Here is a 279,648-nt window from a genome sequence, read left to right as displayed (position 1 = left end):
CAGCTCACAGGCATTCTCAAAGGCCGTCAGGAAGGTGTCTATGTCCTCCCCCTCCTTACGCCGGGCCAGGAAGCTCTTATCAAAGCTCTTTGTAGGCTTGGGCCCCCCCTCACTCACCGCAGCCGGGGCCTCCCTGTTGTTCAGCTGGGCCATGGCCAGCTCATGGTTGCGCTGCTTCTCCCTGTCCTCGAATTCGCGTTGCTTCTCCTTTTCCCTTGCCTCGAATTCGCGTTGCTTCTGCTTCTCCTCCAGCTCATGCTGGCTTTGTCTCTCCTCACGTTCCCTCTGTCTTTCCTCATATGCCCTCTGTTCCTTACGCTCCTCCATCTCTTTCAGTTGTATCTCTCTCTCCAAGTCCAGCTGCCTGCGCTCCACGGAGGCCGAGCGTCGCCGGGACGATCCTCTGCTGGCCGGGGGGGTCACGGTGCCCTCGGTAGCTGGGCTCCTCCTCCCCCTCCCCCTAGGCCTAGGGTTGGGAGGTCTCGGGGAGCCCTCAGCAGCCGGCTGACCACTCCCAGCGGGTCCAGACACTGGTGCCTGTGCTGCATCTGCCCGGCTGCTTCCCTCAGAGACAGGGACCGGTTCATCCCTGCGATCTCTCTCCTCCAGCCGGGCAATCAGCTGGGCCTTGGTGAGCTTCCCATGGCGCAGCCCCCCCTGCTTGCACAGCTCCACCAGCTCACACTTGCGCTTCTGGGAATACATCTTCCTGCTGGCCACTCGCAGGCCGGGGTGTTCGCCGCTCCCCACGGGTTCCAGGGGGACCCCTAGTGTGCCAGTCCTTGAGGTCACCGCCTCTCTGCCAGGGTCGAGCTGCAGACTCCTCCGCCCCTGGGATCGCTCACTGTGATCCCCCGGGGGACCCTGTTACTGCAAAGTCCTGCTCTCTGGCCACACTCGCCCAGGGGTGAATCGCCCCTTCGTTTTACTGCTCCCCAGTCACTTACTACAGGAAGCGCCGTCCACGGGGTGCCGCCGATCCCACCGCTACCACCAGTTGTCACGGAGTGTGGGGGAGTCCGGCCCTGCACCCCTCTTCCTGAACTCACAGTGACTCTCCGCCAGCCAGTAAAACAGGTGGTTTATTGAACAACAGGAACACAGGATACAGCCCAGCTTGTGTGCAGAGCCAGGACCCCTCAATCTGGCCTTTCCGGGGGTTCAGGGTGCTTGGATCCCAGCCTAGGATCCCCTGAAACCCCACCACCCAGCTTCCCAAAACGAACTGACTCCACTCCCCACTTCCCTTTTGTCTAGCTACCGGCCAGAGGTGAGACCTCCCCTCCCCCAGGCCAGGCTCATGTTACAGCTGCATACCTGTCTCTGCCTACCAAGCACACAGACAGTCCCTATTCCATCACAGGTGGTTTTTCATTGTTTCAGCTATAGTTAAACAAAGGGGCATTAAATGGTTCCCTCAGCTAGCCTGAATGGAAGGTGGCTAGCCCACTCCATAGCTTCAGCCAGGGGGTGTAACTGCCCAACCCCCACCCCAACAGTAGGAACGAAGTGCTCTCTGCTTCGGAGAGCAGCTCTGAAATCCCGAGGGACGTGAAGCGGATCAAAGGCCAAATGAGGTGAGGTTAAATCTGGCTGAAAAGAAGGGATGTGAAAACAAGGGAGCTGGGGTGACAGCTGGCCTTGTGGGCAGTTTCTATCGACCCTTTGATCTTGCCAGCCAAGGACAGCACCTCCGTCCGGGGATCACCTCTGAGCGCGCTTGCCCAGGATGCTTTTGCCAGCAGCTCAGTTCTCCCTTCCTTAGTGTCATCAGCACAGCACATGGCTCTGGGAGCCCCACGGCCTAGCAGGCGGAGCCACTGCCAGGCAGCACACCAGGCCTGCGACCACCCGTCCAGAGCAATTAGGTGACATGTAGGAAGGTCTCAACCAGTAGAAAGTACATTAACCTAACATCCTGTTCTGACACACTCAGCGTAGCCTGGCAACGGCTGCGATGCCATGGCAACGGCTGGGGTGCCATGGCAACAGCTGCGATCCCATGGCAACAGCTACTGCTAATGGAGAGAGAAAATGCCAGACATTCTCTTCAAACTCTAAGATGCGCCTGCAGGCATCTGTTGCTCCAAGTCTAGATGGTTGCAGTTCCCATAGATTCCCCATACGCCCCAGCTTGGGTCCCTCCCATCTCACCTCTGGTTTTTCCATTACTCTTTATGGTGGATCCCTATTGACTGCCTTGCCCCGGGCCCGTTCTACAGCTGCTGTGGGGCAGACGTCCACCAGCAGGTCATGGCTATCCATGAGCTGTCGCAAGCGGGTGGATGGCCCGGCTCATGGAACTGGGAATGGGACGCAGACAGCTCCACCTCAGCCTCATCGGTGGGAATCAGCCCTGCGTTGGAAGGGACAACAAGCTGCTTCCCTCCACCAGGCTGTTTGAAGCATCCACGGATGAGCTGGTGGGTCTCTGTCCTGGCATTGAATTCACTAGTGAAAACTCCTCCAAAGTCATGGAAAAAATATTAAAGGAGAGAGTAGTTACGGACCTTGAGGTCAATGGCAATTGGGACAAATTACAACATGGTTTTACGAAAGGTAGAGCGTGCCAAACCAACCTGATCTCCTTCTTTGAGAAAGTAACAGTTTTTTTAGACAAGGGAAATGCGGTGGATCTAATATATCTTGATTTCAGTAAGGCGTTTGATACGGTACCGCATGACGAATTACTGGTTAAATTGGAAAAGATGGGGATCAAAATGAAAATCCAGAGGTGGATAAGGAACTGGTTAAAGGGGAGACTGCAGCGGGTCGTATTGAAGGGTGATCTGTCGGGTTGGAGGGAGGTTACCAGTGGAGTTCCTCAAGGTTCGGTTTTGGGTCCGATCTTATTCAATCTATTTATCACTGACCTTGGAACCAAAAGTAGGAGTGGGCTGATAAAGTTTGCGGATGACACAAAGTTGGGAGGTATTGCCAATTCGGAGAAGGATCGGGATATCCTCCAGGGAGATTTGGATGACCTTGTCAAAACTGGAGTATTAGTAATAGGATGAAATTCAATAGTGAGAAGTGCAAGGTTATGCATTTAGGGATGACTAACAGGAATTTTAGTTATAAGCTGGGGACGCACCTGTTGGAAGTAACGGAAGAGGAGAAGGACCTCGGAGTCCTGGTTGATCGCAGGATGACTATGAGTCGGCATTGTGATGTGGCCGTTAAAAAAGCTAATGCGGTCTTGGGATGCATTAGGCGAGGTATTTCTAGTAGAGATAAGGAGGTGCTAGTCCCGTTATACAAGGCGTTGGTGAGACCTCATTTGGAGTACTGTGTGCAGTTTTGGTCTCCCATGTTTAAGAAGGACGAATTCAAACTGGAACGGGTACAAAGAAGGGCCACTAGAATGATCCGAGGAATGGAAAGCCTGTTGTATGAAAGGAGACTTGAGGAGCTCGGTTTGTTTTCCTTAACCAAAAGAAGGTTGAGAGGAGATATGATTGCTCTCTTTAAATATATCAGAGGGATAAATACCAGGGAGGGAGAGGAATTATTTCAGCTCAGTACTAATGTGGACACGAGAACAAATGGATATAAATTGGCACTCGGGAAGTTTAGGCTTGAAATTAGACGAAGGTTTCTAATCATCAGGGGAGTGAAATTCTGGAACAGCCTACCGAGGGAAACAGTGGGGGCGAAGGACCTCTCTGGCTTTAAGATTAAGCTTGATAAGTTTATGGAGGGAATGGTTTGATAGGATAACGTGATCAACACTGGTAATTAGTACCGAGGGTCAATGTTGGGATATTGAAAGTCTTTTTCCTGAGTGTCTGGCTGGAGAGTCTTGCCCGCATGCTCGGGCTTCAGCTGATCGCCATATTTGGGGTCGGGAAGGAATTTTCCTCCAGGGGAGATTGGCAGTGGCCCTGGGGGTTTTTCGCCTTCCTCCGCAGCATGGGGCAGGGGTCGCTTGTTGGAGGATTATCTGCTACTTGAAGTATTTAAATCAGGATTTGGGGACTTCAACAGCTGAGTCAAGGGAGAGAATTACCGGTATTTCAGGAGTGGGTGGGTCAGCTTTTGTGACCTGCATCTTGCGGGAGGTCAGATTAGATGATCATAATGGTCCCTTCTGATCTTAAGTTCTATGATTCTATGATTCTATGATTTAGATGGAAAGAAAACCATGCGGCAGGTCACGGTGTAGCCAAGCTATCTGGGGGGCCCCACCTACCCGGGGGCACCCAGTGTAACCAGCTCTTACGGGGTCACCTCTTACTGGGTAGGAGTCCACGTCTCCATGAGAATGCATGTGACAGGCACTGTTCTCCAGCACCTCATCCACACACCGAGCTTGGAGCCCAGCACAAGGGCTGTGCAAACTACCCATGTGGATCTGCAAACCCTCAGCCCAGGCTCACAGAAGTCTGGTGACCAGATGCTGAGGTTGTCTGCACAGCTGGGGATACAGCCTCCCCAACTCCCTCCTGGCACCTGCCCCCTCAGAATAGCCCTAGGGCCTGGCTCCTCTTCTTACCCTATATATCCTCAGGGAAGTCCAGGCAGCTTGCAGTCAGGCTTTCCCTGTGCACCACCCACCCCGTGCCTACACTCCATCGGCGTGCCTGTCACCCCTCCCGCTTGCCCCTCTGGACGGGGATATAGAGGAGAGATGGCCATGCAGCCCGTGCCAGCAGAGGTGGGTACAGGTAGCTGGTGGTGACGGGGTTGGTTTGGCCAGGGACATGGGTAGTGCAAGTGTCGTGCCTTACAATGGTGGAAGAAATGCACGTGGTGGGTGGGGTGGCATGCTGGGAATGTTGAGATGTGCAGTTGCTGAGCAGGACACGACTAATGCAGCAGGTGTTGTGTTGTTGTGGGCCACACTGGCCGGAGTGAGTGCTGGGCCCAGCATGGGGAGGGGCGTCTGTGAATTTCAGGCCCAGCAGGTGGCATTGTGCTGGGCCCCATAGCTTTAAAACTGTCTCCTAAAGCTCACACATCTACAACCCTGCCAACTCTGAGATTCAAACCTACCCGTTCAGAAAACAAGCAGGTCATAGAATCATAGAACATCAGGGTTGGAAGGGACCTCAGGAGGTATCTAGTCCAACCCCCTGCTCAAAGCAGGACCAAACCCAACTAAATCATCCCAGCCAGGGCTTTGTCAAGCCTGACCTTAAAAACCTCTAAGGAAGGAGATTCCACCCCCTCCCTAGGGAACCCATTCCAGTGCTTCACCATCCTCCTTGTGAAGTAGTGTTTCCTAATATCCAGCCTAAACCTCCCCCGCTGCAACTTGAGACCATTGCTCCTACAGATGCCAAATGTCACGTAACAGGGTAGAAAATCTCCTCTGACCAAGACTCCTGGCCAGCCTGGGACCCTTCTCCCCAGCTCCCCTGGGGTGTCTTCAGAGTCAGTTCAGCTGAGTTCAGTAATCAAGGCACACCCTGCTCCTGGACAGTCGGACACGAGAACAAGCGTCTCCTCTGCCTTGTCCATCCCCTCCACAATTGCCACTTCTGATTGCAGACCAGAGCTTTGTGAGTGGGGGTGAGCGCATGAGGCAGGAATAACACGGCCTAGTTGCCTGGGTATGCTGGCTTCATCAAGCCACTAGAGCTGGCCAGAAAATGGAAATCCCTTCCTGTGAAAACCTTTGTGGCTTGGGGGAGGGGATGTGCTTCTTGAATTAGGACAAAAAGTAAAAAATGTGACTTTTTCCCAGGAAGGGGTTGCCAGCAAAACGCTGTCTCAGGAGACACGAAACAGGACATTTCGACCTGCCCGCTTGCGGACGCAGCATGAGCTTGACAAGAGCCTTCCAGGGACACCAGCATTTGGTTTCCCCAACAGACAAATATTTTCAGCAGAATTGACTTTGTCTCCCAGAAGAATGTGATTGTGTGAAATGGGCATTTTCTGTTGTGAAATCATCCTCGAGGGAAATTCCCAACCAGCTCTTTGCTGAGGCGAAGAATCCGTTAGAAAGCCCCAAACTGTCAATCACGGGGGCACTTTTCCACCTGCAAACTGCACTTTATTCTGTGGCCGCTGCCTGTTCAGCCACTTCTCCAGGTCTCGTGGGGCCTGGTTGAAGTGCCCGAGCCTGGCTACGCAGCCGGCAGTCACGCTCTCACGGCGGTGCCTATAATAATTCACTGAGCTGTGGATTGTACAGCCTGTGAGAGGCAGGGATGCTGGGACGTACTGTACCCTTCAGCACTGACAGCGCCTGGCAGGGTGCGTTTCTGATGGGGAAGAAGCAAGCCACGACTATTCCTGGGGAGGGGGAGCGTTTTCAGTCTGCCCTGTTCCCCACCTTGCAGATGGAATGTCCTTCATCCATCCGGCAGGGTTTGCTGCTGTCCAGCTTTTCTCCCCGGGGGAGGAGATCCGGGCGGGGGAGCCGGAAATTACAGAACACAGCTTTGTACAATGCACCAACTAGACGAGGAAGCGAGCATTGTGGAGGCGAGGCAGACTCTGCAGTGAATTCCCTGACGTGGCAGATAGCTCCCGAAGCCCCCTCCCCACCCACATGCACACGCAAACACGCACCCACTCACATACGCACACGAGCACCCACGCGCTCAGAAAAACACCTTCCTCCAATGGAGAAACTGGGATACAACTATTGCTGAATTTCCTCATTCATTAATCTTCTCCGGAAGCCCCTCGACACAGGCACACCCACATGCAAACACACACACACAAACACACACCCTCAGATGCATGTACACACATGTGCTGACACACACACACTCACCCATTCCTCTGATAGAAAAACACCATTTTGTTGTGGTGAATTCTCTGACTTTGTGACCTTTTCCTGATGCCCAAAATGCAAAGTCCCCTCTCCCCGCATACACTCACACAAACCCACACCCTCACACAAGTGTCACGGATCCACTGGTCCAGTGCTCTCCAGTGGCTTCGTAACAGTCCCTGGGAGGAGCCCTTCAGCATCCATCGGGTCACACTCTCACTAGTAGAAGCCACATGGCTTCACGGCCTCCTGGAACCAAACCTCGGTGCCTCCAGCCCCCCTGCTTCACACCGTGAGCTCCGGGCTGCGAGTCCACCTGAGCTGGACACCAGAGGGAGACTTGCACCCCCAAAAGGGAGCAGTGCCCCCCCACACCCCTCCGGGACCTCCTGACTCTGCAGCGACTCCCAGCCAGCAGGGCAGCAGCAGGAGGGGTATTAGCTGTTTGGAACATAGAGCAGAAAGTCCTTAGTTAAGCTAGAAAACAGAAAGTTACAGCATGGTCCATTTGGGTCAGTCCCAGAGCCCAATGACCCCTCTTTAGCCCCAGTACCACCCCCCCCCAGGGCCAACGCGACCCATTAGGCGACCTAGGCGGTCACCTAGGGCGCTAACATTTGGGGGGTGGTGACCGCGGTGGCCGGATGTTTGGCCGCTGCAGTCGGCGGCGGTATTTCGGGGGCGAGACCTTCCGCCGCCTAGGGCGGCAAAAAGGCTGCCAGCGCTCCTGCCCCCCTCCAGCATCTCTTTCCAACAGCCCCACACTTAACAACCCCACCTGGCCTCCTCCTCAGCCCTTTGTTCTCCAGCTGGTCAGACCCCCTCTGGCTTCCTAGGGAGGGATGGTGGTCCATGGTCGTTAGTTGCTAGGAGCCAAATGTCCGGGCAACTGGAGCGGCCACTGTCTTCTGGGAATCTCCATGGGTGTGGGGCCCAGGCCTCAATCACACCTGGATCTCTGCAAAGAGTAAACAACCTTCCCCCCACCCACCTAGTTAACCATGCAGGCCATAGGGGAAACTGAGGCACGGACACTATTAATACAAAATATTATGAAAAATTCCCACTTCATCACAACATGTCCATGCACTCACGCCTGCACACTCATTCTTCTAGTGAGAAAAACTCTGTTACGGCGTGTCACGGAGTGTCGGGGAGTCCGGCTCTGCACCCCTCTGCCTGGGACTCACAGTGACTCTCAGCCAGCCAGTAAAACAGAAGGTTTATTGGACAACAGGAATGCAGGATACAGCAGAGCTTGGAGATACAGCCAGGACCCCTCAAACTGGTCCTTCTGGGGGTGCAGGGAGCTTAGTTCCCAGCTGGGGATTCCCTGCACTGCATCCCCCAGCCCAAAACCAAAACTGACCCAACCCTCTCCAGCCGGCTCTCTCTCCCCCACACAGCCAGTCCCTACTCCATCACATCTCCCCCCTTCGAGACTGAACTGAGCGGGGTCACTCTGCCCAGTGACCCGGGGAAGTTTAGGGCCCCCTCTCCGGGACAGCGCGTCCGCTATCAGGTTGGCGCTTCCCTTCACATGGACCACGTCCGTGTCATAGTCCTGCAGGAGCAGGCTCCACCTCAGGAGCTTGGCATTGGCTCCTTTCATCTGGTGCAGCCAGGTCAGGGGAGAGTGGTCGGTGTACACGGTGAAGTGGTGCCCAAAGAGATATGGCTCTAGTTTCTTCAGGGCCCACACCATGGCCAGGCATTCCTTCTCGATGGCTGCGTAGTTCTGCTCCCGGGGTAGCAACTTCTTGCTCAGGTACACGATGGGGTGTCTCTCCCCCTTTTCATCCTCCTGCATTAACACCACCCCTAGTCCCATGTCTGAGGCTTCGGTGAACACCATAAAGGGCTTGTCAAAGTCTGGGTTTGCCAGAACTGGGCCACTGACCAGAGCCTCCTTCAGCGCCTGGAGAGCCTGCTGGCACTGCTCGGTTCAGACCACCTTGTCTGGCTTCCCCTTCTTGCGCAGCTCAGTGATGGGGGCGGCTATGGCGCAAAAGTGGGGCACGAATCTTCGATAGTACCCCGCCATCCCGATAAAGGCCTGGACCTGCTTTTTGGTCTGGGGCGCGGGCCAGTCTCTGATCACCTCCACCTTGGCTGGTTCCGGCTTTAGGCAGCCACTCCCCACCCAATGGCCCAGGTAAGATACTTCAGCCATCCCCACCTTGCACTTCTCAGCCTTTACGGTTAACCCAGCCTCTCAGAGTCGGTCCAGCATTTGTTTAACCTGGGACACATGGTCCTCCCAGGTCTGGCTGAAGACGCAGATGTCGACAATATACGCCACAGCAAAACTCTCCATCCCCCTCAGTAGCTGATCCACCAGGTGCTGGAAGGTGGCCGGCGCTCCCTTGAGGCCGAAGGGTAGGGTCAGAAACTCGTAGAGCCCCAGAGGGGTGATAAAGGCCGATTTAAGCCTGGCATCTGCGTCCAGCGGCACTTGCCAGTAGCCCTTTGTAAGATCCATGGTGGTGAGGTACCGAGCGCCTCCCAGCTTGTCCAGGAGCTCGTCAGGCCTTGGCATGGGGTAGGCATCAGATGCGGTGATGGCATTGAGCTTTCGATAGTCCACACAGAACCGGATCGACCTGTCCTTCCTGGGGACCAGCACCACCAGCGAGACCCAAGGGCTGGAAGACGGCTGGATCACCCCCAAAGCCAGCATGTCCCTGACCTCTCTTTCTAGGTCCTGGGCAGTTCTCCCAGTGACCCGAAAAGGGGAGCAACTTATAGGGGGATGTGACCCGGTCTCCACCCGGTGGACAGTCAAATTAGTGCGTCCAGGCTGGTTGGAAAACAGCTGTCGGTACAGTTGCAGCACCCCTCTGATCTCAGCGTGCTGGGCCGGGGTCAGCTGATCAGAGAGGGGAATTGCCTCCAGGGGGGAACCAGCTTTTGTCCCCGGGAATAGATCCACTAAAGGGTCATCTCCCGGCTCCTCCCAATGTCCACACACGGCCAACTCCACATTCCCCTGTCATAATATGGCTTCATCATATTCACATGGTACTCCCGGCGGTGGTGCGCCCGGTTCGACAGCTCCAGCACATAGTTTACCTCATTTAGTTGCTTGACAACCTTGAAGGGCCCTTCCCAGGCGGCCTGGAGTTTGTTTTTCCTCACGGGGATGAGAACCATCACTTGATCCCCGGTGGCGAAGGCGCGGGCCCGCGCCGTGCGATCATACCAGACCTTCTGCTTCCTCTGGGCTCAGGCCAGATTCTCCCTGGCCAGGCCCATGAGCTCAGCAAGTCTTTCCCGGAAGGTCAGGACATACTCCACCACTGACTCTCCATCGGGAGCGGCCTTCCCCTCCCATTCATCTCTCAGCAGGTCTAGGGGCCCCCTTACCCGCCTTCCATCAACAGTTCGAAAGGCGAGAACCCAGTAGATTCCTGGGGTACCTCCCTGTACGCGAACAGCAGGTGAGGTAAGTACTTGTCCCAGTCCTGCGGGTGCTGGTTCATAAATGTTTTTAGCATCATTTTTAGCGTCCCGTTGAACCTTTCCACCAGCCCGTTGGACTGGGGGTGATACGCTGATGCCCAGCTGTGCCGGACCCCACATTTCTGCCACAAGGACCGGAGCAGGGTCGACATGAAGTTGGACCCCTGGTCCGTTAAGACTTCCTTGGGGAACCCCACCCGGCTGAAAATGGTCAGCAGCGCATCTGCCACGGTGTCTGCTTCGATAGAGGACAAGGCCACCGCCTCGGGGTAGCAAGTGGCGAAATCTACCACCACCAGGATGTGTTTCTTCCCCGACCAGGTCATCTTTCTGAGAGGTCCCACTATGTCCATGGCCACCTTCTGGAAAGGTTCTTCTATGATGGGTAAAGGCCTCAAAGCCGCTTTCCCCTTGTCCCGGGCCTTCCCCACCCTCTGGCAGGGGTCATAGGATTGGCAGTACTGTCGGACATGGGTAAAGACCCCAGGCCAGTAAAAGTTCTGTAGCAGCCTCTGCCTGGTGCGCCGGATTCCCTGGTGCCCTGCGAGGGGGATGTCATGGGCCAGGTACAGGAGCTTGTGGCGAAACTTCTGGGGAACCACCAGCTGCCTCCTGATCCCCCAGGACTCCACTTCCCCGGGGGGAGCCCATTCTCGGTACAGGAACCCCTTCTCCCACAGGAACCTCTCCTTGCAACCTCTCCTCATGGTCTGTACCGCACTGAGGTCAGCCAGGTCTCTTGGCCTCCGCAGGGAGGGATCTTTCTGCCACTCGGCCTGGAACTCAGCAGCTGGGACAGGGAAGGGGACCTGCTCTCTCTCGCTGGCTGGGTCTGAGGCCGCAGCCTCTCTGAGCCGTGTCTCTGGGCATTCCCTCCCCACCAGGTTAGGATCCTGTGCCTCGGGCAGAGTACCTTCCCCGTTGTCAGGGCGCAGTGCCCTGCGCCGACTCTGACTATGGGTCACGACCAGGGCACCCCGGGCATTGCTTGGCCAGTCCTCGAGGTCCTCCCCCATTAACACCTCTGTGGGCAAATGTGGGTGTACCCCCACGTCCTTGGGGCCCTCCTTGGCCCCCCACTTCAAGTGTACCCTCGCCACAGGCATCTTGAATGGGGTCCCACCCACACCCATCAGGGTCAGGTAGGTGTCGGGCACCATCCAATCTGAGGCCACCACCTCGGGCCGGGCCAGCGTCACCTCTGTGCCTGTGTCCCAGTACCCAGTGACCTTCCTCCCATCCACCTCCAGGGGAACAAGGCACTCTCTCCGGAGGGGCAGCCCCGCGCCCACCCTGTAAACCCAAAACCCTGTGTCTGCAGCATCCAGCCCCCCAGAGGAGCTGACCTGGGGCCCTCCTCCCTCCTTCCCATGTGGTACGCTGCCAGCCCCCCTTTCCTGGGAATGTTGCCCCTTATCCAACTGGGTCTTAACCAAGTCAACCCTCTGCGGATTGGGTCTGCTCGGTCTGTCCCTGAGCTTGGGGCACTGGGCCCGTATGTGGCCTTGTTGGCCACAGTGATAGCAGCCCATGTCCCATGGGTCCCCTCGAGTGGGTCAGATGGACCTGACGCTGGATGTTTCCCTTTGGTGGGGAAAACGCTGCCATAGATAACATCCCTGTAACAAATCACTGGACACAGCAAAATTCCTTTGGCCACCCCTCTGCACACGTTCACGCAGAAACACCTCTCCATGGATGTGCACATGCAAACATGCACATACACACACACATACACACGCACCCATCCATGAAACCCACTCCTGTTGTTAGCTGCAGGACCTCCACCTCCAGCCCTCTGGGTTCTCTCAACAGCCACGGTGCTTTTCACGGATTCTCCCACCATCTGTTCAGCCACCTCATCCTGCCCACAAAAGCAGACTGAGCTGGGAATCCAGTGCAGATGCAGAGCGGAGACCCGGTTCCAACGCGGGGGTGCCTTGTATAACTTCCAAACCACAGCCCACGGTGCGGGAGCGGGCTCCACGGGAGTTTACAGCACAAAAACAGGCAAGAAAACACATCATGTCCTGAAAACATGTCAAGAAAGGGATTGTTTTCCCTTCACCCGGGGTCCCTGGAAGAGAAGGGCCATGGCTGTCCAGGGACCTGTCTTTCTGCTCCTTTGCTTGCTGAGGGGGCTGTTTGGGGCTGGGGCAAACAGACCCATAAGCGAGTTGCCCTGAAGTACAAGGTGGAAGCCGGCCTGAAAAGCACTAGCCCTGGACTGATATTTCCGTGTCGCTGCTCAGCAGCTTGTGTCTCCCCAGCTCACCAACCAGTTTCCTGCCCCACGCTCCTGTATCACACTGTGCTTCCTCACCTAAAGAATGGAGGGGTGCCGCGTGGATCCTACCAGTGCCTCTGGGTGCAGCCGCCTCCCCAGCGCTCCCAAGCCCCATCAGCCCTAGTAGGAGGAACGGAACTGAGCACCAGAACTGGCACCAGCTCTCATGGGGAGCACAGTCCGGGGGGCTGGCCCAGCCAGGGCATCACTCTGTCTGTGCGGATGTCGGCTGTACAAGTGGGGTGTGGCTGTGACATCCCCACACTAGCAGGTACTAGCACAGGGCAGCGTGCCTGGGCAGGAGGGGCTGCCAGCCCTGAGGCCGGGTCCAGCATCTCCAGCAGGCGTCACGGGCCCACCGCAGCCTCTGCACCATCAACATGCCCTCAGCACAGACGGCAAGTGATCATTCCCACAGCTCCGGCCCTCGGGGACTCCCACCACGTCTCCCTCCCCTCAGCGATTTCTGCCAGGTGTCCCTCCACCTCCCCTCAGTGAATCCCCCTCCCTGCCACCTCCCCTCAGTGAATCCCCCTCCCTGCCACCTCCCCTCAGTGAATCCCCCTCCCCGCTACCTCCCCTCAGTGAATCCCCCTCCCCGCCAGGTGTCCCTCCACCTCCCCTCAGTGAATCCCCCTCCCCGCCAGGTGTCCCTCCACCTCCCCTCAGTGAATCCCCCCCCACAGGTATCCCTCCACCCCCCCTCAGTGAATCCCCCTCCCCGCCAGGTGTCCCTCCAGCCCCCCTCAGTGAATCCCCCTCCCCGCCAGGTGTCCCTCCACCTCCCCTCAGTGAATCCCCCTCCCCGCCAGGTGTCCCTCCACCTCCCCTCAGTGAATCCCCCCCCCACAGGTATCCCTCCACCCCCCCTCCGTGATTCCCCCCCCGCCAGGTATCCCTCCACCCCCCCTCAGTGAAGCCCCCCCACAGGTATCCCTCCACCCCCCCTCAGTGAATCCCCCCCCCACAGGTGTCCCTCCACCTCCCCTCAGTGAATCCCCCTCCCTGCCACCTCCCCTCAGTGAATCCCCCTCCCCGCTACCTCCCCTCAGTGAATCCCCCTCCCCGCCAGGTGTCCCTCCACCCCCCCTCAGTGAATCCCCCTCCCCGCCAGGTGTCCCTCCACCTCCCCTCAGTGAATCCCCCTCCCCCGCCAGGTGTCCCTCCACCTCCCCTCAGTGAATCCCCCCCCCCGCCAGGTGTCCCTCCACTTCCCCTCAGTGAATCCCCCCCCCGCCAGGTGTTCCTCCACCTCCCCTCAGTGAATCCCCCCCGTCAGGTGTCCCTCCACCTCCCCTCAGTGAATCCCCCTCCCCGCCAGGTGTCCCTCCACCTCCCCTCAGTGAATCCCCCTCCCCCGCCAGGTGTCCCTCCACCTCCCCTCAGTGAATCCCCCTCCCCGCCAGGTGTCCCTCCACCTCCCCTCAGTGAATCCCCCTCCCCCGCCAGGTGTCCCTCCACCTCCCCTCAGTGAATCCCCCCGCCGCCAGGTGTCCCTCCACCTCCCCTCAGTGAATCCCCCCCGTCAGGTGTTCCTCCACCTCCCCTCAGTTAATCCCCCTCCCCGCCCGGTGTCCCTCCACCTCCCCTCAGTGAATCCCCCTCCCCCGCCTGGTGTCCCTCCACCTCCCCTCAGTGAATCCCCCCGCCGCCAGGTGTCCCTCCACCTCCCCTCAGTTTATCCCCCCCCCCGCCAGGTGTTCCTCTACCTCCCCTCAGTGAATCCCCCCCGTCAGGTGTCCCTCCACCTCCCCTCAGTGAATACCCCTCCCCGCCAGGTGTCCCTCCACCTCCCCTCAGTGAATCCCCCTCCCCCGCCAGGTGTCCCTCCACCTCCCCTCAGTGAATCCCCCCCCCCGCCTGCGTTCCCTCACCCCACCCGCTGTGTATCCCCCCCCCTCCCTCCACCTCCCGTCAGTGAATCCCCCTCCCTGCCAGGTGTCCCTGCCACCTCCCCTCAGTGAATCCCCCCCCCCCGCCAGGTGTCCCTCCAGCCCCCCTCAGTGAATCCCCCTCCCCGCCAGGTGTCCCTCCACCTCCCCTCAGTGAATCCCCCTCCCCGCCAGGTGTCCCTCCACCTCCCCTCAGTGAATCCCCCCCCCGCCAGGTGTTCCTCCACCTCCCCTCAGTGAATCCCCCCCCGCCAGGTGTCCCTCCACCTCCCCTCAGTGAATCCCCCCCCCGCCAGGTGTTCCTCCACCTCCCCTCAGTGAATCCCCCTCGCCAGGTGTCCCTCCACCTCCCCTCAGTGAATCCCCCCCCACTGGTATCCCTCCACCCCCCCTCAGTGAATCCCCCCCCACAGGTTTCCCTCCACCCCCCCTCAGTGAATCCCCCCCCACAGGTATCCCTCCACCCCCCCTCAGTGAATCCCCCCCCCACAAGGATCCCTCCACCCCCCCTCAGTGAATCCCCCCCCACAGATTTCCCTCCACCTCCCCTCATTGAATTCCCCCCCCACAGGTATCCCTCCACCCCCCCTCAGTGAATCCCCCCCCCACAGGTATCCCTCCACCCCCCCTCAGTGAATCCCCCCCCACAGGTATCCCTCCACCCCCCCTCCGTGACTCCCCCTCCCTTCCACCTCCCCTCAGTGAATCCCCCCCCCACAGGTGTCCCTCCACCCCCCCTCAGTGAATCCCCCCCCCGCCAGGTATCCCTCCACCCCCCCTCAGTGAATTCCCCCTCCCCCCGGCATACCTCCACCTCCCCTCAGTGGCGTCTGAGGTGGTGATCAGGATCCTGGAGCTGGGGTCAGAACTGGCTGCAGGAATCTAGCCGGGGTAGGTTGCTGGCTGGATGCCCACTTAGAACAGCCTTCAGTGACGAGCGGAGGGTGTTTGCAGCCCCTACAGGGTGATGTGGTGGTGTCTGTCCTGGCCAAAAACAAGGGCAGCCTGGGGCCAGATAGCAGGACACAGATTCACAGGCACTGGCTCTGGCTCCCTCGTACACCCATAGCCCTCATGAAGATGCTGCAGAGGATTGGACTCTTGTACCCGTCTCTGACAGCCTCCTGGGATCGGCTTTATTAGTGTAACACTGACAGACCCTGGTCATTGGTGGGCGGGATTGAACCTGGGGCCTCGGGAGCTTAGTGCATGAGCCAAAAGCCAAGTGGCCCTTACCTAAGGCTGTAGAGTATGTGTGTGTGTGTGTGTGTCTCTCTCTCTCCCCCACACCCTGGGAGGCACCACTAGATAAGACAGAGCACCATACCCAGGAGGTGTGTGGGTTACATTAGTTTAGGACCTCAAGCCAGAGAAGGATGAAATGGGCTACAGGCTGCCTTCCTCGCTGGTCCAGCTACCGGAAGGAAGATCTGGGCTGGGGATAGACTGGCCCCTTCCCTGGTCTTGCAGTCAAAAGAGGAGGATGCCCTTGGAATTGTAAGTATGTGGCCCACTGCCCTTTGCTAGCCAGAATGAATCAGTCACAATCTCACATGCATCAGTTCCTTTCCCTCTCTGGCATGTGTGCACACATGTATGTATGTCTCTGTACAGTATAGGTGTGCGGGGGAAGTTCATGCAGGTGTGTATGTCGAGGGGGTGAATACGTGTGTGCACTGCTGCCCGCTACTGGATAGAATTAGATCGGCTCATGTAGATATTGGTTCCACCCAGTGCAGCTGCTCAGAAGATTGTGGCCTGAAAACAGACACCTGCATTTTATATGAGTAAGATCTGGCCTGCTGCTACCTTCTTCTCCCTTCCCACCCACAGGCGAGACAGAGAACAAAAACACACCCACAAGTGATATACTTGAGAACTGAATGCACACACGGCCTTGAGACACACATGCATACAGTGCACACACATCTACTCTAGGCCGACACACATATACACAACACACAATCATAGTCCACACTTAACACTGAAGCAAAGAACAAACAAACAAAAGAACAAGTGAATGAAGGAATGAACGAACAAACATATGAATGGACAAAAGAAAGCCGGAAAGAAAAGCCCTACACACAATCCCCTTCCCCAGAGTGGCTTTCACGCTCTTTGAAGCATCGAGGCCACGTTAGAGTGCCCTTAAATAACTCTGTTTGGGTTCAGGAGAGGCTGGGGGAACAAGCAGATTCAGCTAATTTCTTTTCCTAGAACAGTTTCTTTTTTTAAGCCGCCATGATGTGCCTGTGAAAACATCCCATCTCCTCCCACCACCCCCTCAGCTGGCAGCCTCCCCGCCGCATGGAGTCACGTTACAGGCATGACAGCTGGAATGCCATGTGCATAGCACTCTCAAGCACACGCATCCGAGTGATACTGGCTGCTCCTTTCCCCTTCCCCTTGCTGAGCAGACAGGCAGCGGAAGGTGCCCCTCCGTTAGCAGTACCCTGAGCCAGGATAGCTCCACCGGAGGCCAAGGGCACCCTCCCTTGTCCAGAAAGACAGGTACAAATGTGGGGTCACTGCGGGGTCACCTGACAAAGCTACTCTGCAGACAAACCTCCCTGGCGACAAAGTGCACTTTCATCTCACTGCTGCAGCTGCTGCTGTCCGGCCCCAGTGGGAGCCTTTGCAGTTGGCCCTCAACCCTCCTGCCTGGGCGAGAGCCAAGCAAAGCAGAGGAACAGAGCTCATCCTGCAGCCACTACTTTATCCAGCTGCTGTCCGGACAGCCCCAGCCCCTCCACGAGCAGTGAGGCTCTCCGAGATGCAAACACCGGCATTGCCAACACGAGCTCTTCCGCACCAAAGCACAGGCCTCTACCACTTGAGCTACAAGAGTAACTTCTTCCATTCTCAGTAGCAGGCTTTTATCCCCTCTGCAGCAAGCCACTGGAGGGAGGCGGGATCACACATACTAAACCGGCAGAGTCTACTGCCTGACTGCTCCCTGGATGGGTGGGTGATGGGGGAAGATGGCTGTGGATTCCTACCCTGCCATGCTGAAGAAACTGCTCTTTACTATCCTAGATAGTATCACGGAGCTTGGGGTCTGGCTGTGCCAGGGCACGTCCACTGAGAGAGTGTCCTGTTCGGGGGAAGCGGCTTGAGCTTCTCTCGCTGAAAGCCCTCAGAATTGTCTCCACCCTCAGTTGTCACTAGCCACTCTCACGGCCCTCGCCTATCTGTGTCCTCACTACTCAATGGCCCTCTTTAGCACTGTGCTTGCATCTTCCAACTGCGCAGCAGACACGAAGGCAGACTCAGCACTGAGCAAAGTCCTGCTCAGACACCGTGGCCAGCCTGCTGCTGTCCATCCATGCTGGGAAGCCACTGGACCATCCGCCAGCTGATGCCACCTTGCTGGTGTCTTATCTGGACAGAGACCAGCAATAAGCTGGGACTTTGATCTCATCCAAGGTCAAACCTGAGCCCTTATTTCACTTCTTAGGAAAACTGTCTTCTGAGTGACAGTGGCTCAACCCTCCCTTTCTGTTGGCCTGGGAAGAGTTCAGCTCTGAACATTCCCAGTTAGATTCCCCATGTGATGGAGTCTGATTACGGTGATTAGTTTCTGGAGCTGCTGCAGATGTGACCCCGCAGCTGGCAAACAGAACAGGGCTTATAGCTGCATTTTCGCCCCCAAAGCAAGTGAATGCTTCTGTAATGAGCATGATTGAGTTGGGGAATGGTGTTGGCCTTTTGTTCAAGAATAATTCAGGCAGAATTCTCTATTCAGCTCATAGCAGCAGCAGCTACTGTTCCAAACTCAGCCATTAGCCTTTTGTTCATGCTAATAGGCTTCTCTGTCCTCAGCAACCTTTCTGTGCCAGTCTCGGTCATTCACCTCTCCTCCTGTGGATCCAGAGCCTTCTCACTTGCTAACTGCCTCCCCAAAATCCTCTACAGTTATACAGGAGGCAGTTTGGCCTAGTGGACTAGTGTGGGACAGGGTCTAGGAACTCCTGAGCCATTTCTGGCTCTGCCAGTGACTTGCTTTGCGGCCCTGACCTAGCCACTTGCTCTCTCCGTGCCTCAGTTTCCCAGTAAGTGCTTTGAAGGTGTCACTGACTCACAGATTGTGCCCACTCGTGGCCCCGTGCGGTCTGTGGGGGGTGCCCCTTTCAGTGCAACAGCCCTTCTCGGGGGTCCACTCTCTCTCGGGGTCAGGCCCCTCCACCTCCTGGAGCCGCACCTCTCTGAGCCTTAGCACACCTGTTTCTCGCCATAGGCCCCTCAGGGAGTCCACTCGCTCTGGACCCCAGGGCCTGCACCCCCTGAAGGGGTTGATGCCCCCTGTTCTCTAGCCTGGAGCAACTCTCAGCCAGCATAAAACAGGAGGGGTTATTGAGTGTTGAACACAGCGCAGGAAATTCTCAGGCCTGGCCTCCCTCAGCCCAGCACATCCCAGTCTCTCCTGCATCCAGGTGGGCTCTGCCTGCTCCCCCTCTCAAGCCCCCCTGCTTCCCAGCTGAGCATCTGAAATCACCAGCCCCAAGCCCCGCCTCAGTCCATTGTCTTCTCTCCAGGTAAACAGGGTCGTAACCCAGTTGCGGGACCTCCTCTCCTGGCTTCTGTCCTCTGGCCCCCTCTGGCTGGAAGCAGCTGGTTAGGTCACTGGGGTCCCCTCTTTACAGCCCATTGTCTTCCCACTGGCCAGAACTGGCTACGACTCCTGAGCTGGGTGTCCGGGTCACCAGGTCACCAGGACACCAGTCGCTGGGGTGTCCATCCTCTAGGCCATTGGCTGGGGTCCCAAGTTCCCTCTCCGGTCCTGTGGACCAACAAACTCCCTGCCCCCTCCCCTCGTTAAACCAGTAACACCCAGGGAAACTGAGTCCCACCCCCTCTGCATGCAACCCACTGGAAAAATAAGGAAAAAACAAGAAAATCCCCCACTTGGTCACAGAAGGTGAGACCTGCTAATTCCTTTTGAACCAGAGCAGATCTTAAAAAAAAAAAAAATTGAATCCTGATATCAAAATTCCCTGTGATGGAGAATCCACCACACCCCTTGGTCAGTTGTTCCACTGGTTAATTACCCTCACTGTTAAACATGTGCCTTATTTCCAGCCTGGATTCGTCTGGCTTCATCTTCTAGTCACTGGATCGTGTTAGACCTTCCTCTGCTGGACTGAAGAGCCCTTTATCAAATTTCTGTTCCCCACGTAGGTACCTATAGACTGTCATCAAGTCACCCCATAACCTTCTCTTTGTTAAGCTAAATAGATTGAGCTCCTTGAGTCTATCACTGTAAGGCAGGTTTTCCAATCCTGTAATCATTCTCGTGGCTCTTCTCTGAACCCTCTGCAATTTATCAGCCTCCTGAATGGTGGGCACCAGAGCTGGACACAGGATTCCAGCAGTGCCACATACCAGCCTCTCTACTCCTACTGGAGATTCCCCTCTTCATGCATCAAAGAACTGCACCAGCCCTGCTGGCCAGTGTCACACTGGGAGCTCATGTTCAGCTGATTATCTGCCAAGAGTCCCAACTATTTTTCAGAATCACAGCTTCCCAGGAGAGAGTCCCCCGGCTTCCTAGATGTATACATTTACATGTAGCTATATTAAAACGTATATTGTTTGCTAGCACCCAGCCTACCAAATCATAGAATCATGGAAGATTAGGATCGGAAGAGACCTCAGGAGGTATCTAGTCCAATCCCCTGCTCAAAGCAGGACCAACCCCAACTAAATCATCCCAGCCAGGGCTTTGTCAAGCCTGACCTTAAAAACCTCTAAGGATGGAGATTCCACCACCTCCCTAGGGAACCCATTCCAGTGCTTCACCACCCGCCTAGTGAAATAGTGTTTCCTAATATCCAACCTAAACCTCCCCCACTGCAACTTGAGACCATTGCTCCTTGTTCTGTCATTTGGTACCACTGAGAACAGCCGAGCTCCATCCTCTTTGGAACCCCCTTTCAGATAGCTGAAGGCTGCTATCAAATCTCCCCTCACTCTTCTCTTCTGCAGACTAAACAATCCCAGTTCCCTCAGCCTCTCCTCAGAAATCATGTGCTCCAGGCCCCTGATCATTTTTGTTGCCCTCCGCTGGACTCTCTCCAATTTGTCCACATCCCTTCTGTAGTGGGGGGCCCCAAACTGGTCACAATACTCCAAGTGTCGAGTATCAGAGGGGTAGCCGTGTTCGTCTGGTTCTGTAGAAGCAGCAAAGAATCCTGTGGCACCTTATAGACTAACAGACGTTTTGCAGCATGAGCTTTCGTGGGTGAATACCCACTTCTTCAGATGCAAGCAGTGGAAATTTCCAGGGGCAGGTGTATATATAAGCAAGCAAGAAGCAAGCTAGAGATAACGAGGTTAGATCAATCAGGGAGGATGAGGCCCTGTTCCAGCAGCTGAGGTGTGAAAACCAAGAGAGGAGAAACTGGTTCTGTAATTGGCAAGCCATTCACAGTCTTTGTTTAGTCCTAAACTGATGGTGTTAAATTTGCAGATGAACTGGAGCTCAGCAGTTTCTCTTTGAAGTCTGGTCCTAAAGTTTTTTTGCTGTAGGATGGCCACCTTAAAATCTGCTATTGTGTGGCCAGGGAGGTTGAAGTGTTCTCCTACAGGTTTTTGTATATTGCCATTCCTAATGTCTGATTTGTGTCCATTTATCCTTTTCCTTAGAGACTGTCCAGTTTGGCCGATGTACATAGCAGAGGGGCATTGCTGGCATATAAACCAGCAACACCATCACAGGACCTAACCAGATCAGCCACACCATCACCGGTTCATTCACCTGCACGTCCACCAATGTAATATATGCCATTATATGCCATTATATAGCATTGCCAGCAATAATCACTTCCCTTGATCTGCTGGCAATGCTCCTACTAATGCAGTCCAATATGTCATTAGCCTTCTTGGCAACAAGGGCACCCTGCTGACTCATATCCAGCTTCTCATCCACTGTAACCCCTAGGTCCTTTTCTGCAGAACTGCTGCCCAGCCATTCGGTCCCTAGTCTGTAGCAGTGCATGGGATTCTTCCATCCTAAGTGCAGGACTCTGCACTGGTCCTTGTTGAACCTCCTCAAATTTCTTTTGGCCCAGTCCTCCAATTTGTCTAGGTCACTCTAGACCCTATCCCTACCCTCCAGCGTATCTACCTCTCCCCCCGGCTTAGTGTCATCCACAAACTTGCTGAGGGTGCAATTCATCCCATCATCCAGATCATTAATGAAGATGATGAACTAAACTGGCCCCAGGACCAACCCCTGGGGCACTCCGCTTGATACCGGCTGCCAACTAGACATGGAGCCGTTGATCACTCCCCGTTGGGCCCGACGATCTAACCAGCTTTCTATCCACCTGTAGTGGGGTGGTTACCCGCTCCTGCCCTGCGGGGCTGGAAATAGCCCTGCAGAGGGCTGGGGCTGGGGAAGGGAGCAAGGCTCCGGCTGATTGGGGGAAGTGGCTGCAGCTGGGGCCAAGCCTCACACAGACTAACCGGGCCTTACAAGAAGGCAGGGCAGGCAGAAGCTCAGGACTCTCTCTCTGCTGGTAGAGAGAGAAGGGCCTGGCTGCTAGGGAGCTGAGCAGGGTACGGGGAGTGGAGCAGGGCTGGGGGAAGGCTAGAGGAGCTGGGGAGCTCTGGCCTAGGAAAGCCCCAGGCTGTGGGCCTAGCTGAGGCCCTAAGACCAGTACCGGGGCTGCAGAGGGGCAGCCCAGCTATAGAGAGAGGCAGCAGGTCCAACCCCCCCTTGCCTGTGATGAGTGGCTGACACTGCAGCCTGCCCCAGGGAGGGGGGCTAGGTGGTGACTGGCAGTAGCTTTACACTGAGGCGAGGTGGGGTTAGTGGGTGGGGGTTCCCCAGGATGGGGAGACCCAGAGTGTGGGGGTACTGCCAGTGGGGCAGCAACCCGGAGAAAGGGGCACTGGGATCCTGGGAGGGACAGCCGTAAGGTGGATCACCAGCCTGCAGGGGGCACTCCAGGACGCTGGAAGAGCTAATTCCCATGGACGACCAGCAGGAGGCGCCGCAGGGGTGAGTCCACTCCCTTACACCTGTGTTATAGTCCATTCATATAATCCAGACTTCTTTAACTTGCTGGCAAGAATACTGTGGGAGACCGTATCAAAAGTTTTGCTGAAGTCAAGATCTATCACATCCACTGCTTTCCCCTCATCCACAGAGCCAGTTATCTCCTCAGAGAAGGCCATCAGGTTGGTCAGGCATGACTTGCCCTTGGTGAATCCAGGCTGACTGTTCCTGATCACCTTCCTCTGCTCCAACTGCTTCAAAATGGATTCCTGGAGGACCTGCTCCATGATTTTTCCAGGGACTGAGGTGAGGCTGACCAGTCTGTAGCTCCTCAGGTTCTCCTTCTTCCCTTTTTTAAAGATGGGCACTATATTTGCCTTTATCCAGTGGTCCAGGACCTCCCCCAATTGCCACGAGTTTTCAAAGATAATGGCCAATGGCTCTGCAATCACATCAGCTAATTCCCTCAGCACCCTCGCATGCATTAGATCTCAACCCATGGCCTTGTGCATGTCCAGCTTTTCTGAATAGTCCTTAACCTGTTCTTTCACCACAGAGGGCTGCTCACCTCCTCCCCATGCCGTGCTGCCCAGTGCAGCAGTCTGGGAGCTGACTGTATCTGTGAAGACTGAGGCAAAAAAAGCATTGAGTACTTCAGCTTTTTCCAGATCATCTGTCACTAGGTTGCCTCCCTTCAGTAAGGGGCCCACACTTTCCCTGACCTTTTTCTTGTTGCTAACATACCTGTAGAAACCCTTCTTGTTACCCTTCACGTCCCTTGCTAGCTGCAACTCCAAGTGTGCTTTGGCCTTCCTGATTACACCCCTGCATGCTCGAGCAATATTTTTATACTCCTCCCTAGTCATTTATCCAAGTTTCCACTTCTTGTAAGCTTCCTTTTCGTGTTTAAGCTCACCAGGGATTTCTCTGTTCAGCCAAGCTGGTCGCCTGCCATATTTGCTATTCTTTCTGCACATCGGGATGGTTTGTTCCTGCGCCCTCAATAAGGCTCCTTTAAAATACAGCCAGCTCTCCTTTCCCCCTCCTATTAGCCTCCCAGAGGATCCTGCCCATCAGTTCCCTGAGGGAGTCAAAGTCTGTTTTCTGAAGTAATCCGCTCCGCATCTGTCCTCTTAATGATTTCCCCTCCCGCAATTTCTGGGTTGTCTGCAAACTTGATCAGTGACGATTTTATGTTCTCTTCCAGGTCATTGATAAAAATGTTAAATAGTGCGGGCCAAGAACTGTTCCCTGTGAGACCGTATTAGAACCACCCCTGCTCAGTAATGATTCCCCAGTGAGAGTTACATTTTGAGACCTATCAGTTAGCCAGTTTTTAATCCATGTAATGAGTGGCATGTTAACTTTGTATCATTCTCGTTTTTTAATCAAAATGCCCTGTGGTACCAAGTCAAAGCACTTACAGAAATTGAAGTACATTATGTCAGCACTATTATCTTTGTTAACCAAAACTTGTAATTGCATCAAAAAATGTATCGCATTAGTTTGACAGGATCTATTTTCCATAAACTCATGTTGATTGACATTAATTATTGTCACGGACTCACAGGACTCGTGCTCTCTCTTGGCTCTGTACGGTCCCTGGGGGGAACCCCCTTCAGTGCAACAGCCCTTCTCGGGGATCCACTCTCTCTCGGGGGTTAAGCCCCTCCGCCTCCTGGAACCACACCTCTCTGAGCCTTAGCACGTCTGTCTCTCGACGTGGGCCCCCTCAGGGAGTCCCCTCGCTCTGGACCCCTGGGGCCTCCACCCCCAGAGGGAATAATGCAACCCTGATCTCTAGACCAGAGCAACTCTCTCAGCCAGTGTAAAACAGGAGGGTTTATTGAGCGTCTGAACCCAGCACAGGAAACTCTCTGGGCCTCAGGCCTGGCCTCCCCCAGCATAGTACAGCCAGTAGCGTAGCTAGTGGGGTGCAGGGGAAGCAGCCGCTTCCCCTCAGCACATTTTCCAAAAGTGGCACCTTAGTTAGGGCCCTTAGGGGTTACCATGGCGCCAGCAGGCGGGGCCCACGCTCCGCTCTGAAGCTTGGCCTGCCGGCCAGCGCTGAACTCCTCCAGGCAAGGGGGGGGCAGGGGCTGGTCCCTATGGTTGGGCAGGGCAGCGCCGGGCACAGGAAGCAGAAAGCAGCGAGGCTGGTCCCGGAAGCAGCATGGAGTGGCCGTGAGAGGTGGGTGCAGGCAGCCCGGCTCCCCCTGCCTGGGGCTCCCCTCGCCCGCCGCGGGGCGCGGGCTCCTCCTCTGCAGCACTGCCCGCCGCGGGGCTGGGGCTCTCCCAGGGCTCTGCCCTGCATGCGCCCAGCACCCCGGGGGCTGCTCCTGCCTCCCCGGGCTGGCCCCAGATCCACTCCCCCGGGGGGCTGGGGTCCTGCTGCAGCTTGCGCCCCTGTGCCGCCTCCGCGGGGCAGGCAGCCCCAGGAGGTTGAGGCCTGCCACCCCTTCCCCAGCTTCCCCCTCCAGCAGTCCCCGCACTGCCCTGCCGGCAGGGCCGGCTCCAGACCCCAGCGCGGCAAGCACGCGCGTGGGGCGGCATTTGCCGGCAGGGGCGGCAGGCTGGGCCGGTGGACCTGCCGCAGTCATGCCTGCGGGAGGTCCACCGGAGCCCCGGGACGACGGGACCTGCCGCAGGCATGACTGCGGAGGGGGTGCTCCTCCCGTGGTTCCAGTGGACCTCCCGCAGGCATCACTGCAGACGGTTCACTGGTCCCGCGGCTCGGCTGGACCTCCCGCAGGCATCACTGCGGCAGCTCCACTGGAGCCGCCGAATCAGCCAACCGTCCGCAGCTGTGGGCGGTCCAGCCGAGCCGTGCGACCAGCGGACCCTCCTCAGTCAAGCCAGCGGGAGGTCCGCTGCTCCCGGGGCTCCGGGGCGTCTCCCGCGCATGACTGCTTGGGGCGGCCGAATATGCAGAGCCGCCCCTGCCTGCCGGGCCTGTTCAGCCCTCGGCCCCACCGGGTCCTGCCCTGCCTCATGCAACCCGCCCCTACCGTGCAGGTGCAGGGGACGGCCCGGCCCGGGGGCACTGGGGGAGCCACAGCAAAACCCCGCCCGGAGCTGGTGCAGGAGACGAGCCTGGCTCCAGCATCAGCCTGCAGCGGGGCCCCTCAGCCTGCAGGTGTGGAGCCACCCCCCCACCGGCTCGGCTCAGCCCAGCCCCGCTCTTAAAGGGACACAGACCCCGCCGCGGCTCGGCTCGGCCCGGGGCACGTGGGGGTGTCACCTCACCCCCTGCCTGGGGGGCCCATCGAGGGGGGTGCTTGGCACCATAGCAGCCCAGACGGGAGGCCAGCGCAGAGTGGACCCCATGAGGGCGGGGGGGGGCGTGGAGCGGCCGGAGGAGGAGCCAAGGGCAGGCGTGACCAGAGGAGGAGCCAAGGGGGGTGTGGCCAGAGGAGGAGCCAGGGGGCGTGGCCAGAGGAGGAGCCAAGGGGCGTGGCCAGAGGAGGAGCCAATGGGGGCGTGGCCAGAGGAGGAGACAAGGGGGCGCCTTTTTTATGTTTGCCCCCCCTGCTCTTAGAACCTGGCTACGCCACTGAGTACAGCTAGGTCTGTCCAGCCTCCAGGTGGGCTCTAGCTGCCCTCCCCTGCCAGCCCAGAACCTCCCCCTTCCAGCTGGGCATCTAATATCACCTCCCCCAAGTCCCACCTCTGTCCTTTGTCTTCTGTCCCAGGTAAACAGGTCACCTGGGCCTCCTCTCCTCCCAGCCTCTCCTCTCATCTGTCCTTTGTTTGGCTGGAACCGGCTGGTCAGGTCACTGGGGCCCTCTCTCCGCAGCCCATTGTCCTCCCACTGGCCAGGACCGGCTGTGACTGCCGAGCGGGGCCTCCCAGTCACTGGGGTGTCCATTCTCCAGGCCGTTCACTGGCCCTCTGTAACAACAACCGCCCTCTCCCACCCCTTGTTAAACCAGTAACACCCAGGGAAACTGAGTCCCACCCCCTGCGCATGCAAACCACTGAAAACAACAAGAAACCCCCCTGCTTCGTTACAATTATATTACCCTTTTTTAATTCTTGATTAATCAAGTCCCGTATCCCAGAGGCTCCCAAGATTTAGCGCCGAGTCAGTATCCGTTTTCTTGTTGCATCTCCTCCTTCTGCCTCCTCCACAGGTTGACTCTGGTTTGATCCTGACGCTGGAGGACAGCCCTCAAAGCGCATGCTGAGGAGCTGGCCACTGCCGCTGGACAAAGGGGTCTCTGAAGAGAGCAGCACAGAGAGACACCCAGCTGCTCTCTCTGGCAGTGCCCGTGCTGACAGGCAGGGGCCCAAAGGAGGTTCAGGGGAGTTTGTGCTAGAACTAAATAAGATCCTCCTTAATTATACCCCTTCCGAGCCGCTGAGGCTGTGTGACGCGGGAGGCAACGAAACCCCAGCGCCACGGGGCCCCTCAGGCAACAGGCGAAGAAAGGATCCTGCGTGGGTGGGTGACTCACTTCCACGGGTGGGGAGCAGAACTCATCCGTTCTCCCCCGCAGCGGGGGCGGGGGGGGAGCTGGAAACCTCGCTGTGTGGTCCCTTGGGATAATTGTTCAACGCGCCAGCAGGCGATTTCAGTTCTCTCGCTGCCGGCTGGTGCCTTCCCTGAGCTGTGACGTCGCCTTCAGGCTGTGCCAGCCAGGGGGAGATGGGTGTTGGCATCGGCTCCTGAGAAAGCAGCCTGGGATGGACCCAGAGCAGCCACCGAGTCACAGGGAACGAGCCACTGATCCCAGACTGGCACGGGGCCCCAGACCCAAACCCAAGAGCTCGAGCCCCAGGATTCAAAGTGAAATGAACCAGGCAATTGATGTGCAGCCCAAGATGCTCATGCCCCTCCGTCTCCTGTGAGGCCCTTCCTTCCCATGCACCTGGCACCTGCACTGCAGTCAGCTAGCGCAGGGCAAACTATCCACCTCGCTCTCACTTCTGCCGCCCTGCAAGCAGCTCTGGGCTCCGAGAAGCACCAGCGAGGCCCAGGAAGCTCGGCCCAGCTGGGGTGGTTAATGCCACGCTCCCTATTTGTGGCTCAAACCTGGCTGGGCATCTGGATTTTGCAGAGCATCGGAACACTACGAGGAGGAGCCCCTTCGAACGGCCTATGAATAATGCATCAGCGACTCATCTCAGAGTGCTCTTTCCCAGCCCTGGCTGCAATCCCAGGCAGCCCGCCCAGCCCACTTTAAGCCTCAAACCGAACTCCTGATGCTCTTCTGAGCCCTGGGAGAACTCTGTGTTATTCACGGACTAGAGAAGCCTGTGACGAGAGAGAATCCTGTGCTGGCCCCCGCGCCCCAAGGTGAACTTCACCCTCGCGTGTGGGGTAGTCCATGGCTGTGCTCGGCATCGCACTGTGCTGCCTCCATGGTAACCACCTCTGACCCTAGGGTGACCAGATGTCCCAAATTTATAGGGACAGTCCCAATATTTGGGGCTTTGTCTTATATAGGCGCCTACTACCCCCTCCCTCCCCCCATCCCCGTCCTGATTTTTCACACTTGCTGTCTGGTCACCCTACTGCCAAACCCCAAAACTGACCAGACTCCATCTCCTCTCGCCATGGGTGGAAATGGGGCCAAGGGGGCATAGGCGTGTGGTTCAGGCTCTGGACTAGAATCTCGGCGCTTTGGGTTTAATTCTGCATCTACTGCCAATTCCCCATGTCGCTTAATCTCCACGTGTTGACATCTGTGAATAGGGTTACTAAGGCTTCCTCGGCTCCCCCCTTTGGATGTCTTGTCTGCTGAGATTGCAGATTTGCAGGCCCACCTCTCACTCTGGGTGCCTATGAGACCCTGACCCAAGCTGGGGTGTCTAAGTGCTGCTGGAATGCAAAGAAGTAATAAGAAATCCAGATCTGGATCAGAGCTTTCCCAAAATCAGGGGGCCGGGCTCAGAACTAGGATTTTCTTTTGAAGCCATCTAGGTCTTGCATTTTAGCTAAACAATAATACAGTCTTCTCATTCCTCATCCACCCGTCTCCCAGGGCGCGTGGCCACGCCCAGAAGTGAGAGCCAGTGAAGCCCTGTCAGGACCCATTTAACCTCCCGCCCCAGGGCAGGACTCTCTCCCATAGCTTAATCCCTAGTGATTTGTCCAGTCCAGATTAAGCGGTGTCAAGGCATGACTGGCTGAAGGGTCTATTGAAAGCTGCAGCGCTGGTACTGAAGCAGAACACACCACACTTTACTTGCTGCCACCCAGAGCAGGTTGCACCCTTTACGCCCACCTGATGAGAGGAGGATAAAAAAGCAAAGGCCACGACCGGCTCATCAAAGTGAGCTGAAAAGGCCAGTTGGAGAGGAGTGCAGAAAGGCTTGTGCGGCTGCCAGTGTCTGGGAGCTGTTGTATAATAGAGGCAGAAAGAAAAAAACAGAGCAGCTGGCAGCACAGACACTGCCAGGGAAGGAAGCGTTCGGGTTGAAATGAGGATCTGGCTCATTAATTCCGCCCCCGCAGGTGCACCGTACCAAGCCGGAGCAGAGCGGCAGTGTGCTGTCCTCGCCTCAGCCACAAAGCTGATCGTCCGGCTTTCTCGGTACAAACTAATCACCATCATTAGTGCAAATAGCAGCTTCCAGCCCACCGCGCCGGTCACCCGAAAGGACCCAGTGAGCTCTACAGAGCGTCTGCACGGCACTACCGAACCACAGCCACCTCCGCACGGGGAGAAGCTGCACACTTGTGGGGGACAGACGCTCTCCCCAGAGAGGGCAACCACCCCTGAGAACAAGTGCCTTGAGCTCTAGGCCAGACAGCACCTGGCTCCAGCCCCCCACACGCCCCCTACATGGACTCCCCATCTGCAGTCCCAGTACCCAGCCAGAGGGGCCTGGTCTGGATGGGCCGTGAAGAATGAACACAGCCCTTGTCCATGGAAGGGGGCTGCAGCTGGGACACATTTGTGGGGCTAATGTACAGGAGCTGGGTAGGGGATTGTAATGGGGCGGCTGCCCCACTCCTGCAGAACAGGGGTCAAAGCGGCCCTGAAAGGTTGGGCTGATTGGGGGAAGCAGCCACAGCTGTGGCCAGCTCAATCAGGGCCCAGCTGGCCCTTTATAAGAGGGCTGTGGGCCAGAAGAAGAGACTCTCTCTCTAGCTTCAGAGAGAGAAGGACCCGGCTGCCTGGAGCTGAGGAGGGTACCTGAGGTGGAGCAGTGCTGGGGAAGGGCAGAGGGAGCTGGGGAGCTCCAGCCTAGCTAAGCCCCAGGCTGCAGGCCGAGTTAAGGGCCCACAAAGGTGCTGGGGCTGCAGGGGGCAGCCCAGAGATAGGCAGAGGCAGCTGGTCCAACCCCCCTTGCCCATGAGGAGTGGTTCACAGACTGCAGTCGAGCCCCAGGGAGCGGGGGCTGGATGGTGACTGGCAGTAGCCACTGAGACAAGGTGGGTTTAGAGGGTTGGGGGTTCCCCTGGGAGGGGAGATTGTGGGGTACTGTGGTGGGCAGAACCCTGATGTAAAGGGCACCGGGGTTCGGGAGGGACACGGGGGCCAGCAGCAGGCGAGACACCGCCCTGCAGGGGGCGCTCCGGGCTGGAAGAGCTAATTCCCAGGACGACCAGCAGGAGGCGCTGCGCCGGTGAGTCATTGCCCCGCCACAGGGATAAATAGAGGGTGCCGACGTCTAGCGCTGTCGATCTGGCACCAAACTAACAATCACGCCCTGTTCGTCAGACTTGCAATGCATGTAGCTCTCACAGCGGGTGCGGTGTGATGAGTTCATCAGAGGGAAACTCTCCAGCTCTCCTCCTCTGCAGCCCCTCCACCGTTCTCTGTGTCTTGGAGCTAGAGACATCTACCCCTGCGGCTCCGCGAGCCGGGGGCGGGGGGGCAGACGCCCGGAGCTCCCTACGGCTCCGCGAGCCGGGGGCGGGGGGGCAGACGCCCGGAGCTCCCTACGGCTCCGCGAGCCGGGGGCGGGGGGGCAGACGCCCGGCACTCCCTACGGCTCCGCGAGCCGGGGGCGGGGGGGCAGACGCCCGGAGCTCCAGCGTCCCGGGCGCTAACGGTCCGGGTGGACCCTGCTGACGCGCAGGTCCCTAGGGTGCGAGCATGTGCTGCCGTTGGAATCAGCAGGGTCCAGCCAGACTGTCAGAGCACAAGGCACCGCAGCCCAGCAGATCTACACCCCGGCTTGCCGCACAGCGAGTGCTCATGTGGACACGCCCTTAAACTCTCTGGGCCTGGACTCCCCGGCTGCAGACTGTGGAGTGCCTTTGTCCATGTCCGTTGTGAACTCTCGGGGCAGGAATTCTCTCACGCTGTGTGTGTGCAGCACCGTGACCTAGTGAGTACTAATGACAACAAATGAACTCTCCTCCTCTGGCGTGCAGAGCCCCAGGCCAGGTTACTAACCCTGCAGCCTGCCCCCGTTTCATCGGCAGAAAGCTGGGTGGCAGACCTAGTTTGGACTCCTGGCTCCCCAGGCTGGCTGAGAACTAGGCACAGCACAGCGGTGAGATCCTCAAGTGAGTGACTCCACGCAGCCCCTCCTGGCATGATGGGTGCGATGGTGTTGGCATCGCTTCCAAAGGGAATTGTCTCTCGGGCCAGGAGATGGTGTGTGACAATTCAGCAGCCAAGAAGTCAATGAGAAGAGTTGTGCTGGATTAGACGACCTCTCAAGGTCCCTTCCAGCCCTATGATCTATGCTTCTGTGCTGGTATGAATGCTCTGATGGAAACATATGGAGGCTACTTGCCCAAGTGCTAAAAGTTAATGGGCCAAATCCATCCCTGGTGCATCCTCATCGAGTTCTGGGGAATTAAAGCAAAGATGAATTTGGATCAGTGCTTTTGCTCATTAATCCCTTGGCTTCTATACATAAGACAAGGGAAAGGGGAAAGCCCTCGCTTGGTAACAAAGAATGACTTGAGAAGACACCTTGTTGATGCTTCCTGGGTAGGAGGTAGCCTTGAGCTATGCACCAGCTAACTCTTTGCAAGGAGAAGCAATTCACCAGGGAAAATTGAAAGCTATGAAGGGTGCGGGGGGAGCCAAATTCCTACCACGTTTCAGGCTAAGAGCCAGAATTTCATCTCTTAGGCGGACATCTACACTGCAGAGAAAACTCTGCAGAGTCCAGGTCACCTGTCTCGGGTTCCCGGGGCTAAAAGGAGCAGTGTAGACGTTGCCATTGAGGTGGGAGTTGGGTTCTGAAATGCAGCGAGGGGGGAGGGGTCTCAGCACCGAGGCTCCAGCCTGAGCCTGATCACCTATGCTGCTATTTTTAGCCCCCAAGGAGAGCCCTGCGAGCCTGACTCAGTTTACCTAGGCTCTGCCACTCGCTGCCACCTGGGTAGGGGGGGATTTGCAGTGTAGACGTACTTTTAAAGTCTCAGCAAAAGCAAAGGAAATGGAAGGCTTAATCTGTGGCCTCTTGTCTTTATGGGATCAGAACTGCTGACGGCGGAAATTTCATTGTGCCTTTACCACAGAGAGGGCGTGTTTCCATAGTCTGATCTGGAAAAGACTAGGAGATTCTGAAGCTAAGAGTAAGGGGTGGCGGAGCGTAGCCAGAAGGGCAGTAGCTTGCACCTGCATGTTTGGAAGCATGCGCTTCAATAACCAGACCTCTCAGCTGCCCTAGTGCCCAGGCCTGTCCTCTTCCAATGCATCCCTCCCACGCGTTTGTCTGTTCTCAGGAGTCCCCTGGACCCCCACTAGAATTCCCTCCCACCGCTCTGACTGGAGAACGCTGGGCCGCTCCCAGGGTGGAGATCCTTGTTTGCATTGATGCAAGAATTGCAAGAATTGCATTGTTTCAGAATCAAAAGCCAGCAAGAACTATAGGCATTGTGTGTGGCTGCAGCTCCATTGTCATTCCGCGCTGTGTTCTCCCTCCGAGCGTGCAGGCTGCCTCCCTTTCACTGACTGAAAGGCAACAGACTATAAAGGAAGGAAAGTCCAGGAAGAAATGTACACACTGTCCATGACCCTGGAACATTGCACTGAATGAACACTGCATGGCACACAAGCAACTCCCCTAGAGATCAGTGACTGGTTAAAAGGTCGGAAACAAAGGGTAGGAAAAAATGGTCAGTTTTCAAAACGGAGAGCGGTAAATAGTGGATCTGTACGCGGACCCCTGCTGTGCAACATATTCATCAATGAGCTGGGAAATGGGATAAACAGGTGGCAAAATTTGCAGATGATAAAAAATCACTCAAGATAGTTAAGTCCAAAGCAGACGGCGAAGAGCTACAAAAGGATCTCACAAAACTGGGTGACTGGGCAACAAAATGGCCGATGAAATTCCATGTTGATAAATGCAAAGTGATGCACATTGGAAACATAATCCCAACTATACATATAAAATGATGGGGTCTCAATGAGCCATTACCACTCAAGAAAGATCTTGGAGTCACTGTGGATAGTTCTCTGAAAACATCCACTCAGTGTGCAGCAGCAGCCAAAAAAGGGAACAGAATGTAGGGAATCATTAGAAAAGGGATAGAAAACACGACAGAAAATATCATGTTGCCACTATATAAATCCAGAGTACGCCCACATCTTGAACACAGTGTGCAGTTCTGATCCCCCCAGCTCAATAAAGATACATTGGAATTGGAAAAGGTACAGAGAAGGGCAACAAAAATGATCAGGGGCATGGAACAGCTTTTGTATGAGGAGAGATTAATAAGACTGGGACTTTTCCGCTTGGAAAAGGGACAACTAAGAGCGGATCTGACAGAGGTCTATAGCAACCTGACTGATGTGAAGCAAGTGAATAAGGAAGTGTTAATTACCCCTTCGCATAACAGAAGAACTGGGAACACCCAATGAAATGAATAGGCAGCAGGTTTGACACAAACAGAAGGAAATACTTCTTAACACAACACACAGCCAACCTGTGGAACTTCTTTCCAGAGGATGCTGTGAAGGCCAGGACCATAACAGGGTTCCAAAAAAAGAACTAGATAAGTTCCTGGAGGACAGGTCCATCAATGGCTATTAGCCAGGATGGGGAGGGATGCAACCCCATGCTCTGGGTGTCCCTAGCCTCTGCCTGCCAGAAGCTGGGAGTGGACGACATTATCACTCGATAATTGCCCTGTTCTGTTCATTCCCTCTGAAGCATCTGGCATTGCCCTACTGGGCTAGATGGACTGACCCAATATGGCCCTTCGTATGTTCTAGAGATAGGGAGAGGAATTCCTCTTCTGTTGCCTAGATACCATAATGATTTGTGTACTAGACAAATAGACAGACGGATAATTTACAATAATAAGAGGTGGTTTAATCCACAATGACTCAGAAGCCATGCTGATAATACACGGAAAATATTGATTCTTCCGGCTCTGTGAGATGCTCTATAACCAGTGCACAGAAGAAGGGCATTAGGGAATTATGGAAGTTACTCACATTCTGCAGGTGGAAAATCAGAGTTTTGGAGTAGCAACTGCACCTGTATTTCCCCTCAGCAAGGGCACCCAATCTAGGCTGCCAGATCCCCAGCCAATGCCTCTCTTGAGTGGACACCTGATTCTCTCTCCCATCTGACCGGGGTATTTCAGGCTGCACTGTTCCCTGGCTGTACTGTGATTTTCCCAGCTGAAGACAGTCTGTCTAAACAGTTCTGCTTCACTTCTCGCCTCAGAGACAGTACATAGTGTGATCGCCACAGTTCTAACTGAACACGCAGCTGTTTCTAAGCAATCAGATTTATTCTTAAGGTAGAAAGCATTACAGAGAAAACCTATTACAAACAATAAAGGAACCTACATACACAGAATCATAGAATCATAGAATATGAGGGTTGGAAGGGACCTCAGGAGGTCATCTAGTCCAACCCCCTTCAACCCATTCCAGTGCTTCACCACCCTCCTAGTGAAAAAGTTTTCCCAATATCCAACCTAAACCTCCCCCTCTGCAACTTGAGACCATTGCTCCTTGTTCTGTCATCTGCTACCACTGAGAACAGCCGAGCTCCATCCTCTTTGGAACCCTCCTTCAGGTAGTTGAAAGCAGCTATCAAATCCCCCCTCACTCTTCTCTTCTGCAGACTAAATAATCCCAGTTCCCTCAGCCTCTCCTCATAAATCATGTGCTCCAGCCCCCTAATAATTTTTGTTGCCCTTCACAGGACTCTTTCCAATTTGTCCACATCTTTCTTGTAGTGGGGGGCCCAAAACTGGACACAGTACTCCAGATGAGGCCTCACCAGTGCCGAATAGAGGGGAATGATCACGTCCCTCGATCTGCAGGCAATGCCCCTACGTATCCAGCCCAAAATGCCTTTAGCCTTCTTGGCAACAAGGGCACCCTGCTGACTCATATCCAGCTTCTAGTCCACTGTAACCCCTAGGTCCTTTTCTGCAGAACTGCTGCCGAGCCACTCGGTCCCCAGCCTGTAGAGGTGCATGGGATTCTTCCGTCCTAAGTGCAGGACTCTGCACTTGTCCTTGTTGAACCTCATCAGGTTTATTTTGGCCCAATCCTCTAATTTGTCTAGGTCCCTCTGTATCCTATCCCTGCCCTCCAGCATATCTACCCCTCCCCCCAGTTTAGTGTCATCTGCAAACTTGCTGAGAGTGCAGTCCACGCCATCCTCCAGATCATTAATGAAGAGATTGAACAAAACCGGCCCCAGGACTGACCCTTGGGGCACTCTGCTTGATACCGGCTGCCAACTAGACATGGAGCCGTTGATCACTACCCGTTGAGTCCGACGATCTAGCCAGTTTTCTGTCCATCTTATAGTCCATTCATCCAGCCCAGACTTCTTTAACTTGCTGGCAAGAATACTGTGGGAGACCGTATCAAAAGCTTTGCTAAAGTCAAGGAATAACACATCCACTGCTTTCCCCTCATTCACAGACCCAGTTATCTCCTCATAGAAGGCAATTAGGTTAGTCAGGCATGACTTGCCCTTGGTGAATCCATGCTGACTGTTCCTGATCACTTTCCCCTCCTTTAAGTGGTTCAGAATTGATTCCTTGAGGACCTGTTCCATGATTTTTCCAGGGACTGAGGTGAGGCTGACTGGCCTGTAGTTCCCAGGATCCTCCTTCTTCCCTTTTTTAAAGATGGGCGCTACATTAGCCATTTTCCAGTCATCCGGGACCACCCCAATCGCCATGAGTTTTCAAAGATAATGGCCAATGGCTCTGCAATCACATCCGCCAACTCCTTTAGCACCCTCGGATGCAGCGCATCCGGCCCCATGGACTTGTGCTCGTCCAGTTTTTCTAAATAGTCCTGAACCACTTCTTTCTCCACAGAGAGCTGGTCACCTTCTCCCCATACTGTGCTGCCCAGTGCAGCTGTCTGGGACCTGACCTTGTTTGTGAAGACAGAGGCAAAAAAAAGCATTGAGGACATTGGCTTTTTCCACATCCTCTGTCACTAGGTTGCCTCCCCCATTCAGTAAGTGGCCCACACTTTCCTTGACTTTCTTCTTGTTGCTAACATACCTGTAGAAACCCTTCTTGTTACTCTTAACATCCCTTGCTAGCTGCAACTCTAAGTACGATTTGGCCTTCCTGATTTCACTCCTGCATGCCTGAGCAATATTTTTATACTCCTTCCTGGTCGTTTGTCCAATCTTCCACTTCTTGTAAGCTTCTTTTTTGCGCTTAAGATCAGCAAGGATTTCCCTGTTAAGCCAAGCTGGTCGCCTGCTGTATTTACTATTATTTTTACACATCAGGATGTTTTTTTCCTGCAACCTCAATAAGGATTCTTTAAAATACAGCCAGCTCTCCTGGACTCCTTTCCCCCTCATGTTATTCTCCCCGGGGATCTGCCCATCAGTTCCCTGAGGGAGTCAAAGTCTGCTTTTCTGAAGTCCAGGGTCTGTATTCTGCTGCTCTCCTTTCTTCCTTGTGTCAGGATCCTGAACTCGACCATCTCATGATCACTGCCTCCCAGGTTCCCATCCACTTTTGCTTCGCCTACTAATTCTTCCTGGTTTGCTAATAAGCTTACCAGAGATCATCCCCTCTCTTCAACAAAGGCTCTGGCTGATGATTAGCCCTTCAGCCCCTCACCAAGGTGTGTTCCCTGCAGCCACACGTTCATCACAGCTTCAGCTCAGAACAGGCACTGTGTCTTACGGGGCCTCGGTAGGTCAAAGTCCTTCCTTGGCCCACAAGGCCTGTCCTTTTGCTGGATCAGAAAGGAGGCCCTGAGCCAGGTTAACCCCAGGCTATTTATCCAAAACTCCTTTCTTGATCTGTTGGTCCCTGGCAAATCTGGTATGAAGTGGTACATATGGACCTCTCCGGGGCGGTATTTCTCTGGAGATGCTACAGCCTGAGTGTGACAGGTTGGACTCCTTGGGAAACCACCTGATGTGCTGAGATGCCACTGAGTCTACCTATTGTGCCAGCCTGGGCCCCCTTTAACCTGTCTTGCCGAGCCAGGCACTTCAAACCTCCTCTAACACACCCACAGGCAGGGCCACCCCCAGCTGCAGGTCAGCTCTGGGAAGACTCAGCATCAGGGACTTGCTCCAGCACTCAGACATCCCTCTCCCTTGGAACGCAGACCCAAAGATATACTCTGAAATCCGCCCCCTCCCTCAATGGGGAGAGAGGTGTGCACACTTCTTCCCTCCGCCCCCAGTTAGAAATGACAGAAACTCGGTTTAATAATAAACAAAACACATTTTATTAATTATAAAAGGCAGATTTTAAGGGGTAAAAGGGGTAACAAGCAGAACAAATCACATTACTAAGCAAATGAAATCAAACACGCAAACTAAGCTGGTTTCACTATAGAAACTGGTTACCAATATTATTTCCCACCCTAGATAGTGTTGCAGGCAGTTTGCAAAGCTTCTGTGGTTCAGAGTTCCAGTTCTATTCCTTTTCAGACTGGACCTGTCTCAGTCTGAACTCCCCCCTTGCCTTCCCTTTTGCAGTCTTTCTGCTTGGGCAGACAGGCCCTGGAGAGGAGGAGGAGGCCTGTTTGCCTTCCTCCCCGCCCTTAAATAAGATTTACATAAGGCAGGATTCCTGTGTTTCCCAAACTTGACCCCCACCCCCTCTTTCCCTCACAGTGGAAAGTTTCAGAGGGGCAGCCGGGTTAGTCTGTATCCACAAAAACGAGAGTCCTGTGGCACCTTAAAGACTAACAGATTTATTTGGACATAAGCTTTCGTGGGTAAAAACCCCACTTCTTCAGATGCATGGAGTGAAAATTACAGATACAGACATGAAGAGAAGGGAGTTACCTTACAAGTGGAGAACCAGTGTTGACAAGGCCAATTCAGTCAGGGTGGATGTGGTCCACTCCCAATAATTGCTGAGGAGGTGTCAATACCAAGAGAGGGAAAATTGCTTTTGTAGTGAGCCAGCCACTCCCAGTCCCTGTTCAAGCCCAAATTAATGGTGTTAAGTTTGCAAATGAATTGTAGCTCTGCAGTTTCTCTTTGAAGTCTGTTTCTGAAGGTTTTTTGTTGAAGGATGGCTACTTTTAAATCTGTTATAGAATGTCCAGGGAGATTGAAGTGTTCACCTACTGGCTTTTGTATGTTACCATTCCTGATGTCCAATTTCTGTCCATTTATTCTTTTACGTAGAGACTGTCCGGTTTGGCCAATGTACATGGCAGAGGGGCATTGCTGGCACACATCACATGAGTAGATGTGCAGATGAATGAGCCCCTGATGGTGTGGCTGATGTGGTTAGGTCCTATGATGGTATCGCTAGAGTAGATATGGGGACAGAGTATGCATCAGGGTTTGTTACAGGAATTGGTTCCTGGATTAGTGTTTCTGTGGTGTGGTGTGTAGTTGCTGATGAGTATTTGCTTCAGGTTGGGGGGCTGTCTGTAAGCGAGGACTGGCCTGTCTCCCAAGATCTGTGAGAGTGAGGGATCAGTTTCCAGGATAGGTTGTAGATAGCTGATGATGTGCTGGAGAGGTTTTAGCTGGGGGCTGTATGTGATGGCCAGTGGTGTTCTGTTATTTTCCTTGTTGGGCCTGTGCTGTAGTAGGTGACTTCTGGGTACCCGTCTCGCTCTGTCAATCTGTTTCCTCACTTCCCCAGGTGGGTATTGTAGTTTTAAGAACGCTTGATAGAGATCTTGTAGGTGTTTGTCTCTGTTTGAGGGATTGGAGCAAATGCGGTTGTATCTTAGGGCTTGGCTGTAGACAATGGATCGTGTGATGTGTCCTGGATGGAAGCTGGAGACATGTAGGTAAGTATAGCGGTCAGTAGGTTTCCAGTATAGGATGGTGTTTATGTGACCATCACTTATTTGCACTGTAGTGTCCAGGAAGTGGATCTCTTGTGTGGACTGGTCCAGGCTGAGGTTGATGGTGGGGTGGAAATTGTTGAAATCCAGGTGGAATTCTTCGAGGGCCTCCTTCCCGTGGGTACAGATGATGAAGATGTCATCAATGTAGCAAAAGTAGAGGACAAGAGCTGAGGAAGTGTTGTTCTAAGTCACCCATAAAAATGTTGGCATACTGTGGGGCCATGCGGGTACCCATAGCCGTGCCGCTGATTTGAAGGTACACATTGTCCCCAAATGTTAAATAGTTATGGGTGAGGACAAAGTTACAAAATTCAGCCACCAGGTGTGCCGTGGCCTCATCAGGGATACTGCTCCTGACAGCTTGTATTCCATCCTCATGTGGAATATTGGTGTAAAGAGCTTCTACATCCAGGGTGGCCAGGATGGTGTTTTCAGGAAGCTCACCAATGCACTGTAGTTTCCTCAGGAAGTCAGTGGTGTGTTGAAGATAGCTGGGAGTGCTGATAGCGTAGGGCCTGAGGAGAGAGTCCACATAGCCAGATAATCCTGCTGTAAGAGTGCCAATGCCTGAGATGATGGGGCGTCCAGGATTTCCAGGTTTATGGATCTTGGGTAGCAGATAGAATACCCCTGGTCAGGGCTCTAGGGGTGTGTCTGTGTAGATTTGTTCCTGTGCTGTAGCAGGGAGTTTCTTGAGCAGATGGTGCAGTTTCTTTTGGTACTCCTCAGTGGGATCGGAGGATAGTGGCCTGTAGAATGTGGTGTTGGAGAGTTGCCTGGTAGCCTCCTGTTCATAATCTGACCTATTCATGATGACGACAGTACCTCCTTTGTCAGCCCCTTTGATAATAATGTCAGAGTTGTTTCTGAGGCTGTGGATGGCATTGAGTTCTGTACAGCGTTGTGTTCTTGTAAGGTTACTCCTTTCTCTTCATGTGCCAATATATCTAAACCTGTATCTGTAATTTTCACTCCAAGCATCTGAAGAAGTGGGTTTTTTTACCTACGAAAGCTTATGCCCAAATAAATTTGTTAGTCTTTAAGGTACCACTGGACTCCAGACTAACACGGCTACTCCTCTGATACTGGACTCCTCGTTGTTCTAGTGGAAAGTTACAAGAAGTCATAGAATCATAGAATATCAGGGTTGGAAGGGACCTCAGGAGGTCATCTAGTCCAACCCCCTGCTCAAAGCAGGACCAATCCCCAACTAAATCAGCCCAGCCAGGGCTTTGTCAAGCCGGGCCTTAAAAACCTCTAAGGAAGGAGATTCCACCACCTCCCTAGGCAACCCATTCCAATGCTTCACCACCCTCCTAGTGAAAAAGTTTTTCCTAATATCCAACCTAAACCTCCCACACTGCAACTTGAGACCATTGCTCCTTGTTCTGTCATCTGCTACCACTGAGAACAGTCTAGATCCATCCTCTTTGGAACCCCGTTTTAGGTAGTTGAAAGCAGCTATCAAATCCCCCCTCACGCTCCTCTTCTGCAGACTAAACAAGCCCAGTTCCCTCAGCCTCTCCTCATTAGTCATGTGCTCCAGCTCCCTAATCATTTTTGTTGCCCTTCGCTGGACTCTTTCCAATTTTTCCACATCCTTCTTGTAGTGTGGGGCCCAAAACTGGACACAGTACTCCAAGTGTGGCATCACCAGTGCTGAATAGAGGGGAATAATCACTTCCCTTGATCTGCTGGCAATGCCCCTACTTATACAGCCCAAAATGCCATTAGCCTTCTTGGCAACAAAGGCACACTGCTCACTCATATCCAGCTTCTCATCCACTGTAACCCCTAGGTCCTTTTCTGCAGAACTGCTGCCTAGCCATTCAGTCCCTAGTCTGTAACAGTGAATGGGATTCTTCCGTCCTAAGTCCAGGACTCTGCACTTGTCCTGGTTGAATCTCCTCAAATTTCTTTTGGCCCAATCCTCTAATTTATCTAGGTCACTTGGTATCCTATCCCTACCCTCCAGTGTATCTACCACTCCTCCCAGTTTAGTGTCATCTGCAAAGTTGCTGAGAGTGCAGTCCATGCCATCCTCCAGATCATTAATGAAGATATTGAACAAAACCAGCCCCAGGACCCTTGGGGCACTCCACTTCATATCGGCTGCCAACTAGACATGGAAACATTGATTACTACCCATTGAGCCCAATGATCTAGCCAGATTTCTGTCCGCCTTATAGTCCATTCATCCAGCCCATACTTCTTTAACTTGCTGGCAAGAATACTGTGGGATAAGTCCCAGATAATGTTTTAGTATCAGGTGACAAGACCACCTGACGCTGTAGGATCACAGCGTCCATGAGCCAGTGGCAATATGGAGTGTCCACAGGAAGGCCAAGCTTTTCACAATTCATTGTCCTCCCTGATGGGCCATTCTCCCTGTCTGGCTTTTCCACTGTTGTACCTGAAGTGTTAGCAGTGGGAGTCACCCGAAGTAGCATAGTTGAAATACAGATACATAGTCAATATCCCTAACTTCAGATACAGAAATGACACATGCGTACAACTAGGATAATCACATTCAGTAAATCACACCCTGTCCAATGACCCAGCTGGCATAAAGTCTATCTCAGTTATGTCATATTCATATCAAAAGTATATTTTCATAAGGAATATAGACTGCAGTGTCACACTGCGTACATTTCACTGATCACCCCCCTGCTGCTCCCCTGTTTACTCTCTCCATGGACATACATACAAGCCCTCAATAACACATAACCTCTGGATTTTAATACAGCGGATTCCAAAAATAGTAAACCCAATTCAATACGGTTTAATTTAATTCAGTAAGGTTTGCCCAGGGTATTAGAGGATACGGGACAGATCACTCGACGATTGCCTGTTCTGTTCATTCCCTCTGAAACACCTGGCACTGGCCACTGTCGGAAGACCGGATACTGGGCTGGATCGACTATTGGTCTGACTCAGTGTGGCCATTCTTCTGTTCTTGTGTCATGTCTGTCACACCTGCCCCAGCCCTTCTGACAAAGGCGGAGAAGGACGGTGTTATGGCTAAAGTATGGGGCTGGAAATCAGGAGATCTGGGTTTTATTCTTGACTTTGTTATCGGCTCCTTGTGTGACCTTAGGCAAATCACTTCACTGCCTCCGTTTCCCAATCTATAAATTGGGGATCGTACCCACCTCACGAGACTGTTATAAGGACATTTTAAACTCCCTTTGAGATTGTCACAGGGAAAAAATAACCAGCTAGGAATTAAGACGTGGCACCCTAAATGCAACATCCAAAGGTAAACCTCTTTCTTATAAGCTGGTTCTACAGGAATAAACAAACACGGGGACCTGTTTATAATCATGACACTACTGCTATAAAGGGCACTGTATTAACTTGAATACATTCAGTGTTGCCAACCCCAAACACCCAAAAATCATGAGATGGGCTTAAAACCCATGAAGGTTTGGTTGTTTTTTAAATAAACACTGGGTTGTTTTTATCTTCTGGTTTTTGAGCCTTGACAGTTCACTCTGGCCATTTTTTGAAGTGTTTCTCAGCAATGATGAGGGCTAGATAGCTATTTTTTTAACTGAGTTCTCCCTGTAATCACTTGATGCTCAGGTTGAAGACAAACACCAAATATCACAAGAGTTGCAATAAAATGATGAGCACTGGCAGCAGCCTAGGATTTGTACCTGGGCATTGACAGAGGGAAGGGTTTGTTCTCAGGGCTTCCTCTACCGATTGTTCCTTGTTCTCAGTTTGAAGGCCTGGTCGAAATCCTGCTGAAGCCAATGGAAAGTGTCTCATTGATTGAGCTGGATTGACTATGTTTGTGCCAGGTTTTCAATGCTTTATGGTGTTGCAGAATCATCTCTTTGACCTATCTCAGCATCTTGCCAAACTCAAGGCATGTGAGAAGCTGCCTCCTTTCCCATTTTAACACCACCTGCCCAGAACAAGACTCTGTTGTTAAGCAGTGCCAGTGAAGAACGGGACCGGCAGGTTTGTCTTGTTTCTTGAGTTCATTAAGATATATTTCCTGGCATCGGATCCATCCTTGCAACAACTAACCCTAGGCTCAATTTTGCAGGGAGAAGACCTGACTTAGATCCATTTGGGGAATGCAGTGAGGTTCTACCAAGATTTTAACAAGGGTCTTCCCCAGAAACTATCCACCTTGGTCAGTGACATATGCTATGTTCCCTTTCCTCCAAAACATCCCATCATGTCCCTCTCCCAAATCCATTGGTCCTTCCATGTCCACTAGCCAAGTGTGACTTATAATCAGTTCATGTGACAGGACTCCAGCAGGGACTGAATCCTGGAGCTTCAGTGCCGGAATACAGACTTGAGCTAAGGAAGTAACTCCATCAGCTAGCCACAGTAGTAGGCTGTCATCCTCTACAGATTAGCCCCCTCAAAGGAGAGATAACATACACTGTATAAGCATGTTCTACTTCCCTCCTCAGTGTATCAGTGAGGTTCTGCTAGGAAGCTCTGCCTGGGAGCTGCTCCTCATAGAAGCAGTAGCAGTCGCAGGTAAGTCATCCTGCAGTCTCCGGATAGGGGGTTGTTGGTAGGCGGGAAGCAGATGCCTTCTGGTCCAGAACTAGGTAGCCTTTGGTTCTTGAGATGGGCAGTTCTCCCAGGAGTGCTGGTGGTCTCCTCTAATGCAGGGAGAACAGGGCTCTAGGCTGCCTGCCAGTACAGCTCTCCAGACTCCAGGCTGGGAAGGTAGGCACCTGCAGGAAGAGACAGCTGCACTGACTAGAAGATTCCCACCTAGTGCAACAGCATCTGGGCCCGTTTCCTCTCCCCTTGCAATTCTGGAGAGGCTGGCAGGGAAGGTTGCAGCGATTACATTGTGCACCCAGAAGCCTGCTGGACAACTCAGGGAGGGAGTTTCCCTTGCTGCAGCTTTACAAGAGGATGAACAGGTTAACACTCAGGCCAGGTCTACACTATAAACTTACATTGGTCTAACTATGTCACTCAGGGGGGGTGAAAAATCCACCCCCCTGAGCAATGCAGTTAGACCCACCCATGTAGATGGCGCTATGTCGGTGGGGGGGCTTCTCCCGTCGACACAGCTCCTGCTTCTCACGGAGATGGATTAACTGTGCCAACGGGAGAAGCTCTCCCAGCATAGGAGCGTCTTCACTGAAGCACTACGGCCGTGCCCCTGCAGCGTTTTTAAGTGCAGACCTGCCCGCAGAGCCAACCTTAGCATCTGGAGGAGGGTCTCCAACAAACGTTGCTTCCTGCCCACGATGATCCCTGCTCTGCACAGCATCCTGGGGACTCATTACACACACAAGGAGCTCGAGTGGGGAGGGAGATCATTACATCTAGGGCACTGGGCTGGGAGTCAAGAGTCCTGGGTTCTCTCCCCTGCCCTGCTACCGACCTGCTGGGGGACCTTGGACAAGACACTTCCCCTCCTCTGCTGCATCTTGGCCATTTAGATTTACACTTTCAAGGACAGAGACTGGCTCACACTATGTTTGTGAAGCACTGATCCCCACGGGCCCTGATCTCAGCGGGAGCCTTTAGGCACTGCTGGAACAGAATTAAAGAAAACTAATCACAATTTTATGTAGCTCCCCCCAACCCTTCCAGCCCGACTCCCAATGGCTCCAATCAGTTTGCGTCGCTTTCACATTTTCAAAGCACTTTGCAAGGCAGCTGCCTAGAAACGTACTGTGCTTTTGTAATGAAAGCTGAGATTTGGCTTTCCACAGGACCCAGAGGCGGTACCATTCCCATGGGACTTGTACAAGTCCCCAGGAGGCCCTCCCACCTCCTCAGGGAAAGAATGTAAATGTCTTGGAGGGCTGGGGTAGGGAATGAATGACCAAGCAGGGTGGCAAACAGTGAACTGCTTATTACACCTACAAATCTGTGCACACAGCTAGTCCGTGAAACACACGTTTGTTTGGCTGTTACTCTGACCTGAATCCTGCTGCTCCCCGTTTGTTTGTTTGTTTCTGAAGAAACGTGGGCTCGGGAGAGCTACATTAAGTGGATACATAATTGGTTAAACAACTGCAAACTAAGAACCTAAGAACGGCCAGACTGGGTCAGAGCAAAGGTCCATCTAGCCCAGTATCCTGTCTACCAACAGTGGCCAATGCCAGGTGCCCCAGAGGAAGTGAACAGAACAGGGGATCATCAAGTGATCCAAAGAGTAATGGAATGATGTCGGATTGGCGGGAGGGAGGTCTCAAGTGGGGTTCCCCAGGGATCTGTTCTGGGTCCGGTGTTGTTTAACATCTTTGTAAATGCCCTAGATGTCGCACTGATCCAATTTGCAAATGACACAAAGCTGCGGGGGCTGCCAACACTTTGGAGAACAAAGCAAAAATTCAAAGGGATCTTGATAAAATGGAGAACTGGGCTATAGATACAATGAAATTCAACAAAGACAAATGCGAGGTGCTGCACTTAGGGGAGAGAAAGCAAATGCACAAACACAGAGGGGGTTAACCGGCTTGGCAGCAGCACTGCTGAGAAGGATCTGGGAGTTGTGGTGGATCTTTACAACCTCAGCATGGGTCAACAATGCAATACTGTTGCAAAACAAAGCAAATGCACTTTTAGGGTTGCATTAACAGAGGCAAAGCATGAAAGTCACAGGAGGTGATAGTACCGCTCTACTTGGGCTGGTTAGGCCTCAGCTGGAGTTCTGTGGCCAGTTTTGGTCCCTGCTGTATACAAAGGACGTAGAGAAACTGGAAAGGATCCAGAGGCGAGTGACAAGGATGATCAGAGGGATGGAATTCAAGCCATATGAGCAAAGGCTGAAGGAACTGGGTATGTTTAGTTTGGAAAAGAGGAGATTAAGGGGAGACATGAGATCTGTCTTCAGATACTTGAAAGGCTGCCATAAGAAAGATGGAGAAAAGTTGTTCTCTCTTGCCATAGGGGGCAGGACAAGAGGCAATGGGTTCAAACTACAGCACAGCAGATTTAGGTTAAATCTCAGGATACACTTCCTACCTGTCAGAACAGTAGGACAATGGAACAAACTGCCCAGGGAAGTCATGGAACCTCCTTCCCTGGAGGTTTTTATAAAGAGGCTGCGTGGCCATCTGTCTTGGATGGTTTAGACACAACAAATCCTGTACCTTGGCAGGGGGTTAGACTAGATGACCCTTGAGGTCCCTTCAAACCCTTTGATTCTATGATTCACCCATCTGTTATGTCTTGTCTTGCCTTCCACTAAGGCCCGATCCTGCAATGAGCACTGCATGGGCAGACTACGGACTGACGTTAGTGGGGTACCATGGAGGCGTAGGGGTTCTGCCCATGTGCAGGCACTTCGAGGACAGGGGCCAAAGGCTGTAAGTTCTTTGGGGCAGGAACTTTCCTTCACTAGAGGTGTGTAGAACATTGAACACAGTGGGGCTCCAAACAGGATGAGAACTCTAGGAGCTGCCATAATGCAAAAGACCAGGTCGCTGGAACCACCTCAGGAAAGCACAGATTATCTTTGCTTGAATAAAATGATTATGAAGTTTCGCCAGGGGAGAACTCAGTGATTTTATTTAGCTGCATTTGTAACTCACCAAAGCTCTAGCTATTAATCTTGTTTTACAGTTAGGTCCACCAAGGTTCACAAAAGTCAGGGCCAATATTTTCAGATGTGGTCTCTGATCTTGAGTGTCCAACTCAAGACACCTAGGACTTGAATTTCAGAGTGGGAACTACAGAGGCTCAGAATCTCTGTCTCATGTTGGATGCCCAAATACAAATACAATGTCACTGGCTATTTTTGAAAAGTGTGACTTAAGTGATTTACTTGCTCCCTGACACACGGAGTCAGAGAGTGGATTATGACAATGGCCCAAGAGATCTCTGAGGCTCACACATTTACTCCTACGTTTTGTTCTGTACAGGTTCATATCTCACCTTCAGTACCACAGTATTTGAGTGCCTTCCCCTGGGGCATTAAGCAATGTGACTAACTAACCTGGTTCACTCTCTCATCCTCTCCCCAGGGAGAGATTGTGTGTGTAGTGAGCAATTTGGTTTCATAGGCCGCTGGGTTTTTAATAGGTATGTACTGTTCTGCGATTAAGCCAGTTAAGGCAGGTTGAAGTTCACTTTGCACTGGGAGCAGAAAACAGTTTGTGAGGGTCCTTAGTACCTGTGGGTGTTTGTTCCAGGCTCAGCCCAGCCCCCAAGGATGCTCTGTATCCTGCACACACACGTCTTATCCTTGTGGGAGAAAATTCCACTGTGCCTGAGGCAGGGGTGAAAGTAACTTACGGGACTTACCAGTACTGCCGGAGTCCTGAGGGGTGTGTGGCCTCATCCGGAAAAGGCGGGGCCTAACCTGAAGAGGCGGGGCCTCTCAAGATTTAAAGGCCCTGGGGCACCGGCTGTGGCTGGGAGCCCCAGGGCCTTTAAATCAACCCTGGGCTCCCAGCTGCTGAGGTGGCTGGGAGCCCCCAGGGCTCACGGGCAAATTAAAGGGCCCGGGGCTCTGGACGCTGCGCAGCTTCGGGCCCTTTAAATCCCTGCCGCAGCTCTAGCTGGGATTTAAAGGGCTCGGGGTTGCCGCGGCTGTGGGGAGCCCCGAGCCTTGCCGGGTTGGGGCCAGGATTTAAAGGGGGAGCTCCGAGCCCTTTAAATCCCGGCCCCAGCCCGGCCGCCGAAGCTGCAGGCGGGATTTAAAGGGTTCTGGGCTCCCGTGGCTGTGGAGAGCCCAGAGCCCTTTAAATCCCGGCCGCGGAAGCCGGCACAGTCTGGCACGGTGTACTGGCTCTTGGCGGTACGCCGTACCGGACCAGACCAGCTTACTTTCACCTCTGGCCTGAGGAGCAAAGTTGTCCTCATCCCAGTGCTTTAGCGATCTTCCTCAATCTCGTTTCACCTGCAACTCCGGAACTACTTGACTTTGACTTTGATCCCACACCCCAGAACCCTTTGTGCTTCTTCAGACAAAAAAAAAAAGAGAAGAATTTGCTATTTTTAAAAAGTTTATCATGCCATGCATGGCCAAAGTCAGCCTATACAGGTGAAATTTGCCCTGTGCAGAGGGCAGCAGTGCCAACCCCAAATGTTAGTTTGCACTTGGGTCACATTTTCAAGCTTTACCCAACAACCAGGAGGGCTAGAAACTTACTTTGGTTTTAAATATTATCTGAGGTTCTCATTTAATCACATCTCCAGGACCTGCAGCTTTATGTAAAATATCAAATATTGTGAGGCTCCAAATCAAATGACTGTCTGATGTAAATAAAATGGTGAGAGCCGGCGATGTGGAGAAAGCCAGCACAGTGTCCAGCTGTGGCGGGAGACGGAAGGGAGGTGGCAAAGCAGCAAAGAATGAGAGTGGATAAGCAGAGAAGGGCGGAGGTGTTAAAGGCCATGCGTGTGTTTGAAGCAGCAACGAGGAAGGTGACTGGGACAGTAAATGATCTCAGCAACCCAGTCCCTCACAGGGCCATGGCAGTGTTGCCAACACTCATGATTTTAACGAGTCTCCAAATAACTGGTATTTTCTTTAAAGTCCCTGCTCCTGGACTCCCGTTACCATGCGACAAGCACAGCTTTCATCGTTAAAAGAGTCGTATGCTGGCCCTGCCGGTGGTGGAGCAAAACGTGGAAACGGCTCAGAAACCAGGCGGCCAATCAACACCCACAGATTTATTAGTTTTTTAAAGCTGGTGACTGGGGGGCCCTGAGTGGGGCTTTCTGGGGTGCAGAGGTTGTAGGGGCCCTGCCGCAGGGGGAGGCTCCTGGTGCCCAGCCCCTTTGCAGCTGCCACCTCCTTCTCCCTGCCCCCCAACCCCCACATGGCTGCACCCCACACAGTGATAACACCCAGGGGCCCGCTCCCTCTCTAGTGATGTCACAGGCTCCCCCAGTGACGTCACAGGGTCCCTCTCTAGTGATGTCACAGGACTTCCAGAAGATTCCCCAGGGATTCCACTTGGACGCATGCTAGGGGAGCCAATGAGAAAGCGCAGGGCGGGTTGTGAAGCCGCCAGATTGACCAATAAGAAGATGCTATGGGCGGTGCAAGGTTTCTCTGACCAATGAGAGGGGGGGTGGGCGGGCACTAGCATGTGATTGTCAGGGAAGTGATCCAATCGCAACTGGGAAGAGGCAGGCGATCAGGGCCGTTTCCCAGGCGGCACTCCTGGGAGCCGCCCCCGCCGTGCAGACCAATGAGAATAGAGCGATGTCGGGATTGACAGCCTCAGTAGCCAGTGGAGTTGCGAGGGCCGGCCGCGCGCTTGTGGGTGGGCGGGCGAGTTGCTATGTGGGGGCGGGTTCCCCCTACGTCACGGCCCGGCTGGCTCGGTGGGAGGCGGCTGCCGGAGCCTCAGTGTCCGCGGCGTCCCGGGACGGCGAGAGCGGTGAGTGCGGGGGGGCCGCCCCCCCCCGTGTGTCTCCCCCCACGCGCCCTCCCGGGAGGGGGGGGCTGAGTGTCAGGGCCCCCCACGCGCACTCCCGGGAAGGGGGGGGGGCTGAGTGTCAGGGCCCCCCACGCGCACTCCCGGGAAGGGGGGGGGGGGCTGAGTGTCAGGGCCCCCCCCACGCGCACTCCCGGGAAGGGGGGGGGGCTGAGTGTCGGGGCCCCCCACGCGCACTCCCGGGAAGGGGGGGGTTGAGTGTCAGGGCCCCCCACGCGCACTCCCGGGAGGGGGGGGCTGAGTGTCAGGGCCCCCCCCCACGCGCACTCCCGGGAAGGGGGGGGGGGCTGAGTGTCAGGGCCCCCCCCACGCGCACTCCCGGGAAGGGGGGGGGCTGAGTGTCAGGGCCCCCCCCACGCGCACTCCCGGGAGGGGGGGGCTGAGTGTCAGGGGCCCCCCCACGCGCACTCCCGGGAGGGGGGGGCTGAGTGTCAGGGCCCCCCACGCGCACTCCCGGGAGGGGGGGGCTGAGTGTCAGGGGCCCCCCCACGCGCACTCCCGGGAAGGGGGGGGGGCTGAGTGTCAGGGCCCCCCCACGCGCCCTCCACGCGCCCTCCCGGGAGGGGGGGGGCTGAGTGTCAGGGCCCCCCCCACGCGCCCTCCCGGGAAGGGGGGGGGGCTGAGTGTCAGGGCCCCCCCCACGCGCCCGCCCGGGAAGGGGGGGGGCTGAGTGACGGGCCCCCCCCCACGCGCCCTCCCGGGATGGGGGGGGGGCTGAGTGTCAGGGCCCCCCCCCCACGCGCCCTCCCGGGCAGGGGGGGGGGCTGAGTGTCAGGGCCCCCCCCACGCGCACTCCCGGGAAGGGGGGGGGCTGAGTGTCAGGGCCCCCCCCCACGCGCCATCCCGGGAAGGGGGGGGGCTGAGTGTCAGGGCCCCCCCCCCACGCGCCGTCCCGGGAAGGGGGGGGGCTGAGTGTCAGGGCCCCCCCCCCACGCGCCCTCCCGGGCAGGGGGGGGCTGAGTGTCAGGGCCCCCCCCCCCACGCGCCCCCCCCGGTCGGGGGGGGGCTGAGTGTCAGGGCCCCCCCCCCCACGCGCCCTCCCGGGAAGGGGGGGGGCTGAGTGTCCGGGCCCCCCCCCCACGCGCCCTCCCGGGAAGGGGGGGGCTGAGTGTCAGGGCCCCCCCCCCCACGCGCCCTCCCGGGAACGGGGGGGGCTGAGTGTCAGGGCCCCCCCCCCACGCGCCCTCCCGGGAAGGGGGGGGGCTGAGTGTCAGGGCCCCCCCCCCACGCGCCCTCCCGGGAAGGGGGGGGGCTGAGTGTCGGGGCCCCCCACGCGCCCTCCCGGGAAGGGGGGGGGGCTGAGTGTCAGCGCACACCCGGGAAGGGGGGGCGTGGGGTTGAGTGTCAGGACCCCCCACGCGCACTCCCGGGAAGGGGGAGCCCCACGGGGCTGTGTCAGGACCCCCCATGTGCACACTCAGGAGGGGGGACACACCAGTAAGGGGGTGGCCCGGAGGTGAGTGTCAGGGCCCCACATGTGTACACCAGGGAAGGGCACGCGGCTGAGTCAGGGCCCCCCCCACATGCACACCTGGGAAGGGGGGACCATGGGGCTGAGTGTCAGGGCCCCCCATGACAACACCGGGCGCTGGATGGCACACGTCTGAGTGTCAGGTTCCCTCTTGCTGCAACCTCCTGTTCCTTCCATGTATCCATTACAGTGGTGGCAGAGTGTTGCCCTGTCTCTCTTCCCCCCCCCCCACCTCCCCAACCTTCCCCAGGGGACGTGGCTGCTGCTGGTGACATGCTGCCTCTGGTTGTGTGGGAGGCTCTGGCAGGGGAAGGGTTAACTCGTTACTGCTCTCACATCCCTGGACCCTGTGTTCCAGCCGGTTCCATGCGGGGGAATTAACTAGCGGGGGGAGGGAGGGGGGGGCTTTGGGGGCTGCGCTGTGTGGGAACTAGCGATGATTCACTTGGTGTAGTCATGACATTTCGGGATGGTTACTCCAGGCTGGCAGGCAGCCTGGGCACTGGTGGCTCTCCCTGCCCTGGTGAAGTCTCCTCACTAAGGCTGTCTTGTCAGCCTTACCAAACTTGGGCTTGGCTGCTGGTATCGAGCTGCAGGTGACTCCGTTGCGGACATGCCAGCAATTCTGCTCTTCTGGAGTCGCATGGAGAGGTATCTTCTGTTTTAATACTTCTCTGATTTAGAGGCTCTCATTTATTTCTGAGATGTAAGATGAAGAAACTTTTGTTTAGTTGCAAACCCTTGTGTCAGTTTGGGTCTGCCTTTCTGTTGTCTGTCTTGGATTCCTTAGGTGCATCTGGGTCTTTCCCTGTCCTGCCTCGCTGATCAATGTGTAATCGGTGTCCTTTTTGTTTTTATGAAATAACAATCGTTCAGTGAGCGTGAAATTGTCCCTAGCTCTAAAGAGCTGGCTGGTCTGGGTTTCTCTAGAATTCAGCAGTTTGTGTTACGATTGTTTGAAGGGGACAGAACATCGCACATTGTTTGAGGGGGGTTGGTGGTGGTTGTGTTTTTGTTTTTTTTGTTTTGCTAACTTGCAAATCTCTCTGGGCATTTTGTATCTAAATGTACTCCATCTGTGACCTCCAATACTTGAGTGTGTGTTAGTCCTGTGTTAGTGTGGAGTTAACAACAGAAGAAAGTACGGACTTGCTTATGGCAATGACTTAATTTCAGAAGCAGTATTTTCTCAGGTGAGGCATGAAGGAGCGCTCTGCTAGTGCTGTGTTACTGTGCAGGCAGCCCGAACTGTGTCTTTAAATGAGCGATATGCTGTACAATCAGAACTACCTTTGCTATTTTGTTGAGAGGATACCCATTGGTGGTTATCCTGCAGTTGGTCTTTTATCAGAGCTCCTGAATGACAGTGAAGAAACTCAGTGTTACTGGTGGCCTGCAGTGAGAGCAATAAACATATGCATGAAGGTGACTTTTAAGCAGTTCTGTGATATCCATTCTGAAAGAAGCATCCTTCAGATGCTGCACTGATGGGAGCATTAGGAATGCATCTGCATTTGGGAGAGTCCCTCTGTTTGAAAATGCAGTGTTCACTAGCCCCTTTCTGCTCGATGGAGAAGGGGTAGAGCAGTGAACACAGCGTGTGGGTAGGAAACAGGCATACACTGAGCCTGGGGTCTTAAAGGGGAGGACAGGGAAGTCCAAAATGGTTAATGTTCCTTTTTTCTGATTTAGAAAGTGTCGCTGTCCTAGTTTTCTCTCTCTGGTTTGTCCGTGGGGTAAAGTGCCACTGACACAATTGAGACGTCAAACAATTAATTTCTGGTGAAGCCAGGGGACGGTGTATTCCCTACTCTAACTACATCCATCCTCTTACCCGCTTAACTGCAGTGGGTGGCTGTATTAGAGAAGATAAAGGTAACTAACCGGCTCTGGGGTAGAGAGGCATTGCTACAGTTCCAGAGCCACCTCATCCTTTCTGACACCACGTTTATAAATGACAAGGACGTCCGAGCCGACTAATAGAAGGGTCTTACTCTGGGAATTGTGCATAATGAATTGCAGCCTGAATTATAAGGACCAGTGCTCTTTCAGTCCAAGCAAGCAGCAAGAAACCAATTAGGAAGAATTACTGCTTGTCAAGTGACTTCATTGAATGGTTTCTTCCCCATTCTGTAACCCCCATTCTGTAACGGGGAGGGGATTGCTTAGTGCTGCTAGAACGCACACAAAGGAAAGCTTTTTTTCATCAAGCATGGAGGCTGCTTTCTGAACTGCTCAGCTCACTTGGAAGTCCTGTTTCCAGCAGTCAACCCTTCCATCCTTCCCATTTTAGAACTGTGTTGGCTGGTCTCAGAGCGGAGTTCAGCGTAGGTCCAGAGCCATTCCACTGAATAGGAAATGCCTCATTCTTTATCGAGGAGTCTCTTCCATGCTGTCAGAATAGCAATTGTAGAGTTGAGTGCCTTTGCGGTTGCTTATGCTCTGAGTGAGTCATTCTCTTCTCTCCATCCCGTACCACCACCCATTCCAGACAAGAAGAATTCTTGGTAACTGTCAGCGTTGAAGAATTTGTTTCCCGTTTGATGTTTAAAATAAAGTTAGAGCCTTTAAAAATGAGTGCTTGGACACTGAATATGTTTCTAAAGTTTCGGTAAGTCAGTTTACTTGTCTTATGCTTGTGTATTCTCCATAAATGCTCATTGAAGACAAATGTGTTACAAACCAAAGAGCTCTCCATCAGCACCCATCTTTGTCTTGTGAATGGTCTTCTGGCTTCATTTGTTATCATGTCATGACCACAGAATCCGAAGTTAGAGATGGAAAATCTTTTGACATTATCCATCCATGTAGGATTGCTGCTTTACATGAACATAGTAGGATTAATATCCAGCTGTCTCACTCACCCCAGTAGCAGCACTGTCTGATGCCATGCTAGACGCTAGGACCAAGGTTCCCAAAAGTGGCTAGTGATTTGAGGCACCTCAGTTTTTGGGTCACCAGCTTGAAATTCCTGAGAAGTCCCTGATGTTCAAGGATGGGTGTTCAGTAATTTCTGGAATTCAATCCACTCCACAGTGTCTCAGCTGGGACCTGAAATATCAGGCAGCGAAATCACTAGTCCATTTTTTAAAAATCGTGGCCCAGAATGCCTCCCGGCTGATTCAGAGTTAAATGGGAATCTAGAAAGTCTGATCCAGCAGAATCTGGCAGAAGAGTTCTGGAAATAGACAACTGATTCTGGGAGGGTGGGAGGGGAGCTGTTACGGGGTCAGAGTCGTGTTTTATCAATGCACACATGCAGTATTGAGTCAGAAATGTGGCTAACCCACTGAATGACCTGCAAGATTTTGTGATGTTCCCTGAGACTGGTCATATAACCGCCCCTACTCTGGGCGCCTTTCTGGGGAAATCTCTGCATGCTGCTTTTTCTCAGATGCCCTGCTTGAAAAAGCCTCTGAGCGTGGGCAGTAGTCAGACAAAAGACTTTACAGCTTCAAAAGCTACTGCACGTTTTCTTTTTTCCTCTTCCCCCAATCTGATGAAGGACATTAAGGAAGGCAGCCACAATGTGACTAGAACATGGTGATTACCTATCAAATGAGGTTCTTGCATGACCTGCAAGTCCTTTCCCCTATGCTTCCTACCCCTCCCAGGAGCTTACAGTGGCAGCATTGTAGGAGCAGAATAGAAGCCGGCTTTATTAGACAGCCTGTCTTAACTGTTAGACAGCCCAGTACTGGTGGTGCAGTAACTGTGTGGACAAACACACGTTTGTGGAAACAGGAGTCTTTGAGAGAGAGAATATTGGTCAGGCCTCTGGGACTGGACACTGGAACTGTCCTTTTCTCTTGTAAAAGTGTGTCTAGGATCTTTAACTTCTGCCAGAGACCGGCAGAAAGAATCAGTCTCTTTTGGCAGGATAATTCCCTCCCCAGGGTTGGACTGTCTGCATTGGGCAGGAGCCAAAGTCCTGCACTTTTGTGTTCCACTAATCCAGAGGTGAGAGTACTAAAAGAGATTAGTTAGAAGCTAATAGCATCTGCAGTTACAGCAACCAGGATAACATTCAAAGCTTTCAGTCTTCATGCTTCAGGGCATAGGTTGCTCATGCTTCAGGGGTCAGGAAGAAATTTGCCTCTTTCTATGTGGCTTGCCCTTGCTTGGTTAGGAGCATGATGGGAGGTTTGTCTTCCTCTGAAGCATCTGACATGGCCCTCTCTGACAGAATATTGAGCTAGATGACCATTGGCCTGTCTGTTTGTTTTATTTATTTGTATTGCAGTAGTGCCTGGAAGCCTCGGTCACAGACTGAGACCCCATTGCACTAAGCTTAGTACAGACACAACAAAAGGATGATCCTTGGCTCTAGTCACTTACAACATACGTGTACAATGGGAGACAGCAGGTGGATATGAACAGATGGGTGAAGAAGCACAAGGAAACAATAAGACAAGGGGATGTCTGTCTACACTGCGAGCTGGAGGCGTACGTTCCAGTTTGAGGAAACATCGTCACCCTAGAAACAGAAGGGTAGCTGCCACGGCAGGAGGGCTAGCCACCCCAAGTACAGACCTACTATCTTGGGCGGTATGCACTCGGGGTGGCTAACCCTTCACGGTGCTCATGCCGTCACTGCTACACTGCTATTTTTTAGCCCACTAATTCGATCAGAGCTAGCACAGGTATGTCTCCTCAAGCTGGGATTTACATCTCCACCTGGAAGTGTAGATATACCCAATGTTGGTCAGCAGGACAGGCATGGTCTTAGCACACCAGCTGCCTAATCCTTGTCAGGTTTGTCGTAGGCATCATGGCAAAGCAGAGTGTGAAGGAGGACCATGAGATAGCTGTGGGGATCTGTATGGGGAGTGCCTACCAGTGTGAGGGGCAGCGTGGGAGAAAGCATGGAGGTGCTTGTTTGAAGACTTAGGAAGTGAGTGATGAAGGCCGGCAGCACTGGCCTATAGGAGGCAGGACTCAATATCTCACTAGCGAATAAGAGACGATGGGGATAGGCCATGAAGGGCCTTGAAAGTGTGGGCAAGTACTTTCTGTTGGCAGGATAGAGAAAGGGGAGCCACCAGAGGGATGCAAAGAGAGAAGTGACGTGGTCAAAGCGAGGAGCTATGAACATTATTGTGGCGGCACGTTTTAAATTGATGTGAGCAGGAGAAGATGGAGTCTGTCAAAGCCAGCAAAGAGGATGTTATGGTAGTCTAATCGCAAGATGCTGAGAGTCCGGACAAGCGTTTGTGTGTGTGTGCATGGAGCGGAAAGGCAGTGTATCAGAGACGTTAGCACCTGGCTACCTAGGAAAACCGCTTTCAGCTCCATATCATCACTCACTGGCATTCCAGTCCCATTGTATGTAGTGAGCAAAGTATTGGGAGCCAGCAGACCGGTATTGTGGGCAAAGGAGAGAGAATCTGGTAATGTCTGTGTGGGTTTTTGAAATGCAGGTGCTGCCAGCGCAGAAGCTGGAATGCTTTGAGGGCGTATGGGTTCGGAAACGTGCTGGCATTTAAAGCTAGGCTGGGAGAATGCTGTGGGATGCTCTTTACGCCCCCAGAGGCCTTCTTATGTCTCTAACAATAGAACTCCTACGCTACTTGTGTGCAGGCCTGCCATTCTGGGTGTGCTTCCAGCAATCGCTACTGCCGCATGCGGGGTAATTATTTTCAGTTACCAGTGTAACTGATTAACAGAAATCGATTCTGCGCAAACATCCTTCTCGCTCACCTTCCTCACTCAGGCGCTCAATGCGCCTCTTTAGGAAGCAGGACATTGGGAAGAGACATCTGAGAAATGTAAACTGTGCTGAGCCTTTGCCATAACTCCTGCCCTAGATCTCTGAGCATGTGGACATCTCCAGCTGCTCTCCCGATTCTCCATGCCTCTGACAGCTTTCGGTCTTCAGCATGATGCCTGTGGAATGCCATTGTCTGCCCCGTGCCAGCCAGGTGTCCTATGCCATCTCCCTGCCTTTCGGGCTGTCCCATGCCATGGAGAAAGTGAATCCAGTGTGTGGCTGACTTCATTGCACTGTGTCAGGATATGAGACGTAGCCATGCCTAAGGCTACTGATAGTTCTAGCTTATTGCTACGTAATTCGTTAGTTGCAGACTCTCTAACATAGTCCAAGCTAGGCTAGAAAACACTTTATAAATATCTTCCCATCATCACAAGATATTTCTGTCTAACAGCATCATCCTTTGTCTTCTTTACATACAAATTACAGCTCTTGCATGGTGAGAAGCACTTAGCCCCAGATGAACGCCAATCACTGTGCAGAACAAAATGTTTCAAGTTCCTTTAAGGTGAACTACACAGCACGGAAGCTTCTTGAGTTCTCACCCTTCCCTAGCGCTGAGGCAAAAGGGGCGCCTCAAACTGGTTTGGGTTTTTGGTTAAAGTTCTGCTTGTTTTTTGCATTCGAAATTTGGTTTCTTCCTTCCCTGGAGGACCCAGGCATGCGGAGGACCTTGCTAGTGAAGTCATGTGAGGCTGCTGCTCTTGGGAGAGGGGCTGCTGAGTTTAGACTTTCCTAGGGTGACCAGATGTCCCTTTTTTATAAGGACAGTCCTAGTATTTGGGGCTTTTTCTTCTATAGGCGCCTATTACCCCCACACCGGTCCCGATTTTTCACACTTGCTGTCTGATCACCCCAGACTTTCCTCCCCCATGCACCCACACCCATTTGTAGGTGGGCAGAGCCGCCACAGAGGGCTGGTCTACACTAGGGGGGTATCGATCTAAGATACGCAACTTCAGCTACGTGAATAGCGTAGCTAAAGTCGAAGTATCTTAGATCAATTTACCTCGGGTCCTCATGGCGTGGGATCAATGTCCGTGGCTCCCCGTGTAGACTCCGCTACCGCCGCTCACTCCAGTGGAGTTCCGGAGTCGATGGGAGCGCGTTCGGGGATCAATATATCGCGTCTAGATGAGACGCGATATATCGATCTCCGAAAAATCGATCGCTACCCACCGATACGGCGGGTAGTCTGGACGTACCCTCAGGTTACAGCCTCATGTGACATTTAGTCAGATCAGCCATATAACACTACTGTGCACTAGCTTAGCACTTTGTATCCATAAACGTCAACGCACGTCACAATGGGGGAGCATCACGATTCCCATTTTACAGGGTGGGAAATTGAGGCACGGAAAGGCGAAATAGGCCCCAGGGGCCTGTTTCCTGATGCCCTGCTCTGACCACTAGATATGGTGAAATGTGTTGCAGGGTCTTGAATTGGTCCCTTAACAGAAAATGTGTAAGATGTAAATTGGGCAAAGGTTATAGAGATCTGACTATGGCTGTGATGGGAACATGAGGTTGGTCTGGGGTAAGTCTGGTGAGGGGGAGCAGGAGAATTGCCAGTTCCCCTAAAGTTGTCAGGCAATACATGCATTACAGAGCACTGTCTATCTCCTTTCAGGAATAAAGACTCGACCGGAGGCAACGTCGCAGTCATGGGAAAGGATTATTACAAGACCTTGGGGCTCCAGTCTGGAGCCAACGAAGATGAGATCAAGAAAGCTTATCGGAAAATGGCCCTGAAGTATCACCCTGATAAAAACAAAGACCCCAGTGCGGAGGAGAAGTTCAAGGAGATCGCAGAGGCCTACGATGTCCTGAGTGATCCCAAGAAAAGAGCTGTCTACGATCAGTATGGGGAAGAAGGTAAGGAACTGGGATGGTGAATGGCCTGGAGGCGTGTGAGTACCCAGTTAGCCGGGTGGGCTAAATGTGCTGCTGGAAGCAAAAAAGCGTTTCTGTGTAAAACAAGTAGCGAATGTTCACAAGCGTGGGTAGCGTGTCCGGAATTATCCCCATGACTCATTCCTGCCTCTGAAACAAGGTTACTACTACCAAAACTGGGGAGAACAAACACCCAGACGATGCCGTCTCTCCTAAGAGCCAAAGATAATCACTTGACCCAGTTCTCGACTAATTATTCTGTGACCAGTCAAAGCCAGTTTTCAGCATGTGATCCCAACTCCTTGCCCTCGTCACACAAAGATGCCAGTTAGATAAGGAAGAAGGATGTTCGGGGAGCTAAGTCAAGGCAGTCATTGCCACTCACTCCGATAGCTTCACTTCTTCGCTTGTCAGCCGGTTGTTCTGAAGGCTTCTGGAGAGCACAGAAATGAAAGGGGTTTATATCCTCGATCAGATATGGGCTGCAGAATAACTCTCGCTGCTAACTCTTCCGTTCGCACAGATTCTCTAGCTACAGACACTCTCTCTTTTTCCCCCTTTTTCCTTTCACTGGGGCTTAGCGTGTCTGTGCAGTGGTGTTACTTGTGCACTAGTCCCACCTTTTTTTTTTTTCCCCTCCCCTTTCTTTGTTCTTGCTGGTATGTGCTGACCTACATGTTTCAAAGCCTTTCCCAATTTAAGTAATAGAGTCTTGTTTTGAAACTGTCGCTGCTGTTGTCTCCCTGTTGGCATGGAGTAGGGAGCTGTTCACCACGCACAGCCTTATTAGTAGAATATGAAAGCTTCTGCAGCCCTATTTGCTGAGGATGAAGAGAGCAGAGAATAGCATTTGCATTAATCAGCAAAAGAGTTTAGCACTTAAAAGAGCAGAAGGTCTGGTGTAAACAGACTGCTCAGCTAGCAAGATGTATTCTCCCAGGCAGGCTTAATGAGTAGGTGCATCAGCTTTTCTGAGGCATCACCATGATTTTGCAGGGGTCAAAGATACCTTTGTGCCCTTGGGAGCAGAAAGGAATCTCTCTGCAGTTAGTGACCAAAGTCTCTGTTCTTAGCGTGATGCTGTTTGAATGATTAGTGGCAAGAGTCTATGCATCCTCTCTCTGTGAGCATGGGAGAGCTAGGCACATAGACTCATAGACTTTTAAGGTCAGAAGGGACCATTATGATCATCTAGTCTGACCTGCACAATGCAGGCCACAGAATCTCACCCACCCCCTCCTGTAACAAACCCCTAACCTATGTCTGAGTTATTGAAGTCCTCAAATCGTGGCTTGAGCATCAGCAACGTGTGAAGAGAACTGAAGAGCTTCTTTGGGAAATCAAGTATCAGAGGGGTCCCAGTGTTAGTCTGGATCTGTAAAAAGAGACAGTCCTGTGGCACCTTGTAGAATTTGATACCATCAGCTCAGGATTAAACAAAGACTATGAATGGCTAGCCAACTACAAAAGCAGTTTCTCCTCCCTTGGTATTCACACCTCAACTGATAGAAGAGGGCCTCATCCTCCCTGATTGAACTAACCTCGTTATCTCTAGACTGATTCTTGCCTGCATATTTATACCTGCCTCTGGAAATTTCCACCACATGCGTCTGACGAAGTGAGTATTCACCCACGAAAGCTCCTGCTCCAATACGTCTGTTAGTCTATAAGGTGCCACAGGACTCTCTGTCGCTCTTTGGGAAATGGTGATAAGAAGGCGCTCTCACTGCAGCCTCCACGTGCTGCACAGAAGGTGGGGCTGCTGTAATTCCCAGTGCCTGGCTTGGAAGCTTTATTGGGAGCTGGGATAACTAGTTTTTCTGGTTTATCTAAACAAGTAAGAAAGACCCGCATGAGTTTTAGAAAATCTCCATCCTGGCAGTTCTCGCTCTTAAAATCACTTGCCCGTGACTGAGCCAGTTAAGTATCAGAGGGGTAGCCGTGTTAGTCTGGATCTGTAAAAGCAGCAAAGAGTCCTGTGGCACCTTATAGACTAACAGACGTATTGGAGCATGAGCTTTCGTGGGTGAATACCCACTTCATCGGATGCATCCAGTTAAGTATGACACTGCTGCGATGGACTGTCTGAACTGCAGCAGTCCTCTGCTGTCTAAAATCAAAATCACCTGCCTTTGGTGAAAAAACAAACCACCTGGGAGGATTCATCAGAACAAGACTTTTATTTCAGTTGGGGTGTAAGTAGGAGTGGGGGGGATTAAATTGAAAGGCAAACACAGCTGAATTGAGGGTGAGAGAGGCTCCCACGGGAGAAGGGAGCATCCCATCACTAAGCACTGTATAAAGCTCTAGAAAAAGGACACTGGAGAAGAACCTCCCAGGCCCCGGAGGGAAGGACTGGCTGTGGTTTAATAGTCCTGACTCTCCCTTGCTTCTGTGCTGCCCTGTTTATACTCGCAAGTAAAAACTGCAGCAGCCGTTTTTTCTAATAGACGCTCTAGAGCATGTTGGATGCTAAATGAGGCCAGAAACTGCTGACATGGCTCAGTCTGGCCAGGAAGGTGGGTCACCTGAGGGCTTTTCTGTGACCTCAACTTTCATCTCCCCTGCACCCTGCTGCTTCCCCAGGTCTGTGGATATCCCAATCTTCTCCCCTGCTGCCAGGAGATGGTGGAGCTTTCTTAAACACTGCTTGGTCCTTGAGGAAGCCCAGCTCCATGCAAACCTGGGGCTGATGTAAACCTGAACAGGGGATCTAAACTGCCGCTGAAAAAAATGTGTTAGCTGCATGCGCCCTGTCTGCACTGTCTCCATTCCGAGCCTCTCCAAGCCCATTCCTGCTGGCAGGTGCCCTGCTGTGAAGGGAACGGGGTGCAAAGGCAGCCAGTCAGCATAGTCCTGCTTAGTGCTCCATCCCAGGGCATGTTCCTCGTGCCTAGGGCGCTACCACATTCATGGCCATGAAAAACGCGTTACTATCTTTTGTGGGCTTTTACCCTATGCTATGCAGATTTCACGGGGGAGACCAGCGTTTCTCAAAATGGGGGTCCTGACCCAAAAGGGAGTTGCAGGGGGGTCACAAGGTTATTTTAGGGGGGTTGGGGTATTGCCACCCTTACTTCTGCGCTGAATTCAGAGCTGGGTGGCCGGAGAGCAGCGACTGTTAGCTGGGCACCCAGCTCTGAAGGCAGCGTCTCCCCGCAGCAGCGCAGAAATAAGGGTGGCAATACCATACCTGCCATCCTTACTTTTGTGCTGCTGCTGGCGGAGGCTCTGCCTTCAGAGCTGGGCTCCCAACCAGCAGCCGCCGTTCTCCAGCTGCCCAGCTCTGAAAGCAGCGCCGCCGCCAGCAGCAGCTCAGAAGTAAGGGTAGCAGTACTGCAACCTCCCCTACAATAACCGTGTGGAGCCCGCACCCCACAACTGCTTTTTGGGTCAGGACCCCTACAATGACAACCCCGTGACATTTTAGATTTAAAGAGCTGAAATCATGAAATTTATTATTTTTAAAATCCTCTCACCATGAAATTGACCAAACTGGACCGTGAATTTAGCAGGGCCCTACTCGTGCCAGACTGCTTCAGTGCTGGGTTAGCAGTCAGAATAAATACACAGTGCTAAGGCTGAGACTTCGCCCGTGGCCATGCCAGCAGGTGATGGGCCCTGTGGGGTCAGGAGAGGAACAGTATGGGCAGCTCTGGTCCTTCATCTCACCTTTTGGGTTCCACATTCTTTATTTTGCCATTATTCAGTGGGGTCGGCAGCGGGTTTCATTTTCTCCCATTGGACGCTGAGGGTGCCAGCGTATCCCGTGGAATCACCCTCCAGAGATCACTGCCCCCGCCGCTGCGAGGCTCAAACGCCAACTGTAACTGAGAACTTGAGTTTATTCTTGGTGTCAGCGGCTCGTTACTCTATGAACTTTCATGGCGCTGAGCTGAACAGAAAGGACTCCCCACGGCCCTGCTCGGGGAGCTCAGATCTGTGCTGTAGTTTCCCTCCCCTCCCCTCTATCAATGTTTCATCTCTTTGACTATGGTCTGGATAGAATTCTTCCGCCGGCGCCACGTGGCTCCCGCACATGCACAGCTGAGTTCTGGCGGGTGATGACACAGCAGGTAATAACTGGCCTTTGAGGATTAGGAATGATAAGGCCTCAGCTCTTCTGCACCCGAGCCTTTAGGACAAGGGCTGGAAGTAGGAACGGGGATAGGCATTTTCCCGTGATTTCCATCTGCTTTCTAGTTTATACTACTAGGGCCAATGGAAATGTTCTGGGCTTCACCACTGTCGCATAGCATGGGCTGTGCAAACAAGCCTCTCATTGCTCTCCTCTGTTAGGAGCCTTTACTGGGTGCCAACACAGACTTCCCTGTGTGGCAGACCATGACATCCGAAGCGTGCCACCTCTCAGTGGCTTGGGAAGGGCCAACTTGCCCTGCAGGAGCAACTAAGTAATTGTGGCTATGTCAAAAATCAAAGCAGCCTCAGTCCAAAAGAGCCTGTTGTTAAGGGTTCTTCCATTGCCAGCACCTCAGACCGGCGGGTGGCATCCTGGCAAAGTGTGGCTGCTCCTGGCCAGAAGAGGAGGCAAGAGGAAATTAATGGCTTTGTTTCTTTGAGCGTGGAGGGAAGAATCCAGAAGAAACTGACCAGCTGTTTCTGAACCAAACCAAACCATTCACAAAGCAACACATGGACTCGGAACCCTCTTGCGGGGGGCTGAATCCTGGGGTGGGACTCAAACACTGAAAGGAGGAAGGGGCTTGTCGTATGGCCCCAGTCCCGAGGTGAGGCCACGGCTGGCATACCCCTTACATGCTGTTTGGGGAGCTTACGTGGGATGAGAGGAAGGTTGGTTCAGGAGGGAGGGTTCTAGCCTGGGACTGGGAGACCTGGGTCCCTGTAATGGCACCAAACGCACTAACACATCTCTCAAGGCTTCTGAAAAGGGAGGCATCCCGTGAGACCTTGGGCAAGTCTCTTAGCCTCTCTGTGCAATAGGGCTGGCAGCCCTGCCCCCCTCAGTGTGTTGTGAGGTGCTCCCATACGGAAGTGATGAGGGCTAGATACCTGCCTTCTATAGACAGACAGGTCTTGTGCGGAACTCACCCACGCTGGTAACTGGACGCCTCCCTTTCCAGAAGCCTTGAGAGAAGGGTTAGCGGTAGTTTGGTGCCTTTGCAGTAGCGTGCCCAGGAGGGAGGCAGACCGAGAGAGAGGCCCTGAGTCGCGGTGTGCCCCGCTGGGGGTTGCCCGTACCTTCTCGTGCGCAGAGACAGCCCCTCTCTGCTCACGTGAGCCCAGCTCGTGCCTTCTGCTCCGTTCCACAGCAGAATCAAACTGCTGATGTCTGAGTGTTGCTGTGACACAAATGCAGCATTAGCTGTTGCCAGAGGATCACGTTGATGTTCCGGTGGGGGGGAGAGGGAGAGGAGGGGAGGAGAGGGGTGTCTGTCTAACCACTTGAAAGCACTGGGGGTGGACCTCCAGTTCCATTCTTTGCCAGGTTTGGGACACGAGAGCAGCCCCAGCAGGCTAGCGCGGGTAGAAGGAGACCTGCTGCGACGCTTTTGCAGGACTGGGCAAGGGGGCTCAGACATCACCCCACCCCTTGCCCCCACAAGGCCTTGGGCAAAAGAAAAGACTAAATGAAATTTGATGCAGGTCAGTTTCAGTATATGTACTGGTCTTACCTGTGCTTCCAAGCCTAAGTCCCCTTTGCACAGTGTTGCAGAGGCTTAAGGTGTGTGGCTGGCAGATGAGGAGCCTTTGCTTATGTGTATTGTATTCAAGCCAACAAAAGACCTCTGCATCCCAGGGCAAACTCATCTGTCAAGACCAACAGAAAAGAACAGGAAGTTTGTCCATCCTGCGTTTGCCTGGCTTGCGTCTCCTGCTGCTGGCTCTGACTAGAGGGGTTGGCACAGGACGTCAGCTTTTCAGAAATAGCACTATTTTGTAAGTGGAGAGCTGAAAATAGACACTGAGCTGGGCTTGGTTAGACCCCTTCTTGACCTCTCCAATCAGAAATATTTGACACAACATCCCGAAGCATGTGGCAATGTGAAGGGGACATTGGAAGTAGTCTACCCCCAGCCTTGCGTGACCTGCTGGGCACTTTAGTGATCCTCTTTGTGTTTTTATTGCAGATACACTTTTGAGAGGGCTGTCTGCCTGACACCCTGGCTGTGTAGGGACTTCCCGGGGTTTGCTGTGGACAGATATAAATGTAGGGTGTCTGTGCAGAATCAAGTAGGAGCAGGCTGCTGGAGAGGGTGGGGCCTGAGACAAGCCATGGTTGAAGATCTTTTGCTAGTTACCAAAAGAAATAAATACCCAACTTATTTGCTGTATCTCTGGGTTCTGCTCCTGAGCGCCATTCCAGCCTGGGCTGCTCACAGTGCAGGGGAAAGCGAGTCTTTTTTTTAAAAACAACAATCCATCATCTCTCCTCACACTTGTCTCCCACCAACAAGCTCTGACACTAACATCTCTGGTTGTTGAGCCGTGACTTCTTTTGCAAAGTACTTTGTGGCCCTCATGTTAGCCCTTTCATCTGAGAGCGTAGCGTGTCTCTCACTCGCGCACACGTTTGTGGTGGAGAGGCTCGCCAGCGTATAATGCTGACCTCCCATCAGTCTGTGTGGAAAAGCCCTGACTAAACAATTGCTGGCTGAGTTCAAAGCCTTCCGTAAATTGCTAAGTGTGCTCGTGCTGGGCCACGAGTCCCTGGCGCAGTTCAGCCGCCCTGGGAGATGCAGTAGATCACAGCACGCGCAGGGTGTTCAGGAGGTGATGTACTGCTGACGTACAGAGAGGACTCAGCACTGCCTTTGGCGGAACTTAGACTTCTAATTTGTGTCACTAAATTAGTCTCAAAGAGCCATCAACTGCCTAGTCCATATGGTCTTTGGACTCCAACCGTTACCATGCTGTGAAATTTAACAGATTACAGAGACTGAATTGCTTCCTGCAGTACAGCAGGAAGGAACATGGGAAGATTATGCTTAGGAGCCTGGCATGCAGGGGTGGCGAGTTATATGGGCCCCTGGTGCCTGTGCTCCAGGAACATTCAGGGGCCAGGGACCCGGCTCCAACAATGTTCGGGACCGTCTCTCTCCCCCAGCCCCACCTGCTGCCACCGGCGATTTAAAAGGTTGTCTCCACGTGCTGCCCCTGCCCCTGCTCCAAGCACCGATTCCACAGCTCCTATTGGCTGGGAACTGGTGCCTGCGGGCAGCGGTGCGTGGAGACCCCCCGCCTAGGAGGCGCTGCCAGAGGGGTGTATGGGTCACTTTCAGGAGACGCCTGTGGTAAGCGCTGCACCCCTCACCCTCTCCCACACCCCTGCCCCAGCGCAGAGCCCGCACCCAGACTCCCTCCCAGAGCCCTCGCCCCCGTCCCAGCCCAGAGCCTGCACCCCAAACCCTCTCCTGCACCCAGACGCCCTCCCAGAGCCCTCGCCCCCGTCCCAGCCCAGAGCCTGCACCCCAAACCCTCTCCCGCACCCCTGCCCCAGCGCAGAGCCAGCACCCAGACTCCCTCCCAGAGCCCTCGCCCCGTCCCAGCCCCGAGCCGGCACCCCACACCCTCTCCCGCACCCAGACTCCCTCCCCGAGCCCTCGCCCCCTGCCCCAGCCTAGAGCCTGCACCCCAAAACCCCTCCCGCACCCAGACTCCCTCCCAGAGCCCTCGCCCCCGTCCCAGCCCAGAGCCTGCACCCCAAACCCTCTCCCGCACCCAGACTCCCTCCCAGAGCCCTCGCCCCCTGCCCCAGCCTAGAGCCTGCACCCCAAACCCTCTCCCGCACCCAGACTCCCTCCCAGAGCCCTCGCCCCCTGCCCCAGCCTAGAGCCTGCACCCCAAAACCCCTCCCGCACCCAGACTCCCTCCCAGAGCCCTCGCCCCCGTCCCAGCCCAGAGCCTGCACCCCAAACCCTCTCCCGCACCCAGACGCCCTCGCCCCCCGCCCCAGCCTAGAGCCTGCACCCCAAGGCCCCTCCCGCACCCAGACGCCCTCGCCCCCTGCCCCAGCCTAGAGCCTGCACCCCAAACCCTCTCCCGCACCCAGACGCCCGCCCAGAGCCCTCGCCCCCCGCCCCAGCCCAGAGCCTGCACCCCAAACCCTCTCCCGCACCCAGACGCCCTCGCCCCCTGCCCCAGCCTAGAGCCTGCACCCCAAACCCTCTCCCGCACCCAGACGCCCTCACCCCCTGCCCCAGCCCAGAGCCTGCACCCCAAACCCTCTCCTGCATCTAGACTCCCTCCCAGAGCCCTCGCCCCCTGCCCCAGCCCAGAGCCTGCACCCCAAACCCTCTCCCGCACCCAAACTCCCTCCCAGAGCCCTCGCCCCCGTCCCAGCCCAGAGCCTGCACCCCAAACCCTCTCCCGCACCCAGACGCCCTCGCCCCCTGCCCCAGCCCAGAGCCTGCACCCCAAACCCTCTCCCGCACCCAGACGCCCTCCCAGAGCCCTCGCCCCCTGCCCCAGCCCAGAGTCTCCAGCCCAGAGTCTGCACCCCAAAACCCCTCCCGCACCCAGACTCCCTCCCAGAGCCTTAGGCAGGTGTGGGGCGGGGGCAGGCGGGACTTGGACCTGTTCTGGGCACCAACAAAAATTATACAAACCACCTGCCCCTGCTTGCATCTGTCTCTAGAAATGGAGCCTCCCAGAAGACTCTCTCAGTCATAAATACGTCTTTTTCCCTTGTGTTCTCCCCTGGCAAATACTGGTTCCAGTACTAGAAAAAAAGAAAATACAATCAAGTGTTTGTGGGAGACAGGCTAAGAATTTGGATGCTCATCGGCTTGGAGGTGGTGATAGAAGTCTGGCTGGCTACTTACTCTCCTTAGTAACACAGGATTTCTATAAACTTGCCTGTTTCATGCCCATTTAACATGAGCCCCAGTTACAAAGTGTCTACTGCAAACTTGAGCTCCAGCAAAGGGTTGAGAACAGAATTGCATCTCGACTCTCCGGACCCCGTAGGCTAGCTGTGGTGCTCACCTTCCAGCCAGGGAAGATAAGGTTGCTCAGTTGTATTCCTGCTAGCTAGTTTCTCCAGGGGAAAAGGGATGCAGATTGTGGCCAGGTTGGGACTGAAGGAGGGATGTGAGGGGATGTGTGGGATCCTACTGCCCAGAGAGAGGTAGAAAGCAGCACAAAGACTGAATTCCACCTTTGGTTCTCATGCTGCGTATTAGAAAAAAAACAATAAAAGTCTAGTCAGGGTGACCCGGCCGTCACTCTGTCTGCATTCCCTGTGCTTCAGGCAGGACCAGGAGGGAACCGCCTTCTTCCGGGGATTATGGTAACATTGTCTTTTCCTTGCTGTGTTCTAGGGCTCAAAACTGGAGGCGGTTCCTCTGGCGGCTCCGGCAACACTTTCCACTACACCTTCCACGGAGACCCACACGCTACCTTTGCTTCTTTCTTCGGTGGCTCCAATCCCTTCGACATCTTCTTTGCCAGCAGTCGCTCCCGGGCGTTCAATGGGTTCGATCAGGAAGATATGGATATCGATGACGACGATGACCCTTTCAACGCCTTTGGACGGTTCGGCTTCAACGGCATCAACGGAGTCCATCGACGGCACCCGGAGTCTCTCCACACACGAAGGAAGGTCCAGGACCCACCCATCATCCACGAGCTCAGGGTCTCCCTGGAAGAAATCTACCACGGCTCTACCAAAAGGATGAAAATCACCCGCCGGCGGCTGAACCCTGACGGGCGAACCACAAGGACCGAGGATAAGATATTGAACATTGTCATTAAAAGGGGGTGGAAAGAAGGAACCAAAATCACCTTTCCCAAAGAAGGAGATGCCACGCCAGACAACATCCCTGCCGACATCGTCTTCATTCTCAAGGACAAGCCTCACACGCATTTCAAGCGAGACGGCACAAACGTGGTCTACACGGCTATGATCAGTCTTAAAGAGGTGGGTCAGTGGGAGCTCCCCGCCGCTGTGCTCCTGGGAGATGTTTGCTAGTTTGAACAGAACAGATGAGAAGGGTGATTAACTTGCACGGGATTAGAAGGGCACATAGGGTGTAATACGCCAAAGCAAGAGAGATCTAGAGAGGAGTGTTGTCCCTTTGCTTTATAGACCAACATCCGTTCCTGTTTGCAGGAATTACACAACCTCGGTACTTCAGGCCCAACTGATACTGTTTTAACTGCTCTAATTACCCTTCCCCCCGGCTTGTGTGCCAAGTTTGACCTTTAGTATGGGGTGTTGGTGTCTGGAAAAGAGCTCAGACTCGAACCCCATAGGGCAAAGGAGAAGTTAGTCCGGTGGCTTTTGCCTGGCCAGCCCCATTTGTTGGTGTTGTCCCAAACACCACAGCTTGTCAGCCTTTGCCATCAGTGTTCTGCGCTTAAAGCCCAGGCTGACTGCGGCTGGGGAGGTGGGTTGGTGCCAGTGAGGTTGCAGGTTTGTTGGCGTGGCTGCATGGGGGCGGTTTGCCTGGCACCCTGGTCCTGGCTATGCCTGTGCTAGCCGTACTCTTCTCTCCTCTCCCTCCCGGGCTGTGTGCGCTGCGTTATTTATTCGAGCAGCACATGATGGTAGTTTTGTGCTTTGTAGAACAAGTCAGTCATGGTCTCTGGCCCATGGAGTTTGCAAGGAACTTTAGAGGGGGCTCGGTGAGTCAGAGCAACAAGCAGGGCAGGGCAGGAGTAGACAGGAAGACAAGGATAACCCACATTCATGAGATGCCTGTTTGATGGTACTGCTGTCTAACTTCTTTTTAATAAGTCCCAGCTGGCAGGTACATTTAAAATTTAAATTGCTGGCAGCTGCAATTTACCATTCACTTCAGATTGTAGAAGTTGTCTGTCTTTTCATGTAGATCTTGGTGGGCGGATTTTTTTAAAGACCGATTTAGTCCATGTACGCAAATGCATTTTATAGAAAAAATCTCAGCGGATCAGATCGTGGGTACAGACGTCTCAGTGTGTGCCCTTGAATGAGGATACTAATCAGGATGGCTCCTCTTCCTCTAACAGCTTGAGGGAACTTCCCCATGGGCTCTGTAAGCAGATGGAAGCATAGGACTCCCAGGGTGCGACTTCCCCTCATGCATGTGAATGAAGTGCCACTTCACAGCCCCACTGTGACCATTCAGAGCTGGGTGTTTTAGGGGACACTCTTCTGAAGGCATGTTGGAGACACTGGAGTCAAGGTGACTTACGTTGACACTGGAAACCGAAGTTTAGGCTTGAAGTGCGCGGCTCTGTTTTCTGCAGCCAGCACTACCTGGGAGAGGCAGCTCTGTTTATGGAGGCATACCTGCCATATCTCAGATGCTTCCTCGGTGCCTTCCTCACAGCTATGCCTGTGGCACCAGACCTAAGTGGGTCCTTCTGACATCAGTTTCATGTTCCTCAAGCATCTGTCAGTTTCATGTTTCCTGCTGAGGGCATGTGGGGGGTGGCCCCATCAATACTCAAGGCAGAGAATCTGCCCCTGTTCCGCTCCCTTTACCTGAGCGCTGAAAATCACCCAAGAGTCCTCGCGCGTAGAGAGGGCATAGCTAGTTGCTATGCCTCCCTCCTTGACGCCCTGCTGCAGAGGGAAGGAGGGTGGGGAGGTGGAGTGAGGCTGGAGCATCATGATCTCCAGGTATCCCTAGTTTCTAACCTGCTCTAATCAGAGCTGGGGCGGGGAATCAGGGAGCCGTAACTAATTGTTGCTTCTCAGTATCTCGTGGGTTGCCCTGGGTGGTTGTGTGGGAGGTGGGATCCATCCTGTGTTGGGAGCAACTGTGGCAGACTCCTGTCGTCCCTGGCTCCTGCATCCCATCAGGGAAACCTCCCTATTCTTCCCCTTTGTGACAGGGCTGGTTCAAACCCTTTAGTTAAACTGGCAGAGAGCCACGTTCTCAATTCTTCATCAGATACGCCCCTCCCCAGTACCCTGGCCCTCCCAGGCCTCAGGTCAGACATGAGCAGCTGGCCCATCAGATTTTGACAACTATCTTCTGTAGCTATCGCGTGATAAAACCAGTGGCCAAACCGGGGGGTGGAGAAGGGAGACACTTCCCCTGGTCTCTGAGTCCAGGTACCATTGAACTCTGTGTTCATCATTCCAGTCACTCGCATCTGTCCATGGCGAGCAAGCCAGCACTGGGCGCTCGCTGCCACTTGGCACGGCCCAACAGGAGCGGCCCAGCGGGAGACACATCTGAGAGGGCTTCCCCAGAGACGTGGGCGGCAGAAAACTGTCCGTTCTTAAAATTACATGAGCGGCTCAGTGGGAGGCAGAGAGAGGAAGAAGCTAACTTCACGAGTCTGAGTTAAACCAGCCCCACCAGAAACTTAACCTTTACGCTCGGAAGCAACCTCCCTGTGAATGCTTCAGCTTAGATCCTAGGTTTAGTGACGTCTGCCATTCACAGACGTTAGTGGCTTCCCTGTTTGTTTTGAGGCCTTGTCCTGTCCCCATTGAAGTCAATGGCAAAACTCCTCATTGGCTGTACTGGGAGCAGAATAAGGCCCATAGTTAAAGTAGGTAAATCCCTGCGTTTTCAGCTTGGCACAGCATTCAGCCATAAAACTTCCTCGGATTTAATCCAGGAGGCCAAATGTCACATGGGGCCCCCTCTTTAATGTGGAGGTGTAGACTGGAGGTTGCAGTGCAGGCTGGGGGCTTGGATTAAGGTGGAGCATTGTATGCTGGGACTCGCGTTAGTGGGCTGCACAAACATAATAAAAGTGAACTGTTCTCATATATCAAATTATATGCAAATGTGGTGTCCCCTGGGCTCCTGGCAAGTTGCCAGTGCGGTCCCTATCCTTTCAGAGTGATGGGCACTGGTTATTATGGAGCATGATATCAGTTGTCTGTCTGTCATCTCAGTGAAGGCAGCTTGGGGATTGGTCATTCCACTACAGCTTATCCAGTCGAGGGGATTATTTTCCACAGTTAGTGTCGCTAATTCTTGTCTGGTTTCGCTGGTGTTAAAGGGCTAAGTAGGGGTGGGAACCATCTGTACTAAGGAAATGTTAAAAATCCACTGTAGTGTCTGCTGCCTTCTTTCTTGCATTTTTGAATGCTTTGCAGTGTAACAAGCCTGTCGGTTTACACTTTCAGAGTCTCATGCTCTAGCACAGTGCTGCAGTGCCATGTGTGAGCTACAAACACAGGAGTGGCTGGCTGTCTGCTTTTCAATCACATCCCTTGGAATGAAACAAATATTCCTGGAGCACTTCTCCTGGCCCATTGAGCTCTCTGAAAGCTGATTCTAAAATACATAAATTTGGGCCAAATTCAGACTCTGTCCTTTGAAATCATTGGATGTGAATGGCAGGTGACGCTAAAGTTTTTTAATTTTGATACGTGATTTCTCCAGTCAGTTTCAAACTTGATGAGGAAACAGTTCAAGATATTGAGGAGGGGAGGGATTGTTTTTTCAAACAGTCTCATAGATGCCATAGTGAAATCAGTGCATCAGTTTTCCTCTGTTGGCTTTCCCGTCTGCGTAAAATCTAATCATCTTAAAATGAGTTGATTGTGGTATGGGTTTCTCTGCGTGGCCTCGAATCCTCTGCCAACTTGTGTGCTTTGCCATCCATCTCATTTTCCGTGTAATGGTTTTCTGACTCTGCCCCCTGTTGCTGTATCTTCTAAAAAGCAAAGAGTTTATATTTCATTTCACTTCTATTTATATTTCTTTCCATATATATGACCCTTAAGTATTACTTGAAACAGAAATTTTAGACAAACTAACTTTTTAAAATTTCACTTGACCTCTTTGCAAACAACTGTTAGATCTGTGCAGGCTCCACTTGGTGAAGCTGACGCATGAGTTCAGGTGAGGAAGGAGGAGTTTGTAAAAACTGCTAATAACCAATTTGTTGAAAGCACCCAATGGCCTGATTTTCAGAGGGTGATGAGCACCCAGCTCCTGCTGAAGCTAACGGGAGCTCCAGGTGCTCTGCACCTCTGCAGTTCGGGACAAGGTGGTGAGGACTTCGGGGTGGGATTGTCAGGAAGGGACCAGAGTGCACCGGCTGCGTGCAGAAGGTGGGGAAGAGTGAGCGAAACTAACCTGGTCCCCTGAGCCTGGAGAAGGGAGCCAATCTCCACCTGGAATGCAGCGAGTTCTGAACCCTGGAAGGTCACCGTTCATCATCACAAGTGCTGACAGCTGCTGAACTGCAGCATTGGGAATGGGATTCTAGACACAGCCCGGCTTCCCCATCCTTGCTACAGACTGTCCGCTTTTCATTGCTCTCGGTGACTGAGCCTGCAGCGCTGGGGCTGGGCAGGATTGGGTTCAGAGCATGGGCTGGTTTGGTTCTTTCTCCACCTAAAGGTGGCCCAGATTATCATGTGTAAACCAGAAAAGTAAGGCTGCTAGGGCCGCTTTAGAGGTCTCCAAGTATCACTGCTTGGCAAAGCACCTGGAGGCCCTTTGGCTGCCTTGTCAGCACTGACGCTCCTAGTCTCGGGTGGATGTATCCTTTTTACGGGTGGTTTGATTGACGTGTTTGTGGTGTCGGGCAGAGCCAGGAATAGAGCCCAGCGTCTCTCATTTCCATTCTATCTCCAGCCACTGGAGAGCCCGCCGTCCGCAGCCTGACTGCTCACATTCTCGGCCTGCTTCCAAAGGAGCGAAAATGGTCCAGTGACTGTGAGCTGCTTCTGGCATCAGAGCTCTTGTTTTCTTCTGTCCCCTGAAGGGAGCCAGAGTGGGCCCTTGCCATGCGGCTGGAGCTGCAGTCCCCTGGGTGGAGAAGCAAAGGGCACTTGGCTAATGACCGGGGGTGGGGGGATTGCAGCCTCCTTGGCTAGCAGGAAAGGACATCTGAATGGGGGCTACAGAGTCTTCCTTTTGCCTTGCCCTGTACTGTGATGTCTGAAATTGGCATGAGATTTTCCCAAAGGAAGGGGTCAGGGAGGAGAGGGCATGTTGGCTGCCTTAGACACAGCAAATCTATTTGCTGCTTTTGCTCTGGAGGGTAGGAGTGGGCACTTATCTGCCCTGAAAGCCAGCGGGCAGGGCCAGCAAATCTTGGAGGCCTCACACAACTGCGCCTGTTAGAGCCTGGGTTCAGCATAGGTGTCTGCTCTGAGCCCTGCTCCCAGGGGCTGGAGGGAGGAGGGATAGCTCAGTGGTTTGAGCATTGGCCTGCTAAACCCAGGGCTGTGAGTTCAACCCTTGAGGGGGCCACTTAGGGATCTGGGGCAAAAATCAGCACTTGGTTCCCCTAGTGTAGGCAGGGGGCTGGACTCGATGACCTTTCAAGGTCCCTTCCAGTTCTAGGAGATTAGTATATCTCCAATTTTTTTTTTTAAACCTCCCCTGTGAGCTTTATTAAGTTCTTCATCCCCCAGCAGCGTTGGCGCTTCTCGGAGCGTCGCTTCACGTCCCATTTGCTAACGGTGACGTTTTTCCCTCGATAAAAGTCCCTCCCCATGTGTGCAGTGGAGCTGTCGGGGTTATTTAAGGACACAAGGAGTTTCACGCTGCATTGCCAAGCTCTGTGGCCTGTTACTGCAGGCTGCCATGCAGCGCCACCCCCGCACACACGGGCCTTTCTGCAGGAGGCAGGGCTTGGATGTAGTGCTGACATCCCAGGGGGGCTTTCTCTTTGCCTCCTCAGACGTGCAGCGGGAGGGCTACAGCTCGGTGCTCTGGCATTCACTGGTCGCACTGCTGGGTGGCTTGTTCCTCGGTGGAGCCTCTGCATAGTTGCCTGATCCCAGGGAAACTGCACAAGCCCAGCGCTCGTTCTGCAGATGGAGAAGTGCCTGTCGGAGCAGAGGCCCAGCACTGACCTGCAGCCCTCCCTGTCACCCTGCCATTGTGGGAGCAAGACCCCACTGGCTCAAAGCCAATAGGGTCAGCTTTCCGGCCACACAACCCGAGGCTGGGACTGGGACGCGCAGCCAGCAAATGCCAGCCCTGGCAGCTTGGCTTGCAGAGTACCCACACGTTAGTGACTCCCATGTTTGGCCATACAAAGCCGCCCGTGTGCAGCAGCTCGAAGGGGAGTGCTGCCCGGATTGAACCTGGGAATGTGTGACAGCTTCCTTCCCTCCTCGACTCCCTGGGAGCCTGCTGGGCCGCGGGCAGAGGAGCTGTTGGTTACAGAGTAGCAATAAGCTAGTTCACGGGAGCAGGATCGGTCCATCCCCGCGTGTGGTTTACACATGGCTTGGGCTGGGGGGGACCGAGGGAGGAGCTTAGCCAGCCGGGGTGGGTTAGTCATTGCTGGGCTGGCTCTACAGTTTGGCCTCTGAGCAGCCCTGGCTGCAAGTGCTGCAGAGACGGATGCTCAAGGGCTTGTGGCACAGAGAGAAAATGTCCTGTGTGACTCTCGAGTGCCTATCCCAGCAGCCAGGAGCAGTGTGGATCCCAGCCTCTTCCAGTGAATGCAGGACTTGAGTGGCATCCTGGGGATCCTCTCCCCACACCCCCAAAATAAGCACCATCAGCCAAAGGGTTTCCTACAAACTGTCACACTGCACCCCCCTTCCCCAGGGGCTGGCTGCCGGTTTCCTGCCTGGTGCCTGCAGCCCAGTGCCACAGTCACTGAGAGCAAAGCCCTGAAATCGAACCTGGAAGAAGAGCCCAGTCCCTGCGCCTGTCAGCTTTGCACAGGCCCTCTTGAGTCGTGAGGCCCCAGCTCGGGGGAGATGGAGCCCAGGTCCAGCTACATGCGTCCCCTTTACTAAAGAGGCAAAACTTGTTAAGATTCGCACCCAAATAGAAAGTGGCAAAGCCACTACCACCCTGCTACAAGGAGAAGCCAGGCAGGGGAACTTGTAATGCTCCAGACAGGGCACTTCCTCTAGGTTCTCCGACCACAACGTCTGTCCTTAGCCCCTCTGTGGAGCTAGAGCCGTGCTGGGAGCCAGCCCCGTGTAGCCTACAGGAGAGCGGGCTCTATGGGGAGCAGAGAGGAACCTTTAGAGACTCATCCCGCAAAGCCCAGCAGGGGAGCTGTGTGTAGAGCTCCAGCCGCAGGCTGGTGGAAGCAGTGGGTACAAGTAGCTGGGGCAGAGGTGCGTTGCAGTTCTAAGTAAGCTCCCTGCCCACGTCCGTCAGTGGATCTCCCTGCTGCAGGGAGAACTTTCGAGAGCTTTAACTTCCAGGAAGCGTCTGTGCTGCAAGCACCGCATGGGCAGCTGAGGAATGCCTGGCTCTTGCTTTCCTGGCCTTTTGGAGGCTGTTGGCAGAGGTGCCAGGGCCCATGTGCTATAGATAAATCCAGCGCGCTGGGCAGAGATGCTGAGCTCTGGGAAGGGCGACAGCTGGCGAGCAGCAGAAACGTTCAGTTACTTCATCAGGGATTGAACAACAAGGCCACAGTCTAAATTTAGCTTGCGGCCTACCTCCCCCAGGCTCCTGGGCGGTCAGCGAAGGGTAGAGGGTGTCCCGTTGGGAACTCTCAGAAGGAAGAGGTGCTGCAGTTCAACCCCACTAGAGCGCTTTAGCAGCCGCTCGTCCGACTGCGTGGGGTGGGGGGGTGTCGGACTGGAGCCCTGTCCAGAGAATGATATTCAGGAAAACATGCCTCCTAGTGAGAGACTAAAGAAGCTGGATCTGTTTAGTTCAGCTGGGAGGAGGCTAAGGTTTTGGCTACACTTGCATTTCAAAGTGCTGCCGCGGCAGCGCTTTGAAGCGCTAAGTGTAGTCAAAGCGCCAGCGCTGGGAGAAAACTCTCCCAGCGCTGTCCGTACTTCACCTCCCTGTGGGGAATAACGGACAGCGCTGGGAGCCGCGCTCCCAGCGCTGGGGCTTTGACTACACTGGCGCTTTGTAGCGCCGCAATTTGCAGCGCTGCAGAGGGTGTGTTTTCACACCCTGCTGCAGCGCTGCAAATTTGTAAGTGTAGCCAAGCCCTAAGAGGCGACTTGACCACAGTCTATAGGCACTTAGGTGGGGATGAGATTTCTGGTGGCAGACGGCTCTTTGAATCTCGCAGCCAAAGGCAGAACAGGACCTACAGCTAGACAAGTTCAGAGGAGAAATAAGGCCCCGTTTGTTAACAGTGAGGGGAAATACCCATTGGAGCAACTCCCCTCGTGGATTCTCCGTCAGGCGGAATCGCTAGCTGGAGGCGGGATGAGACAGGCTGTATCTCAGCCAGCAGGGGAGGGCTTGCTTTAGAGATTACTGGCTGGTGCTGTGCAAGAGGTCAGACCAGGTGAATGATAATGGTCCCTCCTGGCCTTAAAAGCTAGGGAAGTACAGGTGGCCACTCCAGTCCAGATCCCCACACGCTCCTCAGCGCTCTTCTTGCCTGTGTGTGCGAGTGATCTGTGCTGGGAGACTGGCGTGCCCCGCAGGGGGGTGCACTCTGCTGCTGGAGGTGTCTGCCTGGGACCCACATGGAATCATGGATTTGAGATGGCCAGTCCCAGCATGTGGGGGTTTATTGGTGCAGTTTAGCATTCCTTGGGCTGACTGACCGACACTACCTGGCTGTAGGCAGCAATATTGTAGGCAGGTTCAGGGCAAGCTCCTTGCATGCACAGCTCTGTCAACGTGCCTTTATCCTGGCCTGCAGCACCCCTGCCATTCCAGCGCCAAGTGTCAGGGCTGCGTCTGCCCAGTGTGACCTGTGCCTGCACACCAAGGCTGTTGCCTTTTATAGTTTGTTGGAAGTCAGGCTGCATGTAATGAGGTTCCTAAAAAAAGACACGGGGTCTTGATTTCATCAAAACCCAGCTCATGAGTGACTGGCTGTTTCTGTGCATTTGCAGTTACTGTGCACATCCCCTGGCCAGTTTCCTGTCTGCGAGAGCTGGGTGCATGCAGACTCCTTGGTTATGTTACGTGAGGCATAGATCTGAATGTACTTTCTGTGAGCTTTTCCATCTGCAATGTTCTTCCATTCTCCAAGCCAGATGGCTCATGTTAGAAACGCTCTAGGTTTTGGCTGATTTAGTCAGGACTAGCTGAAACCAAGCCACATACCGGCTAACAGTACCGGGTCCTGCTTACTAAGAAAGACATGACATTTTGGGGTAGTGACCAGAAATCCCCCTGTGCAGTAATTAAAAGCTCCCGGTTGGTGATTCAGTCGTCGGGTTTGAGAATCACGGTGTGGGCAATGCACAGGCTGGCGGCGAGGGCAAGCCTGCGATTCACTGGATCCCGGTGAGCTGCGAAGTGCTTTGTAAAGCACCCCTTGGGAATGGCCAGTGCCTCAGGCATTGTCTGCCGTGGGCTGGGGCAGCAGGCGTCGAGGAGACCTCCCCACAGCTCACTTGCTCAAAGCTCTTCCTACAGGTCTGCTTGGGCCTGATTTTTATGCCTGAACTGGACCTGAGCCCAAGAGTCGTTTTCTGACCAGACGTTCCCCTCCCCCCGAACCCGAGTCAGCGCTGATGCTTCGTGCCCCTGGGAACCAGGCAGTGCCTCAGTCCTGCCAGCCGCTGCCCCCTGCTGCGCTGCGTGTGTGCTGCGGCTCCTCGGCACGCTCACTCCAAAGCACGCACGGTGCAGCAAGTGGCAGGAGTGTGGCATGCAGCCACTGCCATGTCAGCCCCTGGGCAGGAGGAGAGTCGACCCAAGCCTGAGACAGTCGGGACGTTTTCCAACCGGACTTGAACCCGACACTTGTAGTCTGGTCCTGTCGGGATCGGGTCTGGTTGCAGCATTCTAGCTCGTGTTGCTGTACAAATGGGGAACTGCGAACATGCACTGATACGCCATTACTAGGAAGAGTCGGGGGCGGGGGGATTATATCTATTAATGAGCCGCTTCCAAACTTATGATTTGTACTGCACAAAATGTGGTCAGGGCTGTGTAGCCAGAGTCCTTGCCACGCTCTGCAGCAGCAGGGCACCTCACTAGTCCGTTGTCCTGCTGGGGAGACAGTGACTCTGATTTCCTCCTCCTTCGGGGTCTCCGCTTCTCTTGGTTCAGACAAACATGGGGTAAAAGGAGAAATGCAGCCTGTCCTGAGTGCCCTGCACACTGGGTAGAGTTCTAGAGAAACCTGCCCCACTTCTGAAAGTGAGTGGAGTGAAGAGTGGTGCCACCATGAAACCACCACCGGGGTTGAACCCACATGCCATGTGTTTTTCTGGGGTGTTCTCAGTAGAGCACCCAGGATGTGTACATGGGGGAGACTCCTGTATATCCCCCAGATGATAATGGCGTCGCTGCCGCATTGCTAATAGACGTGACCTGGGTAACAGCGACAGACCAGAGGCTGGTGTCATGTCTGCTGGGTGAGGGAGCAGAACTGCTGAGGCCAGTAGTGGGTTCCCGCCTTGGCTGCTCTACGCACATGGGCCTTTTCTAGAGACCCCAAGTTGCAGCCGGTCTCACTGTTTGCTCTTCTTCCTTGCAGGCCTTGTGCGGCTGTACCGTGAACATTCCCACTCTCGACGGGAGGGTGATCCCTCTGCCCTGCAACGACATCATCAAGCCTGGCACCGTGAAGAGACTGCGAGGGGAAGGGCTGCCCTTCCCAAAGGTCCCCACCCAACGGGGAGACTTGATTGTCGAGTTCAAAGTCCGCTTCCCAGACAAAATAGCTCCGCAGACGAGACAGATCCTCAAACAGCACCTGCCATGCTCCTAGAGCCCCTGGGATGTTCTGCAAGCAGCAATACTCCTAACACACGTGCCACAGCATCTGAGCTGCACAAAGCGAAGGTGCCCGATCACACTCAAATGCAAAAAACCCACGCTCCTTTCCACACGGTCCTGTTAGCCCCAGCCCTATCGCCTGCCCTTTGTCGGCCTCTGCTATACGCTAGCAGTGTGGGATTCAGCAACTCAAACTCCTGGCTAACTTCTGCTGGCTCTCTGGGCTGGGGCCTTTCCCAAGGTCTAGCTTTTCTGCCTGGCACAAGCAGGTGGGCCTGGGCTGTGGCCCAGGGAGTTTTATCAGTTGATGGTTTTCACATCGCACGCTTTGAAGTCAACTTCCTGGCTAGAGGATGAATTTGTCTCCCGGAAAGCGTAGAGATTCCACCCCGTGTACATAGGACTTGGAAGGGTTAGCGTTGGCTTCCCCTTTCTGAAGCTCGCTGCTATTGGGTTCCATTAGTACCAGGAATCCAAACAAATTCCATGAGCGTGCACAGCAAAGGCACGGCTCGTATACACCAGGGCCACCGTAGCGAAACTGTTTCTTAGGTGGAACCACGGTACCTGGGGTCCATTCTGCTGTGCCAGGATTACAATGGATTATCCTCCGTGCTGATTGCAAACACTGAGCTGCAAGGCTCCTGGTCTCAGACCCTTCACCCCTCCTGCACCCTTCTTAAAACTTAAGCGTCCCGGCTTTATCGGTTCAGAGCATGTAAGACAGGTGGGGATGGAGTTGGGCCAGTGTCCTATCGGGGTGTTGCTGTGCATGCTGGCATGCCAAAAATGTATGGTGGTAGAAGGGAAGGGCAGGAGGCCCAGGATGCGAGCTTTCTTGTTCAGGTGTGTTGAGTTTGCATTGCTGCTTTTATATATAACCCCATAAGGGTTTTTTCTGGAGTGGTTCATCCCAGCTCTTTTGGGGATCAATTCAGCCATATGAACATCGTGTCTGTGAGAACATAATCCGTGCGTAGCAGGAGTCTAGGTGTAAAAGCAGAGCCAAGTGTGAGTGGAGCTGAGGTTTGTTTTGCTGGCGTTTGAGTTACGCTGTAGGGATTTAGCAGCAGGAAGAATGCGCATGTAGATATTTTCCCGCAGAGCAGATGGAATTCAGGATGCGTTTCGGGGATGAGGAGGAGGGAATCTGCTTGGGTGGCTTTGTTTTTAAATGCTGTATTTTTTTAAACTTGGATTTCCAGTGGGAGAATTTTTATATTTATTACATCAGCCTATCTTGCCAATATCTCTGGGGCTGGGTTCTTCGTACAATGAGGCATATTTAACCTGCCTTTGGGACGGTTCAGAAGCTGATCCTCCAAAGAAGCACAGGGTTTCTAGTCAAACAGACACAGTGCAAGCAGATGGCCATTGCCCTGGGAGTCCTTTGGACTTGAAATGAGAGGTTTTCTCTGGGCTCCTTCCCTGTGTCTAGGCCTCTGACGAGCCAGGCCTTGTCAGAGCACCTTTGGAATCTTGCATCGGTAAGTTGGAGCTGGCTTGAAGCTAACTTGGTTTTAACTGAGGTATTCTGGAGTGTCCATTGATACTCTGCTGTGGGATGTACACCCCAGTCCGCTATGTACAGCTGTACAGTATGTAACGTGTAGGGGGAAGGGAATCCAGGGCAAAGACGGCGTTCTGGAGAGGGGGAAACTGTCACGCAGCGCTTAATTTATAAACCCGTTTGAATGGTTCCGATGATGCCTTGTCCCTCCGGTGTTACGTGTTCGGTTATAAAAACAGAAACGCTGTTCAGATAGCCCTGCCGGGGGGAGAGGAGCCTGGAGCAGCACTCCAGGCTGGGAGCTGCTTTGTTTTTCTCAGTTTCAATGAGATCCTGAATGTTTTATAGTGGGGGTTGTTTTTTTGTAATTTTTTTTTTGTAATGTCAGTATTGAGAAAAATAAAGTATTTTAAAAATAAGCCTGCTTGTTGTGTGCTGGCCTTGTCAGTGCTGGGGCAGGGCAGGGGTTCCCTCGGCCTGGCACTCTCGACACACACAAGCTCCCTGCGGCCTCACATCCCCGCTGAGCCCTGGGTTCTGCCAGAGACAGCGCCCTGCGGCACTGCCCCTCCCAGGGCAGTAAACCAGCCCCTGGAGCTCTGCTTACCACGGGGGATTTTCTCCTCTGGCTGACACGGGCTCAGTCTGTCTCGTCTGGTCCTTCCGTCGCTTCAGGCCGTTGCTCCTTGTCCTGGTCCCTTCTCTCTGAAGCTCTGCCGGTGCTTTCGGCAGCTTGCTAGACTCCCGTCTACAGCACCTGGCTCCAAGTGCAGTGGGAAGGGGAGTTTTCAGAGACCTCTAAAAGCTGGTTTCCTGCGTGGACAGTGGGGATCTCTCAGCCCTTTTCACAGGAGTAAGTTTGCCCCTTGGCCAAAATTTCCATCCCCCTCACCCGCTAGTGATGCGGGGCTTTGGCTGAGAGCGACGCCCCCCGCGAGGGCTGTGTGCGCGCCAGGCACTGGAGCGGAAGGGGTGCAGCCCTGTAAAACACGCTGCCCTGCAACCCAGTGTTCCAGAACCCGCCACTTTCAGCCTTCGCCCTGAATATCAGCCTTGACTGGAGCCAAAACACAGGCCCAGTTCTTCAGCCTCTGCGGCGCTGCTGTCGCTGGAGCCCCGTTCCTCCGGAGCCCCCTTCAAATGGTCGGACTAGATAGTCGCAATGGTCCCCTCCGGCCTGGGAATCCATGAAATCACTCTGCCTGCACTGTCGTCTCGTCTCTGGAAAAGGCCAGAGTCCAGGAGCATGGAAATCCGCCATTGGCCCTGTGGGGGAGGGGAAAGACTTGGGGCGGACTGTTGTGTGCAGATGTCCAAAGGGTGAAAGCAGGGGCTTCCCCTAGGATTGTCCCCATCCCAAACCCAGCAGGGCAGCCAGATTTCACAGGCACCATCCCCTGTCCCTGCTGAGCCGAGTAGGGTCAGAGGTCTTGTAACAAACCAACCTACCGTAGAGACTTTTGCTAGCCCAGCGGGTTTGCAGGGTGGATCGGGGATGCTGGTATTTGAGCAATCCTCAGGTCTTGCCATGGTCATGTGACAGGCCCAGACACTCATCCACTGCCCCTGGACACAGGAAACTGCCCCAAGCTAAAACAGTCTCCCCCCCGCCCTCCCCCGCAAAGCCCTGCCCCAGTGGAGTTCTGACTTTGGGCAGAGAGACGGGCCGCAGACTGCGTGGAGCCCGGGGGGGGGAGGGTTGTGTACAAGGTGCTCAGATGCTATGGGGGAGGGGCATCCGTATAGAACTCTACAACAAATGTGGGCCCTAGTCTGTTCTAGTCAAACCTCTTCCTCTGAGCCTCCATCTCACAGGCCGTTGCCTGAGCCTGAGCTGAAATGACCTCAACAGGCTTGTGTGCACGAGCTGGGTCGCCGGGGCACACGGGGTCGCCGGGGCTCATGGGGCCGCTGGGTTGTAGTGGGGTCACTGAATGCTAAGGGCTGGGGACAGACCCTGCTAGCGCAGTACGGGGGAGTGGTAGACACAGAGTGCTAACAATATATCACCTCCCAAAGCCTCGGAGCCCAGCTCTGCCCCCCACAGCTCCCACAACAGCTCAGCCTACGTGCCAGGGCAGCTGAGGCCCAGCCAGGCCGGCGCACAAGGATGAGAGATTCCTGCCCCCTTCCCATGGGACAACACGGGGGATGCAGGGAGGGAACATGATCTGCCCAAGGTAACGCAGCCCATCAGCAACAGGGCTGCAAATAGAACCCAGGAGTCCTGGTTCCCTGACATCACCACTAACCCACCTGCTCTCCATGCAAAGATGCTGCTGACCAGCTGCACGTTCAGGTCTCCCGTCAGTCCCGGGTGTCGGGACTGTCCTGTTGTGAGACCCAAACCCCGGTCCCAGTTTGTGAACATTTCCCATCCCCAGGGCAAAGGGACAGTTTGCCCCCTGGCCCCCATTTGAGAGGGGCCCCAACCGGAGTGGCACTGTGACCTGCCCCATGGGGCTGCAGGCTCCCGCAGGCGTGTGCGGAGGGGCATCCGGCCCAAACCTGCATGGTGCTGCCCCGGGAACCCTGCAATTCCAGCAGGCTGCGCTCCAAGCGTTTCTCCTGCTGCTGGCGAACGCACTTTAACGCGGGAATCTGGGGCAAGGGAGGGGCTGTTTGTGCAGTGACACCCCCCCACACACACAAAGGGAAGGGCCGGGGCTGAGGGGCTCCCGGTGGATTCTTTACTGAGCATGGCCAGAGTGCTTGGCGCTGCACGGGACCGGCTCTGTCCCAGTCCCCCAGACCAGCCATGCAGCTCTGCCCCGGGCTTCACCCCCCACCAGCTGCGAGGAGTGCTGGGGGGAGGGGGTTTGCAGGCGGGATCTGACCAGCGAGAGGACAGACACGGAGGTGGGGCAGCCTGGCCCACAGGGCCCAGCCAGAAACAGAAGGCGGAGTGCGGGCTGGGGGCTGACGCTGCCTTTAGGATGGTTCGCTGCTCCTGCTGCTGGAACCCAGACTCCTGCCCGTCAGCCGCCTGGCGAGCCCTGTTCCCTGGGACACAGCCTGGCCCCTGAAGCCCGGCTCCGGCCTTGCTGCGGGCGGTTCCCGTGTGGTCCCCAGTATGAGAGCGAACGCCCTCAGCCAGGGAGCCCACAGGCCACTCACCTCTCCAGTTCCTTGGGCACTGGCTTGCCCTGAGCTGCCTGCGGGGCAGGGTAACTCGGCACGTGGGGCGGACGGAAGGCAGGCTTGGGCTCAAACCTGAGTTAGAACCCGGGCTCAGTCTGCGGTGTAGACACACCCCCGGCTGGCCTGTGCCAGCTGACGGGGGCTGGGTCAGGGCCGTGTAGACTTCTGGGTTCAGGTTGGCACCTGGGCTCTGGGAGCCTCCCACAATCCTAGAGCCCAGCCTCCAGCCCGAGCCCAGATGTCTACCCAGCACTTATACACCCCCTTAGCCTGCGCCCTGGAAGCCCGAGGCAGCTGGCCCGGGCCGGCCGCAGGACACATGCCCTAGGTGATGTCCCCAATGTCACACAGTGATGCTGCTGTGGAACAGGGAAATGAACCCTGGGCTCCTGGGCCATCCTGGCTGAATGGCAGGAGGTGATCTCAGCAGGGCTGGGGATCGGGACCCTCTGCCCCCTGGAAGGAGAGGGAGCCCTGCCTTCGGGGCACTGAAAGCTGACCATGCTTTGGAGACAGGGGAGCTATCCTGCCACAGGCGCCTGGGAGGGGCAGGCAGGACCCAGTGGGCCATTCCGTCCCTGCTGTCCGCGATCATGGACTCACCGAGGCAAGAGCAGCTGCGAAAGAACGTCAGTCCTGGCCCTTAGAATCATAGAACATCAGGGTTGGAAGGGACCTCAGGACCCCTGCTCAAAGCAGGACCAATCCCCAACTAAATCATCCCAGCCAGGGCTTTGTCAAGCTGGGCCTTAAAAACCTCTAAGGAAGGAGATTCCACCACCTCCCTAGGGAACCCATCCCAGTGCTTCAACACCCTCCGAGTGAAATAGTGTTTCCTAATATTCAACCTAAACCTCCCCCACTGCAACTTGAGACCATTGCTCCTTGTTCTGTCATCTGGTACCACTGAAAACAGTCTAGATCCATCCTCTTTGAACCCCCTTTCAGGTAGTTGAAAGCAGCATCAAATCCCCCCTCATTCTTCTCTTCTGCAGACTGAACAATCCCAGTTCCCTCAGCCTCTCCTCATAAGTCATGTGCTCCAGCCCCCTAATCATTTTTGTTGCCCTCCGCTGGACTCTATCAAAAGCTTTGCTAAAGTCAAGGAATAACACGTCCACTGCTTTCCCCTCATCCACAGACCCAGTTATCTCCTCACAGAAGGCAATTAGGTTAGTCAGGCATGACTTGCCCTTGGTGAATCCATGCTGACTGTTCCTGATCACTTTCCTCTCCTCTAAGTGCTTCAGAATTGATTCCTTGAGGACCTGCTCCATGATTTTTCCAGGGACTGAGGTGAGGCTGACTGGCCTGTAGTTCCCCAGATCCTCCTTCTTCCCATTTTTAAAGATGGGCACTACATTAGCCATTTTCCAGTCAGCCGGGACCTCCCTTGATCGCCATGAGTTTTCAAAGATAATGGCCAATGGCTCTGCAATCACATCCGCCAACTCCTTTAGCACCCTCGGATGCAGCACATCCGGCCCCATGGACTTGTGCTCGTCCAGCTTTTCTAAATAGTCTCAAACCACTTCTTTCTCCACAGAGGGCTGGTCACCTTCTCCCCATACCGTGCTGCCCAGTGCAGCAGTCTGGGAGCTGACCTTGTCTGTGAAGACAGAGGCAAAAAAAGCATTGAGCACGTCAGCTTTTTCCACATCCTCTGTCACTAGGTTGCCTCCCTCATTCAGTAGGGGGCCCACACTTTCCTTGACTTTCTTCTTGTTGCTAACGTACCTGAAGAAACCCTTCTTGTTACTCTTAACATCTCTCACTAGCTGCAACTCCAAGTGTGATTTGGCCTTCCTGATTTCACTCCTGCATGCCTGAGCAATATTTTTATACACCTCCCTGGTCATTTGTCCAATCTTCCACTTCTTGTAAGCTTCTTTTTTGTATTTAAGATCAGCAAGGATTTCCCTGTTAAGCCAAGCTGGTCACCTGCTGTATTTACTATTCTTCCTACACATCAGGATGTTTTTTTCCTGCAACCTCAATAAGGATTCTTTAAAATACAGCCAGCTCTCCTGGACTCCTTTCCCCCTCATGTTATTCTCCCAGGGGATCCTGCCCATCAGCTCCCTGAGGGAGTCAAAGTCTGCTTTTCTGAAGTCCAGGGTCCGTATTCTGCTGCTCTCCTTTCTTCCTTGTGTCAGGATCCTGAACTCGACCATCTCATGATCACTGCCTCCCAGGTTCCCACCCACTTCTACTTTCCCTCCCAATTCTTCCCTGTGAGCAGCAGGTCAAGAGGAGCATGGCCCCTAGTTGGTTCCTCCAGCACCTGCATCAGGAAATTGTCCCCAACACTCTCCAAAAACTTCCTGGATTGTCTGTGCACCGCTGAGTTGCTCTCCCAGCAGATATCGGGGTGATTAAAGTCTCCCATGAGAACCAGGGCCTGCGAGCTAGTAACTTCTGTTAGTTGCTGGAAGAAAGCCTTGTCCACCTCACCCCCCAGGTCTGGTGGTCTGTTCAGACTCCCACCACGACATCACCCTTGTTGCTCACACTTCTAAACTTAATGCAGAGACTCTCAGGTTCTTCTGCTTAGTCCTCTAACTCGGCGGCTTTGTGGCGTTGGCTGCACGCCAGCCATGGCCCCCCCCTCCGCCTGCACACAGCTCGTGTCTGCACCCCGTGCTCACTGCAGACTCAGGCAGCATCCCTGTGCTGGGGGGGCACGGCACCGGGCCGTCTGGGTGAGCAGCATCCTCCTGGCGACGACCCTGCTGCACCGGGTCCCTCTGCAGCAGACGCACTCACAGGCACGGACACCCGCCCCCCGTCTGGCTGGTGCAGCTGTTCTACACTATTTGTAGGCCGGTGCATTTCGCGGGATTTGGGGGGTAAAGACCCTCCAGATAAAGGGCTTCACCACCCGCCAGGATGCTCCTGAGAGGCAGGAAACGTCTCCTGTGCCATTCCAGGTCATTTGTGCCCTTCGGGTCTGTGGAGCTGTCGGTGCCACCCGTCCCACCCCTTGCCCCTCTCCTGCCCTGCGAGGTACGGTCCCATGCCCCAAACCGGTGAGATGGGGGGGAGGCCAAGCTAGTCAGCTCCAGCGCCGGGGTTCAGCTGCCCTCTGGTGGCAGATGCAGGGAAAGAGATGGTTTAAAAGCCACCATCACGAATCATGGGAGCAAAGCAGGGAAATGCCCCAGGGCCCGGTTCCTCCGTGTAGCCAGGGGTTATCCCAGGGGGTGACGCTGGCCTGACACGTCAGTCCACTCACGCTCCCTCTGAGCAGCGAGGCCAATGAGCTCTGGGCCGGATTAAGGCCTGGGCACTCTAGGCCTGTACCCAGGGCCCGGCTCCTGAAGTCACAAGGTTAATGCAGAAGCTCAGCCTCCATTTTAATAAGTGCATTTCTAGCCCTTTTGGTTGTGAAGAAAAGCTTGAGAAATGGCCCAAGCATGGTCAACACAGCCCCCATCTGCCTGAGTCTGCAGAGAGCCTGAGCCCATTGCTGTGCGAGAAGGGAAGCAGCGACACTGCCTGAGTCTGCAGAGAGCCTGAGCCCATCGCCCTAAGAGTGGGGAACTTCCCCGAGTGTAGCTGGCACAGGGACGCTGCCTGAGTCTGCAGAGAGCCTGAACCCATTGCTGTGAGGGGGGAAGCTGCCCTGAGCATAACTGACACAGCAATGCTTCCTGAGTCTGCAGGGAGCCTGAGTACATTGCCCTGCGAGGGGGTCACTGACACAGGGATGCTGTATGAGACTGCAGACAGTCTGAACCCCTCACTGTGGGAGAGGGAAACTGCTCCAAGCGTAACCTACACAGCAACACTGCCTGAGTCTGCAGAGAGCCTGAGCCCATTGCAGTGAGACAGGGCAGCTGACCTGAGTGCGACACTGCCTGACTCTGCAGACAGCCTGAGCAGGGAGGAGCGCCCAGTGAATCTCAATGGAGTGACAATACCAAGCCCAACTGCTCTGGGGGCCCCTAGCCGCCCCACCCCAGCAGCGACAGCCCAGCTCCTGGGGGGAAGAACTGGGGGCCCCTGCTGCTCCCAGCAGGGTGGGGGGGCAGCTACCCATCCTGGGGGGAAGAAGGAACCCTGTGCAGCTGTCCCTGCCTCTCCAAGATGTTTAGCTGAAATTAATTAGGAACAGGTTGGAATTGGTCTGTCCCGAGTCCCGCTTAAACCCAAATCAGAGCGTCCACATGGGGTTTGCTCCACTTTCACTCCATCGGTTTCAATTCGCCCCATTGGTCAAACCGGTGCCACTTTCCCATGCAGAGAAGGCCTGAGAGTAAAGGCTTGACACCCCGGGGAGCCCCTGGCTCAGCGAGGGGCCTGGGAACCACCCCCCCACCCCCGAGTCCCGCTCTCCCTCTGCTCTGCCCATGGGGACGCACAGCTCTGAATCCTGCTGAGCATGGGGTGAGCCGGGTGGGCCAGGGACACGCGGGGGAGCACAGGAGCGTTGGGCCCGGGGCGGGGGGCTGGTGTAAAGGGGAGACTCCACGTTAGCCCCTGGGATCCTGACACCCCCTTGCCCAGGCCTGGATGGGGCAATGCTTTGGCCCACTGGTGTGGGCGTGGCTAACTCAGTGGGCGGAGTCCCTGGGGAGCCAGGCTCTTTAAAGAGCCAGGTGGTGGGCAGGGTGGGGCAGGCTGCAGTGTCTGGAGTCAGTGCTGGGACAGAGGTAAGGGAGGCTGGCTGGCTTGGGGGGCTGGCTCTGTGAGGGGCCCTGGGAGCCCGGCCTGGCCTGCAGTGCAGGGCTGGTGCTCCCCGCTCCCCAACTGGTTTAAAAGCTCCCCTGGAGGGGGCAGAGGAAGCAGCCCTTGTGAGGGTGCCTGGTGCTGGCTCCACACAGGGGCTGGACCCATGATGGCTCCAGCCCCACGTGGCCCTGAGTCTGTCGTGGGGGGGCGCTGGACACTGGCTCCATGAGAGGCTGGAGCCGGGCGGCTGGGGGAGATGCCAGCGGGATGGGCTGGGTGCTGGGGAGATCAGCCTGGATTCCCTGCCCCCAGCCGGGTAGCTCAGCTGGTCCTCTGGCCCTAGTCTGTATGGGCTGGGGTGATTCTCCTGAGGGGTCAGCGCGCTTCTGCTCTCCCAGCACCTCCCTGGTGAGGGCAGGGGGTTGGAGCCAGCGAGTTTAGGGACCTGGGGCTCATGAGCTGCGCTTGCGACGGCCTCGCCCTGCCTTGACGGCGTAGCTGGGCTGCAATTCGGTCACTTGCTGTGTCCAGTCCATGCTGACCTGTCAGGGAATGTTCCAGGCATCCCCTGCTGCTTTGGGGGGCACACGGAGCCCCTGCCATCTCTTTAGCCACCAGATCCTCAGCTACCTGGGCAGTTGCCTATAGCTCAGACTGGCTGATTGCACCCATTAGCACCTCCCAGGCTAACAATAGCTGGCCCATCCTCCCAGCACACTGAATGCTTCTCTCGCCTGGGGGGGTGGGGAATGGGGTTGTGCCTGGGGCACACCCTACCTGGCTGGGGGAGGCTGGTATGGGGGCAGGGGGCTGGGAGGAGACTGGGGGACCCAGAAAGGTGAGACTGGGGGTGCACACAGAATCCCTGCTCTGGAAAAGGGGGTGCAGACAGCTGCTGCCAGGAGCCTGCTATGGGAGGGAGGGAAATGGGGGGCATACAGACCCCTGGTCAGGGGGAGTAGTGGGGAGTCCCTGAAATAATAGGGGGCAGGGAGGGGGACTCCTGGGAGGAATGGGGAGATGCACAGCACCCCAGTGTACGCCGTGAGCTCTGAGGGCATGAGAGCCTGCGGGTCTCTGAGCAGCCAGCCCCTGTGTGTGGACTGGCCAGCCCCTGCCGCATGGCTGCACTGCCCCGTGTAATCCAGGGCTTGCCCCTCCTTGGGTCCCAGTGTCTCCGCTGGCGGCTCGCCCTGCGAGCTCCCTGGGTGCAGACAGCCCCTGACGCTCTCCTGCCTCCCCTGCAACAGCAGCTGCTGCACCGTGGCCCCATGAGCCAGACTCTGCTCCAGATCCTGGTGCTCGGCCCAGAGGCCTCTGGGAAATCGACCATGACTAGACACCTGCTCTGCAAAGGGGGTGACAGCTGGAAGCGTCTGGAGAAACCCCAGAGAGAGGTAACCGCGGCCAGAGGGCGTCCGCAGGCAGACGAGTGCCCTTGAGCCCTGTCCCCCACCTCTCGCTCCCAGAGCCTGGGCTGGACGGCGTGGGGGGGAGCTCTGCCATGAGACGGTCCGCGAGGTCCCTCTGCCTAACGCCCGTTCTACGGGGGACCCACAAACAGTGGGGCTGGGGTTTCCGTGAAGTGTTTCTGCAGGCCCCCTCCTGCTGGCAGAGCAGATGGGCTCAGAGTGACCCGGGGTGTCTCTTCTCTGGGCAGCGGGAGGACGCAGTCCGGCCGAGAGAGGATTTCTCAGCCCTCACGCCAAGGGGATGGGGAGTTGGAGCCTGACGCGCTCGTCTCGCAGGGCCTTGTCTTGCAACGTAGCAGCTAGTCTCAGCCCGGGAGCAGGGTCAGTGCCGCTGTACCAACAGCTATTCCCCGAGGGGAGGATAACGGGGCTGTCACCTGGGGGTGCATTCCCCGAACCAGTGCCCACCCCTGGGAATTCAGCCCCAAGACCAGGGCTTCCTTTCTGCCAGGGCTTGGGCAGATGCCCCTGGGCTTGCTGCATCAGTAATGCTTGAGCTCCAGCACCTCTTTCGTTACAAATGGAGCGCTGCCCAAGGCCTGTCCCAAGGGCAGCAGCTGGTGGCAGAAGCAGGATTAGAACCGCTGACTCCCAGGCCCACGTGTGTTCCTCAGCCAGGCTGCCCCAGCATGAGCTCGCTGTCCCGTAGCTGAGACAAGCTCCCAGTTGTGCCGGGTGCGTCGGACAAAGGGCAGCTCCCCGTCCCGAGGAGATGGGTCTCTGGGACGCTCGCCAGGCCCATTCCCATAGACTCCCGGCACCATGGGTGGCGTGTCTGCTGCACGCAGAGGGGGGATGATGGGCAGGGGGGGCGAAGGGAGGCTGAGGTTTGCTGCAGCTGGTTGCTCTGTGGGCACCTCGTCTAAGGATAGGTGGCTCTCGTTGGCTCATACGAGAACTGTAACCAGCATCCCTCCCCGTGCAGACAGGGAGGAGCCCCCCCACACATGCCCGGGTGCTGGACAGGCCGAGAGCAGAGCAGCGGCAGGGCGCAGCCCCCAGTCACCTCCTGCAGCACTTCAAGACCCCAAAGTACGAGGTCATCGTTGTCGATTCCCTGGAGCCTGGGGGGCTGCCCGGTAACCCGTTCCCAGGCAGCGCTCCGGTAAGTGCCAGCCTGGGGGTGCATTACCAGAAGGGCTGGGGCTGGCTGGGGTCCTGGTTGGTGGGGAGCTCACTGACAAACCCAGGATCTGCTGGCTGGAACTCACCCAGGGCTGCGGGGGCGAGGGGCGTGGTTCTCCAGCACTCGCAGGCTGCGTCAAGGCTGGGTCTCTGGCGGGAGGCCGGACGGGAAGATTTAACCGTCTCTTCCCGCCTCAGAACTCTAGATCTTGCTTTAAAGACTTCCCGCCGCTAACCCGCTTTACCCCGTGTCTGTGCGCCGCGCGCCGGTTAGCGGAACGCCGGCCAAGGCTCAGTCAGACGCTGGGCCGTGGCCACCCGGGTACCTCGGACAGCCGAACGGGTGGGCTTGGCCGCGGGGCCCTTTGTCCAACCGGCCGTTTCTTGGCCGGCGGTAATTCTGCTGATGCGCTTTAATTCTCCCCCAGGAGGTCGCAAGACACATGGCCTTAGCAGTAACTACACGTCAGGCCATGGCTGTCGGCCCTTGGCTCTCCCCCCACACACACACCTCACTCCTGTCTCCTTCCTCCCTTTCCTCTCCTGGGGGATGTGGGGGGTTGCCCCCCCCCTAGTCACTACAGCTCCTCACCCAGCCCACCCCAAAGAGGGTATCTGCACCCTGCCCTGCAGCGGAATCCCTACGCCTGCCCCATGGCCGCACCCGGCCCCAGTGGGAGGGGGGGCCCCGCGCCCGGCCCCAGTGGGAGGGGGGGCCCCGCGCCCGGCCCCAGTGGGAGGGGGGGCCCCGCGCCCGGCCCCAGTGGGAGGGGGCTGCTCCGTGCCCTCGACGGGCGGCTGTTACGTCTCTGGTGGCCCCAGCGCTCGTGTCTGGGTTGCTGGCTTCGTGTGCATCGCGTCGGTAACACCCAGGTTCTCTGGGCATTAACCAGCTCTCGTCTCCCCCAGGCCGGCGCTGCCGTGCTGCTGGTCCCTGCGGCCGGGGGACAGCGTGAGGCTGGCTGCGCTGTCACCTGCCAGCAGGTCCTCTTGGCCTGCAACCTGCCGGCCAAGCAGCTCGTCGTCTGTGTGAACAAGATGGATGCCACGCAGCCTCCCTACAGCTGCCAGCGCTACCAGGAGATCACCCAGGCAGTGTGCGCCTTCCTCCGCCAGCTGGGCAAGAACCCAGCAACTGTGGCTTTTCTCCCCATCTCGGGCTTGCATGGGGACAACCTGCTGGAACCCAGCTCCAGAGTAAGCCTGGGGCCTAACCACCCTGGGGAGGGCTGCAGGGCATTGGGCCAGGCGGCCCCCCCTTGTGGGAATGGCTTAGCCAGGCCGCTGGCTTGTCCGTCCTAGCGGCTGTCTCGAACCGGCATCCGTGATGCCACATCTCTGCCTGCAGGCCAGAGCCGGTGCCTTGGGGAAAGCAGGGGCTGGTACCGTGGTTCCCAGGCCAGCTGCATGCAGGCGAGGTGGTGCCACGGGCCCAGACCCACTTAGCACTCACTGCAATCAATGGGCGCCTCTGGGGAGCAGGGCCGTAACGCCCGGGCTGTCGCCTGGCCCTGCTCCTCCAGCCCTCAGCATTAAACTGGCCCTGCTCCGCCGCAGCCCACCGGCCAGGGCCCGTCTCTCCTGCTCCAAGCACAGGAGGCCTGTGGCTCTGAGGGGAAAGCGGGTTCCTGCGCCTGGCTGTCTCCCTGGTCACCCTCCGCAGTGTCTGCAGAGCTCCCTGGGGCAGGGACTGTCTGGGCTGTGTCTGTGCCGAGCCCTGGGCCACCGCTGGGGCTGCTAGACGTGACAGAGTCCGTAGTATTGTCTCCTCTCCCTGGCCACGCAGAGGCCATTAAACCCCAGGGGAGGCCAGGTGCGTAACGCACGGCTGGAAGGAGCTCGATACTACGGTGATGGGCACAGGACGGAAACCTCCGTAGGTTAATAGAGCCCCAGATTCCAAGGCCAGAAGGGACCACTGTGATCTGTGACCTCCGGCACAAGGCAGGCCGGAGACCTGCCCTGAAACAATTCCTACAGCCGATCATAAGAAGGGCCAGACTGGGTCACACCAAAGGTCCATCCAGCCCAGTATCCTGTCTGCCGACAGTGGCCAATGCCAGGTGCCCCAGAGCAGGGCAATTATTAAGTGATCATCCCCTGTTGCTCATTCCCAGCTTCTGGCAGTGAGAATTTTAGGGACACCCAGAGCATGGGGTTGTGCCACTGACCATTGATGGACCTGTCCTCCAGGAACTGATCTAGGTCTTTTTTTGAGCCCTGTTATGGTCTTGGCCTTCACAACATCCTCTGGCAACGAGTTTCATTTGGTTTGTTTTAAACCTGCTGCCTGTTAATTTCCTTGGGTGTCCCTGCTTCCTGTCTTCTGAGAAGAAAAGCATCCAATCTTGATTTGAAACTGGTCAGGGATGGAGAATCCATTATGACCCTTGGTTCCGATGGTTAACGACCCTCGCTGTCAAATGTACACCTTGTTCCAGTCTGACCGTGTCTAGCTTCGACCTGCAGCCGTTGAGCCATTCCAGCAGGCGGAGGAGACAAGATCATTGACTGGGCGAGGTTCCCCTCCAGCAGGGGATCTGCCCTCGTTACCCAGACAGTAACGCTGAAATCCTGCCCCTTGCAGATGCCCTGGTTCCGAGGCTGGGCAGGCACTAGGAAGCGGGGTGGTACCATGGCCACCAGCCTGCAGCAGGTCCTGGATTCTCTTGTCCCTGGGCGGCCCCAGCAGGACTCCAACTACACACGTGGAGGTGGGTGGTAATTTGCCTCGTTAGGTTGGCGGGCGGGGGTGGGGGTCTCCAGCACAGCGCTGGGGAGGGGCCTGAGTCGCACACGCAGAGTTTCCTGTGAGCTTTGGCCACCTGTGGGGCTAGAGATGCCAGATGCAGGGAGCTCCGTGTGCCACAGACCAGCGCCCTGGGCGCCAGAGGCCAGGATACCCCATGGAGTGAGTTTCTGGCATCCTCAGCTGGCTCAGCGAAGGGCCCTCCTGGAGGTTAGCCTGGCACGGTCCCGCTCAGCCAGCATCCACACACGACTCGGTTCTCAGTGCTGACCCTGCCTCAGCAGGGCTTTGCTTCCTCCTGGGACGTAGCCAGAATATAGGGCCTGGGACCTCAAACCCCTGCTTCCCAGGACAGCCTACATCGGGAGATGCCTACAGGGCGTGCCCCTGTACTCATGCGAACCCCATCCACTGTGCCCTGGCACCGGCCACCCCGCAGGGCGAGGTGCTTGTGCAAACGCAGAGCCCCTCCCTAGTCTACAGCAGATACCGGTACTCTAGCAACGCCATCCCGTGGTTCAGTGGGGCGCCTCGCCCTGGGACTAGCGCTCCGTTCTGCTCACCCCGTCTCTAGAGAAGGAAGGGGCTGGGGTCAGCTGGGCCAGGAGAACTGAAGGCTGGAAGAGCCTGAGGCTGTTCTGAGAGGAGCCAATCCTAGAGGTTAAGGCATTGGGTCATCGAGTCTGACCTTCTGTCTACCCCAGGCCAGCTCCCGCACTCTAAACCCAGCCAGAGCTAGACCGAAGTATCACAGAACCCACCTGGAGCAGGGAGCAGGCAGATCGTCAGTAGCTGCACACCTCACCTGGGGAACTCACTGCCACAAGGTCCAGTGAGAGTGTCCATATGACTCCGTCTGTGCTGGAGCAGAGCCAACCGCTAACAGGCGGGGCTGGGGAGGAGTCGTGCCTTCCTAGGCAGCGGCTGGCTCTGGCCATGGGTGGAGCTGGGGGGCTGGGACAGCAGCGCTAACACACCTGGCTGTGGCACCTGCTTGTTACTTACCTCTCCTTCTCTCCACTTCCCAAACCGGCGCTGGCCCAGTGTGGTCGGAGGCGGAGATGAGGAGCCTGCTCTCAGTCTGGAAGGACATAGCAGGCCAGGTGGCACACGGCGTGCCACTGGCCCGGGAGATGTCCCTGGAGCTCACGAGAGCGGGAGTCAGGCGATCGCCACAGCAGTGCCGTGTGAAGGCCAATGCCATGATGAAGCAATACTTCCACTGCCAGATCGGGGTGGGGCGGGGCCGCTGCCCGTTCTACCAGGAGCTGCACGCGATCCTTGGGGGTGAGGTCACCAAGCTGATGTATGACTTGGAACATCCCTGTGAGTGCAGCGCCGGCTCGATGGACCTGGACAGCGCCAGCTCGACGGACCTGGACAGCACCGGCTCTCTCACGGAAGAGGAGTCTGACAGTGGGGAAGCAGAAGACCTGGAGATGTTTCTAGCAGGTGCTATATTGTTTGATCTCCATTAAGAGCTCTCAGGCTTGTCTACACAGGGAGCTATTCTGGATTAGCTGCCTGTGTGAACGCTCTCATTCTGAATTGAGTTCTTTATTCCAAATTTAGTTTTGGAAGTGGATTAAGAACTCCATTCAGAATGAGCGTTCACACGGGAAGCTAGTCCAGAATAGCTAGTATGGGTGCAAATTTAAGGCACCCTTAATCTGAATTATCTTCTCAATGGAGACAAGCCCTTTATGTCCTGGCATTAATATGTGGAGGGATGGGTGGACAGATGGCTGGCACTGTGGGGGCTGGCTGGGGCGGGGGTGGCTGCCTGCTGTTCTCTTCAGATGTCTCTGGCCGTGTACGTACCAAGCCCAGCCAGTCCCACGAGCACTGACTGACCCCAGGCTCCCAGAGACGTGCCAGCCCCAGGCAAAGATCTGAGCAAGTGGGCCCTGCAGCTGGCTGTGCTGGGGCCTCTGTGGAGTAGCAGGGGAAGCCAGGGCCTTCCTCTGAGGCAGTTCTTGGGGCTGTCTGCTCACGTGCCCCATCAAATCTCGCCTGCGAGGCGGGGCAGGACACCCCAGCAAAATCCGCACAGGGAACTGCACCTGGAAACCCCACCCCCAGTCCGGCACTGGCCAAAGCTGCCAGCTGGGAGGGAAGCCCTGACTTAAGTGGGGCTTCGTCCGGTGGCTGTAGGAAGGCAGGGGACCTTGTCCCAGCAAGGGACAGGACACATCAAGTTGAGCTCCTGCTCCTGCCTCTGCCTGTGACTGACGGGCCACTCGGGCCTGTGTCGACCGAAAATGGCCACTGGCTTCGGCTGCCTTGTAAGCCCAGCTCGAGCCGCCAGGGGCCTGACTTCTTGGGTGCATCTGATTTTGGACACCTGAGTGCCAGCGCTGTAGACCTGGGGGGACGGGCTGTGGGGCCTGAGCCTGCCTGGGACCCGCAGGTGTTGTCGTAACACTGCCAGCCTGTCCAGCCTGATCGCTAGCGCCTGCTCTGAATCCTCACCCTGGCCTCCGCTTCTCCTCCGCAGGCCTGGAGGGTGACCCTGTGAGAATGAGCAGCACCCCCGTGCCCTGCTTAGAGGCGCCCCCGACCCTCCCAGCCTCCCCTGACGGTACCACGTCAGCCGGCCTGAAGAGGAAGGACCCGGAGCGCCCCGTCCTGTGGCTGCCGAAGAAGCCGCGAGGGGAAGCCCTTCACGCTGGCACGCAGCCGCTGGCGCCGTCCCAGGGGAGGGAGGGGCCAGGCGGTTACCTTGATACCGCACTAAACTGGCCAAAGCAGATCCTGGAGACCCAGTGCCCGCTTGCTTCCACCCCGCCTGTGCAGCCCTCCCACCCCCAGCTGGCCCCACCCGCCCTGCTCCTGTCCCAGCCAGCACGGCCCCAGCAGGTGCTTTCATTGCATTGCCTGCAGGCCCCACCTCGCTGGTGCCCCACTGAGCCTGTGCCTCAGCCGCAGGCCCCACCCCTCCAGCTCCCATCCCTGCCCCTGCAGCCCTGGCACACCCCTCCGCTGCAGCCCCCGTCTCTCTGGCTTCCATCCTCCCCCACCCACTGGCCGCAGCCCCCTCCGCTGCGCCACCAGTGCGCCCTCCTGCTCCCAGCCTGGCCAAGGCAGCACTGGCAGGCCCCACCTCGGCAGCTGCCCCCCCAGTCAGAGCAGCGCCAGCAGGCCCTTCCCGTGCATCCCAAGTACCCGCGGCTGCTCCCAGTCCCGTCCCAGCCACCCGCTCCGCTGCAGCAGCTGCCGGCCTCCCCTCTCCAGTATCCGTCCCCTCCGCAGCCCTGCCAGCTGGCCCTGTCTCCCCAGCACCCCCAGCCCAGGCCTGCCTCCCCGCCATCCCTTCTCGACAGCCGCCCCTTGCTGCAGGCTCTCTGCTGGTCCCTCGCTACCACGGCCCTGGCCTGAGGGCTCGGGTGCCGGCCGCAGGCTGTAATTCAGCCTCGTGCCAGGGCATTGCCCACCACAGGCGGCCAGGGGCCGTGCCTTGCATCCCTCCAGTCCTGCTCGGCCCCCTGGGCTTTAGGTGCAGCAGCGTCCCTGGCCCTGGAGGCTCTTGTGGGGGAAAGGGGCTCTTGGAGCTGGCGCCGGGCTGGGCCGGGGTACTCTGCGCTGGCGAAACCGGACAGCCGCGGCTTAGGCCTGCAGGTCGGCGGCTTCCCGCTGTGCTTTGTGGTGGTGAGTGACAATAAAGTGTTTCCCGCAGTCCTGGCTCTGGGGGTTTCTGCCCCCTCTACCCCACACCAGCCGCCCCAGGGCAAAGAGGGGCTTGCTCAGCCCTCCAGCGCGGCCACCAAGCGTTCACGCGTGGGGCAGAGAGGTGGGGTGTGGCTGCCCCTCTGGTGGGCTGGTGCTACCAGCTGAGCTGGAGGGTAGGTGCTGTGAGGCAGGGGCTGGGTGGTCACCGAGGGGGGCTGGACTCCTGAAGGGGGCCTCTAGCTCTTACTGCAAAACACAGGGCTGCTGGCAAGGGCGTCCCTTCGGGCTGGACTGGGTGGTGCTGGGCACCCGCCTCTGGGGACCAGCACCTCTCAAATGGGGCCTCTCCATGGCAGCGCAGTCCGGCTGCCTCTGGCTCTCTGCTGCCGTCCTGTGCTGGAACAAAGGGGGTTCAGGCAGCGGAGAGCTGGGGTGCGTCTCGGCTGGGACTCCTGGGTCCTGCTCTTGGCACTGGGGAGGTCTGCAGGGCAGGGCTGTGTCTGTGCACCCAGCCACCAGGGGCTACCAGCCTGGGAGATGTACTAAGGAGAACGACGACAAACCTCCCTGCAAGGGTCTGGCTGAGTCCTCCCCCTGCCAGGCTCTCTGCCTCTGCCACCCTGGCTGCCCCTGGGAGAGCTGAGTGCCTAACGGCGGCCACCCAGCCCCAGAGCGGCATCTCGCTAAACAGCCTGCTGCACAAGGGCTGGGCCTCGGTTTCCCCCTCAGTTACAGCCTGGTTTTGCTGGCCCTGCTGCTAGCTTGGTGCTTAATGAGATGAGCAATGGGCCCTGCCCAGAGTTCACAGCCCAGGGGCACCTTTCACCACCCTGGGGGGCTGTTCCTGCAGCTGGGGGGGCTGAAGGAGTCAGCGGGATGGGGGGTGAGTGCAAATCCCTCCACGCTTTGCCTGGGGGGAGCTGGCTGCTTTAACCCTTTGAACACCAGCTCTTCCTGCGCCTGCCAGGGAGGGGAGGGCTGGCCTGGAGCAGGACCCCAGTCTATCCACCATTCATACGCCCAAGGGCTCTGTACGGGGACCAGTGCTGGTCACATATTCATCAGTGATCTGCAAAAGGGGGTAGGCTGCGGATGATACAAAGATAGTCAAGTGTAAAGCTGCCTTTGAGGAGTTACAAAGGGACCTCCCGTGACTGGGTAACACCAAGGATGAAATTCAGTGTTGATAAATGCACATTGGAAAAATCCCAACTCTACATCTAAAGCTGTTACTGCTCAAGAAAGATCTTGGAGTCACGGTGGAGAGTTCTCTGAAATCATCCACTCAATGTGCAGCAGGTGGCAAAAAAGCGAACCGAATGTCAGGAACAATGAGGGAAGTGCTAGACAACAAGACAGAAAATATCACAATGCCCCTAACTAAACCCATGGTGCACCCTGTATTCAAGGTGTGGGAGCTAGCAGGCTCGGGTCCTCCCTGTCCAGGGGCAGGGGCTGGCTGGCCTCCCGGGGGGCTGTCTTCCCCCATGAGCCCAGCTTGCATGAGCTGTGCCTGCCAGTGTCGGGCTTGGCAGAGTCTCTCAACTCTGGGGCAAGGGAGGAGATGGGGATTTGAGTCTCAAATGCTCCTTGGCTGCCTGTGTTGGATTTAAAGGGATCCTGGCAACTTGGATATCTAAGGGCTTATCTGCCCGTGTGTCGCTCAGGGCAGGGTGTGACCATCTTGCTGGCTGTCCACCTGTCCTAGCTACCACGGCTGTAACTACCAGCATCAATGCTGCACAGACCCCAGCCTTTGCCTACAGCCTGAGCTGGGCGGAAGAGAACCAGGGGGAGGGGGCGTGGCCGCCCACCTGCCTTTCTAGCATCTCCCCCTTGTGACCCGCAGGTGTCTCGCTGCGGGTCGTGTCATCGGACAGCGCGGAGGCTGCTGGCACAGTAGGGAGGGGGTGCCCCCAGGCCACGGGAGGGCTACTATGACCCGGGCTACAAGAGGAGACAAGCCGGGCTCTGCCAGCCCCCCAAGCTGCCTCTCACCTGCAGCAAGCAGTACTGGCTGTAGCCGTGTGCAGGGACCCAGCCTCTGGGATGGCAGCGTGGCCACACCATCCGGTAGTCAGCCGCCTCCCCGAAGCGCTGGCCTGGACACTGGAGGATACTGGTTTTACTGTAGCCCAGCTGACTTGGGCTCTGGCTTGTGAAGAGCAGCACAGCAGAGCCCCAAATGTCTGTCGTCGCCTACGTATGGTGCATGCCAATGTATCGCCCTCCCCTGCCCCCCCCCCGACACCAGTGCCCGTCACCCCACCGGCAGCCCCGGCTCAGACACAGCCCAGCCCATCCCCGCCGATCACTGCCACTAACCCAGCACTGCCGCTGAAGCCCTTCCTGGGGCTCACGCTGCTGGGCTGCCCGAACGCGCGCGCGCCTCACCACTGGGGTCGCTCTAGACTTGGGTCCCTAGTCAGCAGGAAGCAGCCGGAAGGGTGGTGGAAGGACACACGCCTGAGCTCACAGCCATACTCACAACCAGGAGCCCCCTCAGAAAACATCCCAAAGCACTGGGGCAGGGGAGGGGGCTTGTAACTAGTTCTGTGTTGTCGCTATTGAATTAAAGATGCTGGAGCGTTTATTACTGGTCTGTGGGCTCCTCTGTCCGTGGCCGGTGGGGGGAACTCAAGGGCACTAACCAGAAATGTGACTGGAAAGTAGCCCCGGGTCTGCCAGGTTGGCTGGTTATTTTTAACAGCCTGAGACCTAGAAAGTGAAACTCGTGTGTCTGCCCAAGCAGCCCGTACTGGGGCAAAGCAGCAGCCCTGACACAGGAGACCTTATCCTTCTGCTGGTAAAAAGAGCAGGACAAAGGGTGGGAATAAAGGATTTGCCAGCCCGGCCCGGCGCTGGTGTCCATCGAGTTTGGTATCCTGTCGCTAACAGTGGGGCGGAGCAGCTGCTTCAGAGGAAGGGGCACGAAACGCCACAATTAGCAAATGAGGGATAAGCCCCCCCTCCATGGTGGTTTTCTAGTTGATCGCTAGATGTCGGCTTAAACCCTGACAGGTTTAGTTTGATTACCTTGCCACAACTAACGTTAATAATTAAAACTCTGGCTTGCTTTGGGGACTGCGATAATCTTGGTCCGACTGCCTGTGGCAAAGCGTTCCACAGTCTAGTCACATGTGTAGGAAAATGGCCTTTGATCGGTTTTCAAATTCCCACTTTGTTGTGGGCGGCAGGCAGGCCGGCCAGTTCTGAGCTCCCTTCGCTAGACACATCCCTGATGAAAAGTAAGATTTCCCCTCGCTAAGGCCAGGTCTCTCTGTGGCGCACTGACACAGATAAGCCCGGCGGTATAGGCAGTTACCAGGAAAGCACTCCTGATATGGATGCAGCGTAGACGGCCACCGCTGCACTCTTACCAGGAGAGCTAGTGTGCATCCCCCCAATGAAACCAGGTAGAGCAGAGACAGTGCTGGCTTGTTAATCTTACTGCTTCTGCATGATGAAGTTTTTCCAGCACTGCTGTCAGGCAGGGACAGGGGCGGCTCCAGGCACCAGTGCAGCAAGCGCGTGCTAGCCGCAGGGGGGGCAGCCTGCTGTCACTGAGGGCGGCAGTCAGGCTGCCTTCAGCAGCAGGCCTGCGGGAGGTCTGCCGGTCCCACGGCTTCGGCAGCACTCTGGCAGTGGGTATGTCGAAGGCATGGGACTGGCGGACCGCTCGCAGGCATGCCGCCGAAAGCCGCCTGACTGCCGTGCTTGGGGCAGCAAAATCCACAGAGCTGCCCTTGGTCAGAGCTCCCACCCCTGGTCATGGAGCACACCCCGACCTACAGGGCTGCGCTGGCAGTAGGGTGCAGTGTTGACCTGGCCTCAAACGAAAAGTAAATCTTCTCAATTTCTCTCCAGGGGGATATTTCCAGGCCCCTACTCATGCTCCTTGCCTGTCTCTGAACCCCATCGAATTCTGCGCCACCCGGGTGAGATGGGGTGAGCAGCGTTGCACGCAGCAGTGGGAGGCTCTGCCAGAGACATGTAGGACAGGAAGGGATGGTGAGAGGGCTCGAGTCCAGTCCCCTGCACTGAAGCAGGACTCAGTATTAGCTAGCCCAGCCCCAGCCGGTGTTTGTCCAACCCACCCTCTGTAACAAAAAGGTGTCTCCAATGCAGCCGAAGGGCGTGGTGGAGAATCTGCACTATCTTCCCCCAGCAGATGTCTGGGTAGTTGAAGTGCCCCATCCCCACCAAGGCCCGAGCTTTGGACGATTTTGTTAGTTGTTTAAAAAAAGCCCCATCCACCTCGTCCGCCTGGTGAGGTGGTCGCTAGCGGAGCCCAGCGTGACATCACCCTGGATTTCTCGCTTTTAGCCTCACCACAGATTTTCAGAGGTCCCCTCCCCCTCTGTCAACCTCAAGCACAGGTGTAATACAGGTGGGACCTCCGGCCTCTTTTCCCTGCCGGAACAGTGTGCCCCCTTCTGTACCAATATTCCAGTCGTGCATTAGCCCACAGTGTAGCCGTGAGGCCAACTACGGCAAAGTGTGATTAGTCCCTAGTATGCCTCAGCCGGCTTCTGCCCCAAACTTCTTGCCTTAGTGGACTGAGCGCAAAGATGTGTCTGTGATTTCCCCGGTCTCCCCCTCACCCACGTCCCCATGGTCCGGACTCAGCTGGGGCCTTTGGTCTCTTGCCATCATCAAACCTAGTTTAAAGCCCTGCTCACTAGGTTAGCAAGTCTCTAGCCAACAAGCCTCTTCCCCAACCTCGAGCGCTGGCCCCCAGCTCTGCTGAGCCAGCTGCGACGGTGCCGTCTATATGATTTTATAAAAATATGCTAATGAGTGAATATAATGTAACTGGCATATACTTCACGCAAAAGGTCTCCTGTAACGTATCATTACAAAGCTTATAATCTACTGAGTGTGGTCATCCTATTTGTGTAAATGTACCACTCTTGGATCTGGGACTAGAACTATGAAATATAACCCTGAGGGCCTATTGTAGTTGTGCAAAGTGTGAGCCATTAATGGTGGTTTGGAATCTTGATGACTCCCATTAACCAGGGCAATTGACTGGCTGGCTCTGTTTGCAGGCAGCCTTCCGCTGAGTCAGGCTGGGAGGAATGAAGGCTTGAAGTCCTGCAGTGACATGTGATCATGTCACCTGAACTGGAATCCATCTTTAACCTGGTGCTTTTCCACTGAGAAGGGGGTCGGGGTGGGAACCCAGCGTGGGACAAAGGACTATAAATGGGTGGAACAGGACAAATGGAGCAGTCATCATGAGGAATCCCCTAGTTACCACCTGAGCTGGAACAAGGGCTGTACCAGGGGGGGTCCAGTCTGTGTCGCATCTCTAAGGGTGAGGATTTTATCTGTATTCAGTTTGATTAGCTATAGATTTGTGTGTTTTATTTTATTTTGCTTGGTAATTCACTTTGTTCTGTCTGTCACCACGTGGAACCACTTAAATTCTACTTTCTGTATTTAATTAAAAAAATCACTTTTTTCTTATTCATTAACCCAGAGTGTGTGTTAATACTGGGGGGTGGGCAAACAGCGGTGCAGCTCTCTCTAGCAGTGGTATAGAGGGTGAACAATTTATGAGTTTACCCTGTATAAGCTTTCTACAGGGTAAAATGGATTTATTTGGGTTTAGACCCCATTGGGAGTTGGGCATCTGGGTGCTAAAGACAAGCACACTTCTGTGCGCTGCTTTCAGTTAAGTCTGCAGCTTTGGGGCAAGTAATTCAGCCCCTGGGTCGGTGCTGGGTCAGACGGGCGTGTCTGGCTCAGCAAGACAGGGTGCTGGGGCCCCGAGCTGGCAGGGGCAGAAGTCGTCTTGGCACCTTGGTTGGCAGTTCCCAAAGGGGTTTCTGTGATCCAACCTGTCATACCGTCCTCCCCAGAACAGCACCCAGGGTTGAGGCAGCCAAAGTCCTTCTGGTTCCCCATCCGCACAGCCAGGCAGTGACCTGCAGGCTGGGGCCCCGGCTGAGAGAGACGAACACCAGCTTCACCCCTCAACTCCTCTGTGGTACCTCACAGTGTCTGTAGTGCCCACAGGGAGGAGCAGCTCAGGGTAGGAGTGAGCAGGCCTGAGCCTCCCTGTCTGGCCTTTGAGTTATAGAAAGGGATAAACTTGTCTGTACGGTTCATCCTGTATCTGGTGCATACCCCCCAACCCCCCCGTGGGAGGTCATGGAGCAGGCGGCAGGGGGCTGTCTAGGGCCCTTGCTGGAGCTGCAAGGTCATTTAGACTCGTGTAGCAGCAGTGTTACAATTTCACCTTCCCCCATGTGTTACTCCGGTAACTGGAGTCCAAGGCAGGGAGTTACCTGGGCCTGTAGCTTGGGTTGCTCCTCTGGACGTGCCGCACTAACCTACACGCTAGTCACGAACTGGGCCCAGCACAGCCCCCTGAGGACCCCGGCGTCAGCTTCTGCTGTGCTACAAACCAGCTCACTTAGGCCATGGCAACGTTGCTGCTCACGCCCGCCGGGCTCACGGTACCCTCGGGGCTGGGAGCCCGTCACAGGCGTTTGCAAAGTGGCTAAAGTCAGTTCCCTGAACGGGCCGAGATGCCAGTCCCAAGCTGCTGGAGCGTGACAAAGATTAACTACAAAGAACGTTTCCCCCCAGGACCAGATGCTGGCCGAGCAAGAGGCCTGGAGGCCCTAATGCCTGACCGATGGATGGCCCCTCTAATGCGTACGCAGTGTTGCTGTAGCCATGTGAGTCCCAGGAGATTAGCGACAGGGTGATGTGAGGTTATATCTTTCATTGGCCCAAGGTGTGTGGGTGTGAACGAGACAAGCGTTCTAGCTCACACACAGCTTTTCTCCATCAACTCTGCTCCTGCTTTAGCACCCGCCACCATCGCCACCTTTCGTAAGGGGTCGGGCGGTGAGCCCAGCAATGGCAACCCAAGGCACCGGCCTCAGTGATAACCTGGTACAGCTGGACCAGCCCCATAGAAATGTGGGGCCAGCCAGGCCCTCAGGAGGCCATCTAGTCCAGTCCCCCTGCATTGAGGCAGGACCAAGGAAATGTAGCCCACCCCTGACGGGTGTGTCTCGAACATAAGAACGGCCAGACTGGGTCAGACCAAAGGTCCATCCAGCCCAGTATCCTGTCTACCAACAGTGGCCAATGCCAGGTGCCCCAGAGGGAGTGAACCTAACAGGCAATGATCAAGTGATCTCTCTCCTGCCATCCATCTCCATCCTCTGACAAACAGAGGCTAGGGACACCATTCCTTACCCAGCCTGGCTAATAGCCATTGATGGACCTTTCCTCCATGAACTTATCTAGTTCTTTTTTGAACCCTGTTATAATCTTGGCCTTCACAACATCCTCTGGCAAAGAGTTCCACAGGTTGACTGTCCGTTGTGTGAAAAAACCTTCCTTTTGTTTGTTTTAAACCTGCTGCCTATTAATTTAATTTGATGACCCATGGTTTTTATGTTATGACTTGGTTTTAAAAACCTTCAATGATGGAGCATCCACAAGCTCCCTAGGCTGCCTGTTCCAGTGCTTAACCACCCTGTGCATTCAGAAGTTTTTCCTAATATCTAACCCCCATTGGCCGTGCTAGCCACCCTCCTCCCACACTAGTGCCCAGGAAAGTGGGACCGTTACCTCCCAGGCCTGACACCTGCGTAATGCACCCAGACTGTCCTTGCCTTCTTCACCACAGCTCCACCCTCGGCTCATGTTCCCTTTGTGAGCTACCATAACCCCCAGCTCCTTCTCTGCAGTGCTGCCACCTAGCCCGGTTTTGTAGTTATGCATTTGATTTTTCCTTCCATACTATGCACCTGTTTTTCTTGACTGTCAGTGAATTTAGCCCCACTGCTTTAGTTTATCAAGTGCATTTGAAATTCTAATCCTGTCCTCCAAAGCACTTGCAACCCCTCCCTGCTTGGTGTCCTCCACAGATTTTATAAGCATATTCCCCATGCCATCAACAAACATCCCGAATAGTGTTAGGGTTAGCCCAGGACAGACCGCTCCAGGACCAGGGTTAGCCCAGGACAGACCGCTCCAGGACCCAGCTTGCTACTTCCACGAAGTCTGAGAGCAAAGCTGGGGAACAATTCTTTGAGTAGTTTTCAACCAGTTACGCACCCATTTTATTGCAATTTCCTCTGGACCCTATTTCCCTAGTTTGCTTGAGACTGTCACATCAGCCTGTGTCAAAAGCCGTCTCACTTCTGCTTCCCCCCCTGCAGCAGCCTGGTTCCCATCAGATGAGGACAATAGCTTGGTTTGGCTATGACGGGGTTATTACTGATCACCCAAGCAGTGCTAGCTCGGATAGGTGGCACTGGCCTGTCCCCCTTCCTTGGGTTGGGGCAAGGTTGGCAGAGCCATGCCAGCAGACAGGGCAGTGCAGGGTTGTTCCTGGCAGTGTGGTCCACAGGTCTGTGTCCTAATTTAAATGCTCTGAGCCGTGGGGCTTCCACCCTAGCCTTGGGACTAGCCCAAAGCTGATCACTCTCCCTGCCAGCCTGCAAGCTGGTGCATGCTATTCTAGCTACGTGTGCTCTCAATGGCCCTGCACTGATCCCTGGGACAGGCACCCTGCCAAGTCCTTTCTCCTGGGTGTTTCCATCCTTCAGCTACTGAGACTTATCACAGCGCTTTCTCTTTTCCCCCATCTGGCTTTGGTCTAGCTGGATGTAGCACCTGCTCATTGTTGGGGTCCCCCCCTTGCTGCCCAGCACTGAACACCGTGGAGCCGTAGCCCCATGCGAGCCAGAGCTGAGTGGGGATGACAGGAACACAGCTGTGCGACATCCATACTCATTCATCCTGCATTTCCGCCCCACCCCACATGCACCAGGGAACTGTGTGACGAGCCCTTTCCTTGACAGCCAGCCACTCTCCAGCACAACTTGTTCCATAGTCCAGGCTGCTGCTTAGCAACCCCCTCCGGCACCATGTGCGCTAGTGTGGGCATAACCGGGGCACGAGGGGCCTGAATAGGGCAGGTGGCTTGTAGCTCTTCAGCATCATAGGGCGGGTTCACCTTTAGAACTGCAACAACCACGTGTTCAAGCTCACGGCTGTTTGTCCTGTGACAGCCCACAGGCAGCTGTCCCCGGCCCGAAGCAGCAGGCTTCTGGGGAAACAGAGGCTGCGGTCTGTGCCCGCAGGAACAGTAAAGAACTCCAGAACGAGAGCCCAGCTCTCCCCAGCCAGCCTTCTGCACTCTGCTGCAGGCAGGGCAAGCAGTGAGTGCAGCCCAGGGCACGCGCTGGCCGTGGCAGGCTGCTCCAGGGCTTTCCCCAGCTACGGCACTGCAGAGTGAAGCAGCAGGACACACGGGGCTTGTCCATCTCATTGCGCTGCTGAAAGAGGGGAGGACGAGCCTGGCAGAGGGAGGACACCCAAGCTGAAGAAAGGACAGCCCTGGTGGGCTGGTAAGAGGAACAATGAGAGCGTGAGGTTGGCAACTAAGAACTAAACCCTTCCCTTGGCTGGATTTGGTCTCAGGCCAAGGGGAAGATGGGTCCCTCTGCGAGTATGAGTTGCTCTGCAGCCTGACAAGCGTGGGGCAGCAAGGAAGATGCTAAGAGGAAGCTCCTCTATTTCCTGCCCACGTACCTGGGATGCTGCATTCCCAGCCCCCTGGCACACAGCCGCACTGAGCACCCAGCGAGATGCAGCGAACCCAGCCAGCCAGCTAGGGGCGCAGGCAGGCACATCGACAGCAGGCTGACAGCTCAGAGGACAGACAGGGACATGAACCACAACATTGCACCAAACAGGTCCCAGCTGGGAAGAGAGATGCAGCCTCACACCCACTTTGAGAAGGAAAATTCAGCACCTGCCATTCCCTGGGGGCCATTTTTACGCAATGTTCACTGGGGTTAGGTTAGAAACCGCTTGCGAGCAGGCAAGTTTATTTTCCAAATATTCACTACGTCAACACAGAACTAGGTTTTCCCAGCCAAGCAGAGGGGAGGGGGGGTGAAAAGGCCCAGGGAAGTGAGTGAGACGCAGAAGCCGTAGGTGACAGAGCTGGCTATGCCACGGGCGTGTCACACAAAGGAAGGGCCGTGGCCTGGTCGGAATTTTATGGGAATTTTTTTGTTTTTTTTATTATTTTTGTGGTTTTTATACAGGCTAGCGTTGTACCCTTTGCTAAAGCTGCTGATTCTGCCACAAACTAGAACAGAAATTTCTCAGAAATTAAGTCAGTTCCCCTCCTGGTTAATTCACTGTCTGCCTCCCAAACGACACCGGTTTGTAATTTATTGTGTTTGCAACAGACACCCCTGTACAAAGTCTGACGTGCAGCTACACTGTTCTGACTGAGGAATGAAGAAGCCGAGAGTCCATTGGAATTTCCCTGCACAACACGGCCTGGTCTGGAGTTTGGTCCGCAGAGGGCAGCAAGTTAACCATAGAGATCGTCGTCATTGTCTTCACTGTACACGTTCCCTCCACTGCCACTGCCTGGGCCTTGGCTCGGGCCAGCGCCACCCTGGTTACCTGACGGGAATCTGCACAGAGCAGAGAAACACCAGTGAAGCTCCGCCCAACAGCCGCCGCCTTCCCCGCCACACCGGTCCCCAGCTCAGAGACCAACGGAGGAGATTGTGCTCCCCGCTTACATTGCTGATGAGTTTGGGGGGTTTTTTAAACGCAGGCAGAAACAGAGACCTCCAGCGCCTGCATTCCACGCAAGTCCCACAGCGCTTTACAAAGCGCCCGTCCCTGGGGTGGGCCCAGCTGCTGGTTTACAACATGTGGCTTAGACAGGAATTGAGCGACTGACACTGCTGGGCGAACGGAGAGTTGGGGGACAGAACGCCGCTTCCCAAACACTAGGGCACAGCTGAAGCTGCTCATCGTTAGGGACCCGCTAACGCCTGCCCCCCGAGTTACCTGAAGCTGCCGAAGCCGCGACTTTGCTGTAGAGTCTGTGCAAACATCTCGTATTTCCTGATGTCGTTGTCACTGACAGAGCGGCGAGCAAAGCGCATGGCCTCCTCAAAGTGATCCCTGCGGATCTCCGGAACCGGGTCGTCCTCCTCCACCTCCTGCAACGGAGCAGAGACAAAACCACTGCTCACCCGGCAGCCACGCTCCCACTGCAAACAGCACTTTGTCTCCAGGCAAGCACCCAAGAGCTCCGCTTTGGTTAATGCTCTGATACAGCCAGCGGGAGCGACTGGAAACTCTAGCAGAGAAGTGACCTCACCCCAAGGAAGGGTCCCCGGGGCAGTGGCAAAGCCTAGCCAAGAGCCCACCTGCTGCAAAGGGCACCTCATCTGACCACGGTCAGTGCCCTGCTCCGTGGCTGGGAAACGCCCACCGCTCTGGGGTGCCCTGCGCCAGCAGCCTGGAGACAGCCAGGCCCCGTCTCTCTCTAGCGGCACTGAGACGCAGCCTCACTCACCATGGCAGAAGGGTTGGTCTGCCTCTCGCGCTCTCGCCGGATCTCGTTCTCAATGGACTCGCGAATGGCCAGTTTGCAGGCACGCTGGCAGATCTCGGTCAGGTCAGCTCCCGAAAAGCCGTTGGTCATCTTGGCCAGGAACTCCAGGTCCACATCCTGTGGGAGAATCAGGAAGGCCCATTCTTTACATGTTACACTGACAGCTAATACCAAGGGGTCACGGGCCCTCGAGGCAACAGACTGCCCTCCTAGAATTAGCCAGTAGCAGGAAGATCCTACAGCTCAGCTTTTGGCAAAGGCCTGCCCACCCTCCCAAGGGCACTGAGATAAGCAGGGCTTGAGAACCCCATTTTCAAGTCTCTCCAAACTGCTCAGAGCAATACACCATTTCAGTCCCCACCCTCCAGCCAGCCGTACCCACAGGAAAGGTGGGCTCTGTAGCAGGGAACCCAGCACCGGCCCCACGTGGGCCCTTCGCTCCTGAACAGGGCTGCTCTGTTTGGTTTGCCTCCTCGCGGTGTGCTGTTGCCTACAGCCTGAGCTCAGGGAATGGGCTCCAACAATTAACCTTTGCGGCTCTCGCTCCATTTCCCTCTCCCGTTTTGTGTTCACAAGAGAGAACCTTGTTCTCTTGAACCAGCCTGAGCTTGTCCCCTTCCCAGAATGCACTGGGTCAGGCTTTAATGGTGTTGGGGGAGGGTGGCAGCCATTAAAGGTGGCTGTATTTTAAGGAGCTGCCACTTACACCCAAGGAGTCAAACTCCACCCTCCCTGCCCATCCCCCAACGGCATGGACTGAAGCTCATGAGCTAACAGCAGCAGTCGCCTTGCTGCCATTCCCCTTGCTCCTCTGGGGTCCACGTTCACCAGACCCCAAGAACACCACAGCCTTGGTCAGAGAGCTCGGGCCTTGCCTTGGCAACGGGGGACTTCCTCAGGTTGGCCTTGAGGATGGCGATTCGTGACTTCTCATCAGGCAGGGGGATATAGATGAGCTGATCCAGGCGGCCAGGACGCAGGATGGCCGGGTCGATGATGTCTGGCCTGTTGGTAGCACCGATGATGAAGACGTTCTTCTTGGTGGACATGCCATCCATCTCTGTCAGAATCTGGTTAATGACGCGGTCTGCGGCGCCACCACCGTCCCCGATGTTCCCACCTCGAGCCTTTGCAATGGAGTCCAGCTCATCGAAGAAGAGCACGCAGGGCGCTGCTTGGCGGGCCTGCACAAAGCAAACACACACAGTTCCTTTGTGCACTGAACAGCAAGTGCCAGGATCACACCAGAATTCACCTGAAGCATCTCCTGGCCTTTGACAGACAAAGAAAAGCCCTCTCTCCTCAGACACGGAGAGGTGCTGGACCTCAGGGCAGCCTAGACAGCAGCTCTGGAGCTGTCCTAGATTTACATCACAAACGCTTATGCTCAGTGGACCGAGGCATTTCCCCAAGAACTGGGAGCAACATGAATTAGCAGAATGATGGAGACTCCCAGGCCTAGAGAAAAGCTGGGAAGTATTCTGGCTGGACTGGTGCTCTTCCTGCAGGAGATTTCACTCCCCTTCCAACTCCCCATTCCCACAGCCAGGCAACATGCTCCGAAAGCAGACTCCCAAGACAAGCATGCAGCTCGGGCAGAGGCTCACATTTCCACTGAGGAACGAGACATTCATGAAGGTGGGTGGCCTCCCTAAGCTGGCTGTATTGCTGGACAAGGCTGAGGACCTTGAAAACAGAGCCTGACAGACTAAACACCCTTTAGCTACTGTCTGCCTTCTAGAAACCTGCTAATGGGACATCCCATGTAACAGAGCTCTATGGGGGTGGGGGGAGGGTTACCTTTCAACAACCCTGCTTCCCTTCTATTCTGGTCCTTACCCTGCACCCATCGCTAGGATATCTGAGCATCTATCTTCCAAGAGGCTCAGGTAGCAGCAGGAGCAAGCCTATTACATCTATGTGACTCGCACTATTGGTCATTAGTTTTCTAACGTTAGGAACATGGGGTGTGCTCACGACACGAGGCGGCAACACCTGACCACGTGACAAAATCATGATAGCGCTGGGGTCAGCAGGCTTCCAGGCTACCTCAGCACAGGTGATGCTCTGGGGAGAAGGGACAGAACATTAAAACCCTTGTTCAGAAACAAAGCTACTTACCTTGTCAAAGATCTCACGCACGTTGGCTTCAGACTCACCAAACCACATGGTGAGAAGCTCTGGCCCCTTGATGGAGATGAAGTTGGCCTGGCATTCGTTGGCAATGGCTTTAGCCAGCAGTGTCTTACCACAGCCAGGTGGTCCATAAAACAGGACCCCTTTGGATGGAGTCATGCCGAATTTGAGGAATTTGTCTGGGTGCTCCACAGGATACTAGAGAAGGCAGAAATTTAGCATCAGCCCTCAGTGAATAATGAGCCAGACCAAAGGATCACACCTTGACCCTGCCAGCTGGGAGGCCTAAAGCTCCAAAACTCGAAGGGCTCTGCTTGCTAGATTCTGACGCAGCAGTCCTGGGGCCCGAAGAGCCTCTTTATCCCCAGGCCAGGCACTGCCTGGTTAGCAGCAGGGCAAGCTTCCTGCACATTGTGCCTCGTTGCTGCCCTGCAGGAACTGCACTAGAGGGGCCCACTCAGCCAGGGTCTCTCTCCTGAGACAGTGATGTCCACCAGAAACTGGACAGACCCACCAATTCACCAGGGCTAAGGGACAGCTTTGGTTAACACTAACTTGGGATGGATTAAAACCAGAAAACAAGAGGGGATAAGAGTCTCCAATTTATATTTCATAAAAGGGCAGTGATGGGTCTTCAGCATCTGCCGTGCAGACAGCGGCCTGCAGCCAAAGACAGGGGCACATCAAGACCACCCAGATCCTGGCATCTCAGGGCTAACAGAGAAGAGCATTTCCAGCGTCTCTTTGTGGGAAAAACTTCACAATAGTAGAAAGCCCTCGATCAAACACGCCACACTCCCTAACAGTGCAGAACCAGCGCTTGCTTTCAGCATTTAGTTTCTTGGATACGAAGGTCTTGGCTACACTGAGACCTCAGCAATTTTCCCACTCTTGGTCTCTGAGCAGCCTAGATGACACAAGAACTCCAGTGCCCATCCACAATAGTATTTCCACCACTGCTAGCACCAAGACAAGATCTGCCAAGAAGGCTCAGTGTAGACACAACTCAGAACAGACAGAAAAGCGTACTGTTCCCCCCAGCATGTGCACAGCCCTCCCCGTGCACACCACACTGTTAAAACTGACAGGAAGCAGCATGAAATTTACACTCAGTGTGAGGAAATCAGAATTCATGTGAAAATGTTTGGGAAGAGGTGGCCTGTGGGATTAAGATTGATCAGAACCCCTTTTTTGGTAAACCTCTCCATTTGCAGCCACTCTCAGTAGATTTTTTAATTAAGCAATTTAGCCAACAGCCAGGAATCGCTCGCACCAGCCCTCACCTGCACAAGCTCCTGGAGTTCTCTCTTGACATCTTCTAGACCACCAATATCTTCCCAGGTAACCTGCGGCACCTCCACCACGGTCTCCCGCAGAGCTGAGGGGTTGCTCTGGCTCAGAGCCCACTAGCACCAGGAGAGAAAGGGTGACATGAATTACATGCTCCATTCACTTGTTCTAGGACAGTAATGAACAGAGAGAAAGACTTGTGCCAGCAGCAAACTGAGCATTTCTGCATTACCCTGAAGTCATCCATGGTCACAGCCAGTGAATTCATCACTTCAGCATCTATGGTTTCATCCTCCAGGTCTATGAGATCCATCTTCTTCCTGATGGCCTGAAGAGCAGCTTCGGAGCAAAGAGCGGCCAAGTCAGCACCAACATGGCCGTGGGTCTCATTGGCCACCTGAAAGCAAAGCATCAGCCGTGACTTACCGGGACATGTGCAAACGCATCACACTGGCAGAATTTGGGCCCCCCTTTTCTGCCCAAGAGTGCAGCCAGCAAGACATGCAGTCACCCTCTGGGGGACAGGAACCGTGATGCTTTGCTGTAAGTTCAGGAGGAGCATACAGCACCCCAGCTGGCAGGCAGGGAGAAGCTACGTTTCATATGGGATCGGAGCTAGGACTAATTCAGAAAGGGGGCAAAATGACAGCCCTGGAGATAGGAGTCCTCTATCCACAGGACCGATACTGCAAGCGCACTGCACCACTTCCCGTATGCACTGCCAAACACTCAGATAACTCAGTCTGTGGTCCGCTCGACCCTTGGCTTCTCAGGGGACTCTGAAGATACGGTAGCACAACACTCCTCCAACTGGCCTAAGAGCAATTTGTGCATATTGGGGAACAAAACCCCAACGCTACATAGAGAATGATGGGATCTAAATTAGCTGTTCCCACTTGAGAGATCTTGGAGTCCTGGACAGTTCTCTGAAAACATCTGCTCAATGTGCAGCAGCAGGCAGAATGTTAGGAACCATTAGGAAAAGGTTAGCTAATAAGACAAAAATATGATGTCACTATATAAATCAATGGTGTGCGACTAAGGGGGGATATGAGAGAGGTCAGTAAAATCATGAATGGTATAAAGAAAGTGAATAAGAAAGTGTTCTTTACCCCTTCACATAACATAAGAACTAGGGATCACCCAATGAAATTAACAGGCAGCAGGTTTAAAACAAACAAAAGGAAGTATTTCTTCACACAGCGAACCTGTGGAACTCCTTGCCAGGGGATGTTGGGAATGCCACAAGTAGAAGTGGGTTCAAAGAAGAATCAGTTCCTGGAGGACAGGTCCATCAATGACCATTAGAAAAGATGGTCAGGGATCCACCCCATGCTCTGGGTGTCCCTAATCCCAGGTCCTGGGACTGGACAGCAGGGGATGGATCGCTCGGTAATTGCCCTGTTCTGTTCATTCCCTTTGGGGCATCTGACACTGGCCATAGTTGGAAACAGGATGCTGGCCTAGATGGACCATTGGTCTGACCCACTGTGACTATTCATACATTCTAACGCAGCCACACCACTTTCACAAGGCAGTGACTTTTGGTCACAAGCTGGCTGGGTAGAATTAAGGCCAAAGATTTCCTGCTTCTCCAGTTTCCTGCCTTATCAATCCCATGGATAAATTACATCACCATAACTGCAACAATTCATCCATTACGTAACTCCTTAATGAGAACACCGATGTGCGGGTACAACAGAGGCTTTCCCAGAAAGCATGCTACCAACCTGCTCCAGATCAACATCGTCAGCCAGTTTCATATTCTTTGTGTGGATCTGCAGAATCTCCAGGCGACCGGTGGCATCAGGGATACCGATATCTACCTCTCTGTCAAAGCGACCTGGGGAGCACAAAACACACACCTAGCTGCTGAATTCTCTGGAAGTGGGTAAACTCTGATTACAGCATTCCTCTGCCCGTGGTCCCACTGAAAAGCAAAGTGAAGACTATCCACGTGTTCCAGGAGGTGCCAGTACTTTGAACTACAGTGATGGATGCTTTAAAAAACCCAAGAGAGATCAGAGAGTGAGGGAGAGATTCAGCCAGTCAGGGCAAGTGAGAGCAGTGGTTTGATTAGAAGTCAGGATTGCTAAACGTTGAGGAGCATTGCTTGGGTCAATCATTTTTCTAGAGTGATTTATGCTTCGGTGAAGGTAAGTCTCCCCCTCACCAGCACTGCTCTGCTTCTGACAGAAGCAGCACCACAGATATATAGATTCCAAGGCCAGGAGGGCCCATTGCAATCATCTAGTCTGAACCCCTGTAAGAGACAGGCCAGAGACCCGCCCCACAGTAATTCCTAGAACTTTTAGAAAAACTTCCCATCTTGATTTTAATATGGTCAGAGCTGGAGACTCCAGCACCACCCTGGGTAAGTTGTTCCAATGCTTAATTACCATATATACTTGTTCATAAGCCGAATATTTTTGGTTAAAGAAGTGTTGCATCAAAGAGCGGGGGTCGGCTTAAATATGGGTCTACAACAAAATCTGATGATTTTAAACTCTATGGAATCATTGAATTGAATATCTAATACAACCTTTGGCACATGGCCCACCAGGGTAAGCACTCTGGTGGGCTGGTTTGTTTACCTGCTGTGTCTGCAGCTTCGGCCGATCATGGCTCCCACTGGTCGCGGTTCGCCGTCCCAGGCCAATGGGGGTTGTGGGAAGCCGCGGCCAGCACATCCCTCACCCGCGCCGCTTCCCACTGCCCCCATTGGCCTGGGATGGCGACCCGCGGTCAGTGGGATCCGCGATCGGCTGAACCTGCGGACGCGGCAGGTAAACAAACCAGCCCGGCCTGCCACATGCCAAAGGTTGCCGATCCCTGATCTAATACATTGTAATTTTGTTTACCTGGCATGTCTTCAGGCACGGAGCCCCTCAACTCCCTGTGGCCGCGGTTCACCATTCCCAGCCAATGGGAGCTGCAGGAAGCGCCACTTTCTGCAGCTCCCATTGGCTGGGAACGGCGCACCGCAGCCACAGAGAGCTGAGGGGCTCCGTGCCTGCAAATGCTCCAAGTAAACAAAATGTCCCGACCCACCAGCGGCTTGCCCTGACGGGCCGGGAGCCAAAGTTTTCCAACCCCTGAAATAGAGGGTCAGCTTATGAAAGGGTCATACAGTTTTTGCTATTTTTACCTATCCATTTTGGGGAGGTCGGCTTATAAACGAATGGGCTAATGAACAAGTATATACGGTACTCTCACCCTTATTTCCAGTCTGAATTTGTCTGGCTTCAACTTCCACCCACTGGATCACATTAGACCTTCCCCGCTAGATTGCAGAGCCCTTTATTAAATCTTTGTTCCCCATTAGATACTTATAGATTGTAATCAAATCACCCCATAACTTTCTCTTCATTAAACTCAATAGACTGGACTCTGAGACTGTCACTCTAAGGCAAGTTTTCTAAGCCTTTACTCATTCTAGTGGCTCTTCTCTGAACCCTCTGCAATTTACCAACGTCCTTCTTGAACTGTGTGCACCAGAACAGGACCCAGGATTCCAGCAGCGGTTGCACCAGTGCCAGATACAGAGGTAAAATAACCTCTCTGCTCCTACTCCAGATTCCCCTGTGTATGCATCCCAGGATCGCATTTTCTCTTTTGGCCAGTCACAGTGGAAGCTCATGTTCAGCTGATTATCCACCATCACCCCCAAATCACTGCTTCCCAGGATAGAAGTCACCCATCCCATAAATCTGGCCTACATTCTTTGTTTCCAGATGTATATGTTTAGCTGCATTAAAACACATATTGTTTGCTTACACCCAGTTTACCAGCATGGCTCCTTTTTCCATTTCTACCCATGCATGCACAGCACAAGTAGGGACTGTTCAAATATTTAGAAGCAGATTTAAATCTTTCTCATGACTTTCTATAATGCCTATCGCTGTAGCATCTGAGCTATGTATGAAGGGTATTACAGTGCTTAGCATGAAAGAGCCCTGATCCCTGACTGCCACTACTGCAATAAAAATTAATAGCACATGCAAAAATGTAAACATGCCACAGCTGCACAGTGTCACCATAACTGTGCACTCAGATGGCTAGTTGTGCATTTAACTGGCCATTTGCCCATGCAAGTTCCACCAATCTGCAGCTGCAGCCTGGCAGTAGCTGCTCGTGCAAATTGGACATTCATTCTTAGCACAAAGTTGTGAAAATTCACTGGAAATGTCTCAACACTTAAATTGAAGGTAGGACAATTTGGGGCTTACTACAGGTTCATCCATGAACCTATCTGAAGTGACCAGCTAGAAGAGGTGGCCTTTAAAGCACCCTCAAAGTTTCCAGTCGAATTTTGTTTAAAAGTAAATGGCCACTTCAGACAGGGGTTTGCCTTAGCGCGGGAGTCACCATCATTCCAGCATTTTTCAATTTCTGCTGTTTATAGCCCTGCGGCACAGAGTGCGATACCAAATGGTGGAAGCGAGAAATGAGTTTCCTGTGAGCTCTGAAGAGATGAGTCAGCAAGTTGTTAATCAGACCTACGAAGTTATCGGGCACATTGTAATGTCTAATCAATCATCAGCCCTAAGCAAGGAACGCTCAAATGCCACCTGTAACAAAGCACTGGCTGCACCCACAAAAAGGCAGCAAAGCTCAGTTACCGAATCGCCTGAGTGCAGGGTCAATGCTGTTAGGTCTGTTGGTAGCTGCCATAACAATCACATGTGCTCTCTGTTTCAGGCCATCCATAAGAGTCAGCAGCTGAGACACTATGCGACGTTCCACCTCTCCATGCGTCTACAGAGAAAGAAAACAGCAGATCAGCAAGAGACCCGACAGAAGCAGGTCAGCAACACTGCCCAACGTTAGTGAAATCCTCGAGCTCTAAGGAAACCTGCTGTTCTGTGCCAGCCCCAGTCTTTGGATTCTTCCCAATGCAGACTGAAACCCAAGCACTAGGCTAGCGTGATGCATCTACACTGCGTCTGCACCACATTCAAGTCCTGGTGCTAAAACTGCCTGTGGGAATGCAGGAGTGGGACTCCTTGTTTACCTTCTCCCTCTTTGGAGCAATGGCATCCAGTTCATCGATGAAGATGATGGCAGGCGCATTTTTTTCAGCTTCCTCAAAAGCTTTCCTGAGATTGCTCTCAGACTCACCAGCCAGCTTGCTCATGATCTCAGGGCCTGGAAAACAGCAGCAAGATGACAGGGTTTGGGGAAGCAACAAGTAACCAACAGGACCTGGGACTGAGGCGCTCATTACTCAGAGCAAAAGAGTTCCATATCTACCTGCAAAGGAATGTGCATTTTGAAACAGGCCCGGGAACTGTCAGGGCTGGGGTTACTCGCTGAATCCACAGCAGCAGCAAAGCTGCTTTTTAACACCAGCCTAGAGTCTCCAAACCAGCTAACTATATTCACAGTTAGAATAACCGAGCCACCTTTTACCTTCACTTCTACTCAGCCTATTTCTCTCGAGGACTCATCAGATCACGGCAAATTGCTGGCGTCAGTTCTGACTTGAAAGAGACGCGACCAAATTACATGGTAAAGAATTTAGGGAAAGAGTCAATACTACAGTTGCCTTTTGTTTGTGTGGTTTGCAGTGCACAGATAGAATTTCCTTCTGTAGGGTCCTAAAAATACAAGCCAGCTTTCCAGACGAGCTCCTCTGCAGACAGTCTGAAGAGACTTCAGCAGGGACAGACCTTTTGTAAGCATGTGAATTCCAGACGGAAGAAAAGTACTCCCCTGAGGAGGGGCTAAGAGATCACCTACAATCGGCAAACAATGACAAGTGTTACTGACTCACTCTATTAAGGTTCTTTTCTATTGCACCCACCACTGTGGCAATGGAACCCCAGGACTGAATGTTCTTTACAGCAGGGGTCCCCAACCCCCGGTCCGCGGCCTCTTAGAAACTGGGCCGCGAACCGACCCAGTGGACCTCCCGCAGGCGTGCCTGCGGGAGGTCTACCCGAGCCGCGGGACGAGCGCTCCCTCTGCAGTCATGCCTGCGGGAGGTCCACTGCTCCCGGGACTCCGGTGGACCTCCCGCAGGCATGACTGCGGACGGTTCGCTGGTCGCGCGGCTCAGCTGGACCACCCGCACGCGTGCCTGCGGGAGGTCCACCGGCTCCGGTTGAGCTGCCGCAGGCGTGCCTGCGGGCGGTCCAGCTGAGCCGCGGGACGAGCGCTCCCGACCGGTCCCTGGTCCTGAAAAGGTTGGGGACCCCTGCTTTACAGTATCTGAGGGGAACCGACAGCCATGATAGAGCCAGTATTCACGTAGGCTTCCCCATGCAGCTCTGTCAATGCACCCAGACCCTGCCCTGCAGCAGTCTGGGGACTCCCATTCAAAGACTAGGCCATTACCTACTATGCAGGTTTCAGAGTAGCAGCCGTGTTAGTCCGGATCTGCAAAAAGAACAGGGGTACTTGTGGCACCTTAGAGACTAACAAATTTATTTGAGCATGAGCTTTCGTGGGCTAAAACCCACTTCATCGGATGCACGTAGTGGAAAATACAGTAGCTATATTTTATATCTTCCTACTGTATTTTCCACTACATGCATCCGATGAAGTGGGGCTGTAGCCCACGAAAGCTTATGCTCAAATAAATGGGTTAGTCTCCAAGGTGCCACAAGTCCTCCTGTTCTTTTTACCTACTATGCAGTTATTCTGGGATGCAATGGGCGCTCAAGCCTCTAGAGGACGAGCTAGTGCATTTACGCACAATCTCCTCCAGCCCCTGCAGCCTGGGGTCACTCTACAGATACTGAGCTTGCCAACTCCAGACACTGGTCACTCTTACACTGCACCGTCCATTTGGCTGTTTTCACCCTCCCAGGACAGAGTTTGATGCAATCTGACCAAAATCGAAAGAAAAAGCAGTTCCTAAGCACGTATCCTCAGTCCCTGAAACACTAAGTATGATGTGCGGCACAAGGCTGAGCAAACAGAAAAACATTATAGTAACCTGGCCATTGCTGGCTATATCCTATATTCCTCAGGTCACTCTGACCCAGCCCTTTGGTGATCCCATGAAGGGGTTAATAAGGAGTTTTGACCCTTTTGTTAGATTGTAAGACTCACATTACAGCCCTTGGGAAAGTTCCTTCCAGCTGATATGAAGTGAAGCAAGAAGAGCTCTCCTCCTTCACTTGCAGGGAGTTGCCCATACAAAGAATGACCACAGAGGGCTCCACTACAGGCCAGCCAGGTAGCATTACACCTTCACGAATGAAACATGCTGGCAGAGGCTGACGGTCTATGCTGATGTATTTTCTAGCCAGATGTGTCAACCCGCAACCTCCACACTCCCTACCAGCGCCTCAGCAGATCAAAGATTCTATGGCCTAGATCTGAACAGACCTTTACAACTCTTCTTGTCCGTGAGGAGACTGTAGTTTACTCCACGCTGACACTAGAGGGGTTTTCACAAGGATGGGCTCCAAATGGCCCAGAGGCATGCTTGAAACAGGTCAGGAAAGACTTAAAAACAAGGTGGCTCCGCTCAGCTGAGGGTATTTTGCAAACAGCATTGATGCCTTCTGTCCCCCAGAGCTGGATGCACATTTCAAATGAGTGCTTAATGTAGATTTGGGGCACAAGGAATTCACGCAACTTACCATTGATCAGGAAGAAGAAAGCTCCAGTCTCGTTAGCCACTGCACGTGCAATCAGGGTCTTACCGGTACCAGGAGGGCCGTACAGCAGGATTCCACGTGGAGGCTGAGGACAAGGAGCAGGGCCTTTGTTAGTAAGTTCATTTTAAACGTCTATGCAGATTCCTAATGAACCTGAAGAGAATCTGAAGAGTGCACTCACTCCAAAGCTCTGATGCAAGTTCAGGCAGCAACAATCAGTCCTATCAACACTGCTAACGTCTTTCTGCAGTACACAGAGACTAGAACTATCCAACAGGTGGCAGGGCTGTTCCAAAGCGAGGCTCGGCTCTTCACATCACTGTCTCTCCAGGGACAAGCAATGCGCAATAGACCGTGGCTTCCAGCTTTTCACTCTGCACCCACCAGTGGTGGCCTGAAAACCTAAGGTAGCTTCCTAGGCCAGCAATGGGACTCAGGAGGTCAGCAAGAAAGGTCACAGGTTACTTCCCCCCCAGCACCAAGCACACTCCCAATGTCTTGCTGGACCAAGAAGGAAGATCCCAGCAGAGCTTCAAACACTGGGCTACGCTGATCATTCATTTGGCACTTGCAGAGTTGAAGCAGGTCAGCCCTTACCTTCACACCTATGGCCTTGAAAAGCGCAGGGTGTCTGAGCGGAAGCTCCACCATCTCCTTGATCTGGGCCAGCTGCTTCCGGCAGCCTCCAATGTCATCATAGCCCACTTCATTCAGGGATTCTTCCTCATCCTGCCAGCAGGGAAAGTCATTAGTGCACAAGGGAAACAAGAGACTTAGTCCAACACTCTCCTCAGCCAAGCAGGACCTGGGAGACCTCAGGCGCTGGAGAAAGCAGTGGGGATCATCACAGGACTTGTAAGTTTCTTTTCCTCCAACTGGATTACGGAAGGGCATAGGCCACTGGCCGTAGCACAAAACGGGGAACCAGTTCTAATGGATTTGCCTGTGGCCTTGGGCCGGTCACAGTGTCTCAGCGTTAATCTCCTCAGATGTAAAATGGCGAGATGCTGAGGGGGCAATGTTTGTAACTCGCTCTAGAGAACGAAAGGGTTTGCCACTACTAAGTAGTATTCATCTTAAGCTATAATCATGGCGTGACCACAAGCCTGGCTTCTTGAGTAAGCTACCTAACTGCAGTGGAGACCATTGACCAACAGCCTGTGATGTGGCTACACTGAACCAGCTGAGGAGCTCCAGCAAATTTAAAAGTGAAATTTGAATGTTTTTAAAATACCTCCCACCACCCAGCAGCTGTTAGGGGAGCAGTGATGCTGCGAGGGTCTCTCGTCCCTTTCAACGTCCTTCCCAGAATTAGATCCATATGCCAGTACTTTGCCTCCTACCACATACAATCCATTTCAGGCTTGTGAGGGAGTTGGTCTGCACCAAGCAACAGACTGTGATCTAGCCCCAAAGACTATTCTAGCTCTTATACCACGTCCATCACTGTGGTATCCAAATGCCTTGGTATCACCGCACCTGATGTGTCACTACACGAAGAGCTTATCACCAACCAGCAAAACTGGATTATTTCCAGTAAGTTCCTACATGACATCAAGGACCATGGGAGTGTTTCCTCTCGTGGCACAGTTCAGAGCTGAGCGGCTCTGGCACAAGCTAAAGGCCTGGCTGAAGATCCACAGTGACACCCAACACTCAGCTCAATGGCCCTTCTCTGTCTGACACTTGAAGAACGTGTCCAATTTCAGGAACATTCTAGGCACCAGTGGGAAGAACCTTACTGCTTGTGGTGGCAGTCAGAAAAGCAGCATCAAATGAGTACTGTCAAGGGGAAGCTGATATGAAACTGATAAAACAAAGCACAGCGGCTTAGACAAGTGAATCAAATGTAGGTTTAGAGGCAGTTTCTTGTAGAAACGCTCTAAGCTCAGGGATGAAGGCTGTGTTCTTGCCCCTCCCACCATCTGCCAGCTGGGTCTGCATAAGCAACGACGCATGCAACCCTCTGGTATTGCTAAGGTGGAGATGAAATTAGCCAGGGAGTAGCTATAGTTTAAGGAATTAGGCAGATACATTTCAGTCAAGGCACTCAAAGCACCTTGGCTAACAGGCAGTTACACCGCATGGGAGGCTCTTATTTTAGGACTGACTCATGCACAGTATGGAAGGTAAAGACACCGAACTCTGCAGAAAGTTCCAAGCCAGCTCTAGCTAATACTATCAGTAGAACATTCAAACCCCCCAGTGTTAGTGGCAGGATTTCAGGTCTCGTGGCTGTTCAGAGACCTGTGCTCAGCGGTGGCTATTTACAGGAATGTGAATGGTTTCCAGCAGATAGCTAGCTGAGTGGCTGCAGATACTAGCCGCTGAAGGGGCTTGCACGCTAGATTCTCCTACATGAGACTTCAAAGGCACCTGCGCCTAAGGAAAGGTAGGGCCCATATGCCTAGCACCTTCAGCGCTTCCTACCCTAAATGCAGGATGACCAAGACTTTTAAGAGGAACTAGTGCTTTTAAGTGTCTCCAGTTTTGGATGCCCAACCCGAGACACCGTATAGTGAGGCCTGATTTACAGGAAGCGCCCTCCAAAAATCAGCCCTCTTTAGGTATCCCAGACTGGGCACAAAAAAAATCACTAGACACTTCTGGAAGTCTTTTCTAATGTCCACATTCACTCCTTTCCCTGACAGGGAGTTGAGTTGAGTTTGGTCAGCCACATCATACACACGATCTGCTACAGACCATAGGAACTGCAGGAACAGAACACAAGGTGGGTGAGGTAACCTCTTTGATTGGACCAGCTTCTGTTGGTAAACGAGACAAGCTTTCGAGCTACCCAGAGATCTTCATCGGGTCTGGGAAAGGGACTCAAGCCTGGTCTACACTAGGAAGTTAAGTCGGAATAACTGTGAAAAATCCACACCTGTGAGTGACGCAATTAAACCAACCTAACCCCTGGTGTAGACAGTGCTAGGTACAGGACAATTCTCTCGTCAACCAGCTACTGCCTCTCAAGGAGATGGATTACCTCCGCTGACATGAGAACCCCTCCCGTTGGCATAGGTGATGTCTGCACTAAAGCGTGTAGACAAGCCCAAAGAGTGTCACAGCTAAATAAAGGTGGAACAAATTGTTTAGCATAAGTAATAACGTATGTTACAAGAGACCATTCAACGTGAAGTGATCTGTTAACACCTCTGCAGTCACAGGACAAAACAAGAGGGTTACAGATAGTTGTCTTAAGCCATAAATCCAGTGTCTATTAAATCCATGATTTTTAGTGTCTAGCAAAGTTATGGTTGTAAGCTTCCAGAACACAGACCATTGTCCGACAGCTCCAAAGGGAAGTGTGAAATCTGCACCGCAAGTCTAAAAGACAGACACAGACAGAAACACACAGAGACCCCCCCAGAAATAGATTCTCTTCTGCAAAAAGGATACAGTGGGAGAAACCAGGTGCTGGGGCTCAGCTTACCTCTCGTTTGATGGGCTCCCCTTCACAATGGATCACTGTATCTGGAGCCACTATACAGTAAGGGCTTGGGTCTGTCTCCACCACTTTGAACTCCACAGCACGCATCCCTCCACGCACAAGGAAGATGTCACCTGGAAGAACCGTCACATTTCAGTGACCTGCAGTTACCAGAGCACGTACAATGTCAGAGTCCTCATGCTACCAAAGAGGTCTACTGGGGCAGACTGCATGTACTTGGTAATAAAAAGAGGTGCCAGTAGCTGCCATTTACCAATGCTGCCTGTGTTAATTCCAAACGCAGCACGCACTGTGAGTATCAGCGTACCAAACTGCCCCTCTTGTGGTTAATGTTTCCAAAGCTTTGATCAGGAACAAGGGCAACTGCTGTGAGGAGAGAGGAGTTCTCCACTCGGAAGTCAGTGAAATAACCTGCACAGGTAAGATCTGGGCTATGGAGCAGCCAATGCCTTCCTGGGGGAGGCTTCACCACCACCACACAAGTCAGGGTGCAAACGGCATCATGCTTGCTCTCAAAGCGAGTGACTACAGATCCCCAATACAGGCCGCCTGGCCTCCCCACAGTATAGCACTCCCTTCCTCTCAGATCTGCAGTTCCTGTGCCACTGCAGATCTGAGAGGAAGGGGGTGCAATACTGGGACTCGGACCCAGAAAGAAAGTCAGCCAAACTAACTGGCTAGCAGTGGGATGAGAGAAAGCCCAACTCCAAAACTACAATGCAGTGGCCAGAAGAAACCAATTCAATGCGCCCCATCCCCAATGCACATTAACTACATTCCTTCTGGCTGTCACTGACACTTGGAGAGGAAGAAGGGAGGAAAGGAAGGTCACTCCCACCAAGGCTCCCTCTAATTTTTTTTCCCCTGCATACAAAACAAGTGACTGCCAGAGTTCAAGTTTCAAACCTGGGAGTGCAACCTACCCACTCATCTCCTCCCGTCTCTCCTCTCACTTTCCCTTCCTCTCTGCAGCTTCACGCCGGGGGAGTTTGAGAGAAAGTATGGTACCTAGACGGCCTTCCCCTCCCACCACCAAGCTGTCAGCACTGGCCGGGGAGGGGGGACTCTTAGCCAGGAGCACCAGAAGCAGCCAGGGGAAGTGGGAAGCTCTGGATCCCAGAGCAGGACAATTCCCCATACAAAAGGCACTTAGCTCTGTGCAGTGCCTACCATGGGGGTGAAAACCTGACTGGCCAGATACCTTAGTTTGACATATTCCCTTCTCTGATCCCTTGGCTTGATTAGAAGATGAGAAGGGACCACTGGGATCATCTAATCCAGCGGTTCTCAAACTTCATTGCACTACGACCCCCTGCTGACAACAAAAATTGCTACACGACCCCAGGAGCCAGGACTGAAGCCTCAGCCTGCCCAACCCTGGTGCCCTGGGTGGTGGAGGTGAAAAGCCCACCACCCAAGGGCTTCAGACCCAGGTGTAGGGGCCTGTAACTTGAACCCCGCCACCCAGGGCTAAAGACCTCGGCCTTCAGCCTTGGGCAGTGGGGCGGGAGGGAAGAGAGTGTGGCTGGGTTTCGGCTTTGGCCTGGCCACAGTAAGTCTAACACCAGCCCTGGCGACCCCATTTGGGGTCCCAACCCACAGTTTGAGAACCACTGATCTAGTCTGACCTCCTTTATAACATCAGCCCTAGGACTTCCCTGAATGAATTCATGTTTGGGATACAGCAGAGCTTTTAGAAAACCACCCAATCTTGATTTAAAAATGGCTAGTGGTGAATCCACCACACTCCTTGGTCAGTTGTTCCAATGGTTAATTACCCTCACTGTTAAACATGTACCTTATTTCTAGTCTGAATCTGTCTGGCTTCAACCTCCAGCCATTGGCTCTTGTTCTGCCTTTGTCTGCTACACTGAAGAGCCATCGATTATCAAGTCTCTGTTCCCCACGAAGGGACTTCCCCGTTTATCCATCCCGGGATCACATTAACCCTTTTGACCAGTGTTGCACTAGGAGTTGACATTCAGCTGATTATCCACCAGAAACTCCAATTCTTTTGCACAACTAGAGCCCCCATCCTGCAAGTCTGGCCTGTGTTCTCTGTTCTTCGACATACAACTTTAGATTTGGTCATACTGAAGCGCTCACTGTTTGCTAATGCCCAGCTTCCCAAGAGATCCAGATCACTCTGTAGCCCTCTTCATTAGTTACTACTCTCCCAACCAGTGTGCCATCTGCAAACTTGATCAGTGACCTGGGAGAAGTGCTAAATAGTGTGCAGCCAAGAACCAGCTGCTGGGGGACCCACTACCAACACACCAATCAACGATTACGATCCCCTATTTACAATTTCATTGAGACCTGTCGGTTAACCAGTTTTTTAATCCATTTAGTGTGTACCATGTTGATTTTATATAATTCTAGTTTCTTAATCAAAATGTTGTGAAGTACAAAATCAAAGAAGCCTAACAATATTGTGTCAACACCATGACCTTCCTCAAACCACCCTGTAATCCCATAGGAGAAAAAAAAAAAAAAATTTAGTCTAACAAGATTCTCCCCAGCCTCACATGATCCTCTCTTGCATGTGCACCAAAAGCAGTTGTAGAGCCACACAAACCCTGTGGCTAGAGGACCATTATGCTGCTCTGAGCCAGCCAGCAGCTGGCAACTTACTTGCTCCTCAGTGGTGGAAGTGAGACCAGGCGTGGTAGGACTGGAGGTATGTCTACACTGCAAACCACCCACAGCTGGAACATGCCAGCTGACTCAGGCACCCAGGGCTCGGACGGCACAGCTGTTTCGCTGCAGTATAGACTTTTGAGCTCGGGCTGCAGCCCAACTCGCAGGGTCCTTCAGCCCGACCCCAGAAGTTTACACTGCAATTAAACCGCACCTTAGCCTGAGCCAGCTGGCATGGGCCAGCCGCAAGTGTCTAACTGCAGGGTAGACATAGTCTTAGCCACAAAAACACCAGCCAGACTCAAGCTACCCTAATGCCATGTACTGATCCAGGCAAGGTTCTGGAGCTCTTCTCCTTATGGTCAGTCTCCTTACAAAGTGTGTCACCATCTTTCATCTTTCCCCCTGATTTTAGGGGCAGGTGTCATTACCTTTTCTGATTGGTCTATATGCTTCCAGGAAGTATGGTTTGAGGTAGACCTCAAACAGATTCCCGGTGATCCCTTCCACTGTGTCATCAATCGGTAACACATGTATGCGTTTGCCATACTTCACATCTGGGCAGGGCTGGATGCTGAAACACAAGCAGATTCCAGTAAGCTACAACTCATTTCTTTCTTATACACAGGGCCTGGAAAGGCAGGCACAAAATACAGGGACTCCCAATGCCAGGATGAAAACCCCAGGGTACATCCACCCTGCTCTAGGAGTATGTGAAGAGCTCCCCTGACACCCACACTAGGGCTTGTCCTTCACTCTGCTCATTTTCCTCTGTTCTTCTCCACCCTTCCCACCATGACTGCTGGAAAAGAGAGCTGCTTCCCAAGCCTGGTTCTTTCAGAGCCTCCTTCCCAAGCAGCAGAGTGAAGTGGACAAGTATCCGGCCACTGCCCCAGTTATTACCTAGTGCATTCTTGTAAAGCGTAAAGCCTAAGGCCTTCGCCTGCAGCCAGATTAAAAGAGCAGCCGAACAGCAGCCATTAGCTGAGAAGCAGGAAGTCACATCCTCCCATTCCATCTACATTACATTAAAACAATGTCATATCCGCTGTTAAGAAGGAGACCCCAACCTAATGGCTCCCACTATCACCAGCTAAAGGAATACATCTTAAGATGGTTAAAGAAAACTTAGTTTGACAGCATCTGTCTGGCAAGAAATCACTTCTCAATGGTTGTGGTTGTGAAACCCTCGTTTCTTCATTGTTTTGTCATTATGGTCCCCAGCTCCCTATTGTTTACCTGTCTGGTTCTTTAATTACTTCTGTCTGCTGTATAATTAATTTTGCTGGGTGTAAGTTAATTAGGGTAGTGGGATATAATTGGTCAGAGAATGATGTTAGATTGGTTAAGGTCTAGCTAAGCAGGACTCAAGTTTCACTATATAAACTGGGGTCCAAGAAGGAGGAAAGACCTGGAAGAAGAACTCACCCCCAAGACTCAGCCTAAGATCAGAGCTGGTAAGAATCCTCTGCACGACCGTGACGTGCAGCAACTAGGACCCAGATGAGACCAGCCTTGCCTGGCCGGCAGGGAAAGTCTGCCTGCGTGATCAGGATTGGTGAGCATGGCATTGTGTGCGTAATGTGTATTCTGCGTGGTAATTGTTAATAAATAGAGGACTGGGATATTATTGTGTAAGGCTCTTTCACTGGTAAAAGGTCCTGCACGCCTGCAGAAGCAGTATATACCCGGAGCCCTATGGACTGGGAAAGGGTGTGGGTGCTTACACTGACCAGGTCAGTTACACCTTGAGCCCTACGAATTGGGTACGGGTGGCCCTGAGCCCACGACTTGGGAAAGGGCAGGTGCTTTTTGCCTGGAGCCCTACGGACTGGGAAAAGGTGGGGTGCCCTAATGTGTGCAGGTAACATTCTGGGCAGCTGGAAGACTCAACGGCTACTTTTTATTTTAACAACCAGCTGCTGCTGGCAAGGCTATAAAGGGGGCAGAGAAAATCCCTCTCTTCCTGACCTCAACACCAGAAAACTGAGCTCCTGCTACTAATAACTTTGGCGAAAGCTTCTGGATAGCTGTGAAAGGAAGATCTCACTAGAATCTGCAAGTGACAAGAGACTTGTCAATTTCACTTAGAGGAAGCTTGCACCTACAGTGTGTCCTACTGTTCACCTGAGTGTTTTCAGCCTTGCTTTGCACAGCACCTTTTATACACCATGTCAGCAAATGCTGTACAGAGAAGGAATTAAGTTGAAGAGTAAAGGAAGAGACCAAGTGGCCCAGAGGGAGGAGGAATTCAGAGACCAAGAATGAAGGTGTGATAAAGACATGAATCAGGATTTCAGCAGGGGCAAGGCCACAGTAAGAAATGCAACAGGAAATGTACAGGCAAAGGAGACAAGCAAGGAAAAGTCTGAGGCCAAGGAAGATTCAGAAATTTCTGGCCTCTGGGACCAAGTTAAGACAAGTGATTGTGGATTTGGAATGAAATCTCAAGAGGCGGCACTGGACAGAGACCTAGGCAGAGATAAATGGACTAAAGGAGAGATGATTAGCTGCTGACAGACCGATGATTCAGAAAAGATTATTTGAAATTTTAGGAGGTAAGAGATGAATGATCTATGGGAGGAGCTACTGGGTTATCAGGAATAGTCACATCATAAGTAATTGTTACAGCTGTAAACACCAGCTACGTACTCTACTCAATACCCGTATGAGCACAGCTTTACTTTGACTCCAGTATCATAGCTACACAGCCTGACAGCTTAGGTTTCACCTTTTCCCATGTGCTGCTCAAAGTGTGCCACTTTGGGGTACTCCATTAGAAAGTACCTCAGTCCTCTGCAAAGGTACTAAAAAATTTATTTTGCAGAGTCTGCAGAATCTACTAGATCTCACTCCTGAAAATCCTGTGCAAGCAACAGGAGCCTCAGATGTCCACCCAACATTTGGGGAGTATGGATTAGGAGCCAACTCACTTGCTGCAGCATCTTGTGCACACAAAAGGACATTGCTGTGATCTGGAATCACTGACAGGTTTTCCCTGGTAGGTAAATCTAGTTCATCTCCCTCAAGTCAATGCAAGACTGTTCCCTATGATGCATGTTACAGTTCTAGCTCACTCTACTTGTAGAAGTCTCAAGCAGCAGGACTCCCATAACACGTTTGCTTGAGTTGCTAACCCCTCAGATTAAAATGGAGTTTTAATTTTTCATTGCTTATGCTATTTGATTGTTTCATGTTTCACGCAGCTTTGACAATGAAAACAGATTAGTCACTTTTACTTTTGTTTCCAAACAGTATCAACTTCTGCTTCTCATGCAAAAGTTCAATGCCTAAGCTACAGAAACACACTATCCCTTTTCACTGAAATTACCATTACCATTTCTAGTAATAATCAGACTGTGAAAAGACATAGGCTTAAACGATGCAACAGTCAAACGTAACATTACGGGAGAAGAGAGATCGTGGGGTGGGATTTTCAAAGACAGCTAAGAGATTTAGAGATGGAACTTGTGCTCCTAGATCACCTGAGCTCTTTTGAAAACCCCTCTTGTAGTCCACAGAACACAGTTCCCCTGTATCGGTCTTAGGAATAGTCATATCGCTAGCAGCACACTTTAGACTCCAGCTACAGGACATTCTTTTCTAAGAGGCACCGCTTCTTGGAACTACCCTGAAAGGTAACTAAACACTTGCTACAATCCCAATCTCCATTACTGACTGAATTAGTTCAGAACCAGCTAAACAAATCCAAGAAGATGCACCAAGCTAGCAAAGCACACCTCACCTGATCACATCACCAAGGCGCACTCTCAGGTTGTTACGAACAACTCTATTCATGCGAATCTTCTCATCTGAGCAGGTATCATCTGACAGGACAATGCAGACTGCTTCTCGCCTCTTCTTTCCTTTTAGCAGAACTGTGTCTCCTCTGAACAGCTGCAATTCATCCATTTTTGCCTGTGAACAGTGACAGAATTAGGCCATGCATTTGACAAGGCCAGTATGTAAGTGTTCGGAAGACAGCAACCGGACCCCAAAGTGCTACATCCTGGTAATAGTAGTGTTGAGTGAGCCATGAAGAGACATGGGATCCCACAATTGCCTATCCTGGCGCAAGGGCAAGGCCTCCTGCTTGAACACTAGCATCATTAGAGAACCATGGTAATTGCTCAGAAGTCTTAGAGGCAAGAGACCCATCGGAAACCATTTTCACCCATCACAGCCCATCTGCTGTTCCCTCATGGCTTTCTATATAATCTTTACATTCATGTAGCATGTTCAACAATAATACCAAGCTTCAGGGTAAAAGACACTGAAAGTTTGCATATTAACTACACAGTTCTTAACTTTACTTGAGACACACCTGGGAGAGCGATACAACACTGTTGTCCTCGTTGATGGCTTCATCGACAATTAACCGATTGGGCCTGTTCTTCTGCTTTAGAATTGCGGTAGATAAGTCGTCCGCTTTAGAACTGGAAAGAAACAAAACCGCTGAGTCTGGGTAATGCTGCTCCTCCCCTTCTGGGCAAACTCTGCTTTGGTCTCCATTGTCTACACACATTAAAAAAACTTCCTTGGCTACCTTCTCTTTTACACACTAAACCTGTCTGCAAGACAAAATACAATTATCTTCTTGAGTGCAACTGGTTCAGTTCTACATGGCGAGCAAAGTGAGAGGGCAGAATTATGTTCTGTAAGAAAGTGACTTTGGCTAAGTCGGTAGCCTTGAACTAAAATAGCTGTGAAGATATTTATGAAAAACAGGATCATTGAGATGTTCCTTCCTGGAATGTCTCTTGCCTAAAAACAAAGACACAGTAGCAAGACAATCACCAGCACTCATATGCAAACTGTGGGCTTAACAATCCCATAGAAATGGCCAGGAGGGTGGAGTCTATCTGGTCACACAAATCCCAGACCACACACAAGGAGGGCTTTTTTAAAAATTGAAATGGAAACATTTACCATTGAAATAAACTGACACTGGAGGCCAGGGCACAGGCAGTTGTGAGCCAGAGCAAGGAGCTACAGGACAATGTTACAATTCCCCAGTTCAAATGAGTTTAGCCTACTGAGGTCTGTCAGGTAAAACTAACAAACCTAATCACACGTTTATCAATAGTTTTAAGCAGGGGTGAGCAAACTACGGCCCGTGGGCTGGATCTGGCCCGCCAGACATTTTAAGCCGCGCCCCTGAGCTCCCACTGGGGAGCGGGGTCTGGGCTTGCCACGCTCCAGCCAGGGAGCAGGGTCGGGGGCCGCTCCACTCAGCTCCTGGAAGCAGCGGCATGGCCCCGCTCCGGCTCCTACGTGTAGGGGCAGCCAGTGGGCTCCGCTCTGCCTGCTGCCCCCGCAGCTCCCATTGGCCTGGAACTGCAATCAATGGGAGCTACAGGGGCGGTGCCTGCAGACGGGGCAACATGCAGAACTGCCTGGCTGCGCCTCACCAGAGAAGGGACATGCCACTGCTTCTGGGAGCCAATTGAGGTAAGCACCACCTGGAGCCTGCCCCCCTGAGCCACGCCCCAACTGCCTGCCCCAGCCCTGATCCCCCTCCCGCCCTCCAAATCCCTCAATCCCAGCCTAGAGCACCCTCCTACACCCCAAACCCCTCATCCCCAGCCCCATCCCAGAGCCCACACCCCCAGCTAGAGCCTGTACCCCAACCCCCTGCCCTGATCCCCCTCCCACCCACCAAACCCCTCAGTCCTAGCCCAGAGCACCCTCCTACACCCCAAACCCCTCATCCCCAGCCCAGAGCCCGCACCCCACTCCCCAGTCCAGAGCCCCCTCCCACACCCTGAACTCTTCATTTCTGGCCCCACCCACCAAACCAGAGCCCGCACCCCCTCCTGCACTCCAACTTTGTGAGCATTCCTGGCCTGCCATACAATTTCTATTCCGAGATGTGGCCCTCGGGCCAAAAACTTTCCCCCTAGTTTTAAGTGTCCATGAAGAAAAGAGTTTTGTTTGGATGAATGCTGCAGGGAAATGTTTACAAACACCGAGCATTGCAGCTTTATGCTAGTACCCACCAAGAAATGAAACTGACAGTTTATTTTCATTGCCCAAACTGAGTAAATTGAAGAGCAAAAAATGCTGAGGAGGTACATTTTTAAAGTGATTTGTTTCAACATACTAACCAAAAAGTTTTAGGTTGCTTTTTAAGTATGAATTTGAACCAAGTGATCATTTAAGAGCTTGCAGAAGCTGCGAGCAGAGCAAGCGGGTGCAGTGTTCTGCATTAACATTCCTGGGGAACGGGGCCTACAGACGATGTTCTGCATGTTCACTGTAAGTACATGCAATGTGAGTTCAGTGTCGTGATGACAGAGTTCTTGCTGAGCAGACAACTACGCAGCACTGGCCCCTTCCCTGCCACTTCAGAGAAGAGATCGCAGGAATAACAGGAGGGCAGCTGCCTTAGCTGGGAAAGGTTTGGAAATCCAGCTTGAGCACAAGTATGCTGTGACAACCAGTTTACAGCTAAGAGACAAATTCCAAATAACCAGAGAGGCAGTACTGCCCGAAAGGAAAACGCCAACTCTTGAGTCAGTAGCATGCATCTTGCCATAGACTTGTGTGGCCCTGGGTAAGTCACTTTCACCTCTGGACCTGCCTTTCCCCATCTGTAGAACAGGGCTCTCTCTTCCTATCATGAGGAAAGGGACTAATGACTGGCCGCATAAAGGCTATGTGCGGTTACAAAGGCAGGCAGTCTTTAAACCCATAAGCAGCAGAAAGGCTGTGGGAGGAACTGATGCCCAACCAAACAGTCTTGGAAGAGTTCTAAAGGACTCAAGTTTCCCATGAGGAAGTAACAGAGCAATATAAGAAACAAACCCTGTAAGTCATCAGGCGAGACAGGATCCTCTGGGTGAAACAGCAGGTATGTACAAGGAGATGCACGTTCCTTACAAACAGCACTGCTCTTGTAGATTGGAAAGTCATTAACTTAGTGGCTCAGCTTTAAAGCTAGAGCCAAGGGAAACCCCGGATGTCAGAAACTAGAAGATCTTGGCCTTGATACTGAGAGAACTGATGGCAAGTCTAAGCAGTGACTAGGACAATGTTTTGAAAAGTAACATATAACTTCAGGGAGTGAAGGCAGCAGAGATTCTACAAAGCAATAATCGTTCCTCCCAAACTCATTACGCGTTTCAAATGGAAATCACACCTACTGGACAAAATCCATCTTTTGATAAGGTTCCTCATACATGACTGAAGAAGTTGAATGAACAGGAAATGGCATTGTGAATCGCTGCCTCTGAGGGGGGAGAGGTTAGCAGTGTCAGCCGGGGGGCTGGTGGTAGGTCAGGTGTTGCACATTTATTAGTGAAATGGAGGAGGAAATGGACAGTGAGTTGAAACTATAAGCAAGTTGTTCTGTGAATTAAAAAGCTATGCAAAACTGTGAGACACTTCTGTTAGATTTAAACACACTGGGCGAATGAGCAATACAATGGCAGGTGACACCTAGCCTGGATAAATATAAGTTAATTCACAAGAGGCAAAAGATCTGTTAGAGCTTTGAACTTGCAGGATCTTAGAGGAAAGAGTCCAATGCCAGTGTTCCCAAACTGTGGTACACGTACCCCTGGGCATACACACAAGAACTTGTGTAATGGTGGATTTTATTCATTATTTTATTTATTGCATTTTCATAATAAGCTGCTCAGATGAAGCTTTAAAACTTGATGGGAATTTTTTATATAAAATACAGTAATTAATTTATTTCCAGATGTACCAATGAGAACACAGATCCGCTGACATACCGAGCCCTCACTGCCAATCGCTGTACAGAGAGGGTTCCGCTGTCCAGCCTGACTGAGCTCAGAACTCAGTTGGGGGGTTTTTTTAAGTTGTATTTGTTGCACTATATCATACGTAACCATGAAATATGAACAGATGGCTAAAGACAGGTAGAGTTAAGAAAGACACATACAGTCTCAGCGACGAGAAGGGTGGGGGTACGGAAGTAGCTGGCAGATCTGGAAGGGGGTAGCAGTGAGAAAAGTTTGGGAACCTCTGGTCTAATGGACAGAAGAAGCTGTCTGTCCAGCGCACTGCAGCACTTACAGCAACGAGAGGCTTGAGGGCATTAAGAATAGAAGACATTATTCCAAACAGTGGCGTATGCTCATCTAGTCTAGCGGGGCCAGTTTCAGCCACCTCACCTTAGAGGTACTGCTGACAATGAACAGGTCCAGAGAAAGGCACAAGGGTGTTTAGAGGGCTACATGGTAGTTACAGATGAGAGTGAAAAAGATGAAAGTTACTTAGCCTGGAAAGAAGAATTTGACGAGGTCCTTAAGACTACAGAGAGCCCAGTGAAAATGGATCAGTCTCTTTTTTCCCCCCCCCACACAGACCCACGAGACAGATAAATAATGTTAAGTTTTACTGTACTTTTGAGGGGTTTAGATTAAAATGCAGAGTCCACGGCATGCTTCAATCTCTCTTTTCAGTACAGTCCAGAAGTCAGGACATGTTCCCCAGTAGAGGTCCGACTGAGCTGAGAAATCCCAGCATTAACACTCACCCACAGTATTTTCCTGCTTTCCTTCCTTTATAAGGGAAACTTTCCAAGTCTCCTGTCTGCCAAGAAAACAAGCTTTACAGCCTACCCCTGTGCTAAAGCTCCTGCTGCTTTACCTTGTGATGAAACCTGAAGCCCGTGTACTTGGGTACACAGCATGAATGAGCAGGGACAGAGAGGAGCCTACAGTATTGATTAGCATACTTGTGACAAGAACCAACTATGCTTGGGTCTGAGGGCCCATCCACTTTAGGAAATTGACTTGCTGCTGACAATTACTGCTAACACAGATGGGCACAGTTATATGCATATGTGATGGAAAATGTGATTGAGACTCACGTTTCTGCAGTGAGTCTGACAGGCGTTTTGTCCTCACTACGCTAGTAGTTAAACTGGTTTTAGCACTGATTCAGATAGACCTGCTGCTGACAGACACCGAGGGAGATGTCAGTTTCATAACAGATTGAGCCAGAATGTCCGTGCTGCAAGTTAGCACTTTCCCCAGGTATTTATAAAAATAAGGAACACAATTTTTCCTTAAAGCTGCCTGCTGATGGCAACTATCTTGCTGATGTGCCATTTGGAACAGTACGACTGGAACTCATTACCAGATAGTCAGTTCCCATCAGGGTGAATACAAATAAATGATTTTTCTAAAAAAATAAAAAATAAAAAGAAAGATTTTTTGATAAAATGCTTTTTGAGGAAAAAACTTATCTAAAGATAGTTTTAGATAAGATACATTATGGCTCAAAGATATCCCATCATGGAATAGGGATTATAAATTCTAATTCTATAGCATCAGACAATATATTCATGTAATTGTTAAGAAAAGTTTTGTAAATGAGTTCCAATAGTTCATGGATTAGGGACCCAATCTTATGCGGTTCCAGGGGCTTCTGTGCAGATTATTTAGGTTAATCTTTCTATCTACCCAATGGGACTCAGTGCTCGGTCTAGAAGATACCAGCAGAGATGCTTAGTTTTGCAGTTCTCAAACTGTGGATTTGTGTCTCCAGAGATAACATGCTTGTTAACAGCAAAAATGTTTTAAAATATAGAGAGGCGAAAAATAACAGACCTCAACCCTCTTGTCCCTCTGCAAATTTGTGTACACAGAGTCAATCCCTTACCTCTCTCTAAAAGTGTGAAGTTTCAAAAAGTTCAATGAATAGAAGATTGTTGGGGGCAGAATAGATCTGGACAAGGAGAAGAAGTCTGGAGATAACTGTGAGAAGGGAGGGACAGGCAGCAGAAACAAAAGTGAAACTGTTTGAGCAGCATATTCCAGAAGTCTGGAGCTTTATCTCAGGCCTGGTCTACACTAGGATCTTAAATCGAATTTAGCAGCGTTAATTCGAACTAATCGCTCAACCGTCCACACCAGGAAGCCATTTAATTCGAACTAGGGGGCTCCTTAGTTCGAATTTGGTACTCCACCCCGACAGGTGGAGTAACGCTAAATTCGCACTTGCTAGCTCGAATTAGGCTAGGTGTGGATGCAAATCGAACTTAGTAGCTCCGGGAGCTATCCCACAGTGCACCACTCTGTTGACGCTCTGGACAGCAGTCGGAGCTTGGATTCTCTGACCAGCCACACAGGAAATGACCCGGGAAAATTTGAATTCATTTTCCTGTCTGGGCACTTTGAATCTGACGTCCTGGCTGGACATCGGGGCGAGCTCCGCAGCACCTGCAACGATGCAGAGCTCTCCAGCAGAGGAGTCAGCCCAATGCAAGAATAGAAAGAGATCCCCAGCATGGACAGACCGGGAAGTCCAGGATCTGATCGCTGTGTGGGGCGAGGAGTCTGTGCTGTCGGAGCTGCGCTCCAACAAGCGTAATGCAAAGACCTTCGAGAAGGTCTCCCAAGCCATGACACAGAAAGGATACAGCCGGGATGCGATGCAGTGCCGCGTGAAAGTCAAGGACCTGAGGCAAGGCTATCAAAAAGTCAGAGCGGCAAACGGACGCTCCGGAGCACAGCCCCAGACATGCCGCTTCTACGAGGCACTGCATGCCATTCTCGGTGGGTCTGCCACCACTGTCCCACCACTGACCGTGGACTCAGTGGATGGCATAGTGAGCCAGGACAGTTCCTACTCGATGTTCGCCGATGGGCAAGACGACGAAGGGTCCGTGGAGGAAGGCGCAGGCGACAGCGAACACAATGCCGCTTTCCCTGACAGCCAGGATCTGTTCCTCACCCTCACAGAGATCCCCTACCAACCCTCACCGGCCGTGAACCCGGACTCAGAGTCAGGGGAAGGATCAGGCGGTAAGTCGTATAAACAAGAAAATATTTATTTGCTCGAAAACATGTATACCAAAAATATAAATTCTATCTATAAATACTATATCTAAAAGTTTTTAAAGGGAAACTAAACGAACAGTAGGTCTACACAGATTGGGATGGAACAATAGTCCTCCATGGACAATTCCACAAATGCTTCAAACAGTTCCTCAAATACCCTCCGCAGGAGGTTTCGAGGAAGAGGTGCCCTATTTGGTCCTCCGGTGAAGCTCACTCTTCCACGCCACGACATCCTCAGATACAGGGGAACCATCGCCTCTACCAGCATGGCCGCGTAGGGTCCCGGTCGGTGAAGTGCTTCCCTTAACATCCTTTCTTTCTGCACTCGAGAGACACGCCTCAGGGTAATCTCGTTACTGAAGTGCTGCATCTAATTAGGGCAATTAGCGAATAGTTACTGTTCTTAATGGTTTACTTATACTTTGCATAACAAAGCCCCGCGCTTAGCAGCCACGTGCTGTAGGCCACACAGGAAAAGCATACATTGATCTTTCCCCTGCAGTGTCGGGAGTGGCTGCAAAAGGGTCATAGTATCTGATTTCCAGATTGCCGTTAGCACGACGGCACAGCTATCCGTTAACTGATAAGCATAATGTACTGTAAGGCTTACCAGGACTCTCTGCTAGAGGGATTCTGCTCTCTCTCCCGACTTCTCCGCTCTCCTGTGCAATGGCGCAGCCAATCAGAGCGTAGGCCAAAATGTTGTGCTTCTCTGGAGACCACGTGACACTTGTTGTCCGGTACGGTCTTCTTCATGGAAATTGACTAGACGGTGTTCACTGTTCGCGAAAATGTATCTGTACAAGGAAATCACTAACTTTCCCCATCACACAGCTTCGGGTCCTTCCCGGACTGCCCCGGCATCCCCCTCGCAGAGACTGGCAATGATTAGACGGCGAAAGAAGAAGACTAGGGACGACATGTTCGCTGAACTGATGGTCTGCTCCCGAGCAGAGGCTGCAGAGCAGAAACACTGGAGGGAGACCCTATGTGAGCAGCATCGCACACTCATGGAACGTGAGGATAGGTGGCGGCAGGAAGACCAGCAGACCACCCAAACGCTACTTGGTCTCATGAAGGAACAAACGGACACGCTTCGTCGCCTTGTTGATGTCCTGCAGGACCACAGGCTGGAGGACAGGGCCCCCCTGCAGTGTCTCTGCAATCGCCCTCACCAGCCAAGAAGTCCTGGCCCCCCCTCACCCAAAAGTACAAGACGGAGGGTGGTAGAGGACGTGAGAACTGTCACTGAACCAGAGCAGAGCGGCCGTGTACCCCGCACTTCTCACGTTAGAAATTTGTAGAAGTGCTTCCCTTATAGGCTCAGCCAGTCCCAAATCCAAGGTTCATCCCCCCACTGTTTATTAGATTAATAAAAGCTGTTTGCTGTTAATCACTGTTTCCGTCATGTCTTTCCTGTCAGAGGATTTTTCGGTGTATGGGGTGGACAGGGGTTTCATACTTGCACGGTATAGCCTACAGTACCAGGGTACAGACTTGGGGAAAGGATCAACTGCGGGGCACACACACACTGCAGTCAGTAGGCACCAGGGTCATTCTGTGTTGTGTATGCTGCCCCTGTTCATTTCGTAATGTGTATAATTGTCCAGGGTCCTAGCGCCTGTCACGCCATTACTGTGAAGGCAGGCTGCCCTTACGATGCACTTGCAACGGATCCACGAGCCTATCCGCTGCCCTGAGCCCCAACAAGAGCCCTCATCCACGGACAGATAGTCACCCTTCTCCCACACCCATCACCCCTTCCCACGCAGAAACCCGCAGCCCACTGCCGTCATCCAAACCCCTATGCAAAGAAGGCACCACTCGCCCCTTCCTGCAAACCCTCCCCTTCATGCAGAACCACTGTCATCCGTCCCCCACCCCAGAGACCTATGTAGGAGCAGGAGGATGTCAGTCCTCTATGGAGGAAGCGGTCTGTACGTCAGTGCACACCGTGCCCAGCACAGTATGCGTCCATGTCTCAACACCAGAACAGAAATGCAAAGTAAAAGAAAGATTTATTAATAATGAGTGTAACAATTACTTTGCTTAAAAACGTGCTTTGGAAGTGGGGGAAACTTGGAGAACAAGGCATGTAGCCGCAGATCCAAATCGACACAAACTGACACAGGCCCAGGGTCAGTTTCTCTTGAAAGCAAGTGGAGAGTCATAGGTTACCCTGATCTCCGAGGAAACTTGCTTTCAAAGCCTCCCGGATACAGAGCGCTTCCCGCTGGGATATTCTCTCGGCACGGGTGTCTGGCTGAGCGTAAACTGCAGCCAGGCGATTTGCCTCAACCTCCCATCCGGACAAAAAGGCCTCGCCCTTGCTCTCACACAGATTGTGCAGCACACAGCAAGCAGCAATAACTACGGGGATATTCTTTTCGCTGATGTCCGAGCGAGTGAGTAAGCTCCGCCATCTCCCCTTGAGACGTCCGAAAGCACACTCCACCACCATTCTGCACTTGCTTAGCCGGTAGTTGAAGAGTTCCTTCTCACTGTCCAGGGCGCCTGTATAGGGCTTCATGAGCCAGGGCATTAGCGGGTAGGCTGGGTCCCCGAGGATCACTGTAGGCATCTGCACATCCCCAACCGTTATTTTGTGGTCCGGGAAGAAAGTACCTGCCTGGAGGAGTCTAAAGAGACCAGAGCTCCTGAACACACGCGCGTCATGAACCTTGCCCGCCCACCCGACGTTGATGTTGGTAAAACGTCCCCTATGGTCCACTAGTCCTTGCAGCACCATGGAAAAGTAGCCCTTTCGGTTAATGTAATCGCTGGCCTGGTGGGCCGGTGCCAGGATAGGGATGTGAGTCCCATCTATAGCCCCACCGCAGTTTGGGAATCCCATCGCGGCGAAGCCGTCTATGACGACCTGAACGTTTCCCAGGTTCACTACCTTTGAGAGCAGTTGCTCAACGATTGCGTGGGCTACTTGCATCACAGCAACCCCCACGGTAGATTTGCCCACGCCAAAGTGGTTCGCTACTGACCGGTAGCTGTCTGGCGTGGCAAGTTTCCAGAGGGCTATGGCCACTCGCTTCTGCACACTCAGGGCTGCTCGCATCCGGGTGTCCTGGCGCTTCAGGGCAGGGGCCAGCAAGTCACAGAGTTCAAGGAAAGTGCCCTTACGCATCCTGAAGTTTCGCAGCCACTCTGTGTCATCCCAGACCTGCAGCACTATGCGGTCCCACCAGTCCGTGCTTGTTTCCCGGGCCCAGAATCGCCGTTCCACACCATGAACTTGACCCATTGCCACCATGATCTCCACTGCCCGGCGTACCCTGCTTTCTGAGAGGTCTGCGCCACTCTCCTCACCGCGCTGCCGGAGCCTCCTCGCCCGATTTCTCAGTAGCTGACTGTTGCACAGGTGGACGATAAGGTGCGAGGAGTTGACAACGGCCATAAGTGCAGCGATGATCGCAGCGGGCTCCATGCTCGCAGTGCTGTGGCGTCCGCGCTGTAACCGACCAGAAAAGTGCGCGAACAGATTTCCCGCCGGCGCTTTCAGGGAGGGAGGGCGTTTGTGAGTGACGGTTGAATGATGACAGTTACCCAAAACCACCCTCGACACATTTTTCCCCCAGCAGGCATTGCGAGCTCTACCCAGCATTCCAATGGGCAGCGGGGAGTGCGGGAACTGTGGGATAGCTTCCCACAGTGCACCGCTTCCAAAGTCGACGCTGGCCCCGTGAATGTGGACTCAGAAATTCGAATTAGTGTATTTAGTATGGATACACAAATTCGACTTCATAAGGTCGAATCCACAAATTCGAACTAAGTTGATTCGAAATAGTCTTGTAGTGTAGACAAGGCCTCAGTGTAGCCTTCACTGATTTGAGATCTACCATACCATCCTCTCACCAGAAGGGAAAACTTATAATGGCAGTAGGCTGTAAAAGAGACCCAGTTTGGGAATAAGAAGCACTCAAGAAATATATGTTTGCTGATGATGTTTTGAAAGTCAGACCAGTGAACTGGTAGAAGTCACTTAAGCACTTGGATTCAGAGACTGTTGTGGAAGTGATAATCTCACTTTTAACAGCAAAAACAATGAGGAGTCATTGTGGCACCTTAGGGCAGGGGTTATCAAACCTGGGGTCGGGACCCCTCAGGGGGTCACGAGGTTATTACATAGGGGGTCGCAAGCTCTCAACCACCACCCCAAATCCCGCTTTTCCTCCAGCATTTATAATGGTGTTAAAAACATTTTTATATATTTGTAATTTATAAGGGGGGGGGGTCGCACTCAGAGGCTTGCTATGTGAAAGGGGTCACCAGTACAAAAGTTTGAGAACCACTGCATTAGGGCATGTCTACACTTACCTCTAGAGTGATCAGTCCAAGGGGGGTCGATTTATCGCGTCTAGTGAAGATGCGATAAATCGACTGCTGAGCGCTCTCCTGTCGACTCCAGTACTCCACCAGAGCGAGAAGCATAGGCGGAGTCAACGGCGGAGCGTCAACAGTTGACCTACCATAGTGAAGACACCGCAGTAGGTAGATCTAAGTACATCGACTTCAGCTATGTTATTCACGTAGCTGAAGTTGCCTAACTTAGATTGATCCCCCACAGTGTAGACCAGGCCTTAGAGACTAACACATTTATTTGGGCATAAGCTTTCGTGGGCTAAATCCCACTTCATCAGATGCATGGAGTGAAAAATACAGTAAGCAGTACTGTATTTTTCACTCCATGCATCTAATGAAGTGAGTTTTAGCCCACGAAAGCTTATGCCCAAATAAATTTGTTAGTCTCTAAGGTGCCACAAGGACTCCTCGTTGTTTTTGCTGATACAGACTAACACAGCTACCACTCTGAAACCTTTTAATAGCAGTAGCTTCTTCTGCCGGTGTAGAAAGAAGATTTTCTTCCTTTGGACTAATTCATTCCAAACTGAAAAATCGTTTGGGATCTGAAAAGCAGGAAAGCTTGTTTTTCTTTTCCAGATTATGAACAAACAGGAAAATAAAGGTGAAGATGACTGAGTCAGCTGCAGAAGTCAGTATTTTAAGTTTCTCATGTTGACCTGGCTGACACAGTAAATTTATTTTTTTTTTTTTTTTAAATATTTCTTTTAACTATTTTAGTTAAAAAATTTTAACAAAAACAAACCTGATTTTTAAAAATCTGAATGTTTAACAAAATTCAAAAACTCATATGTTTGTTTTGTTAAAATATTATATGTTTGCTGTTGAAGAAATAAAAATCCAGAATACAGAACGTTGTTGTTCTAGTTAAATAAAACAATTTAAATGTCTGTCTGGTGATGTTCTCCTCCTAGTACAACATGGCAAGAAATCCTCCAAATATTAATGATTAACTTGTTGAATTGGAGATAGTTAACCTCCCAATGACTTCATAAATATCTGCTTCAATTACCTTTGGTAAATGAAATAATCAAACAATCATTCGTCTTCTGATATAGTTGTAAAACTAATCAAAAAAGTTTTCAAAATAAATCATTTAAAAAATGTATAGTGTGTACCTTCTAAAAATGAAACCTACATCTATCTCTGAGATGTGAAGAATACGTATTAAGGTTATATCAACCACCAAGAATGCACTTTTACGTAGAAATCCATGATTAAATTGAGTCTTCCTGACTAGTGATTTAAATCAAATCCACCCTGGTTCCCATTTACTAATATTGGTTAAAAAAATTATATATTTAAGAGATAAAAATCTTAAAAGCCACGCTGAACTAGTTTACTCAGTTACTGGACTTCCATGTGGCGTGATCAGAGGAGTCACCTCGGCAAGATAGTTGCCACCAGCAGGAGACCAGAAATTGTAATTAAAATAATATTTAATTCAGTTAAAGAATTATTTGTCTTGTAATCGCAGGGTCGGAAGAGTTTTCTTAAGAAGAACAGGGACAGGTTTATTTTAAAAAGAGACAGTCTACGTGACTCAGTGTCAGAATGTGTATCTTAGATCACCAGTTCCAGCACGAACTCTGCCATGGGCACCAAACCCATGGCAGATCCTTGCTGCAGCTGACCCATCAGGACCAAGCAATCTGGTGTCATGCCAGAGCTGTTGATCCACAGCAGGTCTGGACTTTGGGACCTGAAAAAGAACAAAGTGTTAAGGTATGGATTCCTAAGGCACTGAATGCCCCTCTGAGCCTGGCTAATGGGTTGTTCCAAATACTCTTTAGTTTGGAAGATCACCTTTAAGTTCTGTGGCAGCTCATCTCAGCGGCTGTGTAGCTATCACCCGACTCATGTTTGAAAGGTGGAAGACCTCCATTCTCAGCATGTGATCACAGGTAACAATACGAAGCAACACACCGCACAAGGAAATAAGAGGATTCCTCTCAGTTGCCATATGACAACCACATCTCCAAAGAACACGTCTACGCCTTCTCACACCGTGCCCCTTGGCAGCTCCCATTTCCATCTATCTGGTTACTCTGAATTTGTTTTTAGGACAATCAGTCCTGATTTTTTAGCCTGTGGTATTTTTGTTGGAGGTGCTGATGGCCATCAAGTTCCCAAGAATCTGCCATTTTCTTCTATGCCCTAACAGAGTTTAAAAGAGGGGTTCTCAAACTGGGGGTCAGGACCCCTCAGGGGGTCACGAGGTTATTACATGGGGGGTCATGAGCTGTCAGCCTCCACCCCAAACCCCGCTTTGCAGCCAGCATTTATAATGGTGTCAAATATATTTTAAAGTTTTTTTTTAATTTATATGGGGTGGTCACACTCAGAGGCTTGCTATGTGAAAGGGGTCACCCGTACAAAAGTTTGAGAACCACTGATCTAAAAAACAAAACCTTCCCACAACTGCTGTCCTGTGGGTTTCCAAGGGGTACACCAATGGTTCTCAAGCAGGGGTACATGTACCGTTGGGGGTACGCAGAGGTCTTCCAGGGGGTATATCAACTCATCTAGATATTTGTCTAGTTTTGCAACAAGCTATATTACAAAGCACTAGCCAAATCAGTACAAACTAAAATTCCATACAGAGAATGACTTGTTTATACTGCTCTGTATACTTGACACTGAAATATACCTACAATATTTACATTCCAATGGATTTTATAATGATATGGTAAAAGGAGAAAGTCAGCGATTTTTCGCTAGGAGCAAGCGGTGACACTTCTGCATTTGTACGGCTGGTGTTGAAGCCAGGAGGTGCTGGGTGAGGTGGAACCTGGGGGTACGCAAGCCAGATCAGACCCCTGAAAGGGTCCAGCCGTCTGGGAAGGGTGAGCGCCGCTGGGCTACACTACCGCAGAGCCCACGGGGCCTTCGGCATTGTGTGCCGGGGAGTGGGAATGCCCCCGCCCGCCCCCAGAGGGAGGCTAAAGCAGCGGACAGACGCCACCCCGCAGGCCGAGCCGCCGCAGGGCTCCGTTCACCCTCAGGCGGGTGATGTCTCGTTCCGAGGCGGGGAACCCGCTCCCCCGCGGGGCCGGCAGAGCCGGGGGAGGAGACGCGCCGGGGCCGGGGCTCCCCACCATCTTGTAGCCACATGACTCGGCATTTCTGGAGCCGCAGGAAGTGCACACCGAGGGCCGGGGAGCCAGCCCGCCTCGGGCGTGCGCCGCCGCCAGCACCAGCCCGGCCCGGCCCCGCCAGGGCTCCCCCCGCCCCGCCCCGCACCGCACCGCCCGGCCCGGGCCCGGCCGGGGGGCGAGACACCCGCCCGGGCGCGCTGCGGGGCCGCGGCCGCGGGAGAAGGGCCCAGCCGCTGGCTCGGCGGGGGCCCGGCCGGGCAGGCCAGGCGAGGCCGGGCGGGGAGGCCTAGGCCCCACAGACCGGGCCCAGGCCCGGGCCCACCCCCGGCTCCGCCCCCGCCGGGCCTGCATGACACAGCAGGATCGGGCCCGCCCGGCCGCCGCTCTCCGGGGGGGCTCGGTTCCGGGCAGGCCCAGGCGCTTCGCCCACCCCCGTGTCCGGCCGCTCGGGGCCAGGCCGGGGCCTACCGGCTCCGCCGGGCCGGGCCGGGCCTAGCCGCAGGGGCGCCCCTCGGGCCGGGCCGAACCGGGCCGCGGGCGGGGGGGGGCCCGGCCCCGCACTTACTCGGATCCCGAAGCCATGGCGGGCGGGGGGCGGCGGCGGGTCTCGGGCTCTCGGCTCGGGCTGGCGGCGGCTCCGGCGCTTCGCTCTGACTGAACACTCAGAGCCGACTCATCGGAAGGGGAGCTCCGCCCGCCGCCGGCTACTCTGCCTAGCAACAAGCCACGCCCCCCAATCAGAAATTTAGGCTGGCAGCAGAGCAGCCAGTGGGAAAAAAAAAATCACATTGCTCTGGCCAATCAGAAAGCTCCAGCCGCCACCTCGTCCGCCAATCACAGTGCCCTAGGAAGAGTGATGACTCTACCCGGCAACACGGAGCGAACGGCCAATCACAAAAATAAACCAATGGAAAAATGAGGCAGGCAGGGTCCGCCCTCATTGCTATCCTGCCTAGTAACGTCGCCACCAGTAGCTCAGACCCAGTAAAACCTGGACAGATTCAGCCAATCAGGAAGGGAAGAGAGGTGATTGACAGGCCAATATTAACCCCTTGGGGAGGGCCGGGCTGCTCCTGGTTTCTCTGCTCCTTGGGGCAGCGGCGGGCAGAGACCGAGTCCCTGGGCTCAGAAAGCGCCTCCCAGGCCCAGGTCGCCGGGCTGAGAGCAGCGGGTCTCAGCGGTGACCCCCACCCCAAATCCCCCCCCAGGATGGCAGCATCGCTGAGCTGAGAGCAGCGGGTCTCAGCAGTGACCCCCCCAAATCCCCCCCCGGGATGGCAGCATCGCTGAGCTGAGAGCAGCGGGTCTCAGCAGTGACCCCCCCAAATCCCCCCCCGGGATGGCAGCATCGCTGTGCTGAGAGCAGCGGGTCTCAGCAGTGACCCCCCCCAAATCCCCCCCCCCCGAGATGGCAGCATCGCTGAGCTGAGAGCAGCGGGTCTCAGCAGTGACCCCCCCAAATCCCCCCCCCGGGATGGCAGCATCGCTGAGCTGAGAGCAGCGGGTCTCAGCAGTGACCCCCCCAAATCCCCGCCCCCGGGATGGCAGCATCGCTGTGCTGAGAGCAGCGGGTCTCAGCAGTGACCCCCCCCAAATCCCCCCCCCCGAGATGGCAGCATCGCTGTGCTGAGCGTAGCGGGTCTCAGCAGTGACCCCCCCAAATCCCCGCCCCCGGGATGGCAGCATCGCTGAGCTGAGAGCAGCGGGTCTCAGCAGTGACCCCCCCAAATCCCCCCCCCCGGGATGGCAGCATCGCTGAGCTGAGAGCAGCGGGTCTCAGCAGTGACCCCCCCAAATCCCCGCCCCCGGGATGGCAGCATCGCTGAGCTGAGAGCAGCGGGTCTCAGCAGAGGCCTAGTTTCCCGGCAGCAGCTGGCTAGGGACACTGCACACGACATCTCAGGCCCTGCTTTGCAACCCAGGTCTGCGTTGCGTGACCTGCTGGCGGATCTGTCTGTGTGGAGTGATGAATTCCAGTGAGACTGCGAGAAGGCTGGGCCTGCCGGGTGTCTTCCACTGCATCCTTGCATCATCCTTCTTGTGCTAAGGAGACAGTCAACAATTGACTAATCTGCCCTGGCAGGACAATGAGCTGGTGACGCCTGGGGAAACCTCTTCTAGTGAGCTGGTAACCAGGCAAGGAATCCTCACGGCAGGTGGTCAGTGTGACAAAGGGGACTGCAACTGTTATCAAAGGGAGGTTTTTCTCATCAGCCATTTCTAGCAGAGGGCGGGACTGCTGGGAGATGCCATGGGGAGAAAGTTGAGCAGGAGTAATCCGGGGCCCCCTGTAAAGACACTGACAAAGTCCCAACAGACACTTGCAGTGGTGAGGAAACTGAGGCAGGGATCTGCATGGAGATTTGTTGCTTTCCATAGCTCTGTGCTATCTAAAAGTAAAGTGTGTCATGGGTCTGGAAATTCCTTTGCAGAGCCTGTGAGTTACTTGTTTACACTGTCATGTGGGTCCAGAAGGGGGAAACAGAGTAAGGGGGGTGGGAGGTCAGCAGCCACGGCCGAACTCTGAGAACATGCAGCAGCTGCTGGGGAGTGTTGGGAAAACCAGCACTAGTGTCAGGGCCTTGCTAGGCATGTGGACTATGGGGTCCCCCCTGCCAAAAGGGGTGTCAGATGCTGGATCTGCACCCGACACGTGTGCCTAGTGGCCCAGAGACCGTGCCTGAATTCTGCCTTGCCCCAGCAAGGCGAGAGCACATGGGACCCAAGGTTTGGGGCCGGTACAGCAGCCAGATGAGCGTCTGCCCGTTGGAGCCAGCCGGGGACCCTGGGCTCACAGGCCCAGCTTTGGTGGTGACACACGTCTATGGCGCAGAGTCACTTTCATGCCCACTGCATCCCCCCGTCCTTTACAGAGCTTAAGTAAGGAGAGGAGAAGGAATTCTGAGCCGCGGAGAAGGGAGCAGTGCTACGGTCTGTGCTCAGGTAGGATCTGAAGGGCTGGATTATGAATGGAGCAGACTGCTAGGCGGAGGCTGTTGCACGTGGCAGGAGAGGCTGTGTGAAGGGGCAGAGAAGGGTCTGCACTAGATGATCCGAGAGGGCAGCACAGGGAGACCAGGCCTGGAAAGTTTCCTGCAGCAAATCCATGCTTAGAATGACCTGGAGGAGGGAGTCTTGGCTCTGCCTGGCTGGATGTCAGCTCTTTAACTCCCCCGGCCAGTCAATCACCCCACTCTGGCCTAGGCCAGCCGTGTCCTCGCCCTGCAGGTTAACGGTAAGTGCACCCCAGTCCCCAATCCTTCTGAATCGCTCCCCGGTGATATCCGGCCCCTGCCGCTGGCTACACACTGAAATTCCACATCCTCCGCCCCTGTTTACTAGCTTCACCTTAAACCAGCGGTTCTCAAACTGTGGGTCGCGACCCTGTTTTAATGGGGTCACCAGGGCTGGTTTAGACTTGCTGGGGTGCAGGGCTTGAAGACAAAGCCTGAGCCCCACCGCCTATGGCTGAAGCCAAAACTGAAGGGCTTCGGCCATGGGTGGCGGGGCTCAGGTTACAGGCCCCCCGCCCAGGACGGCGAGGCTGGGGCTTTAGCTCCCCCCACCAGGGGTGCTGGGGCTGGGGCAGGCTCAGGCTTTGGTCCCCCCTATTGGGGTCGTGTAGTAATTTGCAGTGTCAGAAGGGGGTCGTGGTGCAATGGGGTTTGAGAACCCCTGCTCCTGCGTAACACAGCTTTGTGCGCACTTACAATAAAACAAAAGTAGGTTTATTTAAGAAAGGATAAAGATTTAACTAGAAATGAGAGAAAGTGATGGAAACAGTTGGTTACAACACAAAACTAAATCATACAAGGCAAAGCTGGGTCTCCGGTTATTAATAGCTCTCTCTCTCCTATAGTTACCTTGCCGATAAAGTAGGTTTTCCCTCCAATGGTCAGTCTGTTGCAGAGCTGGCTGGTTTCACAAGAACCAGGATCCAAACATTCATGAAAACACCCCCACTCCACAAGGGGTTCCTCAGTGAATAGATCCAGAAGATTTCTCTCTCCTCTGTGAGATCCATAAGATACAGACTGGGTCAGAGCAATGGTCCATCTAACCCAGTAGCCTGTCTCAGACAGTGGCCTGTACCAGAGCTTCCAAGAGAGTCACCCTGTCATCTGGCAGTCAGAGGCTTAGGGGTCGCTCCAAGCATAGTGTTGCATCTCTGACCATCTTGGCTAATAGCCATTGATGGACTTATCCTCCAGGAACTTATCTTGTTCTTTTTTGAACCCTGTTACAGTCTTGGCCTTCACAACATCCTCTGGCAAAGAGTTCCATAGGTTGACTGTGCGTTGTGTGCAGAAACCTTCCTTTGGTTTGTATTAAACCTGCTGTCAATTAATTTTATTGGGTGAGCTCTGGTTGCAGTATTGTGGAAAAGGGTAAATAAAACACTTCCTTATTCACTTTCTCCACACCAGTCATGATGGTACAGACCTCTGTCATATCCCCCTTTAATCACCTCTTTTCTAAGCTGAACCACCCTCATCTTTTAGTCTCTCCTCCTAAGGAAGCTGCTCTATATCTTTGATCATGTTTGTTGCACTTCTCTGAACCTTTTCCAGCCTTTTTGAGATAGGCTGATCTGAACTACACACAATACTCAAGGTGTGGGCACACCCTGGATTTAGAGCAGAGGTGGGCAAACTACGGGCCACATCCGGCCTGCGGGACCATCTTGCCCAGCCCAGCTCCTGGCCCCTCCCCTGCTGTCCCCCCTCCCCTGCAGCCTCATCTCGCAGTGTCGCCAGTGCTCTGGGCGGTGGGGCTGCGAGCTCCTGCCGGACAGCACAGCTGCGAGAGCCGCTGGCCTGCCCCGGTGCTCTAGACTGTGCAGTGGCATGGCTGGCTCCAGCCAGGCGGCTGGCAGTCCTGGTGCTCTGAGCAGCATGGAAGGGGGTGGGGAGCCAGGGGGTTGGATACGGGGCAGGGAGTCCCAAGGGGCAGTCAGAGGACAGGGGTCAGTACAGTCAGGGAGCAGGGTGGGTTGGACAGGAGGTGAGGCCCCAGGGGGGTGGTTAGGAGCAGAGGGGGTTGGATGGGTCAGGGGTTCTGAGGGAGGCAGTCAGGGGGCAGGAAGTGGGAGGGGTTGGAGGCCAGGCTGTTCGGCCCTCCATATAGTTTCAGAACCCCGATGTGGCCCTCAGGCCAAAAAGTTTGCCCACCTCTGATTTAGAGAGTAGCATTGTGATATTTTCTGTCTTTCTCTCCCTTTCCTAATAGTGCCTAAGATTCTGTTAGCCTTTTTTGACTGCTTCTGCTCATTGAGCAGATGTTTGCACAGAATTATCCACAATGACTCCAAGATCTTTCTTGAGTGGTAACAGCTCATTTAGACCCCACAAATTTTAAATGTATAGTTGGGATTATGTTCTCTAATGTGCACGATTTTTGGATTTATCAACATTGAATTTCATCTGCCATTGTGTTGCTCCATCACCCAGTTTAGCAATCTCCCTTTGTAGCTCTTCGCAGTCTGCTTTGGACTTGACTATCTTGACTAATTTTGTATCATATGCAAACTTTACCATTTCACTGTTCACTCCTTTTTCCAGATCATTAATTAATACATTGAAAAGCACAGGTCCCATTATAGATCCTTTTTTGGGGGATCCTGCTGTTTACCTCTCTCCATTGTGAAAACTGATTTAGTCCAATTCTATGTTTCCTCTTTTAACCAGTTACTGATCCATGAGAAAACCTTCCCTCTTATCCCATGGCTACATAGTTTTCTTAAGAGCCTTTGGTGAGGGGCCTTGTCAAAGGCTTTCGAAAAGTCCATGTACACTATATCGACTGAATCGTCCTTATCCACACGCTTGCTGACCCCCCACAACAAATTTGAATAGATTGGCGAGGCATGATTTCCCCCTATAAAAGGCGTGTTGATTCTTCCCCAACAAATCATGTTCATGTATGGGTCTGATCATTCTGTTCTTTACTATCGTTTCTACCAATTTACCAAGTACTGAATGAACGAAATGCAAAAAAATGAAATGAAAGTCAATTGAAAAAAAAGTCTCACTCAATTACATCATGTAATGACAGATAGCTAAAAAGTGACAGGTTTTTAAAGTGCTTGTATACCAGTGCTAGAAGTCTAAATAAGAAGATGGGTGAGGTTCAACAAGGACAAGTGCAGAGTCCTGCACTTAGGACAGAAGAATCCCATGCACTGCTACAGACTAGGGACCGAATGGCTGGGCAGCAGTTCTGCAGAAAAGGACCTAGGGGTTACGGTGGACGAAAAGCTGAATATGAGTCAACAGTGTGCCCTTATTGCCAAGAAGGCTAATGGCATTTTGGGTTGTATAAGTAGGGGCATTTCCAGCAGATCGAGGAATGTGATCATTCCCCTCTACTCAGCACTGGTGAGGCCTCATTTGGAGTACTGTGTTCAGTTTTGGGCCCCACACTACAAGAAGGATGTGGATAAATTGGAGAGAGTAAAGCGGAGGGCAACAAAAATGATTAGGGGGCTGGAGCACATGACTTATGAGGAGAGGCTGAGGGAACTGGGATTGTTTAGTCTGCAGAAGAGAAGAGTGAGGGGGGATTTGATAGCTGCTTTCAACTACCTGAACGGGGGTTCCAAAGAGGATGGATCTAGACTGTTCTCAGTGGTAGAAGATGACAGAACAAGGAGTAATGGTCTCAAGTTGCAGAGGGGGAGGTTTAGGTTGGACATTAGGAAAAACTTTTTCACTAGTAGGGTGGTGAGGAACTGGAATGGGTTACCTAGGGAGGTGGTGGAATCTCCTTCCTTAGAGGTTTTTAAGGTCAGGCTTGACAAAGCCCTGGCTGGGATGATTTAGTTGGGTTTGGTCCTGCTTTGAGCAGGGGGTTGGACTAGATACCTCCTGAGGTCCCTTCCAACCCTGAGATTCTATGAACTAGCGTGCTGTAGACGGGTTGGACTCACCCCTGCGGCGCCTCCTGCTGGTGACTCCTGGAATTAGCTCTGTCCAGTGCTGGAGCGCCCTCTGCAGGCCGGTGATCCGCCTGTCTTCAGGCCCCTGTGTCCCTCCCTGGACCCGGTGCCCTTTTACATGGGGTGCTGCCCCCTGGCAGTAACCCCTTTCTCTTAGGGTCTCCCCTCCCCAGGGAGCCCCCACCTTCTATCCCCACCTTGCCTCAGTATTTGGCTACTGCCAGTCATTGTCTACCCCCACACTCTTCTTCACACAATGCACAGTCAACCTGTGGAACTCCTTGCCAGAGGATGTTGTGAAGGCCAAGACTACAACAGGGTTAAAAAAAGAACTAGATAAATTAATGGAGGATGGGTCCATCAATGACTATTAGCCAGGCTGGGCAGGGATGGTGTCCCTGGCCTCTGTTTGCCAGAAGCTGGGAATGGGCGACAGGGGATGGATCACTTGATGATAACCTGTTCTGTTCATTCCCTCTGGGGCACCTGGCATTGGCCACTGTCAGAGGACAGGATACTGGGCTAGATGGACTCTTGGTCTGACCAGCATGGCCGTTCGTATGCAGTTCAGAATACCTCCAGGGCTAGTCAGAGCTGGGTCAGGTGATTTCAGCCCTGGGAGGGGTTGAAGGTGATTGTAACTATCTCGGAAGGGACTTGCATCTTCTTCTGAGTCACTATTAAAGTCAATAGTCTTTCCCTGAATATTTAACTTCACTCTCCAGGCAGGCTCTGTGTTATCATATGTGATAGATCCCAGAAAAAATGGCTCCTGCGTGTCTGTAATATTAGTCACCTCCCTGACTGCCTTGGTGCAGCAAACAGCTGCAAAATATCCATATTTTGTGTATTTATTACACCATATGCCTCTGGCTAAACATACATCTACTGCGCTATGTGTTTTTCCTTATCTTGTATACTTATTCTGAAAGGCTTTGGAGTTTGCTTGGAATATCTTCACAGCCTCAGGGATTTGATGGTAATGACTTCTGGTCCTCATGCTGGGTATGTTTACAGCTTCTAAGCTAGTTTCAAGTTTTTCCATGTTGCCTCCTGCCTTTTTTTCTGCTGTTTAACTAGTTCAGAGAGCTTTGCTATCTGTATAGCTGTGGGTAGGGTAGATTTAACTGTCTTTAATCACAGATGCTGCAAGAGGTTCTTGTCCGTTAACCCAAAAAACAGCGTCTCTCTCATATTTTCATGTGTTGCAGTCCCAAAAATCATAGTTTTCAGCCAATGGATGCAGAACTCTTATAAAACATTCAACATTTTTTCTTGGTTCTTGAATTCCCTGGTGAAAACATGCTCTTTCATAAGCCACTTTTCTCTGAAGTATTAAGCATGCATCAAACATCGCCAAAACTCTTCTATAGTCATCTTTGTGACTGTCTTCAGTAAAGATAAAGAGATGGTCTGCCTGCATCCCCATGGCATAAGTTAAGAAGATTCCTGAATATAGGGAGTTTTGTAGTCCATTCTGAAAGCCTATCAGAGGTGAAGTTCTCTGCAACACTGGTGTGTGGTAGTTGATGAGATCCTGCAACCTTTGATCTTTCTCTTTCTGTTCTCATCTGGCCCTAATTTACTTCTGACACCATGCCATGTACACCTTGTACATAACAGTTGGCAGAGTTGCTACTGGCAGGTCAGGCTCTTGTACCAGATATGGACCGCCTACAGCACTCCCTCCCCTGACAGATGTACCGGAGATGGGCTCACTTTAATGCACTGCCAGCGATGGGTGCGTGACCCAAGGTTTTCAGAACCCAAAGCAGTGCTAACATAACTGTTTCACTCCAGGCGGCATCAGGAATAAATCAATGGGAACACAGCGCTTTCGGCTGATGAAAGATTAATACAAGTAAGCGTGCTCTTATCTAAAACTATTTATTAGATTTAAGCACACACAGACATAAGCAATAGGTTTACAACATCCCAAATAATTACCTAAAATCTGAGATGGTATCAAGTAATTAGCAGCAGGTGAGCGATGGCCGGTCACTTCCCTGCCACTCTATTATCTAGTCTTTTTGTAGCTAATTTTTACAAAACACACAGCTCATAGTGACCCCTACTGGGCCATCACTTCTCCTAACTTCAATCAACTACTTAACAAATCATTCCTAACAGTCTGAGCTATAAGAAGCTTTTATATTAAGGGCACCCAAACTCAAGGTCTCCATCCACTTATTTTCTGTCAGTCTCCAATTGTTGACTCTTTTCTCCCCTCCTCCCATTGGCAGAGCCTGCAGCTGGTATCTGACCTTGCCTCCAGAAGCCCTGCTTGTCCAAATTAACCCTTAACTATGTGGCCTTCTATTTTATTAATTCATGGTGGGTGAATGCAACAATATGGCTGCAATTAGCTTGATCAAATTCTGGGGTAACACCCCTCAATTCTGCAGCACCCCCTGGCTTGAAGTGGTTTCCATTATATACAGGGTCTACAGTTTATTGCTCTCAGCAGCCCCTCTAGAAATCTTGTCCCAGCACCCCGCCCTAGTGGCTGAACAGTGTAATACAGCTTAGCATTGCATTACAGTGATTGTGGCAGAAGGAGAGGAAATGGATCAATGCCAGTGATGGGGAGATTGATCCAATGAGCTGTCGGTACTGAACGGCATGTTCTGCCATGTTCACTCTCAGACCAGATCTGCACCAGGAGCGCTTTGCCAGGGTGGCTATACCGGGTTACCAGTCCAGCGGAGCACCCGAGTGCAGATGGAACAAACCCGACAAGAGTGCAGTATTGCTCCTACAACAGCACTCGCACTAGGGTCCTTTGCCAGCACAGCTCTGTTGGGCCAATCACCCCCGGGCTGGTGGAGCTGTGCCAGCCAACGTGCAGTGTACACTGTGCTATTCCTGCAGCTAACAAATGCTGATTCTGTCAGCCCCACCCCTGGGAAACACAGCCACTCTGCCTTTGTGACTGCAACTCCCCGAGCCGGGCCACAGGGAGCTGAAGGGGCATCACTGACATCACCAGTAACTGAAGCCTGCCAGTGGCAGGGCAAAAAATGACATTGTCCAGGGATGTTGCTGGCCAGGAGTAGCATGGAAAGGGTGGGGCTGATCTGCCGCCCCCACCCCCCGCCATGGCAAGAGCACCCTTAATGTTCAGATCTGCTGCCCTGCCAACAGGGAATTCCCCAGCTGAGCCATCCGTTCAGTCACAAAGCCAGACGGCACCCCCTGGCTCTCGCCATCCCGCTGGCATCACTCCCCCACCCCGCGGCTTCAGGCCCCTTTAGGGGGTCAGCTCCTAGCCCGTATTTTGGGAGGCACATAGCACAGCTCTGGGCACGGGCAGAAATCAACGATGATCAAGGGCTGCTGTCGTTCCCTTCCCAGGGCAGAGCAGCAGAGCCACATCATCCCGGAGCCCGAGTCCTGTCCCACCCAAAGGCAGAGGCAGGCACAGGACCAGCTGGAACTCGGCTCTCAGCTAACTGGATATAAACAAGCACCCAGGTTGCCGGCCACCTGCTGCAGTCTGTGCCCTGGGCCGTGGCGCCGACATTCCGCCATGTGGTCAGGAGAGGGCAGCAAAGTCCCTGTGTGCACATGCCAGCTCAGCGCAGTGCTTGATGCTACCACATACAGCTGGTGTGGACCCACAGCAGCGCCGGCCCTGCCTCACGCCGCCCGCGTAAAGCGAATTGGAACCTCCCCGGATCCGGCTGTTACCATCCAGCCCCAGCACAGCTCCACGCCTAATCTCATCTAAGAGCGGCACAGCCCACGTTCTCTCCTCCCACTGTCCGCCTCCGTCTCTGTGCAGTGCCCAGCACGAGGAGGTTCTGACTCTGACTGGAGCATCCTAATGGTATCTCCCTTCAGCTCCCAGCCCTGACACACACAGGCATCCCACAATGTCAGACCAGGGGCATGTCCAACACACATGCCACGGGCCCCACCCTGGGCAACGTCGCCATCAGTGACGGGCTTTAAAAGCTTATGTCGTGTTAACCCCCCTATAATAGCACAAAGGAGATTAATGCTCATCTCCTTCTGCACCAGCCAAGCGCCAGGTTAAACCCTTACCCTGTGCAACAAAACCATCAGCCTCTATGCCAAAAATGCAGGCAGGCAACCAGGGGAATGAGCCATCTTAACAGCAGCCTGGGGGCCGTGCCGTGCCATCTACCCACCACTGTTCCAGAACAGTCTGCCAGGCCCTGCTCGGGTCTCTGCTGGCAGCAGTCAAATTCAGCCCCTGCTGCTCTCCAGAGCCCGCAAGGGCCAGCAGGAGAAGAGTTTATTCATGCAGCGGGCTGGGGACAGGGATGGTTACGGAGCCCTCCAGTAACCTATCAGCATGGGAGGGATTGGCACTGGATCAGCCTGTTTCCCTTCCCATGGTGGAACGTTGGCAGCACGTGCAGCACTGGCCCAGCACACTCTGTGCCCTAGAGAGAGACAGCCCCCATTGTGTCAGCACCCCATGGCCATGCTGGCTCGCCGCTGGCTGGAGGAGCTGTTCAGCACTGCCCGAGCCCCGAGGCAGATCCCAGCACCTGAGGGGGAGAGGAAACGTGCCCCTAGGGAGAGCAGAGCAGGCCAGAGACAGGACACCTAAGGTGGAAGTGCCTGCCCTGTGCACATGTGCTGCTTAGACAGATTCAGACTGGGAATAAAGTGTAAAATTTTAACAGTGACAGTAATTAACCCCAGGAGCAGTTTACCGAAGGGTGTGGCAGATTCGCCATCACTGGCCATTTACAAATCAAGCTGGGATGTTTCCCTAAAAGATCTGCTCTAGTTCAAACAGCGATTAATTAATTCATGGCCGTCTGAGGGGCTTGAGTTATACAGAAGGTCAGACCAGGTGGCCTCAGGGGTCCCTTTTGGCCCTGGAACCTATAAGAACCCTACGCAGACAGGGACACCGTGCCCTCCCCCCAGAGCCCCCGCATCTGTGCAGGGAGAACCCCCAGCATCCTCCATTGTTCACCTTCCTACCTTAGCAAGCACCGGAGCCACCCAGCCCCTGGGGAGAGGAATGGGACTGGGGGGCCAGCCAAGCTGCAGGTTTGCAGCCCCCTGCAGAGCCGACCCGGAGCTGCCCCCTCCTAAGGCCAAGCCCCAGCCTTCCCTGCAGCACCAGATGAGGCCCTGGGAACTGAGCGCCTGCCTGCTCTGCACCATCGCTCCTTGAAGCTTACCAAGTTCTGAGCCTCGCTGATTGCCTGTGGCAGAGAGTTCTGCAGACAAATTACACTTTGGGAAAAACGATTCCTTCCCACCGCCTTTCAGCTCCATTTCAGGGGTGGACTGATCGAACTCTACTGCAGTTCTCATTGATTAGACAGTTGCTGTCCTATCAGTTATTCGGGGTGTCAGTTTTAGCCTCCTATAGGTTTGTTCTCTTCAGATTAATGAACTGATTCATTACTTCCCTGTCCCTCTCTGTATTTTTCTTTGGTAGAGAAGCAAAACATTTATAGGAGAACACTTACAACTACTGGAGACTGTGTCTTTGTCCTTAAAAACACGAGAAATGTTACTCACTTATAAATTAGACAAGACAAAGAGTTGAAAAAACGGGGGCACAGGGACGATACTGGGGACTAGCCCCAGAGACCTGCGTGTGTTGGGGGTGGGGGTGGGGGTGAATCTCCCCAGTCAGTCTCACCCTATGTGCTTGGAGGGGGAATATGTCCCACAGGCACCTCAATCTAGGAGGGTCCCCCGCTTGGGGGGAGGGGGTGTCTCACTCCCTCACTCTAGGAAGGGTCCTCCAAAGGGCAGCCCCCGCCCCCTAGCTCTCTCCCTGAGGGTGTCACCCCCTTCCTTAGAGGCTCAATCAGTGGCCCAACTGCCATTGCTTCTCACAACTGTGCCCCAGGTCCATGCTTGTGGCAGACTGGCCAGCTAGACCAGCCCCCACACCACGGTCACACATCTGCCCCCCTCACACCACAGGTGGTCGTGACTTTGATTGGCCAGGAGCCTATGCACTTCCCTCCTGATTGGCCAGGCTGCACACTCCCTCCCAGAGACCCCCTGACTCAAGAGACTCAGACCCTGCAGCTAGAGGCACCCTCCCCCAGCCCTTCCCAACCCATGGAGCAGAGATCCCCTCCGCAGCTCCCCACACAGACCATGTATGGCCAGCCCCAGGGAGAGCTCCTGCCCCACACTGGAAATCAGCCCACCAAGCACAGAGAGCCCTGCAGTTCCCAGCGCACCTGCCTTGTGATTCCACATGGAGCCGATTCTCTCCTCCATGCAAAACCCTTCCCCACCCCCCAGGGCAGCTAGGTCTGATCCCTGTTCTCCCCACAGCCCAGGCCCGGCATGTGCCGATGCAGAGCCATACCTGAGCAGATCCCCTCCTGCCCTGGCCTGACAATCCAGCCAGCACAGCCATGGCCTCCCTGGTCCACAAGCTCCCACCTCTGTTGTGACATTCACTGAAGAGAACACACGTACCCTGCCCTGCCCCTGCCTCTCTCCGCTGTGACATTCCTAAGCTGCCTTCACCCTGAGAACTGCTCCCCACTGCAGCCCCTGGGTGCAGCGTAGTTGGGGGAAGCTGCTGTGGTTCAGACAAAGGCAGTGGGGGAGCTCGGTTTCAGGAGCCAGGAACGCCCATGTTTAGTGCTGGCTCCAGCGCCAGGTCAGCAGGGAACAGGGGTTAGCACTGCAGCTTGCCCTGTCTACACTAGGTGATAACGCGTTAAAACACACACCTGTACTTCTACGGCAGGCATGGCCTAATGGATCCAGCATGCAGGCAGCCCCACTCTCCACGGCGAGGGGACAGAGGCAGGAAGCTCGTGCCATTCCTGACAGCACACAATGCTTCACTCTTAACGTAGACAGTCCAGGCGAGGGTCAGAAGAGTGTGCATAAGCCGAACACACTGGGACGTGGCCTACTCCCACGTCCTTTTTATTACAAAAAAATAGCTTCATTGTGCTTCAGGGCTTTGGCTAGGAAGAGTTCTTCTGCCCAAGGGCAAGTCAGAGTCCTGGGAAAGCCGTCAGAGCATAATGCTGTCCTGCTGCCCTCTGCAGGGAAGGAGATGGGGATGGCTCTAAGGATCCTGGCCACTGGTCCTCAGATAGTCCTGCAGACTCCTAGCAAGAGACTCGTCGTGTGGGAGGTTCACCTGCTTTAGACACGACACCAGGTACAACGGGTAGGGCCTGAAAGAGACCATGGGACCGGTTAGGGAGCAAGGCCTATTTGGGTACCGTACGAAAGGACAGCTGGTGGGGAAGTGACAACAGCTGGGATGGCAGACACCCGTGACAGCGACGCTCGGCTTCTGAAACCTGCCCGAGGCGCTGTAACCGACCCACGGCAGCATTCCAGTCTGAGCTGCCTCTGGAGACGGGCATGGGCAGGAGAGAATTCCTAGCACCAGGTTCATCCCACACCAGTCTGTCCAAGCTCCTTAGTCCCAGGGCAGGAGCCGCTTCAGCTCAGACAGCAGCCCTGGGGCAAGGGGTAATTCTGGCCTCACCACATACTCCATCCTCTCCACCCAGGGCTGGCGAGACAGGCTGCGGCCACACTAGAACAAAGGTGTTTTTAACATGCTAAAATCCTAGGGCAGACAAGGCAGCCGTCATTTTAGCTTGTGCTAGTGGGTGGAGATGAACCACACCGGGGAATGTAAGGTTCACCCCCAGCAACAGGCTAGAATTACAATTTGGGCTGTCGACAGTAGCATCTTAACACCCGGTAAAAACAGCCCTTTTCCCAGTGAAGACACGGCTGTACAGGCCGCGGGGGTTCCCGAGGGTGGAAGAGGGAAATAGGGGGTGTTATTAGCACGATTCATAGATTCCAAGGCCAGAAGAAACCACTATGATCTAGTCTGACCTCCTGTAGAACACAGGCCAGAGAGCTTCCCCCAGATAATTCCTAGAGCAGAGCTTTTAAAGAAACATCCAATCTTGATTTAAAAAGTGTCAGTGATGGGGAATCCCCCCATCCCTTGGTAAACTGCTCCAGAGGGTATGTCCCCTCACTGTTAGAAATAAGGGACAGCTTTTCAGTCTGACTGTGCCTAGCTTCAACGACCAGCCATCGGACCGTTAGACCTCCCTCTGCGAGACTGAAGAGCCCAGTATTACAGATTTGCTCCCCGCGTCGGTACTTATAGACTGATCCAGTCACCCCACAGCCTTCCCCTTTTGAAGCTAAGCAGACTGAGCTCCCTCAGTCTCACTATACGGCAGGATTTCCAACCCTTTCATCATTCACGGGGCTTTTCTCGCATCCCACTACAATTTACCAAGCTCCTTTTTGAATAGCAGGCAGCACCGGATCTGAAATCACTGGGATCCAGCTTGAAACGAAGCTGGGCTCAGGGTCCCCAGCAGAGACAGCACTGCAGTTTTGGCTGTCAGGCCCTATTCCCTGTTCCACAAGGAATCCTGTGCCCTGCTGGATCCTCCCACCTGGGGGCTGACCCTCCTTCCCACCTATGGGCTCCATGCCAGCTCCCTCCCCTGCCCATAGACACGCCCTCCTGAAATCCGCCTGCTGACTTCAAGCCCAACAGGGCAAAAAGACATGGAAGCAGCAGGTCCCATGCTAGCCCAGAGTGAAGGTTTGGGGCTCTCTCCATGCTCTGCTGCAGGAAATCCAGCCTGACCTGGCCCTCAAGCTCCCTTCGAGCCGGCCGGTTCCCAGGTGTCAGTCCCAAGCTACTGCTCCTGTAGGCTCTCAGGGGAGGGGTCAGCTGGGCAGTGGCACACCCTGGGATCGATGGTCCGGAGCCACCTGTGTGGGCAGCAGGTGAATGGGCTGCAGGGATCTCGCTGGGAAATGAACGCCCCAGATGCTGTGCAGTGGGCTCAGCTCTGCACCCTGTATGGGTTGGAGGACCCGGGTGCAGGTGTGGCCCAGAGCCAGGCAAGCCCTTCGTGCCACACAGCGCAGAGCACTTTGGTTACCTCAACCTGGCAGCTCTGGAGCTCGCGCCTAGGCCTAGTAATAGCCGCAGCCACCAAGCTCCTTACACACCTCCCCGGTGCTTCCTGCTGTCCGTCTGCCGGGGCAGCGTCCGCGTGCAACTTCTGCCAGAGAGCAGCAGCTTCCTGCCTTCGGTTCAGCTTCCATAGAGCTCGCAGCAGGTGAGAGGTGGCAGCAGGGTCACCTGCAAGACACACAGGCACCTCAGCCAACACCGGGGACTGTGCAGATTAGGGAGAGTCCTGTGGGGGTTTCTGAACCATGCAGGAGGCTGAGAGCCAGGAGTGGCACAGCTATGGGACAGGGAGCCTTTCCCAGCTGGGTCACTGGCCCCCAACCCCACCCCCGGGCTGACAGGCCAGCACCTTTCACCAGGACAGTTTGCCATGGAAACCAAAAGCACTCTGGTGTATTCAGCCAGGCCTGGTCTGACTGGGCTGGAGGCGGCCTTGCTGAATGGCACTGCAGCTGGGAGGGAACCCAGGGGATTGTCAAACCAGTTCCAGTGGGAGAGCATCACAATAACTTAGCAGGCTCCATGGCTTATTGGCTACTACAGAGCGGCTTAGCTTCCTGGGCCCATAGCGCCAGGAAGTCAGAGCAGGCCACAGGCTACACCCCACCCCCAGCAATACGAGCCTCTGGTACCTGGGCAAACTTGCAAACTGTGCTGGAAATTCATCAAAGCTTCTTTGTCCCGACCCAGCTCCTGGAACTGGGAGCCGCGTCCGAGGAGAGCCAGCAACCTGATCTTCTGGAGCACCTTTGCCTCTGCCAGGGCCTCTGCCATCTCCTCACTGCTATGGATGCTGGCTGGCATGGAAAGAACACCCCACACGTGGCTGTGGTGTCTGCTGGGCAGCGCTCCCTACATCCCCAGGCTGGCAGCGCTGGCCTGTGGCTATTTCCTACTTCCCTACCCCTTTGAAAGCTCTGCCGGGAGGGCAGCACTGGCTCCCAGCTGAACACGGTGCAGCAAAAAGGCTTCCGGTGTGGATCTTAGCAGGCAAGAGGCTGGGGTCACAGGAAGGCCTGTCCAAGAGACTGGGCAGGGGACCTCCCTGAAGGGAAGGGGCCCAGGAGAGGCCGCAGGGCAAAGGCAGGGAAGAGTCCAAAGCAGTTTCCTGTGCAGCATCAGCTGTGACTTAACGGTGGCCAGCAGAGGGAAAACGTGGCTTGGGCTCTTGTGATTCCTCATGGTGTGTAAAGAGACTCTGCCAGGGGAGAAGCTACCTGCTGGTTTGCACCGAGGCTCTATTGGGAATGACAAGTCTGGCGTTTGCCTGGAGAGCTCCTTGAAGATCCCTGAGAAGTGGGCTGGGTGCTCCCCCTGCCCGTCACTGAAGAGGGAGGGGAGCTGAATGAACAGCAAAAGCTGCTCGTTAGCCTTTGGAATGAACGTCATTAAGGGTTTCAATCAGCCTGACTGAAGAGCCCTTCCCCGCACAGATCCTGCAGGGATGGAGGCGCATAAGGACCACCCACAATTATCTCATAACCGGGCTAATTCTCCAGGAAAAGCCACTTAAAGACCTAACCCCAATCGGTTCCCTGGAACCTGGACTCTCCCCATGTCTCCTCAAGCCACAGCTGTTGAACTGTCCTTAGCGGGTGGTGTGAGAACGCAGGCAAAGAGCAGAGCTGAGCTTCTCCCACCCCACCAGCCAGTCTCTGCCAATGCTCCAGAGCAGATCATGGCTCAGGGCAAGGAGCCAGGTACTTTCCTGCTGGGCGTGGAGCCTTGTTTAATCCCCCTATCGCTACTGAGCGTTACCATGGCGCTTTCCACGTTCAGAGCCCCGGCCAGGCACTAGCCAGCCCCCAGGCTGGTCCCTCCCACGCAGGAACCGCAGCGGGCGGGCTGGGCTGTACCATACCTGCGCTCACGAGCTGGACTCTCAGGAGGACATTAAGGCACCTGCAGGGGAAAGGTCAAAGTCATTTCTGTGCCATTTCCCAGTAGGTGTGGTCACATCAAAGCCATGTGTCGGCCCAGCCCAGCGTGAGAGTGCCACAGCCAACACCGCTGAGCTCGATGCTGACCCAGAGCCACTGCACGGGGGGCCCCGCACCTCCCACCCCAGCCCCTGGCTGCAAATGGCCCCACAGCTCCCCTCCACGGCAGACGGAGTCACCTGGTAAACCGTGTTATGGCTTCCTTGCTCTCCCCCAGCCTGGCCCAAGCCCAGCCCTGGTGCAGATACGCAGCCGCCCTCCACACGATGCAGCGCAGGCTCTCTCTCTGCTGGGGCGGGATGCCAGGCGCAGGGGAGCCTGCCCTGCCTGGCGCCTCCCCTCCAGCACCGGAGTCCAATTCGATCCGCAGCGTCTCTGGGATCAGGTCATCCGTTCGACTGATGATCTCCTCACACACAGCTATGGCGTCCTGGTACCTGCCAAGCTGCTCGAGGGCGGACGCAGCTTCCAGGAACACCTCCGGGATCCTGGGCAGAGCTGACCTGCCGTGCAGGGGCACCTGGGCAGCGAAAGCAACAGCGTCACCCTCAGCACCACCTAGAGGACTGGGGGCAGAGTGCGCCACCCGGCACTTGGGGGGGGGGGCACCTCACGGGGCTCAGCAGCAGCCACTCCACAGGCTGAGCAAGGAGCAAGTGCCAGGGGCTTCCGAAGCCAGCGGAGACGTGGGGCCACAGCTCTCTCATGCACACAGCCCTAGGCCAGAGCTGTCGCGCAGTGCGCGCCTCGGCCTGGCCGGAAGAGGTGCCGAGTGCTCACAGCTGCAGGGCAGGCACACAGCCTCTGGGTGTCTCACGGCACCCAAATTTAGAGTCCAGTTTGAAAACATGGGGGCGGGGCCCACGTACTGTGTGGGTGAGCCTCCCCCCCATCCATTCCACACGGCCTCTCGAACCCAGACCAGGCCGTTAGCCTTTACTCTGCCCCCTCATGCTCTGCGGCTCGGGATGCCCTCCAGGGAGAGGCGGGGGCTCGGTCCCTGCAGAGACTCCGGGGCAGGTAGAGGACATGTTAGTTGGAGGGATGCAGGGAGCTTCCCTGCCGAATCCCAGGGAGTCCTAGGACGGGAACCCAGTCACCCCAACACACCATGTGGATTCCTTCCCAAGAGGCTTACCTGGTGCTGCGGCCCCTCCTGCAGCAGAGCCAGAAGATCCAGGTAATGCTCCACTGCCTCAGCCACCCTGCGACAGAGAGCAACGTGAGGAGGTACCTCAGGCAGCCAGGGAGCAGCCTGGCCCTTGGGGGACAGGGACGACCCCAAGGAGAGCAGCAGGCCCAGGCCTGACAAGTGCCAGCAGAGCTGTGCAGGCAGCCTCCTGCTCGACTCTAGCCAGTGGTACTGGTCCCCGCCTGCAGGGGGGTAACTGCTGCTCTGTCACCACCGGACCCAAGGGCGATGCTGAACAGGGGTTTACCTGGGCGCCCAGAGAAGGGAGGGGCCCAGGTGAGCAGGGGGTGGGGAGTACTTTACCTGCCAGCCTGGAGGCATCGCTGCGCCAGCAGGTACTTCACTTCCGACGGGTGGCTGCGGCTGAACAGGGATGCCAGGGCCGGGGTGTGAACAAGGAGCTCCGTTCGGATTAGAAAGCAAGGATCGATGGAGACAGCCTCCTGAGCGGGGGTCTCCAGAGCCTGCGGGGGGGAGGAGAAACAGACCACATGGTAGATCCCTGCTGGCATTCCTAGGGAGCGGCAGTCAGTTCACCTACAGACATCCCGGTCCAGACAGTCTATATCGCGCACTGCTCCGGAACCATCCCTCTCACAACCTCCCACCGCTGAAATGCAGCCACCTCTGGGGTGGAGAACAGAGGCAAGCGCCTCAGTGTGGAGAGGACACAGGCAAACTCCCGTGTTGGGGGATCTCTAATGGCCACTCAGAGCAGAGAGAATTAAAGATCAGTGCTCCCAGAGCAGCCTGGGACAGGTCCCCCTTGGAAGGGCAGTGGGCTTGGTCAGCCCTGTCCCGTGTTGTCAGGAGCTCGGGAAATCTGTCTTCAGTCCCACACTTGCACTTCATTACAAACCAGGAGCTGGAAAATTAACTGTCTACTACGTGCCCAGTGAGATGCCCATGCTACACGTGCCCCCTCACCACCACACGCCTGCCACCTCCTAGTTAATACACTTGGTGAGATGTACCTTGCTCCTGCGGCTGGTCAAACAGCCCAACCCCTGATTACCCACCACTGGCCAGCGTCCACCTGCTGAGCAGGGTGCATCAGGCAGCAGGGCTCTCCCATTGCTAACCTGCGTGCTGGAGGCCCAGCATGCCTGAGGTCGTGCCTGCAGCAGCCACCACTGGGCTCTGAGTGGCCAGGCCGCCCCCGCCCCGCCGCAGGGGTAGAGTTCATGTTGGAGGTGCAGGAGGCTCTGCACAGGCACAGCTGGACCAGAGACATCAGTGCAGCCACCTGGCTTGTGATGCTTCACCTTGGGAACAGACAAACCTTGTACAGCAGAGCCAGGGCCTCCAACTCTGCGTCCGTCTCCCCCAGCTGGCGGTACACCAGCGCCGCCTGGGACAGGGCAGAGAGGCACTGGAAATCCACCTGCAGCGCCCGCTTCAAGTGCTGAAGAGCCGTCTGAGGCTTGCCCTGGGGGCGGGAGAGAATCACACGCAGCATGATCAGTCACTGCTGACATGGCTGGAATATCACCTGGAGAAAAACCTTCCAGGGAACCTGATCGCTGCCTGAGGAGGTCGCCCTGCCCCCAAAGACCGGGGGAGCGGAATCAGAGATGCCCAGAGCAGCCACCAAGCTGGGCATGGAGCCGTGGGGGATGGTCTCAATGCTGGCTAACCTGCACCCCTCTCACTGCCCAGCCGCAGTCACCTCCTGGCGCTGGAAACCCAAGCCCAACCATCTGGCACTCTAGTTTCTAGACCACATCCCTGGTTTGGCAACGCCTCCCCCACCCATGCCACTCCCTTTGATGCACACCCCTCTGCAGACTGGGACATGTCCCAGTGGTGTCAGCCAGGCCAGATGGCACGGTGGGGACCCACCAAGAACAGCGATGGCTCTCCCGGATGGATTTGGGGCAGTAAGCACCAGACTCTCCAAAGTCACATCTCATCTCCTCCACTCTGCCCTCACCTCCAGCCCCACTGCTGCCCCTGGGCTCAGCACCCACAGATGTCACTGATGCTCAGCACTTTTCAGGATCAGGGTCTTCGTAAGCTTCCACACTGCCCTATGGGAGTGGGCCTCCCTCCCTGTCCCACTGTGATCCTCCTCACCTTCTGCTTTCCAACCCCTTGGACTGCACAGCCTCAGCCCTGGGCTCACACTTTCCTGCTCAGGGACAAGCAGCCCACCCTAAGCAGCTCTCCCAGGGCAGGAAGAACCATACAGGTTTGTCCTTCCAAGTGAGAGACCCTCAGGGCAGGGACCCAATTCTGCAGTGATGAGGGCCAGGCAAGCACCCAAGACTCAGTCACTTTGAGCCGTTCTGTTTGTCAGTCACTCTGGGAATCAGAAGGAAACCAGCTCCTCAGCCCAGCAAGCCCCAGGTCATGCTTCCTGCCATGTCAGTACAGGATCCGTCCTCCACAGAAACCACCACTGGATTTCCCTCTGGGACAGTGGGATCAGAGACCAGGGAATGGACTCGGACTTGAGAGCCAGAAAAGCCCTGCTGGATCTGCCAGTCCTTCTCCCAGGCACCAAGGCAGATTGCTCCCCGCTGGTGTCTGGGTCAGTGCCCCCGAGCAGACCCCCCCATACAGACAGCACCGGAGGAGGGGGGGTTCAGCACAATCCCCGAGGGGCGGTTTGCACATGGGCTCCTACCAGTCGTGTTACCAGGGTAACTGCACCTCTGAGCATCCTTCTCGGGTCTCAGGCCTGGCAACTGACACCTCCCCCCTTTTATCTGTTTCGTGTTCCTTTCAGCCCTCTGTGCCCAGCACTGGCAGAACAGCTGTGTCCCTGGAGCCTAGAAGCAGGCCAATGTCCTCTAATCGCCTCCCCTAATGTTTCTTTGGACGTTGCTTATCAAGATCCATTATGTTGCTTCCTTGCTTGTTTTTCCAACAGCCCACTATAAACTTCGATCAATACATACCGGCAGCTCTAGCCCACAGTTCTCCAGTGACTCCAGGTCACTCACAGCTCCCTCTTCCCAACCGGTACTCTGCCCCTCCTCTTCCACTGGGATGGCTCCCTCTGTGCCGGGCCCTTGCCGGGCACCAGTGCTCACCTCCCATCGAGCTGGGCTTGCGCTCACACCCCTGCCACGGGGCAGGGGGTATTCAGGAGGCAGCAGACACTGGCTGGTGCAGCCAGTCTTGTTGTGGGAAACTAAGGCAGCAGCTTCCCAAGGAGGCTGGGGGCCCTGCACCCCTCATCCAGTGCAGCACACGTGTACAGAACAGACGTGCACCCAGTCTCCTCCCACGCCGGCTCTGCTCAGGGCGATGGAGGCACTGGCCCTTGGACCCTCCCTGCCCCCGGCTAGAGGGAGACAGGTCCCATCTTGTTACCATTTGCTGAGTGCAGCAGCCGATGGAGGTGTAGATCTGGGCCAGGACCCTCTTGGAGCAGAACCCGGATGCGGCTGCCTGGAGCAGGGAGAGAGCGGTGGGGAGATTTCCAGCCTCCAGGCCCTGCAAACCTGAAACACACACACAAAATGTTCACTCTGCTCCACCTCCTTCGCCCCCGTAGGCTCTGCTTTTCACGCTATCCCGCGGGCCTGGAACGGCGCCGTGACCAGCACTCCCTGCACCCCCTCCCATCTGGTCCCACGCAGCATTCCTGCTTCAACGACCCTCCCCACTCAGTGCATGTCCCACACCACGTTATAGCCGTCTGCGCCATACCCTGCCATTGCCATGGGACTGCGACCTCTCCTGACCCTGGCAGCTCACTGCGCAGCACCATGCACGTGTTATGGGAACATCACTGCCATTGCAACGAGGATTGCCAAGAGCCAGCCAGGCTGAGCAGGGGCGTGCCAATCCCAGGAGGATTCATACTCCCCTGCAGAGCCTTAGCCGAGATGCTGCCGGGGAGCAGGCAGGCAGGGTCAGCCAGGACTGTGCTGGGGCTCGGGGTGAGAGCTGAAGCCTGCAGCTCAGTGGGATCATTCCGACTCTGGTCTCCAGACCTGCCCCCTTCTCAGTCACTAACTGAAACGCTCCACTTGCGTCTGGGCCACTGGCCGGGAACCCGCCTTGGGACAGTCATTTATTGTGATCTATTTATGCATTCAACTCCTCACACGCTAGGCATCATCCTGCCTGGGCACTACCCCACCTGCCTGAAACTGCCTCCCAATTAACATCTGTCCCACACCCTCCCTCTCTTCCTGAGGGCACAGCAACCTGGGAATTTTCCAGCTATAATGCTAACCCCTGGGCAGTGCTGGGTCTTCTGGGCCTCTGGCCGGGAGCTCCACAGGGAACGGACTCTGCTGGGAGTCTGGCATGTTTTATATAGTGCCGTGTGTGACAGCACTGACTACCTCCCTCGCTAGCCGTCTCAAGCCTCCCTCCTGACTCTTTCAGGCAGCAGGTGGAACTCCGCCTTTGGGCCCAGTACAGTTACCTAGGACTTGGGGAGCCCTGTGACATTGCAGGGCAGGGCAGGGCTGAGCCGGGGAGTTGGTCACAGGTGGAGACGAGGAACCCCATGATGCTGCAGGGCAGAGCTGAGCGAGCTAGTGAGTCACTGGGAAAGACGGGGGGCCCCATGACATCGCAGGCCAGGGCTGAACCGGGGAACAGGTTACTAGGAGAGACTGGGGGCCTTGTGATGCTGCAGGGCAGGACTGAGCCAGGAACTGAAGTAGGGAATTTACATGCACATCTGAGAAGATATTAGCGTTTATAGACTCTCCCCAGGTTACACAAACCTGACTTACGCAAACCCGCACTTGCAGAAAATGTTCCCTAAGTGTTTTGTTTGTTGTTTTTGGCGTAATTGTCAGGTATACATCCCTGACTTACGCAAGGCGTTCTGGAACGCAACGCCTTGTGTAAGTCGGGGAGCGTCTGTATTCTGCAATTCTAACTCAAATAAGAACATGAAGAGCAGGAAACACGTTTCCTTCAGGAGCAAGGCTGGTTGCTCAGCTCCTGCACCCACCACAGGGAAGGGAATGGCTGAGGTAACTCCAGCTGGCGACAGCACAGTGCTGGCAGACTCGGATGGCAGTAGGGCCAGGAGGGTGGCTGGCACTGCAAGGGGAGGAGCAGCAGCACCCTGCCTGGGGCTGGAGAAGGCACCTCTAACATACCTTGCAGGAAGGCAGCCGAGGTCCACAGTATCTCTTTCAAGTCCTTGGTGCTCTGCACCACGAGGGGCGATGTGTCTCCCTCAACAGGCACACTCCATGCCTTGAGAAGTGCAAGGAGCTCATTCTCACCCCCGTGGGCAGAAGGCAGAGGGTCCTGCGAAAGGCGCGGGGAGAGAACATCAGCGGGTTACTTAGCACTGGAGGCACCAATCCCAGGGACCAGAGAAAGAGCAGGTCTGGGGGCTGTATTGTGCCTCTTGAGCCTTTAGACTGTGAGCTCCATGTGCCCGGACCACGCCCCACCGCATCCTTCCTCTGGCCTCTTTCCTGCAGCGATTCGCACACTCGCTCTGGCAGCAGCAAGCTCCTGCTGCACTAGATCAGACCATTAGTCTGGTATCCTGCCTCCCTGCCCCGGATGAGCTCAGTGCGCTTTCCAGGGCTGCCCCTAGCACACCAGCATGCATGGGCAATCCATTTGGAACATGAGAGAATCCCAGAGGAGAGATCCTTTGTTCCACGAGCCCTGTGTGTGCGAAATACCCAGACTCCCCAGCTCACCCCTATTGACACAGCCTCTCTGCTGGAAGAAAAGCCCTCGCCGCCTTTCCAGTCAGCAGGAAACAGTTACCTCTGAATCCCAGTCAGCAACTCACTCGCTACAGAAACTGCAGGTCTGCTTACGAACTTCCTTTCCAGTTTGCTTGGCGACCCTGCCAGGGATCTCACTGCACTGGGCGTTAAGAGCCCACAGCAGAAGAGGACTGTTTGAGAGTCATTCAGTGCACTTCGGGCGTTAGGAGAAAGTTCTAGTACCAGTGAGAGAATTATTCATACTGAATGGGGAGTGCACAGAGGGGCTCGAGTCTTTTGTTGACACAGCACTTTATGCTGGATGGTTTTATGACAAATATTCATACCAACTTGGCCCTCTCTCACAGACCTGTGGGCATTTATTTAGGCCTGCATAGATACTGCTCTAGCGTATGCTACAGCCATTCAGAACTCACTGTAACAGCAGGAAATCAAACTCAGATCCTCTTGGTCTGAAAACAGACCCCTAGCACATGAACTAGTTGTGCACGGGTTCTGCTCTCAACATGCAGGTCCGAGACTGTCCCAGACAGGGTGGAATACACACCTGGCCAGCTCATAGGCATGACATGAGTAACCAGATTCATGATCCTGGGTGCAAAGTGATACCTGCAAGGGGCAGAATGGAATCCTTCCCCTCCAGTATGGGCAGCATCACATTAGTGCTCAGGTGCTATACCGGGGCTGGGATTTAAGCTTTCCTCTAAAGCATCAGGTAGTGGCCACTACGTGAGTCAGGATATGAGATGAGAGAGACCCACGGCACAGTGCAGTACATCAAATCTCCCGTACGCCAGCCAGCGGCTAGGTCCCTGCCCCAGCACTGATCCGCCGCGGGAGAGGCCCCGTGGCGTTACCTTGGTGTCACTCAGGAGCCGGAAGAGACCAGTGACGCTCCCCAGGCAGTTTGCTGCCAGCCATACCGCCCCCTGCAGAGCACCCAGTCGATGCAGAGGCGCACACAGCTCTTCCGTGGTCACATCCTGCAGCACTTTCTGCCAGAGCTCCTCAGTGCTGAGATCCTGCCCAGACACCCCACAAGCCTCCAGCACTAGACAAGGAAAACAGTCACAGGACAATGGGTCAGTCTGCTCAGTGACTGATCCTGTTCCAGCAGCCTGACAGAGCCTTAGCAAAAGAGAGGCCCTGCCTTGGGAAGGGACTAGACATGGCCTGGAGCAGTGCAAGCGCCATTAACTCTAGGAGCAGCACAGAAGAGCTTTCTACCTGCTATGGTCCAGAGGACGAGCACCCCAAAAGGGGAGAGGGGAACAAGGGCTCTCCCACGCAGGCACTGAGGAATGATGAGTGCTCACATTACCAACATTCGGTTGTATCCCAGCCCCCGAGTCAAAGCTGCAACATTAGCTTTGCCGACTCCTGCTAAACACTCACGTCTGCCAGGAGGGAACCCACTTGAACGCTATCAGAGTCTCCCTCCCTGAATTTCAGCCCATTTCTCTTAGGCACCCTCAATCCCAAATCACTGTAAGTTAGCAACACTTCTGTTTGCACTGTGCTACGCTCTCGGGCTCTTCGGGCTTTTTTAAGCTTTTCTGTTCCCCTTGGAAGCCCCAAGTCTCCAGACTCCAGCACACGCAGAACACTGCAGCTGCCACCTTCACTCACCCCTAGCCTCAGACAGCTGCCAATGCCATTCATATGAGAGTGCAGAGAAATCACCCCTCCCCGGCCTTGCTCCAGCCAGCCTAGTGACCTTGCCTCTCAGACACACGGGACGTTTTCCTTACCCCTAATGAGCCCATGGTTGATTCTTTCTGCTTCTCCCTCGACGAGGCCATCGGACTCACTAACAGCAAAGAGCAGGGAGTTGTAGAGAACAGTAAGCTCCAGAGAAAGGCTGGGGAGAGCAGCCGGCAGCCCTGCAGTTAGAGAGCAATGCAACAAGAGGCTAGCTGGATGCATGAAGGGTGTATCAAACAGCAATCCCTATCCAAGATTTCATCAGGCTGCCCTGCACCAGCAATTGATAGTTCCTGCTCTGGTCCTCAATACACTGCCTCAGCCCTAGAATCACACAGAAGGGAACAGCATCAGGCAGGTATAAGAGCGTAGGTTACCTCCAGAATCTGGAAGTGTCAGGCTGTCTGCCTATGCCTCCGTTTTCTTCCAACTGGTTAGGTATTCCGGGGTTTTAGTCCTCAGGGACAAAAATTAGAGTCTTTTCAGCCATTCTAGCAGAGCATCAACAGACACTTGGCCTCCAGGGTGTGGGTCATGGTTTCCATACACTCTCTCTAGTGGTGCTGTCGGGAGACACCGACCCTGGGACAGCAGTGGGACTTATTCCCAAGAGTGACCTGCCCAGGTGTCTGCCAGAACCACTTGCTCCTTCATAGAATATCAAGGCTGGAAGGGACCTCAGGAGGTATCTAGTCCCACCCCCTGCTCAAAGCAGGACCGATTCCCAACTAAATCATCCCAGCCAGGGCTTTGTCAAGCCTGACCTTAAAAACCTCTAAGGAAGGAGATTCCACCCCCTCCCTAGGGAACCCATTCCCGTGCTTCACCACCCGCCTAGTGAAATAGTGTTTCCTAATGTCCAACCTAAACCTCCCCCTCTGCAACTTGAGACCATTGCTCCTTGTTCTGTCATCTGCTACCACTGAGACCAGCCGAGCTCCATCCTCCCTGGAACCCCCTTCAGGGAGCTGAAAGCAGCTATCAAATCCCCCGCACTCCCCGGGTTCCCAACACCCACACTCCCTGCAGGAAACCTGCCTCCGCAGGCAGCTGCTGCGCCCCCCGGGCCTCTCCCTGGAGCCGGGCCACCCGCCCGGCCCCTGCGCGGGCCCGGAGCCCAGGCCAGGGGTCACCCGCGGTGGGTCTCCGGGGTCGGTGCCGGCTGCGGGGTGGGGGGGGGGGTGAGCAGCACCCAGCGGCGCTGCCCCGAGACCGGCCGCCGGGCCCCCGCGCGGAGCCGCCAGGCCGGGCCGGGCCCGCTCCTACCTTGGATCTTCCGGAGCAGCGAGTCGAAGGCGAGTCGGCAGCGCCGCGCCGCCTGCTGCGCCGCGCGGCCCGGGCCCGAGGAGCGGCTGGCCTGCAAGGAGGGAAGCCGCGGTCAGGGTCAGGGTCCGGGTCCGGGTCCCGCTCCCGCCGGCCGGGCCAGGGGGTCCCGCCCCGCCCCGCCGCCCCCCGCCCGGCCCCAGCCCCAGCCCCAGCCCCGGCCCCGGCCCCGGCCCGCGCCTACCCGCCAGCCCCCGGCCAGCCCGTCGTTCTCCTCCGTCCACGCGCGCAGGCAGCCGGCCCCCGCCGGGGCCTCGCGCCGGGCCCGCTTCGAGCCGCGGGGCCGGCTCCGCTCGCCGGAGCGCGCCCGGCCGCGGGGATGGAGCCGCTGCGCCATCTCCCCCTCGGCCACGCCCCCTCGCCGCTGATTGGCCCCCGGCCCTCGGGGCCGGAAGTGCCGGTTGCTAAGGGAGCGGCGAAGCGGAAGGTTGGACGTGGCTCTTGCGTCTCCGGCGTGGGGAGCGCGAGGCGCAAGGTAACGGGCGGGGGCGGAGTCCGCCCTGGCTGGGCGTGGTCAGAGCGCGGGCTCGGGGTACGGTGGCCGAGGAGAGCCCAATCTCTGCCCTGGCTGCTGCTGGAGCAGCGCTAAGGCTGCCCTGGGCTCTGCCCCCGCGGCCGGGGTGCAGCGCCGAGAGCCCCCTCCCCACCACCCCTTGCGAGGGGGGGGGCGCTGCTCTGCACGTGGCTGGGGCCCATGCAGGTGCATCCCCCAGCAAACACGGGGGGGGATGGGGGGAAATGCCAGGGCTAGAGAAACCTCCCTTGTCTGCGAATTACCAGCTCCTGCCACCTGCCCCGCCGCCCCCCACGGGGGGCTCGTCGTGCCCAGCTGAAGTGCCATGAACTGGTGCCAGGAGGGGGGTGCAGGAGCCCCGGGGGTGCTAGGGCTGGCACATGGCGCTCGCCCTGCCCCACTCTGCACCCATGTCCTGCTCACTGGCTCCCTTCTCGGAGCTGCCCCCACCCCCCCACACTTGCCCTTCTCCACCTCTTCTGCACTGGCTACACCCCGTCCGCTGCCAGGTTGCTGCCTCTACTCCCCGCCCCACACAAGTACAAAGCAGCCCAAGCTCACCTCCATTTTGAATCTCACACTTTATTTGCAAGGATCAGTTTTGCTGCAGCACAGAACCAGACCAACTGCAGGGGCCTCCTGCCACCTGCTAACATTCTCAAGTTTAATCTTTCACTTTCCATTTTCCCTAAAAGGAGGTTAACAGACAATAGCCTAGAAATGGGAGTAAGCTGGAACTGGGCTCAGAGACCACTCACAAAGTTACCGTACTTGGATTTAGTTAGGAGAAGCAACATCCAAACTCACAAAGCAAATCTTCCCCACCACCTAGTAATTATATAATTAAACAAAACCGTTAATTAGTTTCTAGCTCCTTCAATGAGGGTCTCAGTGCATTTTACAGACAACTCAGCCTTGCAATACCCCTGTTAAGGTAGGTCAGTATTATCGCAATTTTAGGCAAACTGAGACACAAGAAGTGAAACAATTTGCCCAAGACCACAGCAAGTCAGTTACAGACCTGAAAAGAGAACACAGGCTTCCCGTTTCCCGCTCCTCTGGAGCACTCGCCAACTCTGTCTCAATGACTGGAGTGGTCCAGAGGTGATGCTTTTAGATGAACCACAGCTGCCAAGTTGCCCCCTCCTGTCTCTTTGTTATAAATCTCGACTCACTGGCAGAGACTCCAGAGCCACTTCCACCTGTAGGCTGAGTTGCTCCAGCGGAAAGAAAAGTGACAATCAGATTCACAGAGATACCTGTTAGTGCCCAGCATCTTTACAGCACTTTGCTCCCGCCCACTCAAAGTGCTTTACATAAATGGCTGTTTCCCCTATTTTCCAGACGGGGTCCCTGAGGCACAACAAGGGGAAGCAACTTGCCCAAAGCCACATGGGTCAGTCAATGGCAGTCAGGTCTCCTGAATCCCAGCTGTGGGTGCTGTCTGCTGGACCACACAACCTCCCCTCGGGCAATGGGGTGCAATACCCAGCAACCTCCTGAGAGAGTGTTGGCACCCTTAAGGGAGGCGAATGGTTTAAAACATTTAAAGGAGCATAAACAGAAATAGGATGAATGGGAGCAAAAGGAAACAGGCTTAACTGTAGACTGGTGCTGACAGCTGACATATGTGAAGCTGTGGAATAAACCAAACAGGACAAAGGCCTTGAGAACACAGGCTGTGACCAGCTCCCACCTCTTGGGGAGGTTTGATAGAGATTTCCCACCCAGGCTTTAGAAATTAGACCCAATCTCACAAATGTGTCTATGGCTCTCCCATGCCAAAGCTCTGCACACACTGCTCTTGTCCAACCCTTGGCTGGAGTGTGCACGGCCAGAATGGAGTTTTACACCTGCACAGACAGACGGGCATCACCAGATCCATTTCTAGGTACTGGTCCTGATCTACGGGGCCCATGAGAGGCTAGGCCTGCATCCCACGGATCGTGTCTCTGCACAGTGCCCTAGTAGTGCGGAGCGACAAGTTTGAGGAGCAGATGATGGATGATCCTCCTGGCCCCAGGTCCCAACCTACTAAAATCCCCGTTTAGGGAAATCGGGGGGGGGGGGGTCTCTATGGAATTAGATTATTTCTATTTTATTGACTGGGAAACTGAGGCAGGGTGATTTGCCCAAGGTCACACATTCTGTGGCAGATCTGGGATCAGAAAGCAGGAGTTCCAGCTCCCAGATTCACCAGACCACCCTGTAGCTACAAGAACAAGGGGATTTAAACATTTTAAAGATACAAGATTCAAAATCAACCCTGAGCTGGAAGGGGACACAGCATGAGTTAAATGGGGGCTGGGGGGCGGTAGAGTTTTGTGCTTTTCATGGAGCTAGGACTCCTGGGCTGTGTTCCTGCTTGCCCACAAACTCATTGTGTGACCGTGGGCACACCACAGCCACAAGCGCCTCAGGGTCCTCATCTGTAAAACAGGGATAATCCAGAGCTGACTGGGCGGAGGGGGAAGGCTGGAGGCCGTTAGCTGCTAAGCGCACGGAGCTCTCCAGTGACATGCACGGAAGTGCTGAGCAGTGCAGTGAAAGCTCCTGAAGAAAGGGAGGTCGGCTGACATTTGGGAGAAGGGGAAAGCAAAGCCCAGAACAGGGATGTTGTGGGACAGTAATACAGCTTTAAAGACTGCAGAGAGTTGGACTGCAAGGCCATTCAGACTAGCGGCTACGGACTAGGCGGCACGGCTGGGCACCGCAGCAATGCAGGTGACACAGTGGGGGTTGCTCCCTGGCTTCCGTAATGCGAGTTGCCTGGAGCTCTAATGCCACCTGCCCCCATTCCAGTCACGTGCCCACGGGGCAATCCCTGCGAACTGGCCAGCAGGACTCAATAGGGTCTGCACTAGCAGCTGCAGCAGAGAACCATCCTGTAACAGGTGACCCCATCTAACCAACCCGTGCAGCTACTACCCCAGGGAGGGCAAACACAGGACCCCCAGGATTACAGCGACTAACCAAACCCACCCACAAGACACGCCCCCTTCAGACCAGCTGGGCGCTTCAGGGCGAACAGCAGCAGTTCAGCAGCCAGGATAACTTTGGGGGCCACAAAAGGACCCAGAGGCAGGGCCCAGAACTGCTCTAGCCACAGCACAGTGAACTGAAGTCAGACACGTACAGCTCTGGTTCAAAGCCAGAAAGAGACGGGGCTCAATGCTCCTTTTGCCCTCGAGAGCTGCTTCACCCAGCACAGATCACTTCACCCACCCCGGGGGGAGACAGCAGGGTTTAATAGCACCAAGTAGTATCACAATGGCTTAGGGCAGGAAGTGAAGACGACCCTAACTGCAGGGGGACTTTAGGGAGGCAGAATGGAATTTAGCCAGGCCCCATGGGTAACCCCTGCGGAGAAGGGATACAATCTCCTGATCATAAACAGGAGGAGTGAGGTTGGGACAGCTCCTTTGAGACGTCACCCAAAGCAGCACAACACCCTTGGCTGGAGCACCCAGGTCAGTACCGCAAAAAGCACCGTGCTCTGAATCCCCACCCCCACCTGCAGCACTTGGGGTTTTCTTACAGATCTTCCAGCCACGCGGCCAGGCCCCACCCTGACGAGCTTGAGATGTGGCCCAACCTCGACCCCAGGTGGTGCCCCAGCGTTTCTGCAGGCGCTAAGCTATCAGTCCTGCCGGGGCGTTATCTGCTCCTAAAAGCTTTCAAGCACCGAGCTCTGGTCACCAATGAGCCCATGCCAGTGGCTCGGCCTGCAGTTCTTGGCTCTCCCTTCCTCCTTTAACAAGGAGCCTTGCTACTAGGCCCTGTCACTACCTGGCTGCCATTCAGCTGTGCTCATTAACCAGCCACGCTGCTTGGGTCACTCGTCATCGCAAGATTGGGGTTACGAGCAGCCACAGCTCCACAGCAGATTGAAGGGCTTGCACCCGGACAGGAGACGGGGGCAGTGGCTGCTACAGCCGAGGCCTCTGTTTGGATACCAGAAAAGGCTGAAGCCCTGGCTCAGAGAGGATTTTATTCCTGGGCACAACTCCCTCCCTCCTTGCTGTCTCCTTCCCCAGCAGTTTCACACAGACTTTGTAGAGACTATTGCTAACCCAGCCCCAGGTACCATCTGAAAGCACCATGCTGTGCAGGCTTCTCTGGCCTCTCTCTCACACACACACACACACAAACACACTCTTCAGCAGGGTGCGGCACACCCACGCACAGCCCTGAGGAAGACTAGAATCAGTGAGGCAGGAGGCGTCCCCATCACATGGTAGCAGACAATTCTTCCTTCAGCACAGGTGGAGCAGCCTCGGGCCCAGGGACGTGCGCTGCCCAGACTCCCCTCTTTGGGAGCCAGGGACCGGGAGGAGGCTGCTGCATGGGCAGGGAACAGGGAGCTCACTCCTCTGGTGCCCACACACCCCTGGAGCTCCTCAGTAGACGAGGCCCCGTCTCTGCCCCAGGCGAGGTAGCAAACACCGAGGCAGCGCACAGCCCTGCTGTGGCCTGCGGTGTGTTCTGCCCAGCGAGGAGACATGTCGGGGAAATCCCAGTAAGACCCAGCTACAGGAGGGCACTTGAGGCTTTGTGCTTTCATCTCCTCCCCCAACAGACCCTTCGTTGCAGCCGAATGTGCCTGGCCTGGGCTCCAAACCCACCTGGCGGGAGGCAATGAAGTTGAGCTCAGAGTTCGATGACACAATGAGTGAGGCCAGAGACCAGCCGGCCCCGCCCTGTCGCACCCAGCAGGGAGACGGGGATAATCCCCAGCTACTGTCCATGGTGGCGGCTCCCAGGTCCTGCCTGGCCTTGCGAAGCAGGGACCCAGCCGTCACCTCAGGGGACGATGCTCCACGTCGGGTTCCCTGCATCTCGGCTGCTCAGATGCTACCTGGGCTGGAGCTGCTCAAACCAGGCGCTGACCGCGCAATCCACACGCATCACCAGGAAAATCCCCAGCAGGAGGCAGATGCTGCTCACTATGAAGCCCAGAGCCTCAAAGAGGAACCTGCAGGCAGGACAGACACAGTGCATGTGTTGCAGCCAACGTTCCTGCCAGGGACACAGTCCTCCCCTGCAAGCATCACCTGCCCTGCCCCATGCCCCCAGCATAGACTGCTCTGGCAAATAAGAACATAAGAACATAAGAAAGGCCGTACCGGGTCAGACCAAAGGTCCATCTAGCCCAGTATCTGTCTACCGACAGTGGCCAATGCCAGGTGCCCCAGAGGGAGTGAACCTAACAGGCAATGATCAAGTGATCTCTCGCCTGCCATCCATCTCCATCCTCTGACGAACAGAGGCTAGGGACACCATTCTTACCCATCCTGGCTAATAGCCATTTATGGACTTAGCCTCCATGAATTTATCCAGTCCCCTTTTAAACATTGTTATAGTTCAAGCCTTCACAACCTCCTCTGGTAAGGAGTTCCACAAGTTGACTGTGCGCTGCGTGAAGAAGAACTTCCTTTTATTTGTTTTAAACCTGCTGCCTATTAATTTCATTTGGTGACCCCTAGTTCTTGTATTATGGGAATAAGTAAATAACTTTTCCTTATCCACTTTCTCAACATCACTCATGATTTTATATACCTCTATCATGTCCCCCCTTAGTCTTCTCTTTTCCAAGCTGAAGAGTCCTAGCCTCTTTAATCTTTCCTCGTATGGAACCCTCTCTAAACCCCTAATCATTTTAGTTGCCCTTTTCTGAACCTTTTCTAGTGCTAGAATATCTTTTTTGAGGTGAGGAGACCACATCTGTACACAGTATTCGAGATGTGGGCGTACCATGGATTTATATAAGGGCAATAATATATTCTCAGTCTTATTCTCTATCCCCTTTTTAATGATTCCTAACATCCTGTTTGCTTTTTTGACCGCCTCTGCACACTGCATGGACATCTTCAGAGAACTATCCACGATGACGCCAAGATCTTTTTCCTGACTCGTTGTAGCTAAATTAGCCCCCCATCATGTTGTATGTATAGTTGGGGTTATTTTTTTCCAATGTGCATTACTTTACATTTATCCACATTAAATTTCATTTGCCATTTTGTTGCCCAATCACTTAGTTTTGTGAGATCTTTTTGAAGTTCTGTGTTTCTATTTTGAATCTGACTCTCCTGACAGCGAGAGGCCGAGGGGGTCACAGATCCCAAAGCCAGATCTCAGGCCTCCTGCCCAGCACGGGCCAGGGTATCCCACTGCGTTGTGACTCCAGCCCAACAGCTTGTGTCTTTCAGAACAACATTCAGCCTGGACTTACAGGCTCCAAGCGAGGGACGATCCCCCACTGCCCTGCTGATCTACTCCAGTGATAAATCACCCTTCATCTTGCTGTATGAGCTTCGCCAACTCCACAGCTCTTCCATGCCCCCAAATCTGATCTGCAGCACCCCCTGCTAGGCCACACGATCCCAGCGGACCCTTCTGGGCTTGGAATCTATGACAATTAGTCAAGCTGCCAGGAACAATAGGCCGACCCAAGGACAGAGGAGAGCTCCTGGGACTTACTTTGGGGCAAACACCTTCCAGACCATGAGATGCCTCCTGAGGATCATGGCTGCCCAGACGCAGGCCAGGAGCTGTGGGGAAGAGCAGGGAGAAGGCAGAGTCACACATCACCCTTAGAAGCCTCACCCAGCCCATGGCAAAGGCTATTAAGCCAGGCAGGTCACTGGGCCAGGTGCAGCGAGCATCATGGGAAAGCAAGTTACATAACACCCCAAAAGGGACTCCCTTCCCTCCTCTCCCGCCTTATGGGGCACACACCTCCGAAGGGGCTGCAGCCACTGGGGACATGTAGTGTCTCCCCAACGCATGGGTGTCAAGGAGGGAGACGGGAGAGCCAGACCAGTATCCCCAGGGGGCAGACACCAGGCCCCCGGGCTGTGGGGAGTGGCTAGGATGATAAGCCACACACAAAGAGAAGAACTATAACCAAGCAGGGAAGGAGTCTCACAGAGGGAGCTCTACAGCTTGCCAGGACACCACAGGCTGCACTCAACTGATGTGCCCCTGTCTTCACAGGGCAACGGGACGAGTTACAGGCAGCCCCTTCCCAGCATACAGCCCCTTCGCCTGGGGGGGGGGGGGGGGTGTCAGTCACACCTGCTCCTACCAACTCTGCAGGGCCAGCCAAGCTACAGAACAGGGAGCTGGAATCGCTCCAGCTCACACCGACAGAACTGTTAGCTAGGTCCCAGGCATATGCAGGCCAGACTGTGTCCTCCATTCTCCCTGGGCAACTCCACTGGAATCTGCAAACCCTTTATGGCTGGGGATGATGCAAGAGATGGAGAGAGCCCAGCTGGACCCCTCCAATCCAGGAGCAATTTGCAGGGCTGGCACTTAGAAAACATGTTTTTAAGAAGCTACCATCAGTGGCGTGAGTTTGGGTTTGTGCTCGCTTTGCATTAAGAGCGCTTGTGCAAAAGCACAGAGGAAAGAGGAAAACCCTGCACACAGGGTTCATGGATCTTGGGAAGGCTTGAGAGGAGTCATGTGGGGGTGGAGAACGAAAGACCGAAGAATGTGTCAGACTCGTCCGGGATGTGGGCAAATGCGCTGTTACCACTGCCAGAGGCCAGGCAGAGAAACTGAGCCGTGTCTAGTGAGTCAGAGCACACCACGGCTCGGCACTAAGCCCCTTCTCGTTCACACTGATGCTCGAGGCACTTACACAGAACATGCAGAGGAGCACCCTGGTGCCTGCTTTTAGCAGATGAAGAAGGTCAAGTAGCTAGTTTGACAGTCCAGGAAAATGGTGAACTCAACAATGAAATTATAAGCAGAACAGGAAAGACGTGGACTAAATGGAGCGAAGCGAGCGGAGTGATCTGTGATAGGAGAATGCCGGTCAGCCTGACCGTGACAGCTACCAGACGGTAATTACGTACAATTCACTTCTGTACAGCTCCGCATGCTGGGCACTGAGACAGAGACAGGAGCAGATCTTGACTACAGTGGAAATGAGAACGTTAAGATGGCTGCTTGGAGCGACAAGAATGGCCGGCGTTCGGAACGAACTCATTCGGGGAAGTGGGAAGGTGGGACCAATGTCAGAAAAGCTGAGGGAGCCCAGGCGTAGACGGTTTGGACATGGGAAAAGCAGATCAGAAGAGTATCCAGGAAACAGGTGTTAAACTTGGGAGTGGAGGGTAAGAGGAAGGCTGCAAGACCCAAAACATCCTCTGGGGTACCACAGAAAAGGGTTTCACTAGCTGCGGCGTTAGCGAGACACATCTTCAAGGCGCTGGAATGGAGACAGGCTCGAAGAGCCAACCCCACATAGATAGGTGTACGGCTAGGAGCAGCAGCAGCTACCCCTAACCTGCTCACGAATCCCCCCCGGCTGTCAGAGCTGTTATGGGGGCACCCCTGGACTCACAGCCCGAAGGGGCAGAGGTGCAGAGACCAGCGTCACGTTCCAGTGAAGATGCAGCCAACGCTTAACCCTGGCACAAGGCCAATGCACCATGGGAGCTAGTGCGAGGGGACTAGCGGGAAACCCCATTTGTGCTCATTAGCTCCAAGGAACCCAGCAGCCACAAGGAACTGACATGGGGAACTTGCCCCATCTATGACTCTGAGACTGGCTGGGCCCAAGCTAAGCCAGGGGGTCTGGCTGGAAATCCACCCTGAACTCATCCCACTGGGCCCAGCCATTGCAGCTCTCCCACTCGCCGAGATCGGCAGGAGTCCCAAGAGCTTTTCAGCACCAGGTAGGAGAGGACTGAGGGCAACCCGAACTCAGCGTCCCGATGTCTATTAAGGTACCAGCCCCACAAAGGGCCTGTCAATATGGCCCCCTTTACTCAGCCAATCTGCCCCGTGTGCACCCGAGTCTGAGCCGCCGCCTGTAGGGACAGAAATGTCTCTTCTGCTTTTCCCTCCGGTGAGCCCTGCAGAGCTAGCCCAGCCCTGGGAGCGGGAGCTCGAGTCCCCTCCTTCCTGTGCGTCAGTGTCATCAGCATTGACTCAGTTCCAATCAGTGGCACTTGGGCCGAGACGCTGCAGATGGCAAACCCTGCCCCGCAGAACCTTTCGCTACAGGCCACGCGGGACAGGGAGAGCCCAGGCTGTGACCGTGGCGCTGGCAGGGAGAAAACCCCCGTTTTTCACTTGGAAGCCCAGCACGTCCATAGCCAGATTTCCAGGTGAGGTGCAGCCGTCTCGCAGGGATTCCACGGCACGGGCCAGGCGTGGCAGCAGCCCCACGACTTCAGAACAGACTCAGGCTTCGATCAGCAGGAGCCGAGGGGCGTGGCTGAGAAGGGCAGGTGGGTTTGTCCGGCAGGTCGCACGCCCCCAGGAGCCAGCGGCACCGCAGTGAACTCCGCCTCCACCCACTGTCGCTCTTGGCCCCGGCTGAGGTCTCCTTGTCCCCGAGCTCAGGGAAGAGTCCCATTCCCACCCCACGCTGCGGGGCTCGTTATTAACCCTTCGGTGTCCCCACTGTCCCATGGCAATGCTGGGCCCCCCTGCCCCTACCTGCACGCCAAGCACAAAGAGGTACTTGAGCCCCAGCTGCAGCAGAGCCGCGGAGAACCTCTCCGGAGACTCCCGCAGCCGCATCTCCATCATGGGCTCCTCCTCCTCCTGAAGCTCCTCCCGCAGTTCCTTCTTCAGCTTCCTCCTCTGGGAGTTGGGCGCCTCACAGACGAAGGGCCAGAGCAGGAGCAGAGGGCAGCCAACTACCTCAAGGACAAAGGCACAGGAAGTTACCAGGCGTCCCGGCGCCCGCGGGGGGCACACACAGCCCCGGGGTGGGGTGGGGATCGCTCTCCTGCACGGGGCCCAGCAGTGACTGTTAACCCCTCGGATGCCCGTCACATGAGAGCAGTATGGCTGCGGCTCACCAGCGGCTCCCTCAGCAGCGAGCCGGGCAGCCTGTGAAAGCCGCCGGGCTCAAGCGGAATTTCACTTACCTGCAAAGAGGATGTGGGAGGCGAACGTGTTGGCCCCCACCAGGACAGCGGGCAGCAGGTGGGTGCTGTGGCCCTCCTGGAAGCCCACGAAGGCTGCGTGCCAGTGGATGGCTGGGAAGATGGGCTGGTGGCCCGTGGAATAGAAGAACTGGGTGGCAGCAAAGACCCAGGCGGTGACCGCGTACCAGGGGACCACAAAGGGCTCTGAGAGGGACAGAGACACCAGCGTCACGGGACAGGCCTCTGGAGATGGTCTGACCCACAGCTCAGACAAGGCCGGGTCAGCCCTTTCCTTGCCCTCGCCCCTGAGAAGGGGAGGGATGAACCAGGCTCCGGCACTGGGCACCTTGGCCTTCTTCCCCCGGGTTAAGGGTGGTAGGTGCCCTCCTGGGCAAAGCACCAGGCTGGTGGGACAGTGCAGCCCTCACCCCCCTGGCAGCCCTTCAACTCCCTCCCGCTGGGCAGTGAGCCCAGGTGTGGAGCGTGAGCAGAACCCCCTCCGCCCCCCAACAGCAGGGACCCCAGCACCCCGCAGGGGCCCTGTCCCCCAGCCTCAGGCCTTCTCTCCCTCTCCCCTTGCTCAAACCCTGCCGTCAGCCAGAGCCACTCACAACACAGGCCCCCAGTAAGCAGCCCCCGAGAGCAGGGTCCCTTGGAGCCCAGCCCCCGCGCTGCCTGGGCCTGCGGCGGCTCTTGCAGCCACGAGACAGGGCTCGGTGCATCCCGGGCTCCAGGATGGGCAGCGGGGCCTGGGACCCCCCAACCAAGAGCGACCCTGCCCCGGCCGCCCCCAGCTCACCGGCGTCCCCGGCGAGGCTGACGAGCCAGGCGTGGAGCCGCAGCAGCACGAAGCCCTCCAGGAAGAGCAGCAGGAAGGCGAGGCTCATCCTCTCGCTGTGCAGGCTGAGCAGGAGGAGGCCCAGCAGGGTGAGCACTATGACCAGGGCGGCTGAGTACACGCTCCCCAGGCCGTAGGCTGCCACCGTGGCCCTCCGGTGACCCCTGTCTAGCTGGGTCTTCAGAGACTCCTGCATCCTCCTGTAGATCTGTGGGATGACGTGCTGGAGCTCGGCGTGGGAGCTGGGGGCCCCCTGATAAGGGGTTACAATGGGCCCCACTGACTCCCGGCTGTCCTTCACGAACACCGTCACGGGCCTCCACAGCGCCAGCAGGAGCCCCAGGGATGCCAGGCCGTAGACGGCCCGTGGGAAGCCCACCAGCGCCACCTGCACCAGCTCCTGCAGCTTGCCCAGCGCGTCCTCCGCCCCCGAGGTGACGGCCCAGTAGCAAGCGATCCAGACGGCCAGCAGCGGGAAGGCCCAGCGCACGAACAGCACCAGGGGGCCGGCGCTGTTCAGGTTCCCGTAGTGCCGCAGCCAGCGCCGCACGGCGTAGACCAGCCCGGCCAGCGAGGCCACGCACAGGAGGTAGAAGAGGTTCTTGGCCTGAGTGCTCTGCAGGCTGGAGAGGGGGGCCAGGAAGGGCGAGGGCTGGCAGTGCGGGATCTCCTCGCGGCACTGGTGGAAAAGGCCTGAGAGGCGCAGGCAGGCCAGGAGCACGGCCAGGAGGCCCAGAAGCTGCCAGCTCTCCTTCTGGGAAAAGGCAGAGCCTGGGGGTTGCTTGGGGGCTTCCGGAGCGGCCAGCCGGCCGTGCCAGTGCAGCCTGCCCACCAGCAGGATGGCCAGGGACGCGAGCAGGAACGGAGCCACCCGGGCCTCGGCCACCACGAAGCTGTCGGAGAACATGGCGCAGCACCGGATGAAGAGGATGCCCATGGGGAGGACCAGCCCCTGCCACGCTCGCAATCTCTGCCACAGGCCTGCGCTGGCCACCGGCGGCTGGACACCGGCCAAATGGGCTCGACGGGGTCGGCGGCCCCACGAGTGCCAGAAGAAGGCCAGCTGGGAGGCGGCAGCCGACCACGACCCCACCAGAATGAGGTCCAGCCCCTCCCTGGTGAGCAGGCGGGCCAGCCCCAGCACAGCCGCCACCGCCAGGCCCCAGAGAAGCGGGTACAGGAGGCGGCTTCGGTAGGAGAAGTCCAGGGCCGCCGCCAGCTCCGAGGCGACACAGCAGAGCAGGCAGGAGGCGGCGATGAGCGCACAGCCAGCCACCATGCGCAGGGGGTGGAAGCGGGCCCAGGACTCCATGCACACGGCCCGGGCCTCCCGCAGGTAATGCTGGAAGCGGCCAACCAGTCGCCCCAGCCTGGCCTCCAGCTCGGGCGATGCAGGCAGCCCCTCCCGCACTTGGGCCAGCAGCCGGTCGTGCTCCTCCAGCGCGGCAGAGAAAAGCTCCCGCAGGTGCCGGAGCCGCTCAGCCGGCAGGTCCTGGGCAGCCAGCGAGTAGGAGTGCAGGAAACGGTCCACCTGCAGAGAAGGGCCAGGGTTACAGTGGAGATGCTCACTGCCGCCTCCCCCCTCCCTCAGACAGGGGCTGGTCCAGAGCGTCCCTGAACACCTGCCAATGGAAACCCACCCGCAGCAGCCCTGCCCCCTTCTGCCCAGCACGCACAGGGGCTGCATAAGCCCGTGTCGGAGATTCAGGGAGACTGTGGAGAGAAGGGACCACTGGATCATCTCATCTGACACAGGCCAGAGGATTTCACCATGACCCCAGCACTGAGCCCAGTGACTTGTGTTTGACTAAAGCATCTTCCAGGCAGGCCTCTAATGTGCCTCATTCTGAACCTGAATTGTCTGGCTTCGCCTTCCAGCCACTGGTTCTCACTCTGCCTTGCCCTGCTAGATTTAAGAGCCACTTAGTACCTGGGATTCTCCCCCATGCAGGTCCTGACACACTGTAATGAACTCACTCCTCACTCTTCATTTCAATGGACAGCTTTGCATTCGGCTGTATGAAAATGCATTTTGTTTGAATGGACGAGCACACGCAGTTCCCGTTTGCCCTGTCCTCACTACTTTCCTCTCTGCCAATCTGTGTGTCCCCCCACAAGTTTTATCAGCAGGGATTTTATATTTACTTCCTGATCATTGACAAAGACATTGAAAAACATTGGGCCTAGAACTGATCCCTGCAAAACCCCACTAGAAACACCCGCCATTCAAGGATAATTCCCCACTGACAACTAGTTTTTGAGCTCTGTCAGTTAGCTGGTTCTCACTCCATTTAACGTGGGCTTTATTGATATTGTATCATGCTAACGTTTTTTAAAAAATCAGATCATATGGGTTTAAAGTCAAAACCCTTACAAGTGTCTCAGTCTGTTACACCCACGCAGTTACCTTTATCAACCAAACTTGTAATCTCATCAAACAATGAAATCAGGTTTGTTTCACATGACTGATTTTCCATAAAACCATGCTGACTAATGTTTCCTATATTCTGATCCTTTAAATCAGTGGTTTTCAAACAGGGGTTCGCGGACCCTTGGGGGTCCACAGACTATGTCTATGATTTCCAAAGGGGTCCAACCTCCATTTGTAATTTTTAGAGGTCTGCAAATGAAAAAAGGTTGAAAATCACTGCTGAAAATCTATCAGTTGAATCCTGTATCAGCTATTCCATTACTGGCACAGGATTGGTGTCAGGCTAACTGAGTCACTTCTTTTGCCTTTTTTGGATATTGGCACAACAGGAGCGCTCTTCCAGTCTTCCGGAAGTCCCCCGTTATTCCAAGCTTTATTAACAATTAGGGCTGTGAAACAATTAAAAAAATTAATTGCAATTAATTGCGCTGTTAGACAATAATAGAATACCATTTAAATATTTTGGATGCTTTCTACATTTTCAAATAGATTGATTTCAGTTACAACACAGAATACAAAGTGTATAGTGCTCACTTTATATTTATTTTTTATTACGAATATTTGCACTGTAAAAAAGAAACAAAAGAAATAATATTTTTCAATTCACCTAATACAAGTACTGTAGTGCAAACTCTCTCATGAAACTTGAACTTACAAATGTAGAATTATGTACAAAAAATAACTGCATTCAAAACCAAAACAATGTAAAACTTTAGATCCTACAAGTCCACTCAGTCCTATTTTTTGTTCAGCCAATCGCTAAGACAAACAAGTTTATCGGAGATAATGTTGCCTGCTTTGTGTTTAGAATGTCACCTGAAAGTGAGAACAGGCGTTCACATGGCACTGTTGTAGCTGGCACCGTAAGATATTATGTACCAGATGCAGTAAGGATTCATATGTCCCTTCATGCTTCAGCCACTATTCCAGGGGACATGCGTCCATGCTGATGACGGGTTCTGCTTGATAACTGATGCACATTCATTTTCATCATCTGAGTCAGATGCCACCAGCAGAAGGTTGATTTTCTTTTCTGGTGGTTTGGGTTCTGTAGTTTCCACATCAGAGTGTTGCTCTTTTAAGACTTCTGTAAGCATGCTCCACACCTCACCCTCTCAGATTTTTTAAGGCACTTCAGATTCTTAAACCTTGGGTCGAGTGCTGTAGCTATCTTTAGAAATCTCACGTTGGTACCTTCTTTGCGTTTTGTCAAATCTGCAGGAAAAGTGTTCTTAAATCGAACATTTGCTGAGCCATCATCCAAGACTGCCATGACACAAAATATATGGCAGAATGCAGGTAAAACAGAGCAGGGGACATATAATTCTCCTCCAAGCAGTTCAGTCACAAATTTAATTAACACTTTTTTTTTTAAAACGAGCATCATCAGCAGGGAAGCATGTCCTCTGGAATGGTGGCCAAAGCATGAAGGGGCACACGAATGCTTAGCATATCTGGCACATAAATACCTTGCAATGCTGGCTACAGAACTGCCACATGAACGCCTGTTCTCACTTTCAGGTGACATTGTAAATAAGAGGGCAGCATTATCGCCCGTAAATGTAAACAAACTTGTTTCTCTTAGCGATTGGCTGAATGAGAAGTAGGACTGAGTGGACTTGTAGGCTCTAAAGTTTTACATTGTTTTGTTTTTGAGTGCGAATATGTAACAAAAAAAATCTACATTTGTAAGTTGCACTTTCATGTTAAAGAGACTGCACTATAGTACTAGTAATGAGGTGAATTGAAAAACATCTTTTTACAGTGCAAATATTTGTAATAAAAATAATATAAAGTGGGCAGTGGGCACCTTGTATTCTGTGTTGTCATTGAAATCAGTATATTTGAAAATGTAGAAAAACACCCAAAATATGTAAGAGATGTCAATTGGTGTTGTATTGTTTCACAGTCCGATTAAACCTGCGATTAATCGACAGCCCTATTAACAATTAACACCAGCAATCTCCTCAGGCAGCAGGTTTAGGACCTAGGCTTGCTGAAGTTTTCTGTAATCTGTGTTGCTCCACATGATGCTGCCAGCAAATCACAGAGTCTGGCTGCCGTCATCCCATCACACTGCAGTAGGACAGGCTAAAAGTACAGCAGTGCTTCCCCGAAGGTAACAGGCGGTTGTATGTGACTGTGAGCGGGACTCCTGCATGTAGGGCTGGCAGCGAGACCAGGGGGATGGGCTGGCTGGGTCAGGCCCAGCAAAACTCCTGTATCAGCAAACAATTTCTGACCCCAGAGAAGAAAGATCGGCTCTGGCAGGATTCCCTCCAGCTGGCTGAGGAGGATTATAACAGGCCACCTTCTCGAGGAGAGCGAGAGGTGTGGCTAGAGGGTGACAAGGGGACTGGGAACCAGGCCTGGCACTGCCTCTGTGATCCTGGGCCTCTCCGTGGAATCGCCCCCACCTGTCTGGCATTGATGCGATACGCCGAGAGCTGACTGAGTGCTGCCGAAGCAGCGCCGCCGTCCCCCGAGAACAGCTCAGCCATCACCTCCCCGATGTTGCTGTAGGGAATGGGCACACCCAGCAGCAGGGCCAGCGTGGGCACCAGGTTCACCTGCGGGATGGTTTCCGGCTCCTGGAGGAGGACAAGGAAAGGGAGCCCATCCAGTCAATAGACAAGCGGGGATGAGTACGCACTGATCTCCCGGGCAGGGGTACGCTAACCTGGGGGCCGGAGGGCACAGATGCACTTGGCACCTGCCACCCTGCACGTTTGAGGCCCCATCTGCAGCCACAACCCACCGGGCCTGCCACGCATCCCCCCGGCGCAGGCCTGGGAGGCAGTGAAGATGGTCCTGCTTGGGAGCCAGAGGGAAACCCCTGGGCCCCCTGCTCTGATGGGGATGGAGAAGCTAGAAACCCCAGTGGCCACATCCCAACCATCCCTGCTGCAGGACAGGACCTAGCTGTTTCTGCAGGGCACAGGCCTAGCAGGGCTGGTGGTTCATTTGGCCCTGCACGGCTTCTCTGCACTCAGCTGGGTGGTGCAGAGAGGGGACGAAGAACCTAGGAAGGGAGCCATGTGGGGAAGGCAATCTCGGCAGGCCCCTGAACCCTCGGGCAGATGGGAAGGGAAAGTCTCACCCACCTCACTTTCTCCTGGAGGGGAGAGCCCCTCTTTGGGGGCACAGACAGAGGAGCGGCAGCCCCGGAATCCACTCAAGCCCTGGGCTGGGCAGACAGGGGTTTGGGTCCAGGAAGGATTCGTGTCATATTTCCTTGCGGCTGGCCAGACGTCTCCCTGCTCCTGGGACCCCTGGGCTCACTCCCCCTGCAGGCCCCATCCCAAGTACGTGCCCAGCAGGACTCAGGCCCTGAGCTAGGGCTCTGCTGGCATCCCTCTCCGTTACCTCGGGAAGGTGGGCTCCAAAGAGAGGCGTTTTACTGTACACGAAGAGTGCCGCGTTCACCTCCTTCTCGCTGTCTCCTCCGTGGTCCCCAGTCTCCGTCATTCCATGGTCCCCTGCCACCAGCAGCAGGGTGTCGTTCGCCAGGTGATCCACCAGCGACCTGCCCCCAGAGACACGGCTCATCAGTCACCACACTGACCCATGCCCGGATGCAGCCCCGGGGCGATGAACCACCGGCAGGGCTCTGAGCACAACAAAGCAGGACCAGGCACCACTGCGAAACCACGACGAGCCTGTTCCTGTGCTGGGAACTGGCTGCTTCCCCACAACAGAGGGTGGCAGCCTAGATGCTATGCTGATGGGCTCCTTAGAAATGCAAAGATTATTCAGAGCCCAGAGAGAGCAGACTCCTGCCTAGATCCTACATGAACAGCAGCGACAGTTCAGTCCTGGAAGGCCATTCCACACAGCTGATCCTCTGGGGGGCCAGGCTCCGTCACAAACCTCTGGCTCATTCAGCATGCCTGGCAGGGGGCTGGATGCTTTGGGGAAGCCCTTAGCCTGCCATGGGGCTGTGTGCACAGCACGGCAGCTCAGAGCCCTGCCAGCTCCAGCTCTAACACCCCACACAGGCAGAGCTCTTGGGACTCACCCCCAGCCCTTCCAGCTGTTCCGTGACCCCAAGCTTTGCGCAATCTTAGTGCCCTCTATCCAAGGCTCTGGAAGTGCTTCTCAGACTGTACTCGAGCCTCACAACCACCAGGGGTCACTGTCTCCTCTCCAGCTGGGCCCCAGTGGGCTAGCCCACGGGTCTGCAGCCTTTCAGAAGTGCTGGGCCGAGTCTTCATTTATTCACTCTAGTTTATGGTTTCCCGTGCCAGTAACACGTTTTAACCTCTTTAGAAGGTCTCTTTCTATAAGTCTATAATATAGAACTAAACTATTGTTGGATGTAAAATAAATAAGGCTTCAAAATGTTTAAGAAGCTTCATTTAAAATTAAATTAAAATGCAGAGCCCCCCCAGAGCAGTGGCCAGGACCTGGGCAGTGTGAGTGCCACTGAAAATCAGCTCGCGTGCCGCCTTCGGCACCTGTGCCATAGGGTGCCTACCCCTGGGCTAGAATATTTTCTGCAAGTTCAGTTAGGAGCGAAGGCTCCAGCACAGCCTCTGGCAGCCCCTGCTCTCCACGACCCGGTTCAATCCCTGCCAGCGTCACAGCATGTGGCCGACTGTGACCCCCTCTCCTGGTGGGGGACAGCCTCAGGGCCCCACGGCGGGGCAGGATCGTTTTCAAGCTGCCATTTCCCTGCTGTGTTCTCAAAGCCAGGGCTCTGAGGTGACGCGCGGAGCGAGCGCCCCCTGCTGCCCAGCTCGTCATGCTGCTGCAGTGGATCTCTGGGAGGCTACCGAGGAGAAGCTCTGGGTTCAGGGGGCCTCACAACCCTAGAAAAGCAGGTGCCGAGGTGAGTGAGCTGGCAACCCCCCATCCCAGGGCACTGGTCACCTGAGCATCTCGTTCATCTGGGTGAGTTTCTTGGCCATTTCTGGATGGTCTGGTCCATGCTTGTGCCCACAATGATCCACACCCAGGAAATGAGCGATCAGCAGGTCCCACTCACCACCATCCACTGCAGGACAAGGGAGAGGGCACGTTAGATCATAAGCTGTCCCCTGCTAGCCAGCCAGCCAGTGACTCCAGCCTGCGGCCATCTTTCCATCAGCCTGGCTCGCCCCTTTCCACTATGCTGGGAACCCCCACAGGTGTAAGAACATAACGGCCCTGCTGGGTCAGATCAATGGTCCATCTAGTCCTGGATCCTGTCTGCTGACAGTGGCTGGTGCCAGGTTCCCCAGAGGGAATGAACAGAACAGGACAGTTTTGAGTGATCCACCCGTTATCCACTCCCAGCAACTGGCAGTCAGAGGTTTCAGGACACCTAGGACATGGGGTCGCATCCCTGACCATCTTGGCTAATAGCCACTGACTGACCTGTCCTCCAGGAACTGATCTAGTTCTTTTTTGAACCCAGTTATACTTTTGCCCTTCACAACATCCCCTGGCAGGGAGTTCCACAGGTTGACTGTACGATGCGTGAAGAAGGAATTGCTTATATTTGTTTTAAACCTGCTAAACCTGTTAATTTCATTGGGTGACCTCTAGTTCTTGTGTTATGTGAAGGGGTAAATAACATTTCCCTACTCACTTTCTCCACACCAGTCATTTTACACAGCTCGGTCATATTCCAACCCCCCCGCCCCTTAAGATGAAGAAGCAAGGACGCAGTATGAAGACACAAACCTGGACTGCTCACTTGGTAGAGCCCCACCTTCAAAATCCTTGTGTGGTGCGGATGAGCCTCACAACCCCACTGAGGTAGGTACGATCACCCCATTGTACAGCTGGGGAAACCGAGGCCCACCACGATGAAGGCACTTCCAAGAAGAACTCAGCTCGCCAAACTTACCTTGAATGTGTGTCATTCTGCCTGCTGCTTCTTTTATATTGCTAGTTCTACAGGGCAGGGATTACACTCTCCCCTGTGTTCACAAAGGGCCTAGACACTGGGGATGTTACTGCAGTAAGAGCAGCACCCAGGCTGTCTCCTCCCATACGCTCTACGGACACACACTTCACTGCAGACTGGTCTGTCTCCGATCGCCAGATAGGAAGAGATGCATTTTAATTTAAGGGACAAAAAACTCTCCCACAAGGCGGTTTCCCCCTACCTGCAGGGCAGATTTCTGGTTTTCTCGATGACAGACCATCTCCACAATCATTTCTTTAGGTCTATTAATAAACTGTAAAAGGCACCTTTCCCCCAGTCCTGGGCCTTGGACAAAGTCCAGCTACACACACACAAAAACCAGGTCTTGAGCAAGCCCCACCTCCCAGCGTGCCCAGGCCATTCCAGAACATCATGTGCCTGTCTGAGCATTTCAATGAGAGCCAGGCAGGCACCAGCTTCATAAGCTCCCTTCAAGGTTAAATGCCTGGTACAACGTTCACTGCCTGCTCTGTCCCCCTCACTCCCGCGTGGCATTCCCAGGGCAGACCAGGCCGTTCTAGGCTGTGGATTGCAAGGCCCAGCATGCTTAACTCCCTCTGGATTGGCGGAGGGGCATTTAGAGAGTCTGGAGCTGCTGAATCCAGGCAGAGCATTGCAGGCTACGTGGGCTACCGCTGCGATCAGGTGCAGACACGGTGTCCCTGACCCGGCTGGGACGCAGAACAGTCCTCAGCTGGGCTCCACCCTAGGGCACTCAGCTGGGCAGCAGTGACCCTTCAGTTCTAACACTGAACCTCGGCTGGGCTCCCAGCGCAATGCGGCTGCAGAGAGAACGCGGTCCCAGCCCCCAGGCAATGGCAGCTCACCAGTCGTGTAGAGGTGCTGCAGGATCCCATCGTCCACCGTGTGAAGATCCTTCACGTTAAACGACGGGAAGAAATACGAGCGGAAGAACTTCTGGGGAAAGAGTCCATCCCAGGTGTCATCCCCCATGAAGACCACTCTCCTCCCTGGGAAAGCAGGACGGGAGTTAGCACAGGGATCCAGGAGGGAGGTCCCAGCCTTACCCACGCTGCTTGAGGAGTCTGGCCAGACCTGCAATGGGATACAAAGCGCCAGCGCCACTCCCCACCCCCTAGGCTCAGTGATCAGAAGTTAGCATCACCTGCTGGCTGTTCAGAGGCCCGTATGAAGTGAGTAGGGAGATCTCAGACCTGTTCCCACCAGAAATCCACCAAGCCCAGTGGCCCTTACTGCCTCCCTTACTGGTCACAGAGAGAGTGGGCGAGATATGGCAGTGCATCAAACAGACCCAACACGTCCTGACGGCCAGGCTCTTGTGTTAGATGCTACAGCAGTGGTTCTCCAGCTGCAGCACCATGCCTTCAAGAGCACGATCATCTCACGGACCTCCCCCTCCCCACACATACAACAGCGGCATTGCTGCATCCTCACACAGTCTCCCCAATACGGGTGTAAGAGCCGTCTTCTCTGCAGTGGCTGCACCAGGGACAGCCTTCCCATTTCACACGACTCAACAATGACGGTTACACCCCTGTCACCGAGGTTCTTCAAGATGGACTCGGCCTAGTCCCGCTCAGAGGATGCGCCCCCCCACTGAACACCAGACCATCTAGGGCCAGGGTTTAACTCCTGCTTCCATTCCATCCTACATAAGCCCAAGGGAGCAGGGAACGGTGGGCAGGACAGGAGTGTGAACATGCAGAGTCCATCTCGAAGAACCTCGGTTACAGGGGAGTAACCTTCATTTCTTCCTTCCAGTGTCCTCTGCCCATTCCCACTCCCGGGCTAGACCCACAAGCAGTACCCTGCCCCAGAAGAGTGGGGCCTAGTCCAACAAGGGCTGCAGGACTGCCTGCCAAATGTGGCACCTGACCTAGACTCCAAATCTACAGAATGTTTAGTGTAAGTGTGAGCAGAACGCCAGGGTGCTGCTCTGCAAGTCTCCCCCAGAGGAACACGTCTGTAGGCAGCCAGGCACGCTCCCTTTGATCTACCTGAATGAGTTCTGATGCCGTGAGGAATGGATAATCCCTTCCGTGTACAAGCTTCATAAATACCTGAGCCAGCTACAGAGAGATGGCACAGAAACAGCTTTTCCCTTGTTTTCTGGTCCATAAGCTATAAACAGCCTTGAAGACTGCTGAAATTCTAGTCCTGTCTGACTCTCCTCACATCTAACGTCTGGCATTAGCTTCCCCATCTCAAGTATGGGTCTTGGGGGACACAACTGGTAATGTGGTCGATTCATTCATGTGAAAACCGGAGACTATTCCTGGTGAAAACTTAAGATGTGTGCGAAGGACCATTATGCTTATGAAACACAGTGACTGGTGTCTCAGCCATCAACACACACAGTCCACTTCTGTGCCTGGCAGAGGTGATTGCTATCAAAAACACTGTTTTTACAGATAGATAAAAAACAACAGCTTCCCGGGAGTGCAAAAGGAGGTCTCACCATTTGTGCCAGTACTACATTCAGACCTCAGAAGGGCAAAGGAGTTCTTATTGGAGGATACAAATTATTAAGGCCTTTTAAAAACTTCTTAATTGTATCTTTAATAAAAATTGATTTTCCCTGTACAGGTACATGATATGCTGACATGGCTGAGAGGTGAACCTTAACTGAAGATAATGAAAGAGGTGTCTCCTTAAGATACAAATGTTGCTCTAATATATAATTAATTGGGGTTGTGAAGGATCCAGCGTACATGGAAATCCTCAATAAAACCCTTTTCCATTTAAGACTGTAGCACTTTTTCTAGCACTTAACACTCCAGTCTGTACTTTGAGTGACAGCTTTCTTCTAGCCCAGCTAAAGGTCCATTCCCCAGGCAGGCAAGAGAAGGGACAGAAGGGCTGAATCCTGTTCTTTGCTGCCTCTCGGAGAAGCAGTCAGCCTGGCTGGTTCTAACAACACACCTGATGTGTCCTGAGATGGAGCTAACTGCCGCTTTAACGGTAACGTTATGCGGTGCCGTGCTAGTTGGCAACCCCTCACCAGAGGTCTCTTCATTGGATCCGATAGTGAGAGATCCACAGAGGAATGGCTCCTAACTCGGCGCTGACAGCCTGAACCACAGCCTGGCTCCACCACGAGACTCTGTCCCTGTTTTCTCTCTCGGACTGGCTCTTTGTAGTGAGGCTGACACCGAAGAAGGCTGTACATTTTTCCTCGGAACCGCAACCAAGTCTCTCTGAAACAGGACTGTGTCTGTCGCTGATCCAGACCTTTTCTCCTTTTTCAGATCCTGAGCCTGACAGAGCAGCTGAATTGCGCTTCTTCCCCGCTGGAGGCACAGATGGAGCTGGTTTCTGAGAATCGGCTGCTACTGTCAGAGCTTCCTGCAATAAAATTGCCTGGAGCCTGTTTCTCTCACTTTCTTTGCCCTCATGGCCAATGCTGAGCATGTCAGACGTTTAGAGGGAGAATGCCAACCCCAGCCATGCCAAGCATCAGGCATGTGCATCTCACGCCGGGAATACCGCCGGGCACAAGACACGTCCTTTGAATCCAGGCTTCTCAGCCTTCTGATCTGGCATGTTATCCTTTAACTAGCTAGCTCTAAATAAACGACGTAACTCTGTGTACTTACGTTAACAACCCACACAAACTGTCTGTCTACTAGGGATCCGAAAGGATCATACAGAACCATCGTAACTGTCCAGCTGGCCGCAGCTGAAGGAACTGAGGCAGTTGAGGGCCACGCTCCCTTTAAACCCTTGCCCTAGAAGGTCTGGCGTTCACAGGGGGGTGGGGAAGAAAGGGAGGCGCTTGGACGCGCCAATGGCTACTGCTAGTCGAAATTTACCATTCAGGCTGCATAGGTCGGAGCATCCCATGAGTGGGAATATGCAGAGGACACTGGAAGGAAACATGTCGTGTACGTCTCTTTTACCTACCACCTCTCCCCCTTTTGCTCTTGTCCTCTCACCCCCATACAGACAGAGCTGACAAGCCGCTCAGAGGTGTGACAGAGTAGGAAGATTTCGTAACATTTTTATGTATCCTGTGCGTGCCTCAGGCCCAGAGGTCCAGTCTCAGGAGGCAGTGAAGCCGCATGGCTTGCCAGGAAGAACGAGACCTCTAGGGGGTCTGGCTCACTGAACGGTTCCTCCTAGAGACTGTTCCAAAGCTGGGGCCATAGCACCGACCCTGTGGGTCTGTAACAATAACGTCAGCTCATCACAGGCCCAGGCACTGAGATACTACAGCAATGTGCACAGGACACAGACCTGACTCTCCAGGCCTCCCCTCCGCTTCTCACCCTCCCATGCTGGGTTAGGTCACGTCTAGACCGTCAGGCCCTCAGGCCCAGGGCCCGTCTTTTCATCTACAGCACCAAGCACAATCGAGATAGGGTAGAAACAACAGCTCTCGCTGTACACGAAATGCAGGAAGGCCTGGGCAAAACACTGCAGCCGCCTAATGCGACCCTGGCACAGGGATGGGCAGGGCAGCCGTCTGCACCCCGCTGACCCCTCCCCCCGTTGTACTCCACACAGGTACACAGACCCTCCCCGCCCTCCCAGATCCAACCAAGGGTCAAGATGGCCGCAGCCCTGTGGGGTTCATGTGGGGACAGCCATTTTCACTCTTCCCCATACGTTCTGGAGCATGCCACGACACTCTGGCTGGCTGGGACACTCTCCCAACAACCTTGTCCAGATGCAAAGCTCCACCTGTCTCGGAATCAGGCTGACTGCCCTGGCTCCAAACCTGCATCCTGCCCTGAGATCAGCTCCCAGTACACGCAGCGCTCGGACCAGGCGCGTCCAAGCGCTCCAGCTTCAGCACCAAGGGTCCCCCGCTGGGGCTGTCAGAGCCTCACGCGCTCTGTGGAGTGGGCAGGGACTCGGGTTTACACACTACCACCAATGGGTCAGACCGACACAGCTCCCTCCTCCGGCTGGCCCACTCCCCTCCCGCCACAGGCGGCCAGCAAACCCCCGGGTGAGCCGGGCCCACGCACCGTTCTCCACCAGCTGCCCGAGCAGATTGTCCTCCTCGATGGCGTAGGAGGCGAAGTTGCTGCCCACGTCGATGAAGGTGGGCAGGGAGCCGGTGGTGATGCCCTTGATGCGCTGCATGGTGGTGGTGGGCGGGTCGGCTCGGAAGCGGTAGAGCCGGGCGTGGCGGGGCTGGGAGCCGGCCAGCTGGTGCAGGAAGCCCAGCTTGTTCTCGTAGGGCCGGGGCCGCGCCTTGGCTGGGTCGAAGCGGGCGAACTCGAAGGTCAGGGCGTCTATGATGAGCAGCACGGCCTTGGGGACGCGCCGGGGCATCCAGCAGGCGCCGGGAGCGACCCCCTGCCCGGCCCAGGCCGGGGCGGCCAGCGGGTCCGAGCAGGAGCTGCGGTTGGTGAGCTCGATCCTCATGAGCAGGAAGCCGCTGGTGAAGAGAGCGATGCCGGAGAAGAAGAGGAAACAGGCCCAGGCCAGGAAGAGCAGCACCGGCCACCTCTGCATCCTGCAAGGGTGGGAGAAGGTCAGAGCTGGCATGGTGCTCCCTGTGCCCCCCGGCCCTGCTCCCCGCCCCCTTCCTGGGCCCCCCCCGGGCCCTGCCCCCCGCCCCCTTCCTGGGCCCCCCGGCCCCTGCCCCCCGCCCCCTTCCTGGGTCCCCCGGCCCTGCCCACCAGGCCCTACCCCCCACCCCCTTCCTGGGCCCCCCGGCCCCTGCCCCCCGCCCCCTTCCTGGGTCCCCCGGCCCTGCCCCCCAGGCCCTGCCCCCCGCCCCCTTCCTGTGCCCCCCGCCCCCTTCCTGTGCCCCCCGGCTCTGCCCCCCGCCCCCTTCCTGTGTCGCCCCCTGGGCCCTGCTCCCCGCCCCCTTCCTGTGCCCCCCATCCCTGCCCCCCGCCCCCATCTCACCCCCCCGTCACTGCTCCCCCCATCCTCCTTGTACCCCCCCTCCACCCCCCCGTTCCTGCTCCCCCCAGCCTGGCTTCCCCCCATCTCTCGTGTTCCCCCCCAGCTCACCCCCCCGTCACTGCTCCCCCCCACTTCCCCCCCCGACCTGGCTCAGCCCCCCCCGCAAGGGTGGGAGAAGGTCAGAGCCGGCGTGGTGCCCCCCGCCCCCCGCAGCAGCCCCAGGAGGCCCGGGCCGGGGTCCCGGTACCTGCGGGCGGACCCGGAAGCGCCGAGCCGGCTGCACGCGGCGTCGGGGGGGCGGAGACCGGGCTCAGCCAGCGCCCCCCAGCGGCGGGAGGAGCCGCCGGGCCTGGGCCTGGGCCCCGCCCACGGGATCCCACGGCTGGCCCCGCCCCCAGCCCCCCCCCCCCGGCTGGGGGCCCCCCCTCCCCCTGCCAGGGCCCACCTGCCCCCTGCCCCCTGCCCCCCACTGGGCCCACCTGCCCCCCCAGCCAGCCTTTCCCCCCCCCACTGGGCCCACCTGCCCCCCCAGCCAGCCTTTCCCCCCCCCACTGGGCCCACCTGCCCCCCCAGCCAGCCTCCCTCCCCCCCCCCCACTGGGCCCCCCTGCCCCCCCAGCCAGCCTCCCTCACCCCCCCCCCACTGGGCCCACCTGCCCCCCCAGCCAGCCTTTCCCCCCCCCACTGGGCCCACCTGCCCCCCCAGCCAGCCTTTCCCCCCCCCACTGGGCCCACCTGCCCCCCCAGCCAGCCTCCCTCACCCCCCCCCCCCCCTGGGCCCACCTGCCCCCCCAGCCAGCCTTCCCCCCCCACTGGGCCCACCTGCCCCCCCCGCCAGCCTTCCCCCCACCCCCTCCCACTGGGCCCACCTGCCCCCCCAGCCAGCCTCCCTCACCCCCCCCCCACTGGGCCCACCTGCCCCCCCAGCCAGCCTCCCCCCAGTCTGGTATCCCCAGCCCTGCCTAGTCCCTCCCTGGCCATGTGCCTTTATCCCCACCTGTAGGAGCAGCCCCTCAGCCAGGCTCCCAGCATCCCCCCGCCACGGGAGGGGAGCCCGGGCAGCCAGCACCCCCCTGCGCCCCGGGCAGATCCGCCGAACATGGCGCCGCAGGACAGGGGTCTAGGCACCACTGGACTGCAGGGGGGAGGGGGGTTGGGTGCCTGTGAAGGGGGTAGCTTGGGAGAAGGTGGAAAGGCAGGAGAGACAGGGTGCAGGAGGAGATTCGCCCCGAGTCCAGGTCCCCCGTCCATCAGCACGCCAGGAGGGGGTCTGTGCCGGCCCCCTCTGTGCAGACTCCACATTGGAGCATCTTCCGCGTCTAAGGAACCAACCCCCAGCCTGCTGCCCTTACTCCTCCTCACTGCCCCCAGTGGGCTGCCCCAGTGAGGGGAAGAGCCTCTGTGCCACCCTGCTACTGAGGGCAGACACCAGCCTGCCATGGCCCATTACACAACTGCTGCTGGGGAAAGGGCAACGCTTCACTCGGAGTCACGGCCATGCAGGGCCTCAGCCCCTGCACAGAACTCATCTACCCTTCCCAGCAGGGAAAGGCAACCCTGCGGCAATTCAAGCTTGCCAGGGAGAGCTTGTGTTTCCCCTGATGCCCTGCAAGCTCACGAGCCCAGCGCCCAGCTAGCCTGGACGTGGCTGCAAACAGGAGCTCTAACTCCGAGGAGCCTGACTAGTCCCACGCCCCACAGGCAGGATGCTCCAGCCAGGACAGCAGGCTGCAAAGTTAGATCTTTGGTCTCTGAAGAAGCAGCAGGTGCATGTGAGACGGGGGCATTTTCACAGCAAAGGGAATCCGGATTCGGTTGCGCTCAGCAATTGCGCAGGCTGGTGAAGTTCTTTTCAGATTTCGGAGTCACTTGTTCTATCTCTAAGAACTAGGCTCGTAAGAATTTGATTGTTGTCGGTAAATGTCGACTTCACATACACCACTTCCACGGATCATAACCAAAACGTACAGATAGGCAACAAGAAATGCTGCTCGAGGATGTATTAGAGGTTGAGTGGAAGATACTTCCATTGCATATTTTGACCTGTGACAAATTTGGGTTTTAATGGCTATAAAACATTTGGAATCTCAATATCTGTCAATAATTGTCTGATCTGCCTATTATCTAACATCCCCCCACTAAGTTCCCACAACTGCGAAATGTAAAGTGATGAAAACAAACACAGATGTTATCCACTGAAATTGTACAAAAATATCAAACTCTGTCAAGCATACAAACGCCTCCATTCCCCTCACACCCCACCCAGCCAGGAGCCTGAACACGAGCCCATGGGGACAGCCCAAGAAAAATGAAAGACAGCGCAGTGACCCTGCCCCGGCTGCAGTTCTGAGTTACTGCGGGGCCACAAGGGCCTGCAGCTGTGATGTTACCGCAGGGAATGCGGTCCTGGAAAGGGAACAGCTGGAGCCAGGGAAGGATGCAGCTGGTGGAAGGGGAGGCTGCTGGAGAAGGATCAAGATGCCTAGCTAGTGGATGAACCAGAGCTGGGGCAGGAGGTGAAGTGCTCAAATAAAACAGGCGAATACAAGCAGGAGACTGGGACGCGAGGAGGCGGAAAGGAGGAAAATTGGAAAGGTTTCAGATCGGAAGTAGGAAAAGATGGACCTGGGTATGTGAGCAGAAAGAATTAGAGAAAGGAAGTAGAGGGAAATCAAATCTACAGAGTGTAGCCTATAGGACTAACCTGCTTGCATAGATAGAGAGAGAGATGTGGTGTGTGGGGCTGGATAGATAGATAGATAGATAGATAGATAGAGATCTTTTTATTTGATGTATTAGGTTTATAGATTTATATTAAAGTTTGGCTGTAATACAAGAGACCTACAGGCCATACCCTCTACGTTACGCTAAAGCAAAGTTAGCATATCTAGACCTTTTACTCAGAAAGCAAAGTTGACCTATATCTTGTTACCTAAATAGATGAGGGCCCGCGCTTACGTCAATGACCTTTTATTTAGACCGACAGACAAGGACGAATGGCATAGGGGTTTTTCCCACAGACTTAACAAGTGCACCACAAGAGACTGATGTGCGTACATACCTGTCATCAATATGCACATACATACTAGCCTATGGGGTAAGTGCACCCTAACATTTCTGTGCGTAAGGAATGAAATTTGGGCATAAGGATGTCTGGCTTTTGCCCTATAAAAGAGGTAACCCACCTCAATAGAGTATCTTCTTTATCTTCTTCATTCTCTCCATTTCTCTCTATCTCCATTTCTGACTTACTTCTTCCACTCTATCTGCGATGACTGCTACTATTTGTAGATTATACTTGTTCTTCTTAAACTTTAAGTTTCAAGGGAACTAGGCTAAGCTTGGTTTCCCTAAGTTTTATTCTTAGTTTATTAGGTTTTGATTTAAGTTTCAGTTAGTCAAGTAAAACCCTAGTCAGCTTTAACAGCTCTAAGCATTTTCTAAGCACTGCATCCCTCACTCAAGAATTGAGAAACCTGAACTGCAAGGCTGGTCCTGTCTCTTACCACCAGGTTATCAAGGAAAGAGGTGAGTATATTAACCAAAGCTCTGTTGCATATAATACTATATTCTCATATGTATCTTTTGAATAGCAGTAATGCAATTGTAACTTTGTAACTCTTCAGTATTTTACCGTTTACTTACTATTACTAATTTTATTAAAAAGTCTTGAAGGCTCTATCTGTCTCAGTGTGAGCTTCCTGTCACACCCCCGAGGGGCCTTTATAAATTCTGTGGAGCCTGATTCAGGACAAGAACTTTTATCTTCTGATCAAACAGATTGGCGAGCCTAAACCCATACTAATTAATATTAATGATACTTATTAATATTATTAAGATCAAATAAAGTTACATTAATAAAATTACATTAATAAACTTCCCATATTATCCAAATTAATATTATCAGCACACCCTAACTCAGGCTACGAGAGGAACTGGAGTATCCAGGGAAATTGTGAAAGGAAATATAGCTAGTGAAAAAGGGAATTGATTGAGAAGCTGCATTAGATGAAAACAGATCCTGAAAATCGTAAACAAGACACAATTGCACAGGACGTAAAGGGCGTGTACAGGAGAATGACTGTTGAGCAGCCAGCGACAGAATACAGTTCAAAGGAGCCTAATGGACAAGCGAGGGCCTAGGTGAAGAAACCCACTTGTGGATGAACTGAGTGCAAAGAGGTACAGCCACAGAAACACTGGATCTAAGGAGAGCTCCAAGCCAAAGAGAAGCAAAGGGCAGGACAGCAAGAGCGGAGCTGGACGTACAGCCAAGGAGAGAGAAAGCCTGTTCTCTGCAGGGACACAGTGACTGCTGATGTTCTGGTTAACAACAACATGTTTGGTAAGAACTGCACAGAGTAAGGAAGAGCTGGCGTACAAGCTCGCCGAGGTTAATGTGTTGGTAACATGGAGTTTAAGTAGCAAGTTCTTGGTAATATTCTATTTCATGCTTCTGCTACAATTTCTGGGTTTCCCTTATAAAGTTCTAACAATCTGCAATGATCCCCTGTGTCTTGGTTTGCCCCTGCCTCTCCTCACAGCCTGGCCTAGCCAGGTCACTGCAGCAGCAAACTCAAATCATGAAAGGACCCCTTTTCTACCCAGTGTGTAATCAGCGCCTGTGGAACTCACTGCTGCATGATGTCACTCAGGCCAAGAACTTAAGATTCAAAGAGGGCTGGGACAGTTCTGGAAGTGCCAGCAGGCGGAGTTAGGAAAGTATTAGAGTGTTTGGGGGTGGGATAGAAAATCTGTTTCTGGCCTCAAACCATCCTAACTACTGGGAGGAGACTCCCTGAAGACAGGTTATCCCAGAACTGCCCCTGAGAAGGGTTCTCGCACTTCCACAGCAGCAGCTGGTGCCAGGCACTGGCAGAGACAGGAGCCCTGGGTCTCATCCCATCTGCTCAGTCCTACGTCACCAACCCTCCCAGGTGCAAAGGAGCTGCCACCCCCTCCTGCACACAAGGCCGAGGACACGAGCTGCGGCTCTGGCGCCATCTCCTTTATTACATGATTAAATCCAAATAAAAATAAGAACCAAGAGGGCGGAGAGAGTCTGGCTGGGGAGAGTTGCAGGGCGTGACTCCCCTGCAGGGCTCCCCCCATGGCAGGAGCTGGGGTGCCACGCTCCATGACAGGTGCTGCCACAGCAGTTTGTTCACAGTGATCCATGTCTTCCGGGCTCCTCTGCTAGCTGGAATTCACCTGATCCGCCTCAGGCAGCTCTGTGGGGGGGCACCTGGGGACCTCGAGGGTGGGTGGGGTCACTTCCGGGCTCTTGGCAGCATGTGGCTTGGTCAGGGCGCCGTAGATGCCCAGGGCCTGGGGAAAGGGGAAGGAAAGGAGACCCAGCGGGCGCCATGAATACAGCAAGACGCTGCAGTGGAGGACTCTGGCACTGCAGGGTGCATCCTGGGCCCTTGCAAGTGCCAAGGCAGGGACAGCGCGGGCATCGCAGGGCAGGCCAGGCGAGAGCGGCCTATGTCGAGTGTCACACCAGCCCCTGCTCACTCCCTAAGGTTCGCTGGGCTACTTCTCAATGCTAGGAAAGGCAGCTCTGGGGGGCTGACACCCCCTACCCAGTGCCCCATGGTTCCCTGTGCCAAGGTGCTCTGACTCCCCTTGGCCTGGCCCAGGGTCGGACAAGGGCAACGCCAACTCCCACCCCCAGGGGACGGTGTGGAACCCGGCGGGGAGCTCAGACCTCGCCTTGCCCAGGGCTCCTGCCTGCTGTGCTTACAGCACGGGACAAGGCAGAGTCTCTGGCCTGGCCAGCCCCAGAGCAGGCAGCTGGCTTCCCTTCCCTGTGCCCGGCCACAAGCTGCCTGGGCAGGGACCACAGCTCTGCCAGGTCCCATGACGAATTCCCCACCCAGGAGCCTTCATGTCAGTGTCAGTAAATCCACAAGAACCAATTCCCACCCCTGCCCCTGGGGCAATTTCTCCCCTTCCCCTCTTCGGCTCTGCTGCGACCCCCGGGCCCAGCGCTGCCCTGTACCGACCTGCGTGACCATGCTGGTGACGTCCCCGGTGTTGGAGGGCAGCAGGATGGTGTTGGAGTCCTTGGCCAGCTTGGAGAAGGCGCTCACGTACTGCTCCGCCACAGCCAGGGAGGCAGCTGCGTTGCCGTTCTGGAGAGGGGTGGAGAGGGTCACGCTGCCCCCCAGCCAGACACTGGGCCCCGTTACCCCACGGAGCGAGGGGAGGCTCAGTGGCCATGACTGGGAAGCAGTGGGGCTCTGGATTCGGGTTAGGACCTTCTGGGAATGGGTCTGAAAACGGGAAGCCAGCTAATCCCCAGGGGGAATCCCAACGGGCTGTAACCAACGCCCCCGCTCCCTGCTGGGCACCCCCTCCCCGTGGCAGGAGCTGGAAGGTCTCCTGGGAGGTGGGATCTCCTCAGGGAGGGGAAAGGGAGCAGCAGGGGTCCCTAGTGTGCTGAAGGGGAGCAGGAAGCTGCAGTCCTCTGCGGGGCCCGGTGTGGCAGTGCTGTGGCCAGCACAGCGCGGCCCGTCGCTCATGGAGCCTCCGGGCACTGCTGCCAAGCCCTGTGGTGACCCCTCTGGCAGCAGATCTCCCCTGCGGACCCCACGCACCATCCTCCCCATGGCCACTGGTCTGCGACCACGGCACTGACAGAGGCTCCAGAGGGGGGGCTCCACAGGCAGGGCCTTGGGGTGAGCTGTGTCGCTCACTCGTGGGTAACGCACTCAGCCCAGTGCATGCTGGGAAAGCCTCTCGCCCGCTAGGCTGCGGGATCAGGAGGAAAGGCCGCCGCAGAGGAGAGTCCCCCAACCCCAACGGAGAGCAAGGGCCTGGCGCCAGGACACAGGCAGAGCCTCGGCCTCCCCAGCAACGCGCACTCACCTGCTGCGTCAAAGCGTCAGCCAGGAGCCGAATAGCTTCTGCCTTGGCCTTGGCCTTGGCCAGCATGGCATTGGCCTCCCCTGGGACGGAAAGGCAGGAGAGCAGGGGTCGGGGAGGAGCAGAGAGAAGCAGCGGGAAAGGGACGCGGGCAGCTCCTGCGGCGCTCCAGGGATGGCTGCCACGTGGCTGAGACGTGCTCTGCCACAAGCCTGGGAGACTGAAGGCAGCAGGAAGGCAAGCTCCCCCCGAGTGGGCCTCCCCCCACGGCCAGCCCACACCGCAGCCCCCCAGGATAGTCCGCACCACGCCCGGGTCCTGGGCCTCCCCCCACGGCCAGCCCACACCGCAGCCCCCCAGGATAGTCCGCACCACGCCCGGGTCTCGGTTCAATACCCTCAGCACAGGGCCTAGTTCTGCAGGGCTGGCAGGGGAAAGCCGACTGCTGTCACTCGAGTGAGTGGGCCTGACGCCCCCAGGGCCCAGCTCTCTGCAGCACGGACAGCCCCGGAGCCCAGCCCCGCCCCAGAGCGTTACCAGCAGCTTTGTTGATCTGTTCGGCCTTCTCGGCCTCGGAGGCCAGGATCTGGGCCTGCTTCTGCCCCTCTGCTACATTGATGGCAGATTCCCTGGTCCCCTCTGACTCCAGCACTGTCGCCCGTTTCCGTCGCTCTGCCTCCACCTGGAACCAAAGCACCGGGGCGGATGCTGCAGCCACCCCACAGATTGCCCCTGCTCTAGGGGGCAAGAGCAGGGGGCACCTTTCATCTCCTCCAGGCAGGGTCGTGCTGCTCACAAGGGGGTAAGACAGCCCTGCTGGGCACCAAGCGAGCCCCAGGAAGGCTGCGTGAGGGCACTGCCCTCTCCATGGGGCCATCCCAGTGAAGCAGCTGCAGCTCTCACCCACAGGAGGCAGCTCACACCAGCTCCACAAGAAAGCACTGACTTCCTCCTCCCCCTCCTGGAGCCCACCAGCCCTACGCGGCTCGCTCTGGGCCTGGCTACCCAGCTCCCCTCTGACGCGCCTGCCGAATCTCTCCGTCCGCACCCTGCGACTGCAAACCAGGCGCTCTCAGTGGGAGCCCCTCGTGCTGCCCCCTTCGAGCCTGAGCATCTGGAGTCTCTAAGCCTGGTGCCAGCCCTTCGCCTGAACGGGGCGCTGGCAGGTCCTGAAGGCAGCAGCCAAAGGAGCCTCGTGGTTCCACGTGGCCCAGCCGCTGTGCGCGCAGAGTGCCCACGCTCAGTCTCCTCGGCCACAGACGCCAGCACGTCTCCCCTTCCCGCCCCATGAGCTCGGCTGAGATCCGTGGGGACGGGGCCCTGCTCGGCCTGCTGGAGAGTGGGGGGATGGGCCTTCTGAGCTGCAGATCCCTGCCCTGTGCTCACCGTGGGTACTGGCCTGGCCAGGCAGCGTTCACGGCCTGTGCAGCTAACCCAGCTCCGCAAGAGGGGAGCCTGTAGGGGTGGGGCTGAAACCCGAGATCGGCACCCACCCAGCCCCGCCTGCACACGGAGAGCTATCAGCTGACCTGCATCTGCATGGAATCCTTCACCCGGGGAGGCACGTGGATGTCCTTGATCTCGTAGCGCAGGCACCGGATGCCCCAACAGTCCGAGGCCTGGTTGATGGCATCTACGATGCAGGCATTGAGGGACTCCCGCTCCTGGAGAGGGCACAGGAACCCGGGAGCGCGATGACACAGAGGCAGAGAAGCAGCAAGGGGAGAGGAGAGGCCAAATCCAGCCCGGGAGGCCTCACTTGCCAGAACCATGGCGCCGTGGCTATAGCCCAGAGCCCACTGCCCCCACCCTTGTCGTGAGGGCAGGGACCGGGGTAGTGCAGGCACCCAGGACACAACAGCAACCCTGTGACAACAGGAGCAGCAGCCAGACGAACTCAGCCCGGCTCACAGGGGACAGCCATCCACGGGGACACGGTTCCCTCAGCTCCGTGAGGCCGGGACACAGCCAGCCACAGACTGCCACCAACAGCAGCTGCTCTCAACACGCAGGAGGCCAAGCCAGCCGGGTCCTGGCACGGAGCATCCGTCACCCAGGGGTTCGTGCCGCAGGGAGAGGGGCGCGGGCTAGCGGCCTCCTTGGTGTGAGATCCGGGCAGGGCCCCTCCTGACCCTGCGTCCGGCACTCAGGCTACATGGCAGCAAGAGTCGCTCCCGTTCAACGGGGCACGTGAGGCTGGGCCCGTCCTGGGGTTTGGGGCCTCGCTGGGAGAGTGCCCTGAGCTGAGGGACTTTGGCTGTTTGAAGAGGAAATGTCTGGCTCGGGGGGGACCCCATCAGTGCCAATGCCCCAACACCCAGAGGTGCTGCTGCTGCCAGCTCCTTCCCCAAGCGCTGGACTCCCTGCCCCCACGCCCCTCGGCTGGCGAAATACCTCTGAGAACAAACAAAGCCCCCCGGCCCCACCACAGTCACAGCCCCCCAGCCCTGCAGGCCACAGGGGCCGCTCACAGCAGTGCACTGAAGTCAGCAGCCGAGGATAGCCCCTGTAAGGCTCCGGAGCCCAGCAGCACAGTCCAGCCCCAGCCCATAACTTACCCGGAAGACTTTGTCCAGGGAGATTTTGCCCAGCTCGGACCTCATGGTGGTCTGGGCCAGCTGGGTCACCGCGTACTCGGGGTCCTCCACCCCGTAACTGGCCTGGAAAGGGGGCGCAGAGACCATGATCAGACTCAGCACCCAAGAATCCTGCTTGCCCAGAAGCCACTTAGGCTGCTGCCAGCCCCCTCCCTCACTGGCCAATGGGGTGGAGCTCTCCCCTGAGTGGCCAGTTCAGACAGCTGCTCCCCTGGGGCAGGGCCTTTCTGCTGGCCTAGTGCAACAACAGAGACACACACCTCTGAAGCCAGACAAGGTCCAGTTCCCAGAGCCGGTGTCTGCACCAGGATCCTTCACAGACAGGGCCCAGGCAGGAGTATCAGCATCTAGCCCCTGCCAGCGTCCTCGACAGAGCAAACCCAGGTGAGACCCTGAGACAGGCAGGGCTACGGGAACCAGCGTCCGAGGCCTAACTCCCAACAGAGCCGTCAGCACTGCCTGAGCGTCCACGTCACTGCAGCCCGGTGTCGTCCCAGGCCCGCAGCCTTCAGGGCTGGCGTTACGAGCTCTGGCAGTGAGAGCGGGTGGTGTTTCAGGCGGGGCTGGGACACAGAGATCTGAACCACCCCCACTGCTCTGGAGGCCAGGCCAAGAGCCCATGGAATGAGAGGATGACGAGGGGGGAAAGCAGCTTGTTCAGCATCTTCCCACTACACCAAGGCAGCTGGGAGCTGCAGGGCCAAGCTCCTCCATGCTCAGGAGCAGAGGCTAAGGGCCTGGCATAGGCCAGGCTGGAACAATGAGGAGGTGACCTCCCAGCCTCTCCCTCCAGGGCAGGGACCAGTCAGCCCCGCACCCCTCCCCTGCTCCATGCCTTGGTCCTTCCAGTGATGACAGAGATCCCCCATCCCCCGTTTTTCTGCACGAGCAGCTACATGGTGGGAGGTGGCCGCCTCGCATCTCCGTGGCCACACTGAGCCCCGCTGGTACCTTATAGGGGTCCATGATCCGCAGGTACAGGACGCCATCAATCTGCAGGGTGACGTTATCTGCGAGGGAAAAGGAGAACGTTCCTGTCACCAGGGCAGCACCCCCCTGGATCCTGCAGGGGGGAAGTGGCACCTGCAGCCTGCCCCTGTAGAGGGACGGATCAGGCAGGAGTCACAGAGATACTCTACTTCCCATTTCCAAGGCGCTACAAACAAGGCCAAGTCCAGGTCTCAAGGGGCAGATCTGCATGTACTCGCCAAGGAATCCACAAGGCTCCCGCCCCCTGGGGTGCAGACAGGGAGCTGGGAAGGGGGAGGCAGGGCAGATGAGCTCCTCCTCACCCAGCGTGACGGCCGACTGCTCCGGGACATTGATGACGATTTCCTTGAGGCTCTGTACGTAGCGGATCCGATCCAGCAGTGGGATGAGGAAATTCAAACCCTGGGAGGAGAGCAGGGAAAGCCGTAGGTAAAGCCCAGCGTCCTGGTCTCAGAGCACGGGGCATTAAGCGGGGAGCACAGCAGGACACTGGGACAACCCCCATCAGCTGGACAGCAAAGCTGGAGACTACTGCATGGGCAAGCTGAGCGCACACTGGGTGTAGGGGTAGCCCCACGGGGTGCAATGGACTCATAAGAACAGCCAGACAGGGTCAGACCAATGATCCATCCAGCCCAGTGTCCTGTCTGCCGGCAGTGGCAAGTGCCAGGTGCCCCAGAGGGAATGAACAGAACAGGAAATCACCAAGTGACCCATCCCCCGTCACCCATTCCCAGCTTCTGGCAAACTGAGGCCAGGGACACCATCCCTGACTCGCTCTACACAAGCAGGGCGTTCAGCTTCCCAGCTGTTTCCACCTAGGGTGACCAGACAGCAAGTGTGAAAAATCAGGACAGGGAGTGGGGGTAATAAGGGCCTATATAAGAAAAAGCTCCAAATATCGGGACTGTCCTATAAAATCGGTCACTATTTCCACCTGCCACCTTAGATGCCTGTGTTCCCAATCCTCCCAACAGCATCGCTCTTTGTGCCTGCAGCGCCACCAGCTGGTGACTGCTGAGATTACCACAGAAAGAGAGCTTGGGATGGCACAGGGACTACGAACAGTCTAACATGCTCTGAAAGGGAAATCTGTCTCTGGCCAAGAACGCAGCCCCACCTGGGGCTCCCACACTCCCACTATCCAGCCAGGAGACCCCAGAAGGGCAGGTGCATTCAGCAAGGAAAAACGTAGACCAAGTACATTCAGTTTCCAGCTTTCATCGCCTCTCCCCATCAGGAATGAGTGTGTGTGGGGGGGTCCACTTTGTACCTTTGGTGAAGCCGCTATGATCTCTCTGCTCTAACCCTCCCCCACCCCATCTCACAGAGACCTACTCGCACTCCCCATCGGGCCCATCATAGCACTGGGGAGCAATGGCAGGAATTTCCTCCCTCTCCCCCAGAAGAGGCTCCCGCTGTTTCTGCAGCCATTGCTGGCCGATGAGGCGAGGCAGGATAGTCGGCCTAGCCCCCACGCGCCAGCGAGAGCAGGAGCGTGACGCACAGGACTGATGCAAGGGGCCGGGAGCTGGCAGCACAACCCCTTTTGCTCGATACTCTGGCCAGGGGGCCCCTCGCTCAGACTTCAGGGGGCGAGGAGACTCCTTACGGGCTCCAGGATGCGGTGAAATCTGCCCATTCGCTCCACCACCCAGGCCTCCTGCTGGGGCACGAAGAGCACCACGGTGTTCATGGGCAGACTGGAGGAGCAGCGCTCTGGGGCTGGGGCCGGCCATGCCCTGGGCCCCGGCCGCCGGGAGCTCTGGGGAGAGAAGGGGGAAGAGTCAAGCCAGGCCATGACTGTGCAATGAGTGCCCCTCCCCCCCCACCCAACTGTCCTGCCTGCCTGCCCCCCCCAGCCCCGCCAACTCTGTCCTGCCCCCCCAGCCCATACCCACCGCCCTCCCCCCCAACTCTGTCCTGCCTGCCTGCCCCCCCCCAGCCCCGCCCTCCCCCCAACTCTGTCCTGCCTGCCTGGCCCTCCCCAGCCCCCCCAACTCTGTCCTGCCCCCCCAGCCCCTCCCCACCGCCGCGTCCTGCCCCCCCCAACTCTGTCCTGCCCCCCCCAGCGGGGCCTCAGCCCAGGGGGCAGCGCGAGCCCCGGGCGCGGGGGGGGGCGATGCCAGCCCGCGTGACTCTCCCAACGCTCCCTCCACTTCCTGTCCCAAACCGCGGGGCTCCGGGGCCGGGGGGAGGGGCCGGCTCCGGGCGCGTCCCGGGGCAGCCGGTCCCGCCCCGGCCTCGCACCTGCAGCAGGAGCCGCCCGGTCCCGCGCGCCGCCCGGCCCAGCATCGCGCCCAGCCGGAAGCGGGTGTGTGCGGCCGGTCCCGTCCCTCCCGCTCCGCCGGGAACACTTCCGGCTGCGGGTGACGCGCGGTTCCCCGCCGAAACCCTTCCCCCAGGAAACCCTTCCCCCACGGCCCGTACCGCCCCTCCCCCCGTACCGCTGTTCCCGGCGCTCTCACCAGCGAGTTGTCGGGACAGAGCGTCCCTCCAGCCGGGTGCGACACCCTCAGTCTTCCGGTTGGCCGGCTGTGATCGCTGCTCCTCACCCAGCGTTCCGGCTCCTCCGGAGCCGGCGTGGGCAGGGGCAGGGGCAGGGGCAGGGCCGCGACCCCTGGGTTCTGTTCCGGGCTGGCGGCGGGGCGGGCGCTGGGGTTTGTCCCGCTCCGGAGTCCAGCAGGGTCGGGGGCTGCTCGTGCAGCTCCCAGAAGCCACGGGTGGCCCCGCTCCGGCTCCTAGGCATAGGGGCAGCCGGGGGGTTCTGCTCTGCCCCCGCAACTCCCATCGGCCGGGAACTGCAGCTGGCGGGGGCGGCGCCGTGCGGAGCCGCCTGGCCGTGGCTCTGTGTAGGAGCCGGAGAGGGGACATGGCCACTGCTTCTGGGAGCCACTTGTGGTTAGCACCACTCAGCGCCTGCACCCCTGAACCCCTCCCTGTGCCCAAGACCCCTGCCCCAGCCCCGATCCCCCTCCTTTCCTCTGAGCTCCTTGGTCCCAGCCCGGAGCACCCTGCTACACCCCAAACTCCTCATCCTCAACCCCACCCCAGAGCCTGCACCCCCAGCCAGAGCCCGCATCCCCCTTTTGCACCCTACTCCCCTGCCTGGAGTCCCCTTCCGCACCTTGAACTCCTCATTTCAGGCCCCACCCCAGAGCCTGCACCCCCAACCAGAGCCCTCACCCCCGCCCACACCCCTACCCCAATTTGGTGAGCATTCATGGCCCACCATACAATTTCTATTCCCAGATGTGCCCACACCTGGGCTAGAGCCTGTTCCCAGGGCTGCTGTGGCAGCTGTTGTCCCCATTCCCGTGAATCCCTCCTTGGGCTCCCCCTGGTCCCCACCGTGCAGCTACTGAGCACTGGCATTTCACTGAGGCACCATGGGATGCCTCTGGTCTCAGCCTTGCCCCCTGTGCCTCCCTACTGCCCTTACCCCTGCTCCTTGGGGCAGGGACCATCTCTCCCTGCTGTGGCCAGCACACTTTGGGGTGATGCCGAATGAAGTGGAGAGTGGAGACTGCCTGGAGCAGGGACTTGGCCCCGCTGTAGCTTTACATAACCTCCACCCTCACTCACTAATGCACTTCCATCCGCAGGGAGACGGAGCCCAGAATTCCCCTCTCCTGCCCGCAGGGTGGCGGGGAACTCCAGGCACAGCGCTCGATACCAGCTTTTCCTGCATGTGCACGGGGAGAAGGCGCTGAGTGATGGCAGGAGGGGCACGTGAGCTGTACAAAGCATGTTCAATGTGAGAGCAGCTCTCAGGCAGGATGTGTCAGATGGGTCTTGGCACTAAATGTCACTTTAGGGCCGTGCTCCCTTTATCTCCTTGCACCATAGGGGCCAGTCCCAGCGCCTGTGACAGCCTCCGGCAGGAGGAACTGCACTGATGATGCAGTGAGTAGGTCTAGTGCCAGTCAGAGGATCTGGGGGCACGGTGCCATTATCCCAGCTTAAGGTATGTCCCAACCTCCCTCAGCGTAAGGCAGCCTCTGTACAGGCCATTCCTGTGCAGGCTGCTCAGAAGTTTGGCCCGAACCCAGTCCTGCTGAGGCAGGCAGTGACTCTCCTGAGTCCACCCCTCCAAGACCTCACACCTTGGGCTGCTTCACCTTGGAAGACATTGGTGTCCTGTCGCCACAGTCCAGCTCAGGTCTGGTGCTTTACGAATGGTGGCATTGAGCAGGCAGGGGAGAACATGGCACGAGGGCAAACAGGAGGCACCAGCTTTCGGGGAAGTGGGGGCTTTAAGATCAGACCGTGGGTACCCTGGAAGACCCCCTAATCAGGGCCTTAAGCTCAGCATCATGGCTGAATCCCAGCTCGCCTCATTGCACTTTGCCTGTCCCTGCAGCTTCACTGGGGTTTAGGATTCTTGTTGGCTTTCTGCCCTGACCTATTGTGAGGTGTTGCTGGGTGCTGTTGAACCAGCTGCAGGGTTCCAGCCCAGAGGTGGCTCCCAGGCGCTGCTATGGCTGTAAAGCACACTCGAAGCCTACACCATGAAAGGAGCTAGAGAAACAGTCCTTTGGGTGGTGTCCACGATGGAAGGGCTCAGTAGCCCTGGGCACTGGCTATACCCCCAGAGTAGCTACCTCCTGGCTTGAGCAGGAGCCTGAAACCAGATCTAATGCAGCTCACATTCACATAATGAGCTCTGGCCCCAGCCTCGGCAGCCTCTCTGCTCACTTAGCCACCGTACCTATGGAAAGTGGGAGCCTGACAGGACCTGAGCACGTCATGATCTTCAATGCGTTTGTGCTCACAACCCTCCTGTGAGGCAGGAAATGCTGTTAGGCAGAGGGACTAAAGGACATGCCCAGGGTCACACCGGGCATCTGGGGCAGAGCAGGGACTGGATTCCAGGTCTCCCAAATCCCAGGCTAGTGACCTACCACTGGCCATCTGGCCTCTCCTCTTAGCACAATGAAGACAACCCCCGGCGTTCCGTTTCCAAACAAACATTTATTAAATTACAAAGGAGAAGTACCAGGTTCTAGATTTCTTCTTCTCTTTTTTTTTCAAGTTTTTGTGAGTGTTTGTTCCCCCAACTCGTTTCTGGAGCAGGACGCAAGGTTGTGTGAACAACAGTGCTGAGGGACCGTGCGCTCCCCAGCAGCGACAGGGGCCACGGAGCCTCCCCATGAAATGTACGAAGCAGCAGCTCTAACCTGAGGTAGCTGGGCTGGAGTCACTCGCTCCCTCAGGGGCCTGACAGCCTCCTTTGAAATGGAGAGATGGCGCTGGACCCCCAGTGCCCCGGCTGCGACACAGGCTCTGCACAAAGGGCTGCTGCTAAAAGTTACATTTAAAATAGCCCCCCACCATCCCACCAGCTGTGGGAAGAGCTGCTCAGCTGGAGATGGTGCACGGCCTGCTGGGAACTGTAGTCCCCACTCCTGCCACCCTTGATAGCAACAGGGAAGGGGGAGCTGTGCTCCGCAGGATTTTCCCCTCAGCCCCGGGGCCTGGCCTGCGACAGTTCATGCTTCGTCCTGCTGGGGGAGTGTGTGCAGGTCTTTCCACTCCCTCCTTAGGGGTCCTAGTTTAACTCCCCCCACCCTGGGGCACAGGGAGGGCCGTATTTATCCCCCCCCCCCGATCCCAGGCACCTCAGGCCAGACTCTTGCAAGCCCAACGCCTGGGCAAGGGAGGGCATCAAGGACTCCCCATTTCTCTGGCCACCTCCTCCGCACCCCCACTCCCCTCACATCTGGGGCCAGGGCAGGCTCCATACCATTCTCTGCACGGTTCTTCCAGGCCGGGGAGATACTGCTCCAAGCGACCCCAAATCCCATTCAAACACCCAGCCCCGTGCTCGCCCCCCAGCCCCGTTTCCATTCTTTTCTCCCCACGTTTGCTAGGTCACAGGGCTGGAGCCATTGCCCCCTACCCGTCTCCTCCTGCCATCCAATCCCGCAGTGCAGCCACTTCGTTACCTGCCCTGAGCCCCAAGCAAGGCAGGCAGTGGCTCATTCCCAGCCAGGGGAGCTGAGGGACATGCCAGATTCCCCCTGGAGGGCTCAGCCCCTGGGTCTGGAAGGGTCAGCCGGGCTGGGGTGACTCAGGCAGAGCTCACTCAACCCTCCACGGCAGGAGAGAGGAGCCCAGGGTGAGCCACGGCAGGAGATGGGGTAATGACAGTCAGGTGGGGCCTTGGGAGGCCAGCACTGTCCTGCTCTCAGGCAGGGAGCTACGGGGTTAGCCCAGCCCCCGGGATCCCACTCCTGTAACCCATCATCGCAGAGGTGCTGCCAGCGAGTGACCACACGCACCCTCCGGCTTCTCCTTCTCACTTGCCAGGCCTCACTCAGCCCCTGCCCAGGCCTGGGGGCCAGGCTGAGCACAGGAGCTCTCGGCTGCAGCTGGAGGGTTTGACTCTCCTGCATCCTCAGAGACAGCCACACCTCCCACCAGCTCCAGCTGGGCAGGGGGATCTATTACCCCAGAACCCCGCCCCAGCACAGCCTGGTTCGGGAGGCCGCTGCCACTCCACTCTGCAGCAGACACCGAAACCCAGGGTGCCCCACAGCCCTGCTCTGGGGGGGAGGAGGGGAGAGCCCCTCCCCCTCTCACGGGGCTTGGGCTTCCTTTGAGAGGTCTCCTGCAGCAATAGCCATGACAACAGACACAGCTCAGCCCGGCTCACATGGATGGTGAACAGCAGGGGTGGCCAGGGAGAGGCCCCAGTACAGACCCCGTCCCCCCAGGGCTGCAGCCAGCAACTACTTCCCCGCTCTCCAGGGACACCCCAGGGCTGGACTTGCCCCACGGGGAGGGGAGCGGAGCAGAGGCTCCCCGACTCCCAGAACAAGGGCCCAATCCCTGGGGAGACAGGGCCCAGCAGGCCACACGAGGCCTTTCCTCCGGGCCACGCGCGGGGCCACTTGCCAGCCCTCCGGTTCCCTCAGGTGGGGCTGGGGCTGCTGTAGAGAGCACAGGGCTAGTGAGGGCAAGAGCAGAGCCCCCTCCCTCCGACACCCCTCAGTCTGAGCCCACAGGCCCTGCACGTCCAGCCCTGCCAGTGCCCCTCACTCCCAACCCGCAGCCCCTGCTAGCCCAGCCCTGGGATCCCTCCCCCAGCTCTGCCGGTGCCCCTCACTCCCGACCCGCAGCCCCCTGCTAGCCCAGCCCTGGGATCCCCCCCAGCTCTGCCGGTGCCCCTCACTCCCAACCCGCAGCCCCTGCTAGCCCAGCCCTAAGCTCCCCCCCCCCGCAGCTCTGCCGGTGCCCCTCACTCCCAACCCTCAGCCCCTGCTAGCCCAGCCCTAAGCTCCCCCCCTCCAGCTCTGCCGGTGCCCCTCACTCCCAACCCGCAGCCCCCTGCTAGCCCAGCCCTGGGATCCCTCCCCCAGCTCTGCCGGTGCCCCTCACTCCCAACCCGCAGCCCCTGCTAGCCCAGCCCTAAGCTCCCCGCCCAGCTCTGCCAGTGCCCCTCACTCCCAACCCGCAGCCCCCTGCTAGCCCAGCCCTGGGATCCCTCCCCCAGCTCTGCCGGTGCCCCTCACTCCCGACCCGCAGCCCCTGCTAGCCCAGCCCTAAGCTTCCCTCCCACCAACCCTGCCAGTGCCCCTCACTCCCAACCTGCAGCCCCCTGCTAGCCCAGGCCGGTGCTCACTCGCAGCCCCTGCTAGCCCAGCCCTAAGCTCCCCCCCCAGCTCTGCCAGTGCCCCTCACTCCCAACCTGCAGCCCCAGTCCCACCAACCAGTTCTGTTGACACCCCTCAATCTTGACTCAGTCTCCCCTGCCAGTCCAGTCCTGCGCGTCTCTTGCTCAGCTCCTGCTGTCGTGCTGGGCTGTGCAGCTGGTCGTGCGACATGCACAGGGCACCAAGAGCAGAGCCCATGGGACTCGCTGCACTTGTGATCAAGGCTGGGTTACGAGCCACACTGTGGACCCTCCATCCTGGCTCCCCACCAACAATAAATACTAATAAATACAGTACCTCCCCCTCCGAGAGCTGCCATCTGCTCCATCCCTCCCCACAGCCTGGGAGCCAGCTCTGCCCTGCCCGAGCCGAGTCCCACAGGCCGAGGGCCCTCCTGCCCCCGAGCCTCCCTTGAAGGGCACGGCCTGGAGCTGTGCAGCCAGAGGCCTAGGAGCGTCTCTGACCCGATGGGGGCACAGGAGGTAGCATGCCAGCTCCTGCTCACGCCATGCAGCCATCTCCATGATCCCATCCCTCCCATGCTCACTCTCTGGCACAGGCGCGAAGCTGCTGTCAAGGGAGGGCTGTGTCTGTGCCTCACACTCCACAGCTTGGTGGGGGCCGATACCTCTGGGGGAGGAGACAGCGCCGCTCTCTTGCCCTTTACTTGTCTACGAAGTGCAGGGGGGCGTGGGGCTCCCCGCGCTCAGGCCCGGGGTGAGTAGCAGGGGTTCCTTGGCATCTCTGTGAAGGATTTCAGTTCGTAGGGGATCCCCGAATCGACCTCAATCGACTTGCGGGAGAAGAGCAGCCGGATGTCGTCGTGAAGGTAGATCTTCCCCGACTTGGAGCTGTGAAACCTGAGGGCAAACGAGACTCCCTGAGGCTCCATGGGCTGCAGCAGGGAGCAGGGTGGAGCAGTCGCTCCTTTGGGGCCATAGCAGGAAGGAGGAGCTGGCAGCAGGACCAGGGTTGTGGTGTTCCCAGGGGGCTCTGGCTGCAGGAGGGGAGCTCAGCACTGCAACCCTCTCCTCATGGCTGGCAGCTTCCCCATGACCTTCCGTCCTCCTTCAGAATGGCCACTGCTTCCCGCTGCCAAGAGCTGCGCCAGGCAAGGTCACTGCCATGGCCTGGCAGCCTTGCAGGTGGCAGTCAAGATGGCCGCCATCTCCCGTTGTTCCCAGCGGTAATGAAGTCAGGCTGCCGCAGGGCCACCCCTGGGCTCAGAATCCTGCTCCAGGGGAACAGGAAGCTGTGGGGGAAAGGGAGGTGGGGGGAGTGGGGCAGGAGCTCCTGCCCAGAAGAGGGGCCAGCTCCAGGGTGATGGGACCCATGGCCATCCCTCAGCCCCTACCTCAGGTGCATCAGGTAGCAGAGGACCCTCCTGGGCGGGCTGGCACCGGCTGGGTCGCTGGGTGTCTCGCCGGGCCCCTCCTCCCCCACGGGCACCAGGAAGATGCGGTGACGCAGAAAGGTCATGTGGTTGGCTGGCATGTCCTGGAAATCGTACGTCACCAGGAACATCTTCACCACAGTTTTGTTAGGGTTAAATAAGGTCTGGAAATGGGGAGAGAGCAGTCAGCTGGGGGGAGGGGGCCAGGCCAGGCTGGGGTGCAGAGGGGCTGCCAGGGCGTAGCCAGGCCCTGGCACAGGGTCTGACCAAGTGGGAATTTTTCATAATATTTTGTATAAACACAGTGCAGGCCTCAGTTTCCCCTCTGTGCTGCCTGGTTAACAGGGGAGGGGGAGGGGAAGGTTGTTTACTCTTTGCAGAGATCCAGGTGTGATTGAGGCCTGGCTGTCTGCGGCCTGGGCCCCCCGCCCAGGGAGAGTCCCAGAAGACAATGGCCACTCCAGTTGCCCGGACACCCAGCAACAACCACCGTGAATGGCCGACTCTGGGCAGGAAGCCAGCGGGGTCCGACCAGCTGGAGAACAAAGGGCTAAGGAGGGGGCCAGGTGACAATGGACGCAGGAGGGGCCAGGTGGGGTTGTTCAGTGTGGGCTGTTGGAAGTGGTGGGAGACGCTCCTGCACTGGGACTAAGGAGGGGTCAGAGGGCTCTGGGACTGACCCAGCTGGACTTTGCTGTAACTTTCCGTTCTCGGTGTTATCTAAGGACTTTCTACTCTGCGTCCCAGCCAGCCAATACCCCTCCTGCTGCTGCCCCGCTGGCTGGGAGTCGCTGCGGAGTCAGGAGGTCCCGGAGGGGTGTGGGGGGGCACTGCTCCCTTTGGGGGTGCAAGTCTCCCTCCGGTGTCCCGCTCAGGTGGACTCGCAGCCCGGAGCTCACGGTGTGAAGCAGGGGGGCTGGAGGCACCGAGGTTTGGTTCCAGGAGGCTGTGAGGCTACGGGGCTGATCCCAGTGAGAGTGTGACCCTAAGGGGGCTGATACACTGAAGGGGTCCCCCCAGGACTGTCCCAGAGCCATGCGAGAGCACCGGGCCTGTGGATCCGTGACACAGGAATGGGGAGGGACTTGTTGCCAGAGGAGCTCTCCTGAGGCGGATGTCCGGGTACCAACGATGCACGGGGTGAGGCTTGAGATTGGGGTCCCTCATCCCTCAAATCCACGTTCAGGCACTGCCGTCCTGCCCAGCAACTCCTCACTCCTTCCCTGGCCTCGAGCCCCAGCTCCCGCTCTAGCCCCTACCCTAGCCAACGTCGGCCGTTACCCCCCTGACCCCTCTGGCCTCCAGCGACACCCGCCCCTGCCCCTGCCCCGCCCCGCCCCGGCTGCACTAAGGGCTTCCGAGCAGCAGCCTCCAGCCACGTGAGCGCTGCAGGCCTGGAAGGGAGTGGTGTCTCCTAGTGGCCTGAGCAGGACTCCTGGGTTCCGATCCCCGCTCTGACACTGCACGGCCCTGGGCCCTTCTGTGCTTCACTTTCCCCATCTCTGAAGCCTCTACTCAAGTTCCTACAGAGATGCCCATCACTGTGGCATCTGTGCAGCTCCCTGTTCTGCTCCCTGCCAGAGCTCCTTAGAACTGCCCTCCCTGCACCTCTGCTCTCCCCTTCTCCTTCCCCTGCCAGTCCCCATGGTCCTGCACCTCCCCGTGCCTGGAACATGCCCGCGGTTCCTCCGGCTCCCAGAGGCTGTTCCGGACCCATCTCTCTGGATGCTCCAGGCCCAGCTCATTCCGTGCTGCCAGACACCACCAAGCACCGCCCCACCCCCCGCCGCTGTGCCGTGGAGAACAGGAGCCCACTCACCACTTGGATGGTTCCAGCTTTGGGGACGCTGTACCCCTTCTTTCCCAAGGCCTCCAAGTCTATCACTCCCTGGGACAAGGCCAAGAGAAAGCACATCAGCCATTTTGCAGCACCGCGGGCCAGCCCGGCCCCGACACAGGGCCCGGGAGCAGCCTGGGACACGGCCGCCAGAGGGGACTCTCTGCAAGGCCCCACCTGCCCCGGAAGAGACCCTCTCCCCCAGCACACCGAGGGGCTAGACGCAGCCACACCCAGGGCTGCCGGCCCAGGAGACACAGCAGAGAGGTGAAGGTGAAATCATCCAGTCTGATCAGCTGCGTGTCACAGGCCACCACCGCCCACGAAACCCAACAGCCGAACTGGGGCAGAGCGTCAGGGCCCACAGCAGACAGGACGTGTGCACCACAGGCAGAGAACAGGAAGGCCCAAGACCCCCACAATGGCCGGGAATTGATGCAGGATTCTGGCCGCAGGCTGGGGAGGAGCTGGCAGAGGGTCTCCCCTCCACTAGTGCCCTGTAAGGTGGGGCGATTCCCCCCGACAGGTTGGGGTTCGGAGTTCACAGGTGCCAGACTCACTGCTCTACACCTAGAGCCAGCACCTGGGTGGGGAAATCCAGCCCACGGGCGACTGGCGGCCCACTGGCTTCTATACTGCCACTCACAGCTGACAACTCAATACAGAGGGGCACCCCAGGGCGACTCCAGGTCCCGGCATGTCCTGCCAGCCAAGAATACGATGTGAGCGGCCAGTCACCTTCCAGCCCTCCATTTCTAGGCCTCTAATCACAGCACAGGCAGCCCCCACCCCACCATGCCAACCCCCTCCCCCAGAGCGGGAACAAAGCCAAGCTGAGGAGTGGATCCCGAAGTCATGGGCTTGGCTCCCCCACCGGCAGCCCCTGGCACGTGCAGTCTCTCTGAAGAGGGGAGCCTCAGCCTGCTCCATTGTGCACTGCCCACCCTGTGCCAGCGAGCACCCCAGGCCCCAGCCCCGTACCAGGAAAGGCGAGGGCGCACTGTGTTCCGAGATGTCGAAATAGGTCACGTCGACGGGTAAGGTGGCGTGTTGGGGGCAGTACGAGCCGCTGGCCCCGATCTCCGCAGTGAACCCTTCAATCCTGCCCGACGGGGCAAAGCGCCCCTTCAGGATGGACTCCTGGGGAGAAGAGATGAGGGAAGGGCGCAGCCCTCAAATGCCAATTCTGCTGCTAACCCTGAGCCTGGCCTCTCTGCATTCCAGTCCCAAGCCAGCAGGGTCCTGCCAGGACTGTGCCCTGCACCCCACAGGCATACATGCATCCTGCACCCCAGCCCTAGGGGTACACTCATGGTGGTATCCCAGCGACCTGACCGCTTCCAGCGGGGATCTTACGGTAGTGCCCGTCCCCACAGGCTCCGAGCACACCCGTGGGCATTAAAGACCTGGGCACTCTGGGCAAGTCAGGGAGTTAATGCCAGGGCCTGGGAGAACTTACACAACTCCTCCTGAATCCCTCTTCAGTTTCAGCTCGATGCAGGATGCTTTCGTGTCCTGGCCCAGACTGGGGGGTAGGGTTGCTGTGCGCTGTTAAAGAACTGCTGCACTTCGCCCCAGAGGTGGTGGCACTGCAGCAGTGGGAGTGGCCCGTGCACTGCAGGGTGTTGTGGACGTGTGTCCATAAAGCACCCCCAGGAGGAGAAGGCCACAGAAGGCCACAGATTCAACATGGACTTTAATCCCCGACGTCGCAGACCCAGCTGGGGGCAGTAAACCCAGCAGGCGAACTAGGAGAGAGCTCAGCGGGGAACGGGAACTAGACTTCCCCATCCTTGGGGCAGCTTTAGCCACAAGAGATGAAGCTTTCAGTGTTGTACCCCCCACTCCAGCCACCTGGCCTAAGCCTGTCCCATACACCTCCCTCCCCCTAGGGCCCACGAGACTGCCAGCGAGGGAGCCAGTTAGTGCCCAAGGGGCTGCTGTTAATGATGTGGGCACCTGCCCCCGACGGAGCCGGGCTGAGGCCAGCCTGTCTGATGGGCCATGCCGTGCCCTGCACCGGGAGCAGGGGAAGAGAGGGCGGGTGCCAGGCCAGGGAAGTGCTGGGGCAGACTGCGGCTGGAAGGTCAGCTCTGCAGCAGCCTCTCCCCTCATCCTACCTGGGGGACGGGGCAGCCCAGCCGGGGATCTCACAGGGCCAGGAGCGCCCCTCCCACACTGCCTGCTGGGCCGAGCTGTCCCTCTGGGCACCGCTCCGAAGCACAGGCCGCGGGGACACGCTCAAGACCACGACAGCACCATGGGGGGAGAGAGGAACACGCGATTCCCACCCTAGGAGCTGCACAAAGGCAGCCAGTGCCAGAGCAGGCCCTAGGGGGGCTCACTCCCCTCCCATCCCAGAGGGGCTTTCTCCCCCATCCCGGCCATGAGCCCCCAAGCGGTGGTTACCTCAAAGTTCCCCAGCAGAGCGTGGCTGAAGGAGGTGGTGGCCCAGGCCGCTGCGGAGGGCCGGGTGCGCACAGGCCCCGTCCGGAGGCTGCTGCGGAGATGTCTCCTTCAAAGAGAAGGCAGCATCAGTGCTGGTCTCGGGCAGCCTCGGGCTCCCACTCCCGTTCTCCCCACAGGGTCACCTGCCCCCGTCCCTGGACCCCCAGACCACACAGCTCCCCACAAGAGGCAGGCAGGGTCCAAGGGACTCCAGGCGGGAAGGGGGCCGGGGAGGGTCTGTGCGGATGCACCCGTCCCAAACAGAGGGGCCTGGGCATGGGAGGGCAGTCGCCCCAGGAACCAACCCCCGCGCCAGGGAAGAGGGGGCAGCCCCCTTGCCCACAGTGCCCGGGACCCCCGCGGCTTTGCCCTGAGCCCAGCAGGGGCACGAGCCAGCTCAGGACACTCACGATTTCAGGCGCAGCCCACTCTTGAGCCTTCGCCCCACCGCCGTGCCACCTGCCGAACTCTAGGGAGACAGGAGGCCGAAGGGCTGTGTTAGGGGCCGCAAACAGGCCAACTCCAGAGCACCCACCAGCCTCTCCCAGTCCAGGGCCCGCCCCCACCAGCTCTTCCCCTCACACACGTCAGCACCTCCCGTCACAGCCGGCCCAGAGAACGCCCTCTCCTCCCTCAGTCTGCTCTACCCACAGGACACCGGACTGTCACTCGTCCTGTGCGCACCGTTAAGCAGCTGCCATGTTCCACTCAGAGGTGGCTGCATGGTGGTGGCAGAGCGTGCTGTCTGCTGGGCCCCCTCCCTACATGAGAGAGACGGGGGAGAATGGCCAGGGGCTGGCACTGGCCCTGAGTGACCATTCCTGACTGCCCATTAGAGCTACAAGCTCCCCCGTCCCCTCAGAGTCCCCACCCCAAACTGCAGTCTCCCCCCCCAGGGACCAGGTCAACACAGCAGGGCTCCCAGAGCAACAGAGATGTCGGGGAAAGCCCCGTCAGACCCCCCTCTCCAGGCCCTGCACTCTATTCTCCAGGGCTGGGTCCAACCCTGGTTCTCCCAGTGGCAGGGACTCCGGCGTGAGAGGCAGCTCATCCCCCCTCTTTGCTTCACCCCATTACTCCATTACCACAGCCCGTGGCTACGGCTAGCTCAGCCACCAGCAGAGGCCACGGCTCCTGCCAGCCAGACCACGGAGCCACTGCAAATCTCCAGCTGGGGAATCCACAGCCAAGGCCAGGGGGAGAGATTTAACCCTTGCCTCTCTTTGGGTGGACGGTGGGCTGACCCCACCGATCCCAAGGGGCTTTCCGTGATCTCTGCTGCTCCCAGGAGCCTGTGTCAGCACCAAGGCAGGGCATGTCCCAGGTGCAGGCCCAGCCGAGGGTGTCTGACAGTCCCCCCCCCACATACACACAGATGGGGATCTGTCCGTCCCAGCCCCACCGGCTGCAGGCATCCCAGCAACGTATTAATAGGCCCCGCGCCCCGTGAGCCGGCACAGCTCCGACAGGTACTTCCCGCAAGCCGGCCAGAGCTGGGCAGAGCCCAGGACCACACATTTACAGGGCAGGGAAAGGCACTAGGACGTGGTCAGCGTGCAGCTGCGCTTTGAACACCCCCGTGCCCCCCATTCACCTCCACGCACAGAGAACACAGCCCCAGGGGCCGAGCTGCAGGCAGGCCTGGAATGAGACTTACCAGGCGGGGCCCTGGCAGCTCTGGGTCACTAGCCAGTCCCAGGTGATTCATGCCAGGTCCCCAGCAATGCCCAGCAGACACAGCTGCACGGCTCATGCTGCTCCCACCTTCCCCACAGCCAGCAGCCCCTGGCCGAGCCCTGAGAGGCTGCGGGCAGCCACCCCCTTTATAAAGGGCACTCGCCTTTCTAGGCATTTTACCTTCTGGAAGAGACACAAAAGGGCAGCACAAAACAGAGCAACGAGCCAGCCAGCCCCCAGCCGGTGTGAAAGGGGGTGAAGGTTCCAGGGTGCTGGACAATAGGCGGCTGCCTGGAATGGGGTGGAGAGCAGGGCTGGAGGGGAGCTCTCCTAGAGCGGGGGGCTGGGAAACTGCTCCCATAAGGAAGAGCCAGGGAGTCGGGAACATCACCGGGCTGATGGGGACAGCGCAAGGCTGTTCACACACCAGAGTGCCCAAGGATTGCAATCGACACGTGCCAGGCTGCAACGGGCGGCAGCCGGGCAGAACGGAGGGGGGATGTGGTTAGCTGGCCTCGTGCTCCTGACAAGCCCAGCACACGTTTGTGTATGTGTCAGGCGTGTCTGCGTGCATGCCAGCTGGGGGCAGAGCACACACATCTATCCCCCGGCCTCAGGAGTCACTGCCAGCGGCAGGCCTGCCAGAGATGGGGGGCGCCTGTCCGCTCCGCGCCACCTGACTGTGACCCCGCAACGCAGGAAATGGCGGGGCCGGGAGACGGCTGGTGAGCTGGATGGAGAGGAGATGACAGGGTCTGGGCTGGGGACAGCCTGGGCCACCCTGAGCATAGGAGGGAGCAGCTGGACTGGCAGGGAGCAAATCTGGGACAGGAAGCATGGCCGAGGACTCAGGCTGTCCCCTGGCAAGGGGTCTCCGGGCCCCCTTCCCACACTCCGGGCACAGCACGGTCACCCCCCCCAGGGCACCTGAGCCTCTGCCTGGCACCACACAGACGGCGGGAGAGGCAGTCCTGGCCTGGGGAAGGGGGGCCTCTCTCTGCACTCCTGCCCCAGGGAGCAGCAGGAGGTTACCGGGCTCTGGGAAGCCCCTGCTCCTGCTGCGTCTGTAACGGCTGGAGGAGAATCCGCGGGCTGCCCCTCCGCACAGACGGGCCCCGCCACAAAGCGCCCACCCCAGGCAGTGGCACAGCACAGGGGCCTGCTGCTCTCGGGGCTCCGGGATCCTCCGACTCTCCCGCACCCCCCGGCTCCAGCTGCTGCCTCCTCCGCTCCCCCAACGCTGCACTTTCCCCCACATGCCCCCAGGGAGCTGGAGAGGGTCCCGGCAACATGGCCAGGCAGGTCTCACTGCTGCCAGGAGTCACAGACCTGCACCCAGGCTCCAAACCCTGCTACAGGTGGAGTCAGCAGACGAGCCCTGCGCCCTGGACTCTTCCAGCCCCGGTCAGCGGGAAGGGGGGACAGGACACACCTTACGGTCCAGCCCCTTCCCCAGCTCCCTCCTGACCCAACACTTCCCTTCCCCAGCGTCCTACCCACGGCCCCCCCATCAGCGAGCCCCTCACTGGCTTCCCATCCGCTCCCCCCTTCCCCAGCTCCCCTAGGCCCAGCCTTCCCGCCCCAGCCCTGCGGGCGGCGCTCACCTTGGCTCCCGGAAGCAGGTGGTTCCAGAAGGGGGCGCCCTTGGCGTCGGTGCTGCGGCAGGCGGTCAGGATGGGGTGGCACAGGGGGGGCCTCTTCTTCCTCGCCGGCACCAGGCTCTCGTCTTCCGAACACGAGTCCGCCGCACCTTCGCCCGAGGGCAGCAGCTTCCGCTTCGCCGCGCAGCTGCCCCCGCCGGCCCCGGGCAGCCTGCTGCCCACACAGGGCGTTTTTTCCAAGGCGCCCAGGCCGTTGCTCTCGGGGTCCGGGGCCACCCGGGGGGTGCTGGGCTCCTTGTGCCCAGTCAGCTGCTCCCTTTCTCTAGCAGCCCCGTTGCTGTGGGCGGGGCTGCCCCCTGGCTGCTCCTCCTCCCTCCCACCCGAGGCTGTCCAGGATTTTTGTGCAATATTGTGCAAATCAATGTCAAGTAGATTTTGGCTGCTAGCCCTCTCCTCCCTCTGGGCCCCGTTCCCCTCTGCAGGCTGCTCCCTGGCTCCAGCCAGCCAGGGGGGCTCCCTGCCCCCCACTGAGCCACAGGCTCCGGGACTCCCCCAGGGGCCATCCCCAAGCTGGGCAGGGGAACTGTCTCTCATGTGCAAAGTGCTGCAAGCTGTGTGCTGTGGCCAGGAGGAGGCAGCCTCCCGCAATCTGTCCTCTCTGCAGGCCTTGGGGCTGCCCTCCCGGGCCCCTGGCCGGCCAGGGCTGCCTTCACATCGGTGCTCCACCACTCGCAGGCCGCTGTGGGAGAAGTGCTGGGCCGAGCCGCAAAGGGACAGCTCCTCCACCAGCAGCCCGTCCTCCAAGGCGTCGTCGTCCGGGGAGTCCTGGCCAGGGTGGAGCTCCCCAGGGACCCCGGCCTGCCTGGCCTCAGCCCCCGGGCCCCCCCAGTGGGCTCGCTTGGGATCCCGCCCAGCCTCCGGAGCCCACTGCTCTGGGTACCCTCTCTTGATGGCCTGCCGCCCACCCCCAGCTCTCTGGTCTGCCGGCTCGGAGGAGCTGGAGAGGTGGGAGAAGATGGAGACCTGGTAAACCTTCTGGCGCTTGAGCTCCGTCTTGTTGTAGCCCATCACGATGCTGCGGCGGGGGCAGCGCTCCGGGGCGGGCTCCAAGGCCGCCTGGCCACCTGGCCGGGACAGGCCCGAGTCCGTGCCATGCTCCTGGGGGAGGGACGCCTCAGCATGGATGTGCCGCATGGAGCCTTAGCGGGCTGGAGCCCAACCAGAGCCAAGGACGAAACAGCCCATACAGCGGCAGGGCAGGGGGGTCTGGTGTCACGAGGTCACAGGGCTGAGGAAAGGGGGTGGGGTGTCAGACCCCTTCCCTCCGGACAAGCCCTCCGCTAGGGAGTGCACTGCAGCGCCGCATCTGTGGGGAGCAGAGGGGAGGGGATCAGCCTCTGAGACCCCCTCCCTGGCGCTTCAGGCCTCCCACTCCCAGGGCCAGGCCCGCGCGAGGAGCAGCGCAGGCAGCTCTCCAGGAGGCGGGGGAGGGTTACCAAGCCCCAGAGGAGAGGAGGCTGCTGAGGCCTACGGGAGTCTATGCCGCCCCGCAGGGACCGTGCTGGGACCTCAGGCCCCACGCTCAGGGGAGTCCCTGGCTGGGCCAGTCAGCGCTGTAACGCAGGGGCCGTGCTGGGACCTCAGGCCCCACGCTCAGGGGAGTCCCTGGCTGGGCTGTAACGCAGGGGCCGTGGGGGACGAGTCCAGACACACACCTCAGCTAATGCTGAGGCCACCGGAGCCGGGCAGGCTGGCCTGGCCTCAAGGGGACAGGCAAACGCTCAGTCCCCCTTTGCTTTAGAAGCCAGTGCAGGCTGCCAAGCCGTCACCTCCCCGACTCGCTCAGGCCGCAGCTGGGCACTCACCACCCACCCCTCGCCGAGCAGCTCTCCTGCCCCAGCAGCAGACGGTCATTGGCACAGCTAGCTGGAGACACCTGCCATCCGGGCACCCCCCAGAAGCGGCGCGGCTGCCGAGGAATGGCTCCCACCATCACGGGCGTCGGGATCTGCCTCCAAATCACCGCAGGGGCCTGGCTGGCTCTCAGGCCTGTTCAGCAGCACTAGAGGGGAAGGGGAGGGAGGGTTAACACGACTCTGTACCCGCTGACGCTGGCAGAGGGAGCAGGGGCTGGAACCCTTGGGGAGGACACAAGGGCAGGCGAGACACTAATTTAAACCAGGCTGGCCCATGTGCAGCCCACAGCCCCCTCGCCTATAACAGAGGCCAGGGCACGGAGCCTGGAGCTACCCTTCCACTGGGATTCATAGGCACTGGTGGGGACGGGAGCCCAGCTCTGCAGCCAGAGAGCTCCCTCTTCCTAGACCTGGGTGCTAGGGGCTGGAGGAGGAGAGGAGAGGCCAGGCCACAGGGAGCGGGGGAAGCAGCAGGGCCGAGGGCATTAGAAGATCCACTGGGCGGGCTGAGACCTGCCATTACAGGACCTGTGGCTAACACGCCCTGCTGCCTGGGACACTGCCTCAAGGGGCACCTGCTGGCCCATCGCGCCTGGGATTCCCCATAATAAAGGGCCCCACCGCCTGATGCAAAGCAAGAAGCCTGTCCATGCTGGGGGCGAGTCAGGATGGATCCCCCGGCTTCGGCCGGCGTTCAGCCAGCACTCACCTGCTCCAAGGCACCCTCCATGGGCTAGGCCGGACTGCAGGGCAGCAGCAGACGGACCCCACGCAGCATCGCTCCAGCCACTGCAGCAACGGCTGCACACTCACAATCCCACCAGCACGTCAGACATGGCACCTGGGTGGAGAGACAGAGACTCAGCCCCAGAGCCCCCACATGGCCTGGCTGACACTACACCCCCCCCCTCCCTGCACAGCTCACACCCTCCCTAAAGGAGGCAGCCCACCATGCGCAGCTCGGAGGGAGCATGTCGGACACAGCAAGTCCCTCTAGTGTGTCCTATTCCACTGGGCAAATTCAAATTGCTTCCCCCTGTGAGTTTGGTGCCCAGGACAGCAGACGGAGCAGCCCACAGCAGGCCAGACACCCCAGACACACATCAGGACTGGAAGGAACGACCTCCTGGGCAAAGAGAAGCAAATGCCAGCTCTGGCCCATTCAGTCGCTGGCCCCTCTCCTGCAGAGGCTCCCAGTGGAGGTGACTGTCTGGGGGGTGCGGAGATCGGTCCCGCTGGGCACAGATAAATACGTCTGTGGGTTACACCCAAGCGCTGGGACCGCTGGGCCTCCCAAAGGCAGTGACCAACCTGATTCAAACCAGACAAGATGCGAAACGCAAGCCAACCTCCCAGCCTGGGGCTGGAGTAGAGCCGGCGGCCCTGTGTCCCGTTCCCGACCCCTGAGCCAGCCAGGCCCCACCCCACCGGATTGGAACCAGGGGACACAGCCCTTCCCGACACATGGGATCAGAGTGGGAACGAGATGGTGAGAAAGCCCCAGATCCTAGAGGCCTATGGGCAATGCCCACAGTCAGACGTCACAGGAAAGATACAAGGACGTTTCCAAAAGTGTCCTTGCCCTGGGTGTCCGGGTCCATCCCAGCTCCTTGGCTCTGTCACTTGGACTGGAAGGTCTCAAGAACAGGGCCTGGTGTTACGCTGTCACATTCGGCACCCAGCGCAGCGCAGGAGCTGGACAAGCAGCCAGCCAGCTCTTCCTTCCTTTCCTAATGGTGCCTGAAATGAACACGGCCTGTCCGTTCACTCCCCTGGTTGTGCACCAGCACCAGAAATACCATCAGCGGAGCTGCGGCAAGAGCTGAAGGGAATTCAACTCCTGCCAGGGCTCAGCTTGGCCTGCTGCCTTCCCGGCCTCCCGAACCCAGGAAGCAGAGGGTGAAGATACACAGAAGTGCTATTTAGACTCGCGAGGACAGAGCCACGCTGCAGCAGGTCGAACGTAGATCGGGTGATGGCCAGATGGAAATACCAGCCCCTTTCAGATCCCTCACCCAGAGCGTGACGGAGCTAGCGGAGGGCGAGAGGTGTGCAGGCCCTGTCCACACCTCCAGGCCACATGGGAAAGTCAGCTACGCTCACCCCCATCCTGGCTGGGGATGGAGAACTGGGAGTGCTGCACCCCTCAGCACCAGGGGTGCGATTCTGCCCAGGGTGCCAGGACTTGGATGGGAGGAATATCCAGGCACTCCAGGAAGTAGCATTAGTGACTCAGCAGGGTTGATCGTCCCTCCAAGGCAGTGTGGTGCTAGGGGCACTAGGCAGCTGGGGGGGCCACCGGCCACAGGATTTAAACCCAGGTGTTGACGACGTGCGTCCATTCTAACATAGCCAGCGGAGGGGAGAACAGTCAGGTCAGGCTTGGCCAATTACACTCTACATCCCAATTCCCCCCCCTGCGGTAACAGCTCTTCACGTCGCCCCCCAAGCTCTTGTGCAGCATTGCTGCAAGTCTGCATGTCCTACCCCAGAGGCAGCTACTTTCAGGTGGCCCCCGCCATGGAGATGGCATAATAGATTAACAGTCCTAGGGCAGACCCGGCTCAGATGTCCAGATTCCCGTAGCGCAGCCCCGTCACCAGATGCAATGCAACATGGGAACCAGTCAACACACCCACACCGGTGGCTTCTCCACCGGCTGCAGGCTAAAGGATGGGGCCGGGCCAGGCCAGCATGTCTGCGGGAACCTTACTAACCAGAGAGCAGCAGGGGCAGCTCAGCCTGCAAGCAGCAGCAGCTCCTGAAGCCAGAATCCCAGGGCTGCCTGGCCCCTAGGCTGCTTTTTTACAACCAAGCCCAGCCGGCAGCACCAGCTCTGAGCGCTGCTCAGGGACCGCGGGCTGCCTGCTGGCACCTGTCCCTTCCTGGCCCAGGAGACACCGGCTGCAGCACTGGCCACATTCCTCCTTCTGGAGCCCCTGTGGCCGGGGCCTGGCCTCTCCTGGCTGCACTGACCTCTCTGCCTACGCCGGCTAGAGGCTGCTCAGGGACCCCCCTCGCCACCCCCACTCTGCCCATCACTGCCGCCCTAGGGGATCTCACAGGGCTGGGCCACTGCTGAGGAGCCCCCTACTTTCAGGCACACGGTGAAATCGCCTCATTCCCATTACCTCTGAGGGGACGACCCACAGGCTGCAGGCCAGACTGCAAGCCGCATGGCAGGCCAGACCTAGGCTCAGCAGGAACCAGGTACCTATGTGGGCAGGACTCGAGCCCGGGAGGCTGCATGCAGGGTGGGCTGCGGGTCAGTGGGGCTCTGTCCCGGAGGGGCTGCTCCTCCCCACACCAGAGCCCCAGCCAGCCTGCAGCGGCACTTTGCTGTTTACGGCACCCAGCCCCTCCCTGCTACAGCCTGTAACCCTTATATAGAGCGAGCAGCGCACAGCACGGGGCACCAGGAACTCCCACGCTCTGGCAGCACTGACAGCCAGCCAGGCAGGGACAGCGAGCCGGCGCCCTCCCCTCCCCCAAGGCAGGCCGCCTGCGGGAGCTAAGGGGAGCCCCCCAGCCCGTAGCTCACTTCCCACCCCCCCCCAGCCCCACACGCCTGGGCTGGGGTTAACCACCCTCCCCCACAAGCCCAGGCAGTTGGTGCGATTTCATGGAGTTTAGCCCAAGCCGTTGCTAAGGACGGGGATGGGTCACACGCACTCCTCCCCCTGCCAGCTCCCAGCCCCGGCTCCCTCCTACGGGGCTGAGGGCACGCAGGCAGCCGTGGCGCCCCGGATGTATGCAGGCCCCAGCCTGGCCTGCTGGAAGTACCCAGCCAGACAGGGTGTTTCCAGTGGGCCACGAATGGAGCCAGGAGCTCCCAGCTCTGCCCCCCCCCCTGCTCATACTGTACCCCCCCGACCCTCCAAGGCCCCAGAGCAGACAAGCCTGGTGCACCCGAGTCCGGACCTCTCCCTGAGGGAAGGGCAGCAGCCTGCGCTCTCTCGCTGGCAGAGCACCGGCCAGGCTGCTTTAGGGGTCACCCTCCTCCCACCCCAGGTCTCAGACTGCGGATCCAGGAATACACAGGGCCTGGCTGTCCTCTCCCAGCCCGTCCCTTGCCCTGGGTCTGGAGAAAACTCCATCTTCCACCCAAAGGCCTGTGCTGGAGGAGTCTGTATGGGGCCAGGGTTAGGGAGTTCTGCTCTCCAGCCGAACGGCCCCAGGCACATCCCGATGGTGCATTACAGGTGGGTGGACATTCACACAGCTGGGGGGGGGGGGTGGACTGCACCACAGCCAGGGCCAATGGTCTGGCGGGGGCTGGGGGAACTAGGCGGATCCCTGGTCTGACCTATCTATTGGGATAAGAAAGACCAGGGTCCATTGGTCTGCTTCAGGGCAGCAGGACTAGTGCGATGAACCAGTGCCCTGACCCAAGGAAGGCAGGGTTACCAGATGAGAGGGGCCGGTGGGCTGATCCGGTGAGGACAGAGGCAAGAATTGGAGCTGAGCTGACTGGAGAGGGAGCGTCCTTAGCTGGCTGTAGGGCAGATGTGGCAGCTCCTGCACTATTCAGGAGCTTCCTGCCTGGATATGAAACGGCCAGAGCCCATGGACGAAGCAGATGGAAACCTCACCACTGCCTGGAGCAGGCGGGAGGGAGTGGCAGAGGCGAGCACAGCACAGCACCATGCCTTTCCCGCTCCCAAGCAAGAGGAAGGGGTGTGGAGCCCCAGACCTCCCCCCTTGTAATGCCCCCCACTGGGGGTCACCAGACAGTTGTGCCAGGAGAGAGCACCCAAGGAGAGCTCTCCAGCAGCTCCTCCCAGGCAGCAGCACAGCTGGGCTAAGCACACCTTGACACCGGGTGTTTCCGCCTCTCCCTGGCTGGCGGGCCGGGGAGATCTGCAGTAGGGCAAGGCCAGAAGGCACGGTGATGGGGCACGCAAAGGGCAGGAGGACAGCAGCACACCAACCCTACTGAAGCCAGTGCTGGAGCAGAGGGGCACCCAAGCGAGGCAGTCGCACTCTGGGGCAGGAAGGATGTTGACTGCGGTGCCCAGAGGAGCGACACAGAGTTACCAGGGTCACACCCAAACCTGTGTCTCGTCACCGCGGCAACGCCAGATGGTTGTCTGGGACACGCACAGAGTGGGGCAGGAGTTTATCTGCTCAGAAATGCAGTTTTGGGTAAATCAAAACTGCTCCTCGGCTCAGGGAGCAGAGCCCGAGTGCCTGAATCCCCAGCCGGTTGAGGCACGCGCGCTCGCTCTGCCCACTCAAAGCGACTGTATTTATTCGATGGGGGACAGTTCCACAGCAGAGACAGAGCCCCACCCCGAGTACCCCGCAGCCCTCGTCTGTAATGCCGGAGACCCACCGGCAAGTCTCTGCTTCCACTCAGGCAGCCTGGGGTCCTGAACGCAGGTCTCCCCGTCCCTGCTGAGTGCGCTCACCATGGGGCTCTGGTTTGGGGGCTTCATTTCTTTGATTGGTCAGGGGTCACTTTTCGCAATTGCCGGGTTTTATGTAACGTCCAAAACAGGGACGCCTGTGATGGGGTGTCCACTGCCCACAAGCCCTGAGCGGGCAATGGGGGCCAGCAGGGGAACCAGCGCCGACGGGCAGAGGAGGAGCTGGGATTGGGGTCTGAAGCGAGAGCAGGGAGACGATGGGGGGGGATGAGCTCTGCACTCACGCCCTAGGGGAAAGGGAGCTAGCCAGCGGCGAGGGGCAGAGCCAGGGGGGCCCTGGAGAAGAGGCTGAGGGGTGAAGTAGCCATGGAGAGCAGAGGACGCTCTGGTGGTAAACCCAGAGACAGGCCAGGAGCTAGAGAGGGCGGCAGGAAGGAGCCCAGGGAACCAGCACGGGAGAACCCGGGTTCCTCTACCAGCCCCTGGCCAAGCGGCTCAGGCCTGGAGCTGAGCCGGCCGAGGGACGGCTTGGCTGGGGGGATTTTGTGACGCACGAGGAGGGGAGGGGGGTACTAGGCAGTGACCTGGCTGACTCCCGGAGAGAGAGGGGGACCACAGAGTGCACAATCGGCGGAAGGGGCCCCAGACGGAGTGACAGCCAGTTCCCAGAGCCAGCCACAAGGAGGCGCACCTTCAGTGAGTGCAACCGCCTCACAACAGCGCCCTGAGTCATCTCTTTGTAACGCTCCCCAGTGCCCTTCTGCATCATACTCGTTCAAACAGTGCTTCGTTCACCTGTACTAGTGAACCTTCCGCCCGCACCAGCAGCCTCTAGGTGCACCAGTTCATGCCCAGCGCTTTCGTGGCTTTAGAAATCCCCGCCACGCAGTCTGTATTACTGCTCTGGGTAGGCAGATACAGGTCACCGTTTCTGATGTGTATTGGACAAGCACCGACTGACGGATTTCTGGGTACCGGGGTGTTTATCAGTGTTTATTGGCTAAAACCTAAAATCAGAGGGGGCAGTCACCTCTCCTTCTCTGGTGGTTGTGTCATGCTTACAAATGTCCTGTTTTTAATCAAAAAGCAGTTAAGATGCCCCAAGCCAAGCTGGAATGTTTCTTTACACCTCCCATGAAAGTGTCATCAAGATCTAAATCTTTTCATTTTGGGTTGATCCCAAAGGAGTTTTCTGGCTGGGCCAGTTACTGGCAGGGCACAGCCAGGCAGCAGTGACAGGGCCAAGTGCAGAGGTACTGGGGTGGGAGGCTGGGGATGGCCTAGCACCCAGGCAGAGAGCCAGGGCTCATTACTAGGAAATCATTGAATCTCAGGGCTGGAAGGGACCTCAGGAGGTATCTAGTCCAACCCCCTGCTCAAAGCAGGATCAATCCCCAACTAAATCCCCAAATGCTCCCCTCAAGGATTGAACTCACAACCCTGGGTTTAGCAGGCCAATGCTCAAACCACTGAGCTATCTGCAGAGAAAGGGGTGCGGGTGCTGAGAGCAAGGCTTTGGGATCGGGATGGATTTGGGTAGACTAGCTGAACTGGTGGTTACCCACCCACATCAGGGGAAAGGTGCATTATAGCTGGCACCAGTGCAACCTGGCCAGAGCCAGACACCTGGGTTCAGGCATGGCTGACCACAGTGGAATCTGGGCCGCCAGCACTTGTAACGCTCCCACCCCACAAGGCGAGCCAAGTGCGGATGTGTCCCGTGCAGACAGGGAATCCCTGCATAGGCTGGCGTCCTGCCCCCGCCCAAGGAGAAGGGTCTGGAAGAACGAGAAGCCTGAGACCTTTGCAGACAGAGGCGAAGGCTCCTCCGTTGTGGGAGCCTGAGGGGAAGGGGGAAGGCGACGGCTGAGCAAGGGATCATCCTGCTGAGTGGCAGCCTTTCAAGCGAAACACCCAGCAAGGGGTGGGGTGAGGACAAGAGGCCAGTGCAGCTCTGAGACCCTCCTGCTGGGAGCTACGACAGCCAGGGACAGATGGGGGCTCTGGAGATCCAAGCCCAGGCTCCCAGCATCCTGCTTGGGGCCTGGGGAATCTGGCCGAGTAGACGAAGCAGAGTCGCGAGGTGCCCAGCACAGCGTCCGAGCTGAGCCTGGAGCGTGCAAACAGGCAGCAAGGCCTCGGCAGGGGCGCAGGAGGTGGTGACACGAATGCCACCACCCGTGGAGAGGAGATACTGAGGCGGAAGGGGGGAAAGGAGAGAGGGAAACAGGGGAGCCGCCGATGGAGCGCTGCCCCAGAGCCATGAGCCAGGCCCCCCTGGGCAAGGAGGAAGGGCTGAATATGGCCCTGCCTTTGTCCAGCTGCATCTGGGGCTAAGGGAGACTGGCTGCAGGCAGCCGGCCTGAGTCGCCCACTCAGCAGAACCTGAGGGGAGAGGTGACCAGGGACAGACGCAGAGGATCTCTGGCAGCTCTCATGGGCCCGTGGGAGCCGCGTTCCTTTCCACGAAGGGAGATGCTGATAGAACAGCCGGCAGAACCTCCCTCAGCTGGCAGCAAGGGCAGCCAGCCAGCCACTGGCCAAGGGCACTGTGCTGCGCTGCCACAAGAGGGAGCTCCCGCAAGCGAAGAGCCTTCACTCTAAGCAATCGGGATTGATTTCTGCACACCTGAGGCAGGTCTCCGAGACCCTGCAGCAGGCAGGACACTGGTACGTCTACACTGTGTTAAACCCACGGCAGTGAGTCACACAACCTGGGTCGAGTAAACAGCAGTGTAGACGTTTCCCCACCCCCCACCCTACCCCCAGCCTTCAGAGCTGAGCTCCAGGCCGCACCAGCTGGTTTGGGTGCTGTAGTGCAAGCCCGAGTCTGCAGAGCTGGACGCAGAGACGCGCTGCTGCGGGGTTTCGAACGCAGTGTGGACGCACGCTAAAGGCACGTTTACATGTACAGCAGTGCGCAGAGGCTGCACGTGTAGACAGTGAGGCAGAGCTTAGGCAGAGTACAGCTGAGTGCCTTACACACCTGACCCCTCGGGTCTCTCTATGGACCCATGCAGCACCCTCCACATCTACCCGGCTGTTTGTCATACCAGCTCCCCCCGCCAGAGCCTTCCCCCGCCGCCTCCCCCCCGCCAGAGCCTTCCCCCGCCGCCTCCCCTAGCCAGAGCCTTCCCCCGCTGCCTCCCCTAGCCAGAGCCTCCCCCCCGCCAGAGCCTTCCCCCGCCACCGCCTCCCCCCAGCCAGAGCCTCCCCCCCGCCAGAGCCTTCCCCCGCCGCCTCCCCCCAGCCAGAGCCTTCCCCCGCCGCCTCCCCTAGCCAGAGCCTCCCCCCGCCAGAGCCTTCCCCCGCCACCGCCTCCCCCCAGCCAGAGCCTCCCCCCCGCCAGAGCCTCCCCCCCGCCGCCTCCCCCCAGCCAGAGCCTTCCCCCGCCGCCTCCCCTAGCCAGAGCCTCCCCCCCGCCAGAGCCTTCCCCCACCGCCTCCCCCCCGCCAGAGCCTTCCCCCGCCGCCTCCCCCCCGCCAGAGCTTTTCACCAGTGTGTAGGTGACACCACAGTGACAAGCATGGATGCAGCCTGCCTTTCACTGCAGTGTGTAGCTACACGTGTAGTGCCTGTACGCCACACACCACCGCAAGTGTAGACAGGCTATTCCAACAACAGCCAGAGCCAGCTGTACCATGTACCTCCCTTGGGTGGTACCCTGTAGATGACTGCTTCCGTGGTCCTCCCCCATGGCCCAGGAGCAGAGACGCTGTCCTGATGGGTAGCACAGGCTCCAGGGTTCTCCCTTGGACAGGGGAAGCTCTTACTCACCTCAAGGAACTTCAATCTAGCCCCAGACTCATCTGGTTTCTCCCACGGTGCAGAGTGCAGAGCACGGTGGGTGTGTGGGCAGGCACACGAGGTGCTCTCTGAGCGTAACCTGGGCCCCCTTGCCCCACGCACCCCACAGACGCACTCACCGCTCATTACAGAGGTGACCGAAGTGCCCCTGGAGATCTACACTGTGACACGATCTCCCTAGAGCAGCCCTTAGAGACTGGAGGTCTCAGATGCGAGCCTGAGTGCCGGTGCCACACTGGGATAACACAATGCAACTTGCTTTCCTCCAGAGCAGCACACGTCTAGAGGTTAGAGCCAGGGCTGAAGAGCCAGGACCCCTGCCAGCTCTTTCCCAGCTCTGCCACTGACTCCCTGTGTGCCCTTGGGCAAGTCACTTCCCCACTCTATGCCTCAGTTTCCCATCTGTAAGATAGGGATAATGACGCTGCTCTATGAGGGGAGGGGGAGGGGAGGTTCACTCAGCGGCTCTGAAGAACACGTTCCAAACATTACACTACAACAGGGGTCGTGTGACTGTTCCCACCTGCCCCACCTGTGTGCTCCATGCAGTCCTGGTCCCCTGCCTCTCCTCTCTCCACACACACACACACACACACACACACACACACACACTCCTGCTGCCTGCACCTCGCCCTCTCCCTTCCCCTCCATGCACCCCTGCCCCCCACCCCATTCCCAAGCAGTTTTACAGGCCCTCAAAGAATGAAAAGCAGCTTAAAAACCTTCCGTCCATTTAGAGAAGCAGGCAGCTTCCCATCCCCACCTCCCCACCACCCAGCCCAGCAGCTCAAACCTGAGCAGGACAGGCCAAAGCCTCACAGCTCCACGGCAGCTCAGACGTTAACCAGGAGCCTAAGAAAACACACAAGCAGGGAAACCACAGGCAGGGGATAGCCGGGTTGGGGACAGACCTTTGTCTCCGTCTGCCTGTCTCGCGCTCGCTCGCTCTCTGCTGGAGGAGGAAGAGGGGGGTGGGGGACAGCGCGAAGATAACACCCCTAGGAGGCATGTCACAGCCACGTTAATCACTCAGAATTCCAGCCGGCGCAGACACTAGCACTGAAAATATGGGCAGCAAATGGAGATGCTGAAAGCTCGGAAATAATTGGATCCTTTCACTAGAGCTGAGCCCGGAATCCAGCTGAGGAATTTAGTGCTGGTGAAAGCGAGAGATCAAATGCACCGAGCGGAGCCAGGCACAGCCAAGCAGAAGCTAGACAGTCTCAGAGACGTGCAGGTCAGACGGGACCATCACGATCCCCTAGTCTGACCTCCTGCACACTGCAGGCCACAGAACCTCGCCCACCCCCTCCGGTAACAGACCCCCAGCCTCTGGCTGTTACTGACGTCCTCACACCAGGGGTTAAAGACTGCAAGTGACAGAGAATCCGCCACTGACACCCGTTCAAACCCGCCAGTGACCCGTGCCCCATGCTGCAGAGGAAGACGAAATCCCCCCCAGGGTCCCTGCCAATCTGATCTGAGGGGAAACTCCTTCCTGATCCTCCTGCACACAATGCCCCTCAGTCCTGACCTACAGCCCCCATTGCTCTGCCAGTCCAGGCCCTGCCCCTCTACAGCTGAGCCAGGTCCCCTCAGTCGGGCCGTGCAGTCCCCCCTCGCTAGTCCAGTCTGAGCAGCTCTCCTGAGCACTGACCACGGTACAGAACGGTGACAGACGGCAGAGATTTTCTGATCTGAACGGCATCCAGTGGGGACTAGCCGAGGCCTCCCAATTCACTCCACTGGTGCCGAAGTCTGTTCATTTTAAACAGCATTTGTCAAAGGTGACCAGTGACCTTCCCGCCCAGCTCCCTGGAGGAGCAGAACATGGCAGGAGACATGCTGGCCTCAGGAGGAGGCAGCTAACCCTGCCGGGCTCCCCACCCTTGCTCTCAATCCAAGACACACTTCACACGGGGGTTTTGCTCAGCTCCTGCACTGAACTGAACAGGGATGGGAGGCTCCTGCAGAACACAAAGAGGATGCGGCTGCAGAGGCAGCAGCAGTCGAGCTGGGGGGGTGGGGAAATCTCTCACCACTGCTCAGCAGAAGCTCTGCAACACGCTGCAGAAACAGCAGGATGCTGCGTCTCCGTTCTGCCCACTTACCCCTGTGGGCAACAAGAAGCCAATCGCTTGCTGAGTGAAACCTTCCCGAACTCCTGGGCAGTGGAGCTGCACAGGTCCCCTCCCCAAGCCAAGCCGAGCGCATGTTGGAGAAGGAGACTTGGGTCTAGGACAACAGCTGGTGGTCACACCCCAACCTCATCTCTCAGCTCCACGACCCTCGCAGCCCTCTGGACACGCCAGCAAACTCCATTCCAATCATAGGACTGGAAGGGACCGCGAGAGGGCTCTAGTCCAGTCCCCTGCACTCAGGGCAGGGCTAAGGATTCTCTAGACTGTCCCTGACAGGTGTTTGTCCAACCTGCTCTTAAACATCCCCAATGATGGAGATTCCACAACGTCCCTGGCAATTGATTCCAGTGCTGAACCACCCTGACAGGTAGGAAGTTTTCCCTAATGTCCAACCTAAACCTCCCTTGCTGCAATTTAAGCCCATTGCTGCTTGTTGTAAACTCAGAGGTTAACAGGAATGATTTACCTCCGTCTTCCTGCAGCTGCTCTCTGGGGGTTTCAGCTGGAGGCACCAATAGCTCCAACCGCAGATGATCAACAGGTCTGCTCTGTTCCAAAGCCTAGGTGCCAAGAGGGTTCACAGGGGTCACACACACACTCACACACAGGATGGCATCAGAACTAGCCAGAGACACAGGGAGCGTCCCTGTTCTGTGCCTGTACAGCACCTAGCGCAGTGGGGCCCCGATCCGTGACTGGGGCTCCTGGGTGCTACCACAGTAGCAATAATCAAACCCACTCTCCGCAGCACAGGAGCACCCGAGGGCCCCAGAGGACAGCAAAGACGTTAGTCCCTGCCCTGAAGAGCTCACAAGGAAGAGGAGGCAACAAGCCTGCAAGTCTTGGCCAGAGTTAGAGCCCCTGTGGAGCCCTGTCCTGGGCCCGTGGTGGGGTTTGAACCCAGGTGCTCCTGGCACCAACCTGGGCTGGGCTAGATTCCAGCGTCGCTCCCGTCCCGTCACGCCCCTGCTCAGGCTATTTGCCATTATGGGCCCCATCTGACCAGTGTTAGTCATGAGAGCCCACTCCCCATGCCCGCGTGCGGCCAGGCCAGCCTATGGGAGCGGCCCGGCTACCTGAGCCTCAGGGCGCGTCAGTGACTAGGGGCTGAGGGCGGCTCCGGTGTTCCCTGCTGGGCAATCAGAACCGGCCTGAGGGCCCCACCCCCCTGCACTCCCATCTCCCCAGTCTCCTCTGCCCAGACACCCCCTGACTCCCCCAGCGCGCCCACCCACAGGGCCAGGCCCGTCCCTCCCCACAGGCCTTGGGTCCCGCCAATCCCCCTGCCAGGCCCAGCCCCTCCCCTGCCCACTCCCTGCCTGCCCGCCCGCCCCACAGTGACAGATTCTGCTCCCTTCCCCCTGCGCTCCCCCGACACCCTGCCCACTCCTATGCCCCCTTCCCTCCAGACCTGGCCTGTCCCCCACCCTGCCACACCCCCAGAACGCCTGCCCCATTTACACACACCCCTGCTTCCGCTCACTCCCCCCACCTCCTCCCCTCCTTCCCACAGGCCCCACCAACCTTCACTGCCTCACATTCCCTCTGCACCCTGCCCCACATGCTCCCCAGCCCCCTCACTGCCACCCTCCTGACTCGCACTCGACCACCCCTCCGCTCCACACACAGCCTCCCTTCGGCCCTGCCCCAAACACCTGGGCCTGCCAGGGCACCCCCTCCATGGACACAAGCAGACCCAGAGGAGTGCTGGGAATGCCCATCTTTTGCCAGCCATCGCTCAGAGCCCATCAGTGCTGCTCCTAGCTCGGGGGGCTGCAGAAGAGCCAAGGCCTCACCTTCCCTTCAGGGCCCTCCGTGCTGCTCCCCCGGGGTCAGCAGCTCCTGCAAATGTAGCCGTGTGCGGTACCAGAGACCGGAACCAGGAGTCAAGCCTGGGCCCTGGGCTCAGGAGCAGGGCGACATTCTGTATTCAGCACCTACCCCGTGTGCACCAGCCATTGTTCCAGCAATCCGTACCATTGCAACATGCTTCCTTTTACCGTAAGGGGACGGCTGCGCTTCAGGCAAAGCCCCGCGGCGCAGCCGCAGCCAGCAGATCAGCTGAATCTGGATCACGGGGCTACAGACTGCAGCACAGATGTTCCAGCTGGGGCTGGAGTCGGACTCTGAGACTCACCCCTCTCCGGGAGTTTCAGGGACCAGACCCAGCCCAAGCCAAGTGCCCCAGGCTCCGAGACTCGGCACCACAGGTTTTTTATTGCTGTGTAGACGTACCCTTAGGGCTTGGGCTAGTGCCAGTGCCTGGGCTCTAGGACCCTGTGAGGTGGGAGGGTCCCCGAGCTCAAACCCCAACATTCACACTGTAATTAACCAGCCCCTTAGCCTGAGCCAGCTGGCACCGGCCAGCACAGGGTTTTAATGCTGTGGAGATGCCAGTGCTCAGGCCACCAGCTCTGCATTACAAAGCTGCATCCTGCAGACAAGGCTGCAGCAGCTACAGGAGCAGTTGTGGGACACCTTCATCCCATCCACTCCCCACCCTCCCGGCCCAGTCTGGATTGAACGAAGAGGCTGGGTTGACAGGAATCTTGCCAACAGGGGTGGGCCTGGCCCACGTGTGACCATAGCCCCCTGTCTATTCCGAGGGGGGGGGGCCTTCCCGCTGCTGTGGAAGAGTGCACTGGGAGGTCTCCTCTCCCAGAGACTGCGAGGGTGGGAATACAGGGATGGCCCCTCACACCAGCCATTGGGACACTCGCTGTGCTGCCTTTGGCTGAAAGGAAATCTGCAGCTGCAGAGCCCTTCTCTTGGGGCGGAGGCGGCAGGGGAGACGGGCATGACATGGTGCAGTGAGGGCCCCGGGCCTGGCAGTAATACCAGAGCCTCGGCCCGTTGCTGCGGAGCAGGGCATCAGAGCCGCCATACCGTGGCCAGATGTCCTTAGCCCTTGTGGAACTGGCTAGCCTCCCAGCGGGCTGCCCGGCAGAGTGTTTCACAGGGTGACTTCACAGGGTACAAATCATACCCGGGCACTCATCAGGCCGCTCCAGCCAGCCTCCAGCCTGCTGTTCAGCGTGGCATCCCCCCTCCATAGCCCACTAGCCAGAAATGGCTCCCACGCATGCAGTGCCGTGTCCCCCAGGGATCAGCGCGACAGGTGCAGCTGCAGGTTTCACACAGGATGTGCTGTGGACGACACCAGAAATTAAGTGTACGCCAGGAGTGGTGAACTGAAGGGCTGGGATGGCAACTCGCCAGGAGCCCTAGCGCTCACAAAGGCTTTTAACCTGAGTCACCCATATCAGTGAGAGGGGAATCCCACCAACACCAGCCTTTGTGGCGTGATAAACAGTAAATGGGCATCGCTGGAGCCCACAAACAGCCTCAAAACTCTCTGCAGCTCCCCGGCGTCCAGCTCACACGGGGATTCATCAGCAGAGCTGGGAACAGTCCTTGGGGCTCCTGGCTCCAACCACTGGACCACACTGTCTCTCCCTACACTCCAGTGCTGTAACCAGGTCACGCAAGCAATGCAAGCAGTGCCCAGAAGCAGGGTTGGGTAACAGCCAGCCATCACAGAGAGGCAGCTGAAGGGGGAGGAGAGGAAGCAGGGATCCTCTAGCAGCCAAGGGGGCGGAGAAGGCCACGCTCCAGAGATCGAGCGAGCGCCAGGGCTGGGGAGACAGGGAGACAGGAAAGGGATGAGAGCAGCCCAACCAGAGCCATTCCCCTGGGCAAGGTGCTGGAATGAGCGGGGTGTCCGCACACACGGCTGAGCACAGAGCAGCTCTTCTGGCCCCCAGGCCCCACGCGGGGTTCGGGGAGGCTCCATCCGCCATTGCCCCTGCAGGGCGGGAATGCATGGGCAGCCACCGGCCAGCTCAGCTAGTGTTCTGTGGCCTGGAGAAGCCCCTTTACCGAGGGTGGCTCCTCAGTCATTCGGGCAAGGCCCACTCCAGCGCACACACTTACCGGCTGGGGCCTCAGGAGAGCCTGATGCTAGGCGCCGGCTTTGTGAGACTGTGGCTAAGCCGTTTTGGAGGACAGAGTTAGGGGGGCAGTCAGTGCCCAGAGCCAGGAGAGCTGCAGAGGGACATGGAGGGGCCGGTCAGGGACACGTTCAGGACCAGACAGCCCAAGAGAACAACAGGCTAGCAGAGAAGCTGAAAGCACTGGGAGCAAGTGACTCTTCCAGACAGTTCCTTGTCCCTGCCCCTGCTTCCATCTGGGATCAGGATGGGCTGGGCTGGGCTGGCAGCTGTTAGTCACTGGCAGGTGTTCCTGAGCCAGGGGAGCGGTTGGAACTCGCTGTGCCAAATGGGGACAGGAACCTGCGCGTCACCCCCACCTCCATCATCTCTGGTCGGTGCCCTGCTTCCACCAGCAACAAGCAGGTGGCACTACAGCAGGTCCCCCCAACCGGGCATTTGCAGAGGCCACGAAGAAGTCACCTCCAGTTCAGACGAGGCGAAGACAAGCAGGTTAGCACACTCACGGAGAGGGGTCCAGGGTGCTGGGCAGAGCAGGGGCTGCCCCTAGGATTGAGAGTGTCCCTGGGGGCAGAACCCGGGGGCTGGGGGCGCGAGGCGGGAGCTGCATGGTAAGGCCCAGGCTGCGTGCCAAGGGGAAGGAATACGGGGTGAGTAGGCACAGAAAAACCCGGCACACCAAGAGTGGCAGCAGGGGGGTGGGATCTTGCCAGGAACAGCAAGCCAGCACCGTGCTGGGGGTGGAGCTGGGGTCATGCTGATGGCCACAGGGGGAGAAGGCTGCAGGACACACAGACAAGGCAAAGCTCTTCTCTGAGCGTTCAGTGTCCCTTCTCTGTGCCTCTTGCGGGGGTGGGGGGCAGTCTCAGTAGCCGAGCGTCTGAGCAGGGAGACAGGCAGGAAAGCAAAGGAGACTCAGCGCCCAGCCCTGCCAAACCTGCCTGTCCCCACCCCCATGCCTTCCCCAACCAGCCCCTGCCTAGTTGCCACAGCACAGACAATCCTTCCACCCCAGCCGGAGATCACAGCAGCCCTGCCCCCAGGACTCTCATGTGGCCCCATCCACAGAGCGTCAGGTTAAAGGATCCATAATCACAGGGTCTGAACTGCCTCCCCCACTGGACAACCGGACACATCCCCGTCTCCTACTGCCCCACCCACAGCACAGCCCTGTGCCTGGCAGGAACCCGCCCGCCGGGGCGGGGAGTCCTCGTGCTAAGCCCGTCACACCTCAAAGCACTAGGCCAAAATGAGCCGATTCACCCCCAGCCTAGTCAGTCTCGCCCCCGCTTGCTGCAGCTGGGAAACAGGCTGCGCGATGGAGCGGCTCGGCCCAGGTCACAAAGCAAGACAGCAGCTGACGGGACTGGAACCCAGGAGTCCTGGCTGCTGAGTCCCGCTGAACAGCCGCTCTCACAAACCCCGTCAGGAAGGGGCACGGGGCCACCCCCACCCCCAACTCAGGCACGTTGGCTGAGTCCTGGGGCGTTTCCAGCTCTCCCCTCAGGGCCCAGCCAGGCCATCACCCTGGAGCCAGGCCTGCGCTGTTCCCGACGGGCCATGCAGCCCCAGCCCAGGAGCGCACCTCTCCTGGGCCTTCCCTGCTGACTCATGATCCGCGCAAGTCCCCCTTCCTAGAGGAGTCACACGCTCATGCCAGGAGCCAGCGTGCGTGGCCTCACCGGCGTTGCCAGAGTGATGCCATGAACTCCAGATGGCACCAAGCCGGGGGGAAGAGGAGGGGTCACACCAGGCCTCACCAAATCCCCCTTGTTTGGAGGAACCAGGCTGCCCTCAGCAACAGGAGAGACAGGCAGGGCAGGAAGCTGGGGCCACTGACTCCTTGGCTGGAGCAGCAGCTGGCGCCATGGACAGGAGCCTTGCCAGGAGTAAGAAGTGGAGAGATAAGGAGCTGGGGGGTGGAGCAGGGAGCAAACGGCCCCAAGGCTGCCTGCCAGTTCACTTTATCAGCCTGGCATCCTGCACACACGCCCCACCCTCCGCTCTCCGGAGATTTACCCAGCACACCCTGACCTGGGGCCCAAGTCCCTGCACAGGCGGATCTCAGCGCCCGGGAACCCACCCTGGGTACAGCTGGAACGCACACCTAGCCCTGTGCCACCCTCACACGCACAGCCCCCTAACAGCACTGGATCATTCCGGGGAGGGGTTAGACCCCACACACAACCACTGCTAAAGGAAGTGAACAGCCACTCCGACCGGACAGCCAGCACCTTTGGATAACGGCGACCAACGCTACAGCTGGGGAAAGGGTGCGGCAGGGATGCTGGAGTGGGGCTCAAGTCCCTGCAGCGCCCCACGCCAGCCTGACTTTGGGTCTCTGGACCAGCTGACGAGTTGTGGGGCAGGACCCTGCCCACAGGACTGGGAGGCTAACTGCTGGGCTGTGACCCTGCGTAGTGGGAGAGGGAGCAAGGCCGGGAAGGCTCAGGATCACTGCTGGCAAAGTGCTCTGGAGGTGGACAGCAGAATGGTGTGATGGGTTTCTTCCTGTGCCAGCTGCTTCTCAGCACAACCCTCCAGGAACCCTGGGGAAAGGATCCCTAATGAAAAGGGATCTGCCCCACGCCCACCCTCCACCGGCATCACTCCTTACCAGAGCTCAGCCTCCCCCTCCCCACAGGCAGCAGGGGGGAGATTGGGCATCACAGCAGCTTATGTGCAGGGGATAGGCCGGGGATACAGCACAGCCACAGGGAGAGAAGCGAGACTCTGTCGAAAGGGGGCATCCATCGGTGCAAGCAGACACGTGGGTGCAGCGCCCTGGGCAGAGAAGGTACGTGGTGCTCCTTATAGCATCCCTGCAAAGGGCACGCGTCCCCTCAACACCCTCATTCGCCCTTGCTCCTGTGGGAGAATTCCCAGCAATTGGACACAACCTGGCCCTTTGAGCCACAAGAGCTAAGCTGGGGGATGGGGCAGGGTAAGCCGAACGTAGGCGATCCCCGCATATAGCTCAGAACGTTCCCTGGGATCACCAGGAACAGAGGAACGAAACAACAGGCAGTACCAAGAACATAACACAGCCAGCCAGGAAGGGTTCACTCCAGCTACAAAGCCTGTGCGTGGGCACAATTCAGGATCGCAGCCACTCTGCCGGTAAGTATTCGTTTCATTGTTCCAGTCCCACTGAGTGTTTCCATGTGCTTGGCACCCATATCTCCCCATGCGCTGCAAAGATGTCTAGGCCTCCACTTTACCACTGGTGGAAACTGAGGCACAGAGGACAGACTTGGCCAAGATCACACAGCTGGTCAGTGGCTGAAGCCAGGTGTCTTGGCTCCGAGGCCAGTGCCCTACCTTCTGGCCTAAACCAGGGTGCTGCTGGGGCTCTAACCGAACACAACTGGGGCTGTGTCCATGCTAGGTGCTCTGGAGTGGCACAGCCGCAGCGCCCTAGTGTAGACACTGCAGCAGCAGAAGGGGTTTTCGGTCGCTATAGTCAATCTGTCCCCTTGAAAGGCAGTAGCTAGGTCGAAGAATTTGACCTAGCAGTGTCTATACTGGGGCTCAGATCAGCTTAACAACCTCTCTCAGGAGTGTGAATTTTTCACACCTTTGAGCAACGCAGCCAGGTCCACCCAAGTTTTAGGTGTAGAGCAGGCCTGAGACCAGGGCCGTGCCTGTTTCTCATGAGCCTGAAGAAACCCCTCTACATTCACCAGCAGCCTGAAAGCACAGCTGTGATTCACTCTCTAGCCAAGGTTAGGGCATCCTGGGGGCTGCTCTAACTTGCACTAATTGACAACAGTTCCCTAGGGACCCTGCTCCCGCCAGGGGCGGCTCTAGGCATTTTGCCGCTCCAAGCATGGCAGGCAGGCTGCCTTCGGCGGCTTGCCTGCGGGAGGTCCCCGGTCCCATGAATTCGGAGGCAGCCTGCGGGACGTCCGCCGAAGCCGCGGGACCAGCGGACCCTCTGCAGGCAAGCTGCCAAAGGCAACCTGCCTGCCGCCCTCGCGGCGACCGGCAGAGCGCCCCCCGCGGCTTGCCGCCCCAGGCACGCGCTTGGCGTGCTGGTGCCTGGAGCCGCCCCAGCTCCAGCTGGGTAGAGCAGAAGCAGTGTGTACCAGCCACTCCCTCTCCTCACCAGGGCTGTGGGGAAGGATGTGTAGGAGCTGTGTGTCACAGATCCGGCTGTCTCCTGAAATCTCCTGGACAAACCTTACTGAATTAAGTTTAGGTGTCTTGGGAGTTCATGGTATTAAAAATGCAGATGTTTATGCATTATTGTCAGACTGTATGTAACTTCTCAGGGGAGCAGGGGGAGACATGACTGATGGAAACCCTGGGAAGCGTTAGGAGCATCAAACCACCATTTGAAACAATATGCCAGACAAGAAGGAATTCTACAGTTAAGTAGGAATCCCAGGAAATCTCTTCGCTCCCCTTCAAAGCTTTGCCTCAAAGAAGGGACCTTTGTCTGCTGATCAACTGTTACATGAGGACAAGATCAGAGAACCCAACGGGAGAAAGCAGTGACTCTCAGACTCATGGGTGTTCTTGTTCTGAGCAAAAGCTGTTATGAACTTGTTACCCCAGGAAAAACCCTTGGGTGGGGTTAGAAGGACTGACTGAGTCGGGGTGATCTCTGGTAAGCTTATTAGCATGCATGTTGGTTCTTCTATTGTTTGTAAAATGTGACCATTTCCCTGTAGCACAAAAGAGCTGTGTGGTAACTTGTAACTGTGGCCAACCACACTGTCCATAGCCTTCGAAGAGCAAGCAAACCAGGCCTGCTTAATTGGTCTGATTTGCTGTGGAACTCGCAGTGTAGGCAGGGAACTGGGCAGCCTGGAAAAATCCATCGGGGAAGAGAGAGGCGGGTCTCCACCCAAGAGGTGACGGCTGAGGAGCCAGGAGCCTAGAGTGGGAGCCCTTGCTGGACCACGGAGGGGGAAGACAGGTGCAGTTGCCCTGAACTGTGACAGTCTACACTGCTCTACACCTGCAGGGTCTCTCCCACACCTGGCGGAAGCCTCAGGCGGAGGCTTGAGGGTGGTTTTTGCTCCCTTTGCGCTGCGTGAATGGCACAACTGGAGCAGAACAGGCAGAGAATCTGCCCTACATTATTGATTACGGCCCCTTGACCTTTTTGAAACACCAGATTCAGGTGAAAAGGTGGAACACCGCTGACTGGGGCGCTGAATTCGGTGCATTTCACCCCACCCCTAGCTTGTCAGCAGGCTGCAGACGTTTGTATCAACAACGAATTACTGCCTTACCCAAGCTGTCAGAGAGTAGGGTGGGATAGAGGCTTTGGCAGCCAGACAGGGAACAGGATGGGCTTTGTACATGTGGAAGGCAGATCGGTATTATAAGAGAAGCACATTAACTGGATGTTTCTGCAGTTGACAACACTGACATTTACATCATTATAAGGTTCCAAAATGAACAACCCACTGAGATGAACAGAGGCAGTTATTGCTTCTCTCAAAGTCACCACACTCAATTTTCCATTGCACCATCCCTGCTCCTTTAGTCACCTTTCTGCTCCCTGTATCTTTGATCTACCCAGTCCTGGTGTAAAGCTGAGCAGTCTCAAGGCTGCTCTAACTTATGTCCCCACAGGGGTTGTCCACAAGCTGAGAATAGCTGGAATGTGTTCCAGCTCCGCGCTCCATTTCCCTCTGCCAGGGATGCAGTGAGAAGGGGCAGTGAAGAGCACACGCAGCTGCTCTGTGTTGTCCAGGGAATCCCCTTACACACAGGGTAGTCCCCAGAGGCCATATCCACCTCCTGGATACGGCTGAGTCCAGAGCACAGCAGAGAACCATCCCCTCATTCCAGCTGTCCGCAGACTCAGGATGGCAACCCCAGCCCCAGCATGGGCTATGTTACAGGTTAACTTCACAACGGCAAGAGCCAGCTTGGGGGGCACAATTCAGGGGCTGGGGCGGGCCCTGCCAGCACCCTGCCCCCCTTCCCCCACCAGACTGACTTGGGCAACCTCCTTTTAGTTCAATTGTTAAATCTGTCCTGGGCAGTAATAAACCCAACCCTGACTTTGCCAGTTACAAACCCCTCCCCATGGTTCACTGATGTGGTTCACCCTTGGGGCATGCTGGGAAAACCCGACTGACTGGGAACCCCGAACACTCAAAAACCACTTCTGCCTGCTCAGCCGCTGCCCTGCCCGTAAACACCCTGGGGATGCTGACTGACTGGCACGTATAGTCCGAGGCTGATGCTGGAAGCTGGTCTCCTCCTCCTCATGCCTCAGGTTCCTTACCAATGGCAGACAAAATGAAAGGTTGAGCCTGCCAGCTCATCTCCCTCGCTGGCCTCCTCTCCTGGCCCCCGTCTGCCAGCTGCGCCCCATGTGGCCCTTTGGGTAGAGGAGACACCACTAACCCAGATTAGCTACACAATCTTCTGGAATTGTGTTCCCCTGCCTAACAATCACATGCGAGACCCAGGATGGCCTTGGAGCCCAGGATGACCTTAAAGCAGGCTTCTCTCGCCTGCCAATGCACCACGCCAGCTGCTTCCCAGGCCTACATCTCATCTCCCTCCGTGTCAGTGGCTCTGTCTCCCCCACTGGCACCTCAGGGCTTTGGTTAGCTAGAGCGGTTCTGCTGCAGGGGAGGGAGCAGGAAGCAGAGTACAAAGCTCCCCCGCATCAGGGCTGAGAAGTGTTATCTAGAGCAGGACATCCTCCGCCCCAGGCTGCCACGGGACATGAGGGCTCCAGGAGGATTGTACCAGAACTGCTACTTCTTCCTCAATTCCTTCCCTTCACTCTTCAAAGTAGAGGCACAAGCCGAGCTGCAGGACCAAGGATCAGCTCAAGCCCCATGCTCTAGGAGCCAGAGTGAACAGCCAAGATTTCTCCTGGCTACCCTCAGAATGCCTGCCTGCCCCCTCCCCAGTTCAGCCTGACATACACTGGCTCCTGTTTAGCGCCTCTCTCCAGTCTGGGATCTTCTGTAGCGACAGCACAGAGGACACGGCTCTCCCGGCCCACCCTGCTCGTCAACAGCCCCCTCCTTCCAGCAGAGAAAAGCTTCCCCGCCCACCCCCAGTTCTCTTCAACCTCAGCACAGGGTTCCACACGAGGGACCTCGCCCCGCTAGGGTAACCTCTTGTCATGGCTGCCCCCCTCCCCATCCCATCCTACCCTGGCCCAGAACCCCTTCCCTCCTCCAGACCAGGCAGAAACAGAGCCCCTTCTCCCTTGTCTCATCTGAACCCACTAACCCCTCTTCCCGGCCACTCACTGGGGCTATTTAAATGTCCTAGCCTGGCACCCTCAGCAGGGCCTCCTGCCCCTTCCCTCTGCCTGGCTTGAGGGTCAGTGGCCAGGTCTCTGCCTGGCTTGAGGGTCAGCGGCCAGGTCTCTGCCAGGAGAGAGGGTCAGCGGCCAGGTCTCTGCCAGGAGAGAGGGTCAGCGGCCAGGTCTCTGCCTGGCTTGAGGGTCAGCGGCCAGGTCTCTGCCAGGAGAGAGGGTCAGCGGCCAGGTCTCTGCCAGGAGAGAGGACCTTTTGCATTTTGCAGAGCAGCTTACAAGCTCACCGATGATCATTGGGGGGCGGGGGGGGGCGACAGAGGGGAAGTGAAGATGATGCCATTTGCTGAGTGTCTCACCCCAGGCCAGAGGCCAGTACCCAAACCAGGAAGAGAACTCAGGCCTCCTGGCCCCAGCCTCACGTTCACACTGCTCCCACCCTCTCATTCGTCTCACAGTATTTGTCCTCTTTTCAAAAGCTCTCTGTAGACTTGCTCCTGCTGACTTCACAGGCTCCTCTCGCCCCGTCTCACTCCCCTGAGCATCTAGCAGCAGCTTCCCCCCTGACCTTCCCCGGAACCTGGCCACCCCTGCTTCCCGAGATGTCCCCTCGGCAGCTGCGGGCTGCTGGAACAGCCTGTCTGCCACGCTCGCCATCCAGCTCCAGGCCCTAAAGGGGCCTTTTGCCTCTGCTGCCGGCCCCACCCCACTGGGGTTATTTCAATTCGCCCTTTGGGACCCAGCCTGAAAGACGCCTCATGGAAATCGGTTGGGATCCAATTACCAGCTGACCCTGGCCACACGCTGCCCATTTGAGGGCCTTGCTGCCAGCCTGCCGGAAGCCCCCGTGCAGCAACAGACACACACAAGACAAACCCCACCACAGTCACCCTCCCCTCTAGATGCAGATGGCTCAGATGGAGCTGGGGGGCTGCATGCTGGGACTTGCAGTCCCCATTCACCGCATCTCTGTAGTGACGACAAGGCCTCAAAGCTGCGTTTAGTCCGCAGGCCACAGTCTGGCTGCCCGCATTCAGGCCGGCTTTACAGGAAACACACGAACGCTGCTCCAGCGACATGAGGCAGTGAAGGGACCCAAAGAGAGAAGGGAGGCAGGTGCGGCTCCGGAGCAACCCTCCCCCCTGCAAGGATTCCTCTGCTCCAGTCCCCAGGTACAGCCCAGGCGCAGTGCGACGCAAAGACAATGGCAGGGCAGCAGAGGTAGCGCTGCAGCCCACAGGTCTGCTCAGTGAGGTGAGAATGCTCCCAAGACAGAGCAGCTGGAACCCCACCCTGCCAGGCCTGTGCTCAGGCACGTCAGTGCGAGATGGGAGGGAACGGGACTGGTATCGGAGCTGAGGACAGCGGCTCCCCCGTGCACCAGCCCAGGCCCTGCACCCAGGGCTCTGGAGAGGGACATGAACTGTGCCCGTCCTGCATGGCAGCTCGGCTGGCCAGGCGGCGGCTCATCGGCGTAGGGAGGGCTGAGCAGTGCCAAGAGAGGTGCTGGAGTGACAGGGCTCAGGCAGGAATTTGCTTGGGGCATAGCTGTCGGCAATGACCCACACAGGGCACAGCTCCCCACCGCAGTGGTCCCCAAACTCTGGGCCGCGTCCCCCCAAGAGGGAGTGGAGGAACATTTAGGGGGTGCAGATGGGCCAGGGCCAACACCCACAGGAGGTGGGGAGGGAGCACCATCCAGCCCCACTCTGCCCCGGCCCTGGCCCCGCTCCCGTCTGCAGCCCCAGCTCGGGAGGGGGAGGGGGACTGACAGAATCCATTCCTGGGAAGGGGGACCATGGCCCTTCCCCCTTCAGACACAGCAGCCCGGGAGAACCCACCTCCTCTCCCCACGTTTGCCCCCCAGATGAGGGGCTGGCAGCAGAGCTGGGGTTAGCGTCACAGGCACATTCTCCGCTCTCTTTCGAAGGTTGCCCAGAACCTGGCTCTGCCCTGGAGGAACTGGGGAGCTGCAGGAATAAAGCAGCTGCTGGCTCTGAAGCAGCCGAACCCTGGGCAGTGAGCAGGCACCTGCCCACACCCAGAGACGGGAAGGGGGAGCCTCCCCCAGGGAGCCAGGGAGGCAAAATCACTGTGTGATGGCAGCACTGCCCTATCGGCAATGGGGGCGCGGGGGTTCCCCGGCTGGACAGAGCGCTGCCCTATCGGCAATGGGGGCGCAGGGGGGTCCCCGGCTGGACAGAGCGCTGCCCTATCGGCAATGGGGGGCGCGGGGGGGTCCCCGGCTGGACAGAGCGCTGCCCTATCAGCAGTGGGGAGGTACGGGGGGTCCCCGGCTGGACAGAGCGCTGCCCTGAGCGCTGCCCTATCAGCAATAGGGGCGCAGGGAGGGTCCCCGGCTGGACAGAGCGCTGCCCTATCGGCAATGGCGGCGCAGGGGGGTCCCCGGCTGGACAGAGCGCTGCCCTATCAGCAATGGGGGGCACGGCGAGGTCTCTGGCTGGACAGAGCGCTGCCCTATCAGCAATGGAGGTACAGGGGGGTCCCCGGCTGGACAGAGCGCTGCCCTATCGGCAATGGGGGGCACGGGGGGTCCCCGGCTGGACAGAGCGCTGCCCTATCGGCAATGGGGGGCACGGGGGGGTCCCCGGCTGGACAGAGCGCTGCCCTATCGGCAATGGGGGGCACGGGGGGTCCCCACCTGGACAGAGCGCTGCCCTATCGGCAATCGGGGCGCGGGGGGCTCCCCGGCTGGACAGAGCGCTGCCCTATCGGCAATGGGGGGCGCGGGGGGGGTCCCCGGCTGGACAGAGCGCTGCCCTATCGGCAATGGGGGGCGCGGGGGGGTCCCCGGTTGGACAGAGCGCTGCCCTATCGGCAATGGGGGCACGGGGGGGTCCCAGGCCCGGCTGGACAGAGCGCTGCCCTATCGGCAATGGGGGGTACGGGGGGTCCCAGGCCCGGCTGGACAGAGCGCTGCCCTATCGGCAATGGGGGGCGCAGGGGGGTCCCCGGCTGGACAGAGCGCTGCCCTATCGGCAATGGGGGGCACGGGGGGGGTCCCAGGCCCGGCTGGACAGAGCGCTGCCCTATCGGCAATGGGGGCGCGGGGAGGTCCCAGGCCCGGCTGGACAGAGCGCTGCCCTATCGGCAATGGGGGCGCGGGGGGGTCCCCGGCTGGACAGAGCGCTGCCCTATCGGCAATGGGGGCGCGGGGGGGTCCCCGGCTGGACAGAGCGCTGCCCTATCGGCAATGGGGGGCGCGGGGGGGTCCCCGGCTGGACAGAGCGCTGCCCTATCGGCAATGGGGGGCACGGGGGGGTCCCAGGCCCGGCTGGACAGAGCGCTGCCCTATCGGCAATGGCGGCGCGGGGGGGTCCCAGGCCCGGCTGGACAGAGCCCTGCCCTATCGGCAATGGGGGCACGGGGGGGTCCCCGGCTGGACAGAGCGCTGCCCTATCGGCAATGGGGGGCGCGGGGGGGTGCCCGGCTGGACAGAGCGCTGCCCTATCGGCAATGGGGGCGCAGGGGGGTCCCCGGCTGGACAGAGCGCTGCCCTATCGGCAATGGGGGCGCGGGGGGGGTCCCCGGCTGGACAGAGCGCTGCCCTATCGGCAATGGGGGCGCGGGGGGGTCCCAGGCCCGGCTGGACAGAGCGCTGCCCTATCGGCAATGGGGGCACGGGGGGGTCCCCGGTTGGACAGAGCGCTGCCCTATGGGCAATGGGGGCACGGGGGGGTCCCCGGCTGGACAGAGCGCTGCCCTATCGGCAATGGGGGGCGCGGGGGGGTCCCCGGTTGGACAGAGCGCTGCCCTATCGGCAATGGGGGGCGCGGGGGGGTCCCCGGCTGGACAGAGCGCTGCCCTATCGGCAGTGGGGGCAAGGGGGGTCCCCGGCTGGACAGCGCGCCGCCCTATCGGCAATGGGGGGGGGCAGGGGGGTCCCCGGCTGGACAGAGCGCTGCCCTATCGGCAATGGGGGGGGGGGGGCAGGGGGGTCCCCGGCTGGACAGAGCGCTGCCCTATCGGCAATGGGGGGCGCGGGGGGGTCCCCGGCTGGACAGAGCGCCGCCCTATCGGCAATGGGGGGGGGCAGGGGGGTCCCCGGCTGGACAGAGCGCTGCCCTATCGGCAATGGGGGGGGCGGCAGGGGCGTCCCCGGCTGGACAGAGCGCTGCCCTATCGGCAATGGGGGGCGCGGGGGGGACCCCGGCTGGACAGAGCGCTGCCCTATCAGCAATGGGGGGTACGGGGGGTCCCCGGCTGGACAGAGCACTGCCCTATCAGCAATGGGGGCGCAGGGGGGGTCCCCGGCTGGACAGAGCGCTGCCCTATCAGCAATGGGGGGCACGGGGCGGTCACGGGCTGGACAGAGCGCTGCCCTATCAGCAATGGGGGGCACGGGGAGGTCTCTGGCTGGACAGAGCGCTGCCCTATCAGCAATGGAGGTACAGGGGGGTCCCCGGCTGGACAGAGCGCTGCCCTATCGGCAATGGGGGGCACGGGGGGGTCCCCGGCTGGACAGAGCGCTGCCCTATCGGCAATGGGGGGGACGGGGGGGTCCCCGGCTGGACAGAGCGCTGCCCTATCGGCAATGGGGGCGCGGGGGGGTCCCCGGCTGGACAGAGCGCTGCCCTATCGGCAATGGGGGCGCGGGGGGGTCCCCGGCTGGACAGAGCGCTGCCCTATCGGCAATGGGGGCGCGGGGGGGTCCCCGGCTGGACAGAGCGCTGCCCTATCGGCAATGGGGGGGCGCGGGGGGGTCCCCGGTTGGACAGAGCGCTGCCCTATCGGCAATGGGGGGCACGGGGGGGTCCCCGGCTGGACAGAGCGCTGCCCTATCGGCAATAGGGGCACGGGGGGGTCCCAGGCCCGGCTGGACAGAGCGCTGCCCTATCGGCAATGGGGGGCGCGGGGGGGTCCCCGGCTGGACAGAGCGCTGCCCTATGGGCAATGGGGGCGCGGGGGGGTCCCAGGCCCGGCTGGACAGAGCGCTGCCCTATCAGCAATGGGGGGCGCGGGGGGGTGCCCGGCTGGACAGAGCGCTGCCCTATCGGCAATGGGGGGCGCGGGGAGGTCTCTGGCTGGACAGAGCGCTGCCCTATCAGCAATGCGGGGTACGGGGGGTGCCCGGCTGGACAGAGCGCTGCCCTATCGGCAATGGGGGTGCGGGGGGTCCCCGGCTGGACAGAGCGCTGCCCTATCGGCAGTGGGGGCGCGGGGGGGTCCCCGGCTGGACAGAGCGCTGCCCTATCGGCAGTGGGGGCGCGGGGGGGTCCCCGGCTGGACAGAGCGCTGCCCTATCGGCAATGGGGGCGCAGGGGGGTCCCCGGCTGGACAGAGCGCTGCCCTATCGGCAATGGGGGCGCAGGGGGGTCCCCGGCTGGACAGAGCGCTGCCCTATCGGCAATTGGGGGCGCGGGGGGGTCCCCGGCTGGACAGAGCGCTGCCCTATCGGCAATGGGGGCGCGGGGGGGTCCCAGGCCCGGCTGGACAGAGCGCTGCCCTATCGGCAATGGGGGTTCGGGGGGGTCCCAGGCCCGGCTGGACAGAGCGCTGCCCTATCGGCAATGGGGGGCGCGGGGGGGTCCCCGGCTGGACAGAGCGCTGCCCTAGCGGCAGTGGGGGCGCGGGGGGGTCCCCGGCTGGACAGAGCGCTGCCCTATCGGCAATGGGGGGTACGGGGGGGTCCCAGGCCCGGCTGGACAGAGCGCTGCCCTAGCGGCAGTGGGGGCGCGGGGGGGTCCCCGGCCCCTCGGTGCTACACAGCGGCCCTGCCCAGCCCGCTCCAGGCTGCGGAGCCCGCGGGGGCCCCCGGTCGGGTAACGCCGGGCCCGGGGGGGGGGGGCAGGCGGCAGCCGCGGGCCCGGCCCGGCCCGGGGCGAACGACACAAAGCGGAGCGGCCCGGCCCGGCCCCGGCCCCACTTACCCGGAGCTCGCAGCGATGGGGCCTGGGGGAGCCCCCCGCCCGCGCGCGGTGACACGCCGGGCCCGGGCTGCCGGCCGGCTCCCGGGCCATTTCCTGCCAGCTGATCGCGCCGGCCCGGCCCGGCCCCGCCCCGCCCCGCCGGGCGGGCCCCCCGCCGCCATCCCCATGGCAACGCCCCGCCCCCGGCCGGCCGGGCGGGGAAACTGAGGCAGGCGGCGGCCTGGGAGGGGAGGTGCGGGCCCGGGCCCCTCCCCCGGGGGAAGAGGCTGCACTGGGGCAGCGCTGCCCCAAGGAGCTGGGAGCCCCTCGGACCAGCCCCCTGCCTGCAGCACAGCCCCGAGCCACATCCCCCCCCCAGCCCTAGGGTGACCAGATGTCCCGATTTTGGGGTCTTTTTCTTATACAGGCTCCTATTCCCCCCCCACCCCCGTCCCGATTGTTCACATTGGCTGTCTGGTCACCCCAGCTGGGCACCGCCCGGCAGCCTTCGCGGGACAGGGGCCGGGGAGCTCAGCCCCCTTCCCTGGGGAGGGGGCAGCGGCCCGTTGAACCCCTGCTTGCTGGGAATGGCAGGCGCTCAGGGTCCTGTTCCTGCAGCACTGGCGAGACACAGGCTCCAACCTTTGCCAGGCTGCAGCCAGGACCCACCCTTCCAGGCCTGGCCCCGGGAGCAGGAGGAGCACCCGCTCCGTACCCGGGTAATCTCACACCAAAGGAAGGACAGGCTGAAATAGGTGCTAATACCTGGATGCCCGTGTCACCTGCCAGACTCTCCTCTTCCCCCGTGACCAAGGACCAGGACTGTCTAAACAACAGACAGGCAATGCCTCCAAACGCTCTTTGCAGACTCTGGCCATGTCTACACTACAGGGCTTACAATGGTAGCACCATACCGATGGTGGCAGATCCCCGTAGAGCAGGCACAGCCCACACTGATGACAGGGGTTTTACCGTCACCGTAGGACCACATCCCTGATCAACGTCGCTAGGTCGACGGCAGCATTCGTCCGGCAGCCTAGCTGCGTCTACATCAGGATTAGGCCGGCACAGCTGTGCTGCCGGGGCGGTGGGGGTCATACCCCTGAGCGCCGTAGCTATAGTAACCTAAATGTTAAGTCTAGACCAGGCCTCTGTCATAGCTGGCGCAATGGATCTTAGGAGGAAGCACAATGAACAAGAGCTGGTGGGTCTGCACCTGAGCTGCAAGACAAAGCAGGCTCATAGGGAGAGGGGGCGGAGCAGCAGCTGTCACACGGCTTTCTGGGGCCAGGCTTTCGTGGCTCCCACTCAACCCCTGAAGGAGATCAGAACAGATCATGACATGGAAGAATATCCTAGGGAAGGGGGTGTTAGTCTGCACTCTCAGGGAGCACAGCTGGGCAGAGCACTAGGCACTTACAACAGCGAATGATCCTGCCTAACCCCAAGTGGGGAGATGGGACCTGAAAGAACAAAGAGCTGGAAAAGCCTCATTCCTTGAACAGGGGCCAAGTAATGGGACACAGAGCCTCTCACCACAAGGTCACTACTTCAAATACGGCTACAGGTTGCTAGTGACTAGAAGTGGTTAGTATCTGGCTGTGGCCCCTCAGTGAAGCAAACTGTAGGTTCTCCATGGTTGGGGGAACCTGCCCCATGTCTTGCAGGCCAAAGCCAGCAGCACACACACGTTTGCAGACACGCCACAACAAGGCTGCCAGGCCATTTTCTTATTTTTCAGGGACAGATGCACCATGCCCTGCTCCATTCGTGCTCCCCCATCTGGAACCTCTAAGCACCTGGGAGGTGAGGGGAAGAGGACAAGACCCACATTTCCCTCACTAGCTACCTGCCTAGACCATGATCCAGCTCCTAGTTCCACTTTCCTTGCAGTCAGGAGCAGATTCTCTGCACTGGACTATGCAGAACCCACTCTTACTCACAACCAAGGGATCTGCACCTGCTACTCCGGGGCTGAATTTAGCCCTTTAGCTCCATCTATTCTGTTCCATTCGGGTTCTTACACCAAGGGTCTCTCTGCCAGGTGTGGCATAACTAAGTAAGCACAGTGCGAGTTTAATAGAATATTGCCCCTGCCTTGAGTGACTGATGGGGGACTTGGGATTCCCGGTGGGTTTGTTCCTCACTGAGTGGGAGTGTACACACGCCCCCATGGCAGTAGTCCTCATTTATTTTGTTCACAAGGATTTACACATGGGAACAAGGGTTTTTAATTGCAAAAACAGCAGCAAAGTTCACACTTCTTAGATACAGCTTGAGCTCCATAGCTAGGATTTCAACTCCAAATCAAAACCACCACCAAGGAAAGTATCCTCAGCCTGTCAGGTCTCAAACCCATGCCTATGAAGTTACCAAACAAGTGTCTTACCCTCAATGCCAGATGAGGGAACTGCCCCACCCCCAGCTGCTACCCCTGGGGAACACCACTATTTACCTCTCTCCATTCTGAAAACGGACCATTTATTCCTACCCTTTGTTTCCTGTCTTTTAACCAGTTACCGACCCATGAGAGGACCTTCCCTCGTATCCCATGACACCTTCCTTTGCTTAAGAGCCTTTGGTGAGGGACCTTGTCAAAGACTTTCTGAAAATCTAAATACACTATATCCACTGGATCCCCCTTGTCCTCATGTTTGTTGACCCCCTTCAAAGAATTCTAGTAGATTGGTGAGACATGATTTCCCTTTACAAAAACCATGTCGACTCTTCCCCAACAAATTATGTTCATCTGTGTGTCTGAGAATTCTGTTCTTTACTATAGTTTCAACCAGTTTGCCCGGTACTGAAGTCAGGCTTACAGGCCTGTAATTGCCGGGATCACATCTGGAGCCCTTTTTAAAAATTGGTGTCATGTTAGCTATCCTCATCATTTGGTACAGAAGCTGATTTAAATGATAGGTTACAAACTACAGTTAGTAGTTCTGCAATTGCACATTGGAGTTCCTTCAGAACTCTTGGGTGATACCATCTGGTCCTAGTGACTTATTACTGTTTAGTTTATCAATTTGTTCCAAAATCTCCTCTAATGACACCCAATCTATAACAGTTCCTTCAGATTTCACCTCAGGTTTGGGAATCTCCCTCATATCCTTAGCCATGAAGACTGATGCAAAGAATTCATTTAGTTTCTCTGCAATGGCCATATCGTCCTTGGGTGCTCCTTTGGCATCTCGATCGTCCAGTGGCCCTACTGGTTGTTTAGCAGATTTGCTGCTTCTGATGTACTTAAACATTTTTTTGCTATTACTTTTTGAGTCTTTGGCTAGCTGTTCTTCAAATTATTTTTGGCCTTCCTAATTATATTTTTACACTTCATTTGCCAGAGTTTTTGCTCCTTTCTATTTTCCTCACTAGGATTTAACTTCCACTTTTTAAAGGATGCTTTTGTACCTCTCACTGCTTCTTTTACTTTGTTGTTTAGCCACAGTGGTTTTTTTTTTTTTTTGGTTCTCTTACTATGTTTTTTAATTTGGGGTATACATTTAAGTAGAGCCTTTAAAAAGTTCCCATGCAGGGATTTCACAGAATATCAGGGTTGGAAGGGACCTCAGGAGGTCATCTAGTCCAACCCCCTGCTCAAAGCAGGACCTATCCCTAATTTTTGCCCCAGATCCCTAAACGGCCCCCTCAAGGATTGAGGTCACAACCATAGGTTTAGCAGGCTATTCCTCCCCCCATTAAAAGGTGCTGTACCTTTTAATTTCTGTTTAACTAACGACCTCATTTTTGTATAGCTCCCCTTTCTGAAATTAAATGCTACCGTGTTGGGCTGCTGTGGTGTTTTCCCTGCCACAGGGATGTTAAATTTAATAATATTTGGTCAGGTCACTGTTAACAAGAGGTCCAGCTATAGTCACCTCTTAGACTAGATCCTGTGCTCCACGTAGGACTAAATCAAGAATTGCCTCTCCTCTGGTGGGTTCCAGGACTAGCTGCTCCAAGAAGCAGTCATTTAAGGTGTCAAGAAACTTTATCTCTGCATCCCACCCTGAGGTGACATGTACCCAGTCAATATGGGGATAGCTGAAATCCCCCATTATTATTGAGGTTTTTATTTTAATAGCCTCTCTAATCTCCCTGAGCATTTCACAGTCACTATCACCATCCTGGTCAGGTGGATGGTAATACACCTCTACCCCGCTATAACACGAACTAGGATATAACACGGTAAAGCAGCGCTCCACGGGGCTGGGGCTGTGCGCTCCAGCGGATCAAAGCAAGTTCGATATAACGCGGTTTCATCTATAACGCAGTAAGATATTTTGACTCCCGAGGACAGCGTTATATTGGGGTAGAGGTGTATATCCCTCCTGCTATATTCTTATTACTAGAGCATGGAATTACTGTCCATAGAGATTTTATGATACTGTTTGGTTCATTTAAGATTTTTACTTCATTTGATTCTAAGCTTTCTTTCACATATAGTGTCACTCCCCCACCAGCATGACCTGTTCTGTCCTTACAATATATTTTGTATCCTGGTATTACTGTGTCCCATTGATTATCCTCATTCCACCATGTTTCTGTGGTGCCTATTATATCAATAGCCTCATTTAATACAAGGCACTCTAGTTCACCCAGCTTATTATTTAGACGTCTAGCACTGGTATATAAGCACTTTAAAAACTTGTCACTTTTTAGCTGTGTGCCATTACATGATGTAATTGAATGGGACTCTTTTTTATTTGACTGTTTCTCATCAGATCCTTCCTGTATTTTATCATCTTCCATCCACTCGTCCTTACTAGGACATAGAATCTCCATTAATAGATCCTCCCCTAAGGGACGTCTCTGTCTGAACCACGTGCTCCTTCGCACCTGTCAGCTTTCCCCCAGCCCTTAGTTTAAAAACTGCTCAACGACCTTTTTAATGTTAAGTGCCAGCAATCTGGTTCCATTTTGGTTTAGGTGGAGCTCATCCTTCCTGGATAGGCTCCCCCTTTCCCAAAAGTTTCCCCAGTTTCTAATAAATCTAAACCCCTCCCTACACCATCATCTCATCCACACATTGAGACCCTGCAGTTCTGCCTGTCTAACTCACCCTGCGCATGGGACTAGAAGCATTTCAGAGAATGCTACCATGGAGGTCCTGGACTTCAATCTCTTACCTCACAGCTTAAATTTGGCCTCCAGAACCGCTCTCCCATCCTTCCCTATGTCATTGGTACCTACCTGTACCACGACCACTGGCTCCTCCCCAGCACTACACATAAGTTTATCTAGATGTCTCACGTATCAGAGGGGAAGCCGTGTTAGTCTGGATCTGTAAAAGCAGCAAAGAGTCCTGTGCCACCTTATAGACTAACAGATGTCCGACGAAGTGGTATTCACCCACAAAAGCTCATGCTCCAATACGTCTGTTAGTCTATTAGATGTCCCAAGAGATTTGTAACCTTCGCACCAGGCAGGCAAGTCACCATGCGGTTCTCCCGGTCATTGCAAACCCAGCTATGTTTCTAATGATGGAATTGCCCATAACTATTACCTGTCACTTCCTAATAACAGAAGTTTCCTTCCCCAGAGAGGTATCCTCAGTACGAAAGGATAACGCATCATCACCTGGGGATTGTTTCCCCCGCTCCAGTTGGATGTTCTCCTTCCCTGAAACGTTCATCCTCCTCAACAGCACAGAGGCTGTCAGGCTAAGGCTGGGACCATTGTGCTGTGTCCTGGAAAGTCTCATCTATGTACCTCTCTGTCTCCCTTAACTCCTCCAGTTCAGCCACTCTGGTCTCCAAAGCCCATACACGGTCTCTGAGGGCCAGGAGCTCCTTGCACCACATTGAGCCATACGCCACCCGCCCATAGGGCAGGTAATCATACACGCGACAGTGGGTGAAATAAACTGGATCACCCCCACTCTCTTGCTGGACTTCTGCCTGCATTGTCTTTTTCCTCCTGAATTCCCCACCCATCAGAGCTCAGGCCAGGGTGCACTGCTGCAGCTGTCTCCCAGCTCAGCTATTTATCTTACAAGAATTGTTAGCTTCATTACTTCTCTACCCTTTTTGCCATAACACCATGGCTGTACCTAGGCTGAGTCCATTAAGCTTGGCCACTTAAGACCAGTGCTTGTTAAAGAAAGCTCATACAACAGAAAGGTGTGTGTCTCCAACAGCTGCTGCCCATTGTTGGTCTCCAAGTGTCCTGGCATCTCTCTCCAGCATCAGACCTGGTGGCTGCCTATGTTGCTATCTTCCCACAGCCTCCCTTTTCATGACAGACCCTCTGAGTATGTCTATACTGCGATTAAAGAGCCCATGGCACTGAATCTTAGCCTGTCACCTGACTCAGGCTGAAGACTAGGTACTGTGATCCTTCTCCCTCCCCCGCAGGCCCAAGCAGGGTGAGGGTTTCAGAGCCCAGATTCCAGCCCAACCATCTACACTACAATGTTATAGCTCCACAGCCCAACCCCACAAATCCAAGTCAGCTGACCCGGGCCAGCCACAGCATAGCGTGAGTCTTTCAGTGCAGTGTAGACATACCCTTCTGGAGGACGGCGTTGAGGTGGAAAACCCTGTTAGCATGTGGGATATTGTGCCAATACCCAGTCCCAGTTGGATTTCCCAGGACGTGCCATATTGGATTAAACTCATTTGTCCCTTGTCACTCAATCCACAATCTTTTCATTTCCCTCTTAACATGCATCTGAGACATATCCAATTACAAACGGGCCCATTTCAAGTGATTCACTTAAGCTTGTGTAAATCCTCGTTTAAAAAAAAAAAAAGGCCAGCTAAGGATTTATTTTGGGTACCTTCAACACACACACACACACACACACACACACACACACACACACCTCAGAGTATTTTTTGAGGCCAGAAATTGACTTCTCCCCCAGGCCACTTATATGGCCTTGTCTTCACTACGGTTCTGGGGGTGGAATTTCCACCCTCGCTGACACTGGTGCAGCTGCACCAGCAGTAACAACAGTGGGAGTGCTAGTGAACATAAGGCTTTAAGAATGAGAAGCTTCCCCACAAAACAACAGAGCAGACACCTGCAGTAAGCACCCCTCCTTACACCCAGCCTGCACTGCAAGACATCCATGTTAGCAGTATCCTCACCCTTGGAAGCATCACAGCTTTGATTGTCTATATTATGCTGGTAGATGAAATCACACAATTACAGCAGCTATGATTTCTTTAATAAATAAATTCATATTAGACATCCAGGCCTGGAGTGTCACAGAGGAGATACATAGGGTTGGAAGGCACTTCAGATTCTTAAATCTTGGGTCAAGTGCTGTAGCTATCTTTAGAAGTCTCACATTGGTACCTTCTTTGGTTTTGTCAAATCTGCTGTGAAAGTGGTCTTAAAACGAACAACATGTGCTGGGTCATCATCCGAGACTGCTATAACATGAAATATATGGCAGAATGCAGATAAAACACAGAGCAGGAGACATACAATTCTCCCCCAAGCAGTTCAGTTACAAATTTAATTAACTTTTTTTTTAAACAAGCTTCCCTGCTGATGATACAAGTCCCCTGGAATGGTGGCCAAAGCATGAAGGGGCATACGAATGGTTAGCATATCTGGCATGTAACCCTTGCAATGCCGGCTACAAAAGTGCCATGCAAACACCTGTTCTCACTTTCACGTGACGTAAATAAGAAGTAGGCAGCATTATCTCCTGTAAATGTAAACAAACTTGTTTCTCGTAGCAACTGGCTGAACAAGAAGTAGGACTGAGTGAACTTGTAGGCTCTAAAGTTTTACATTGTTTTGTTTTTGAGTGCAGTTATGTAACCAAAAAAAATAAAAATCTACATTTGTAAGTTACACTTTCATGATAAAGAGATTGCATTATGATACTTGTAAGAGGTTAATTGAAAAATATTATTTCTTTTATCATTTTTACAGCGCAAATATTTCTAATATAATATAAAGTGAGCACTGTGCACTTTGTATTCTGTGTTGTAATTGAAATCAATATATTTGGAAATGTAGAAAAACATCCAAAATATTTAATAAATTTCAATTGGTATTCTAATGTTTCACAGTGCGATTAATTGCAACAAATTTTTTTAATCACAATTAATTTGAGTTAATTGCATGAGTTAACGGCGATTAATCGATAGCCCTACTTTAAACTCATTTAGCTTGTCAAGTTAGATATTAGTTGCATTTCACTTTATTTTTTTTAACCAATTCTGATTTTTATGCCTCATTACTTGTAATCACTTAATCTTTTCCTTTCAGTAGTTAACACACTTGTTTTATTGTTTTATCTAAACCAGTGCATTTGGACTGAAGAGTTTGGGAACCTCCATTTGGGAGAACAGGATTATTAAAATGATGGACTTCCTATGAGCTTTCATTGTCCAGCCGGAGAGAGCAGGCTAGTACGAGACACATTTCTGGGAACAAATCTGGGAGTGGGAGCTTGCTGGTGTTGCTCTGCAGTGTAATTCATGGGTGGCTGGCTACAGCACTCATAGAATACAGCTGGGAGTAACTTACATGCTGGAGACAGTAGGAGAGAGACCAGGAGTGGTTGCTCTCAGAGCGAAACAGTGTAAAAAGGCACCCCAGGTTGGAGAATTGAGGGGACACAGCTGTTCAACAGTCCAGGTTGTACCCTAGGAAATGTCACAATTTCACTCAAGAGGCTAATCCATTTTAAAACGGATTCAGGCTTCTAAGCCAGCTGGAGCAGTGCGGCAGCCTGGCAGCCGAAGCCAGCCCAAATCTGAGTGAACTGTGTAGGACAAGCCAGGCTGTGGGCAGAGCAGGCTTTTAGGAACGTTCCACTGGCTTTTTACTCCAGATTCACAGCTGAGAGGAGGGGACACGGCTCATGCACAGGACCAGGTATATGCGAATGGCTGGGCCATCCATGGAAAGGCAAGACAGCAACACATGGTCCAGGTAGAGCAGCATGATCTGCTTTCCACTCCTACTCTGCCACGATTGCCCCAGTGCGAACTCAACTCCGACTGTGGGTGTTACAACAGCCCGTGCTCCATCCCATAATAGTCCCAGCCATCTGCAGCTGCTGGAGCGCACTGGCTCCGTTCTGGGCAGGGCTGGCTCCGTCCGTTATCAGTCTGGGCTGGCTACAGGAGAGGGGAAGGGTCGAGTTCAAAGGATCCTTTTACACCAATCCCTAGCACTGACCTTTGAAATGTGCCGTGTACAAGACAGAGGGTTACAGTTGCACCCTGATCAGTCCACAGAGATGGGGATGTTCTATTAGCTCCTACCTAGTCCTGTCCCAGGGGCTCTCAGCCAGGGCTTTGCACAGAGTGCAGATGATGGTGAAGGTCCCAGCTCCTGTAAAATCGCAGTCACGTTGGAAGTGGGCTGCCTGATCCAATTCTATCTGTGGCGTAGACGGGCCTATCTTGTCTCCACTCACTCCTGGGGCCCGGGCAGCCCAGGATGCACCTGGTGGGGACTGGTCTCTAATGGTAGTTTCAGAAATATTTCACCTAGGGTGCCCAGATGTCCCGATTTTGGGGGCTCTTTCTTATATAAGCTCCTATTACCTCCCACCCTCATCCCAATTTTTCAGCCTGCCTCTGGTCACCCTAATTTCACCCCTTCTCCGCTGGTTGCTAGTGCAGTAGCAGCCTGAGTGGCACAGTTCTTGAAAGTGCCAGCCTCCCATTACAATACAGGCACTTACAGCAGGGCACCCCTTCGGGCCACACCCCGGGCTCAAGGCGTTTCCAAGGAGCTCGAGGCAGTGCTGAAGGAACTGGCCTGGCCAGCGGGTTCAGGGGCTCTGGGTACAATCTATTCTGTAGTCACAGTGAAGCAAGCGTTAGGAGACCGGCTCCCTTCTGGCGGGGCTGGCCCTGCAGCTCAAGGCTTCAACGAGAGCAGGGCGGGCAGACAGGTCACCTGTCAATCATCTAGGCAGTGCCCTGCCCGCGGAGGTCAGAGCGTGAGACAAGCCACCCAGGGTGCCCCCCGCCAGCCCACGCAGTCGCTGCACGAAGCCTGCCAGCGGTGCTCTGAGGGGGCACAGGGAGGTGCAGAGCCCTGGTGGGGGGAAGCTTCGGGGCTTTGCAGTCAGCAGGAGATGGGACCCAGACCGCAATCCCACCTTGCCTGCTCCTCTCTCCAGTGAAGCAGCTCAGACTGCAGGCCCAGCAGCTACCCCCACGGATCCGGCTGTCAGCAACGCGTTGCCATAGCAATTCTCCCCCCATTCCCACCCCTCAGCACGCCTCAGTGCTGTTCTGCCTCGCTCCCGCCAGCTCCGCACAGCCCCCCATCCGGTGCTGGCTCCACACCGCCCACCTGGGGCTCTGCAGCCGCATCCCATTCCCACCCATGGGACACCCCCCCGGTCACATCACCAGCACCCCGACAAAGTCAGTGCCCTGGGCAGCCTGCAGCGAGTCTATGCCCAGGCAGCCTGGCCACCAGATGGCACAAACAGCAGGACACAGCCCTTCACACACATCGGATGGGGAGCCCGGCAGGCCTCAAGAGCCCCTGCACCCCACAGGCGTAGGACCCGCTAGCTGGTTCCATCCTCTCACAGGCACCGTTAGACAGACACCACTTTGAAGGGCAATTTTAACTTTGGCCATGTCAGGAACACCCCCATCGCCGGCTACATGCAGTGAAATATGGGTTCCAGCCAGGCCCCCCGCTGCCCCCATGAGGCGCCAGAACCAGATTGCCTGTGCTGTGCCAGCAGCTCAAATGGGCCAGCTTAGAGTCACAAAACCCCATTCAGCAAATTCTGCCTCACCCCAATAGCAGATGTGATGGAAAACAGAGGTCCTGACCCCTACCTGTCATTACTGGCCTGAGGCATTTTCCATATGAGATAGGGTGTTAACCAAAATTCAGTGCAGGTGATTCTGTTCTGCTGCCCTCAATCCCACTGGGGCTTGAACTGGATCCAAGACCTTCCTTCACTTCCTGTCCTAAACACTGCTGTGTAGTACTGCTGAGCGCTGTTAGGCAGCTGCTACCTTCCACCCCAGGGGTAGCTGCATATCAGTGGTGGGTAAAGAGAATCCTACCCACAGAGGGGGAGGGATAGCTCAGTGGTTTGAGCATTGGCCTGCTAAACCCAGGGTTGTGAGTTCAATCCTTGAGGGGGCTACTTAGGGATCTGGGGTAAAAATTGGTCCTGCTAGTGAAGGAAGGGGGCTGGACTCGATGACCTTTCAAGGTCCCTTCCAGCTCTAGGAGATTGGTACATCTCCAGTTATTACTATTACTAGAATTATCTTACAGATGGGAGAGGCTAGGAGAGGGCAAAGAACACACTGCGGAGCACCCGCGAATGTTGCTAGGGACATCACCGACAAACAAGCGTCACAATTCATTAGACGCTGCCCCTCCCCGAGGCCCACATGAGTCACTCAAACTCTTCACCCCATTACAAAGGCTTCATGGTTACAGCTGAGGCTTGGGAAACCTGGGTCCTGATCCAGGATGAGCCACTGACCTCAGGCAGGTCACGTGACTTCCTTGGAACACCATCAGCCAGGCTTTAAAAGGGGCTAAAAATAAGGATGGGCCTGAGCTGCAGAATCAAGGTGTGGCCCTGACTGCAGACGTTTGCGAAGTTCAGGGCTGCCCAGCTCCAGAGTTTGGTTCAGAGCCAGTGCCACTGAAAAGCAGCAGGGATTGGGGGGGGGGGCCTGCAGGACAGAAGACCCTGTGCAAACAGAAAGCAACCCGGACAATCAGCAGATTGACACCCACACTGGGGGACTGGGGTGTCCAGATGAGTTCAGCTCACATGTCAATCTGATTCCAGCCTGCCCCAGGACTGGAGGGTGTCGGCTCCACATGCCAAGAGGCCATTCAGGGACACAGAAAAGGTCAGAGCTTTGTTCCCATCTCTCTGGACTGTGGGTATTAAATCTCATCTGTCTCAGCACTCCAGGGCCTCATGAAGGGAGCACGCTCTGCCTGTGAGCACAATAGTCCTGTGCTGAACAGTGCAGCTCCTCAGGCACTGGGGATGGTGTACTCGAGTGGGTGCTCCCCAGCTCCTTTGGGAGAGGCCTGGCCTAACAGCCTGCGTGGGACAAGTTGGGTTTATGTTCCTCCCGATTCCCATGGGGTGAACATTACAAGTGGGGTCTGTCGTACAGGGCAAGCAGGAAGGGGGGGGGCAGGCAGACCCATGGGGCATCCCACACTTTAGATACGGAGTCAGTTTTGGCCCAAACAGCAGGTCAAGGGACAAACGTGCAAGTCAGAAATCACAGTTCTACTCCAAATCCCAGAACTATGAAGTTCCTCTGTAACGGCTACAAGCCAAGATACAGAGGATCCCTGGTGTACAACTCTGACCCAGGGGCCCCTGGTTTGTATTCAAGTGGGAATCAGAGGGACACGGTCAAGGCTCAGAGGCCTAAAATGAGCCCCAGCAAATGGTCCCCTGCCCAAGGCTGCAGCTGTGCAAGCACTCCCACGGCAGGGGCCTTGACGCGCAGTCCGCCCACACACAGAGATGGCAGCCTCGGTGTGGAACCAGAGGTGCTGCCCCCCGGCTTGACGTGGTTTCCATCACAGACAGGGTTTGCAGTTTGGTCCAATGGCTCTCAGCACCCCTGGATGGCAGGTACAGGGGTGTGTCATGCAGGGTGGCAGCAAGAGAGCAGATCACGCCAAGGAACTGGATCCAATATGGTAAATCCTGGGTTGAAACGGCTGCTGGCCATTACTGCCCAGACCCCAGACAGTGGAGCCCGCTGGGGATATTCCCAGCTTGGTGTGCTGGGGTGTGTGTGCAACCCGTACTGACCAAGCGGAGCCTCTCCCCTCTGCCCCGAGAGGTTTCTTTTCTAGCTCCTGCCTGGTACTAGCACCCTGCGGTCCCCTGCGCGGGAGCCCTCCCGCATTTTAACCGCCGTGTTGTCTAGACCTGCCCCGAACAGAGTGACCAACGCACTCCCACCACGGGTGGAGCTGACCTGGGGGGACAGGGGGGGAACACGAATGGAAAGCGGAGTGCAGGCTGCCTGTGTCCATGGCAGCGGCATGCAGATGGGAAGAGTGGGGGGGGGATTTCTTACCAACACCCCCCTCTCCCCAGGGCGAAGGGCCCAAGGCAGCCAGCAGGTGTTCGCGTCTGTGCTGGAGGGACCGGGTACAGGGAAAGACGGGCTCTGAAGAGACTGAGCCAGACGCTCAGGTCCCAGAGCGAGGGGCAGCAGTGTAAAGCCCTACGAGCAGGGTGACCAGATGTCCCCATTTTCTAGGGACAGACCCGATTTGTGGGTCTTTTCCTTATATAAGTTCCTATTACCCCCCACCCCCGTCCCGATTTTTCACACTAGCTGTCGGGTCACTGTTCCTACGATAGACAGGCGTGTCCTAGCACCCAGTCGAGAGGGCTGGTCAGTCACATTGCAATGGCAGGCCAAGGGGCCACTCTGAACTGCCCCACATCAGGCAGCTCAGGAAGTGTGCATGGTCCTTAGCTTCCATGGGGCTTGGAGCACTCCACTAGGGAGAATCATGCTTTTCTTTTCGGAAGGTGGGAGTGGGGGAGAGGGAGGTGCAGAATCCCAAATCCCAGACTGAGTGTCTGAACCGGGGCGGGAGGAGGCAGACAGATCCCAAGGCAGAGCATCGAGTGCCCAAAAAGCAGCAGTGCTGGGAGCAGACACACAAAGACAGGATGATGCAGGGGGTAGAACAGCTGCAGTTAAAATTCGGTGACTGGGTCTGGAGTGTGGCAGCAGGTCTAGGCGTGGGGGGTGGGGAGGGGGTCGCCTCTCCCTCCAACCCCCACCTGTGCCATCCAGTATGTGCAAATATGAACAGGACACCTCTGGTGCTGGGCACTAATGGCCCTGACAGCGTAATCCCTGCAGCCCTGGGAAGGACATGAAGGGTGCTGTGCTCCAGAATTGTGCCATGGTGCATTGCCAGAGACAGAGAGATCCCGGGGCCAGCACCAGGCCCTTCAAAGTAAACTGGGCAAAATGCTACAGGGCCCAGCCCTGTCCCGGCTCCTCCACCCCTCACTTCTATGAGCACGCAGCAATGAATCAATCACACACCTAGGGTTGCCAACTTTCTACTCACACAAAACCAAACCCCTTTGCCCCACCCCGCTCCTTCTGCAAGGCCCTGCCCCAGCTCACTCCACCCCCCCCAACCCTCTGTTGCTTGCTCTCCCCACCCTCACTCACTCACCCATTTTCACCAGGCTGGCTCAAGGGATTGGGGTGCAGGAGGGGGCTCTGGATTGCAGGGGTGAAGCTGAGGGGTTCTGAGTATGGGAGGGGGCTCCAGGCGGAAGCAGGGGATTGGGGTGCGGTAGGGAGTGTGGACTCTGGGCTGGGAGTGAGGGTTCAGGAATGGGACCAGAAATGAGGGTGCAAGAGGATGCTTCAGGCTAGGATTGAGGGGTTTGGAGGATGGGAGGGGGCTCAGGGCTCAGGCAGGGGTTTGGGGCGCAGGAGGCTCAGGGGTGCAGACTCCAGGCAGCGCTTACCTCAAACAGCTCCCGGAAGCAGTGGCATGTCCCCACTCCAGCTCTTACACGGAGGGACGGCCAGGCGGCTCTGCACTCTGCCCCGTGCACAGGCGCCGCCCCTGCAGCTCCCATTGGCTGTGGTTCCCGTCCAATGGGAGCTGGCGCTTGGGGTGGGGGCAGCATGCGGAGCCCTCTGGTTGCCCCCACACCTAGGAGCTGGATGGGGGATATGCCGCTGCTTCCAGGAGCTATGCAGAGCCACAGCAGGCAGGGAGCCTGTGTTAGCCCCTCTGCCCTACTGACTGGACTTTAAACGGCCCAGTCAGCAGTGCTGACCAGAGCAGCCAGGCTCTGTTTTCAATTGGGTGTTCCAGTCAAAAACCGGACACGTGGCAACCCTACACACATCCCACGCTGGGCAGTTTAGCCAATCCCAGACCCTTCCCCACAGAATCCTTCCATTAGAGCATGGTTCCAGAGAAGCCACCAGAGCCCATCAGCCTGTCTCTGACCACGGCCTGCCTAGCAGTTGGCAGATGCAAGAAAAAAGGGGTTACTCAGCTCTTCTAGCTCCTCCTCCCTATACAGGGGGCCCCTCCAGCGTCCCGCTTTAGGAGTCACGGACACTTTCTCACTAACAATTGGGTGTGCAGGCCTGTCCCTCAAACCCTTCCCACCCCCAGGTCAGGGGTATAAATAAGTCCCGCTCCCACCAGCGATCCCCAGTTCCCCTCTGCATGGCTCTGCAGCGGCAACGTATCCAGAGGACAGGAGTCACAGGAGGTCATTCAGCCCCTTTCCTCCCTTGTGAGCAGCCTCTGCCGAGCCCCACCACAGGAGATGAGCTAGCAGGGGCCTCCCAAGGAAGCAGGCCAAGGAGCTCAGTCAGCCACAAGCACTGCCCTCCCAAGCCCAGCAGCTGCTCTGGCTGTGGGGTCAAGAGAGGGGGCTTGAGCCCCATGTGGCAGGCCTGCAGATCTCAGATCCAGGCACAGTGTGGACACTGCCGTGTCCCTGCAGAGGGAGCCCAGGACACCTTGGCATGAGGACTCTCAGGAATTTGTACCACACGTGATCGGACCGACTCCCTAATCCGTTCAGAGGCGTTTGGAGCAGCGAGACCCTAACTGCTGGATTTTTCACCGGGGCAATGAAAGGCCTGCGACACTTCCTGTGTCCTGATAACACTCACCTGGCTGCACATGTACACCCAGAGCGCAGAGCCTGACCTCCCCAGGGTAACTATGAAGCCTCAGAGAAATGCAAGCAGATGATGACTGGCTCAAATGGAAACCTGAGCCTGCCTTACTCAGGAACTTAGGGTGAGGTTTCAGCACCGCTTTCCCTGGAGGAAGGGCAGCCCACAGCCACCTGGCCAGCAGAGCTGCCACTGGGAAGCCCTCCCAGCTGAGGTGAGCACCACCGGGAAGGAGACTTCCAGGGAGCCGTGCAAAAGCCAGCCAGATCCCAAGGGCTCAGAGGACCCTTCCCAGGTGTTTGCTGAGCACCAAACTCAAGGCACAAGGCTCTGCAGGCTCCCTGACAGGAACCCCAGGGCGGGAAACCTTAGCAATCGCCACGGACAGCTCCAGTGACAGACCAGAGAACACTTCCACAGAGCTACACAGACGTATGGGGGGGAGGGGTGGTAAACCATGCACCAAGGTAAAGTGAGAAAAGGCTCCCAGGCCACTTGGCTTAGCTCTGGTGGAGAAAGAAGAACTGGAGACAGTTGCGGGAGGGCTGTTTATACCCTTGGCCCAAGGGCCAGAGTGGGCTGGAAGAACAGACCTGCACCTCCAGCTGGCAGTGCTTGAGAGAGGTTCCAGCACCACAAAACACCTCCTGTGCTGGAGCTCCGGGGAGGCATATGCACAGAGGAGACGCACACAATGGACAAATATGGAATAACCTGCCCATAGGGGTAACCACAGGCCGTCAGTGGTTGGCTCGTGCCCTGAAGCAGAATGGAGGAGTGCAAGAACGAAGGAGCCCCCAACCACACAGACTCACTGAAGAGCCCACGGCATTTTCTGTAAAATGCTGGGGTATTAACCCTGCTGTCCTGGCTAAAATTCCAGCTCACATCATTCCAGGTCACCACCCCACATTCCCATTGCAGCTTCAGCTGGATACAGGATTCGCCTTCATTTCTCACCCTACACTCATGGAGAGTTGCTGTGAGCTGTTCATCAGCTACCATGTTTCACACAAGAGGTGGCTGCATTTCTGTGGTAGGAAAGGTCTTTCTACATATTGGACTTCGTTTTTCCTTTTCTTGCACTGCTGAGAGTCAGGAGTGACTTCACTGAAGTTAATGGCATTACACCAGGGTACATGAGGCTTTGTCTACACTACCGCAGGTGCCAGCAATGGGTGCAGCTGCATGTGGTTTAGCTGCAAGTGCAGACGAGGACACAGAACTAACTCAGGCCCCAGCAGACTACTCCATCAAATCAAATCAAATCAAATCACAGGAACACAGAGCCCAGACAGAATTATACAAAGCCCCACTGTGGGGAGCAAGCTTCCCAATCAACCAACTGGAATGGACAGGGTCTGAAAGAGGGGGCATTCGCCAGCAAAAACTAAGGAAAATCCCCTCCTATCCGCAGTCAGACCCAGCCCTGCAACAGCCAAATAGTAGCCCCACAGAGCCTGCCAGTACCATCCTGATGATCTCCTTGGGTGCTGTGCCTCCCTGGCTCCCAGTGCTGTAAGTATAGCCTGCCAGGGGCTTGCATTCTGCAGGTACCCACACAGCTGCCCCGAGGGACTCGAAGTCTGGGCTGATAACAGGCTGCCAGTCCCACCACTGGGGTTCCCCTGGCCAGACACACAACAAGTGAAAGCTAGTGAACACCAGCAGCTCTTGTTACCATCCCTCCTCCCAGACTGGAGCATGGCTCTGCTGCACATGCACCCTCAGGCCCGAGGAGACCCTGGCGTACCAATAGCTCAGGGCAATGCTCCTGGGCAAGGCAGCACAGACTACGGAGCCTAGTGCATTCCCAGCCCTCTAGAGAGCACAGGCAGAACCCCTGCCCTTCTACGAGGCGGCAGAAGTACCCCAATCTTGCTTAGTCCTTGCTACACGCCTGGCCCCTGAGGAGCAACTCACACACTGGAGCATCCAGGGAGGCTTTGTTTAAAGCAACCAGCACCCGAACGGCTGGCAGGGGTTCTCTGCCTCACACCTGGTGCCCCAGAACCGGTCTGGGCTCTACCTGGCACCAAACCCGCTGCCTGGTCACAGCGAGCTACACCTGCGATGTGCAGAATGTGCCCTGGCAGCAAGACAAAGGCCTTCGCTTGAACAATCCTCTGCCCGCTGAGGGGCCGTCCATCCAGGGAGCTCAAGCTGCTTTAAGCATCTCCACACCAGTAACGAGAATCGCTTCAGACAGCAACCACGTGCAGCCACCCACATCCAGGAGAAGCCCCTCTCCAACAGGGAGATGTTACACCGACAGAATGCAATGAGCCCAGCTGGAATTTGGCCAGAAAAGATCCCACTGCACTGATTGCTGGGGTTTCCATCACACCTAACAGCAGGCCTGGGACGTCAGGTCACTACCCAGGAGCACAGCCTGCCGAGTTGCTAACACCACTTCCTGCAGCACCTGGGTTTCCTTTGGAGGCCTCCCATCCGAGTATTGGCCCACCATGACCCAGCTTAGTGTAGGAGCTCTACCAAGGCCACAGCCCAGGCTAGTATAGCTGCAGGCCATAGGACAGAGATGACGGAAGCCTGTGAAATGCAGGGAGTGTGAGCCCAGCTGATCTCCGTTCTGGGGACTCAAAACCAGCTGAAGAAGCTGAAAGGAACAAGGGAAAGGGAATTATTTCTTGAAAGCAGATCACAGGACAGGCAAGGTGAATGGAGGCTAGGAAGGAGAAAAACTTGCAAGGATTCTTCGCCCCGGATACCTCTAAGGGTATGGCTACACTTGCAAATTTGCAGCGCTGCAGCAGGGTGTGAAAAAACACCCTCTGCAGCGCTGCAAATTGCGGCGCTACAAAGCGCCAGTGTAGTCAAAGCCCCCCAGCGCTGTCCGTTATTCCCCACAGGGAGGTGGAGTATGGACAGCGCTGGGAGAGCTTTCTCCCAGCGCTGGGGCTTTGACTATACTTAGCGCTTCAAAGCGCTGCCGTGGCAGCGCTTTGAAGCGCTAATGTAGCCATAGCCTAAGAAACACCAGGTCTCCAGCAATGCCCAAACTCTGTCAGGCCTCAGGCTGCAAGGCACTTCCCCAGGAACCCTCAGAAGCCTACAGCGGTTCCCCTGCTCTTAGCACAAGCAGAGTGGGAAAAGATAGAGACCCAGCCCATGCAAAACAGGTGGAGGGTAAGAGACGATCTGGAAGGAGGGCTCCAGTAAGTAGAACTGCCAGGCAGCATGGATAGCAGTAAGGGTAGGAGACCAGGGGACCTAGGACAAGGGGACCCAGACAGCCTATTGTCTAGCATGGGGGTGAGAAATTCAGACATGACTCAAGGTGATAAAAGCAGCAAAGAATCCTGTGGCACCTTATAGACTAACAGACGTTTTGCAGCATGAGCTTTCGTGGGTGAATCCCCACTTCGTCTTGCATCCGATGAAGTGGGTATTCACCCACGAAAGCTCATGCTGTAAAACGTCTGTTAGTCTATAAGGTGCCACAGGATTCTTTGCTGCTTTTACAGATCCAGACTAACACGGCTCCCCTCTGATACTCAAGGTGGTAAGGAATTAAGTACAATTCCTCTCCTGGTCATATCACCCCTTTTATTGTCCAATTACATCAGCTTCCATCCTCCACTCACTATGTTTTCCAACAAGCACCTTCGTGCTTTCTCCTTTGCTGTCCCTCATGCTTCGGAGGAGCTCTCTGTAAACATCCACAAAGCTGCTTCTTTATCTTCCTTCAAACTCTCCTTTGCTATGATGCCTACAAACAACCTGACAATGGTTAGGCTGCTGGTGTGCCGAGACCATCGCCTGACCACGACAGTCTCAGTGCTTCTTCATACTCCCCTGTCTGTCCATCTGTCATCTTACACTTGGATCGTAAGTTCTTCGAGGCAGGGACCTGCTTCGACGGGGTTCTCGTCCACAGCTAGGGCTCCAGGGTGCCACAGAAATACAAATAATATCCAGCAACTCTAACAATACAGAGAGAGCCATGGGAGGACTATCGAGACCTTGGGCAAGTGATCTCAGCACAGCTCATCTTCTCAGAGATCCGCCCAGCACTGAGGGCAGGTAAAGGCCTGGCAGCTTAGCGGGGAGCTGAAGAAGGGTTTGGAGTCGAGGAGCATTGGCTTCCCTTCTACAGTGAGGGAAAAACATCCACGTGACCCAGCAGCCGAGATTCCGGAGCGACCTGCCAGCTTGGGAAAGGAGAAGGGGCCAATCCAACCTGCGGGGGCTGTACAATCAATGCAGGGCAGAGAGAACGCTGGGAATGAAGCAGAAGTGGCTACGTGAGGGTAAGGAAGGAAATGAGCAGCAAACAGTGATATCGTCCGAAGACACCAGGAGCCGGGGCGAGAACAGGAAGAACACAAGGGGCTCTTACGGAACAGAGGGAGGGTCTGGTTGGCCTCACACGGCCTGGAAATGGGGGAAGGGCACAGGCAAGACGCAGGCAAAGCTACTACCACCACTCCTTCCTAACTGACCACAAGAGAGGAGGCGGATCAGCCATCGAGTACAGCCAGTTCCTCTTCCCAGTCTGCTGACAAGCGACAGAGCTGAGCAGAAGTGCTAGAACTAGGAGTGCTGGCTTGACGTGGTGTCCATCATACGCAGGGTTTACAGATTGGTGCCATGGCTCTCAGCACCCCAACTATACAAGTTGTTCCAGCCGCCCTGGAGCTGAGGGAGTCACAGCTCACACAGCAGAACCCAGAGCAGATTTCTGAACACCAGCTGGAAAAGCCAGAGTGTCGTCCTCCAGCCTCCTGGCTTTCCTTAGAGCCACAGTTCTCAAACTTTAGCTACCAGAGGACCCCCATTTTGGTGTAAAATTTTTTTGTAGCCCTCCAAAGCCCCCCAGGCCCTCCCCACCCCTTCCCCGCTTCTTTCCACCTCCTCCCCCAAGCACTCCCCATCCCCGCTCCTTCCCCTCCCTCCCAGCACCTCCTGCACACCACTGAGCAGCCATTCCCCAGCGGGAGGGAGGGGAGGAGTTGAAGTGAGGCCAGCAGACCCCCTGGAGTACCCTCGCAGACCCCAGTTTGAGAAACGCTGCCTCAGAGCAATGCTCCAATGACAGAGGAAAAGGAAACTCTCCCCAGAGGGGACGAGAAACAAGCTGAGTCAGTGACAAAGCTGAAATGCGTCTATAGTGCTGCCCTACGTGTTAAAGGAACCTGGAGCTTCAGCCAAGGAACTCGCCACTGCTCCCTGCAGCACAGTCTCTAGCCCAGGGGCTCTCAAACTGTGGGTCATGACCCCTCAGGGGGTCGCAAGGTTATTACATGGGGGGGGGGTCGCGAGCCATCAACCTCCACCCCAAACTCCACTTTGGCTCCAGAATTTATAATAGTGTTTTAAATTAAAAACTTTTTTTTTTATATTTAAGGGGGGGGGGTCACACTCATAGGTTTGCTGTGTGAAAGGGGTCACCAATCCCAAAGTTTGAGAACCACTGTCTAGAGAGCAGTTAGCTCCCAGGAGACGTTCGAACAGCCAGACCCAGAGAGACAGCTCCCCAGATCCTGCGCACACCATAGCTACACAAAGATGTATGTGCAGCACTCTGAGCCAGGAGAGTCCAGGCATGAGAACACACAGGATCCCAGCAGGAAGCCAGCGAGGGAGCAGGAGGAGCTCCTTTTGCTCCTCTGTCCAAGACCTTGTGGGGACTGGATGATGCTTATCATGGGTGACCACAGCCTGATGCAAGGCCAGCAAGATCTAGACTTTTGAACAGACACGGTGCCCGCAGATAAAGTGTAGTGCTCTGCCTATCCAGTTCCTGAACTAAGGACAGCCACAAAATACAGACTGTGGCTGCCCTTACTGCAATGTGGGCTGTGGGTTTCCAAGAGACTACAGATCCCAGCATGCAGTGGGGTAAGCTAGGCCACTCAGATATTAAAATGGAGTATTACATGCTGGGACATGTAGTCTCCAGTAGAGCTCTGTGGCCCTCATACAAGACATGGGCTAGAATCACCCCTGATTTACTGCTATTCAGTGAACTGAAACTAAACAACAGCTAACTAAGGTTTTATGAGCAAACTTCATGATCCAAATCCCAGAGGCCTTTATAATGCAACACATTAGACTCTGGCACCGTAGGCACTGAGCAGGTACACGGCTCCCATCCAGTAGGAGCTTTACTAGACAGGAAACTCTGTCCAGGCCATCCCAGGACCACAGCCACTTTGTTTACTGGCTCAGCCAAAGGATGAGTTTTGAACTCGCTCCCCACTGCGGTCTGCCAAAGCTCAGATGTGTTAACATGGCAGGAAGGCTGCAAAGCCCATCTCTTCCCCACTCTAGGCTACGGCTGTGGTGAAGTCATTTCTGGGCAGACCTTTGGCGATGTTGGGGTTTTCAGCAGGCACGGGTTGGGCTTCAGAGTTGTATTTTAAATAAATAAATAGCACAGTACTTCTTGACAACACGCTGTGGGCTCTCCACTGAGGCAGACACCTTTCTTGTTCCCTCCCAGTGTTATTGCTCCTGACGGAGGGTAACTGGGAGAAAGCCATGGCCTCCCACCTACGGGCATCACCATCTGTCACACCACAAGGGACAGAACTCCATACCTCCAGTTCTTGAAACACAGGCCTCATGGGCAAAATGAAAGTCTCCAATAGTGGGCAAAAGGAATTGGAAAATGTGTACTGACAGAATGCCCATTGATTTCTATAGGAGTTAGGCACCTCAGCTGCTTAGGCACTTCTGAAAATCCCACTAAGCACCTATCTGCCCCATTAGGCACCTAAAGAGCTTTAAAGACTCTGGCCCACAGTTTCTATGATTCCAGTCACTGGGGCGGGAGGTTGGCAGCAGGGCAGGCTGCCAGGCACCCACACACGCTGTGCGCACACACAATAATTTACAAGGGTAAAAGTGCTGGCTTAATAGCCTTGGCGACTGAAAGATGTGATTTATCTGCATGGTAGGTGCATCCCAGGCAGCAGCATGGCAAGCTCCCCCCCCCCCCTTCTCAATGTGTCTTAACTCTGTTCTGGAGAGTCCACTTCTAGGGTAGGTTCGGCTCACAGAGCCCATTAAGACCTCAGCCCTCTGCTGAGACATTCAAGGGACAATTTCTATCTTGGATCCAATCAGTCCTCAGAAGGTAGGGTGACCAGATGTCCTGATTTTACCAGGACCATCCCGATTATTAGAGACTTTTGTCGTGTACAGGACCCCATTCCCCCCTGTCCCCCAATTTTTCACACTTGCTATCTGATAGTGACCCTATCAGAGAGTGACAGTCTTCAGTCACTACCAAGCAAAGCTGAGTCTCAACTTGTGACCTTGAGGTGAAAGGCCCCCTGTCCCATTCCCAGTGCTGAAGTGCATGAACCAGATAACTTCAGCAGCAACAGCGAGGACATAACCTGATTAGCAAGGCCTGGAAACAGCACCGCTCATTTCAAGTCAAATCCAGTTCTTACCTGCAGCCTCCGCTCAAGGGAATCAGATCAAAACAAAACCCTGCGAAAGAAAAGCAACACTAGTCTGTATGGAAGCTACAAGCCTTCTCCTCTCACCACTGCCTCCATTCTTGCCTCAGCCCAAAATCCCTCCCGAAAGAGCTTCACTCCCCCATGACTAGGGGTCAGGCACTCCACCCCCAGCCTTGCCATAATCTCAGGGAATTAATGCGGGGGGAGGAAAACTGTACCGTGCATTAACCCCTCCCCTTCAGATTGCAGGTAGGTAGCTGCTCTGCATCACCACCCGATTTGGGGGCTCACCCCTCAAAATCTGACTCATCAGATCCCCAGACGCCTCCATTCTGAGGTTCCCCTGCAGGTTATCCCAGACCCCTCTGCACCCGGGGGTTTATTCCCCACAAGGATTATTCCCAGCGCCCCCCCACACCTTCCCCCAGCGGGGCTCCGCCCCCCCATTATCCCCCCCCCCCAGCGGGGCTCACCGCCTCCCCACCTTCCCCCAGCGGGGCTCCGCCCCCCCATTATCCCCCCCCCCACCGGGACTCGCCCGCCCCCCCCACCTTCCCCCAGCGGGGATCAGCCCCATTATCACCCCCCCCCCAGCGGGGCTCAGCCCCGCCCCATTACCCCCGGCCCACCCCGCCGCCGCGTCTCTCCCCCGGCCCGGCCCGGCCGGGCCCCGCTCTCGGGACCCACCGAGTCCCGGCTCCGCAGCGCCCGCTGCCCCGACGCCAACTACCGAGCGCCGCCGAGACGCTCCCTCAGCCGCTTCCGGGTCTGGACTCAGGCCCCGCCCCCGACCACGCCCCCTCTTGCTGATTGGCGATGTTGACGCTGCATGGGCCGGGCGCGGAGACCACACGGCCGCACAACCAATGGCAAGGCGCAGGGTGGTGACGTCTGCGTATGGACCCGCCCCCCGCCCCGCCTCCTCCACGTGCGGTTCTGTGATGACAGCGGGGAAGGGGCGGGACCAGGGAGAAGCGGCTCCTCATTGGTGGGAGGCCTAAGGGGCGGGTCCAGGGCCCGAGTGCGGAGGAAACGGGAGCGAACCCCGACCTTCAACGTGTGACCCTCCCCCCCGGCCGCCCCTCCCCCTCCCCAGCCCCCCGAGCCCCTCCCCGCAACCCCTTTGCCCCCCGACCGCCCCTCCCCCTCCCCTTCCCCCAGAGCCCCTCCCCCCACTGCCCCCGACCGCCCCTCCCCCTCCCCTTCCCCCCGAACCCCTCCCCCACTGCCCCTCCCCGCAACCCCTCTGCCCCCCGACCGCCCCTCCCCCTCCCCTTCCCCCCGAGCCCCTCCCCCACTGCCCCTCCCCGCAACCCCTCTGCCCCCCGACCGCCCCTAACCCTCCCCTTCCCCCAGAGCCCCTCCCCCACTGCCCCTCCCCGCAACCCCTCTGCCCCCCGACCGCCCCTCCCCCTCCCCTTCCCCCCGAGCCCCTCCCCCACTGCCCCTCCCCGCAACCCCTCTGCCCCCCGGCCGCCCCTCCCCCTCCCCAGACCCCCGAGCCCCTCCCCCAGAGCCCAACTGCCCCCAACCGCCCCTCCCCCTCCCCCTCCCCAGCCCCTCCCCCACCGCCCCCGACCGCCCCTCCCCCTCCCACTCCCCCTCCCCAGACCCCCGAGCCCCTCCCCCAGAGCCCCACTGCCCCCAACCGCCCCTCCCCCTCTCCTTTCCCCAGCCCCTCCCCCACCGCCCCCGACCGCCCCTCCCCCTCCCCCTCCCCCCAGAGCCCCTCCCCCACTGCCCCTCCCCGCAACCCCTCTGCCCCCCGACCGCCCCTCCCCCTCCCCTTCCCCCAGCCCCTCCCCCAGTGCCCCCAATGCCCCTCCCCACCCCCCAGAGCCCCTCCCCCACTGCCCCCGACCGCCCCTCCCCCTCCCCTTCCCCCAGCCCCTCCCCCAGTGCCCCCAACGCCCCTCCCCCACCCCCCAGAGCCACTCCCCCACTGCCCCCGACCGCCCCTCCCCACCCCCCGAGCCCCTCCCCCACTGCCCCTCCCCGCAACCCCTCTGCCCCCCAGAGCCCCTCCCCCACTGCCCCTCCCCGCAACCCCTCTGCCCCCCGACCGCCCCTCCCCCTCCCCTTCCCCCAGAGCCCCTCCCCCACTGCCCCCGACCGCCCCTCCCCCACCCCCCAGAGCCCCTCCCCCACTGCCCCTCCACGCAACCCCTCTGCCCCCCGACCGCCCCTAACCCTCCCCTTCCCCCAGAGCCCCTCCCCCACTGCCCCCCGACCGCCCCT

The 279,648-nt window shown here is 56.1% G+C and overlaps 7 protein-coding genes across 16 annotated transcripts; 2 read left to right on the top strand and 5 right to left on the bottom strand.

The window, feature by feature from the left end:
- Positions 1-48,816: 48,816 nt before the first annotated feature.
- DNAJB5 (DnaJ heat shock protein family (Hsp40) member B5) lies at positions 48,817-80,540 on the top strand. 2 transcript variants are annotated; one of them, XM_045021955.1, is made up of 4 exons: positions 48,817-48,915; positions 57,844-58,088; positions 67,409-68,007; positions 78,387-80,540. In XM_045021955.1, the coding sequence occupies exons 2-4, from the start codon at positions 57,878-57,880 to the stop codon at positions 78,618-78,620; spliced, it is 1,044 nt and encodes a 347-aa protein (XP_044877890.1). In that variant the 5' UTR covers positions 48,817-48,915; positions 57,844-57,877; the 3' UTR covers positions 78,621-80,540. The 2 variants fall into 2 exon arrangements, with proteins under 2 accessions (XP_044877890.1, XP_044877889.1); XM_045021954.1 differs by lacking the exon at positions 48,817-48,915 and adding an exon at positions 50,965-51,094.
- A 7,370-nt stretch (positions 80,541-87,910) lies between these two features.
- LOC123372996 lies at positions 87,911-96,974 on the top strand. Its single transcript, XM_045021730.1, has 7 exons — positions 87,911-87,934; positions 89,204-89,350; positions 90,351-90,530; positions 91,460-91,747; positions 93,138-93,264; positions 94,344-94,751; positions 95,797-96,974. The coding sequence occupies exons 2-7, from the start codon at positions 89,225-89,227 to the stop codon at positions 96,675-96,677; spliced, it is 2,010 nt and encodes a 669-aa protein (XP_044877665.1). The 5' UTR covers positions 87,911-87,934; positions 89,204-89,224; the 3' UTR covers positions 96,678-96,974.
- A 10,030-nt stretch (positions 96,975-107,004) lies between these two features.
- Positions 107,005-144,513, bottom strand: LOC123372804 (valosin containing protein). Its single transcript, XM_045021279.1, has 17 exons — positions 144,366-144,513; positions 129,836-129,947; positions 129,257-129,429; positions 125,943-126,085; positions 122,854-122,984; positions 120,015-120,146; positions 119,400-119,502; positions 116,819-116,952; positions 116,427-116,562; positions 113,535-113,647; positions 112,037-112,201; positions 111,798-111,920; positions 110,500-110,712; positions 109,254-109,562; positions 108,340-108,495; positions 107,826-107,980; positions 107,005-107,440 (listed from the first exon to the last, which is right to left on the bottom strand). Exons 1-17 carry the CDS (start codon positions 144,380-144,382, stop codon positions 107,335-107,337), a joined length of 2,421 nt encoding a protein of 806 aa, XP_044877214.1. The 5' UTR covers positions 144,383-144,513; the 3' UTR covers positions 107,005-107,334.
- Positions 144,514-152,608: 8,095 nt separating this feature from the next.
- On the bottom strand, positions 152,609-171,897 carry FANCG (FA complementation group G). The gene is made up of 14 exons (XM_045020619.1): positions 171,706-171,897; positions 171,465-171,555; positions 170,246-170,377; positions 169,352-169,545; positions 167,901-168,054; positions 166,144-166,274; positions 164,105-164,251; positions 163,126-163,286; positions 162,769-162,835; positions 161,810-162,150; positions 161,552-161,592; positions 160,323-160,487; positions 159,726-159,858; positions 152,609-157,894 (listed from the first exon to the last, which is right to left on the bottom strand). The coding sequence occupies exons 1-14, from the start codon at positions 171,856-171,858 to the stop codon at positions 157,783-157,785; spliced, it is 2,022 nt and encodes a 673-aa protein (XP_044876554.1). The 5' UTR covers positions 171,859-171,897; the 3' UTR covers positions 152,609-157,782.
- A 702-nt stretch (positions 171,898-172,599) lies between these two features.
- On the bottom strand, positions 172,600-197,262 carry PIGO (phosphatidylinositol glycan anchor biosynthesis class O). Of its 5 annotated transcripts, none has more exons than XM_045021102.1 (10): positions 196,070-196,598; positions 191,942-192,085; positions 190,073-190,196; positions 188,567-188,726; positions 187,618-187,791; positions 182,731-184,300; positions 181,932-182,135; positions 181,495-181,697; positions 178,516-178,586; positions 172,600-177,010 (listed from the first exon to the last, which is right to left on the bottom strand). In XM_045021102.1, exons 1-10 carry the CDS (start codon positions 196,593-196,595, stop codon positions 176,890-176,892), a joined length of 3,297 nt encoding a protein of 1,098 aa, XP_044877037.1. In that variant the 5' UTR covers positions 196,596-196,598; the 3' UTR covers positions 172,600-176,889. The 5 variants fall into 5 exon arrangements, 2 of the variants coding, with proteins under 2 accessions (XP_044877037.1, XP_044877038.1); XR_006580428.1 differs by adding an exon at positions 197,209-197,262 and having other exon boundaries at positions 176,934-177,010; positions 178,516-181,697; positions 196,070-196,563; XR_006580427.1 differs by having other exon boundaries at positions 176,934-177,010; positions 178,516-181,697.
- Positions 197,263-201,947: 4,685 nt separating this feature from the next.
- Positions 201,948-209,801, bottom strand: STOML2 (stomatin like 2). Its single transcript, XM_045020064.1, has 10 exons — positions 209,668-209,801; positions 209,030-209,182; positions 207,720-207,819; positions 207,379-207,437; positions 206,389-206,490; positions 205,360-205,494; positions 204,368-204,512; positions 203,834-203,913; positions 202,969-203,097; positions 201,948-202,288 (listed from the first exon to the last, which is right to left on the bottom strand). The coding sequence occupies exons 1-10, from the start codon at positions 209,710-209,712 to the stop codon at positions 202,157-202,159; spliced, it is 1,080 nt and encodes a 359-aa protein (XP_044875999.1). The 5' UTR covers positions 209,713-209,801; the 3' UTR covers positions 201,948-202,156.
- A 5,280-nt stretch (positions 209,802-215,081) lies between these two features.
- On the bottom strand, positions 215,082-278,211 carry FAM214B (family with sequence similarity 214 member B). Of its 5 annotated transcripts, XM_045021764.1 has the most exons (12): positions 278,098-278,211; positions 277,399-277,438; positions 237,731-237,824; positions 226,657-226,788; positions 225,897-226,093; positions 224,035-225,397; positions 221,164-221,222; positions 220,715-220,820; positions 219,287-219,445; positions 218,288-218,356; positions 216,430-216,632; positions 215,082-215,935 (listed from the first exon to the last, which is right to left on the bottom strand). In XM_045021764.1, the coding sequence occupies exons 6-12, from the start codon at positions 225,223-225,225 to the stop codon at positions 215,782-215,784; spliced, it is 1,941 nt and encodes a 646-aa protein (XP_044877699.1). In that variant the 5' UTR covers positions 225,226-225,397; positions 225,897-226,093; positions 226,657-226,788; positions 237,731-237,824; positions 277,399-277,438; positions 278,098-278,211; the 3' UTR covers positions 215,082-215,781. The 5 variants fall into 5 exon arrangements, with proteins under 5 accessions (XP_044877699.1, XP_044877697.1, XP_044877698.1 ...); XM_045021762.1 differs by lacking the exon at positions 237,731-237,824; XM_045021763.1 differs by lacking the exon at positions 237,731-237,824 and having other exon boundaries at positions 225,904-226,093.
- Between the last annotated feature and the right edge of the window lie 1,437 nt (positions 278,212-279,648).

The sequence above is a fragment of the Mauremys mutica genome, chromosome 6 (assembly GCF_020497125.1).
Source record: "Mauremys mutica isolate MM-2020 ecotype Southern chromosome 6, ASM2049712v1, whole genome shotgun sequence".
Classification (NCBI taxonomy): Eukaryota; Metazoa; Chordata; order Testudines; family Geoemydidae; genus Mauremys; species Mauremys mutica.
This window is presented reverse-complemented; position numbering and strand designations above follow the sequence as displayed.

Excerpts from the sequence above, each read along its gene's own strand:
- DNAJB5 (XM_045021954.1), top strand. The coding sequence starts at position 51,057 with ATGCCAGCAATTCTGCTCTTCTGGAGTCGCATGGAGAG. Across the intron at positions 58,089-67,408 it reads CGATCAGTATGGGGAAGAAG|GGCTCAAAACTGGAGGCGGT; the intron begins GTAAGGAACTGG and ends GCTGTGTTCTAG. Across the intron at positions 68,008-78,386 it reads CTATGATCAGTCTTAAAGAG|GCCTTGTGCGGCTGTACCGT; the intron begins GTGGGTCAGTGG and ends TCTTCCTTGCAG.
- FAM214B (XM_045021764.1), bottom strand. The coding sequence starts at position 225,225 with ATGCGGCACATCCATGCTGAGGCGTCCCTCCCCCAGGAGCATGGCACG. Across the intron at positions 220,821-221,163 it reads AGTGGGCTGCGCCTGAAATC|GAGACATCTCCGCAGCAGCC; the intron begins GTGAGTGTCCTG and ends TTCTCTTTGAAG. Across the intron at positions 216,633-218,287 it reads AAGCTGGAACCATCCAAGTG|ACCTTATTTAACCCTAACAA; the intron begins GTGAGTGGGCTC and ends CCCCATTTCCAG.
- LOC123372804 (XM_045021279.1), bottom strand. Across the intron at positions 116,563-116,818 it reads TTGCTCCAAAGAGGGAGAAG|ACGCATGGAGAGGTGGAACG; the intron begins GTAAACAAGGAG and ends CTTTCTCTGTAG. Across the intron at positions 107,981-108,339 it reads AGACCAACCCTTCTGCCATG|GAGGTGGAGGAGGACGACCC; the intron begins GTGAGTGAGGCT and ends GCTCCGTTGCAG.
- LOC123372996 (XM_045021730.1), top strand. The coding sequence starts at position 89,225 with ATGAGCCAGACTCTGCTCCAGATCCTGGTGCTCGGCCCAGAGGCCTCT. Across the intron at positions 89,351-90,350 it reads TGGAGAAACCCCAGAGAGAG|ACAGGGAGGAGCCCCCCCAC; the intron begins GTAACCGCGGCC and ends CTCCCCGTGCAG. Across the intron at positions 90,531-91,459 it reads CGTTCCCAGGCAGCGCTCCG|GCCGGCGCTGCCGTGCTGCT; the intron begins GTAAGTGCCAGC and ends CGTCTCCCCCAG.
- PIGO (XM_045021102.1), bottom strand. The coding sequence starts at position 196,595 with ATGCCAGCTCTGACCTTCTCCCACCCTTGCAGGATGCAGAGGTGGCCG. Across the intron at positions 192,086-196,069 it reads CGGGCAGCTGGTGGAGAACG|GGAGGAGAGTGGTCTTCATG; the intron begins GTGCGTGGGCCC and ends CTGCTTTCCCAG. Across the intron at positions 190,197-191,941 it reads GCAGCACCTCTACACGACTG|TGGATGGTGGTGAGTGGGAC; the intron begins GTGAGCTGCCAT and ends CTTGTCCTGCAG.
- FANCG (XM_045020619.1), bottom strand. The coding sequence starts at position 171,858 with ATGGCGCAGCGGCTCCATCCCCGCGGCCGGGCGCGCTCCGGCGAGCGG. Across the intron at positions 171,556-171,705 it reads GGCTGGCCGGGGGCTGGCGG|GCCAGCCGCTCCTCGGGCCC; the intron begins GTAGGCGCGGGC and ends CCCTCCTTGCAG. Across the intron at positions 164,252-166,143 it reads GCTGCTGCACTCAGCAAATG|GGCAAGCCTCAGACGGCTCT; the intron begins GTAACAAGATGG and ends TCCCGCCCCCAG.
- STOML2 (XM_045020064.1), bottom strand. The coding sequence starts at position 209,712 with ATGCTGGGCCGGGCGGCGCGCGGGACCGGGCGGCTCCTGCTGCAG. Across the intron at positions 207,820-209,029 it reads TTCACCGCATCCTGGAGCCC|GGTTTGAATTTCCTCATCCC; the intron begins GTAAGGAGTCTC and ends CTCTCCTCCCAG. Across the intron at positions 203,914-204,367 it reads ACAGATCAACAAAGCTGCTG|GGGAGGCCAATGCCATGCTG; the intron begins GTAACGCTCTGG and ends TTTCCGTCCCAG.